The 288,358-nt window shown below is 36.0% G+C and overlaps 1 protein-coding gene and 1 long non-coding RNA gene across 9 annotated transcripts; one reads left to right on the forward strand and one right to left on the reverse strand.

The window, feature by feature from the left end:
* Positions 1 to 19,313: 19,313 nt before the first annotated feature.
* LOC141494736 (uncharacterized) lies at positions 19,314 to 29,928 on the reverse strand. The gene is made up of 3 exons (XR_012470554.1): positions 27,851 to 29,928; positions 23,056 to 23,413; positions 19,314 to 21,452 (listed from the first exon to the last, which is right to left on the reverse strand). It is a non-coding gene; the product is annotated as an uncharacterized LOC141494736 (long non-coding RNA).
* A 43,598-nt stretch (positions 29,929 to 73,526) lies between these two features.
* TLE1 (TLE family member 1, transcriptional corepressor) lies at positions 73,527 to 193,095 on the forward strand. Of its 8 annotated transcripts, none has more exons than XM_074196683.1 (20): positions 73,527 to 73,751; positions 74,195 to 74,295; positions 75,699 to 75,762; positions 75,868 to 75,912; positions 101,597 to 101,659; positions 104,555 to 104,659; positions 126,189 to 126,393; positions 127,149 to 127,165; positions 145,924 to 146,040; positions 149,640 to 149,693; positions 150,270 to 150,422; positions 152,659 to 152,803; positions 154,576 to 154,763; positions 156,664 to 156,740; positions 177,517 to 177,766; positions 179,867 to 180,114; positions 188,656 to 188,803; positions 191,179 to 191,329; positions 192,022 to 192,098; positions 192,246 to 193,095. In XM_074196683.1, the coding sequence occupies exons 1-20, from the start codon at positions 73,728 to 73,730 to the stop codon at positions 192,351 to 192,353; spliced, it is 2,340 nt and encodes a 779-aa protein (XP_074052784.1). In that variant the 5' UTR covers positions 73,527 to 73,727; the 3' UTR covers positions 192,354 to 193,095. The 8 variants fall into 8 exon arrangements, with proteins under 8 accessions (XP_074052784.1, XP_074052779.1, XP_074052786.1 ...); XM_074196678.1 differs by having other exon boundaries at positions 126,192 to 126,393; positions 154,573 to 154,763; positions 192,246 to 193,094; XM_074196685.1 differs by having other exon boundaries at positions 104,555 to 104,629; positions 126,192 to 126,393; positions 192,246 to 193,094.
* The last annotated feature ends 95,263 nt before the right edge of the window (positions 193,096 to 288,358 follow it).

Below are 288,358 nucleotides of genomic sequence, written 5' to 3' on the forward strand. Positions count from 1 at the left end.
CCTACCAACAGCATAATAGATCTTTATTGTAATATGTATATGTGTATGTATATGTGTCCATATATAGATGAATACACAAGTATCAGTCAATCAACAAGTATTTATTAAGCACTCACTATATATCAGACACTATGCTAACCATGACCAGATTTTTAAGCAGAGAGAATAACCCTTTCAGTCTTTATAGGAGAAAGAAAAGGAGAGGAGTAGAAAGAGGTGGTGAAAGAGAAAGAGAGAATGGAGGGAGAGAGTTTATTTTAAAATACTTCTGATTAGTTAGCAGACAATTTAAAATAAATTAAAATACATTGGTTCAATCTGAAAATTAGTAAGACTCTATTTATAAAATAATTTTTTGTTTTTTTCTTTAGAAATATTTTATTAATTTTGAGTTTTACAATTTTTCTCCCATTCTTGCTTCCCTTCCCTGACCCCCCACAGAAGACATTCTGTTAGTCTTTACATTGTTTCCATGGTATACATTGATCTCTCTCTCATCACATTAAATTACATAATAAGATAATGGATTGTTTTCTAAATTGAAGGTAAGAGTCTTTGGTCTTTGTTCAAACTCCACAGTTGTTTCTCTGGATACAGATGGTATTCTCCATAGCAGATAGCCCAAAATTGTCCCTCATTGTTGCACTGAAGGAATGAGTAAGTCCATTAAGATTGGTTATCACCTCCATGTTGCTGTTAGGATATACAGTATTTTTCTGGTTCTGCTCATCTCACTTAGCATCAATTCATGCAAATCCTTCCAGGCTTCCCTGAATTCTCATCCTTCCTGCTTTCTAATAGAACAATAGTGTTCCATGACATACATGTACCACAATTTCTTAAGTCATTCCCCAATTAAAGGACAAATTACTTAATTTCCAATTCTTTGCTACCACAAACAGGACTGCTATGAATACTTTTGTACAAGTGATGTTTTTACCCTTTTTCATGATCTCTTCAGGGCATAGACCCAGTACTGGTATTGATGGGTCAAAGGGTATGCACCTTTTTGTTGCCCTTTGGGAATAATTCCAAATTGCTCTCTAGAAAGGTTGGATGAGTTCACAGCTCCACTAACAATGCATTAATGTCCCAAATTTCCCATATCCCTTCCAACATTGATCATTGTCCTTTCTGGTCATATTGACCAGTCTGAGAGGTGTGAGGTGGTATCTCAGAGATGCTTTAATTTGCATTTCTCTAATAAGTAATGATTTAGAGCAATTTTTTGTATGACTATGGCTTTCTTTGATCTCCTCATCTATAAATTTCCTTTGCATATCCTTCGACCATTTGTCAATTGGGGAATGACTTGTTGTGTTAGCTTGGCCTATCCATGAGCAGTTGATGTTTGCCCAGTTATTTAAGGCTGATTTTATTTGGTGAGAAGTGTTTTGTAATTATTTTCAAAAAGTTTTTGAGTCTGCCTTGGCAGATAGACTCCTAGGTATTTTATATTGTCTGAAGTTACTTTGAATGGAGTTTCTCTTTCTAGCTCTTTCTGCTGTATCTTCCTAGTCATGTATAGAAATGTCACAGATTTAAGAGGGTTTATGTTATATCATGAGACTGCTAAAGTTGCTAATTATTTCTAGTAGTTTTTTAGGTGATTTTTGGGGGATTCTCTAGGTATACCATCATGTCATCTGCAAAGAGTAAGAGTTTTGTCTCTTCCTTCCCAATTCTAATTCCTTCAATTTCTTTTTCTTCTCTTATTGCTGAGGCTAACATTTTTAATATGATATTGAATAGTAGTGGTGATAATGGGCATCCTTGTTTCACCTCTGATCTTATTGGGAATGCCTCAAGCCTATGCCTGTTGCATATAATGCTTGTTGATAGTTTCAGATAGATATTGTTTATTCTTCTAAGGAACAAATCATTTATTCATACACTCTCTAGTGTTCTAGTAGTAATGGGTGCTATATTTTGTCAAAAAGCTTTTTCAGCATCTATTGATATAATTATATGATTTCTGATAGGTGTGTTATTGATATAATTAATTATACTAACAATTTTTCTAGTATTGAACCAACCCTGCATCCCTGGAATAAATCCTATTTGGTCATAGTGTATTATTCTAGTGATAGCTTGATGTAATTGATTTACTAAGAATTTATTTCAAATTTTTGCATCTATATTCTTTAGAGAGATAGGTCTATAATTTTCTTTCTCTGCTTTAACTCTTCTGATTTAGCTATCAGCACCATACTGCAGTCATAAAAAGTTAGAGTTCCATCTTCACCTATTTTTCCAAAGAGTTTATATAGAATTGGAACCAACTGTTCCTTAAATGTTTGATAGAATTCACTTGTGAATCGATCTGGCCCTGGAGATTTTTTCTTAGGGAGTTCACTGATGGCTTGTTGAATTTCTTTTTCTGGGGTAGGGTTGTTTAGGTTTTCAATTTCCTCTTCACTTAACCCAGGGAACTTATATTTTTGTAAATATTCATCCATTTCACTTAGATTGTCAAAGTTATTGGCATAGAGTTGGGCAAAATAATTCCAAATTATTATTTTAATTTCTTCCTCATTGGTGGTGAGTTCACCTTTTTCATTTATGATACTAGTAATTTGGTTTTCTTCTTTCTTTTTTTTAATCAAATTGACTAGAGGTTTATCAATTTTATTGGCTTTTTATTTTGGCTTTTATTTATTAATTCAATAGTTTTCTTGCTTTTGATTTTATTAATTTCTCCTTTAATTGGGGGGTTTCAAATTGTTCTTTTGCTAATTTTTTAGTTGCATATTTAGTTCATTGATTTCCTCTTTCTCTAATTTATTCATGTAAGCATTTAAAGATATAATACATCCTCTGATAGCTGCCTTGAGTGAATCCCATAGGTTTTGGTATGTTGTTTCATTATTGTCATTATCTAGGATGAAATAATTAGTTCTTCCTATAATTTGTTGTTTGATCCACTCATTTTTTAAAATGAGGTTATTTAGTTTTCAATTAGTTTTGGGTCTGTATCTCCCTGGTCCAGTATTGCATATGATTTTTATTGCATTATAACTGAGAAGGATTTATTCACTATTTCTGCCTTTCTGCAGTTGATCATTAGGTTTTTAATGCCCTTGTACATGGTCAACTTTTGTGTAAGTGCCATGTACTACAGAAAACAAGTATATTCCTTTCTATCCTCATTCAGTTTCCTCCATAAGTTTATCATATCTAAGTTTTCCAACAATCTATTTATCTCCTTAACTTCCTTCTTGCTTATTTTATGGTTAGATTTGTCTAAATCTGAGAGGGAGGTTGAGGTCTCCCACTAGTAGAGTTTTACTGTCTATGTCTTCCTGTAGCTCTTTCAACTTCTCCTCTAAGAATTTGGATGCTATACCATTGGATGCATACATATTCAGTATTGAAATCACTTTATTTTCTATGGTACCTTTTAGAAGGATATAGTTTCTTTCCTTATATCTTTTAATGCTATCTATTTTTGCAGCTGCTTTGTCTGAGATAAGGATTGCTACCCCTGGTTTTTTCACTTCAGGCAAAGCAAAATATATTTTGCTCCAACCTTTTACCTTTATACTATATGTATATCTCTGCTTCAAATAAGTTTCTTGTATGCAGCATATTGTAAGATTATGGTTTTTAATCCAATCTGCTATTTGCTTACCTTTTAAGGGAGAGTTCATCCCATTTACATTCAAAATTATAATTATTGGGGCAGCTAGGTAGCATAGTGGATAAAGCACCAGCCTTGGAGTCAGGAGTACCTGGGTTCAAATCCGGTCTCAGACACTTAATAATTACCTAGCTGTGTGGCCTTGGGCAAGCCACTTAACCCCATTTGCCTTGCAAAAACCTAAAAAAAATTATAATTATTAACTCTTTATTGCCTTCCAAGATATCTTCCCTCTGTTTGTATTTTCCCCGTATTTTCCCCTTTTTTCCCTTTATCTGTATTCCCCAGTATTTTATTACTGAATACCACTCCTTTTAGTGTGTTTGCCATCCTAGATCAGCACCCCTCCCCCTTCTTTCCCCTTTCCCTTTCCCCTTCTTCCCTCCCTTCCTTCTGTTAGTTCCCCCTTTTCTTTCCTCCCTATCCCCTCCCTCCCCTTTTCCCCCTTTTAATACTTGAAAGGTAAGATAAAGTTTCTTAACTTAACTGAGTGTTTGTGTAAGTTAACTTTAAGCCAAGTCTGATGAGAGGAAGATTCAGGTGGTTCTCAGCTCCTCCCTTCTTACCCTCTTACAATAGGTCTTTTGTACCTCTTAATGTAATGAGATTTATCCCATTCAATCTTCTCCATCCTCCATCCTTACTGTCCCCCTTTTTAAGGAGTGTTGTTTTTAAATCGTTCTGAGTCACAGAGAAGTCATGAGTGTCCATCAGTTCTGGCTAAGTATATTCTCTTTAATAGAGTTACAGTTCTCAAGAGTTCTGAGAGTCTTTCTCCCAGGAGGGGATATAGTCAGTTTCATCTTATTGGATAGTAGTTTTTTTTTTCTTTACCTTTTCATGTATCTCTTGAGCCTCCTGTTTGATGTCCAAGTTTTCTATTTAGCTCTGGCTTTTCATCAGGAAATGCTGGAAGTCTTCCATTTCATTAAATGTCCATCTTTTCCCCCAGAAGAGAAGGCTCAGTTTTGCTGGGTAGTGGATTCTTGGCTGTATTCCAAGCTCCCTTGCTCTTCAAAGTATCTTTTTTTTTTAGGCTTTTGCAAGGCAATGAGGTTAAGTGGCCTGCCCAAGGCCACACAGCTCAGTAATTAGTAAGTGTCTGAGGCTGGATTTGAATTCAGGTACTCCTGACTCCATGGGTGGTGCTCTGTCCACTGAGCCACCTAGCCGCCTCCTTCAGAAAATCTCACTCCAGGCCTTTCCATCCTTTAATGTTGATGCATTCAGGTCCTGTGTAGTCCTTACTGTGGGTCCTTGGTATCTAAATTGCTTCCTTCTGGCTGCCTGCAGGATTTTCTCTTTTATCTCATAGTTCTGGAATTTGGCCACAACATTCCTTGGTGTTTTCATTTTAGTATCTCTTTCTGGAGGGGATCAATGTATTCTTTCAATAATGATTTTGCCCTCTGGTTCCATGATATTAGGGCAGTTTTCCATCACTAAATCTTGCAATATTAAGTCCAGGCTATTTTTTTTCTCTTCAGTGTTTTCAGGAAGACTTATAATTCTCAGGTTGTCTTTCCTCATTCTATTCTCAAGGTCAGTGGTTTTGCTGATAAGGGAATTTTACATTTTCTTCTATTTTTTTTGATTTTTTGGTTTTGTTTAACAGACTCTTACTGTCTCATGAAGTCATTAGTTTCCACAGACTCCATTCTTTTTTTTTTAAGAGAATTTTCTTCATTTTCCTTTTGCAGCTCCTTTTCCAACTGGTTAATTCTATTTTTGAAAGAGTTTTGCATTTGACCAATTGAGGTTTTGAAAGAATTATTTTCTTTTTGCATTTGTCCAATTGTATTTTCAAGGATTTGTTTTCTTGTTGCAAGGTGTTAATTGTCTCTCCCAAATTTTCCAAATGATTTTTAAACTCCTTTCTCATTTCTTCAAAGAAGTCTTTCTGTGCTGTTGACCAGAGCATATTCTCCTCACTCCTGGCAGAGTCTGCTTTCTGTGCCCGGACTCACCCCCAATCCCAGAGGACAAACCTTGAGGTAGATCTTCTTCTTCTCCTAGTTTCTCTTTCTGGGTTTTGTAGATTAGATTTCTGTTAAGAGGTTTGTTTCATATTATATATGAGGGAAAATCAGGAGAGAGGATCAGGAGACTAGCACTGTGCCTGTCTTTTCTCTGCCATCTTATTATTTTTTGTTCTTACTAAGAATTTTTTTAAAAAAATAAGTGTCATTATTTTTAAGTTTTAAATCAATTTCCCCCCTATGATTGAATAGGATCTATGCACCAATTTTTAAATGGGTCACTTTCCACATGAGTCTTATAAAATAGATAAGGAGTGATTTAAAAAGGAAAGTGAATGCATCATTTTTTTAAAGAATGAGAGCTGTCCTCTTCAAAATAGTTACCTTGAGAAGTATCCGCTTATTTCAATCATACTTTCATTGTATAAAAAATTTTGGAACTAGCTTCAGATTCCATAACATATTTTTAAAAATATCCCCAGAAATAGCAAATCAGAAATCCCTCAGAGCCAAAATTGGTGATTAAAGTAGATGATCAATCTGAGTAATACAGTTCTGGTTGAAAAGCAATGTGTGAATGCAATTCCTAATGATTTTTCTATGTGGTTATGGGGGGAAAAGTTCCAAAATAATTTGAAAAATGGCAACATCATCATCAGAATAAATGATTAACCTCCCAAAGTGACTATTTGAAAAATCCAGCACTTCTTATGTAGTCTAAGCTCTAGAACAATATTTCAATAGATCCATGATCTCATAAAAAAAATAGCTCGAGCTAGAAGATACCTTAGGGAATCATCTATTCCATTTCCATAATTTTTCAGGTGAAGAAAATGAAATCTATTGAAGCAAAACAATTTGCCCAAGGTCACCCAAGCATTAGCAGCAGAATAAGGATTTGAACTCATATTCTTTGATTCTAAATGTAATATTCTTTCCATTGCATCAGCCAGTTGTACTCTTGAATAATGGTAAAACTTGGAACCTTTTTTCATCAAATGTATTTCTTTTCCATACAGTGTACAGAAGGGTTACTTAATATGCTAGAATCTTCCTTTAGCTCACTCTGAGTCCAAATTCATCATTCCTTCCACTGTGCCATGCAGACTCTCCAAAGATACCTTGGAGCTGCTCCCAGGTGTAGTATTTGCGGTTTGTCCTTCAGTTACCCCTCTTACTATATAGTTGATCTACTTCTCAATCACACATCTCTCCAGTGACATCCTTTTTGCAGTGGTCTTTGAATCACAGATTGAAAGCTGGAAGGAAGCTAAGAGATCATGCAGTTCTACCTCCATCATTTTAAACTTGAGAAAACTAAGATCCAGTGAAGTTAAGCAATTTTCTCAAGGTCATACTGTAGTAAGTGGCTGAGTTGGTATTTGAAATTAGGTCCTCTGACTTCAGATTTAGTGATTTTTTTCTTACTGTCCTGTGCTACCTCTATCTACTCATACATATTATATGTTTCTCCATTGACTTTTGTATGACTTTCAATATTCTTTAGAAGCTATGTTATTCCATGATGACATAACATCACTGGGAAAATGTCATTCAAAAGATGGACCTTTGGTTCAGAGAGAAGTTTGGTGTTACAAATTAATGACCCATATCCCTCCTTTCCTTAAAGAAGGAATACAGATACTGAATGTAATATACACTGACATTTTTGGTAATATATATCAGTTGGTTTTATTAGGTAGATTTTCTTTATTAAAAGGGAGATTTACATAGCAAGAGAGTGAAGGGAGAATAGAACAGGTTATTGACTTTAATGTTAGAATAAAAGGTATCAAATCTTTTTCTTTTTTTAAAGAACTTCAATTTAAAAAAAAAAAAAGAGCCCGATCTTATTTCTTCCTCCAATTGTGTACTCTGTGTTAGGCCCATTTCATTGCCCATCTACCAGGTCTGTCCAAGATACAAACACTGTTGAACTAGCTTAATGGATCATCCATCTACCTGTCTGAGAAATAGGTATTTTTCATATATTTTGCTTTTCCTATGTGGATAGTTAAGCCAAAGTACTTTTGAATGATGACGGATGTCATTTAGGATGCTCTGCAGTATTATTGATATTGAAGCAAGAGTCTTCATCTATAGCAGGAGTTCTTTTAATTTTTTAATTTTCAAATAATAAGCAGACTTAAAAACAAACAAGCAAGAAAAAAATTTTTTCTCTTTTGTTCCAATTCTTCTTTTATAACTTTACTAACATGGAAATATATTGAAAATTGTGCATTATAACCTATATCAAATTACTTGCTGTCATAGGGAGGGGGGAGGAAAGGGAAGGAGACAGAAAAATGTGGAACTCAAAATCTTAAAAAAAATGAATATTGGCAACTAAAAATAAAAGAAAAACAAACCAAAACAAAACCCAAATCCATCAATATGTATCTACAAAGTACAGCAAAATAAACTCCCATAACAGCTATGTCTGAAAATTTCTCTCATACACTGATCAGAATACTAAAGTATTCTCTACAATGTTATTATTCTATAAATTGTACTCCTTGTTAAATAGAAGAAATTCTTGATATAATATATAAATATATAATTCTTTAATATAATTGGTTAGCTTTATAATCCTATGTATTTTATACCTTTTAACTTTTTATTATTTAACTGCCAAAGGGACCTAGCTATGTCACAAAAAAAGTTAAACCCTGATCTTCCTTTTTACTTTTTTATTCCAGTCATTCTCCACAACCAAAATGCCAAATTCCTTCAGCTAGTTCTTGTGAGCTGATTTAAAAAGTGTCTTATTAATTTTTAATTTTGCCTTCTTTGCTTCACTTATGGATGAGATAAATTTCTATATTACCAGAAAAGGGGAGTAAGAGACAAAGGGAAAAGAAAAATAACATAAAAGCAACAACAGTAATAAAATATACTACCTAGATAATAGGTCAGTTATATTGATGTTCTATTACTGCTCTTCTCTTCCATGAAAATGACTTTAACATCGTTTATTAGTGTAGGAGACCTCTGGTAAGGAAACTTTATACCAGTGCAAATAGAAAACTATTCTATATTTTTTGTGGAGGGTATTGAGAGGGTAAATGACTTTCCATGGTCTCACAGCCAGAAGTGGAACTAGAGCCAAAGTCTTCTGAGATCAACTTTTTGTCTCATATCAAATTGTCTCTCATGATGTCTCATAATAGCTACTAAAAACAATCAAAAGAACCTCAAAGAAAAATGTCTTTCCCAGGGAGAGCAAGCTACAATACCATGCTGAATAAAGGTTAGAGATTTGCTTCTAAGGGACAAGTTGAGAAATAGGGAATAAATTTACAAAAGTATTTTAAAGACCAAATAGAAAGGAATTAAAGGTAATATATTAGAAGAGAAGATGATGGTTCATCTCATGTAAATGTACTGATCAAAGTAACATTGCTTTGTGTTAGCTATAAGTTAAGCAAATTGGTCTCCCGCACCATTATGTAACTATTGCATTTAACATATCTGATGAATGTCAGCACTTTTTCATCAAATATGCTAATTTTATTGTTAATGCAAAAGGTTACAAAAGAGATAAGAGAAGTAGATAAATTATGAATACACTATTACACAAACCCAGATAGAGAGGTCCAGCCCCTACTTTTTAGATTTCTTTTTTTCAAGGCAATGGTGTTAAGTGGCTTGCCCAAGGCCACACGACTAGTTAATTATTAAGTGTCTGAGGTCAGATTTGAACCCAGATACTCCTGACTCCAAGGCTGGTACTCTATTCACTGCGCCACCTAGCCGCCCCCAGTTCCTACTTTTGACAGAATAATAATGGGGTATATGCACCTGAAAAATGTTTCAAAGCCTCAACAGGTTTAATTCTATTCAAATTTTTGAGAATTTGCCACTAAAATATTTAAACAGTGATTTCTAGTAATATTCTAGTATTGTTCTCATAACTTTTTGCATGCCAAGCAAAAATTGGTTAGCAATGGGGCAGCTAGGTGGTGCAGTGGATAGAGCACCAGCCCTGGAGTCAGAAGTACCTGAGTTCAAATCCGACCTCAGAATTAGCCATGTGGCCTTGGGCAAGCCACTTAACCCTATTTGCCTTGCAAAAACCTAAAGAAAATTGGTTAGCAAGTAAATAGAAATAATTTTATTGATATGGTCAGATTCTACTGACAGCTAAATAAACTGAGGTCCAAGAGAGTAAGTGGGTTTATCCAAGGTCTAGAGAGTAGTAGTATGGGACAGATCTGAGTGTTGAACTTGGGTCCTTGGACTTTTTCACTTGTAACATGTTGCTTTTCCAGGAATCTAAGTTCCCAAGTAGGTATTTTAAATCCAGGAAAGAGATCCATGAGTAGTAAGTATATTCAAGATAAAAATATAATAGTACAGCTAGGTCCTGATTAGAGCGAATAATGAATCCTGTGAAGTAGTCAAAGGTAATCAAATTTGCACTATTCAAGATGATAATTATGTAAAATATGACAATTGGCTTTAATCCAGTGAAAATATGTGGTGCAAATTGGAATAGTGCAAACAATTTATGGTTTTCATTATTCACACTAATAGGAACTTGGTTATATACTGGGTTTTTTTTCCTTGAACATTTGTGGGGGGGGTTGTTTTTTTTATTTGATTACTTTTCTTATTTTATTTTTTTAATTACATGCAAAGATAGTTTTCAACATTCATTCTTTTACAAGTTTTTGAATTCCACATTTTCTAACCACCCTCCCTTTTCTACCCCTCTCCCTGTGTCAGTGAGTAATCTGATATAGATTGTACATGTATAATCAAGTTTAACATAATCCTATATTAGTGATATTGTGAAGGAAGAATTAGAACTATTAGGGGAAAAGGCATTGAGAGAGAAAGAAGAAACAGTAAAGAAGTTTTAAAAAGTAAACATAATACACTTTGCTCTACATTCAGACTTCATAATTTTTTTGTTTTTTTTTTTTTCTGGATGTGGAAAACAGGTCCTTAAGGATTGTCTTTGACCATTGAACTGTTAAGAGGAGCTATGTCCATCATAGTTGATCACCTTAGTGTTGCAGTTAATAAGTACAATGTTCTCCTGGTTCTGCTCATATCACTCAGCATCAGTTATGCAAGTCTTTCCAAGCTTTTCTTTTTTTCTTTTTTCTTTATTTGTTTGTTTTTTTGCTTATTTATTTTCATCCACATGTACATGTATAATTTAAAGTTACAAAATTTCCTTTCACCCTTCCCACCTCCTGCCCCTCAGTGGCAAAAAGTCGGGTTAGCATTGTACATACATAATTTGATAAACATATTTACAAATTAGTTATTTTCTGTATGAGGAATTAGGATTAAGGGAAAGAGATACATAAGACATAATTTTTATAAAGTGTTCATCAGATTCTGAAGGGTGTGTGTGTGTGTGTGTGTGTGTGTTTCATTTTGCTTTATTTTTCTTCCTCTGAATGGGGATAACATAGTCCATAGCTTGTCTAAAACAGTTGTCCTAGCTCTCTGAACTGCTTAGAGGAGCTTGCTTTCATCAAGGTTGTTCATCTCACAATGTTGTTGATGTGTACATTGTTTTCTTGGTTCTGCTCCCTTCACTTAGCATCAGATCCCATAAGTCATTCTATGCTTCTCTAGAGTCCAACCATTTACGGTTTCTTATAGAACAATAGTATTCCATAGTATTCATGTACCATAACTCGTTTAGCCATTCCCCACAATTGATGGACGTCCATGAGACTTCTCTTTTTAAAAATTTGTTCTAGATATAGACCTAGAACTGGAATTGCTGGGTCAAAGGGAATGAACATTTTTATTGTTCCTTGGGCATAGTTCCATATTGCTCCCCAGAATCCGTTAACGACCCCACCAGCAATGCTTCAGTGTCCCAATCCTCCCACAACCTCTCCAACATTGATCATTTTCACTTTTCCTCTTCTTGGCTAATCCAATAGGTGTGAGATGATACCTCACTGCTGTTTAAATTTGTATTTCTCTAATCAATAATGTTTTGGGATATTTTTTCATATGGTTGTATGCAGCTTTAATTTCTTCATTTGAAAAATGTTTGTTCATATCCTTTGACTATTTATCAGTTGGGGAATGACTTGTGACTTTACAAATTCGATGCAATTCTCTATATATTTTAGAAATGAGACCTTTATTAGAACTCCTAGTTGTGAATATTGTTTGCCAGCTTTGTGCTTTCCTTTTAATTTTGGTAGCAATGATTTTATTAGTGCAAAAACTTTAACTTAATAAAATCACAATCATTCATTTTGCAGTTTATAATGTGTTCTAATTCTCTTTTGGTCATAAATTTGTCTCCTTTCCATAGATCTGATAAAGTATTTCTTGATCTATTATATTATCTCTGGTGTTGCTCTTTATGTCTAAATCCTATACCCATTTTAAACTTATTTTGGTATAGGGTGTGAGATGTGGCTCCATGCCTAGTTTTTGCCATACTATTTTCCAGTTTCCCCAACAATTTTTGTCCAATACTGAGTTCTTATCCCAGAAGCTGATGTCTTTGAGTTTGCCAAATTAGATTTGACATAGTAGATTGTAATCATTTAATGTGACTTCTTTTGAATTTATCCTAATCTACTGATCCATTACTCTATTTCTTAACAAGTACCAGGCAGTTCTTTTTATTTTTTTAAAATTCTTTATAAGTTTAATAGGTAATATGTTCCATGTTCTTCAAATCATTTTGTAATGATTTCTATATCTAGATCATGTATCAATTTTGACTTTATCTTTGATAAATGGTACAAGCTATTGGTCAATGCTCAATTTCTGCCAATCTGCTTTCCAGCTATCCCAATAATTTTTCCAAGAATAAATTCTTTTTTATTTTCTTTTTTCTTTACTTTATTTTATTTTTTTATTCTCATTTTGTACAAATGTTTTTTTACATTAATAAAATATTCTTGTTTAAGAGTAAACAAAATACCCCTCCCCCCATGAATATAAACTCGCTTGGGCGATAAAGTAAAGAGGAGAGAAAAAAATTAAAATTAAAAAAAATAATAGTAATGATTGTAGGTATGGCCAGGTGGCGCAATGGATGAAGCACCAGCCCTGGAGCCATGAGCACCCAAGCCCACATCCAGCCCCATAGACCCAACAATCACCCAGCCATGTGACATGCAAGCCACTGTATCCCCACTGCCCTGCAAAAACCAAAAAGAAGGAAAAAAAAAAGAGCCAAAATAAAATAAAATAGTAATCATAGTAGGGGTGGCTGGGTGGCAGACAGAGCATTGGCCCTTGAGCCAGGAACACCCAGGTCCAAATCCGGCCTCAGACACCCAAAGATCACCCTTCTATGTGGCCCCAGGCAGGCCACCCAGTCCCATTTGCCCTGCACCCTTCCCCAAATAATAATAATAAAAAATGTGCTTCAGTCTTTGTTCCAACACCAACAACTCTGTCATGGGTGGATTGCATTCTTTATGGTAAGTCCATCACAAAAGTTACTTCCATATTTTTCCAACGTTGCCATTGCTGATCACAACTCCCTCCTTTCGTACTTCTCCACTACTATGTACTATATTTTCTCTCTCCTTTCACTCTGACTCTGCTGTAGGGTTGCTGAGTGGCGCAGCAGACAGATCCCTGGTCCTGGGGCCAAGAAGCCCTGAGCCCATACCACCCCTTAGGCCCAGAATCCACCTGGCCCTATGGTCCTGGGCAGGCCTTCCAATCCCAGCCCCTTGCAAGAAGTAAAAAAGAAAATGTGTTATATCTGACCACTCTCCCCCCATGGTCCATCCTCTCCTCCTTTATTCACATCCCCACCCCTTCCCCCTGCTCCCCCCTCCTTCTTACTCCAGATGCTACCCCATTGAGTATATAAACTGTTTCCTCTCCTAGTCACCCCTGATGAGAGCAAAGGTTCCCTCATTCCCCCTTGCCTCCCCCTTCCATATCATTGCAATAGCTCATTGTAATAAAAAAAAGTCTTATTATATGAAATATCTTGGACTATTCCCCCTCTCCTTTTTCTTTCTCCCATTACATTTCCCTTTTTCCTATTGACTCCATATTTACACCATATTTTATCTTCGAATTCAGCTTTTTCCTGTGCTTCAACTATAAAACCTCCCTCTACCTGCTCTATTAACTGAGAAGGTTCATATGAGTATTATCAGTGTCATTTTTCTATGCAGGAATACATGCAGTTCATCATTAAATCCCTCACATTTTCCCCCTCTCCTCCACTCTTCATGCTTCACCTGAGTCCTGTATCTGAAGATCAAACCTTCTGTTCAGCTCTGGCCATTCCAAAAGGAACATTTGAAATTCCCAGGGTTCATTGAAAGTCCATCTTTTTCCCTGGAAGAGGACATTCAGACTTGCTGGGTAGTTCATTCTTGGCTGCATTCTAAGCTCTTTTGCCTTCCAGTATATTATATTCCAAGCCCTATGAGCTTCCAGTGTAGTTGCTGCTAAGTCCTGTGTGATCCTGACTGCAGCTCTATGATATTTGAACTGTGTCCTTCTGGCTGCTTGTAATATTTTCTCTTTGACTTGGGAGTTCTGGAACTTGGCTATAATATTCCTAGGGGTTGGTTTTTTGGGATCTCTTTCTCAGGGGGATCAGTGGATTCTCTCCATTTCTATTTTGCTCTCTGCTTCTAGAATATCAGGGCAATTTTCCTGTAGTAATTCTTTGAAAATGATGTCAAGGCTCTTTTCCTGATCATGACTTTCAGGTATTCCAATAATTTTTAAATTATCTTTCCTAAGTGTGTTTTCCATATCAGTTGTTTTTTCAGTGAGATATTTTACATTTTGTTCTAATTTTTCATTTTTTTTTTGTTTTGAAGTATTGATTCCTGATTTCTGGTAAATTCATCAATCTCCCTGAATTCTATTCTTTGTCTGAAGGGTTTATTCTCCTCAGAGTTTTCTTATCTCTTTTTCCATCTGGCCAATTTTGCTTTTTAAAGCATTCTTCTCCTCAATAACTTTTTGAACTGTTTTATCCATTTGACCTAAGCTGGTTTTTAGCATGCTATTTTCTTCAGCATTTTTTTGGATTTCGTTGACTAAGCTGCTGACTTCATTTTCATGTTTTTTCCTGCATCTCTCTCCTTTCTTTTCCCAGTTTTTCTTCCAACTCCCTCATTTGATTTTCAAAGTCTTTTTTGAGCTCTGTCACAGCCTGAACCCAATTTCTGTTTTTCTTGGAGTCTTTAGATGTAGGAGCTTGTACTTCCTCATCTTCAGACTGAGTATTTTGATCCTTCTTGGGCTCATATGCAAAATATTTCTCAATGGTCTTCCTCTTATTTCTCTGCTTGCTCATTTTCCCAGCCTGGGCATGGTTTGGGGGTGCTTCCTGAGCTTTTGGGACACTCCCACAAGGGTCTCAGTGTGTGAGGCTCTGTCCTCCCTCCTGGTCTGTGAATGACCATATGTACCCCCCTCTGCCACAGGGCTGAGGTGGGGGGAGCCTGCTGTTCTTTGGGGGGGGGCCTAGACTGGGATCAGGATCTGAATGTGGTCAGAGCCCCAGAGTCCTGTTCCAGGGGCAGAGGACAGAGCTCTGCAGTCTCTCTTCACTCCCCTCCCTCAGATCAATGGGCTCATGCCCTGGAGGCTCCTGCTTACCTGCTCTGCCTGCTTCTGTTCCTGGATCTGGGCTGCAGAAAGACCAAGCTGCTCCCTGTGTGCCCTGAGGGTTGGGCTCCATGTGCTCCCTCTGGCAGAGGTCCCCCGCTGTTCCCCCACTTTGTGCTCGGTGCTCCCCGGGGGTGTAGCTCAGGAGGCTCCCCTGCTGCTGTGAGCTGAGGCTCCCAGCGCCCTAGGGCTGCCTCCGGGAGGCTGAAGTTCTTTCCCTCTGGCGGGCCGCCCCTCGGACCCCGAGAGCAGAGCTTTTCTGCGCTTTTCCAGGTTACCTTGAGTAGGAGAACTGTCTCACTGTGTCCCTTTGTGGGTTCTGTCTCTCGAAAGTTTAATTAGAGTTCTTAGTTTCACGTTTTATCAGAGAGCACCTAGGACTGGATCCCTTCTTGTTTCCATCTGGGCTCCACCCCCTTTACCAGGCAGTTTTGATGACAGCTGCTTTATAGTATAGTTTTAGAACTGGTAGAGCTAGGCCACCTTCCTTTACATTTTTTTTCATCAGTTCCTTTGTTATTCTTGACCTTTTATTGCTCCAGATGAGTTTTGTTACTATTTTTTTTCCTAGCTCAGTAAATTATTTGGTTTGAGTAGTATAGCACTGAATAACTAATTTAATATGCACAGAACTGCCATTTTTATTATATTAGCTCAACCTAACCATAAGCATTTGACATTTTTCCCAATTATTTACATCTGACTTTATTTAGATGAGAAGTACTTTATAATTGTGTTCATACAGTTTCTGGATTTGTTTTGGGAGGCAGATTTAATGTTGTCTATAGTTATTTTAAATAGAATTTCTCTTATATCTCTTGTTCTTGGGTATTGTTGTTTATATATAGGAATGCTGATGATTTCTGTGGGTTTATTTTGTATTCTGTATTTTGCTGAATTTGTCAATTGCTTCAAGGATTTTTTAGATGATTTTCTCAGGTTCTCTAAGTATCATATAATCTGCAAAAAGTGAAAGTTTTGCTTCTTTATTGTCAATTCTGATCCCTTCAATTTCTTTTTCTTCTCTTATTACTACAGCTAGCATTGCTAATACTATATTGAATATTAACTGTGATGAGCATCCTTGTTTTACCCTATTTTATTGGAAATGCTCTGAATTTTTCCCAATACATATAATATTTGTTGATGGTTTTAGATAGGTACTATTTATTATTTTAGGGAAAATTCCATTTATTCCTAAATTTTCCAGTGTTTTTAATAGGAATGGATGTTATATTTTATAAAGGCTTTTTTTAGCATCTGAGATAATCATATGATTTCTGTTGGTTTTGCTATTGATATGTTTAACTATGTTAAGTATTTTCTTAATGTTGAACCATCCCTGCCTACCTGGTATAAATCCTACCTGATTATGTTATATCATCCTAGCAATAATGTGCTGTAGTCTCATTACTAAAATTTTAATTAAGATTTTTGCATCAATATTCATTAGGGAGATTGGTCTATAATTTTCTTTGTCTATTTTGGGTCTTCCTGGTTTAGGTATCAGCACCATGTTGGTTGTCATAAAAGCAATTTGCAAAACTCCTTCCTCTCCTATTTTTTAAAAAAGTTTATGTACAATTGATTGTTCCTTGAATGTTTGATAGAATTCTCTTGTAAATCCATCTGGACCTGGAGACTTTTTCTTAGAGAGTTTATTGATGGCTTCTTCATTTTCTTTTTCTGAAATGGGGTTAAGTATTTTATTTCCTCTTCTGTTAATCTGGGCAGTTTGCATTTTTTGTAAATATTCATCCATTTCACTCAAGTTATCCAGTCTATTGGCATACAGTTCAGCAAAGTAACTCCAAATGATCTCTTTAATTTCCTCTTCATTGGTGGTTAGTTCACCCTTTTCATTTTTTGATACCGGTAATTTGGTTATCTTCTTTCTTTTTTTAAATCAGATTAAACAAAAGTTTGTCTATTTTATTGGTGTTGTCATAAAACCAACTCTTAGTTGGTTTTCTTGCTTTCCATTTTATTAATCTCTCCCTTGATTTTTCAGAATTTCTAGTTTGCTATTTAATTAGGGATCTATAATTAGTTCTTTTTCTAGATTTTTTTAGTTGCACACCCAATTCATTGATCCACTCTTTCTCTATTTATGTCATATAGGCATTAGAGATATAAAGTTTCCTCTCAAAACTTCCTTGGCTGCAGCCCATAAATTTTGGTATGATAGCTCATTATTATCATTTTCTTGGATATAATTATTGATTATTTCTATTAATTGCTGTTTGATCCATGCATTAAGATAGTTATTTGATTTCCAATTAGTCCTTGGTTTATCTCTCCATGATCCTTTGTTATTGTAATTTTTATTGAATCATGTTTCTATACTTTTCTAAAGTCCAGCCACTCATTACAGGACAATACTTATTACATTCATATACCATAATTTGTTCAACCATTCTTCAATTGATGGACATCTCATTTTCCAATTCTTTGCCACTACAAAAAGAGTTGCTATAAATATTTTTATAAATGTGGGTCTTTTCCCCCTTTTTTTAATGATCTCTTTGGAATATGGACCAAGTAATGCCATTGCTGGATCAAAAGGTATGCTTAGTTTTATTGACCTTTGGAGATCATTCCAAATTGTTCTCTAGGATGGGTTGGATCAGTTCATAATTCCATCAACATCCCATTAGTGTCTCAGTTTTCCCTCATCCTCTCCAACATTAATCATTTTCCTTTTATGGTATTTTAACCTATCTAATAGGTATGAGGTGGTAATTTGAAGTTGATTTAATTTGTATTTCTATAATCAATAATGATTTGGAGCATTTCTTTCAATTTATTTTTTATTCTCATTTTGTACAAATGTTTTTCTTTACATTAATAAAATATACTTGTTTACAAGTAAACAAAATACCCCTCCCCCAATGAATATAGATAGACTTGCTTGGGCAAAAAAGTAAAGGGGGGAGAAAAAAATTAAAATTAAAAAAAATAATAGTAATAATGGTAGGTATGGCCAGGTGGTGCAATGGATGAAGCACCAGCCCTGGAGCCACAAGCACCCGAGTCCATATCCAGCCTCGTAAACCCAATAATCACCCAGCCGTGTGACATGCAAGCCACCCAATCCCCACTGCCCTGCAAAAACCAAAAAGAAGGAAAAAAAAGACCCAAAATAAAATAAAATAGTAATAATAGTAGGGGTGGCTGGGTAGCAGACAGAGCATTGGCCCTTGAGCCAGGAGCACCTGGGTCCAAATCCAGCCCCAGACACCCAATGATCACCCTGCTATGTGGCCCCAGGCAGGCCACCCAGTCCCCCTTGCCCTGCACCCTCCCTCAAATAATAATAACAAAAAATGTGTTTCAGTCTTTGTTCCAACACCATCAACTATGTCGTGAGTGGATCACATTCTTTATGATAAGTCCATCACAAAAGTTACTTCCGTATTTTTCCAACGTTGCCATTGCTGATTGCAACTCCCTCCTTTCTTATTTCTCCACTACCACGTACTGCATTTTCTCTCCCCTTTCACTCTGACTCTGCTGTAGGGTAGCTGAGTGGCACAGCAGACAGATCCCTGGTCCTGGGGCCAAGAAGCCCTGAGCCCCCATACCACCCCTTAGGCCCAGAATCCACCTGGCCCTATGGTCCTGGGCAGGCCATCCAATCCCAGCCCCTTGCAAGAAGTAAAAAAAGAAAATGTGTTATATCTGACCACTGTCCCCCCATGGTCCATCCTCTCCTCCTTTATTCACATCCCCACCCCTTCCCCCTGCTCCCCCCTCCTTCTTACTCCAGTTGTCTATACCCCATTGAGTATATTTTCTGTTTCCTCTCCTAGCCATCTCTGATGAGAGCAAAGGTTCCCTCATTCCCCCTTGCCTCACCCCTTCCATATCATTGCAATAGCTCATTGTAATAAAAAAAAAATCTTATTATGTGAAATAGCTTGGACTATTCCCCCTCTCCTTTTTCTTTCTCCCATTCCATTTCCCTTTTTTTCTTATTGACTCCATTTTTATACCATATTTTATCTTCGAATTCAGCTTTCTCCTGTGCTTCAACTATAAAAGCTCCCTCTACCTGCTCTATTAACTGAGAAGGTTCATATGAATATTATCAGTATCATTTTTCTATGCAGGAATACATGCAGTTCATCATTAAATCCCTCACATTTTCCCTCTCTCCTCCACTCTCCATGCTTCACCTGAGTCCTGTATCTGAAGATCAAACCTTCTGTTCAGCTCTGGCCATTCCAAAAGGAACATTTGAAATTCCCAGGGTTCATTGAAAGTCCATCTTTTTCCCTGGAAGAGGACATTCAGACTTGCTGGGTAGTTCATTCTTGGCTGCATTCTAAGCTCTTTTGCCTTCCGGTATATTGTATTTCAAGCCCTATGAGCTTCCAGTGTAGTTGCTGCTAAGTCCTGTGTGATCCCGACTGCAGCTCACAATATTTGAACTGTGTCCTTCTGGCTGCTTGTAATATTTTCTCTTTGACTTGGAAGTTCTGGAACTTGGCTATAATATTCGTGGGGGTTGGTTTTTGGGGATCTCTTTCTCAGGGGGATCAGTGGATTCTCTCCATTTCTATTTTGCCCTCTGCTTCTAGAATATCAGGGCAATTTTCCTGTAGTAATTCTTTGAAAATGATGTCAAGGCTCTTTTCCTGATCATGACTTTCAGGTATTCCAATAATTTTCAAATTATCTTTCCTAAGTGTGTTTTCCATATCAGTTGTTTTTTCAATGAGATATTTCACATTTTCTTCTAATTTTTCATTTTTTTTGGTTTTGAAGTATTGATTCCTGATTTCTGGTAAATTCATCAATCTCCCTGAATTCTATTCTTTGTCTGAAGGATTTATTCTCCTCAGAGTTTTCTTATCTCTTTTTCCATCTGGCCAATTTTGCTTTTTAAAGCATTCTTCTCCTCAATAACTTTTTGAACTGTTTTATCCATTTGACCTAAGCTGTTTTTTTAGCATGCTATTTTCTTCAGCATTTTTTTGGATTTCGTTGACTAAGCTGCTGGACTTCATTTTCATGTTTTTCCTGCATCTCTCTCCTTTCTTTTCCCAGTTTTTCTTCTAACTCCCTCATTTGATTTTCAAAGTCTTTTTTGAGCTCTATCATAGCCTGAGCCCAATTTCTGTTTTTCTTGGAGTCTTTAGATGCAGGAGCTTGTGCTTCCTCATCTTCAGACTGAGTATTTTGATCCTTCTTGGGCTCATATGCAAAATATTTCTCAATGGTCTTCCTCTTGTTTCTTTGTTCATTTTCCCAGCCTAAGCCTGTTTTTTTGGGGTGCTTCCTGAGCTTTTGGGACACTCCCACAAGGGTCTCAGTGTGTGAGGTTCTGTCCTCCCTCCTGGTCTGTGAATGACCATAAGCACCCCCCTCTGCCACAGGGCTGAGGGGGGGGGGCCCTGCTGTTCTATGGGGGGGCCTAGACTGTGATCAGGATCTGAATGTGGTCAGAGCTCCAGAGTCCTGTTCCAGGGGCAGAGGACAGAGCTCTGCAGTCTCTCTTCACTCCCCTCCCTCAGCTCAATGGGCTCATGCTTACTGGCTCCACCTGCTTCTGTTTTCAGGTCTAGGCTGCGGAAAGACCAGGCTGCTGGCTGTGTGCCCTGAGGGCTGGGCTCCACGTGCTTGCTCTGGCAGAGGTCCCCCGCTGTTCCCCCACTTTGTGCCAGTGCTCCCCAGGGTGCAGCTCAGGAGACTCCCCCGCTGCTGTGAGCTGAAGCTCCCAGCGCCCTGGGGCTGCCTCCGGGAGGCTGAAGTTCTTTGGCTCTGGTGGGCCACCCCTCTGGCGGGCCGCCCCTCCGGCCCCGGGGAACAGAGCCTTTCTGATCTTTTCCAGATTACCTTGAGTAGGAAAACTGCCTCACTGTGTCCCTTTGTGGGTTCTGTCTCTTGAAAGTTCAGTTAGAGTCCTTAGTTTATGAGTTTTTATCAGAGAGCTCCTAAGACTGGATCCCTTCATGTCGCCATCTTGGCTCCGCCCCCGATTTGGATCATTTTTAAATGACTATAAATAGCTCTAATTTCTTTATCTGAAAACTACCTGTTCATAATTTTTTACCATTATTAATTGGAGAATGACTTGTATTCCTATAAATTTGATTCAGTTCTCTGTATATTTTAGAAATGAGTTCTTTATCAGAAACACTAGGCTGTGAAAAATGTTTCCCAGTTCTTTCTAATTTTGGCTGTTCTCTTGATTTTTTGTTTCTCCAGATGAATCTTGTTACCATTTTTTCCTGAGTCTGCAAAAAAATATTTTAGTAGTTTGATTGGTATGGCACTGAATAATTTAAGTAAAGTAAAAATGTCAGTTTTATTATATTAGCTTGACCTACTCATGAGCAAGTGACATTTCTTCAAATGTTTAGGCCTGACTTTAATTAGTGTGAAAAGTGTTTTGTGATTGTGTTCATTTAGTTTCTTGATTTATCTTGGGAGATTCCCAAGTATTTTATGTTGTCTACAGTTACCTTACATGGAATTTCTATCTCTTGATGTTGGACTTTTTTGATGTATTATAGAAATACTGATGATTTATGTGAATTTATTTTATATCCTGCTACTTTGCTAAATTTCTTAATTGTTTCAAGTAATTTTTAATTAATTTTCTAAGGTTCTCTAAGTTGGCTGTATACTTTTACATTCAAAATATATATTTTCAAAAACAAAACCCTTCTTACCAAAGGCAGATCATTTTGCAAATCTTCAGGTGACAAATACCAAAATGTTTTACAAAAAGGTAGAAAAAGTGTCAAAGGCCCTGAGGTCAAATTCTGGGTCTGTAATTTCCTAGGTGACTGGGCAGTTCCTGACTGAATAGTTAGACCAAATGCTTTTGAATGATGGGAATCTCATCTAGGAGGTTTTTTAATGTTCTATATGATCATTTTTAAAAGGTAGAAAAGAAAGAATTTAGTAACCATTGAATTAAATCTATACTTATATTTAAAGCAGGAGATAATGTTTGATCTAAAGTCAAAACCAGGAGCAGCTAGGTGGCACAGAGGATAAAGCACTGGCCCTGGAGTCAGGAGTACCTGGGTTCAAATCTGGTCTCAGACACTTAATAATTACCTAGCTGTGTGGCCTTGAACAAGCCACTTAACCCCATTTGCCTTGCAAAACCTTAAAAAAAAGAATATAAGAACCCCAAAGTTAGTAAATTATAAAGACAAAGCAAGTATGTTGCTCTAAGATTTTAATAAGTAGAAAGCACATGTGCCCATTAGAATTCATTTAAATCTAGATGATTATTTCCTTTTATTATTGCTGTTACTTTTATTTTTTCCTTTTTGTTTGCAATTCCTTTTTAGGTATTATACTAGGATTGGGTATAGTTAAACAGTCCAAGTGCTAGACTGGTAAACACAAAATATAAAAGGAAGCAGATAGAAGCCTCCAACATACTGGATAGATCATATTTGGGGGTTTATAGAAAGATGTAAATGCAAATTGCACAATGTAAGGCAGAGAGGAATTAAGATTTGTACCACTGACAAAATATCCAAACCTGTGAGAGCAGGAATCCAACAAGGATTGTCTGGAACTAGTTTTAAACAATAAAACTTAATTTGAAAAGTATTTTAAAATAATGTGAAAAAATATAACAATAGAAAAAGCTCATCTTAACATATCTATATGATTAAATAGATGTAGGTATAGGTTTCTGAAATACTTTGCTGGATGAAAGCCTTTAATGTCTCACTTCACATTACTGAATCAAATATTCCTTTTTTGCAATCAACAAAGAATAAACACAGTAAGATATTATACTTTTTATTCTTTCATTCAATTGTGTGAATGTTAAGATATGATTTTCTATAGAAAATGATTACAAAAACCTACCTATTTCTTTTTCATATTTTCATCAAGGATGACTTCAAAATTGCATTGTAGACCATTCTCATAAAGATTTTACAGAGAGGAGAAAAATAGGTACATAAATTAGTTGTTGTTAATATCTTCTCAGTAACCTTTATTTTATTTTTTGAAAAATAATACCCATTCTTTTGGTATCTTCTCTTCTTTGAGATAGCTTGAAAACTGATTCTTCAGTGTCTTCAAAACTGTATATTGCCTCCAGCACTAATTTCTTCTGGGTGTGCTAACCACCCTTCCCAAATTCATCTTCTTGAGTGCCATTTCAACTTCCTTTTTTAGAACAGGATCATATAAAGTGCTTTCAAGAGGGAGGGAGTGCTAGCTAGGGAAATAAGGAAAGGCTTCATTTAGGAAGTGATAGTTACACTGTGCTTTGAAGAAAGCTACCAATTCTGGCAGTGGAGTTGAGGATGAAGCATCTTCAAGATGTATGAGACTGTTAATACAAAGGAATCTAAGCAAGAGATGTAATTTTTTGATAAATAAGACACATTATAACTAAAATGCAAAATGTGCAAAGAAGATAATACCAAATAACACTAGAAAGATATGTGAGAATCAAATTGCAAAAATTTTTTAAATTCTGGCCTGAGAAATATTTATCCAAAAAGGAAAAGGGAGCCACTGAGTATTTTTGGGTAGAGTGCTAACATAGTCAGATCTATGTTTTAAGAATAATAGTTTGGCAATGTTCAAAGAACTGATTGGTGACTGTAAATGTTCAGGTGGGAGATGATTAGGGCCTGAATTAGGGTAGATAGTATATAAATTACAGAGAGGACATGGGAAAGATGTAGCAAAGGTAGCACTGATAAGACTTGGGGAATGACTAAATAAGGGATTTAAGAAAGAGAGAAAGAAAAAAAAAATCAAGCATTATTCTAAGATCCTGAACCAGAGTCATTAAAGAGAAAATGACTATTAATATAAATGGGGAAGTTTAGAGGAAGGATGGATTGCAGGGCAAATAAAAGTTCTATTTGAGACATGTTGAGTTTGAGATGCCTTAACTAGTTCTGTGACCCTGCTTGAGTAATTCAGTTAACATTTCAGAATCTGTTTCCCTCTTGTAAAATGGGAATTAAAATACCTGTATTACAGAGTTTGTTGGAATGAAAACATTTGATAATTCTTAAGATTGCTATAAAATACAGGGAGTTTGATTTGCAGTACTGAAGGAAGCTCTTCAATTGACTTAAACTAGATGTGAAAATGTATCAGTAGACAGAAGAGTGGAATTGAAGCCAGGAAGGTCTGAATCCAAATTCTGCCATGTGTATGTCTGTGTGTGTGTGTGTGTGTGTGTGTGTGTGTGTGTGTGTGTGACCCCAGGCAAATTACTTAACCTCTCTGAGCTTCAGTTTCCTTATCTGTAAAATAAGAATGTTAGAATGTCCTCTTGGCTTCCCTCCAGTCCAACTCTAGATTATATTCTCTTATAAAGCAAAATGGTCTATGAAGGGATATGACAAAGTTAAATGGCCATACAGAGAAACATTTCAAGTATTGTGCTATTTCCTAGCACAAATTTTCACTATCCTATATAGGAATGTTTGTCTTTGTTCAATATAATCATCATTTTAAGATGGATAGGAACAGATCAAACTACATTTCCTTTTTTGGTGTTCTAATTTAAAGCCAATATTTTGATAATTTCTTTTATTTTCAACTTGGTTGTTCTTATATCACAAGGCTTTACCACCAATAAGTAATTAAAAGAGAACCACAGTAAAGGGTTAAGGTACAGATCAACACATTTACACATGCAAACAAATATTGGAGTAGAACATTAAGACCTCAGAAGGTTAAAAGTTATCTCTCATACTTACTGACATGTTTACTGGCTAAGGTAAAAACTGAAATCAGTATAACTGCTATCACAAGAGTGAAATAAATTGATTGTCATCAAAATAATTTTCTCCTCCCAAATGATTGAGAAGCTCTGATGTTGGTCATAAATTTTAAACTACAATGAATTTATTTGGAGCTAATGTGCTAAAGAGGAGACAAAGCTTAAATAGACTTGCAAAATAGTTGTTATATCCTCCAATGGGACTATCAGTACAAAGGCTTACATTTCTTATCTGACTGATCAAGGACAAATATTTTCCTTGAATTCCTTTTCTTGGATTCTCACTACATGAGAAAGCTTAGTTAGAAGTAGAAGTAGCAGGACAGCTGGATGCTGTAGTGGATAGAGTACAGACTCTGAGAGTCAAATCTGGCCACAGATAACTTAATAATTACCTAGCTATGTGACCTTGGGCAAGTCACTTAACCCCAATGCCTTGCAAAAAAAAAAGCAGTAGGAGTAGGGAAGAGGTGAGGATATGGAAAACAGTTACTGAGGGTAAAGAAAAAAAAGAAAGACATTACACTATAAGTATCCCAGCACAAGGCTAGAAGGTCTCATAGAGATTATAAACTCTAGCCTTCTGCCATTAGGCAGGCTAATGCCTAAATTGTCCAAGAAATCTAGTGGTCCTTTTTTCTAATAATTTTCATAATGAGATGAAGAGTTTATAATTTTTACTGGGAAATCACTAGTACTCAATTATCCTGATAAAAAGATGCTTCTTCTCTATGTCTGACCATACTCCCACTTGCCACTATATATATTTTATATATATATTTATATATGTATATATAATATATATACATATTATACACACACACACAAATATTTTCTCTCTCTCACATACACACAAACAAAAACAGCTAACATTTATATAATACAGATTTATAACAAAGGGGCAGCTAGATGGCAAAGAGACTAAAACACAGACCCTGAAGTTGGGAGTAGCTGAGTTCAAATACAGCTTCAGACAATTGACAATCACTGGCTGTGTGTGAACCTGGGCAAGTCACTTTACCCCAATTGCCTTGCCAAAAAAAAAATTACAAAGAGCTTTAGATGCATTCTCATTTGATCCTTCTAGAATGCTATTGTTATGACTGTTTTACAGTTGTGGAAACTGAAGGACAAGAGATTATTAGTTTAACTTGTTTGTTAAAATGAACTTCTCTAGTTTATAGCCAGCCAGCCAGCTGCTTGAGATGACATTTGAGCCTAGGTCTTAGGGACTCTGCCCATGATGCCACAGCTTGGATTCATTATCTTTTTTTCCCTTCATCAGACCACAGATTAATAGACTGTGACTGTCCCAGCTTGATCTGGAGACTCCACTAATGACACTTTTCTTGCCACCCTCTAGATGACCATATACCAACCTAATAGTGGCACAATCCGGGCCATCTTGTCCTAGCTTGTTGATATTGTGATAAGATAGAATCAAAATCCTTACTGAAATCCAGATAAATTATAGCTATTGCTTTCCCCTCTTTCAACTAGGCTCATCACTCTGTAGAGGGAAATTAAATTGGTCTGGCATGATTTGTTCTTCAGAGAATCGTGTTGATTACTATCCAGTACCTTGCGCTCTTTGAGATGGCTGCAAATTGATCATTGTATGATTTGTTCTTGTATCTTCCCAGGTAGCCAAGACAAGCTGAATAGTCTCTAATTACTGCAGTTGTCCTGTTCTCCATTGTAGAAAAAGCAAGGACGTACTCTTTCTGTCTGCCCATTCCCCATGCTCAGGACCCAACATAAGTTTCAAAAAATAAGGTCTAGTGGCTCTGCAAGGACATTTGCCAATTTTTTAAGTGGCCCAGGGTGCACATAATCAGACCCTGCTGATTTGAATACATTCAGCTTTTTAAAGGACCCTTCAATCACTTCCTTCTCTCTCCTACTTTGGCTTCTTACTCCATCACAGATGGCACTTATTGCTTTCCAATCTCTCTTATCATTGTTGAACATTTTTTTTAAGATGGGTTAAAATTACACCAAAAGCCTCTGCCTTTTCAGAGTTGTTTGTTAGTAGTTTCAAATCCCTGTTAAGGAGGGGAGTGGTGTTTTCCTGGGTCATCTTTTGTATATGATATTGCAGCATAACTTCCCTAATTAAGTATAGTAGGCAAAAGGAAATGAAGTCTATAATATAATTTACAGTTTCTCCTGACATTTTCTCAATAAATAAGTCAAAAATGAATAAATAAATGAGCTTTTCAATAAATATTTATCCAATTTGGATGGTATGGTCCTTTTTAATAGGAGGTAGGGATGAAGAGGTAGAGGCAGAGCCGCACTTGAAGAATTCTATCTAGCAATCTAGCATAATGGTGATTTTTTTTCAGCTTATTTTTTTATTTTATTCACTTTGCTTTTAACATATGAACTAAAACAAGCATCTCCATAACATAGAAGAATAAAAAAAAGATGATTGCACATGAAACTGAAAATCTATTATGTACAACTTGCTATGCCTTTTAAATATATGTTATTATATATATTTTTCCTTTTTTTGCTTCTCCCTTCTCCCTCCCTGCTACCATTAGACACAAATGTGAACGTATTTGTAAAATCATTCTATACATACTTCTATTTATTAGTTCTCTCTCTGAATACAGATAGCATACTCCTGCACAGATCTTTCGTAGTTAATTTGGGTAGCTATGATAATCAAAATGACTTAGTTGCTCAAAGTTGTTCTTAAAATAATAGTGTGGCAGAGCTGGAGACAAGATGGTAAAGTAAGCAATAAATCACAGTAACTCCTCCATAATTACCTCCCAACAATCATAAAATAGTGACTCCCCCTCCAAATCCTGGAATAGCAGAATCAGCAAAAAGATGGGGCAGAATAATCTTTAAGCCCAAGAAACTTGGAAGATTGGCAAGAAAGATCCATCTCACCTGGGGAAAAGGGGAGCAGTCCAGGAGAGGAAGCATCCCAGCAAGTCAGCAGAGATCCTGACTCAACAAATGAGACAGAGATCCTGAATCCCAGTGCAGTGAAGCAGGCAAAAAACACTCCAGGACCTTCCCATGAGCTCTCAGCATAGCCCTGGGCAGAAAGGCAACATTCAGTGGCCAGACCATTACATGCTTCAGTGTAGTCCCTGGGAAACACAGAAATACTTTACTGGTCTCAGCACATCACAGAACTACCACAAAGCCACCAGCTTAGCACCAGGTAAGATGCCAGAAACTTCCAGCCTTCAGGAGTGAACTACACCCCCCCCACCCTCTTAGTGAAGCACCAGACCAAAGGGCTCCCCTGGACCTCAGAGCAATATCAATGCAATATCAGTTAGACAGTCAGGGCCTGCAATTTCAAGCACAAGATATCTGAAAGTGAACCCCTTTTCCCCTAGAGCAGAGTTCAATTTTAAAAGAAAGGAAAAAGGATGAAAAAAGATGAACAAAAATAATGAATCTGACCATAGAAAATTATTATAGTGAGAGGAAAGTTCAAGACACAAACTCAAAAGAGGACAACAGTGTCAAAATGCCTTCGGACAAAACCCTAAAATAAAAGGGTTTCAAGCTCAGAATGGAAGAACTCAAAATTATATGAGAGAGATAGAAGAAAAATTGTGAAAATAAAGGAAAGTAATTCAAGAGAATCATGAAAAAGGAGTCAACAGCTTGGAAAAAGAAAACACTACTTAAAAAGTAGATTTGGTGAAATGGGAAAGGACATCCAAAAATCCACTGAAGAATATAACTCCTTAAAGTAAAACTGACCAAATGGAAAAGGAAATGCAAAACTGAGGGAAATAACTTCTTAAAAAGTTAGAATTGGGCAAGTGGAAAATAATGTTTTTATGACACATCTAGAAAAGATCAAACAAAAACAATAGAATGAAAAAACAGAAGAAAATGTAAAATACCTCACTGCAAAAGCAACTGACCTGGAAAAGAGATCCAGGAGAGCCAGTATTAGAATCATTGAACTATCTGAAAGGTATACTGAAAAGGAGAACCTAGACAGCATCTTTTAAGAAACTATCAAGGGGGGGCAGTAGGTGGCAAAGTTGGATAGAGCACCGGCCCTGGAGTCAGGAGTACTTGAGTTCAAATCTGACCTCAGACACTTAAAGATTACCTAGCTGTGTGGCCTTGGGCAAGCCACTTCACCCCATTTGCCTTGCAAAAACTAAAAGAAAAGAAATTATCAAGGAAAACAGCACTGATATCCTGGAATCAGAGGGCAAACTAGTTACTGAAAGAACCAACTATGGCTGGGATGGCTACATGGTGCAGTGGATAGAGCACTGGTCCTGGAGTCAGGAGGATCTGAGTTCAAATCCAGTCTCAGACACTTAATAATTACCTATATCTGTGAACTTGGGCAAGTCACTTAACTCCAACACCTTGCAAAAACCAAAAAAGAAAAAATTTAACTATGCCCAAAGGGCAATAAAATTATTAATTATTAAATAATTAATTATTTAATGATGAAAATATTAAAAAATAAAATTTTAAATCCTTTGATTCAGCAATATCCCTACTAGGATAAAAAAAGATAAAAATACAAACATGTACCAAAATATTTATAGCAACTCTTTTTGTGGTGCAAAGAATTGGAAATTAAGAGGATCCCCATCAATTGGGGAATGGCTGAGCAAGTTATAGCATATGAATGTTATGGAGTACTATTATTCTGTAACAAATCATGAGTGGTAGGGTTTTAGAAAAGCCTGGAAAGATTTGTATGAAATGATGTTGAGTAAAGTAAGTGAAACTAGAAGAATGTTGTCACATTAGCAGCATCATTGTGAGTGATCACTTATGATTGACCCAGCTCCTCTTGGCAGTTCAGGGATTAATAACAATCCTGAGAGACCTGTTAAGAAAAATGCCATCCACAATCAGAGGGGAAAAAACTCTAGAGTCTGAGTATGGAGCAAAGCATACTATGTTCACTTTTTAAAGTTTCCATGTTTTTTCATTCTTTCTTATGGTTTTTCCCTAGTTCTAATTTCTCTTTTATGACATGAATAATATGAAAATATGTTAACTGTGAATATACACATACAACCTCTATCAGATTGTTGCCATGGGGAGAGGGTAGGGAAGGGAGGGTAGAAGAAAAATGTGGAATTCAAAAGCTTGCAAAAGCTTGGAATTGGAAAAAAAATTGATATAATTTTTTAAAAAGAAAGATTCTACCAATCACCTCAGAAAAGAGATTCCAAAATAAAAACTCCAAAGAATATTTTAGTCAAATTTCAGAACTGTTGGGTCAAGGGAAAATACTGCAAAAGGTCAGAAAGAAATAATTCAAATTTCAGTGAACACGATCAAGATTACATAGGATTTAGTAGCTGCAACGTTGAAGGAGCAGAGGACATGGAACATGATATTCTTGAAGGCAAAGGAGTTAGGACTATAACCAGGAATCATCTACCTAGTGAAATTAAGCTAAATAGTTCAAGGAAAATAATGATCATTTAATGAAATAGAAGAATTTTAAAGCCTTCATAAGAAGACCAGAATTGAACAAGAAAGTTCTCCAGTATCAAGAGCCAAGAGAAGTCAAAAAAGGGAAAAGAAAACATAAAGGATTCGATGTAACTGGACTAGTTACATCCCTACATGGGAAGATAATACTTGTAATTCTTAAAAAATATACCACTAATGTACAGCTAAGGGATACACATAGACAGAGGGTATTGGTGTAAGGTAAATGTGAAGGAATGACATAAAAAATAAAGAATAAGAAAGAGAAGTACACTGGGTGCAGAAGAAAGGGAGAGGTACAATGGGATAAAACATTCAACACAAGGAGGCATGAAGCATTTATTATAATGGAGGGAAAGGGGAGTGTGGATAATGGATATCTCTTGAACCTTACTCTCATCAGGAGTGGCTCAAAGAGGAAAAACATACACAATCAGTTGAATATAGACATCTATCTTACCAGACAGGAGAAAAAAGAGGAGTTTAAGTAAAGGGAGACTAACAGATGGAAGTGCAGATGAAGGAGGCAGTGGACTGATAAGAAGAGAAAGGGTGAAAGGAGAGAAGACAAAAAGGAGGAAAAATAGAATAGAGGGAAATAGGTCATACACATAACTGTGAAAGGTAATGAGATGAACTCTCCCATAAAACAGAAATGGATAGCAGAGTGGAACAAAACCCCAAATCCTACAATATATGCTATTTACAGGAAACACACTTGAAACGAGACACACACACACACACACACACACAATAAAGGTAAGGGGCTGGAGCAGAGTTTATTATGCTTCAACTGAAAAAAAAAAAAGCAGGGGTAGCAGTCTTGATCCATCTAGCTGCCCTAACTTGATTTTAGAGAAAAAAAGGTTGACTAATAAATAATTTATATTGTGAACTGAGTTATTTACTCTTTGGGGATAATTTCAGATTGCTCTCCAAAATGATTAGATCAGTTCACAATTCCATCAACAATGAACTAGCATGCTGATTTTTCCACAACTCCTCCAAAATTTGTCACTTTTCTATCATTTTAGTCAATCTAGTAGTTGTAAAATGATATCTTAAGGTTGTTTTTATTTGAATTTCTCTAATATAAATTATTTATTAGTCAACCTTATTTTCTCTAAAATCAAGTTAGGGAAGCTAGGTGGTACAGTGGATAGAGCACTGGCCTTGAATTCAGGAGGACCTGAGTTCAAATCTGATCTTGAACACTTAGTAATTGCCTAGCTGTGTGACCTTGGGCAAATCACTTAACCCCATTAATTTAAATAATGAAATTTAAAAAAATAAGTTATAAATTCTGGTTTATTTCACAAAGGTTTTCCAATCCTACAAATTTAACTTTATGCAGACTGACCCCTAGATTAATGCTTATCTCATTCACCTTTAAACTCATCAGGTATATTATTTACTTTTTTTTAATTGAAATTTTATTTTATTTTTACAGTAACATGAAGTGGTAGTTTTTCAACATTTATCCAGGTATTGCAAATTTATGAGTTCCACATTTTTCTATCACTCTCCCTAAGGCAGTGAATAGTGTGATCAAAGTTGTAAGGGGCAACTAGGTGGTAAAGTGGATAGAGCACTGGCCTGGAGTCAGGAGGACTTGAGTTCAAATCTGACCTCATTCATTTAATAATTAAAATCTGTGTGACCTTGGGCAAGTTACTTAACCCCATTACCTTTGGGGAGGAAAAAGTTGTATATATACTTAACATATTAGTCATTTTGTGGAAGAGGAATTAGAACTAAGGGAAAGGAAAAAAGCTTTGAGAAAGGAAGAAAAAATACAAAAGAAGTTTTTAAAAAGTGAACACAGTATACATTCAGATTCTGTGGTATATTCTCTGAATGTGGATGACACTGTCTATAATAGGGCTTTTTTTTTTTAGGTTTTTGCAAGGCAAACGGGGTTAAGTGGCTTGCCCAAGGCCACACAGCTAGGTAATTATTAAGTGTCTGATACCGGATTTGAACCTAGGTACTCCTGACTCCATGGCCGGTGCTTTATTCACTACGCCACCTAGCTGCCCTTATAATAGGTTTCTAAAGGTTGTCCTTGATCTCTGACCTGCTAAGAGGAGTTTCATCCATCACATGATCATCTCACAATGCTTTTGCTAATATGCACTGTTTCCCTCACTCATCTTGTTCATAATTCTTTCCATGCTTCTCTAAAGACTGACCAGTCATGATTTCTTATAGAACAATAGTACTCTACAAAATTTATATACGATAATTTGTTCAGCCATTTTCTGATTGATAAGTATCCCTCTCAATTTCCAATTCTTTGCCACTTCAAAAAGAGAGCTGCTATAAATATTTTTGAACATATGAAATTTTCCCCATTTTTTGTTATTTCTTTTGGTTATAGGTCTAGTATTGGTATTGCTGGGTCAAAGGACATGATCAATTTTATTGCTCTTTGGGCATAGTTCTGGATTCTTTCGGGAATGGCTGAATCAGTTCACAACTATACCAACAATACATTAATATCCTAGTTTTCCCACATCCCTTCCCACATGGATCATTTTGTTTTTTTGTCATCTTAGCCAATCTGATAGGTATGAGATGGTACCTTAATTTGCATTTTTTTCTAATCAATAATGATTTGGAGCATTTTTTCATATGATTATAAATAGCTTTAATTTCTTCATCTGAAAACTGCCTATTGATATCTTTTGAACATTTGTCAATTGGAGAATGATTTGTAATCTTATAAATTTAATTCAGTTCTCTCTCTCTATGTGTGTGTATATATATATATATTTATTAGAAGTGAGACCTTCATCAGAAACACTAGATTTGAAAAATTGTTTCTCAGCTTTCTATTTTACTTCTAATCATGACTGTATTGGTTTTGTTAGTGCAAACATTTTTTAATAAAGTCAAAATCAATCATTTTGCAATTTATTATGCTTTCTATGTCTTATTTGGTCATAAATTCCTTCCCATTTCATAGATCTGACAGATGGAATATTTCTTGATCTGTTAATTGGTTTATGGTATCACCTTTTATGTCTAAATCCTGTACCCATTTTGACTTTATTTTGGCATAAGGTATGAGATGTCAGTCTATGCCTAGTTATTGACATATATTTTCCAGTTTTCCGAGTAGTTTTTGTCAAATAGTGAATTCTTATCCCAGAAGCTAATGTCTTTGGGTTTGTCAAATAGTAGATTACTACAGTGATTTACTGTGGTATCTTTTGTACCTACTCTAATTTACTAGTCCATTATTCTATTTCTTTTTTTTTTAGGGTTTTTTTTTTTTTTTTTTGCAAAGCAAATGGGTTTAAGTGGCTTGCCCAAGACCACACAGCTAGGTAATTATTAAGTGTCTGAGGCAGGATTTGAACTCAGGTACTCCTGACTCCAGGGTCGGTGCTCTATCCACTGTACCATCTAGCCGCCCCCATTGTTCTATTTCTTAACTAATACTAGGCAGTTTTAATGACTTTGCTTTATAATACAGATTTAGTTCTGGTAAGCCACCTTCCTTTCCATTTTTTTCATCAATTTCCTTGATATTCTTGATCTTTTGTTGTGCCATATAAGTTTTATTATTATTTTTCCTAGCTCTGCAAAAGAAATTTTGGTATTTTAATTGGTATGACATCAAATATGTATTTTAATTTAGGTAAAACTGTCATTTTTATTATATTTAGCTCAGCCCAACCAAGAGAAATTTATGTTTTTCCAATTGTTTAAATTTGACTTTAAATGGAATTTCTCTACCTCTTGCCCTTGGGCTTTATTGTTCATACACATCTTATATTTATATATGTATTATATATATATATATATATATATGTATATATATATATATAAATGATTTGTATGGTTTTATTTTATATTCTGCTACTTTGTTGAAGTTGTTAATTGTTCCAAGTAGTTTATTAGTTGATTTTTCTAGGATTCTCTAAGCTTACCATCATATTATCTGCCAAGAGAAAGTTTTGCTTCCTCATTGCCAATTCTTATTCCTTCAATTTCTTTTTCTTCTCTTATAGCTAAAGCTAGCATTTCTAATACTATATTGAATAGCATTAGTGATAATGGCATCCTTATTTCGCCTCTGACTTAAATGCTCCTGGTTTAATTCCAATGCATATAATGTTTGTTGATGGTTTTTAGATAGATACTGTTTATTATTTTAAGGAAAAGTTCACTTATTCCTATATTCTCCAGTGTTTTTAATAGGAATGAATGTTGTAGTTTGCCAAAGGCTTTTTCACCATCTATTGAAATAATCATATGATTTTTGTCACTTTTGTCATTGATATGATCAATTATGGCGATTGTTTTCCTGATATTGGACCATCCCTGCCTACCTGGTAAAAAAAAAAAATCACCAGGTATATTTTTTTAAAACAGGCTACTTAAATCCCCCCCCTCCCCACCCCATGCTCCTTACTTCAAAGAAGAACCAGATAAATGAAGAAGTGAGAAAATATAGGCAAATGTCTTGAATTGTTTTGCAAATCAATTAAAAAGCATTTTTAAACACCTATTTTGTGTCAGGATTGTGCTAGGGTGCTAGAGACACAAACACAAGACATGGAACAAGAGGCTTGCAAGAGATTTATTGTTGGAAGAATGAGTAGAATGAGCTTATTTGAACAAGCAGTTTAATACTACATTGGAGGGATGATGAAACAAAAACTAGTTGTAGGAAGTAGTCATTTTCTATGGCCAATTTCAGACAGCATCATTAAAAAACTTAACACTGCATTGATATTTTATATAATACTAGTGTCTGGGTTACTAAATTAGGTTGGAAGTTGTAGTAAATCTTTCAGGTCTCCAGACTTCCAATTACAGCACTGAAAAATAGCTTCTTACTAAATACAGTATAACCCTAGAGGCCTAAAAGAATTCACACACACACACACACACACACACACACACACACACACCTGTAAATTTAAGGGAAATGATGTCAAAACAGTACAAATTTCTAATATCAGATACAGTTGATAGGCATCATTGAAAAAATAATTTGTTAAATACAGTAGTATCTTGGAGATCTGAGTTAGGACATCTTCTAGCATTACCTCCTCTATATAAATCAGAACTTAGATCCTAGAAAAATCTGGCTTATTAATAATTAAAGGAATAGAAAGACTAAGGATAGAAGTGGAGAATATCATTCATCAATAAAAGAAAGACATAATTGTCATAGATTTAGAGCTCATCTCCTATAGCACCCATCATTTTTAGAGGAGGAAGGTGAGGTCCAGATTGGTTTTAGACTTGCCCCAGTTTACATAGATAACAGATGGCAGAACTAGGATTCGAATCAAGTACTCTACTCCAGATCCTAGAAGAGGTGGCACCTCTGATGTGTTGATTAAGCAAAGGAAGGATTTTAACAGGTAGAAGCAGGGAGAAAGTATTTCAGGCATAGAGGACAAACTGACTAATGAAGAACAATCCATTTTGGCCAGAATATAGGTGAGAAGAAAAGTCAAGGGAGAAGAACTTGTGGCAGGCAGTAAAGGTAGATTGGAGTTGGCTTTTGAAAGACTTTAAGTGCCAGACTAAGACATTTATACTTTTTTCAGTTGACAATAGGAAACCACTGAAGAGTTTTAAACATGGCAGTGATATATTTAAACCCATGCAAAAGGTTGGAGGATGGCAGCAAGAAGACCAAAAAATGAAACTATTATAGACCACAAGAGAAGTAATAAGGGCTTTCATTAGATTGGGTGCAAAGGAAAAAGAAAGGAGGGGAAGCAAGAGTCAACAATTGATTGGGTATTGGGGAAGAAGGATAGGGAAGAGTCAAAGATGATTAAAAAGCTATTCTTGAATGATTGAAGAAATGGTGGCTCTATTAATAGGAATAGCAAAGTTGGAAAGAGGCATTATCAGAAAGAAAATGCTAAGTTTTCATTCGGATCTATTTAATTTGAAATGTCAAAGGTAAACATAATATTGGTTGTACTAGATAAAGTATTAGACTGGAGTGAGGCTAGACATAAATTTGTAATTCCTATGTACAGACAATAATTTAATTCACTTTAAAATCACTGAATTTTAAAGCTCAAAGATATCTTTAAGAAATTACCTACTTATGTGAGCTTGGGACTATTACTGAACCCTAACATTTTTTTCATCTATAAAGTAAACAGACTGATTGATCTACCAAACTGGGCTTTTTGGTTATTTGTAAGTCCTGGTAAAGACATATTCAAGTAAGATGTCTAGAAACTTCTGGCTCCAAAGTGAAGAATTTGAATTCCCTTAATGTTTAAATTGGACTAAATTAAAATAGGTTCTGATATTTAGGAGGCAGCTAAGAGGCACATGAATAGAATGTTGGAACTGGAGTCAGGAAGACCTAGGTTCAAATAGGACCTCAGATATTAAACTTGGGCAAGTTACTTAACCTCTGTTTGCCTCAACTGCAAAATAGGGATAATAAAAGCACTTATCTTGAAATGTTGTTGGGCGGCTAGGTGGCATAGTGGGGGTGGCTAGGTGGCGTAGTGGATAAAGCACCGGCCTTGGAGTCAGGAGTACCTGGGTTCAAATCCCGTCTCAGACACTTAATAATTACCTAGCTGTGTGGCCTTGGGCAAGCCACTTAAACCCATTTGCCTTGCAAAAATCTAAAAAAAAAAAAAGAAATATTGTTGTGAGAATTAAATGAAATAACATTTTTAAACCAATTAACACAAAGCTTAACAAATGGCAGGTGATTAATAAATGCTTATTTCTTTCTCTACTTATTCAGTCCCTAAGTCACTTTCTAAAATGATAAACTTGTTATGATCACCAATGAAGAATAACTCAATGAATGAGTGAACCAATCAAAGACATATTAACCAGCCACTTTGTGTCAGCAACTGTTAAATTTTGTGGATTAAAAAGATTAAAAATTAAACAGTACCTGCCTTAAAGGAGCTTACAAAATGAATTTGAGGGGGAAGGCATTAATAGCTGAGATAAAGATATACTTCATGATTGGAGGTGCCATTTGAGTTGAATTCTGAATGAAAATAGAGATTCTAAGAGAATTATATTCTTGATAGGGCGACAACTTTAAAAAGGCATAGAAACAGAAGTTAATGTTGATTGATTCAGAGCAAAAGGAAAAGGAAGACCTTCTCAATGTACCTACAACTCACACTTTTACCACTTTTTTGTCATCCACACAAATGATACCTAATGGAGTGTCTGTCATGTATGTGTATGTGTGTGGTAAATGTCTGAATATCATAAGATAGTTTTATAATGCTCTTTGGGCCAACAGTTATAATTCCTCCCATCCCCTCTTTATATAGATGACTAATTTGTTCTTGAGTATCTGCTTAAATGGGCTTTGATATTATCATTCACACAAACAGAAAATTCTCTCCTACCAGACTATGCAACTAGAGTAGAGTGTGAGTTGTATCTTTTTTCCCCAATTACATGCAAAGAAGTTTTCAACATTCATTCATGTGCAAGTTGATGAATTACACATTTTTCTACCATCTCCCCTTCCCTCCTCTCCACTGGCACCAAACAATAGGGTACAAGTTGTACATGAACAATCGTGTTTAACATATTTCCATATTAGTCAAGTTGTGAAAAAGGAACAAGAATTAAGAGGGGAAAAAACATGAGAAAGAAAAAAACAATAAATTTTTAAAAGTGAACATAATATGCCTTGCTATATATTCATGGTTGTGTTTTCCCTAGATGTGGATGTTATTTGATATTACAAGTCTCTCAGAATTGTCCTTGATCACTGAACTGCTGAGAAGAACTGTGTCCATCATAGTTTATCACTTTACAATATTGCTTTAAATGTGTACAAATGTTCTGGTTCTGCTCACTTCATGCAGCATCAGTTCTTGGAATTCTTTGCATACTTTTCTAAAATCTGTCCCCTCATGATTTATTACAGAACAATAGTACTCCATAACATTCATATACTATAAATGTTCAGTCATTCCCTAAGTGGTGGATTATCTCTCTCTCTCTGCAAGGCAATGGGGTTAAGTGACTTGCCCAAGGTCACACAGCTAGGTAATTATTAAGTGTCTGAGGTCGCATTTGAACTCAGGTCCTCTTGACTCGAGGCTGGTGCTCTATTCACTGTGACACCTAACTACCCCAGTGGATTATTTCTTGAGGAGATTTAACAAGACTGGATTCCAAAATCTATCCTCCACAAACTCTTGGAATCTTTGACTTACTGAGCTGGAGAGCCATAAGAGCTTCTGGAAGATTGAGAATTATTGAAAAGATTTTTTATCATTTTTGCTGTTCATTAAAACATACATCTGAAATACATGATTCATAATCACATGAATATTATATTTTTATTATTTGTGTACAGAAATCTACATGAAAATATTTATGGTTTAAATTTCACTTAGGCAACTTAACAACACAAATTTAGACTTTGTTTTGTAAGTATACAAACTTGAGATCTTGAACCAGACTAAATTATTTGGAAAAATGTTTAATGGAAATAAGTAAAAAATACAATAAAACCCAGATAACGTCGATTTGTGGTTTCTAAGTCATTATGTGATCTTCATGGATCTGTTTCTCTTTGAGTTTGGCATGTGTGCAGTCTCTTGAAGCCCCAAAGAAAGATAATACAGATTTCTCATAATTACCTCAGATGCATTGTACTGGCAAAGAGAGACAAATTGTAAAATCCAATGCTGAAAGATCTGTGAATTTGTTTGAGCTTTTTGAAAAGCAAATCAGCATCATACAAAAAGCCACATAACTAGCATACACTTTGACTAAGTAAGGTCATTGCTAAGACTATAATTTAAGGATGTTATTTTTCAATAATAAAAATAGTAACTAACATTTATATAATGCTTACTATGTATCAAGCATTTTACAATTATTGTCTCCTTTAATCCTCACAACCCTGGAGGTTAGATGTTATTATCATCTCTATTTTATAGATGAGGAAACTGAGGCAAACAGAGCTCACCTCTGTGACTTTAGAGATACATAGTAAGTACATGACATTGCATTTGAACTTAAATCTTCCTCCAGACCCAGCCTTCTTTCAACTGTGTCATCAAACTTCCATTTCTAAGGGTTTGGGGGGGAGGGAAGGGATTGCTATAAAAAAAAGATGTAAATGTGTCTTACAGTTGGAGAATGACCAAACCATCAGTAGTACTGGAATGGAATAGGAGTATATTGCGCCTTTCTTCTATTATTTCCAATTTATCCTTTCTATATCTTTTTTTATATACAGTTGTTTTTCTGTCCTCTTCCCCATTAGATTATGAAAGTTCATGAGTAGGGATTGTCTTTGTTTTTTTTTTTTGATACCTGTAACATTTAGTACAGAGACTGGTGCTTAACAAATGGTTATTGACTGCTATAAGAAATTAAAATATGAAGATTTCAAAAAAATAAGAGAAGACTTGTATGAAATGATCCAGAATATGGGACAGTTTAGGTGGCATAGTGGATAGAGCACTGGCCCTGGAGTCAGGAGGACCTGAGTTCAAATACGATCCCAGGCACTGAATAACTACCCATTTGTGTGACCTTGGCAAGTCACTCAAATCCCACTGCTTTAAATAAATTTTTTAAAAAAGAAATGATCCAGAGTAAAGTAGAATGAAAACAATAGGCTGGCTAGGTGGTGCAGTGGATAGAGCACTGGAGTCAGGAGTACCTGAGTTCAAATCTGGCCTCAGACACTTAATAATTACCTAACTGTGTGGCCCTGGGTAAGCCACTTTACCCCATTGCCTTGCAAAAACCTAAAAAAACCAAAAAAAATATACAATTTAACTGATGCTAGAATTATGCAGAAAAAATGAATTAATAGATAAGGAAATGAATGACTAAATAATAATAAAATAAAATATGGAAAAACTTCAAAGGGAATATGGAAGAAAATAGGATGTTTTTGTTATTGTCTTGTCAAAATCCATATGCACATTTTAACTGAAAAGAATGGAAGTTTGCATTTTATATATAGATTGATATGTATGCATATATGATCTTTTTTATCTCATTTGAATGTTTATTCAATATTTATTTGAATGCTTGTTTTGTTGGCCAAGTTTAGAATAAACAACAAAATAATAATAATCGTCATAAGTGAGGAAAAACTCATGAGGTAAGTACTTGAAACTAAGTTGGCTAGAGCATCAAATATGGAAGGGAAAAATCATCCCCACTTCTTCCTTCTGTTAGCCCATCTGTTGCAAAGTAAAGATATTCAAACACTCAATGGCATCCACTGCAGGGATCTAAACATGGCCTGTACTTCTACTCAGCAGCATTCCCTGAAAGATTCTCTAACTGTCCTCTATCAAAGAACACTGTGGGAGATTTTGGTCCTGACCGAGACTTCATAGTTTAAATCTCATAATGTGGGTCCATGAAGAATAATGGTTAGAAGCATATTCTCTGGCTGAGTTTGCATCAGCAGAACCTGGCAACCTAGAAAGGTAAGGCAGAGTGGATTTGCCATTGGGTTGTTATTTTTTCCCCCTGAAATACTCCACCTTACCTAAACATATTACGCCCTGTATAGTCTTTTGTAATACAATTGTTATTATAGGTAAACCTAGGCAGGTGGGGGGAAAATGATTGACATCAGAACCTCAGTCATTGACATAGTCTTTCTTACACAATGAGATCTCTGTGGAGCCTTTCCAACTTGAGTGGTTATGACATGTTGTAGATGCCATTTGCAGGAAAGCAAAATTGTAGCACAGGGGAAATGGTGAATGTGCTATTTCACATTAAGTGCATTAGATCTTTCCTAGAAGATATTGTTGAAAGATATTGAAACAGAGGTTCTAGGACTAGCAATGACTTGTTAATTCTTTGGGGAGACAAAGCACTCATCTTTCTCACACTACATAATTAAATCTAACATGGAACAAAAATACAAGTTGTATTTCAGATGTATTCTCAGAAACAGTTTTGGGGGGGAAAATTCAAGGAAAAGTCAAGGTATGACCTCAATAAAGGTTCTTTCTAAAAGAAAAGTTTAATGCTAATCATTTCAAAGCAAAGGACAATAATTCTTTGTCCCTACCACAAAATACTTGATCTCAGATACTTGGGCTGTTCGAATTCTCCTTCCATTCAAGAAAGAACATGATAGAGCTGGCCTAGAAAGTCAGTCAGTTCATTTTCCTTCCATATTCAAGGAGTCTAACTGGTGATTGTATTTCAGGAAGGAGACAATTAAATGTAGATAAGTACTCTGCCTGATTCTGACAGTCACTATCTTTGTAGCCTAGGGTTATCAGTTTATGTCTCCATTTGGTATTTTGGCATTTAAACTCTTATGGACTCCAATAACGTAAAGTAAAATTAGGCCCATTTTACAGCAAATATATTTAGAGTGAACCTCTTATATTATCAACAATCAGTGTTATGTAGAAGAAGGAGCTGTAGACTATTATAAAGTAGATTCATGTGCTCTCTAAATACAGAAATATGGTAGGTATATATTTGGCATTGATAAATGTCAGAGATTGTGATTTCTGCCTGTGAAGGGGCAGGAAGAAGGCCATAGCTAGACACTTGCTCCTTCCTTTGTCTATCTCAAAGGGGTCCTGGACTAGAATTCTATCTATCTATTAGAACTCAAATAAATTTATATTTAAAGGTACAATACTTTAGGGAAAGAGAAGGATATTTTTTTCTGATTGCTCTCAGGGAGAAGGTAATAACTTAGAATTACAAACTTGACTCCTTTCCACCAAATACCAGTTGTACAAAGGCCCATCACAAATAGTGAATAGTGAGTAAACTTATTTATAAAAGCAAAATAATAAACAGAAGTTACAGACAGGAAGTAGGAGAGTGTTGAATAAGCTAGCTGTTCTCAAAAGTAGGATATATGAATCCTGCAGGTCACCAAATCCTTTTCATGGGGCCTAGTAGGATAAAATTATTTTCATCATCATCATCATAAAAAAATGTTATTTACCTATTATCATATTTCTCCCCTTCCAGCTACATATCTGTATGGGGGCTAAATTTTCTTTGCCTGCTTTAATCAAAATAACATATCATAATGGTTTGATTGAAGGAATTTAGCTGTCTTCTATTCAGTCAGACACTGATGTGACTTATAAAAATATGTAAAGTAATGCTATATTGTTTTACTTGCTAAATTTTTATGGAAAACATTTTAAATGTTATTTATGATAACATGTAATGGATTTGTTATTGTTATTTAAATGAATAAGTAGTTTTTTAAATTCTCAGTTTTAATTTATAATATGGTAAACATCACTAGATATAACAGGCTTAAACAAAAATTCTTTAGTATCCTTATAATTTTTTGTTTTTTCAAGGCAATGGGGTTAAGTGACTTGTCCAAGACAGCCAGTTAATTATTAAGTGTCTTAGGTCACATTTGAACTCAGGTCTTCCCTGACTCCAGGATCAGTGCTCTATCTACAGCGCCACCTAGCTGCCCTGATCCTTATAATTTTTAAGAGTGTAAAGAGGATCTCAAACCAAAAGAATAGAAATCTGTCTAGGGTAGACTAAACAAAGTTGCTGTTCAGGTGTGTCTGACCCTTCATAATCCCATTTGGAATATTCTTTCTTTTTTCTTTTTTAAATTAAATTAAAATTTTTTTCAAATACATGCAAAAGTAGATTTCAACATTTATCCATTTGTAAGTTTATGAATTATACATTTTTCTACTACCCTCCCTTCCCTACCTACCCCGTCCCATGGCGGCAAACAATCTGGTACAAGTTGTACATGTACAATCGTGTTTAGCATATTTCCATATAAGTCATGTTATAAAAGAGGAACTAGAACTTTGGGGGGAGGAGACCATGAGAAAGAAAGAAAAAAAACAAAATAAATTTTAAAAAGTGAACATAGTATGCTTTTCTCTGTTTTCAAATCTCATAGTTTTGTTTTGGTTTTTTTTTATTTTGGGTTGTTTTTTTCCCTGGATGTAAATGGTGTTTTCATTAATAGGTCTGTCAGGATTGTCTTTGATCACTGAACTACTGAGAGGAGCTGTGTCCATCAGAGGTGATCATTTACAATGATGCTGCTAATGTGATGATGCTCTTCTGGTTCTCCTTATATCACTCAGCATCACTTCATGCAAGTCTTTCCAGGTTTTTCTAAAGCTCTGCCACTCATGATTTCTTACAGAACAATAGTACTCTTCCCATTCATATACCATAACTTGTTTAGCCATTCCCTCAATTTCCAGTTCTTTGCCACTACCAAAAAAGAAAACTGGTATAAATATTTTTATATATGTGAGTTTTTCCCCCTTTTTAATGATCTCTTTGGTATATAGACCTAGAAGTTGTATTGCTGGGTCAAAGGATATGCACAGATTTATTGCCTTCTGGCAGCAGTTCCAAATTGCTCTGCAGAATGGTTGGATCAATTTGGAATTTTTTTTGACAAAGATCCTTAAGTGGTTTGCCATTTCCTTCTCCAGCTCATTTTATATATGAGGAAACTGATGTAAACAGGGTGAGGAGATTTGCCCAGGATCACACAGCTCATAAGTGTATGAAGCTAGATTTGAACTCAAAAAGGTAAGTTTTCCTCTTTCCAGAAAGACTATCCACTACACCACCTAGCTTAACCAAGGAGAGAGGGAACAATCTTACTGTGGGGAATTCATTCATAGCAGCCTTTAAATTTCTAAGTTTTAGAAGTCAAAGAACTTACTCGGAATACCAGCTTTCCTAGAGGCCCTAAGGTTTCCAGTAACTCTTCAAAAACTTGTACTTGCCTATCATGATTCCCTGCTTCTAAGTCTTTCCTCAACAATTTCCTTTACACAGTACCATGAAAATTCTCTCAGCCAATAGCAGGTGATATCTCCCTCACTTAACACCACAGATCACAGGTGGGTAGCTAGGTGACATAGTGGGCAGAGTGCAGATCCTAGAGTCAGGAAGATTCATTCAAAATTTAAATTTGGCCTCAGACACTTATTAGCTGGATGACTTTGGGAAGTTATTTAATCCTCTTTGACTCAGTTTCCTCATGTAAAATGAACTGGAGAAGAGAAACTGCAAATCATTCTAATATGTTTGCCAAGAAAACTCTAACTGGGGCCATGAAAAGTCAGACATGATTGAAAAAAGACTAAACATCAACAAGAGATCTTAGGGTTGACTCAGAAAAGTTGATCCAGACTTAAGAAGTGGGTTCTAGTTCTAACTCAGTCACTAACTTTCCATGTGATCTTGAGCAAGTAATTTTATATCCTTATACCTCAATTTTCTCATATGTTAAATGGAAAAGTTGGAATAGATAATCTCCAGGTCCCTTCTAGTTATAAATTATAAGGAGCTGCTGAATCTAAATCATACACTGAAGTTAATAGGGATATATAGAGTGGATAGATGTACTGTGGCTCCCAGAACAGCACCCTTCCTTGTCTGTATTCCCTCAAAATGATTATTTACAATAGAGAAAAACATTAATATTCCTCAGTTTACTTTTGTTCTGGAACAAAAATTGTTTTAAAAAATCTTAATAACAACAAAAAAAACCCCAAATAAACAAAAAAACCTTAGGAGTTACTCTTACAGAGCAAAATACAAATTGGGTGTTGGCTAAATATACACTTTGTTTTCACAACATTAAGTTGAAGACTGCTTGCCCCATGGCAAAATGGAAGAAAGTCACTAGTCAGTTCTTTTTTTGAGAAGTTAGGAATCTTTATAGGAAAAAGGTAACTATAGCAAGCATTATAAGTTTGTCTAAACAGGAATCACCTTGAGGCACTTACCTATTCATTCTACTCGGTTTGAACTCTGATGATGAACCTCTACACCTGGAGGGGAAATATGGAGAACTTTTAAACAGAGGTTCCATCTACCTCAACTTGGGGTGGGGGACAAGTTTAAGCTGCAGGTCATTGACCTACTGCTGGGGGGGGGCAAGAAAGAGGGGAAGGGGAGGAGGAAAAGAAAGGAGAGGAGAGGAGAGGGAAGGGAGGAGGTAGTAGTGGTGATGGAAGAGGAGGAAGAAGAGGAGGAAGAGCATTGCTATTACCCTAATCCAAAATTATGACAATACCTTACTAACTGGTCCTTCTGCTTCTCTTCACTTCAAAAATATTTTTCTGGTCAGGAGGTGAGGGCTAGCCTAGGGGTCCAGGGCCCAAGTTTTGGAAGGATAGGAACAGAGATGGCACAAAATATAAACTCATGGAATCAGAGTTGGAAGGTTAATACTTGCGTTTTCCAGATGAGCTTGAGGCACAAAGCAGGTGAACCTAGTCCAAAGAGAGTAGTCAAGGCAGAGAATGGCAAGTACAGACAGGCAGGTTAATTGATCAGGTGCAAAAGATCACCTAACTCAAGGAAGGTTTTGCAAAATATTTTCTATACAATCTCAAACAAGCCTATGAATTAGGCACACATAGATATTATTAGCCCCATTTTAAAAAGGAGTAAACAGATTCAAAATGGCTTGATTTCAAGTGGAGCTGGCAAGTATTAAAGTTGGGATCAAAGGAACAATTTGAACCCAAGTTTTCTTGACAAGTTCCACAGCACTCTTTCCCCTTATGACATCTTGTTTCTCTTGTAAGTACTGAATCAGGAGCATAGGCCAAAAGAGGTCAGGATCTAAGCAAGAGGTCTAATTAATGGGCACTAGCAGTAATAATAGTACTAACAAAGCTTGACATTGAACTAGTTGCCTTATGAGGTGGAGGCCCTTTATGTAAGACCTGAAGTAGTCTAAGAGCCTGGGCCAACATGAGCCTTCAGGCACAGACAAGTAACAACACCTGGCTGGAGTGAGGGGGCTGGAGTGAGGGATGCCAGGCAGTTTCATACATTCTCCTTCATTCTGTAGTTCACTCTTCCTAAAATATTTTCATCATTCTTCAGGCACACACTGAAAAACCCTTAATGTCTCCCATTACCTCTAAGATAAAGCTCAAACCTCTTAGCCTAGCACTCAATCCCATTTCATTTTTTTAAAAAATGACTGGGTATCTAAATGCAAGGTTTCAGTCAACTTTCAAACTTTCTCTTACCTCCTCTCTTACACAAACCTTCTGCTCTAGCCAGTCTGATTTCTTCACTCTCAAAGAAACATACTTTATATTTTCCCACGGATATGAGTTCTCCTCTGTTTAATGCAGTCCCTCTTCCTCTCCACCTCTCTTAATTCCAAATTTAACCTTCAAGGCTCACTCCAACTCAAGGTAATTTCTCTTGCCTTTAAAGCTCTTATGCCACTCCTTAAAGTAGTATTTTCTTTTGCTGGCTTTTATTATTACTGAAAGTTTTACGGGTTTCTTTTTCTATCCAACTATACTTGAAAGTAATCATTTTTAACCTAGGATTAATAGAAACCCTTCCAAGAAATTCTTGGATAGACTTCAAGGATCCATGGATTTGTATACATATATACATATATATGCACACATATATATGCATATATGAAACCCTCCCAAGAAATCCTTGGATAGACTTCATGGATTTGTCTATATGTCTATGTTATGATAAGTGTATTTCAAGATAATTGGTTTCCTTCATACCTACAGACTTGACTTTATTTTTCAATTAAAAATATAAATCTGAGGAGTCCATCCAGAGTTTTCACCAGATGGCCAAAGGGGTCCATGACACATACCAAAAAAAAGTGAAGATCCTTGGCTTTCAGGAGAGCAGAGATCATGTCTTTCTATTTTTGTGGCCCCCACAGGTGCCCTATACCTAGCAGGTGATCAAAAATGATTTGTCACTCAACCAAGTGAGAGTGTTAAGCAGGAAATTCCAATCTCCACTGAGTAGGGAAAAAAAGAAAATGACAGACTGCAGCCTGAAGAATTTATTAAGCTAGGTATGACAGATTTTTTGACAGTGACAGTTTAAAATGTATCTGAGTGGGTTTCAAGGAAGGATACAGCCTTTGCTTTAGATGCCTTTAAAAAATATCATTCTCATCTATCTGGAATGGTTTAGGTATAGTACAGTCTCTTGCCTGGAGGCAAGGGGATGGAGTAGATAATCTCTCAAGGTCCCAGCCTTAGGTTTTTTCTGCCTTTGTAATACAGTACATTCTTTGAAAGAAAATAAGTCAGAGAGAGGGGCTATTATTGCTAGGGGACTTTGGGTTTCTTACCCATAAGAATATATATTTTCTTCTCTCTCTCTCTTCTCTCTGTCTCTCTCTCTGTCTCTCTCTCCATTATGAATATACATATATATATATATATGTATGTATTTCCTCCTCCCCCCCTCCTGTTTTCTTAAAGGTGAGTGAGTCTTTTTCAGTCTATGCTCATAAAAACAGATGACCTGGATCTTTATGGGTAGCTAATTGTTTGTTTTTAAGTCATAAAAATGAATTCTTGCTTTGTTTTCAAAGGAACATACACTTCATTCAATCTATACAAACTGAATGACAAGTAGGTGAAGTCCAAGATTTGAAAGATAAAACTTCATTTGTTGATTTTTCTGCTCTGAACTGAAAACAATGAGACAAAGGAGCCAGTTTGTTGATATAAGCTCTATAAAACACAATAATATTAGTCATGTAAATAAGAGAAAATAAAAGTGACTTAACAAGATAAATTTCAACAAGTCACCACATTAGAGATTAAAATATTCTGATTAAGCAAACACTAACTGGGCCAAAAGAAAGGATAAAGAAAAGAGTGATAACTACTGATTCGGAAGACAATGGGTCTCCTTATATCTAAGGCCTAAGGCATTGCCTAACAACAAGAATAGCATTCAGAGGTCAGCTCATACCTCCATTGTGAACCCAAGCTCTGCAGTCATTGTGTATCCCACTTTTTATTTAAAAAAAAATCACTTCATAGTAAAAACCACTACAAAATAAAACCAGCACATTCTCTTTTCTTCCTTCATTAGCACTTTCTCTCTCTCTCTCTCTCTCTCTCTCTCTCTCTCTCTCTCTCTCTCTCTCTCCCCCCCACCATTTCAATCTTCTCTTTTCCTCTCAACAATTGCTAAGGAATCCATTTTGCTTAGTCTGAATTATGTAAGTCTGTGATAGGAATAAAAGGAGTTGCTGTTTTCCAATTTTGTATTTACATTCCTGCTACTCATAACTGGCTTTGTAATTTGCTGGCCTGACTTTCTACACGATGAACAGCCTGCTGTTCTCAAGCTAGGGGGGAAAACAGCCAACTTATCAGTGTTTAAGATTATCCATATACCTGTATTGAACAGTGACTTTCTCATAACCTTTTTTTAAAAGAATATTTGAACAATTGGAGTAACAGTATGGGGATTTGCACTATTTAAATGAAGAGCAATGAATAGGCCTATGCCATTTCTTGAGTCAATATTAGATATTTGTATAGTTTTCTTTATTAAAGTATATATCTATAAATATAAAGAAATAAAATTTCTTGAAACTTTTAACAAGTGAAACCTCTCTGGCTCACACTTCCAGTGGCCTCCTGGCAGAGATTATTACCAGATTGATCAAGCCATATAAATAAGAACCAGTCTACCAAAGTCAGAGCTTGCCTCGTAAGGAAATTATTCCTTATCAGGGCTAGGCAGCTCAGCTGCTGGAAAGGTCCAGTTAGTTGTATCATTGCTCATCCTAAACATCTCCCAATAGATTACATAAATTATGAAATATGGAGTGGGAAGGCATCTATAGAACAAAGCTTGTTAATTGACTAATTCAATCCCTTTATTATGTAGCTAAAGATACAGAAGCCCACGGTTGAAGGTGGGGGTAGGGAGGAGCAAAGAGGTGGCATAACTTGCCACCTATGCTTCAACTCAGAATTGTAATCAGTTTTTTTTAGTCTCAGCCAAAGTTAGAAACCACTTAATGTCTTTTAACCAGAAATCCTCCCACTTATGCCTCCATCTTTAATCCTACCCCTATGCATAATCTATAACAAAGTACCTATCTGCTGTTCTGTTTATCCTGCTCTGCCACAGGGAAAATGAACCCCAGAGACCCTTGGCAGGAATTTTATAGCAATACAGTAATACAGGTCAATAGCCAGAGATTCTGAGCAAAAAAAATATTGCTTCCATGTTATTAAAGCCTTCTTAAGAACTCTTTTAAGGTATAGCTCCCAGGTAAAAAGTTCAGAAGCTGGCAAACCTGAAAAACTTCCTCTCTAGTCCAAAATTTTCCAGAAGTGTTTTGGCAGATGGTAGGGGAAGGTGGAATTTCTCTCTGATCATTAATGTTTGTGACATATTCCTGTTTGCCCTCTCCACACCTACAAATGGGTATTGTACCAGTATATGAGCAGGAACAATTCTGAGATAAAGGGAGTTGGCAGCAAACTATGATTAATAATTTGATGAAGCCAAAGATTCATCCTTTCTTATGGGTTCCTGAAATTCTCACCAATGCTTATGTTTACTATTGGAGGCTCCTGAGAACCTCTCCCTAGTCAAGCAATTCAATTCAATGAATATATATTAAATGCCCACAGTATTCTAGACAATTGTTTGTGCTAGGCATCTGAGATACAATGAAAAATTAATCTTTGACCTTGAGGAGTTTACATTCTATTCAAGCTTATTATTATTAAAGTAACTATGAAAAAAGTACCTTTTCTCTCTCTCTCTCTCTCTCTCTCTCTCTCTCTCTCTCTCTCCTCCCCATTCTTACTGCCAAAGGACTTTCTCCAAATATGATTTGTTTGTTACAGAGCCTTTTCTACTTTATACTGTTATTTATCTTTTTATTTTTATCCTACTGAAAGAACACACAATTTCCTCAAGAAAAAAAAAAACTTCATCAACCATACAATTTTTAAGCGTAGAAACCAGACTAGACTAGCAATTTATAAATTGTAGGATTGTTAGTTACTAAACTCTAACTTTCCTCAACTAGATTATAAGCTCTATAAAAAGTAGATATCACATTATAAAACTCTTTATATACCCCAATTTCTTCCTCTTTAAAAGAAGCAGTAAGGTATAGCACAAAGTATACTGAGCTGGAAGTCAGGAGAACAGAATTTAAACAGAATCTCTGATACCAAATCCATCGCTTTCTAGTTAGCCAAAAAAGAAAATCTAGTTTTTTCCAGAAACAGTTCCCACAACTTACATTCATATAGATTTTGTCAGGTCCCAGGGTCAACTCTAAAAAGGGTAGTTGCCTCTGCTTCTGCTTTTCAAATTCAATGTGGAAGACATATTACTTCACAGAATGGTATTTCAGAATAGGAAAGCACCAGCAATCTGTTTCATATACTCTGCTAGAAAAATTCCCATTATAACACACCCAGAAAATGATCACCCAGATTTTACTTGAAAAGCTCCATTGAGGGCAAAAACTCACTACCACTTTTGGATAGCTTTAATTGTTAGGAAACTTTAATTTTTTTTTCTTATAAATTGATCTCTTTGAAATCCCCCCCCCCCCCCCCCCGCCCCATGCTCTGTCCTCTGAGGATACAGAGAAAAAGTATTCTATTCCCTTTCCCAAGAAATAGTTGTTTAATTACTCGAACACAACTATCATGAATTTGATTGTGGTCAAATCACTAAATCTCCTTGGGTCTCAGTATCCTCAACTAAAATGATGGAATTGTACTAGGAAGAGAACAAACAATTGCATTTAGGAAATCTCACAGCACTTTTGATGATCACAAGTTTAGCTTTGACACAAAATCAAAAATTTGTAACAATATTCTTTCAGTGACATAATATTGCTATGGGAACATCAGTCTCAGAAGAATGAAAATTAAAGAGACCCCAAAGAATAAAAGAGGTAGATATAAGCACTCTATAGCATTTACTATGATGAATTTTGTATTAGAAGTGATATAAAAGATATTCAGGAAATGCATGATCAGTAAATCATGTAATCAGGAAGGAGAAAAAATTGTTGGGACAATATCAGTTGCATTAGTTTCAAAAGAATATAAAAAGAATTACAAGAAAGTCTTAGAAATGTTGGATAGGCACTGTACAAAGGATTTATGAATTATATGTATGGATGGGTTGTTAGGAACTAGGAGAGAGATGAGATCACTGATTCCATGAAGAATTGAAGTATGCCTCTGATCACTCAGTTCTTTCTAGCCAAAATGTTCTTTTTCTGCTTTGCTTATTCATTTCCTAAGAGGTCAAAGGCCCAGTTCAAAGGAAGCCTCCTCCCTGAATTTTTCCCTTATTCTACCAGTGAGAAATATTGTATCCATCTTTGAGCAAGGACAGGTTGGGACTTCCTGCATTTTCTTATCCTACCCTATGTTATTGCTATATGTGTGTGTGTATGTTTTATTTCAGTCATTAGGCTATAAGTTCCATGATAGCAACAACTTTGTTTTATTCTTCTTCATTGTCCCTCAGAGTATTTTGTACATACTAGCTACTCAGAGATAATTTATCAATGAACAAATGAGTTAGTTCATGCAATTAAATGAATAAATCAATAATAAACTAACCCACCCCAAGTGAAAAAGGCACTGTTCACAGCATAAAGATAGACTTTGTCTTTTCCCATTGAAAGTGTTTGCAGAAATCTGACATGACTAGTATATGAGGTACATTTGAGACTTGAATAGGGAAAGAGGGAGGAAATTGGTAAAGTCAACTTACATAAAAGCTGGTAGATTTTTCCTATACAATATAAGTATTTCATAAACCTCTGAAAATAAAAAAGCAGTGCTTGACCCAAAAAGTCAAGAGAGTTAATATGATTGTCCTAACTACATTTTTTTGCTTATTGGAAAGAACCAACCATACAATGAAATAGTCTTTGTTTTTTGAACTGAGGTTTTTTTTTTTTGCATCTTTCCAAAGTGGGCCAGATTTCAAATGAAAGATTCCAAATGAAGAGAGACATGTAGAAGAGGTTCTAAAGAGTCTCTCAGTAGACACAGAATTGTTGAATTTAAAGATAATTGAGTTTGACTTCCACCATAGAACAGTAACCTACAGCCATTAGGATTCTTATTTAACCAGGGCTCATCAATTCTCACTAAATCTTATTCTCAGATTTGAGAAGCTTCAGTTAATGCTAATAAAATAGCTACTATAAAAGAAAAAATCTCCCAGGGAAAACTGGAAATTCCCAGATTTCAAAAAATAACCTTGGACTTGATCAACATCCTAAAAACAGCCATGTGAATAGCTAATGAAGCTGTATAATTTGTCTATGTATTTCTCAAGGTCTTTTAAACAGACTTTCATAGCTGGGGGAAGGGAGGGGAGATACTTTGACATTCAAATAGAACAAAATTGGGACCACATTCCAATAACTTTATGCTTGTTTTTCATTAATTTTCTTATAAAAATTACATAAATGGGTCGTGTGAAGCATTTAGGCAATAAAAGTAAGGAGTTGTAGTTTGCCTTTTGTTATGTTTTTCCCTTTCTCCCCCAAATACATATCTTTTACTAAAGCACATTTTGTGTAAGATGTCTTTCATAAATATAAATAATACTCAAGGTGTTCATATATTGAGAGGAATAGGATTGATAGGAGACTGGAGAGATTTTTTTTTTCCCCTTAGAGATATTATTTTTTCTTTTATTCACAAAGCACAAGGAGATCTTTTTTTGAAACTTCTGAATGGAAGTGCATAACTAAAATTTAGGATATAAACCTCTACTACTATCTTTCTTATCAAACAGTTTGAAAAACATGGATGAGAGGCAATCAATATAGAGATGGAATACTATAATGATGAGTTTTTGGGTCACCTGAATATAGTAACTCCAATCTATAATTCTCTATTATAATAATTGCTCTTATTTTTTTCCTCCTCTGTTCATTCTTCTATTTTTCTCTTCCACCTTATAGTCCTATGCTCTCTTTCTTTCAGTCCTTTTTATTTCTTCTTCATTTGAGTTTTCCCCACAGCCTGACTTTTTTTACTTCCTCTATTTCATTTTGGTTCCATTACTATTATGTGGGGAGTGGATTTCTGCAGAAGAGAGATGAAGTGGGAAACTAAGAGAGCCATGTGAAGAAGAGATGTTGTATTATGTGAATTTGCAAAATATTTTGAAAGTCTGCATTATCTATGTTGCATGTAATGTTGATGAGTATTCCTAAAGTCTAGGCTCATCCCTTGGAAAAGGAATGTAAAGTGGGGTTTGGGGGTATGAAAAGGGAAAGTAAAGAAAGAAATAAAACTAGAAGTGAAGGGTCTTTAAAAAAGGAGAGATTATTCCTTCATCTGATTGGATGTACATCATTATACAAAGCTTGAAAAGGGTGTATGTCACAGTTCAATTGGCCACATTCTAGGCTTCCTGGTACAGGTGTAAACCATTAGACCAGTAGTAGCAATAATATAAAGCCCCATCGAGATGTAGAAGTTAATTGGGGTTCTCAAAGGAATCATGACAGTGGAAAAAAAAAGAAAGAAGAAGAGGAAAGGAGAAAAGAAAGAGAGAAAGAACAAAGAGAAGAAGGAGAAGGAAAAAGGAAAAGATAGGAGGAAAGGGAAGAAAAAAGGAGAAGGAAAAGAAGATGAAGAAGAAGAATAGAAAAGAAAAAGGAGAAGAAGAAAGAGAAGGAAAAAAGATGATCAAAAAAGAATAAAGGAGATAGAGGAGAAGGAAGAAAGAAGAGAAGAAAGAAAAAAGGAAGGGGGGAGACAGAAGAAAAAGAACAAAGAGGAAGGATGAGGAGGAGAAGGAAGAAAGAAGCAAACGGGAAGGAAAAAGGAGAAGGAAAAGAAGAAAATGAAGGAAAAAAGAAAGGAGGAGGCAAAAGAGAAGGAGAAGGAAGAAGAAAAAGAATAGAAGAAAGAAGAAGAAAAGGAAGAGAAGAAGAAGAAATTATGGAGGGATTACTTAAACAAGGAAATCAAGTATTCTTAAAATATTAAAGAAACTAGTACTAATAAGAATAATAATAGAACAACATGTAAGTGGTGCTGTGAATAGAGCTCTGAACTTGGAGTCAGAAAAACCCAAATTCAAATTTGAACTCAGATATTTACTAGCTGTGTGACCCTGAGAAATCATTTAACCTCTATCTGCCTCAGCCTACTCATCTGTAAAATGGAGGCAACAATAGCATTAACTTCCCTGATATGTGGTGAAGCTCAAAACAGGATATTTATAAAGTATTTAGCATATTACCTGACATATAGTAGCTGCTTAGTAAATATTATTTATGTTTGACTATTTTACCTTTATCATTTTCAAAATGTTTTCATATATTTTAACCGATTTGACTTTTACAGCAACCCAATAAGGTAAAACACCTATTTGTCTTTGAAAATGACTTCACACTGTGAAGTTGTAGTCAAATATTCCCTCTTCAAAATGAAGCAGACTGACCTAGTACTAAGCCATTCATGGTGGTTATTGGGTCTATACAGATTTCATGTTGTTAACCAACTTTATTGTTTCCAGGGAAGAAGATGAAAATGGGAGGATTCAGCAGGAACTTTCTGGGGTAAAATAGAAATAAAATCATTGAAAAAGCAAGAAATGACTGGTAGCCAGGGTTATGATTCACCACTTCAGGGAATTAATGATTATATTGATGTGGCTGTTTCCTATATCATAGATGCAATTCATCCCTGCCTTCTCATCCTACATTCTTCTTTTCCATATCCTCTTTTAGATCATGATAGAAGCCTCCTTCTAGGCCTTTTTTGTAGGTCTTCTTGAAACTCTGGGCTGCCTCCTTTCTCTTTCTCATCACAAGATTGTCCTGTCTCCTTTTATTATCATTCATTTCCTCCACAATTTCCCTGGAATCCATGGATACTATGGAATACCTTTTCCATTTCTTGTTAGTAGGTCATTATGATAAAGATGATGCCACCTATTTGACCTATTATTCATTCTCCCATTGCCCCTTGTTTACCTAGTAACTTTGAATCTTGGAGGTCACGTCCTTCCAAGATTTGCAACTAAGCAGCTTGGCTAGGAGAACTTTTTTAAAAAAATTAGTCCTTGCTCTGGCAAAAAGTCTTCAAATACAATTCAAACAGTTATCTTCCTCCTGTTCAACTATGGTCCCAAGTCACTAGGTATCTGCAATATTTATTCCATGTACATATACACATATGTGTACACCCACAAATGCTTACATATACATACACTGATGTACTAAGACAATGAAGTGACTATTCAACTGCATGACATCATCTAGACAATAGTCATTTTTCATTTATTTAAGATTTTTCTTTATGGATTTTTTTTGTTCTTTTGTAAGGCAATGGGGTTAAGTGACTTGCCCAAGGCCACACAGCTAAGTAATTATTACGTGTCTGAGGTCAGATTTGAACTCAGGTGCTCTTGACTCCAGGGCCAGTGCTCTATCCACTGAGTCACCTAGCAGCCTCTTCTTTATGGATTTTTAAACCAATCTCTTTTGAGTACTCATTGCTTTATATTGAGGAGGTCTTTTATAATAGTCCAAAGCAATATTCAATTAACATAACAGGATCCATAAAAATGGAGCTTCTAGAGAACCTTATTATATATATATATATGCAATCTCTTTTCAATTTCTTTAGAACATTCTCCATGACAGCAGCGAACTTCTTTGGTAAGCATATATCTTCTTCACTTGACAATAGATGGTTGTTGAACAAGGTACCTCAAGAAAAAGTCCTTGTTGTCATATGGACTTTAAGGTCCTGTGTTATTCTGAGCAGTCAAGTTCTTTTTTGTTGGCAACAAAATAATATTGTGTTTTCTACTCTTTTCAGTTTATAAAAATGTAATGGACTGTATAGAGAATATTTTGCAAAAGTCTGACCATGAAAGAAAAAGAAGAAAGAATGAAAGACAGAAAGGGAGGGTGAGAAAGAGAAGAGAGGAAAGAAGAAAGGATGAATGAAAGAAAAAGAGAAAGAAGAAAAGAAAATATTAAACATTTTTTGGTAGGGTACTGCTCTATGAAACCATGAGTAGATGCTGGGAAGACTGCAAACTCCTCAAGAAGAGGTAATTTAGAAATAATACTTTATTTCTAATTACTCAAATTAGTTGTTTCTTCACATTTTGAATAAAAGAAGTCTGAAAAATGGGAGTAAACATTAAGTAAACAGTTAAATGTTTGGGGGGGGAAGATAGTTGAAAAAGATTTTGGAGCTAAATACCCTTGCCCTTCCTACCCTGAAGAATCATGTAAAAACTGAAAAAAACACATTAAGAATTATCTAATCCAGTATTTCTTCTTTAGTGGTTTGTAAACCTCTAAATGATGATCACAAGGATGATTCAAAGAATTTATACTAAAATTCCATTAATGAAACCCCATGTAGTAAATAATTATCTTATACAATATAATACATCCCCCCAGGGACAACAATATATATGCATGTTTGAAGCATTCTAGGTTTCTTTCTGCAGTAATTCAAAATCATCATGACCATGTGCACAATGATTTTGGTGTTTGTGCAGCAACTATGAAGTTGCTTCTGAAACATCGCTTCAGAGAAAGTCCAACATATTCTTTCTCAATCTATCATCAAATTGTTTCCAAACCACCACAAGGATACAACATTAAATCACAGCTCCAATGGATGATCAGACACATGCTCATACTCCTCATTTGCATATTATGCAGGGCAGCTTCCCTGCTGACATCCTGTAAGCATGTCATCAGACGAATAATAGTGTGATTGAGATGCTATAAATGTTTATATCCTTGTAGCACAAATGTCAGGGTTTTTTTTGAAAAACCATGATCACTGGGTATGAACATCACAAGCTATTTTGAATCCATCATGGACCATCATAAATGTTCTGTAAAAACAAACCTTATATTTCCTATTGTTGCAATATTAAGGCTGTTTTTCCAATTTAAATTTATCTTCTACTTATGTTACTATTCTCCCATTTGGCAGATTTTTCAAGGAATAGTTTGGCAACAGAGTTGTCAATTAGTGAACTTTCTGTAGAGTATAGTTCAATGATAGAGCAATCAGTGATAAAGTTACCAAAGTTAGTTTCTATAGAAACATTACTAAAAACAAAACAATATATGCAGTTATACTTAAAATAATTTATCATTTCATAAGTACTTATCCTTATCTTGTAGAAAAGTAAATATTTTATATAATTAGGTATTCATTTCCCCAATTGGTTAGAGAGCTAAAAATAAAAAGAAAATGAATTTTCATCCCTCAGCAGGAAAGTTTAAGAAGTTCTAACATTTTCTACTGCATATCTGTGTGAGCAAGCATTTTCAAATTTTTGTTATTTTAAATTAAAACCCCCCCCAACAGAAATAAAGCACTATATGAAACCAAATAAATCTATTTGTTTCATATTGAGGCAAATATTACAATTTTCATTCAGACAAAAAAGTTCAATAACAAATTTAAATTATATATCTCATTATCAATATTATATTAAATATATTTGAGTTTTAACTTATTTTGATAAGAATATTATATATACAAATATTTATAAAATGAAATTTATTATGAGCTCTTGTATATAATAGTAAGCATTACTGTATTACATTGATTTATTCTTTTAATTCTCATGAAATATCTCATAAAATATTTTAAATTATTTTGTTATTAGTTTAATTATTTTGCATTTAAAGTTTTTATAATTATAGGTATAAGTTTTAAACTTTATAATTTTTAATTTAATTATAACCATAAAATCATAATTCTATGAAATATAATTATATATGATCTGACTGTATGTAGTTTATATTTATAATTTAATATAATTTGTATTTATATGAATTTAACATATTTCTATAAATTTGTGCTTGTATAATTTGTAATCATTTACTTTATAATGTATATATATATACATGAAATTATGATATAATTAAGCTATAAATTTTAAATTAGAGGCTTTGGGGGCAAAAGCTATCACTGAAATGATAGAAAGCACCTCACAAATAAGTATTAAAGAATATTATATATAGTATAATAAATTACCCTGGAGTTCACAACCCATTGTTGTTGTTGAAAGGGGTCTGCAGAATAAAAAGCACTGAGATTACTAATGTAGTTTAACCTCTTTTTATGAAGAGGAAATGAACCCCAGAAAAAGGCTGAATGAATGGTTTGAGGTCATTAAGGAAAGTTTTTTCAATATTTGCTAAAATTTAAATTCATCTGAGGTGTGAAATAATAGAATGTTAAAAAATTCACAAACATTAAAAAATACAAGGAAAAATACTTCAAATTAACATAAAATATGTCAATCTATTTCCCATGTCTCTTCCAATTTTCAATTCTATGATAAAAATGATCTACCAATTTAGCAGACCTATCCAAAAAAAAAAAAAAACCCAAACAAACAAGCTTAGTCCAATATGACTTTTTCTTGTTAAAACAAAGCTGGTTCATTCTGACTTTGCTTCTTTTCTTGGATATCAATAGACTATCCTTTTAATATTATATCTTAGAATTTTGTCAGTTACTGAAGTCAAATGCAATAGTACTGGTTTATTCCCCTTTCAAGAAATTCAGAAAAAAGATTCAGTACCATCTTCACCATTATCTTTCTACTATCAGTGTCTCAACCAACATCTCTACCAGTTCTTTTAGTTTTCTCCCATGAAGTTCACCTGCCCCAGGTGATGTGAACTCATGGTAGGGGAAGAGAATAAGCTTACTATGTGCAGGCACTGTTCTATCTCAATTGATCCTCCAACAAAGACAAGTAAGTGGCCTCTTACTATCTTCCTGTTTATCTTAAATATAGAAGTAATGTAGCATAGTGGATAGAAATCTAACCTTAAAGCAAGGAGGACTTAAGTTCATATCCCTCCTCTGAAGCAAAATGACTCTGAGATAGTTAATTAATAGCTTCAAACAAATCTCTAATTCTGCAAGCTGCAGAAAAGATGTCCACCTGCGTTGATAGAACAGGTGAATAAATCATAGGTCCCTACAATTTCTCAGTGTTCTAGGAGATTTTTCTAGACTATAAATTGCAGAGAAGGTGCCAAATTGCCTTGATATAGAAAAGACCCTAAATCTTTGGAATCACAAGTCTAATTACAATCTTCATCACCAAAAAAATATTCCTCTTTATTTTTCCCACTGTGTCAATAGCCTCCCTGACTTTGGGATCCATTCTTTCCCCATCAGTTCTCTTGAGTGAGAGTTGATCAGTTTTCTTGCAGCTAAAGATGATGTCCTCTTAGTTTTTTTTTGTTTGTTTTTTTTTTTAGGTTTTTGCAAGGCAAATAGGGCTAAGTGGCTTACCCAAGGCAACAGGGCTAGGTGATATTAAGTGTCTGAGGTTGGATTTGAACCCAGGTACTCCTGACTCCAGGGCCGGTGCTTTATCCACCTACGCCACCTATGCCCCCTGTCCTCTTAGTATTTAATCTCTCTTCAATTCTTAGCATAGTCTTTTGTACATGGAAGATACTAAATATATGTTCATTGAATGAATGTTGAATAAGTGGATCAATGAAAATTATTATGATTCAGCAAAAAAGGGATATTAGATATTCTACAGCTGACATTCTGTTCAAATATCTTTCCATAAGTGCAGAAACCTATTACCTTAATGTATTTCATTGGGAGAAAAACTGTTTTGCAATAAATAAAAGTATTATTTTATTGGGTCTACTGCAATTTTTTTCTGAGAATCAGACCTCCAATTTTATAAAAAAATAAGAAAATATGATTCTACAGCAAACATTTTCTATACATGCATGTTGTCATAAACATATGTATTCTCTTTTCTTGGTTCTCAGTATAGACATATGTAGAAAACAAACGTGGCAAGAGATCAGAAGAAAAATTAAACAAGATTGGGCAGGGGCAGCTTAGGTGGCCCATGGGATAGAGCACCGGCCCTGGAGTCAGGAGTACCTGGGTTCAAATCCTATCTCAGACACTTAATAATTACCTAGCTTTGTGGCCTTGGGCAAGCCACTTAACTCCATTTGCCTTGCAAAAACCTAAAAAACAACCCCCCCCCCCCAAGATTGGACAATATGATATCCAGAATCCCTTCAGGCTCTAAAATGTATGCTACTTAAATTTAAACATTATAATGCAACAAAAACTAGACTTTCACATTTGGCAAAAGTTGAATTTTTCCTAGTCATAGAAAAGTAAATTCTTTAAAGTTCCTTCCAATTATAATACCAAGTTTGGAATCTGGAAATCTATTTCTATAAAGATGAGCAACAAAATATAAAAATTATTTTTCTTGTTATATATGTTCCTCTAGCATTCTAGCCTTTAAAATCTTCAGGTATGTTATTTTTCAAACTTGGGATATCTCCAAAATTCATTCTTGTAAGCCATATTTCTCTCCCTTTAAAAATACTATTCAAAACTCACTTCTTGTGGTTTTTCCCTAGATCAATACCATCCACCTTTTTCTTTCTAGAGTTCCAGAGTTCATCACTTTAGGCTTTGTTGATTTCTTCAGTATGTTTACAAAATTAGTAGTTTTTATGAATTATTCTTCTATTAATATTTCTTCCAAAATAAATCTCTTTTTAAAAATAGTATTATATGTATTTTAGTGCATAGAGTGATGGGTTAGGAGTTCTAAAGACCTATGTTCAACCCTTATCTCTGGCACAGCCTCTAAGAGTAACTAGCTGTTTGACAACTGGCATGTCACTCAGCCACTCAGTCCTTCACACAATTATCTAAAACTACAAGCTACAGATATGTTGCTGGGAATTTCTTACACCTTGAAATTACAGGACTGGGCCACCAAACATAACTGACATATAAATGTTTTTGTTGAATTTGACTTCCTGATGTGAAATGTAAAAAAGAAATTGAAATATACTTTTGAAACTTGAATCATTTTATTTTATAATCTATAAATCAGAACAAATCTTCATTGTTCCAGAGATGTGTTAAAGTTCTGGAACAGAGCATAGAAAAACACAACATATATTTATTATTCTAATTTCACCATTAGCTTCCATGAATGTTTCTAAGGCTTTTGACACTAGATCATTCTGGATAGATTCTAAATCAGTGGCTTCTTTGACAAAGTCATTGCATGGTTGCTTTTTCCCCCCCACCTATCCGACAATTCTTATTTCTACTCTTCATCCCTCAGATGTTCTGTTGGGTTCTCTTCTAGACCATCTTTGCATTTCTTTTTCTATTCTCTTTGTTCCCATGATTCAAATATTATTGTTGTTGGATTTAAATATTATCTCTTTGCAAATGACCACCAAATCTATATAATGTACCCTATTATCTTCCCTGGACTTCAGTCCTAGGTTGCCAATTATCTATTGAATACCTCATGAGGCAGAGTAAAAAACTTGGGTGATTCTCATTCGGTTTTATCTTTGAATTCCTAATGCTGAGCTCATTGGCTAGGATACAGAATGTATTAAATAAATGCTTGTTGATTAATTAATCTGAGATTTCAATGTAGGTCCTCTAACTCCAACCAAATCCATTGCTTTTCCCACACTATTAGGATCTTCTGACTCCATTTCCTTTGATCTTTCTCTTCCAAAACAAGTGGACAAGAAGATATCTTATAACAGTGATACTAAGGAAACATTTATATAGCACTTTAAAGATTACAAAGCATTTTACATATATTGTCTCATTTGAATGGTCCAATCCTGGACAGTAGTACAGTATGATTATCTCATTTTATTTCCTACTGAAAGTAGGAGAGATTAAATGACTTATTCTGAAGATTCAAACTTGAGTCTTATTGACTTTAGTCAAGTTCAGCCCTCTATCCATAAGACACAGGGATGATTATATAAATTAGGGATTATATCAATATGAGCTATTAAGATAATGCTTAAATATTTATCATTTTTTCATTATGTATTAGTAAAAAATCTAACAAATTATTTTAAATATAATTCAGAAATTTGTTTTTCTATTCTAGTTGCAGTTAGCTACTTCAATTCTTTTTTACTAATAATACGACTCTGATTCATCTTTACAATACTGCCAAAGTGACCTGTATACATCTCCCACTTCCAGATCTTTGCAAAGGGATATTGCCCTTTTCTTAAAATGCTTTCCCTTCTCACATTAATCTTTTGGAACACTTTGATGCTTTAAGTGATCTGTTCAATTGCTCAATTGCCACCTCTTATGTAAAGCCTTTCTTGATTCTATGCAGTTTCCCTCAGTAAATTGTAAAGTCCTTGAGAGTAAGGACTGTTGTTTGTGTTTTTTTGGGGGGGTAGGTATTGGGGTTGGATCCTCAGAGCCCAGCATACTATCTTGCTCAGAAGGTACTTGAATTGATTGAGCTTCATATTTTTCACTGATTGAAGAGATCATCTTCTTTTGTGGATTTGTACTGGACAAAATTTGGTCCTGTTACAATGAGTGGCAAAGCCCCAAAGTTGCTTGCATTTCTATTGCAGTTTTAATATCATTCTTGAGCTTTTGCTGTATGGGATTGGTATCTGCATTGGTAAAAGGGATTTTTTTCACTTTGTCTTTGTCCTTTCTTTGTATCACCAGGGTTTAGCAAAGTGACTGACCCAGGATAAGTGCTTAATAAATGTTTATTGATTGACTCAAATCTTTTGCACAGTGAAATCGCAGAACTGGACCAAACAGAACTCAGTTCATTACATTGTGTACAGACATTTCCCACTTTTTGGTGAGTCAATTTTGCCATGAAAATATATTTGATCCAACCATTCTGGAGAACAATTTGAAAATTATACCCAAAGGGCAATAAAACTGTGCATACCTTTTGATCCAGCAATATCAATACTAGGTCATTATTCCAAAGAGATCATAAAGAGGGGGGAAAGTCTCACATGTACAAAATATTTACAGCAGCTCTTTTTTATAGTGGCGAAGAATTGAAAATTAAGAGGAAGATCATCAGTTGGGGAATGGCTGTACAAGTTTCCGTGTAGGAATGTGAAGGAATACTACTGTGCAGCTGAACTTTAGAAAAGCCTGGGGGCAGCTAAGTGGCCCAGTGGATAGAAAAAAAAGAAAAGGCTGCAAAGACTTGAAAGAACTGATGCTGAATGAAGTGAGCAGAATGAGGAGAACATTGTATATATATATATATATATATATATATATATATATATATATATATATATTAACAACAACAACATTGTAAGATGATTAACTATGATGGACACAGCTCCTCTCAGCAGTTTAGAGATCAGACAATCCTGAGGTAAATGACACCAACATCAATAAAAAAAAATCCCCAAACACTATGGAGTGTGAATGTAGAGCAAATCATACCATAAACACTTTTCCAAACTTCTTTATGCATTTTCTTTCTCATTTTTCCCTCCTTAGTTCTAATTTTTCTTTCACAACATGACTAATATGGAAATATGTTGACCACAACTGGTACCTGTACTACTTTTACCAGACTGTTTGCTGCCATGGGGAAGGGGGAGGGAGGGGAGGGTGGTAGAAAAATGTAGAAACTCATAACCTTACAAATGAATTAATGTTAAAAAACTACCTTTGCATGTAATTGAAAAAATGGGAAAAAAGAAAAAGAAAATACATACACATTGTGTACTACCCTACAATAAATTGAATCAGAATTCACATCTGCAATTCTGAGAAAAATAAATCTTCCCTCCCCCCATGTATCCCTACTAGTCACTTATTTTAGAAACAAATTTTTGTTCATGTTATGATTAAAAATAAGTTATAGGGAAATGCTTTATGGAAAATACAGTAGTTAATATACTGGTTTATCTATCAGCTTTCTCCACACCCAGAAAGAAGGATAAGAAGGGAATAAGCATTTATGCAATGCCTAATCTGTCAACTACATTTTTCAGCTAAGGAAACTGAGGCAAATTAACTGACTTGCCCAGGGTCATATAGCTAGTAGATATCTGACCTTGCTCTTGAATTCACATCTTCCTGTTCCTGGGTCCAAAATTCTATCACACTGCTATCTCAGAAAGATCCCATACAGCAATGGGAAGAACTCCTATAATTTATGACAATGACAATTGATACTTGTTTTTTTGTTGACTTCCTGGTTAGAATGCAAGCTCTCCCAAGGCAGGGACTGTTTTGATAATTTCCATTTGTAGTCCCAACATTTAGAAGCTATTCTTTGAACACAGTACCACAGTACGTGCTTCCCCCCCCCCCCCCCCCCCGCCCAATTTACCAGTTGTCTATCCATCTCTATCTATAAGACCTCTGAGATCTCATCTTTTATAGCTATAAGATATTAAGATGTAAATGAGGCAACTCTTTTCCTTCACCAGAAAAATCCAAACCTTACTTTCTGAAGCTTCCTAAGGATATCCTGGTAAGAGTTACCTGAAGGTATTTGTCTCCATAGAAACATTAATTTGAAAGCCAATGATCTAAGGAAAGGTATTATTCCTTGAGGCTGGCTGTTTACATGAATCAACATTTCTCTAATACTTGTCAGTGTTTTGTAACACTTTCTTAAGTGCCAATTGTAGCTTGCCAGTTCTTCTGAAGTGTAGAGGCTGTAAATGGGTGAAACCAGAATGGTAACCAGGTTCCCTTGGGGCTTTTTCTGTCATTGTAATGCAGAAGTTCTTTTTAGTGTTTTCATTTTGCATAATCATTAGTTATTTGGAGACTAGAGAGAAGCCCTGTACAGATCTATTAAGTCTTGATTAGTCAGTATGAATTAAAAGTGCTTGTTTTCCATTATCCCTCACTTTTTTACCCCTAATCCACATCTATTGGGAGAATTTTTATCTTGATTTTCTGCATCTGATAGTGCAGCTAGAATTTATTTGCTAAAAGGGATCTCCAGGGATTAGTTTAGGGAAAACAAATTCTCCTGGAATAAAAAAAAAACAAGTATGCTGTAAGGAAACATCTGGCTAGAAAAATATATGGGTGGGGCACCCCAACTTTCATCACTTGAAACTTGTCATTTCCACTGCTCTACTGGAGAAATATTCATTCATTAGCACAATCTACACCCTTTTGGATTTTGAATAAACAGAACATCCAAATACAAGATTTACTACAGTCTGTTTTTTCTTCTATCCAATATTAACCTTTAAATCTCAGTACATGGATTTATAATCTGTTTTTTCACTGTCTTTCAAAATACTGAAGAAAAAGTAAACCCGGCCCAAATCAATTTACTGTTTTACTGAGAGGAAAAAAAAAAGCCAGCAAAGCAACTATGCAGAGGAGCAGCTATGAAAAAATAAACTTTATTTTCCACTATCTCATGGTTTCCAAATACTTAACATCCAGAGAATTTGTTCTTTTCCTTTTATTGTGGATTTGTTGGTGATTCTGAACTCCATGTTCCATGTAACAATACACCAGGGGATTGCCAATGTAATGCCCTGATTTATTTAAAGATTTCCATTTTATATTGGTAGATAACCATTGGAGGTAAAATAATCTCCATAGAAGAATTAAGGAAATGGGCTTGGAAAATCAAACCATAAGAAATAATACAAAGTGGATGGATCACACTAGGCCTTGAGTTGGGAAGACTGGATTTCAAAGCCATTTTCAGATATTTACTAGCTGTAGACTGTACAAGTTGCTTTAACATCTACAACAACCACCTGTCTGACTCAATTTCTGTTTCTATAAAGTAATAAATATTAAAACATAAATATAAAAATACAATATCTAAACATACAACATATGTTTAGATATAAAATATAAATATAAAAATTATATAAGTAAATATAAAATTTGAAAATATAGTCATTTTAGCAGTTGTACCCCAGGGTTATTGTGAGCATAAAATGGGGCTTGTAATATGGTTTGCAAATCTTAAAGTGTGACTCTTCATGACCCCATTTTCGAATTTTCTTGGCAAAGATATTGGAGCAGTTTGCCATTTCTGACAAAATGTTCTTTTTACAGATAAAGAAACAAAGGCAAATAGGGTTAAATGATTTGTCCAGGGTCAAGCAGATTGTAAATATCTGAGGTCACATTTGAATTTTGGAAAGTATCTTCCTGACTCCAGGCTTCAATTCACTTGATATCACCCTGCCCACTAAGAAATTACTATTTGAATGCTAACTATTATTAAGGTGGTGAACAAAGAAAAATAATTCAGTGCAAGAATACTTTATACCAGTAAGGATTTTAATGTGGCCCAAAAAAGAGAGATGTCTTATTTTTTTAAAATACTTTTTGGTTTAAAACATCATTAGTCAGTCTTTGAACTAGGTGAATTTAATTCCATCTAACATATAAATTAAATGGGAGGTGAAAGCCACAGGTCCTAAAACTTTGAGATCTTGGACACTACTTCCAACATTTATCTTGTCCTGGTCCTCAGATCCTCAGGTACATTAGCAATGTAAAGATTTGTGGGTTTTGGAGCCAGTTTTCCCTGCCAAGCTCTGCTATTTAACAACCTTAGGCAAATCATTTAGTCTCTATGGGACTCAGTCTTCTTATCTACAAAATGAGAAAGTCCAACTAGATAATTTAAATCTTTGCTACAACTGGTTGTTACTGAATATGAACTTTTTGTGGTTAAGTTCAACCAAAGTTTTGCCTGGTTCCAGAAATTATCAGCCACATATTTTACATTTAAAGTTTAATGAAAAGGTAATTAAAGTAACATTCCCAAAGCATAAACACTCTTTCCACTTAACAGAAAACAGACATATCTATTGAATGGTGGTTAAATAAAATGTTGCCGGCCTTCTGGGTAGGAGGCTTATTATACTGAATTCTAGGGGTCATGGTTTGTACTAACTTTGGACATATGCAGGCCTAAGTTCTCCCAAACAAGTGTTAAATAAGATTCTCTTCAGCTGCTTCTTTTCTTTATTCTGCCCTACTTTTTCAGTTTTTGTTATTTAAATACTAAATTAGAGAAAGAGTGGTAGGGATGTGGTAGGGGGCGGGGGGGGGGGGGAGGAATGAGAACATTTTCTTTATTATTATTATTATCAGACTTTGGAATGGATTCAGAAAAGGTGCCTAACTTCAATGAGCCTCATTATTAACGGTCTGTAAAAATGACATTTTTTTTTTCTTTCTACAAAGTGCAAATACTGTCCTTGTCTTTCAAGGGCATTTCACTTGTACATGTAGAAAGCCCTGGTAGAAGTGCACTCTTGTTGAACTATTTCAAGAAGACTAATCATGTCTCTATTCTATTTATGTGAAAAATCTTAAATTAATCAGAATATATTAACACTTAGAAGTTATTCAGCCATGTGTATAATATGTAAATACACTTATATTGTTCATATATAGACACATTAAGATACTGTGATGGTATTTATATCTGTGTCTATGCATATTGCTTTATATATACATATTCCTTCTGCTACAATTTATGTCTTAAAATATATAACAAATTCTTCTCAAAGAAGGCCAAAGGATTTTTTTTTGGGGGGGATGGTAGCAGTTTTTATTTTACAGGTCATTGTCATGGTCAAGCATCTTTTAAAAAGAGATAGCTGGACCTTGAGCTTCTTATCAAATTAGAACCAAGCAACCTAAAACACTTTCTTTGACTAAAGGATAAATTCTGGCAAGTTTATACATCTTTTAAGCTGTCAACAAAAGGGTGAATTGTAAAAACAAACACTTCATTTCCTCAGATGCTCTTTCTTCTCAGTGAGTTTCTTTTCTTTCCCCTCCCACCTTTTCCCATCCTTAAGTCTTCCTTCCTCCTAAGCTTTGTCTAATGTACCCAGCAGAAGTACTAAAGTTGCAAAGGAGATATTTTTAATTATAAGTACTACAGTAATGAATTCAAGTACACTCATTTATCATAAAAGGCTTTCCCATCTGCCTCTAAAGTATGCTTTAAAATGTTGTGTATTTGATAACATTAACACTGAGAATTTTCCATCCGTTAATGCTAAGCATTTCAGATGCTATTTTTTTTTTAAGAGCATGAAGGTAGTTTCAGGCAGAAAGAGTACATTTATCTCTGTATGTGAGTGCGTGTGTGTGGTCTCTTTCCCTAATTTATTTGCACTTCAACCCAATGGGATCAAACTGCAATCCCTGAAGGCAAAGGGAGATTAGGGAGAGGGGAGTCACTTCTCCTTCCTCTTCCCCAACACACACACACACACACACACACACACACACAATTCCCAAGGTGCCTCCCCGCAGCCCTCCAACCCCCCACTTCCCCAGAAGGGAAAGCAACTTCTCAAGTACCACAAGTTCTTCTGGCCACTGTACAAATTGTTCCTGAGCGTGGAGGGTTTCCAAAAGACCTAATTAGCAACTCACAGCAAACATTTCTTTGCATTAGCTAATGATCCGGCTACACTTGTAAGCAAACAGTACCAACATATCTAATCAATGCTGAAAAACCAACCAAATGTCTATTAAACATCTGGATGTAATTTTCTACTTAAAATAAAATGAAAACATGTGCAGGTTCCTTTGATCTATGCCTTAAAAAAGAAATTGTTGATAAAAAACCATACTGACCAGTCAATGTGTCATTTTCATAAAGTCTAGTCGTTTCTCTTTAAATGCTCTCAATTTAATTTTGTTGGTTTCCTGCAATCTCTAATTTTACCATATTGTGTGAAACCACAAGAGATTCTTTGGATCTGATTTTATTTGAGGTTTTACTGCTGCATGGATCTGCTACTGATTTTTTTCCCCCTACATTGCAGTCTTTCTTTTTCCTCTTTTCTGTCTCTTTTAGTAGAGGAGCATGGTGAGTAAAAGGTTATAAAGTAATGCTGAGAAAAGTCCTTCTGGAGACTTTCTGACAGGGTTAGGCTCAAAGAAAAATTCCAAGCTAAAAAAAATTTTTAAATGATGAATAATGAAAGCAGTAACTATTAACTAGAAAGTAGAGAGGATAATGAAAATGGTTTTTTTTAAAAGCCTGACCCCATTATTATTTGTTTCATAAAAAAGAGGTAATCGTTTTAAGAAGATACATTCTTGGATTCTATGATTAGCTGCCTCAATTAACTTTTTTTTTTCATTGCTCTGCAATGCAGAACAGTGGAATAAATCACAGGAAAAGATTTTCTCCTATTAAGGAAACAATACTATCTAGTATCTGTAACATCTAGTATTCATTAGGACATGTAGTGGAAATACTTGTGTTATTGGTAGGTTGAAGATGTGATAATCAACAACACATGAATGGAGAGAAAAGGTACACGCACATCTATGGTAAAATGAACAATACCACAATCCTTTGTTTCCTTTGCTGGGGAAAAAAAAAAGGTACTGTTCATCAGAAGCTCAGTTTTACGTGGAAATTGCACTTAATATTTTTTTTCAAGTAAAAACATCATCCATACATGGATGATAAGGTTAAAGAAGATTATGTTTTACAGACTTCAAATAGAAGAGTAGAAATTATGGATTTGATAAATAGGCACTCTCTATTTTCTTTTAAATAATACTGTAGGCAATCTGCACATATATTATTTATTTAAAACATAAGATTAAAGCTGCTTGATTGTTTAAACACCATCATTTGTAATGCAGTTTGATGAGAGTTTTGCAGTATAATTATTACAGTCTGACAATCAAGGAGAAAATATGACCTTGAAAAGGGGCAGAGCCTTCCACATCTTGCAGGGATGCTGCTCTGAGAAAAAGAAGAAACTGGAGAAAAGTAGCCATCATTAGGGCACATAATTAGAGACTTTCAATTGTAAAAGATAATTTTCCAGAGATAACACAGAGAGGAAAATCGGAAAGTCCTGGTGTCTCAGCTGCCACAGGTCAAGAAGTAGTTGTCAAAAGAGAAGCCTAGAGTTTTCCCCAATATAGTCAGGAAAACCTAGTGATTAAAAACATTTTAAGTTTATAAAAAAAAAAAATCACAGAACATTTAAATGAATTGTAGGGGGTGGGGAAGGGAGAAGGGAGGTAAGTGGAGAGAAGGAAGAGTAAAGGGGAAGCAACACTGTTTTTGTTCCCGTTCCAAAATACACTGTTTTAATTTGTCTGTTTATATCTAATTACCAGCTTGTGCCAGCAGGTTAAAATTCACACCAGCCAAAGCTGGGTAAGCAGGTGTGTTGCTGTCTCCCTCACCAGTTATCTTTCTATATGTACATCCACACCTTATACATAAAACTATATCATATATAATCTATATAAAATCTATATCACATCCACACCTTATTCATAAAACTGGGCAAAATCCTATGAGTGTAGAGGAAAAATTGCTCTAGATGAACTTGAGTCATAATTTGAACATTGATTTGATGGGCGAAAGTGGATCTTTGATACAGCCATGAAATGTTGCCCTTGAGTATAAACATCTATGTGTCCATAATGCGTACAGATGTATATTTATATGAATATGCATATGTGTATACATATATACAGTTGTGTTTGAAATGTATTTCTGAAAAGGGGGGGAAGAGAGCAAGGTTGAATTTTATGTAATACCATAATTTGGCTAAAAGAAGAAGTGTCTATTGCAACAAGACAAACAATAATGTTTGTGATTATTCATGAGTGAAAATTCCACTTATTTAGAGATTGCAGAAATGAAATTCTGAATGTTTAAGAATTTACTATGGCTTTCAAATAAACAGTCTAAAATGTTTGTTTTTCATTTATAATTGAAGTTTGAGGTTTGATACAATCATGAAAAAATCAATCTTATAAATGTTTTAAAACTGCAACAGTGAAAGATGTTGTATAAAATGATCCTTTAAATATTTTAAGAAGAATGATCTCTGTAAATGCGAGAATCTTTAAATAAAGTGCATGTGTTTAAGTAGCAAATGCTTTTAAAAAAAACTTATATAAGTCCTTAAGAGTTCCTAAAAAAGACAACTGGGATAAAGTAGTCATTAATACTAAAAGACTCATTAACTTAATTCCAACATAAGATATATGTCTATCAAAGAAATATACTTTCAATTGAAGGATGTGTTACCATTTGACAAAGATAACACTCACACATGGGGGCATGTGGAAAGGACTCTACTGAACTATAAGCAAAACTGAAAACTGCAAAATTAAAGACTTTCCAGTTTATATGCATACATTTGCACTAACAGAACTGAAAACTTCCAATGCATCCTATTTATACAACGACTTTTGAGCTGAAATTCCATCTTCCATGAATTCCATTTATGTCACTTACTCAACACTCTCCAGTTATTACCTGAAATATCTCTGTGCTCTTTTACCACAACTATTTGGGGAGGAAAAACCAAGTTTGTCAGTACACAAAACTGAGTTACATGATTTCTTGCTTTCTTTTCAGCTTTTGGGAAGAGTGTGGTGGTTAGTGGAGAGCAGGGCTCTTAAAGAGTCTGAGGATGATGATTCACCACATAGACTAAGTTAAAATTTTCAAACAGGGTGTGAGTTCATCCTGAGCAAGTAACAGGACTCTTCTGTGGACATGTGAGATGTGTGTTTTATCCAACAGAAATGGGGAAAAGTGCTTTGAGACCCTAAAAAATGCTACATTATTTCAACATGGATGTTTTCTGTACAAATGAGGTGCCGCCTTGCCTTCTCATTAAGTGCATATGCTGTCCTTTTGTGTCTGTGAAAAGGTAACTAACGGTAAAAACAAACCTTAAAGACATGTTTTGAATGTGACCTCGCTTTCAAAGTAAGACTATCAAACGAGAGGCTTCCATTGGGGGGGGGGGGATGTTCTCCTTTCACTACCCTCAATTCCCCATCCTAACGAGATGGTTTGCCTCACTGGGTTACTTCGACAAATATCTGAAGGGTTTTTTTTTTAAGTGAAAAAAAAAGAAAACGGTAGAATTGTTAAAGCCCCCACTGTCACTGGTTCCCCCTCGCACCCTCCTCTCCCCGTCTCCCTTTTCTCTCCAGAACGCGCCCGCGCGCTCACTCTCCCCCACGTTACTTTGATTGACAGCTCGGTGCCGCCGCTCTCCTTCCCACCGACCTTCCCATCCTCCGTGCCAATCTCGGCGTTGCCCCGCTTCTCATTGGCTGGCTCGGGCGTCCCGCGGCTCCTCTAGGAACGCTTCCTCGCGGAGTCGGGGAGGACGAGGCAGGGCGGAGGGGGCGGGAGGAGAGACCGGGGAGACGGTGCTGATGGAAGAGAGGAGAGGAGGGAGGGCGGCGGAGTGGGGCGGGGCGGCGGGGGAGGGGGAGGAGGGCCGAGGCCGGCGCCGCGCCGCCATAGGCCGGCGGGGGCGGCGGCGTCAGCAGCCCACGTTGGGGCTCGGCGCGGACGATTGGCCGGGCCGCGGCCCCCGCCCCTCCCCCCGCCTGCCCGCACGCACTCCAGCCCGCTCCTCGCCCCCGCCCCCTCCCGCCCGCGCCAGGTGGGCGGGGCCGGCCGCTGGTTAGCCGGAGGAGTGTGAAACCGCGTGTTAATGTTAGCGGCGCGAGAGGCGCGGGCGGCGGCGGCGGCGGAGGCTGGAGCCGAGCGGCGGAGCCCGAGCGGCAGGAGCCGGGCCGGAGACGCCGCGTCCCGCTCCGCCACAGGCGGCCGCGCCGAGCACCCCCGCCGTCCCCGAAGGCCCTGAGGAGTTTGCCTGCTCGCCAGAAGAGGAGGAAAAAGTGGGGGAGGGCCGAGAAGCTCGTCGGAGAAGGGGCTCCCGACCTGCCTGGGCCGGCGCACGTCGCCCCCGGGGCTCCCGGGGAACTTTGCTCGTGGCCGGAGCGGCTGTGAGAGGAGAAGGACGAGCGGGGGAGGGGGTGACTCCGGGTGGGCAAGGAGGAAAACAAAAAGGCTCGGCGGCGGCGGCGGCGGCGAGGCTGCGGGGCCGTGCGGGCGCCTATGCGCGCCAGGAGATGCTGCGGCGGCGGCGGCTGCTGCAGGGGTGTGTGTGAGCGGCGCTCCCCGGCGTGCCGCGGGCGCGGGGCGGCGGCGGGGAGGCTGCTGCGCCCTTCCCCGTGACCGCGAATCGCCGCTCCGGCCCGGGCCCGCGCCTCGCTCGGCCGCACTCGGGGGCGTTTGATTTCCGCAATCTTCACGCCAGGACCGCTCGCCGCCCGGCCGGCCCCCGCTCCCCCGCCGCACTTTGCTCGCAGCGGCCCCTCCTCTCGGGGGTGCGGGGAGCGCGTCCCGCCGCGGGTGCCCCCGCCCCGCGCCCGGGCGGCAGCTCGCGGACGGGCCGCTCGCTCGGGGGCTTCCGGGCCCGGCTGTTAGTTTGTCGGGGGCGGGGGCGGGGCGGCGCGCTCGTGCCACCTGCGAGGCGCCCCCCGCGGAGCGGGCAGAGGCCGCGCCGCTCGGGCCGGCCCCGCGCAGCTCGCCCCGCCGGAGGGAGCCGACCTCGGCCGTCGGGGCCGGAGCCCCCCGTCGTCGGCCCCGAGGCCGGGCGGCGCTGCCAGCCGCGCGCGGGCGCCGGGGGATGCGGCCCTGAGCCCCGGAGGCGGCCCGGCCCGCCGTGCGTGCGTGGCCCTCCGTGCGTGCGGTGTCGGTGCCCGTGCGCGCGCGCCCGGCCCGAGCCCGGCCACCGCGCCCCCGCCCCGCCCCGCGCGTCTTCCTGCCGTGAGCGGCCCCGGCGGGATTAAAGTTGGAAGTCGGGCGGAGGAGCGAGGCGCCCCGGAGCCGGGCCGCGGCCGCCGGAGCCATGTTCCCGCAGAGCCGGCACCCGGTAAGCGGCGGCGCGGCCCGGGGCCCCGGGCGGGGGCGGCGTGGGGGCCCTCGCCGCCCGGCGAGGGCCAGGGCCCCTCGGCTGCCCCTTTGTTCGCCCTCAGGCCGGGGCTGGGCCGGCCCCGGGCCCCGAGGGGACGGGCCCCCGGCTCCCCGGGGTTCCCCGGGTGGCCCGCGGGAGGGGCGGGCGCCCCGGCCCCGGCTGGGCCCGGCGCCCGGTCCGTGTGCGGGGGGGGGGGGCGGGCCGGGGGGGGGGGCACCCTTCACACCTGGGGAAGTTTTGTGCCGTGGAGGTGGGGGGCGGGGAGGAAGCGCCGCCACCCGCCTCCCCCGGAGCGCGCGTGGGGGGCCGCGAGTGCGTGGCGGCGGCCGCTGCCTCGGCTGCGCTGACGTGTCGCCCCTCCCCCTCTTGTCTCGCCCCGCACCCGTCCCGCGCCGCCCCAGACGCCGCACCAGGCCGCCGGCCAGCCCTTTAAATTCACCATCCCGGAGTCGCTGGATCGGATCAAAGAGGAGTTTCAGTTCCTGCAGGCTCAGTATCACAGGTGCGTGGCGCGGGCGCGGGGCGGCGCGGGGCCGGCGCGCCAGGGCGGACCCCGCCGGGCAGGGCCGGCCGGCCGGGGGTGCGGCGCTTCTCTCCCTCTCCCCTCGGCTGTCTTCCCCGGGCCGCCAGCTGTATTGAATACTTGTGTCCAGGCGGTGGCGCGTGGAATCACAGTTAAAGCCTGTCACTCACTTTCCCCCTTTTTTTTTCCCTTGGATTTTCTCAGTCCTTTTTTCCCCCCTCTTCCATCCCCTTCTCCTATTGTCTCAGCCCCTTGTTTGCTGCTGTTGAAACGAAATCTTCCTCTTGTGTTTTGGAGTTGCATGAGAACCGTCAATATTTGCCCTTCGCTTTATTTATTTTGCAACAGGCTGAGCCGAAAACACTGGCTCGGTCCGTGTCTTGGTCTTGGAATGCCGGGGACAAATGCGGTGTTGAAATAACTATGGGTTACGTGGAGGGGGTGGGGGGATTGTTGTCCAAAGCAAAGTTCATTGTAGAAATGTTGGATAGGTGTTGGGCCAATTTACTTTGAGGCTGGCTTAGGAGATTTCAAAAAAGAAATAGAATTGCAAGTTCCCATTCTCAAGTTTCAATTGAACTGAGGCTTCTGCATGTGAGGCTCATCGTAGGACTTACTGACCAAATCAGTGGGACTTTTAAACAGCGGAAGAAGCATTAGTGTTGTGACCCATTAGTTCTTAACAGCTTCAAACTAAGAAATTAGCTTTTATACTTTAAAGGTAAATTCCATTACAATTTAAATGAAATTAAGCAGCCTGTAAATGACCACTTGAATAGAGAATACCAATGAAATCTCTAGTTTTTTTCCCCCAGTAACGTTCAATATTCTGTTGAGGGCAGGAATTTATCTATCACACTGCTTTCCAATGCTATCCTATTCCATTAGCTACCCAACATGATGTTTTAGTGTGTTTTAAAGACTAGTTAAGGTATGGAATGGTCATTTTTCAATTGAAATTTAAAAATTTTAAAAACTTGGAAGTTTGAATCCAAGGAGTTCAAGACACACTATATTGAAGTTCAGTTTCTGTTCAGAGTCTAATTATCCTACACCATGAACCTAAATTAAAATTTAACTGACTGAGAATTGACAGATGATAAGACTTCTTGTTAGGAGTTTGAAAGCTGACTTATTTTTCCACATTTTACCTAGAATTGTGTATGCCCTAAGAATGAGCAATAATGGAATAAATTGTACTTTGAATTCATTTTACTTGTATTCGCTGTTAAATACAAGGACAAAGCTTTTGGGTGTTTAACTTTGATAGTTTATAGTTTTTCCAAAATTGGTCTGTTTTTACTTGAAGTGCCAATATGTGAGGCAGATGTTAAAACAAGTGACATAATGTTTACATGAAGTTGCCTGTTTTGTTTTTGTAGCCTTAAATTGGAATGTGAGAAATTGGCAAGTGAAAAGACAGAAATGCAGAGACATTATGTGATGGTAGGTATCAAAAAGATTTACTTTTTTTCTTTTCGCATATCATAACAATTATATTTTCTTAGTAATACCAAATGAAACTTTGCATTTTCTCTTTTTTCTTTACAGTATTATGAAATGTCTTATGGTTTAAACATTGAAATGCATAAACAGGTAAGATTTTAAAATAAATTCCAAATTGAGACTGAGAATTGGTTTATGGGTGTAACCCTGACATTGCTTTTAGGAATGGGTGGGCTTAACGGCCCCCATGCCCAGTTTATCATATAATCACAGACTTGGAGTTAGAATAGCCTTTTAAAAGTCATCCAGTTGGGCAGCCTCATTTTAACAGATAAGGAAACTGAGACCCAGAAGTGGGTTTGCCTTAAAGTTCAGATGGGAATCCATTTCTAAGATGATCTGCTATATTCAGCATTCTTTCTTCTATACTTAATAATTACTTGACAGAAATTCTGCAGCTCAATATATTTGCAGAAAAATTTAAGTCACTAGCTAAAAGGGATATGGAATTAGAAGCTCTTCTATTTACAGGAAGATAAAAATTGACTGTACTTTAATGCATGGATAGATTTATGCTTGCCATTTGAGTGCTGTAGGTATCTAGAATCTGAACCCGTATACATACTGTTGAGTCTTAGGACTAAGAGTCAGTGAGTCAGAGTAGATAGGAAGGTAGAATTACTATAGTCAGGACATGGATTCAAATTTGTCCTCAGATACCTACTCCCTGGGTTTGAGCAACAAGTGACTTAACCTTTGACTCAGTTTGCTCATCTATAAATAAGGATTAATAGCTGTAGCATTTGCCTACCAGGATTGTTAGGAGGATTACATTATATTATTTAAAGCTCTTTCCAAGCATAAAAGGACTGTATGGGGTCAATTGACACAATAATACACTATCTAGAGCTGGAAACCATTTATTATATACTACCTCAGTTTTTTTTTTGTAGGCAAGAGAGTGAAGGGCCACGGGGAAGAGAAGTGACTTATCTAAGATCACACAAGTAGCAAACAGCAAACGAAGGCTTTGAAGTGGTGTATTTTTTTTCACTTTAAATTCAGTAATCTTCCCTCTATAACATGTAGATATCATTCCCTCTTAGAAATGTGGTACAGCAAATTGTGTACTAGAACTTCTTTTCATTAACGTGGAAAAATAAAAGAACTATGTAGCAAATACTGATTTTCTTTTGTAGTTTTGTGGTATTACATACCAGTTCAATGACATGTAGGTAAACATATCTTTAAAAATAATTGAGTAGATGGAGTCTTGAATCTCAGAGGGGGGGAAAAATCCTTTTATGGGTGTAGCATATGTTGATAGTAGCTGAGTTCCTAGTGGTTTTAAAAGCCTGGAAAGATTAGTGACTGGGAAAGCTCTGGTTATGACTATGAGTTTGCAAGTTCCCATAAAATTCACACTTATGGCTACTATAATGGTGAATAAAAAGAGTATTGAACTGGAACAAGGCACTAAGGACCTCATAAGAGAAGAAAAGCTAAATGATTGCTCAGCCCAAAGGACCCTCGATTGAGTAGTCATTGTCTGCCAAAGAAAGCATTAATGGCAGGGTGTAAGTATTCGGTAGATATGCTGACGTTCACTTTTTCATCAGGAGGCTGGTACAATAAGTCTTTCAGAAATCGATTGCCTCTTAAAAAAAATTATCATTAGATGAAGTTGCACAGTTGGACACATTTCAAAGTGCAACAATACAATTCTTGCTTGATGTATATGTGCTATTTCATCTAAAACTCTTGTTTCATTAAATTAAAGAGCATGGCTGACCGGCTAGGGCACAGTGGAGAAATTGATTAGTTCAGGCTTCAGATCTTCACTATATTCAAAGACTTTCATTAAGCAAGTGTGTTTCAGAGTTGAATTCTGCTTTTGTAACTCTGAACTCTTTGATTCTTTTTAATTCGTTGCAGAGTTTGATAATGCTGAGGTGTTGTTTTGGAAATCTTGCTTTCAGCTCTATTTGGGAGGAGTCATTCTAATTTTCTTCACTTTAGACTAATTGTTTTTTCAAACAGTTTTCATTACTGTTTTTTTCAAAGTAAACTATTTTTAATGTATACAAGGGTTGTTTGAGCTTTGTTATAAATAAATACTTTCTTAACGAGAAGGATAGTGAACTTGGTGACTGTACAGATTAGGAGTCCTGGTTAAGTTTGGGGGGGGTCATTTTTAAAAATGGTAGTGTATGTGAACTCACAAACTTTTGCCAGAGTACTAACTACCTGCTGATTCAGTTTTTTAATGGCTTTAAAAGGCAAAATTTGTATACTGAATAGAATGGATAATAAAGTTTTGGGTTAATTTTAACTTTGTTAAATCAGAGGAATTAATAGATCAGGGTGTCCTTGTTTTCCAAAAATATAAGATTACTTGTGCTTTGTGCTAGATTTACTGGAGAAGAATATATATCATTATTGGGTTTTTTTGTGCCCTTAATTTAGTTGCATGGCTTTTCCTTTTTCCTTAAAGGAGATAAGTGTCAGAAGTAACTGTTTAGTGGGGATAAGAAATGGGCTTGGGTGTAAAACCATGTGTCTGTGTATATATGTTTCATGAGCAATTATGGACGAGAACATGTGTGAATATTTTGTGTCTCCATATGGATATATATTATATGGTATATTTTGTGTAACTAGCTTAGTAATTTGAAAAATGTGAAAGGCTGATATGCTCTCTATTTTTTAAATAGCAAAGTCTTAAGTCCCTTTAAATTCAGTTTGTATTGTAAATGATGACAGATCCTCAACTATGGTGGTGCAGGGTTGGGCTCTGCTATGTATGATTCAGTGTTAAAGCGGCCTTACATTAAAAAAAATCCTTCTGAATGTCACACATTAATAATAAGTTCTGAGGAGGCATTGGGTAGCTAGTGATCATAATTCTTATTAAAACTGGTGACGTCTAGCCCCTAGGGTGTAGCCAGGCTCAAATTGATGCTTTTTTGCTGCCTGATCACCAGCGTGGCCTAAGTGCTCATTATGTTGTAGAGAGGCCTTTGGAGCTCTCATTACGTTTGACAGGAATTCTCTCTAGGGGGAAACTGGGCATTAGCTAGACTCCTGACAGGCTGAAATTATTCCCGCTTTATGGCTTATAACCAAATGCTAGCAAGGCATCATCAGGGGACACAAAAAATTGTCATTTCTGACAACATCTTTGTTACTGAAAAATGCAGTGATGGGGAAACTTTCTACCGAGCCGGCTTTAATGTTCATTCTTAAGGCTTGTTTTCCTGTGTGAGAGACTGCTTCTCTTCCTCTGTTGCTTCTCCCCTCCCCCTTGCCTCCCTTTTAGTGGGTTGGTTGCATATTGTATTCTCCAGTGTCATCATACAGACCACTGAGTCTCAGGCAGTTTTTAAATGGAACTGTCATCCAAATCAAGAATGGTCTAATTGTGGTTTGCCTACATTGTGGAGACTTGGTTTCTTGCATATATCTTGTTAATATTGTGTCAATATTTTTTCTCTAAATTTAAAAAAAATCAATTATTACAATAAATGCATGATGTCGGAATTCTGTTTTGCATTCTGAATCTTTTGACATTAAAAAAAGCAAGTGAAAGGAGAAGCTCACGTGAAATGAGAATGAGCTAAAATTGAAACTAGTGTTGTTTCTCACAGCTGGTACTTTATAACTTTGGTTTCTTCATCTGTAAAATGGGGATAATTCTTTGCGCCCATGCTTGGTTGCATAACCTTTCCTTTTTTTCCTTAAAAGAGAAAGGAGATAAAAGGGTCAGAAGTATGTTAAGGCTCAAATGGACTCTGACTTGCCAGGTGCTTTGTAAACTTGAAAGCACTTTAAAGATAAGGCAGTTATCCTTGGTATGCGGGCAGTGAGTTCATGTGACAGATACTTAGTGCTGAGTGACTTCTGTATTTTTGTGCCTTTGTATACCTTTAATTTAAAAGGTCTCTGTGGCACACTTGGGCTAAAATTCACATCACAGTTGACAAATTTCTGTCTTTTAATGACAAAGAAGCTATGGATCCACTCATATCAGTATGGTGAAAACTTTTTAAAGTTCTTTTACCAGCAGTGGTGATAGAATATATGAGTCCCAGAAAGTTCTCTTTGGAAATGACTTTAAATGACTTAATGCAAGTTACTTATTTCACAGAGGTTGTTACAATTGAAACCTGTAAAGGATAAGGTACTCACCCAAGGTCACCAAGTTAGTAAATGGTAGAGGTAGGAGGTGAACCCTGATCTCCCAGTGCTGGTATAATGAGTGCTCCTGCTGCCCCCATATTCACACTTTGCCTCTTTTTCTGTTGTTTGCTTTTTTCCCCTTTTGAGTCAATATTGGGTAGACATTTGTGAGAACATACCTGATTTAGGGGTATTATAGAATAAGGCTGAGCTCATGAGCCTGCAGGAGGCTCAATCCATGACCTCAGTTTCATCAGCAGTGTCTTCACCAGCTCAGCTGGCTTGAATAAAATCTAGCATCACTAGAGACATGAATAAAAAGGACCTAATTCTGAAGGTCTGCTGACCAGTGACCTTCCTGTGACACTTGAGCTTTTTCTTGGCAATTTTATTTAATTTTTTTCGCCCCCTCCTAAAAAAAAACAGGATAATGTTTGTTTTTCTGTTTTCACAAGCATGTTGACTATATATGTGTGTCCGTATCCATCCATCCATCTATGCATCCATGTCTTAATGTGTGGATGAGCTAGGGAATTTGAGAAGAGAGGACTGTTTTTTGATGTCTTGGTCTCCATGTCTGGTGAGGTCTTTGGACCCCTTCTCAGAAGAGTGATTTATTTTTTTTTAATAGAGAAATTGAAGGAAATGCTGTATTTCATTTAGAGGTTAGATGTAAAAGTAAGGATGTAATGTTTTTCTCTATCCGAGGTCACAGACCCCCTGAAATCTTACCTACAAATCCCTGGTTAAGTGTAGTTTTTTTTGGCATTAAACCCTTCAGAGGAAAAATGTTATATTCCCTAGGTCATCATTTTGAGGTGATGGGGACAGTGAGATTGGTCAGGGAAAAATAAGATCTAGCATGTCTTTGCTATTATAAATCATTTCAGCAATAACATGTACTGGGCTAGGCTAATTTAGAGGTAACTGCTTTATGATTGTAAAAGTTTCTTGTATTGAAAATTGTCCTTTTCCATCTTTTTTTTATTTTTTAGGGATTTAAGCTGAATTGTTTTGGTTTCACTCTAGCATTCTTTAAATGTGAATTTTTACTTTTACTGTCTGAAAGTTGTTCCTTCTCTATTTTTCTATTCTTTTTTTCCTTTTTTTTCCACAAGATTGCTTAGAAGTTTGTGTCCAGGAAATGATTGAATGCCAAAGCATTGGCATTAAAGATTAAACTCCATCAGATGCTAATAGGGAAGTGGTACAAGATGTCTTGCTGTCATCAAATATAAGATTGTATGTGTATATTCACCAGTCATATCAGTTCTTTCCAAGAATAAGTTGGAAATAAAACTTCCGAAAGTATTATAAAGCCCAGTTCGTTAAGATTAGCTTTTGTTCAGTGGCAAGCAGCCAGAGAAAGATTCATCACTTTTGAACCCACTGACGGAACTATAAACCACCAACAGTATGTTTGCTTCCACTCCAAAAGTTAAGAAAGGGAGGGGGGCAAGTCTTTGTTTCTTGGGCTGGAATGTTTTGAGACATATTTTCTTAATCTTTTCAGTAACCTGACCTCTCATACAAGTCATTTAATATAGTATCTCTGATCTTCAGTCTCTTCATCTGCAAAATGGAGGGGGAGGGAAGTGTAAGACACTATCTAATCTCTTTCAGGTCTAACTTTCTAGGAGTCTTTCTCATCATTAGTGGGGAGAAGCTAACATGGCCCACAGAGAAGTCTTTAAAAAAAGAACACGGAATGGAAATTGTTAGTCCAAATGCCAAATGAAGCCAGTCTTAAGCCAGGGGGCTTAAGATAATGTTTTCCTAACTAATGTTGAGTAATAAGCCCCATAAGAAAACCTGTCCCTTTAGTAAATATTATGTAAAGAAGCCTTGTTGAATTGATACTGAGACTGAAGGCAGATTCATTTATTTAGTTAACTTTTTCTCATGGAACTAGTTGAACTTTCTGTTGAGCTCTCATGAAAACATTGTAGTCTCCAGGAGTGGTTTTGTAAAAAAAAAAAAAAAAAAAAAACCCAAAACAAATTTAAGCCTATTTGAATCTCTGGGGTTGGTTAATAGGATCTTTAATAGATTATTGTTGAAAAGGACTTTGAAAAATGTTTTCAATTTTTTTAACTTGGGTATTTAATTAAAACTAAAGTAATTTACTTGCAATTAAATTGGAATAATCTTTATTTAGTTGTATGTGCAAGCACCAAGGATTTAAAAAAAAAAATCCCTGCCTTCAAGGAACTTACATTCTAATGCTTCAAATACCACCAACTTAAACTGGTTGTTAAATGATTTTTTTTTTTTGGATAGCTTTGGAAAGAAAAAATTTTTAAAACTGAAACTGCAAATCCTTGAAATATTTAGTCCTTTCTCTGCGAGGAGTAGAGTTTTATTGCACTTGTTATATAGATCCTAAAATCTCAGAGTTAAAAAGATACTTCAGAGAACTAAACCAGGTCTTACTCAAATCATATCACCAAAACAATCTGGAGTCATTACAACTAGATAGATCATGCGGTGGATAGAGTCAAGAAGGATCTACATTTCAGTCTGTTCTCAGATACTTATTATATGATCCTGGGCTTAACCTCTTAATCACAACTTTTGTGCCTCAGTTTCCTCATCTGTAAAATGGGAATAATGTTGAAAATAGAACCTACTTCCCAGGAGTTGTCTTAATGATCAAATAAGATACTATTTGTAAAGCACATTGCAAACCTTAAGGCATTATTGAATATAATTGCTATTATTCTTTTTACTGTTAAAAACTTATCTGTTGAAACATAGCCTATTATATTTATAGATTGAGAACAGGTGGTGCAGTGGCTAGAGCTCTTGAATCTGGAGTCAGGAAAATCTGAGTTTAAATGCAGCTTCAGAGACTAGCTGTATGACCCTGGGCATATCGCTTTACTCTGTTATCTCATCTGTAAAATGAGCAGAAGTAGGAAATAACAAAATATTCTAATATCTTTGCCAAGGAAATCCAAATGGGATCATGAAGAGTCAGACTTAAAATGACTAAACAGCAATAGTTATTAAGAAGTCTTTCTTAGGAGCAGCTAGGTGTGGCGCAGTGGATAAAGCACTGGCCCTGGAGTCAGGAGTACTTGGGTACAAAACGGGTCTTAGACACTTAATAATTACCTAGCTGTGTGGCCTTGGGCAAGCCACTTAACCCCGTTTGCCTTGCAAAAAACCTAAAAAAAAAAAGAAAGAAGTTTTTCCTAATGTTGAATTGAAATCTGACTTCTCAACTTCTGCCCATTGGTCTTAATTCTGTCCTTTAAAAATAAGTATAGCTCATCTTTCAAATGAGAGGCTTGTGCTCAGAACTGCAATGAACTCTAGAGTTTGCAAATGACCAAGTGATAATCATCCAGAAAAGTTTAAATGACTTGCCCAGCCAGCCCTCACAAGGAGGAAATTCAGGTCCTATGTCTCCTAACCCCCTCCCCCAATTGTCTTTCCTGTATGCCCCACTACTTCTATACTTTAAAATTTGATAGAAAAGAGAAACTTCTATGAATTTTTTAGGTTTAAATCTGAAATCCTATTGGGTCTGAATCTCTTCCATCATGGTAGCTGTACTTTGACTTTTCTTGATTCCATCTTTTTACATCTTTTTGACATGTGAAAGAAATTGCTCTATTTAAGAAAACATATCAAGACATTTAGAATTTGAGAGGTAAAGTAGTTTGTCTCAACCTAGGTCAGCCTTCCTTTTTAGAAATCCTTGAGGATGATGAAATTGAAATGTCAGAAATAGTAGATACTGATGATGAGAAGGCTACAAATTAATCTGTTTAGAATAAATTTCATGTGGTAGGTATTAAATCCAGAAAATATTACAACTTTTTGTTTTACTTTGATGTTTTTAGTTTTTGCTTGATTCTTTCAAGTGTAGGAACAAGAGATATAATTGACATGATAAAGATTTATAGTTCACATGTTATAAATTAAGTATTCTCAAAATGAACTGTTAGTAAAAATAGTAAATTCTGAAAAAGTACATTAAAATGTGACCAAATTTGTGAGTAAACGAAGTTTACTTTAGATGTCCAAGAGATGCTAAAAAATCAGAAATTTTGTATACATTTCAAAAAAGAAAAAGAATTCTGAAAGATTGAAAATGTTAAATCTTATATTGATCATGTCTCCCAAATATTGCAGATTTAGAATTCTGTTTGAAAAGGTTTCTTTAAGAAATTTAAAAGTCTAATAGTCTAATGCCTATCATTTTTTGGTTTTACTTTTATGGAATGAGTTCATTAATATTAGTCTTGAGAGTTATAGATTCAGTTATTTTATTTGTTTTGCCTTTCTTTATACCTCTAGCACTGAATATAGGGCTCAATAAGTGGTAGGCGCTCTTAATTGCTTGTTGACTGACTAAACAGAAGTTAAATATTTATGTTTGAACAGAAAGATGTTGGTTGCATCATATGTACACTTTGTTGGTAGTATATACTTCTCTTTATTTTTGTGTGACCCAGGATTTTGGTTCTTGAGAAATGGATGTTCTATGATTCTTTGACTTATACCAAAAGGATTGTTGCTAAGAAGATAGGAGAGGGATGGGTTGGCTGAAAGCAAGTATTAATTACGCAGTTATATAAATAGTTAAAGGTTTAGAGTTTCCATTAAGGTGCTTTGAATTGGAAGTGTTAGGCTTGACCTATGTTTGAAGTCAACTCTGAAATGAACGTTTTTAGTATCACATAGTTAGATGATTGAGTCATGGATTTCTCTAGCAAGGGGCAATTGAAAGAGCTTTGACTTCGGTGACAAAGGACCTGGGTTCAAATTCGATCTTTGATAATTACTATCAGAATGACCTCGGGCAAGTCCTTATGCCTCAGTTTCTTCATTTCTGAATAAAGCAAGTTAGATAGTTAATTTCCTATCTTAGAACCTTTATAACTATGAACTCTTCCCTCAACTGTGAATATATATCAGATTGATTTTTGAATCTACCAGACTTGTTCTTGGTAATCATACCCACTAAATTGTGGGTAGTTTGAATGGCTTGTCTGTTTTTAGTAAGTCTTTATGCCTTTCTATTTATTATTTGCATACAAGTTATTGCTTCGTCTTCTGTATTGGTGGTTTTTTTTTTTACTAAAAATATCTTTTTGGATAAATTGGAAGAGTGTATTTGTGAAATGTCAAAATTTGGACTTGGACTTCCTTTCTCCATCCATATTGTCATGTAATACTAAAGGATTACTTGGAATCTCTTACTAAGTAGAAAGTTGTTTCCCTCCTGTTTTACTGATAGGAAGAATGCTATACAGTTAAGTTTAAAGTTCAAAGTTTAGCCAGTTTCTTAAAATTTCTGACCTCAAAAATGAATTCTGCTGGAAAAAAATGCTGAGGAACTTAAAATATATGAAACATCCTTTGTCCTTGTCCCACAAGACTTTAATGATTTAAAGAGGTACTATTCTTAGTGGTATGCATAGTACAGTCCAGACTGTCATAGATGACTGTTTCTTAGAAAACAGCTTAAGTGAAATTTAAGATGAGAGCATTTGTACACACCAGGAAGTAGATTTGTAAATTAAAATGCTAGTCCAAGAATCTGGTGCACTTTTCAAATAGAACATGGACAATCTGAGTTCCCTGGGGTGAGAGGTTTATAGGAGTAATTGGTGACGTAAGCTGTGGCCTGACTTTTTGTTTGGAAGTAACACTGAATCACAAAGCATCTTTGAGTTTGTATAGTTGCTAGCCTGTGGAGCTGGGCTGCTTAAAGGCATTGGTCAGGAAGCCTGGGCTCTCTAGAAGCCTCTTGATGCTTTGGGTAAACAGTCGGTCAAAGCAGCTTACAAGGAAGGTGACCAGTCAGTGTATTGACAAGAACAGACACAATAGAAAACTGCATTAGGAGGCAAGCCATTGGGATTTGCAGTAAATATATTACAGAACACAAGTGAATTGCCGATACTGCTTGTTTAGCAGTTTGCAAGGGCAGTGGCAGTATGGATTTTTGAATTAGAAGGGAAGGACTGTTCTTTCTCTGTGCTGGAACATCTCGTTGATGGCTGAGGAGAAAATTGATTTAGAGAACAAAATGCTGCTGCCTTTATTTGTGCCATTTTTAAAGGCTGCTATGGATTAGTGAGTGAAAATAAAAAGGTAGCTTTCAGTATTAGGAGAAATAGGGTAGCATATTTATCTGCCTCTTGGTCTAGTCTTGAGGCATTAGCTGTATGAAGATTGAGAAGCGGGTGATGGGGAAAGCATCCCAATCTACTCTGCTGCCATTGCTGCCTGGCTAAGAAAACTGATGGAGGAGAGTGGTCTTTACCACTTTTTGCTCTTTGAGAAATTTTTGTCTTGAGTAAAATGATGGGTTTTGACTTAAATGATGACAGATCCCATATTACATGGTTTTTGATTCTACTAAAATCTTATTTTTATTTTTATTATTATTATAGAATATTGAGTTTAATCAGTCATCAATGGGACTTTGGATAAAGAGGTCATATTTTCATTTGTAGCATTTCCCTGAAACTTAGACACATTTTTTTTAGGCATTTAAATAGTTTATAATGATAGGTAGTTCTCTGCTTTGTTAACACGAAACTGTATTAATTTGGCTTAACAGTAAATTGGAAATTGACCTTTGGCCATTCTGTAAGGGGAGGTTTAATGAGCTAATTAATAGTGCAAATAACGTTAGGGAGGGTTAAACTAGTTTAGAAAATAAAATGTTCAGGCACCTCGAGCATTTCAAAAGTACCAATATATATGCAAGCAACTGATTTACTAATTATGAGTCATCTTTATCCATTAAAACTAGTCCCTCAAGGTCCTCCACTGAATAATACTTTGGTAACTTGGCTTTAGTTACTTAATGTACTTGAATGAAAAGACAATTCCTTAAAAACATAATGCTTGGGTGAACTGGGAGTGAGACTGGGGACCAGAGAATCTTACCATCTCTTCTGTCACTCTGTTTCTCTGGGTCTCTCTGGTCTGCCAGGGCATCTTGAGGACCCTTTAGACTTGTCATCAACTGTCCCTGCATCCTTAGTACTTAGAGGTCTTTCTACCCACCCCTGCTTTATGTGTTGACTTTTTTCAGTTAGAATGTGAGCTACTGGAAAGAAGGGATTGCCTCAGTTTTTCTGTTTTTAATCTTCATTATTTAGAATTTATAGCAAATGCTTAATAAATAACATTTCTCATTCTTTCAGAGAAAAATCCTGTGACTAAAATTTCCCTGATAAAAGCTAGTTTGTTGTGTGTTTCCCTGAATTAGTAAGGTTTTTCTTTCTATTACTTGTTGGAAGTCCTCTCCCTGGTATGATAGCATTCATCTTGCTTCCTTAGAAGTTGTAAAACTTGTAAATTGTGGCCTTTAAAGGTTTGGGTAAAAGAGCTTTTCTAGATATAGAGATAATGTAGGAGATTGGCCTGGGAATAAGAAAGCTTTGAAGAAAACATTTTATGGCATTTACCCTGGGTGTTGTTCTTTTATCTCCAAGTTCTTAGTTTTGGTGAGAAGAAAGTAGATCCATAAACTAAGGGAGGGAGGAGACTAGTTGAATGTATTATGTTCCTCTCCTTCTGTATATAGTAAACTGTGGAAAGCTGTTTCTAGTTGTATTTTGTTTTTGGACGAAAATTGCCTAACTGGCAATGGAGTCTTTGTACTTTTTTTGAAAGTCTTCCTTGACAGAGGGAGTGTTGCTTTGTGCTGAATCTGCCAGGTGTGTTTGGGGCAAGAGATGGAGCTTATTAGAAGCTGGGGGAGCCAGGAGAATTTGTTGTCTGTATGGCCTAAGGGTAGATTAGAGAGATTAGAGAAAGTGTTCAGAGAATCCAGTCACAGGATTGACTTGTCAGAGGGCAAGGGGTGAGCCAAATGTTGGGTTGATCTTTATTGGACCTCTGACTTCATCTCAACCTCATTTCCTGTGAATAAGTCCCCCTGGTTCCTGGTCACGCTCCCTGCTGACTCCCCTGTATGAAATCCATTTCTTGATCCCAGAATACATTGGGTATGATGCAGAAATAGAAGGAGGGAAAGAGAGGAAGGCACAGAAACTTATTTCAGTGTCTGTTTTTAAGTCAGATGCTCTGAGAAACCTGAGGCTTTTGCTCAACTTAACCTATCAAGAAAAATCTCCTTCCTTTTATCATTTTCCCCTACATTTAATTCCTTTCCTGGTCCCGTGAATAAGAACAGATAGCATTTATATGGCGCTGTAGAGTTTACAAAGAAATGTTTATATCATTTATTTAAAAAATAAATTTTCCTCTTTGTATGCTCACAACAACCTTGAGAAGTTAGGTATTACTTTACAGCTAAGGAAACCAAGGCAGATAAAAATGATATGACTTCCCTGTGTCACATAGCTAGTAAGCATCTGAGGCTGGATGGGAACTTGAGTCTTCCAACTCTAGACCCAGTATCCTATTTACTTTACTACCCAGTTGATGTTTCTGTTGCTAGATTCTCCCTTGATTCCAGCCTGTAGTGATGTAACAACCATATTTCTACTTCCTTGGACTTTTGCAATAACCACCTCACAGTCCTTCCAGCTGCTACTTCCTCCAATCCATCTGACTTAACACCATCACACTATTGAAGACATCATGTCTAGTGAAGTGGACTTGCAGTCAACAAGACTTGAGTTCAGATCTCATCACAACCACTCATTAGTTGTGTGACCAGATGGTAAACTCTTGAGGGAATGGACTGTCTTTCTTTTCTTTTTTTTCCATATTTGAATCCTCATTGTCTCCACATAGTGTCTGATGTATGGTAGGTCCTTAAATATTTATTGACTGACCAAAGGCACGTCACTTACCCTCTTTTTTCCTCAACATAAAAAGGAGTTAATAATAATAGTTCCTAATTCCCAGGGTTGTGAGGATCAAATAAGATTGAATTTGTATAGTATTTAGAATAATGACTGATAAATGCATAGTAACCCACCCTCAGAGAGGTTGTCCGGTAGGCTTAAATAAGATTATGTCTAATAGATGTGTAAAGCATTTTGCAAACTATACAGTACAGTAGAAGTTGGTTATTATCACTCATTCCCTTTGAGGAGGTAATTATATTGGTGATTGACCACCTCTTTGGTACCCTCTTCCTCCTCCTCCTCCCTATTACATTTCATGGAAGCTGAACTTTAGCTCAATAACCCTATTCTTCTACCACCCAATGTAGAAAGGATCACTACAGAATTCTCATCCAGTCTGTGATCTAGAGAGTCAGTAACTATCTTTACCATTCACCTGATCACACTTGATATTGTCACACCTAAAAATGTCCTCCAGCCCAATTCTCATCTCCTTTATCTTCAAATAGAAAGAATAGCAAGGATGTATGCAAAGGTGAATGGGAAGGTTCTCTTGTAATTTTTTTAGGTCTAAAATTCCCATGTATGGTGAATTCTGATATCTGGACTGACCAGCTCCTCTCCTTCAAAGCTTGCCTTGTGTCTTTTTCCATATTCTATTAATGATTCCCTTTTTATTGAACTTCTTTTCTATATCTGTTTGCTCCTCATCTTAATTTTTTCTTTTCAAGCGTAGAACTAAACATTTCTAGTCTTGCATCAGTTTCTTTCTGAGTATCAGCATTTTATCTTTGGGTCCAGATGGTGATGCTCTTTATTAGGTGTCTGTTGGATACCTTCTTTGTTGGGTTAGCAGGAAAAAGTTCTGGAGGAATGAAGAGGCAGCAAATGTTCTGGTTATTATTTTCTTTCCTACCAATAGGAACCAGTCCTTTTGGGGGGTGTGACCCATAAACATGTATTCAGTGGTAGTTGAACTAGCAGTTTTTAGTTATTTCTTAGTTTTAGGGGAAGCATGAGTAGCCAATTGATTTTGACAGATAATAGTAAAGGGATCGTTTTTAAAAACTCTGTTAGTGGTACAGGAAAACCTGATATAATTAACTCTTGAAGAAGAGGCTTAGAGTCAGAGAATCCAGGTGAATGCTTTGCATTTAGAGCCTCTAACATTATAATGAAACAACTATAAAAATCTTTCCGGGAAGGAGAGTTTAAGTAACTGGTGACAGTTTACTATAGAATAACTTCCATGTTTTAGCGTATTCGGGATAAGAAAAGGACAGCTGGTAGACCATGTTCCCATTATAGTGGTAGGTAGACAGAAGTAGGTGGTAGTTTTCAAAGTTGAATCCTTCTGGAAGTATCAGAAAGGTACAGAAAGCCAAACAGCCAAGGAATAAAAAAAAAAAAAAGCAGACAAAAACTCTTGAAGAACTATCTCTCTTGCAGGGTGGTCTAGGTTTAGAGGCGGTGTCTACATTCATAAGCAGGCTGGCCATTTTACAGGGCTTGGTCAGATCCAGGGGAGTTGGGCTTATAGTGATACAGAAAAGATCAGAATAATCTTGCGAAATTTATCTACCCCCAGCATTCTGGAAATGACCAAACTCCTGAGTGTGGTGTCTGTTGTTGACTGTTTGACTTTTTAGCCTCTATATTTGATTCAGTAAATAAGTTGGCTATGTGTAGGGAGCTGGGGGTGAGGGATGCCTAAATTTAGATCAGATAGGTCTTGAAACTGTAGTTACTCTGGGGTGTGTGTCTGTGTATGTGTGTGTGTAGGAGGAGAAGTAGGTGCTTAAAAATATGGGTGCAGTAGGGACTTAAAAATGGTTTGTTTAAACGAATTGAATGTTCAAAGGTTTTGACTCAGATGTAGATTGTATACACTTCTCTCCCTTTTCCTGACTAATTAATTTGTAAGTATGGCTTAACCACTGCAAATATAGAGCCATGCACAAATCAATCTCATTGTATTTAGTACTTTAATTGTGTGCAGCCATCCATTTGCTCATTATTTTATCACAAGGTCAAATTTTTTAAAAAGCTGTTTTTCTGATTATCATGTTATGTTAGTCTGTCAGTTCTCCCCCAAGTGCTGAGATTGTTCAAAGTTTATTTGGAATGAGTACTAATTGCTTATCAGATTAAATCAAAACCTGTCTTCTGGTGCATTAAAAAAAGGGGTTTCTGAGCAAACCTCCAACTGGTGAGAACATTAGTATTGACAGGGTTTATAATTTAGGATATAGTCTGAAGGCCAAATTCTACTGTTTGTCGCATACTGCTTAATACGGCTGTAAAGAGGAGATGAATGGGGCTACTTTTCTGCCTCTATTACTCAGGAGGACTGTAAATTTGATTGGCTGTTACAATTCTAGCAGAATCATTCGATTTGAGAGCAATAGAAAGATAAGATATCCAATTACCCAAATGATTTGCAGGGTTAGCCAACGTTGTCATGGAGACACGAGTTGGAACAAATTAAATTTTAAGCAATAAAATAATCTTAAAGCACGTCTGGGAACAAGAAAATTTGGCAGTGGCACTTACCTGAATTGAATCTTGGCTTGACACGATGTTGTTTGACATTGATATACTGTGGGGGCCTAAACTTTTAAAAAGCACAACGTTGCTTTTGCAAAGGGGGGAAAAAAGCTTTCCCAGCCAAATCCCCAAAAGTAGAGACTCAGCTTAAAGTAAAAGCATTTTAAAGTTATACTGTGCCTTAAATGATGCTTAATTACAATGTGTTTCCAGGTATGTTTTCTAAGATGAAATGCCTTTAATGATTAAGCTTCTTTAATAAGACATCTGAAAAATATTTATTTAGGAATCATATTCAGTTTTCAGCTCTGCCATTTCTCCCCTTTGGATATCAGTATATATGTTAGCAGATGTAATGGAAATTGTGTGAATATCTTTTGGTCGGGGGTGGAGGTGTAAGCATGCATATATTTGCATGTACAAGTAGATTTTTTTTTGGTCATATACCTCTGCATAGCAAAAGTATTTTCATCTTCCCAAAATTCTATTAGTTCGCTCCTTCAGAATACTGCTTGAAGAATTAGTAAACTTAAATTTTAGCTGGAAAAATCTGAATCTGTTTAGAATGGGATGGAGTTGAAAAGATTTATTTTCCCTCATTAAAGTATTGTTTAACTGATTTTCCTGGCTTGTAAGTTGGATTTTAAAACAGTCGGGGTGGCCCAGGAGGAGAGCTTTTTATCCACATGTCTATTAGACAGATGGAGATGAAAATTGGTCTGAGGTCAAGCCATTTGCAGCATTGTCACAGCCTTCGATTTTCCTCTCATCCTCACCACAGATCATCTCAAATGATTCAGTAATGACCCAAAGTGCAACATTGACCTTTAGTCCCTGGTGGATTACTGTGTTTCACTGTATAAATGGCAGGAAGTCCATTTTGTTCTTCCAGAAGGAGTTCAGCATTATTGAGCCAGGCCTTCCCTGTGGGAACCATGCAAGTACAGACCAGTGAAACACAATACTTGAGTTAAATTTGGTTTCTGTTGCTTTGGGAAATGTGAATTGACATGTCTCGAAACCCCCATTTACACTCTTTGTATTTGGGCAATTAATCATAGTTGATCAAAGAACTTTTTTTTTCCTTAGAAGAAAAACAAATTGACTTGCCCCCTTATAAAATAACATGTGAATTCTGTTAACGGATACTTTTGGCAGCCATTGAAATTTTGTTAAAGATGGTTCCCAGTCTTAAAAACTATTCTTGCTTGTATGATTATGTCTTTAGAGTTTACCCTAATAACTTCTTTCTGGAATCTATTGCAGTCAAGTACATTTTTTAAATTAGAAGCTACCATAGCTGGGAAGAAGGGTTCTCTAAATACATTTAGGTAGTGTGCTTTCTTTTTTCTTTGCAATAATTTTTATTGATGGATCCCCCCCCCCCCCCAGTCATGTTCTCCAGTGACTCCATTATTGGAGTAAAACCAGTAGGTTTTATCTTTGATTGTATATACAGCATTGTGTATCAATAGCCTCTCATCATTGTTTCAAGGAGGGTGTACTTACTCATCTCATCTCTAGAACCAAGGTTTATTATTTCAAATACTCAATTTTATGTTTTTAGTGTTGTTGTTTGTTATTGTTATATGCTATTCTCTAGTTTCTTCCTTTGCTGTATAACTGATTTATTGACTTTTGTTTTTCATAATTGTTCATATTTGGCATGTTTTACTATACAATATTTGGTTATAACAAGAATTCTTAAGAATTATGGGTCTGTGAACTTATTTTTAAAACTTTTGTTAACTGCGTTCAGCTAATTTCCTTTTAACTGCTATTTATGCATTAGAAAATACAAGCATTGTACTGAGGGGCTGCTAGGTGGTGCAGTGGATAGAGCACTAGCTCTGGAGTCAGGAGGATCTGAGTTCAAATTTGGCCTCAGACACTTTATCATTACCTAACTGTGTGACCTTGGGCAAGTCACTTAACCCCCTTGCAGTGTCTTGCCAAAAAAAACAAATCCAACCAAAAAAAAAAATTTGTACTGAGAAGGGATCCATTGCTTTCACCAGACTACTAAAGGAGTCTATGATAAAGAGAACAAACTTACAGTTTGTTCAGTCATTCTCCAATTGATGGGCCCCCACTTGGCAGTTTTTTGCTACAAGTACTTCATACTTTATGTAAACACTAGGTCAATAGTTATTTTATGTAAACAGTTAACTTTTGTAACCCTAATTTTTTTTATAGTCAGTTTTTAGTTTGTTTTTCCAAAGCCCATTAATGTTGTTAGGATTTTTTTTTTACTATTATATACACGCATATTTTTCTCTATTAAATTTGACTTCTCTCCATTCAATTCAGCAAACATTTATTAAATACTTAACATAATAGTTCCTGTTCTGGGCTCAGGGGCAACAGTTCCTTCAAGAGATGATCAATGGAATCTTTCAATTTCCACTTTGGCCCTCTAGATAATTATGGTTAAATGACTTCCCCAGGATCACACTATTAGTAAGTGTCTGAGTTATCCTGTTCAAACAGCAAGAGAAATAAAAACAAAAGAGCCCAGATATGATATTTCAAGAAATTATATAGGCGGGGCAGAGGAGTGGCACTTTGCTCTATTTTTTAGGTGAGCCATTTTTTCCTATGACATTTTACATTTTTTTTCTAATCTTTTTTAATGTTGTATTATTTCTTCATATCTCATGGAGTCATTTGCTTCCATTTGGCCATTTCTCATTTTTAAGGAGTTATTTTCTTCAGAAATGTTGATTTTCTTTTTCTAACTTTCATAGCTCTCATTTCTTTTTTCCTCTACTGCACTCTTCAGTTTTTGAAATTTTTTTCTTTGCTTCTTTTAAAAAAATCTTCAAAAATCTTCAAATTTTCTAAGAATTCTTATTGGGTTTGTGTCTGATCTTCATTAAGTTTTCACTAAGCTTTACTAGCAAGTGATTTCAAGTAATTTTCTTATTATGTATTTATCTTGAGTTCCCTTATAGCCACAGTAACTCTGTGGTCAGGTTCTTCCTCCCACCCCAAACCACCCTGTCTCTTATTGCTGGACTCTGCCAGGGATGGGGGTAATTGCTTCTATTGTGAGTGAGTGAGAGAGAGAGAGAGAGAGAGAGAGAGAGAGATTGAGATTGATTTTGTGAGTGAGTGAGTGTGGTGTGTGTGTGTGTGTGTGTGTGTCTGTGTGTCTGTGTGTCTGTGTCGGGCTCAGATCCACATAATTAACATCCATGATAAAGGTGAGTTTGCATCACTGTGCAATTGTTTTTTTTCTTTTTTTTTAAAATTTCATTGTGGCCTGCTTGGGTCTCTTGCTCATGACCAATCTTCTGGGATCTCTTCTGTCTGTCTGGGCTTCTGGTCAGCCTTGACCCAGTGTCCATGGACCTTCTCTCTATTTTCCTAAATTGTCCTGAACTGGAAAAAGTTACTCATAAGAACTTTGTCTTGTCTTTGCCTATCAGAATTTGGTCTGGTATCTTTTTTTAGGCTGTGATGGAGGACCTGCACTGGGCAGTAATGCTGTATCACTCAGATAGCTTGACCCTGCCCCAGTGTAGGGGCTACAACATGAAGAAAGAGGCCAGTTTCTGCCCTCAGGGAGCTGCCACTTTCCTGGAAGCTCTACACTCAAAGTTGGTTTCTAAAAATCTCCCTTGTGGCATTTCAAAGTCTTGATGTGGTTCAGACCATGGTATCTCAAAAGTAAGCTCTTTATTCAAGTTTCCCTGAGATTACGCTGTTCACGTTCTCACTAATCTCTGAGTTGCTAGGTTTTTAGATTGGTTTGAAATGCCATTTTAGAATAGACTTTTCTGACTGTTTTGATCATCCTCACATCCTTCATCAAAGTAATCACAGAATTTTGAATTTATTTCAAGATTATTCCACCTTCTACCCAGACTTTTGAATTTATTTCAAGATTATTCCACCTTCTACCCAATCTCCTGATGTACCAAGATACCTATCTGACTCATTTCCCCTTCATCCCTTCTCCAAATCCATATTTCCTTCATTCATTATTTTCAATTCCTCATTCTACAAGACAATTTTCTCAGAATCCAGAGATTGTGTCAAGATCTCCATCTTTCAACAGTTCTCCTTTGGTATCATCATCAATCAAATCACAAAAAGGTCTTTGTTTTTAGGTTTGTGTGATTGATTTAAAATTTTAATTTATATATAGTGAGTAGAGGGGTTGGGGGGGTAGGTCAGACACGAGGGGTTTAATGTAGCAGGCAATTTAATGGTAGCCCATAAAATTTAGTTTACATACATAACATGACAACTAATCACCATCAGCCTCCTTAAAAATTTGTAAGTACTATCTAAAAGCAGGTAATAAATCATGTATTCATAGTCAAATTTTTGTGTCATGGTTCATGATTTACCCTACAGAGTTTTTTATTGGAAAGAACCAATTATATAATTGAGTTGCAGCATTACATAATCTGCATCTTTCTTTTAAGCCTACCAAACCATCTTTTTACTACATGGAACAAATCAATAAGATCATATGTGTACAAGCACTTCTTGAACTGCGCGGCAAGAATGTCTGAATAATGGAAATCTGCTATTTAGAGACTGAAACAGCTGCTTTGCCTTTGTCACTTTGTCAAGGATGCAACTTTACTGAAATGACAAATTAAAGCACAAACACTCTGCTTGGCAACAGTTGGGTCAAAACATTTAAGTCATTAATTAGAAGGAACTGAGGCAAAATTAAAAAGAGAAAAAACAATTGCACAGTGTTGCAAACTCAACTCATCTTGCAAAATGCAGCTGAATTCCTCCATGTTAATTTTAATGATGCTTCAAATTTTAAAAAAAAAAGCTCCTCTTGAGTCTTGGGCCCTGCCAAGCTTGTCATTTGCAAATAAATCAAAAGACCATCATTGCAGGAGCAGGAACCAATGAATAGAGTTGCTTTGTCATTCTTTGATAGGCCCCACACTCAAGCCTGCTATTAAAAATGAATGTATTCAAGAGACTCTGCATTAAGAACATAAACAATTAAGGGCACTTGAGATGCTCTGCTAAGAGCTGCCATCCAGATTGTACAAGAGCTTTCTCATGAGAAGCAGGCCTCTGCAGTCTGCCTTGCCAGTGAGCCAGGCAATTAGTGATGCTGTCTCTGCCTAAGCGGACTCTTAGCAATATGGGACGTGGGGGGGGGGGGTGCTTGTTTTTAACTCCCCTTCTTCAAGCTTCCTGATAAAGCTGCGTGTGAAGGAGCTAGAGTAAGAGGACGAACTACATGTGGTATAGTAGAATGATATTGGAGCCTACCAGAAAATGAAGAGGTGGAATATTAAGGAAAAGCCCCCACAAAATATGGTCATCTGTAGTTGGGGACTTAGACTGATTAGTTGAACCATGCAGAATTTTGAGAAGGATTTCAGTTTTGGCACTGGGGCATATTTCATCATGCATATAAAAAAAAGGGAGAGTGGAAGATGAAAATTGCTAAGCCTTCTGACTCTCAGTTGAGATTTTCATAGTTGACAAGAGTATTCTGCTGGATGGTTGGAAGTTTGATCTTGATGATGCTACCAGAAACATAAGCTTACTCTGTCTTAAGAAAAATCTAACAAGGAAAAAAAAAACTACTTACAAACTAGTTTAGGAGGTGATTATTCACTTTGCCAGAAGTCTTCACCATATTTCTTTAAATAGCAAAGCCACTTTTAAAAAGAGTGATTTGAGTTATGTGTATGTGAACTATTTATTATTATTTTAACCTCATACTGGATCATCCCTGTAGGCACAGACCATATTTCTTTATCTTTCTATTTCTTAAAGAGTTCAACTTAAGTAAGAGTTCTTCATTTAACAGTGCTTAGTAGATATTGAATTGAATTTCCAGGAGCATGTCTTGTTGTTTAGAGCAAGGTTTTTGTGGGCTGCCCTATCATGTCCTAAACAATGTAAGAAGCTTCTGTGACCAAGGGATTGAATCAGCAAGAAGAGTTGATGTTCTGAATGGCAATGCCATATCTAAATGTTGGAACGGGTTTTTTTTTCCAGTAAAAAGGAGGAAAATATAGGAAATATATGGGAAAATATTGTTGTTTTGCATAGTCCAGACATAAGAAAAAGATAAAAATAAAAATTATTAACAGTAAGCACTTATCTGGCTCTTGTGGAAAAATGTTTACTGCCCTGAGACTTTTAGTTTCTAGAAACTTGAGCTTTCTGGGAAAATTCTTATAATAAGCCAAATAATTTACTACTGAGAAGTTATTTTGGACGGCAGTAGGGACTTTTCAGAATAATGGCAAAAAACAGTACATTTTTTCTTCTTGTATTTCACCTAGACCAGAAATTCTGATCATCCATTTTAAAAAAAAAAGCTATCTAATTTAGAATCATAGTGGTATAGATAATTCCTTGTTAAGTTGTAATGAGTCAACAGTTTTAGGAGAGTTCTTTAAAACTGAAATTGGAGTAACTTAGTATTACTCATTTATTATCCAAACAATGAAACCTGATGTCTCAGCTATAATAGAATCCACCTAACTTGACCTTTTGATAATCCTCATTTCTTAGTTATGCTACATCTTGTACTTCCCTTTTCTTAACTACTCTTCAGATGACACCTTTGGGTCTTTTGGTTGAAGGGTATCAACCATGGTTTCAGGGGATTAAAGGTCTAGATCAAATGAAACCTAAGGTCTCATCTATAGAAGTCTAGCTTTTTACCTTTTGAAAATCCTCATTTTTTAAAATTCTGCTATATCTTATATTTTTTCTTTCCTACCCTTCAGTTGACACTTCTTTGGGTCTTTTGGTTGAAGGATATTAGCCTTGGCTTTTAAGGGACCTAGAGGTCTAGAAGAGGTAACCTCCTCTGGTCAAACCATATTCCATAGCTTTTAAGTGCATAGTTGCAGGGAACCTTTGGGGTCATTGAATCAGACCCAAAGGGGGGGATACTCTAGGGTTCAATTTACTCCATTTATCATTTGAAGATAATGAAGCCCAGGCAAGGTAAATTGATTTTAACCTTAAAATATATATATATATATATATATATATATTCCCTAAAATTATTATTTATATGTTAACTTTGTTGGTTAAAACATTGTGAACGCAAGGTCATTAATTTTTTAGCCCAGGGAGTGTGGTGGTATGATTAAGAGTACTAGCCTTGGGGTTTGTTTAGGGGAGGGTCTGGGTATATATAGCTTATCTCTTATATTTACCTTTCTACCTATGTGACCTTGTGACCTGCACAAGAGGCAATTCTGTTCCCATCTCAGACACCCATCAGCTGCCTGACTTCAGGCAACTCACTTAATCTCTGTTTGCCTCGGATTTGTTGTGAGGATAAAATGAGATAATATTTGTAGAGCACTTATTAGCATAATGTCTGGCATATCATAAGGGCTATATCAATATTGAGAAATATACTTACTATAGCTATTATTACTACACCCCTACTGAGTCATATTTCTGTCCTCTGAAAAATGAAGATACCTTAATACAGTCTTTTTCCCTTTAGAATTCAATAATGCAATTTGTATACAGAACACATTCCATTCATATTGTTGATAGTATTTTTATAGGCTTCATTTGAAAGGGACCATACTTAAATAAAACATACACATGTGTTTTATACATGTTGATTATATTGTGTGTAGTGCACATATGTGTATTTTCAAATAACTTTCTGTCTTCAAAATTCTTTGGAGGGAGGACTATGTTCCCTTTAATTTCTTTTATAGCTCTACACCATGCCTGTATCTACTGTTAAGGATACACACACACACGCGTGCGCACGGATGTAATCCAAGTCTTGTTAACTCAATGGTTCTTACTAAAACACCTACTAACCTGGCCTTTGATCATTCTAGATTTATAAATCCAGTGGTGAACAACTCCCAGTGTTCTCTGTATTTAGTGTGGTTGCTCTTATAGCTCACTGAAGTAAGGTAAAGGAGAGAAAGCAAGTCTCTGATTGTTAAGGCTCTCTTTTCCCTGGGAGGTAGCTTTTGAATTATGGTGAATTCAACCTTCAATATGTTCCTATCACTCGAATTTCTTTCTAGGAAGTGCTCCTACCAGTTCCTATAGGGTAGACCATCACTTTTTATGTGGATAACTCATAGGAACAAATCTGAGTTTCTTGAGCTTCAATCCCAACTCCCCAAGACTTTTAAACATTTAAAGCAATGTCTCGGAGATATCTCAAATGCTATACCAAAGTTGAACTTCTCTCTCTCCCAATCTTTCCCCTCTTCTAGACCTCTCTCTTTATGACAAAGTCACCACTTGCCTTCCAGTCTTCTAAGTTCATAAACTCAGCATTATTGCCTATTTTCTGGATTGTTGCACCAGCCTCCTAATTGGTCTCCCTGCTTCAAGTCTTTCCCAGCTCCAGTTCATCTTATACACTGACTCTAAAATAATTTTCCTTAAGCCCAGATCTGATCATGTGATTGAGTCCCCTATTCAACCAAGTCCATTGGCTTCTTGTTGGTTCTAGGTTTCAAATAAAATCTCATTTTAGCTTTTGGAGCCATATGCAATCTGACCCCATATACAATCTGTCTTATTTGGAGCAATTCTTCCCCTGTCATTCTTCCACCTAGGCACTGCCTCTCTTCTTAAGTGACTCCATCTCTCTCATGATTTTTGCACTGGCCATACCATATTCCTACAGTGTATTTCCTTACATTCTTTCTACTTACTAGAGGCACACTACTAGTACACTTATCTCAAAATATCCTGTATTTTACTATTTGGAAGATTTTTTTCTATATATTCACCTTCCTTACTATCTATATATGTACTTAACTGTTTCTTCCATTGGAATGTAAGTGTTCTGGTGAGGGTAGGAATTCTCTTCCTCCTGCTCCCTCCCCCCCACTCCTTGAAAAGGCATACAACTTATCAATTATACAAATGAAGCCATGCAAAAATTTCCATTGCAACCCCCCCCCCCCCATGTATTTATTTTTTTAGCATTTGCTTTTATCAACACACAGTCTGGCAGTGGATAGCAACTCAGAAAAATCTTAAAATCTCACTCAAGTTCTCAGCCTCCTAAAAAAATCATTTTGATTATTTTCTTATTTTCAGTAATATTTGTGAAGCATTTAGTTATATACTTTGCATATAATAGGCACTTAATTTTTTTCTTTTATGGAGAGTGGGAGTAGTTAGGGAGTGATTACTGGGAGAGAAAGAAACATCATCATTTCCCTCCTGCCATGATTCAAATGATTACTGGACTAAAATCCAGGAAACCTGCATTACCCCACCAACTAGATGTTGTTTTACTTACTATCTCTGGGTCTGCTTTCCTCATCTGTAAAATGCGGAGGTTAGACTGAATGAGCCGTGTAAGTTCATATACACTTGTCCTAACCTCAAGAATGATTTAACATGCTTTAGTTTTCCTTTTACTGCTTTGGAGGCAGGAATGGGAGTGTTTTAAGTTGGATTCCCACTTGCCTAAAGACTGACCATACTTGGAAGTAGGATCTACATCAGTAACTGTTAAGTGTATGTGGCCTTATTGATGAACTTTAATTTTAAATTCCCTGGATTTTATTAAAGTTATTGAGGAATAAGGTTGATAGATCATAATGCTGATTCATTTGCCAGATACTCTTATTCCACAGGTCAGAACTTTAAATTGGATCTTGCACTAGGTTAGTAATTTTTGCAAGCCTTGGGAGAAGAAATGCTTGACTTATTAATGATTGACTGCATAGGCAAGATTTATTGCTTTGAGTTTTACACATTAAAGGGAACTTGACCCTTCCCTGGCTTTTTTGGTAGCACCCGGGGTCTTGAATTACCTCAAAGGATGCCATAAAATTGTCAGTCCAAAAACTTTGTGATTTATAGTTCATTTTAAAACATGTTGGTATACCGCATTTTGTAGTTATAAACTGTGAAATGAGACTCAATAACTCTTAATTGTGAAAAGGTTGGGAATCACTTGGTTAAGTAAGCCAGCTATCTTTATTTGGCCTATTTCCTGTCTTAGACATTAACCCATTTATTAGTATAAACTAGTGAGTTAGCAAACTCTTGAGTTAAACATTCTCAAGTTTACTATTATCTAATTAAGAAACCATTATACCATGTAAACTATAATAGGTCAGTTTATCCTTCTGTAAAGTGGGATTAAATTCAGCTACCCCACTTACCTCATTAATAAAGTATAAAGATTAATGAAGCAACTTTGTAAGACATTTTTAGACCCTAAGGTTATAGAAATACAAAGTACTTGAACATATGAAGCTTTCTTAGGAAGTTATTGTTGTTTTTATAAAATTGATATCAAGTAGCCTAATTTTTTGTATGTTATTGGTTTTTTTTTTTAATCTCTACAGACTGAAATCGCCAAGAGATTGAATACAATTTGTGCACAAGTCATCCCATTTCTGTCTCAGGAAGTAAGTAAAACTGTTCAGCTGTTAAAGTGCAATTATGTTGCTTCTCTGTTTGCAAATTAGCTAGTTTTAAGATGTTAATTTTATCACAACGCACAAGTGTGAAGAACATCTGTTACAGCTGAAGTGTGCAAACCCCCTGCTATTCGGTTGAACAGATCTGAGGGCAAGCTGCAGAACTGGCGACAATAGCTCAACTTCAAATTAATTCTTTTCAGAAGAAAACTGCAAAATGACTATCAAGATAAAGCTTTTGGTTGTTTTTTTTTTTTGAGCAGCAGTAGTAACTACTGATCACTCAAGTGCTCCTCATTTTTTTAAATAAAAAAAATTTGTTCTTCAATGTTCGCTCTAAAAGCCTTTTGTTTCTGCATATGTAGGAAGTGAATACACATCTTAGAAAATTCCAGATTGAACTTTAATGTTAACAGGCATAATGCATCTGAGATGATAATTGCAACTCACTTTTATGTGGTTGTACTGTTCACAAGATTAAACTCACAATTATCATGTGAAGGATACTGGCCACGAAGATACTTTGAAAGGATGTATAGGGCAGCTAGGTAACACAATGAAGAGTGCCATTGAGTTCAGATCTGGCCTCAGACACTAGCTTTGTGACCCTGGGCAAGTCACTCAAATGCTCATCAACTCTAGAAGAAAAAGAGAAGTCTTATATACTTGGAACCAATATGTGCTGTAGAAAGAGTCCTGGGTTTGATATCAGAGGACCTGGTTCAATTCTTGACTGCCATTTTGCTACCTTTCTGACTTGAACTTTGGATCTTAGTTTGGCAGGAAGAAGTTCGACTGGAAGACAAAATTGAATATGGTTTTTAGATTGAGGTTTAGGATTAATAACTGTCTGGAGCATCTTCCTTGTAATAAGTTTTTATAGATGATACCCATTAACTTAATACAGAGCTTTTTATTTGGCATCCTATACTTACCTTTTTAATTTGGTGATATTAAAAAAAAAAAGAAAAGTAATGCTTGTTAGAATACTTGGAATTCCAGTCCTTTATTGGTTGTGAGTCAACTTGGGATCTGGGGATGTGAGTTTACTCATCAGTAAGATGGGAGATTTGAACTAGCTGATTTCTTTCTGGCTCCAACAAAGTTTCGTAATGCTATGATTTTTAAATGAGACTTGGTCAATGCTTCCTAGTCCTCTGTCTCCCTTTACAATTGTTTCCTCATTTCAAAGTAGAGCTCTAGATTTTAAGTGATATTATTGAGGGTAATGTGGTATAATCTCCAAATTATAAAATGATTATGGGGGGGTGGAGATAGACATATGGTTATTATCTTCTTATGGATATTGGAGTGGGGGCAGAAAGATAATAAGAAAGTTCATTTTTAAAGCTGGTGATAATGTTAGAATATGCTTGAGGCTTTACTTTATCTTTGAAGTAGTTATAGATTTGCCCATTTAAAAACAACTTCCTGGGATCAGGTCTTTATATTTTGCCTCATGAAGTAAAGCTCACTGTGTGGATGGGTCCTTTTTAATGTTACTTTTGCCCAATGTTTCCTATACATTTTGTGTTTGTTTAGTTTAAGGTCTCAGAATATTCTTGCTTTGGGGAAATGAGTTAGAATAGACTACATAAGGTAACTAGGTGGCTTGGTGGATAGTGTTGGACTTTGAGTCAGAAGACTGAAGTTCAAATGTTTGTTGCTTTAGACATTTACTATCTCTTCTACATTGAACAAGTCGCTTAACTTTTGTCTGCCTCAGTTTGCTCATCTGTAAAGTAGATATACCAGTATCTACCTCTCTCCTACTGCCACCCCCAGATTGTTGTGAAGATCAAATGAGATTATATAAAGTGCTTTGCAGACCTTAAAAAACTGTATAGATGTTAGTCATCATCATCAACGTTATCGAGCCCAGTCCAAACAAGAATCTTTTCTGTGATATCCCCCCAAAGTGATCATTTAGTCTGTGCTCTAGTGAGCGAAACCCACTATTTCCAGAAGTAACTAATTCCACGTTTACATAGCTCTCATTGTTATGGAAATTTACTTTACATTGAGTCCAAATCTGCTTCTTTACAGCTTCCAATTGTTTTTTGCCCTTTGGAACCAAATACTGTTCCTTTTTAATAACTCCTTCAAATGCACCAGAATATTATCATGCCCTTCCTTCAAGTTGTTTTCTCCGAGCCAAACTTCCCCAGTTCTTTTTGCTCACCTTCATATGGCACAATCTTGAGACCTGTTAGCTTTGTGAATTGTTCCAGCTTGTCAATGTCCTTAAAGTACCCCCCTCACTGAAAAGAGTACTCCCAGATAAAAAATCTGACTAGGAAAGGGAGAAATTCACTTCCGTATTCATGGGAGCTTTGCCCATTGTTAGTGTAGCCTAAAATGAAATTAATTTTTTTCATTCTCTTGTCAAATTGAATTTATAATTCATTCATTAAAGCCAGATTTTAATTTTTTTCTAATGAATTGCCATTTTAACCATACCTCCTTTCTATTTGGTACTTGTGAACTTTAAGTTTTTAAACCCAAGTGTAGGAGTTTACATTTATGTCTTGAAATTTCATTATAGTGGATTCATTCTTAGTGTCTCCTGTACTGATCTAAAAAAATTATAAATAGTTATCACAAAATGTGGTGCCCCCTGGTATTTGTGAAATAGACACAGCTCTTAAAGTAGTCATTTTTAGGTTCTCTTTGCCTAATGCTTTGCATTTATTTTTCACATATTAAAACAATGCAGGTTAGGGAGTCTATAAGGATGGTGTTTCTTTTAAAACCTGTGCTTTTACTCTGTACTGTGTTTAGTGATGTTTTTTGTTGACTTTCCCCATGCTTAAAGGTTTTAGAAAGGAACAAGTAGAATTCTTGACTTACTTATCTCCTTGCCTTCTCTCCTTACTTCCAAAGCATCAGCAACAAGTGGCTCAAGCAGTTGAACGTGCCAAGCAAGTGACCATGGCTGAGTTGAATGCCATCATCGGGGTACGTGGTCTTCCAGGGCTCCCTCCTACAGTGTGTATAACCACCTTTCATTTCTTATTGATTGCTAATTTACTATAAATATATTTTTGATGTCTGATGCTATTGTGTAAATGATTTACTTATATATGTATGTATATATACGTGTATATTTTTATAGACTTGTATTTTTGGTGGAGGGGGAAGGGGAGGGGAAAGAAAACTTCATTTTGTCTTGGGATGATAAATGTGATTTGTTTCTTGGTTCCTATGCAGACATTCATTGCAATAGCAATAACAAGACTTTTAGTATTGCATTAGTTAAACAAAAACTTCCAGATTGGTAGCTTTCTAAATGTTTTTCTTTCCCTTCCTCCTATGGCATGGGATCAGTGAGGCTAAGGCTGAGCTTTATATTGCTTCAGTTCATTTAGTTATCTTTGCTTTTGCCTTCTGCTTTTCAGAGTACTTGGAACCTGTATAACTATTCACCCTTCTTCCTCTTTCTTTCTTGTACAACTTTCATGAATTTTAAAGGGGCACACCAGTGAAAAGAAATTTCTATTGCTTTTGAAGAAGTGTTAATTGTCTGACATAGTGTTCTAATAGCCTTTCACCAAGTTTTTGATTTTAAATATGCTGAGATCAGTTAATACTCCTTGCTTGTGACTGGTTGTCAATCACAGGTCATTGGCTGTGCATTAATGAACTTGGTGAACCGTGCATTCTTTCCACTGCATGAGTCCATCCTCTCTCAACCCCCTACCCCGACTCAGTCTCCAGAATGTTTCTCATGTTTTCTGCCCTTCCAGTCTAAGTGAAAGAAGTAGCCGAAACAAGGAGCCGTCCTTTCTGATTTTATTCATATTGTGAGCGCCCCGAGCGGATTCAAATTACTCATTTATCAATTTATGTTAATTGCTTGTGAGAAGATGCCCTGCTGGTCTTTATGGTTCCCTCAGACACTTTGTAATGATAATTAGACATGCTGCTCTACGGATTAGCAGTGGCATAGTCCAATGACGTCTGCAGACAATGGGACCAGTTGATCCATCTGTGCTTAAAATTACATCCCAACTGGAGATGGAGAAAAAACATAAGAGCCAGGGAGGATTAAAAGAATGAGCCTCAGCTTGAAAATTCTCCTTTCATCAGTTTCTCAATTGCAGATCTGCAGTCAGTTTGCCCGTGGTAAGCTATTGGCAGTCAATTAGGTGAAATAAACTGGGAGGGTGACCTTCATTCCCTTTTAATAGCTTTTTCCTCCCTGAAATGGGGAGCTTCAGTGGATTTTCAGCTTAAATTTTATTCAAGCTGCTTTATTACACTTGACAGCTTAGCTCTGCATAAACAATCCCCCCTTCCTCCAAATCCAAGCCCTGCTTCCCCCCACCCCCCCCTTGGTATCACATTTTGACTGTTACTTAGTCGGCTCTCTAATCACATTCAACAAAAAAACACAATTACATCTACATTTGTCTGCAACCTTCTGTACCTTTTTCTTGGGGAATGAATTGCTTTATTCAGGAGTTCAAATCAGATATTCATATGGAGCTTTAGCATGTACAATGTTTGATTTGGGGAGGGGATGAGCATTTATATAGTGCCTACTATTAGTCAAATACTAAACTGAGCCCTTTACAAATATTATCTCAAAGTGAATTCTACTTGTATTCAACTTCTTTCCAAAAAAAAAAAAAAAGAATAAGAATTTATTTTGGTTGAAGCAAAATATAGGCAAGGAATTTCTCAAGCATGGAGTTCATCATACTGGTTTTTCTATGAGATCTATGTGTTTCAGTATAACTTACTATTAGTAAACTTTTTAATAGATTCTTAGACTTATAAAATATCCCTTTATTTCAAGCTCAGGAAGAAAAATCTGGAGTTGTACCCCCCTCTAAAAAAAATGCCAGTATCAGGAGTTCTTTTAGAAGTTACCTGAATTACTTTGTTCTGGAAAACTTAATGTTTCATTAAACATAGGGTATGGTAGCACAAACAGAAAAGCTAGATCAGTTAAGTATAGACCATACACAAGACTCTTGACAGCCAGATGTCTTCAACACTCTTAATCTAATCTTTTATAACTGATCATTTATAATATGTATTAATTTGTCAGAGGCAGCTTCTTATAGTTGAAAGTGATCAATAAAGATCCGATCCTAAACCGTGAGTTTCATGCTCTGACATATGCTTGATTTTCCTTGAAAGGGATTGTGTGCATCCTGGAAAATCGGAGTAGCATAAAATTGGGTTGACAATTCAGTAGACCTTTGCACCCCATTCATTGAACACGCAGTGTGTCAACCTGTCTCCCCAGAGGGGAGGAGGTATCAGGAGGCTGTCTGTTCCTACAAGCAGCAGCTGTACACCAAAGTAAATGCAGCCTGGTTTGATAGCAGCTGTCAGTATTGTTCAGGGACCTGACTTAGTGTAAAGAACAATAGAAGGGGCCATGCCCTTAAACTGCATCGTCTTTCAGGCTAAGAAAAGAAATAGTAATTTAACGGTTTAGACATCTATTACAAGTGTGAAAGATCATGAAAGAGTCCTCTTTAAAATGCAAATGAGTGAAAAAATTCTCAGTTTAAGGTACAGTCAAAGAATTTAGTTCTCAGTAGTGCTAAAGATGTTACTCTAAGGAAAACTTGGGGGTTTGGAGGAGTTGTTTTTTTTGTTTTTTAGATTTTTTTTGCAAGGCAAATGGGGTTAAGTGGCTTGCCCAAGGCCCTCACAGCTAGGTAATTATTAAGTGTCTGAGATTGGATTTGAACCCAGGTACTCCTGACTCCAGGGCTGGTGCTTTATCCACTACGCCATTTTCTTAACAATAGAAAATGTCCCCTGGTTAAGCATCTATGTATTTGTGTGTCCTTAATGCTTAGTCTGAAACTGAGCAGTTAGGGGAGAAAGAAAGTTTTTCATTTTTCTTTTTTAGATGATAGGAAATACTATTAATTTCTCTTGGACATAAACTCAATTCTCATAGGGCAATTTTTGTTAACTTATTTCTCTTTTATTTATTGTAAGCCTTTTCTCACCCCTTGTTGAGAAAAAGAAACAGAGAAAGAGACTTGACTCTTCAAATTTTTTACTTGCTATTTTTCTTCTTTTGACTTTGACTATTTCAGTGGTGAAGGAAAGAAAGCACATTTGATGGCTTCAGTAGAATAATGATTGCATGTTTACCTGTTGAATGCTGCTTTTAAAAAGCTATTTGTTATTAAATGGGATGTGTTCTTGTAACCATAAAAGGGCTATTTAATAATACAGAGTACTTAATGAACTCAGGGTTTGGTATAGTTTGACATCTAAACCACTAGGGCTTTAGAAAAACAAGATGAGCTGAGGGAAATGAATATATATGAATTTGAGCACTTGAATATCAGATTTCTACAGGCAGTCCTCACACTTAGTGGGTTATTATTCTTGGAAAAACTGTTTTAAACTTGACAAGAGTCAAATCTGAATTTTTCCATAGAAGCAGTAATAGGATGGGGGTTATATTCCTGACTGATGTTCTCTTCTTTTTAAGCTGACTATTTACATATATAGAGAAAGATGAACTATGTAGACTATAGAGAGCTGTACTTGGAATCAGAAAGACCCAGGTTCAAATTCAGCCTCAAACATTATCTCTATGACCCTAAACAGATTTAATTTCTTCCTTTTGGTTTTTGCATTTGTAAATTTAGAGTATGATAGCCTAACTCCACAAGGTTTTAAGGATCAAATAAAATACATAAAACTCTTTTCAAATCTTAAAAAAAAATTTTTACATCAGCTAACCTGAAATATAACCAAAAAAATTTGTACTTGGGCCAAGGAGTAATCAATGGATCCTCCACTGCAGGATAGGGAGGCAGTAGAGAAAGCTGGGCAGGGGAGGAGCTTACCTCCCTACCCTCTTGTATCTTCCTTTTAAAACTAATTGTTATTGCTAACTAGTTGCTAAGCTCTTTTTTTTTATGTTGCTGAAGAACTGCAAATTTTGGTCCCCTAAATTTGGTGTCCTAGGCAAAGGGATAGTTATCCCTCACTTATTTATTTCTATGGCTTTCACCTACCTTTGCTTGTTGATGGATGATGTTAGCAGGTTCTTCCCAAATGTCACCTTTACTCCTTGTGGCAAGGCAGGGAAGATAGAATGCTGCTGCTTTGAATCAAGAGACTTGGTTATAAATTCCATCACTGTTTTTAGGTTTGTGGCAAGGATGAAATCATTTAAACTCCCTGAGTCAGTTTTCTCATCTGATACAAAAAAAAAGAGATAATATTTATACTACCTATACCTCCAAGGATCCTTGTGAAAGAGTATTTTTTAAACCTTAAGTGATATATAAATAATAAATTTAATGTGAAATTTTGATGTCATTTCTATTTTGACTAGGTAACTAGCAAGCAGTTGATCATTTCAAACCAGTAATTATCATTCTTTTTTTTAATTTGTTCTTCCTTTGCCTTTCCTTCATAATATCCCAATTTCCCAGGGTTTTGTTCTTTTTTTTCTTTTTTTAAATACCACTAGCAATTTTGGGTTCTTGGAATATTCATCTCCCAGACTCAGTTCTGCTAAGTCTCAGCATAGGTTACCATAATAAATATTTTTTTAAAAGCCATATTTAAAAAAAAAGTTGACTTCTGTAATTAAAATACTGACCAAGTTAGTCAAAGACTGTCTGATGAGCAATTCTTCTCATCCCTGTTATACCACCATATAGTTCTCCTTTATAGTATCTTCTGTGGGTGCTAACTTTCCTAATAAGCTTGTTTTATCTAATTGTTTCTGTTTTAAAAAAACTTGAAATTAAGAATTTTAAGTGAGACTATATTTGAGATTGTGTGTGGGGGCACACATTTGTACATATTTCTATTCTCCAGTCTTATGAATTTAAAAAAATAAATATGATTGATTTCTTATGGGATCATATATTTTTTTATGCATTTAAAAATCTTTAGAAAAATAGTCCTTGAAGGCTTTACTAGTTGCCCAAGGGGATCATAACACAAAAATAGGTTTAAAAACTTGGGCTTTAGTTGATCTACTGGGTGTTTTTAGGCTTATAAAAATTCTTTAAAAATACATATGTATTGATCAGGATTAATACAATAATATTGCATATTACATTTAAAATGATGTATGACTCAAAGTTCTTTCCTATTGCTGTTTTCTTTTACTATGACATTTTAGAAGATTAAAAAACCCATCAAGGTCATGGTAGGAAAGTCTGAGCAATATCATTGATAGAGGCAAGGCAGGATGGGGTGCTTAGAGGACTTTGAACCACTTGTTCACTCTTTGAGAAACTTAGGGATAATCTGTTTAACTGTCTTTTCCTCTCTGGTGATCAGGCTTTTGGAATTTCCACTGCCCTAGAAATAGATTTGCTTGGACTTCCAGAGTTTCACAGGGTTTACCTGCCTTTTGAAATACATGAACCAAACTTTATTGCTTCTCCCTATTAAAAAAATATTTATGCATTCTTTGAACCCTGTTGAGTTGTTCTTTACAATGTCAGAAAGCCTCCAGGCCTTGACTTCAATGATAACCAAACTCAAAGGCATAAAGTCCAGAGTTTTATCTTGAATATACAAGAGTAAATGTTGCTTTTCCCTCCTCCATTTTTGCCACAAATCACAGAATCTGAGTCTTAAAAATTTTGGAGCTGGAAGGGATTGAATTGGGACTGGAATTTTAAATGATCTTCTGCTAACTACACTAAATCATTTAGCTGATCTTCTTTGAGAACATATGTGACTTGCCCAGAGTCACATTTAGCATTTTTATTCCTTAGGATCTTATTTTATTTCATACATCCTGTTTATACTTATTTCATTTATTTGTCCAGTCCCCCAGTAGACCATAGTAAGTTCATTGAGAATAAGAACTATTTGATTTTTTGTCTTTGGAGCCTCAGTCTGGCATTCAATCAATGCTAGCTGATGAGTATTTTTCACTCTCCACCTCTGTTGTGGAATCTTCTCTTCCTGTGTACTTTATCAGCTCATCAGTGCCATTGTTAGAACTGCTTCAGATACAGAGAAGCTCCATGTCTGCCCATGACTTCACATCTAGATGGATTTCATTCCGCCATACCCTTCCATTGAATCCTCTAGAACCCTTATTTTGTCAATAAACTGTCCTTCATATTACTTCTAGCTTTTCCCCTGGAAATTCCTTTATGTTTATCTGTATGTACATGTAGGACACCAAGGTGGTGCCAGACCTGGAGTTGGTAGACCTGAGTTCAAATTTGGCCTCAGACACTTATTTAACTTTGTGAACCTGGACAGGTCCTTAATTAGCCCTGTTTGCTTCCGTTTCCTCATCTGTAAAATGAGTTAGAGAAGGAATTGGCAAACCACTCCGGTCTCTTTGCCAATAAACTCCAAGTGGGGGGGGTACGAAGAGTCAAACAGAGCTTAAAGAATTAACAGCAATCTTTATATGTATGTATATGTTTGTCAACCTCACATCCCTTTAGTAAAATATAAACTCCTTGCTAACAAGGACTCTTCTGTTTTGTTTTTGAATCCCTATACCTAATACAGTGTCTCACATTAATAGAATGGGTTGGGTACAAGGTACGACTTCGGGTTTCCTATCATCTAGGCAAATTGGTCTCTTTATTTTATCAGCATTATCATCTAAGCCCACTTTCATCCACCCACATATTTATGCTGTTAGCAGTCTGGGGATTATCAATCCTCTTAAGGCAGGGAAAGCATATCATGGTACTTCCAGGCCTGCTAAGTGCCATAAATGGATAATTAACAGAATAGTCTTAAGTGCCAGTTGCTAGAATTCAAAGATGACTACTTGTATTTTCTTTACTTGGATGGGGATTACACATATTACAGCATTTGAACCAGATACTTTTCTTCATGCAAGAATGATTTTTAAAGGTGTATATCACTAGAAAAGTATTACTACTCAGTACTTTCCATGATGGTAAACACTCTTAAGTCTGGTTAACAAAAATGTGTTCTTTTTTTTAAAACTGATATGGTATAGTTTTTAGAAGTCAAAAATATATTTAAAAAGAGATAAATCATTGATTTCAATATCCAATATTCATGTAGAGGAAAATAGTCAAGTTCTTGGTACAAAGCATTTAGATTTTTTTCAGGTGGAATTTTTTTTTTTTTTTTTGGCAAGGCAGATGGGGTTAAGTGGCTTGCCCAAGGCCACACAGCTAGGTAATTATTAAGTGTCTGAGACCGGATTTGAACCCAGGTACTCCTGACTCCAAGGCCGGTACTTTATCCACTAAACCACCTAGCTGCCCTTTCAGGTAGAATTTGAAAGACACAATGTGTTTACATGCAAGAACAAGAACAAAGGGGCAATAATAGACTTATATACTCAAGAGTGTTTTTGGTCATCTAAGTCAGAAAAATCAGATGTCTGCTTAAAGATGTCACCTTAGCTTCAAGAAAATCTGTCATCTTTCTGTCTGTTGGCAATGATCTTCATTATTCTGATTCATTTAACAATAGCCTACCTTCTTTGAAGGTTTGGTCTCTTTGTTTCCTTATGCTTTGTATCAGGTAGGGTTAATCCCTACTACAAAGCTCATCAGTAATCTCATCTATTATGTCAAATTTTGGGGAAATTTTTTATATTGTAGCTACCCTGTAGGCCTAGTGAGCATGCTTTATTTAATATGTAGACTTCTTTAAGCATTTGCATGAGATTTTTCTCAGCTCCACTATGTTAATGCTTTCTTCTCCATAATTGTTTTTTGTTACTGTACAGACTTTATCCATATTTCTATATGTGCATGTTTCTGATAGAATGAAAGGTTCCTGAGGACAGGACTTGTTTCATTTTTATTTACAGTACTTGGGACATAAAAGTTTTTTGATTGATTATTCAGCTTTGGGGGGGGTTAATATTTTGGGGGAAATTAAATGTTTTAGTTTGATTATACTTTTTTTTAGGTTTTTTATTTTTTGCAAGGCAAAAGGGGTTAAGTGGCTTGCCCAAGGCCACACACACAGCTAGGTAATTATTAAGTGTCTGAGACCAGATTTGAACCCAGGTATTCCTGACTGGAGGGCCGTGCTTTATCCACTACTCCACCTAGCTGCCCCTTTGATTATACTTTAAAACAGATTGAATTGTAGGTCTCCTAAAAGACTATTGTTGCATGAGTTGATTGGCTAAAGGATTAGCAAGATGTTGGATTATTTTTTTCCTCTTGAATGTGGCTGACAGTTATCTCTTGGATTGTAGTGTGTGAAGTGTTAAGAGGATGAGGTTAACCTCTTGAGGGTTTATTCTTGGGAGTATGCAATTAATCCTTGGAAAGCCTATAAATACCTGGGCTGTGTTTCTTTGTAAAAACAGGGATAATGGCCTAAAAGAACAATGCATACAACTTTGAGAAAGAATAGACTAAATAAATGGCTGTGATAACACTCAAAAGTTGTCTATGTTAGCTGTAATCTGTTGGATGCCAAGCCCTTTATGAGGCTATATCTTAATAGAATGGCGATTTATTAAATTCCCTTTCCCCCCCTTCAAAAGGAAAGAAACTGAAAAAAAAAAAGCTTTTTGCTGTATCCTACTTTAGGTGGAGTGCAGTTAAATGTTAAATTGTGCTGCTAAGAATCATTCTCTCACAAGTGTTGGGATTTGCTTCAGATCTTCAGTGTTCTTCCATAGAGTTAAGTTATTCCATGGGGTTTTGCTCATTTCCTTGCTGGAAGGTTGTTGGGCAAGGACTGACATAAATGCTGATGGGATGTTAATGTGAGAGCATCTGAAGTACAAGTTAGGTAAAGATGGGAAAAACTGTAACGGTTAGAGCTCTCTGTGATTCATACTTAAACAGCCTACTGACAAAAAAGAGCCATAGTGTGATGGAAGATTAAGAAAAGGGAGAAGTCCTACATTTTTAGAGTTAAAAATGAATTTCAGGTTCACTGAGTATAACCAACTTACGTTATAGATAGGGACATTAAGATTCAAAAACTGATCCAGAGTTTAGCCATCTACCTATGGCTAGAACTCCTCCTAGACTTGATATTCAGGTTCTTCTTGAGTGGTATAACACCAATCTTTAAGAATGCCATATATATTCCTCAACCCAAATGTTATTAATATCTTTTAATGTCACCTTCATTTCTAAATATATTCTTTCCCTCACCCCTGCTGAGAGAGTCAACATTTGTAATAAAACATAAAAAAAGGATGAGGAGACTAGACTGGTACAGGAAAATTAACTAACACACCAGCTAAATTTGACAGTCTGTGTAGTGTTCTCCTCACATAGTTCTGCAAAGAAAGTAGGGATGTGTATTCTCTCATCTCCTTGGGCCATGCATGGTCATTATTAGTTACACAGTATTCCATCTTGTGTTTTTTTAATTTGCATCATTGGAGTCATATATATATATATAATATATATATTCAGATTACTGTTTATTTCCATTCCCATTTATTAATTTGTCTTCCTGCTGCTCAGTGGTTTTCATTAGAATGCCTTTTTTTTTTTTTTTTTTTGCAAGGCAAATGGGGTAAAGTGGCTTGCCCAGGGCCACACAGTTAGGTAATTAATAAGTGTCTGAGGCCGGATTTGAGCTCAGATACTCCTAATTCTAGGGCCAGTGCTCTATCCACTGTGCCACCTAGCTGCCCTAGAATGCCATTTCTAAGAGATTTCTCTTTAATAGGACTTGTTTATTAATTTCATCTTGCCCAACTCTTTGTGACTCTTGGTAGAGACACTGTAGGGATTTTCCATTTCTTTCTCCAGCTCATTTTACAGATGGGGAAACTGAGGCCCGCAGAGTTAAATGACTTGCCCTGGGTCAGAGAGCTAGAAAGTGTCTGAGACCAGACTTGAACTCAAGCAGATGAGTTGTCTTAACTCCATACCCAGCACTCTGTCCGCTATACCACCAACTGCTTAAGTAGTCTAATGAGAAATAAATATTGACAGAATTTGCCTTTCTTTTCATATATGAAGATGCTGCTAGCCAATCAGTGGAGGCAACTTTTTAAGTTGTTTTTTTCCCAGAAGTGATGATAAGTTTGTTGTACTATCAATAGTCTTAGCTAATTCCAATTATAATCAACAGTACACATTTTACACTTTTTTCCCTTTGGTAGAGTTGGTAGGATATTCCATAGCAATGGAACAGAATAGAATGAACTGTGATCTAACCAATACAGAGCTAAGCTATCATAGACAATGAGAAATAGTGTTCTAAGACAAGATATGAGATTGGTAGTTAAATAACTAATCTCAGAGCACCATTAAGTTGTCTATGAAGTTACATGTTTCCAGAATGTCTATAGATTAGTTTACTTGGAGATCGACTTGGAAATATAATATGGCAGAAATACTACCTGTACCCTCTAATTTAAATTTTTTAAATTTAAATTAAATATTTTAAATTTTGAGTTCCAAATTTTATCTTATTTTCTTGCCCCTCCTCTTTCATTGAGAAGGCAAACAACTTGATATGGTAATACATGTGAAGCCATACAAAAGATATTTCCAAATTAGCTATGTTGTAAAAGATAGCAGAGACCAAGAAAAGGAAAAGAAAAATAAAGTTTCAAATTTGCTTTCAAAGTAGTTAATGTTTTTCATCATGGGTCCTTTGGAATTATTTTGGATCATTGCCTTGATCAGAAGAACTTTAACAGAAATGCATCAAAGTGGAGAAGTAGTCTTCTCATAAATTGATTGTAATTAATGTCCCAAACTGCATTACTTGTTTTGCTGTATAAGGTCATGTGAAATTTTCACTGTATTTAAGTTCTTTAGAATTCTACTACTTGAACATGAAGATGGGAGGGAAAATTAGAAATTAGTTCTTTTGAAATATGAAAGTAAATTAATACTTTGGTTCCCCTGATCCAAACTTTGGAGATTCTTGCTTTATACAGGTGTGTCTCCTGCAGACAAATTCTAAAACTTGTTGTGATTTAAACTTGTTTGCTAGTGTTAAGAATCATGACCCAAAAGATTCAGATCAAAGAACTCAAAGCATGGTGTTATGGCAGTGATTTGAAATAGATAAACAAATTCACTTAGAAGTTTTAAATCAGATTTAGGGTACTCCTGCAAACATATTCGTTATGCCTCACAACTTTTGGTAGCAGCATTATGGCACTGTGGCAATGGGTTGACTGCAATTAGAAAAAATGATAGCTTGCATATATGTAGTGCTTTAAAATTCACAAAAATGTTCTTTTACCCATGTCTCATGTGTGAGGTAGGTGTTATTATACCTCATTTTTCATATGAAAACACAGACTGTGAAAGGTTAAGGGACTTGACCAGACCAGGGTCACATAGCTAGTAAATGTCTAAGGCTCAATTTGAACTGTGGTCTTCCTAACTTCAGGGTCAACACTCTACCCATTGACCTGCCTTCACCTGAGATCAGGACCCATGATCTTATTTGTATGTCTCTTTGTATGATTCTGGGCAGGTCATTAAATCTCTTAGGGTCCTAGACAGCTCATAAGATTATAACAGTCTTGTCTAGAGATAGATGGGTTCCTCATCTCTTGAGTTTTCTAAAACCTTGGTCCCAATCTTTTTCTATCTCATTCAAGTCTGTAAACTCTTCATGTACTTCATTGTTTCTCATCTGGTCCTTAACTGAGTCAGAAACTTTCAAATGTTATATTTTCTTTTGATTTTTATTATTTAAGTAGTTTGAAAATTGATTAAATCTACTGAACAACTTCTGCAGTAGTAAAGTGTGTCTTTGCATGTTTGTATCTTCTAGTTGTTGGGCAATATCCATTTCCAAAAAATATACTATTCACTCTGTAAAATTGCATAATACAAACCAACATCTTACGGGGAGAGTACCACAGTCAAAAACCTTGTCAGTGACACATAGAACTAAAGATAGGAACTTGATTAAAAGTAGTAAGCATAGTACCATGCATGTTAAATGTCTGAGAAATACATAAATATTACAGTAAATAATGGCAAATGTCTGCAGCCCCAGGCTGCTGCTTGGGGTCCTCCTTCCCAGGAGGCAGACTGGCAAAGTCTTGAGCAGCAACTTGGTTTGGTAAAGACTTGAAATTTCGAAGTTTGCTTGTGGAAGTGGGTGTCATAAGGATTGCAAGAATGACTTCTTGTGAAGCAATGCACTTTTCTGCATTCTCACCTTGATTCTGGAGAATAAACCATATGTAAGCTAACACAAAAAATTATCTTATCAGAATGTTCCCTAATATATCAGTCATTTTGGAACAAATTCATGATTTTGAAGCAAGCCTTATAACAGCACTGACAACTCTTTTCTATTCATTTACAAGGTGCCATGCTATTTGTTTCCTTTCCCTGCACTGTAAAAATAGTCTAAAAGAAAGAGAAAAGAGCAGAAGATTTGGTAATGAATTCAGAGAGTAGCAGTTTGGAGAAATATACACTAATATAAAGTTTTGAGCTCTAATATTTTTGATATGAATTAAGGGTTAAAATATAATTCTTCATTCCTCACATTAACTATTAAATCCTAACCCTGTTTGTGATCATCATGATTGTTTCCCCCACTTTGGGAAGTAGTTCTTTAAAATTTTGTGTGCTTGAGGTTTTCTCTAGAAGACACAGACAAGGAGACATTATTCCTTTATGGATTTCATTAACTCAAGATTTAGTACATTTACATTTAGTACATTTTACTCATATCCTTCCCAAATTTGACATATATTGGGGGGGGGAGGATGAGAATATCAAATTCCATTGTTACCAAATCCGAACCATTCCGTGCTCACTTTTCAGTATCACTATATAAAGGGTTCCATGGTTGAATCTATTTTATGTTGCATAGCAGAATATGATGTTTATTTGAGGGGAGAGTGGTGGAGATTGATAAAAAAAATAGTTTAATCAGTTTCATAGTTCAACAGTATTATGATAAACTCTATAGGAATATGGGCATTTTTTTCCCTTTGAGTTGCAAAAAAAGTTTTATTTGGGGATAAAGGAGCAGTGAAAGTTGAATTAAATGTACATACACACACATATCCTTGATGGGACCAGAAATGCTAGCACATTAATGAACACATACAGACATGAATGATTAGAATGTATCCAAACCTTGGTTTTTTACAAATGAGGAAACTGAGAATTAAACTACTAGACAGGGAAAGACCAGGATAGGAATCCAGGTCTTCTGATTCTAAATCATTGAAGCCTCAAGCATTGCTTTTATCTTAATGTTCAAAACTAGCCATTATTAAGTTAAAATGGGTGGAGGGGTGCCAGATTATCCCACCCTGTGATTTATAATATTTTTCAGTTTACTTAATTGCTTGGACAAATGCTCCAAGAAATGGAGTTGGAAAGGACCTTGTAGCCCACTCCCTACCTGAAGAAGGAAACTCTTTATGTACCACCCTCCCACAGCTTTCTTTCTCTTCTCCTTTCCTTCAAACATTCTTCATGTCATGATCTCAACTCCCTTTACAAAACTTATCTTCCTAAATGCTCTCCCACTTATCTATGTCCTTCTCAGAATTATGACAATCAGAAATGAACAAAGTACTCTAGATATGCCCCCAGGATGTCAAATAAAATAGAATTATCACCTTTCTGGTTTTGGATCTTGTGCTTTTTTCAGTGCAACTTAAAATTACATTAATGTTTTTGACCATCCTGTAATAGATTTGACTTTGTGTATGCAGTTAACGTGAAAACAACAAACACAACTACCAAAAAAAAACCCGTCCAAAAACCCAAAACTACATTTTTTTTAAACATGTAAAAGATACTTCCTCATATTGTGCTTCTGAGGTTGATTTTTTCCAAAGCCAAACTTAAAGAGAGAATTTATTCCAATTAAATTTCATCATCTTAGATTTAATCCAATGTTCTAGCCTATTGAGATCTCTTTGGATCATAACTGTTTTCCTCTGCTTAGCTGTCCTTTCCAGTTTTGTCATCTGCAAATGTGATAAGCATACTATCTATGTCTTTTTCTAGATCATTGATAAAAATGTTAAACAATGAAAATCCTTTAGGCATTTCACTTGAGAACTTTGAACTATTAAGTGAGTTGGGCTAATCAACATAGCCCCTAATTGAATGGACATCTATTACCTTTTTATCTTTTTTCCAATGAAAAGCATAAGAAACTTTGTCAAATACTTCACTAAAACCTCAGGAAGCTACACACACACACAACACACACATATGTATGTATATGTACATATATACATCTCTATATGTGTGTGTGTATATATCTATATACTATATACATATGTATACATATATATCTCCCTGAGGTAGCCATCTCAGTCTCATTTTCAGAGAAATGGGGGCGGGAAATTCGATGAGTTTGATGTGACCTGTTCTTAATCAGTGAGGCTCCCTTTTATGGATGTTCACTAGTAATAGATGCTAGAATTTTCCTAGGAATTGAAGATAAACTCATTGGCTTATAGATTTCAGAGTCACTTCTTGCTGAAGTATTGTAATTTAGACCTAATTTCTAGTTAGAACCATCATAAAATTGGGATCATTATTGATAGAATTTCTTTCTTTAAAAATTGATATCACAGATTTAGAACTGAAAAATGACTTAAATGTTTAGTTTAATATCTTCCTTTTTCATTCCTTTTTTGTTGTCATTAAGTAGTTTCAGTCATATCTGATTCTAAGTGACCTCATTGAGGTTTTCTTGGCTTAGCAGGGATATTGTAGTTTGCCATTTCCTTTTGCAACTCATTTTACAGGTGAGGAAACTGAGGCAACCAGTTAAGTGACTTGCCCCCAGGGTTACACAGCTAATTAAGTTTGAGGTCATATTTGAATTTTAGTTACTCCAGGTCTGTTGTTTTATCTACTGCACCACCTAGTCGCTCCCCCCTTTTTTTTTACATCACCTTCATTTCTGAGTAGATATTTTTCCCCTGTCCTAACAGACTATTACTTATAATAACAAAGGACAGTTTAGCAATTAAACAACATATCTGCTGAGTCTTATAGTACATGGCAATATTCTTCCCATAGTTCTCTACTACTGCACAGAAAGGAGGGATTTCTGTTTTCTGTTCTCCACAAGACAACTGTTTACTGTAACTACACAGAATTTAATTATTTTTTTTCCAGTCACAGTTTTGGAATCATTATGCATATTGTTTTCCTGGTTCTACTTAACTTCATTCTTTAGTTCATAGCCTTCTCATGCTTCTTCTGAACTATTCCATACATTCACTGCTTTTTGTGACATAGTAATAGTTTCTTTAGTTATTCCTCAATCAAACCAGAACCTACTTCATTTCTAGTCCTTGATACCATAAAAAAAAAAGTGATACTATAAATATTTTCTTTTTATCTTTTACATTTTTGGGTTAGATTTCTAATGGGAAGTTTTCTGGGTCAGGTGATACAGGTTACATTTGTAGCATAATTCCAGTTTTTCGTCCCCCCCCCCATGATTCTATCAATATACAGTTCCTTAGGAATTACAGTAGTTTCTTAGTGTTTCTGTCTTTCCATAACCCTGCCAACATTAAGTATTTACATCTTTTACTGTATTTAATAACTGGATGTGTGAGGTGAAAATTCATGGTTGTTTTGATGCATATTTGTCATTAGTGAATTGAAACATTTCATACGGTTGTGGATATCTGCAGCTTTTTTGAGAACTTTTTGTTCATCTCTTTTAATCATTGGGGAAATAGCTCTTTACTTACTGTTAGTTCAATATATATCTTAGATATTTTCCCTTTTGAATTGTTTCCATTCTTAATGTAGTTATATTGATTTTGTTCTTGCAAAAGCCTTTCCATTTCATATAATTGAAATTAACTTTTTTATTTTTTGTCAGTTTAGTTAGGCACTCTCTCCTATCCCATAACAATAAAAGATGCCTTTATCATTTTCTGGTATTCCTTTTTTTTTTTTTTTTTGCAAGGTAATGTGGTTAAGTGACTTGCCTAAGGTCACACAGCTAGGCCATTATTAAGTGTCTGAGGCAAGATTTGAACTCAGGTCCTCCCGACTCCAGGGCTGATGTTATATCCACTGTGCTACCTAGCTACCCTTTGAGTTATTCTTTTATAAGATATAAGACAGTAATGTAAATCTAATTTTTGCCTTAGTAGTTATGTCAAATCGAAATCTTCCTCAGTAATACATGTCCTTGTGTTTCTTGAATGGCCATATTATTAAGTTCAGTTGTTTCTGAGTCATTCTTGTCTAGTCTGTTATGCTCATCTATGTTTTTTAACTAGAACCAAATAGTTTTGATAACATGGAGTATAATTTGAGATGTAGAAATGTTGTTCCCCCTTCATTCCTACTTTTTTTATTATTTTTATTGAAATTTTAGGCTTTTTTTCCTTCGCAAATGATTTTAGTTGTTACTTTACTTAGCAAGTAACCCCTTGTATACTGATAGTTAGCTCCTACAGTAAATATCTCTCATTCAAGTTTTTTAAATAGTGTTTTCTGATGTATTTGGAGAAGTTTTGAGAAGGCCATGGTAGGTTGAACCTTAATATGCATTTTTCTCATTATTTTGTATGAATTTTATTATTGCTATATAGAAATGTCATTTATTTTTGTGGCTTTATTTGCTAGTATGCTACTCTACTGAAGCTGTTCATGTTTCTTTACTCATTCTCTGAGGTTTTCTAAGGAAAAATCATGTCATTTGGGGACAATTTTGTCTCCTCTTCAACTATATTTATATCTTTGATTTCTTTCTCTTATTTTATTACTATTGCCAACATTTCTATAACTGTCAAATAACACTGAAGAGGTATCCTTTTTTACTCTTTTTTCTTGCAAAAGTGATGGTATTTTCTTATTGTAAATATAATCTTGCCTTTAATATTAGATATGTACTTATTTTAGCACATTTTAAAAATACCTCCTCTTGGTGCTCTGCCCCTCATTTATTTAAATAGTATACATACATATATTTTGCCATTTTTGTGAAGGCAGAAACTGTCAGTTGCTTTGGAGAGAAGATATTTTTCAAAGGATATGTGGGTTTTTCTATTACCTTTTTTTAAAAAAAAATTCTTCATCGGATCATTAATCATTAAAATCTATTTTTTTGCTTTCAAGATTGCTTTATTTTTGTGGCATCTCCTTAGGAAGTTTCAGAGGAAAAGAACAAACAATTCAATCTTTATTTTCTCTTCTTGCCTCCCTCTTACATAAGTCAGTAACATGATGGAGAAGAAAGTTTTAAACACTTGCCATCAGTACCTTTGGGCAAATTTCTTAACTCATACTCTGTTTTCTCATCTATAAATTTGAGATAATAATATAACTTATGAAATTTTAAGGAAAGTGCTTTCTAAAACTTAAAAACAATGAATGTGAGCGAGTTTTATAAAAGGAAATTTCATTTTATTCAAAGAACTTGGCAGAGTTCCATTATTACTATCCTTCCAAGTTTCACATACTGTTCTTTATATTGCAGATAAACTGGACCAAGCTGTCTTCCTGAGCATGACATTTCTTCTGCCATATCTGGCCCATCTGTCCTTGTCTGGAATTCCCCATGTTCTTAGGTCTATCTCTTGAAAGTCTTGACTTCCTTCATGTTGAAATAACACCTCTTCCAAAAAATCTTTTCTCTTTTGTTTTTTGAGTCTTCTGATCTGTAATTTTTTTTTTAAAAAAAAGCAAAACAATTATTCAATAACTTTTTCACATGAGTTAAGAATAGGTCTCTTACTCTCAAAATGATATCCCATCCACAACCCTCTGGCATAATTGCTTCCCATCTTTGGAGTCTTTAGTTCATTTCTATTGTATCATTTAGCCTATTGTATACTGTACTGTAGTCTAAATATAGTGTATTTATTATTGATAAATAGGGTGATGATTGTCTTTGAAGGAAAAAGTACCTTGTAGAAAACTTGACTTCTTTTGATTATTCCTCAAATTTTATCTTAGGTGCTCTGGATTAATTTCCTAAGTAAATTGCATGCCAACCTGTCTGTAAACTTGTGTAGAACTCCATATATACAAATTTTGGATTAATTGCTATTTCTAGTACACATCCTTCACTTTCCCATTCTTCTTTCTTTCATATCACTAGATCCATAATGATGCCTGAGATACCACCTTCTCCAATCTCCCTTTATTTCTTTCCCCAGTGTCAATCTAACAATATTTCCTTTCACTCATTTTGTTGTTGTTTGGTCATTTTTGGTAGTGCTTATCTCTTAATGATGCCATTTGGGGTTTTCTTGGCAAAGATAACTTTGGTGATTTGCTGTTTCCTTCTCCAGTTTATTTTACAGATGAGAAAACTGAGGCTAAGTGACTTGCTCAGCATTACCCAGCATAGAAGTATCTAAGGTCAAAATTTGGACTCTAAAGATAAACCTTCCTAACTTTAGGCCCTATAATTTATCCATCAATAGACTTATTGAAATGTCATTTCCCCTTGAAGCTACACTTTGATCTCCCCAGGAGAAAATGATTTTTCCTTTCCTCATTCCATTCTCCTGTGATAACTCATTGTTCTGTAGTAATTTAAAATATCCATCCCTATGTTGTGTTTATTTGATCTGAAATCTCTCCTACTTGATTACAGTCTTGTCTATTCTTTTGTATTCCCCACCCCCTGGACCTTTAACTTAGCTGTCCCATTAAATGTTTAATTTAAATGAATGCTAAGTGATTGTGAGCCACTTGGTTGCTACTATGGACTGCACTACCTTTATATATAGGCTTTTTGCTTAAAAAGGACTGATTTTGCTGAGTATTGAAGCTCAGATTCACCATTGGGGAAAGGTAGAACAGGATAGGAATTAAGAGTGATTAACATTTAATTAGTCAATTTCTCTGCCATTTCTATTAATAATCGTTGTTATCTCCAGTTTCTAGTATAGTGCTCGAAATATAGTAGGCACTTAATAAATTCTTGTTTAATTGATATATTCATTTCAACCACAACTCCCCCCACCCCATCATAGGTTCATAGATATTTTGAATCATTTTACATGTTAGCATTTACATTATATGCTTTGGATTTAATATTTCTCAAACTTGTGAGGTCTATGTCTCTATTCCTAACAGCAATGAATCTAAAACAAATGAGCTGACTGCTTACTAGATCTGGTGGAGAACTAAGGAGGACCACTTTTTTTTTTTTTAAAGACTTTTTGGCAATAGTAGCATCGTCTACTGTAGTTGAACTTCCACTTTGCCCTTTTTTCCCCCAATCAATGCTGTGGTTAATTATCTGCAGCAGTTGCTTGTGTATGCATCGATGGGTTCTCCTTCCCCTCCCCACCCTGCACCCCTCCCTCTCCCCCCCAACCGGACATAGCTCTTATTCTCCAAGTAATGATAGTAATTGGTGCTAGGACAGACCTTTTACTCATCCTTCTCTGAGCACATTTCTTATGGCAGGTGTCTAGTTTTTAATTAAGTGCTAATGAGCATGCCTAGCAGACCGTGAGGCTGCTGCCAACTTCTCCAGTTTTATGTCTTGCTGTTGCTGAGCCCCTTAACAGGTGACAGAGCAGGAATTAGTGTCTTTGAAACGACAGGAAGGTGATTATATGCATAAAATAATTGTTACAGTGATCTTAAAATGGTAAATGCCTTCTTTAGATACACTTTTCAAGAATACTCTTCTTGTCTTCTCTGGTCTGTCCTTGTCCCCATTTTTCTTCTCATTAGGAACAGTTCCACTTCAGGGCTAAGGGAGATTTATGTGGAGGGTGGTCGGTCCCCTTTTCCCTGCTGTGGGTTGTTTATTTTCCAAATGGGGGGTGGTTAGGGGGAGACTTGCCAAGGTTTTTAAAATTCTATACAAATATTTTCCTGAATTCTGATAATAAATCACACGATTTTACCTTATACTCTGAAGGCAGAGAGATTTGAAGACAGTATTTATTGTTCTATTTAGAAATCAGTGAGAAGGTAGTGCTTGAGGCCCTTCCTGAAGAACGGAATGATTTAATGCAGTAAGGACAGTCTAGGCAAACCATCAATAAAAGAAGCAGTTGAGGCCTAGGGAAGTTACCACAAATCAGAGCCTTAATTTTTGGGATCTGACGGGGCACCTTAGAAATTAAGCTTTAATCATTTTTACTCTTTCTTCTAAACCTAGCTTTATACCTGGCAGCTGAAATATGGCTAAATTTATGTTGCATTGCCTTTTGACTATTTTTCATTGCACACAGTAAGCTATTAACTGTAATTTGAGAGAAAAGAATACCTTTTTAAATGTGGGTAAATTTATAGTGGGGTGGGGAGGAAGAGGAGGAGGTAGTAGCAATGCATACCATTAGTGTGGTTAGAGTGAAGGGTCCTGGAGCTGCTGCTCACAGCTATGGTCCTTGGGGCTGGCCTCTGAGCATTCTGTAAATAAGGAGAATGGACCAGATGATCCACAGACCCCCTTCCATCCTTGCTGATCTAGAGTCCATAGGGGATGACCTAGCTTGCCCAGATGTGGGGAAGTGTTGCCCCCAATGGACTGTGGTGGTTTCCCCAGGGCCTTAGTTATCACAGAATCAGTCTGGAGTTGGAAGGGACCCCAGAAGTCATCTAGATTCAGCCTTGCCTGGAAGCCTTCCTTGCTTTCTGAGAAAAATCACCCAGATTTTCTCCCTGCTTTCTTTACTTCAAGAGAACATTCCTTGAGTTCACAAAGGAGAAGCTGTTCCATTGTTGGGCAGGCCTCCTTATTCATTATTATTATTATTATTATTATCATCATTATTATCATTGTTATTATTATTGTTGTTGTTATTTTCAGTTATTCTGATTTATTTGGAGCCCATATCTGCCTCCCTGCTACTTGGAATATAAATTGATCCTAGTTCTGACCTCTGGAGCAGAATAAGCTTAATCTCCCCCCCACACACACACGTGACAGCCATTCAAATAAGAAAGCCAACTGTTCTACCTCTTGGTTTCTTTATTCCTTTTAAATAAATAAGAAAAATCAGTTTGGCTGTCTTTGCCATTGTGGTATTAGATGAAAGGAGATTAGAGATTAAAAAGATTCATACATAGAAATCCTGAAAACTTTGCCACTGATTCTACCCATTTAACCTAATCAGGCCTATCCTATTTAAAAGTAACAAACGTTTTGGGTGAATCTTCATAATACTAGCTAAAATTTCATTGTACCAGCTTCTATTGAGTGCTTTATAGTTTTTCTCCCCTGCTATTCTCAGAACACCACCTGGGAGGTGCTGTTATTATTCCCATTTTGCAGATGAGTAAACTGAGGCAGGCTAGTTAAGTGATTTGCCCAGGGTTTTAGCTCAGTTCTTTCTGACTCTAGACCTGGTGCTCGATCCACTGAACTACTAGGGATCTAGGAATTACAATTCAGAAGAGGGTATGATAGGGCGGGGGGTGGGGAGAGAATATGTGAAGCAATGATCCTTGAATCTCAGGCACTAACCATATGTTTACCTTTTTTTTCTCCCTCTTCTTCCCTCTGTGTTCTCTCTGTCTCTGTCTCTCTCTCTGTCTCTCTCTCTCTTCCTCCTCCTCCCTCCCTCCCCCTCCTCTGACCTCTTATTCCTTTTTCCTCATGCCCTTGTTTTATGGTTCTGTTTTCTTCCGGGAATGACGCAACTCCCCCCTGCCCACAGCAGCAGCAGCTGCAGGCTCAGCATCTCTCTCATGGCCATGGACCTCCAGTGCCTCTCACACCTCACCCATCGGGACTCCAGCCTCCCGGCATCCCCCCCCTCGGAAGCAGCGCTGGCCTCCTGGCCCTCTCTAGTGCGTTGAGTGGGCAGTCTCACTTGGCAATCAAAGATGACAAGAAACATCACGATGCAGACCACCACAGAGGTGAGAGGCATGGCAAGCCCGATTAGGACCTGATTCTTTGTCCAATGAATATTCATACAATGCTGCAAAGTTGTGTCCATCTCCTAAAGAAATCCCAAGTTTATTTAAAATGAGAGAAAAGGAACTGTCGAAAACCTTTTTACCATTGAAAAACGGAAGTTTTCAGTGTTTGAAATGATGGGGATTTTTGTAGGCTTTTCTCCTACTCTTGTAGATTGTGGGGCCTTTTTCTTTCTTTTTTTTTCCTTGACATCTTGGCAACTGCTTAATGTAATGTCAGTGGCCTGCACCATATTATGGAAAACTGTTAACTGCTTAATTGGGTGATTTTCAAAGAAAGTAATGTTGTGAAATGGGGTGAAATGAAAGTTAAATTTAAAAGTGAATGTGTTCAAATGAAAGGTTAGATAATTGCATCTGTTACTACTTAGTTTCATAGGCTTTAATTCTAGTATGCATTAAATATTGGGCAAAATTGCACTTGACTAATTTTTAAAGAAAAGTAATTTATTCTGTCATGAATTTTAAAAAATAGGCTTTGTGTATGGTTAAACTGTAAATCTTATGTTTACAAAATACTGTAATTTTCAGGAAATCACTGTATTAGGAATGTGCAATGACTTATATAAATAAAAGCCATTTTTCAAACTGTTCGGGGCTTGTGTTCTAATTTTTCCCCCCTTTTTTTTATTTCTGTTCTTGCCTCTGTGTCTGAACGGGCATGTCTGTGCGTTTCTTGGTAACCACGGGATCAGACAGAGAACCTGGCACTGTAAGTACTAAAACTCCTAACATAAAAATATATTCCATTTTTTCAACACTTGCCCAGACTTTATTTCTCTTTCTTCTTCTACACAAACACACACACACACACACACAAACACTTAGTTTTGGGGTTTTTTTGGTTTTGATTTCTGCTGGGTTTTTTTGAGTGAAAGTTTTGGTTTCCTTTCTGAATTCTCAACTTTTTTTTGTATTAGGTCAGAAGACAGGATTATTTTGTTCAAAACCTTTGTCAGTAGTGACAAAATACAGTCAATTGCTTGCTGTAGTTTGTTGAATGTATTTTAGCATGTATTTTTCAGGCTCATAACAATAACAAACTTTATGGTTCAAGATTCCTTTAGGAGGTGGTGTAGGCTCCTTTTAAGGGAATCTTTCAGGTGAGAAATCAGAATTCATGGTGAGCAAATTGTTACCTTTTAAAACTGAGTGTTTGATTACACCCTTATGCATATTTCTTAGTTACGTGGTTTGCCCATGTGCCATAATTTCCCTTGTGTTCGCCTTTGGGGCATGAGCTTCAATTTAAATAAAATTACATTAAAATCCAGTATCAGAGTTAAATCCTAAGAAAGCAGGGTAGTTTAGGTGAAGATGCTACATCCATATGAGTTTCATTTCACATTGCTCCATTTTGCATTCTCCACAGCTCCTATGTGTCTCCTTTCTGGTTGCCAGTATCTGATGAAAAGTGGGCCTGAGAGACTAGAACAGTAAAAACAGAATAGGAGCTACCCTTCCCTGCTATTGTGATTTCTTTTTTGACACCTTTCCCATTCACCCCCCCACACACACACTTTTGAGACTTCAGAAGTTAGAAGAGTTTTGAGCATCTTGTATGTGATAATTATTGTAAAGAATAAAATATAACTTTTTTGCCATTACTTTTCACATTAAAGATCTTTGGAGCTTTTGGAAAGAGAATAAATAGCTAAATTCTTCAAAAAATGAAAAAGCTAATTTCCTTTTTTCCCTTTCTCCCCAAATAAGACTGGAGTTTAACAATACTTACTTGTGGAAAAAAAAATTTTTTTTTTGGTTGAATTGTTGCTAGGGAGATTGATTTTGGTGAGCCCCTGTTTTTTTTAAAATTCCTGTCAGATTCCCTCTCTAGAATATGCAAAGGAAACATCACAGTCAGGAAATAATGTGCATAGTGTCAAATGATGAAGGGGTTGAACGTTTGGTATTTATTGTGAGGACGTGTACATTTTGTCATCTCTGAATATTTATTTCCATAAATTTTTAGCATTTTCATTATTCCTACTTTTTCTCTAGAGCAAGTGCTCTTAAGATTGTTGTATCAAAGACCCTTTGGGCAGTCCTTTGAAGTCTATAGATCCCTCCTGAGAGTAATGTTCTTAAATGCCTAAGATAAAAAATATACTGGATACAAAGGGAGCCAATTATTGTAAAATGCAATTATCAAAATGTTTTTAAAAAGTGTTCATAGACTCCAAGTAATAATGTCTTTTCTGGAGTGTCAAAAAATAGATACCATCATTAGACTAGATAATATCAGCAGCTTACAAGGGGTTGTCTAAATGCTTGTCTCTGAATATAAAGAAACACGTGTATGTATGTTCATATGTGTGTATGAAAATAGCTAACATAACATATAACACTTACATATCTCATTTGATCCTTATAACAATCCTGGAAGGTAGGTATGATTCCCCTACCCCCATTTTTTACAGATGAGGAAACTGGGCAGATAGATATTAGATGATAACTAGTGTCTAAGCCCAGATTTGATCTCAGATCTCCGGGATCCAAATCCAGATCTAGTGCTCTATATTCACTATGTATATCTACATAGTATGCATAAATTTTTTAAAAACTCAAATAATTTTATGGGCTGGCTAGGTGGCACAGTGGATAGAGCACCAGCCCTGGAGTCAGAAGTACTTGAGTTCAAACCCAGCCTCAGACACTTCATAATTACTTAGCTGCGGGGCCTTGGGCAAACCACTTAACCCCATTGCCTTGCAAAAACCTAAGGAAAAAAAAAGCTCAAATAATTTTATAAGACTTAAATAAGAAGAAATATCATTTCTCATTGGTTGAACTTCTGTGATGAGCTAATGAATGAAAATAGACATGTGTTGCATGGTGTGTGAGAAGGTACAAATGGGTTACAATTTGCATCATATATAATAAGATCAAATGCCAGGGGAAAATTGATATACTGAAGAGATTCAAAAGGTAGTATCATCCTATATCTCCCATCTAACAAGTATCTATAATTGGTTGATATCTTACATATGGGAACTATTACTGTGATTTTTTTTAAAAAACATTTATTTTTGTCATGTGGGTGACATTACAAAGAAATTTTTTTACTCATTTCTCATGATGGGGTGTGATTCTCCTAGATTTTTCAGATTAGCATACATTTGGCTTTGCTAACTGGTTTGGTTTATAATTTTGAGAAGTTGAGAAATTTCAGCAGTTTATGATTTTCAACAATTGAAGGAGGAATACTATCCTTAAATAAATTTAAAATTGTTCTTCTGGGTTTTTTTTTTTTTACCCTACTCTGCTGTTAGTTTTTAGAAACCACTGAAAATTTTAATTGGCAGTCATACTTAAGCCAATCAGTAAACTAATACAAAAAAAATCAAATCATCCATTCATTGGTCTTTCCATTATATTTAAAAAAAACACTTAATTCTTTGTATCTCAGGTGCAATCTATAACATTTCTTAGTGTTTTCAGATTAAGAATATAACTAGTTTATCTAGTGCCTATTGCCAGATGAGCCTATAATGCAAAGCAGGTGGGTGTCAGTTTTGTGATCTGACCCTTTGATCAGCCTTAATGCTTCTTACATAATAAGGTGAATGGTGTTACTCTTTCATCAGTTCAATTTAGCCTTTTTTTCCTTTTAAAGGAACCCATTTATGATTCTTGGTAAGTATATAATCTGATGCACAATTTAATGTAAGAATTAAGTTAGATATGTGGATAATTAGAAAATATGCATCATCAGTGTTTTTTTTAAAAAGGAAATGCTATAATATGAAATACCAAGCCTATTGGCAGACAGAAACATGAGAATGTGAAATATAATGATAATGCCCACTGATGATTACGAACAGCAGGGTTAAAGAGTCTTAACAGGGTTTCTTGCTTATCATATTTACATAAAGTGTAAAAGTTGGATCCTCAATTCAAGTTAGGTTGGGGGAGTGGGGAGCCTCAGACTTATTTGTTCTTCATTTACAATATTTAAATGACCTTTTTTTGTAAAGAATGAGCAGTTTTATTTTTATGTTGGAAAATTGAGATTGAACTTGGAAACTTTTATGATCAGATTCTCTTAGTATAAACAGGAAATGACCATTAAGTGAGGCTTCAGATAGAATGGAAATTTATTGTTCATTATAGGGGTTTCAAAGTCATGGTCTTTTAGATCACATAATTCAACTATCCTAAATCTGATTATTTTTAAATTTAGTATTGGTTGGAATTTTAGGAAACTGTAATTTCAAGGAACTTTTGACACAAATTCCCAAGAATGTGAAAAACTTCTACGTTTTTAAAGGTTGAAAAATTACTTGCCGGGGTGACTAGGTGGCACAGTGGGTAGAGCACCAGTCCTGGAGTCAGGAGTACCTGAGTTCAAATGTGGCCTCAGACACTTAGTAATTAATTATCTAGCTGTGTGGCCTTGGGCAAGTCACTTAACCCCATTTGCCTTGCAAAAGAAAGAAAGAAAGAAAGAAAGAAAGAAAGATTTCTTGCTTATGACCATTCAACTAAGAAATCCAAGCCTTACTTACTGAAGCAACTTGTAGCATTCATAAAACCATTGCCCTTAGTATTTGGAATCAAGTTTAAAATGAATTAGACCCAGTCAAGTCCATATAAGAAATATTTAGAATTAATGGCATTTTTCCTGTCAAGAAGAAAACTTGTATTAGTCATTGATGTTTTAGCTTAAAGGCTTAATAGATGGTTGCTTTAAGTAAGCATCTACATCTAAAATATTCCTTAAGTGTAGTCTGGAACATGTAAAAATTAGAATTACAGAGGATAATTGAATTTTGAGCTTAGAAAGGAACCTTAACAACTATTACATCTAACTCTTCGAATTTATAAGTCCAGAACTAGGTTTAGAGAGTATAGGTTACTTGCCTGAGGTTGACCAGCCAGCTAAGTTAGTGGCCTATCTGGTACTAGAAATTGGATCTCCTGATAATTTTTCCAGAATTCTTTCCATTATACCATGCTTAATTTTTTAAGTTTAGTTTGTTTGAGCTGATCCTTCTTGGAGCTTTTTAGAAGATACATCCAACATGAATTTAATGCCCACCAAGGAAAATGTCATTTTATTTAACTTGTCTAGCACATGCATAGGAGGTGCTTTAAATAGGTGTCTGAAAGATTTTATGGGAAGAAGGGGGAATTCTTTATACCATAGGAGAGAATGTGCATTCTTTGAATAAAAGAAAATGTAGGATTAAGTATAGTCTGAGATTTCCCATGGTGTAGGACAGTTTAGATGAAACTTTGAAATACATGTAACATATTTAATTGATATTTCAAAGTGTGTTCTATACCTTCTAAATCACTAGTATAAAGAACTATCTTATCAAAGATGATAATCTAATTTTTGAATTGTTTATGTCATCTAATTTTTCAAAATCCACAGATAGCCTTTAGAAAAGCCAAAATTGAGAAAAGCCAATATCCTTTTAGCTTTTGTTTTAAATCCATGATTTCACAGTGGTCATTTGTGAGTATTTTCAAGTTTGTCATTAGTAGAGCTATTAGCAGCTGTATTCAATAAAACTCTTCAGTCTTTTTTTGTAGCTCAGTTTTTAGAAGTATAGACACTTTGAGGCAACTTTGCATGAGTTGAGTGTGTTGTGTATATGATATATTTACAAAAATGACTTTTGCTTTCAGATAGCCCTACCCCTGGAATAGACCACTGATCTCTCCCTTTCAGTAACTTGCCTAGATACAATAATCAGAGGAGGACACAAAAAGAGGAAGAGAAGTTTAGCACTTTGTATAATTCTCAATTTTACTTATACCAAGGAATCAAATGGAAAGAAGACATGGAGACAAGATGTCTTATTACCAGTTTGCCTTTTTAAAAAAAAATCATCATGATGGAAACCACTTTAAGCTTAATTCCTAAAAAGGAAGGGAACAAGGTATAAACTTAATTCCTAAAAAGGAAAGGGAACAAGGTATGTGCTTGAAGCCTGGTGTGTGCTATTCATCGTGTTAGGGTTTTGTAAATATTCTCTTTGTCCTCGGAACACTCCTGTAAAAGGGTAGGGGCTAGTCCCATGTTCCCAATAGAGAAGGGTACCAGTCTAGTAGAATTAAAAACCTGTGTGTTTGTGTGTGTTTGTACAGGATGCTGTTTGGGGGATAGGGGAAGAGGGGAGATGGGTATACACACAGGATATTCTAAAAGTCTTAGTACAGTAAGACTTTTTGGACCTCTAGTATATGCTAGTTAGTGGCATGCTTTATGCTTGTTGATTGGGGGGACACGTATGTACCCAGAGGCAGAAGGTAGCATTTTTTTTTCGATGTAGGACTAGTTAAGAATAGCATTTTCTGTATATTAGGTTGATACTATGCTTGAAGAATTAGTTATTAAGCTATTACTAAGTAGTGGCCCAAAAGAATTAAAAGTTATGGATTAAATAATGAATTTCAGAGAACTTGATCTCAGGTCCTTCTGACTGAAGACCAACTGTCTACATACAGACTTTGCCGTCCTGACCCCCTTCTTCTCATCATGACACTCCACCCTCCAATGAGGAAGCTGAGGTCAAGAGAAGTTAGAGTGTCTAGACCAAGGATTTGCAAATAGTAAATGACAAGTCCTGGATTTGTACTTGAATCTATAGTATCAAACCCAGTGCTCTTTTCTATTATATTAGCCAATTATTAAGTGCTTATTAATTGAGCCTGCCCAGCTTTCTCATTTTGTGATCTATGTTCATAGCAGTGGTATTTTTCCCAAGAAAAAAGGAATGGGGAGGTTCAGTGAATTGTCCTTGAAAACCAAAGGCCTCACTGACTAGTTCTTAGACCATTGTAGGACTCATTGTGGTCTACTGAAATGAAACTTGGGATAGAGTCCTGGACCTGGAGTTAGGAAGACCTGGGTTCAAAATCACCTGCCTAGTTGTTTGATCCTGAGCAAGTCATTTAACGCTGCTTGCCTCAGTTTCCTCAACTGTAGAATGAGCTAAAGAAGAAAATGGCAAGCCTTTGCAGTATCTTTGCCAAGAAAACCCCAAATGTGGGGTCATGAAGAGTGAAACACACATAAAATGTCTAAACGATGGACTCATGCTTTATTGGATGACCAGGAAAATGCTGATACTGGTTTTTAGCAAAATACTATGAACACATAAAGTTTTAAAATCATGTGATGCCGTGAGGCCCTTGCATTTTGGATAATCTGGGGGTACTATGGAGGTAGAGACAGGAGAATGATGTTGATAAAAGCACAGAAAGATACTCGACTTAAAATCCCTCTTAGTTAAAATTTTGTTTCTTTGCCTTCTCATTTCAAAGCTGTATTATTTTCTGTGCCATCACCCTGGCTAAGAGAATCATATGAACCAGGAATACCTTCTGGTAATATGGTATATTATGTAAAGCACAGGGATATTTTCCCATATTTTGAGTTTGTCTTTTAAATAGACCTATCTTTTTAGGGCCATCCATTGGGTAGTTGAGGCTTCGAGGTGTGATGGAGCTGCTAAATGAGCAGATTTGCTCTTTTGCCCTATCTGCTGATAGCTGAGGATTTAGCCTTAATGGATTAGAAAGTCAATCATGTAGTCTTTAAATGTACAGCAAAATCCATGAATGACCAACTGAGCTGGAAAAAAAAGTGAAGCTTGTGGCAATTATTTAATTGGTGCCAGGTGTAGATAAAGAAGGCACACAGATGTGATGAGGTGCACTGTCACCTAATTGTTATAATGTTCGGTGTAAAGTTAATTGTCGATGTGTAGAGTGTGCTAGCAAATTAAGTTCCCACTGCCTGAGTATAACAGGATAAATGAGGTATCATGAGCTCCCAATCTGTACCTCTGACACAGATACTTTTCTTGTGGGTTGGAGAAAGTCCCCAAGGGTAATCAGTATGGCAGTTAAAAAAACACAAAACCCATTTGAGTGATGTGCATTATCTCCACATTAAAGGAAACCTGCCCAGCTCTCTATGTACCCATGAGTGAGTTTTCCTTTTATGTTTGCCACTCATGGTTTCATGGTTTGGATTTGGTTGGCAGAAAAGTTGCTTTGAGGTCCCAGGATATTTGAAGGGTATAGAACAAACATTCTGTTAAGTGACAGAATGTAATGGTTCATTAAGTTAGCTTTTTTTTTTTCCTGGAGTTATTTGCAAAAGCATATTAGCCCATATGGACACATACTAATATTGAGTGAGAGAAAAGTAAAATACAAAAGAATAAGATGTAAGAATCAACTTTTCAGCTCTTTTGATGTATCATCTAGTATGTGGTTTCCAAGTTTTCTGAATCTGAACACTCCTTTTAATATCAAAACATTTATATGTTGGCTTTACACAGTATTCGTTAATAAAATAGTTTTTCAAAACTGAATCAAAGACAGCTTTTTGACATTGGGTCTTTTCCTCAACAAATCTTATTTATCATTTGAAAAATGCAAATACATATATTTTCAGTGAAAATTGTTCAGTCCACCTGTGTAATTGTTTGTGATGCTTCTTGATACACATAGATTTTTGGACAAGCAGACACCTTACAGTTATTCTGAGCTCTCTGGCCAGGGTCTGGCGCACATATTGGAATCCACTGTTTGAGATGTTTTTCCATTTCATACTTTAGTAGCATCCCCAGGATGTCTGTGAGACTGAAAAGGATAACCAGGTTTATTGTTCTTTTAACTTAAGGCTGATTGCGATTCCACCAGGTATACTCCTTGACATTTGTTAGGTTATTTGATTAAAGCTACATGCCTTAAGTAGAATGATTATTTCTTATTACCTTCAGACCTTCATTTCCATTATAGAACCAGAGAATCTATTGAACCCTGCAACCCAGGACATTAAAACCTTTTTTCTAATTGGTGAGCCAGATAGTGCAGCACATTCAGGGAAGGAGGGAGGAAGAGGGACCCAGTATATGTCTCCATAAAATTACATTGCGCAAATGGTTTTGAGAGTGCTCTGTAATATATGGTGCATTAGCCCATTTAAGGTATTTTAAACATACACTTATTCACACTGTACTGTTCCTCCTCAGATTCATCACATTACCTCCATTAGCATTAGTAAGGGGGTTGTTGTATCCTGCCCAGCCCCCCTGCATCTGTTTATGTTCTGTTTCAAATCTTCCACTTCCATGAGGGCCACAGCGTCCTTGGCTCTCTATTGCTCTACAACTGAAATGCTTCATAAGCCACAGGCGAACAAATAAAAAAAACTCCCTGCTACATAAACTCAGACAATTTCACATTTACTTAGCAGTTAGTTCTTCTCATTGGTGGAACAAGGCTATATTTATACCATTCTTTCTAACATCTTGTTGTACATGAATACAAATAAGACATGCCATTCTGGGTCACATTTAATATTTATTCAGCCCAATAATTTGTTTCTGGCTATAGTATCAAGCAATTTCTTTTGACATAAGTGTGTTAATTTGTGTTTAATTCTCATATATATATATGTATGTGTGTGTGTGTGTGTGTGTGTATATATATATATTGAATTTTTCTTTCAATTAATAAACATTTACTTTTTCTTCATTCTATATTCCTTTTTCTCCCTCTGACAAAAAAAATGGTGGTGGTAAAGAAGAAACCCTTGTGAGAAATATGGGTAATCGAGAAATAAATTCCCGTGTTGGCCATGTCCAAAAATATGATTCATTTTTTTAAAATTTTTATTAAAGATATTATTGGAGTTTTACAATTTTCCCCTAATTTTGCTTCCCTCCCCCCACCCCCACCCCACAGATAGCAATCCGTCAGTCTTTACTTTGTTTCCATGTTGTACCTCGATCCAAATTGGGTGTGATGAGAGAGAAATCATATCCTTAAAGAGAACAGAATTCTCAGAGGTAGCCAGATCAAACCATAAGACATCTGGGTTTTTTTTTTTTTTTTCCCCGAATTAAAGGGAATAGTCCTTGTACTTTGTTCAAACTCCACAGCTCCTTATCTGGATACAGATGGTACTCTCCTTTTCAGACAGCCAAAAATTGTTCCCAATTGTTGCACTGATGGAATGAGCAAGTCCTTCAAGGTTGAACATCACTCCCATGTTGTTGTTAGGGTGTACAATGTTCTTCTGGTTCTGCTCATCTCACTCGGCATCAGTTCATGCAAATCCCTCCAGGTTTCCCTGAAATCCTGTCCCTTCTGGTTTCTAATAGAACAATAGTGTTCCATGACATACATATACCACAGTTTGCTAAATCATTCCCCAATTGAAGGACATTTACTGGATTTCCAATTCTTTGCCACCACAAACAGGGCTGCTTTAAATATTTTTGTACAAGTAATGTTTTTACCCTTTTTCCTCATCTCTTCAGGGTATAGACAGAGTAGTGGTATTGCTGGGTCAAAGGGTATGCACATTTTTGTTGCCCTTTGGGCATAGTTCCAAATAGCTCTCCAGAAGGGTTGGATGAGTTCACAGCTCCACCAACAGTGTCATAGTGTCCCAGATTTCCCACATCCCTTCCAACAATGATCATCCTTCCTACAATGATCATTATCCTTCCTGGTCATACTGGCCAATCTGAGAGGTGTGAGGTGGTACCTCAACGAAGCTTTAATTTGCATTTCTCTAATAATTAATGATTTAGAGCATTTTTTCGTATGGCTATGGATTGCTTTGATCTCATCTGTAAATTGCCTTTGCATATCCTTTGACCATTTGTCAATTGGGGAATGGCTTTTTGTTTTAAAAATATGACTCAGTTCTCTGTATATTTTAGAAATGAGTCCTTTGTCAAAATCATTAGCTGTAAAGATTGTTTCCCAATTTACTACTTTTGATTTTGATTACATTGGTTTTACCTGTGCAAAAACTTTTTAATTTAATGTAATTGAAATCATCTAATTGGTTTTCAGTGATGTTCTCCAATTCTTCCTTAGTCATAAACTGTTCCCCTTTCCATAGATCTGACAGGTAGACTAGTCCTTGATCTTCTAATTTGCTTATAGTATTGTTTTTTATGTCTATGTCCTATAACCATTTGGATCTTATCTTGGTAAAGGGTGTGAGGTGTTGGTCTAATCTAAGTTTCTTCCATACTAACTCTCAGTTATCCCAGCAGTTTTTATTAAAGAGGTAGTTTTTATCCCAGTGGCCTGACTCTTTGGGTTTATCAAACAGCAGATTACTATAATCCTCTCCTGCTTTTACACCTAGTCTATTCCATTGGTCCACCACTCTATTTCTTAGCCAATACCAAACAGTTTTGATGACATGCTTTATAATATAATTTTAGATCTGGTAGTGCTAAGCCACCTTCGTTTGCATTTTTTTTCCATTAAGCTCCTGGCAATTCTTGACTTTTTATTTCTCCATATGAATTTACTTACAATTTTTTCTAGCTAATTAAAGTAATTTTTTGGAATTTTGATTGGTAGGGCACTAAACAGATAGTTTAGTTTTGGTAGAATTGTCATTTTTATTATATTAGCTCTACCTATCCATGAGCAGTTGATATTTGCCCAGTTATTTAAATCTGATTTAATTTGTGTGAGAAGTGTTTTATAATTGTTTTCAAAAAGATTCTGAGTCTGTCTTGGCAAATAGACTCCCAAGTATTTTACACTGTCTGAAGTTACTTTGAATGGAATTTCTCTTTCTAGCTCTTCCTGCTGTTTCTTGCTAGTCATATATAGGAAAGTTGAGGATTTATGGGGGTTTATTTTATAACTTGCAACTTTGCTAAAATTGCTAATTGTTTCCAGTAGTTTTTTAGATGATTTCTTGGGATTCTCTAGGTAGACCATCATGTCATCTGTGAATAGTGAGAGTTTTGTCTCTTCCTTCCCAATTCTAATTCCTTTAATTTCTTTTTCTTCTCTAATTGCTGATGCTAACATTTCTAATACAATATTGAATAGTAGTGGTGATAATGGGCACCCTTGTTTAACCCCTGATCTTATTGGGAATGCCTCTAGCCTCTCCCCATTGAGTATAATGCTTGTTGATTGTTTCAGATAGATACTGCTCACTATTTTAAGGAACAGTCCATTTATTCCTACACTCTCTAGTGTTTTTAATAGGAATGGATGCTGTATTTTGTCAAAAGCTTTTTCAGCATCTATTGATATGATCATATGGTTTCTGATAGGTTTGTTATTGATATAATTGAGTATACTAACAGTTTTCCTAATATTGAACCAACCCTGCATTCCTGGAATAAATCCTACTTGATCATAATGTATTATCCTATTGATGACTTGTTTTGCTAAGATTTTATTTAGGATTTTTGCATCTATATTCATGAAGGAAATAGGTCTATAATTTTCTTTCTCTGTTTTAACTCTTCCTGGTTTAGGTAGCAGTACCATATTGGTTTCATAGAAAGAGTTAGGCAGAGTTCCATCTTTCCCTATTTTTCCAAAGAGTTTATATAGGATTGGAACCAATTGGTCCTTAAATGTTTGGTAGAATTCACTTGTGAATCCATCAGGCCCTGGAGATTTTTTTTTAGGGAGTTCACTAATGGCTTGTTGAATTTCTTTTTCTGAGATAGGGTTGTTCAGATATTTAATCTCTTCTTCATTTAACCTGGGCAACTTATATTTTTGTAAATATTCATCCATTTCACTTAGATTATCAAATTTATTGGCATAAAGTTGGGCAAAATAATTTCAAATTATTACTTTAATTTCCTCCTCATTGGTGTTGAGTTCACGTTTTTCATTTATAATACTAGCAATTTGGTTTTTTTTTTAATCAAATTGACCAGAGGTTTATCAATTTTATTGGTTTTTTCATAATACCAACTTTTGGTTTTATTAATTCAATAGTTTTTTTGCTTTCAGTGTTATTAATTTCTCCTTTGATTTTTAAAATTTCTAATTTGGTATTTGATTGGGGATTTTTGATTTGTTCTTTCTCTAATTTTTTTAGTTGCATGTTTAGTTTATTGATTTCCTCTTTCTCCAATTTATTCATATAAGCATTTAGAGCTATAATATATCCCCTGAGAGCTGCTTTGAATGAATCCCATAGGTTTTGGTATGTTGTTTCATTATTATCATTATCTAGGATAAAATGGTTAATTCTTTCTATAATTTGTTTTTTGGTCCACTCATTTTTTAAGATGAGGTTATTCAGTTTCCAATTTGCTCTAGGTCTGTATCTCCTTGGCCCAGTATTGCATATGACTTTTATTGCATTGTGATCTGAGAAAGAAAAGATGTATTCACTATTTCTGCCCTTCTGCAGTTGATCATTAGGTTTTTATGTCCTAGTACATGGTCAATTTTTGTATAAGTTCCATGTACTGCAGAGAAAAAGGTATATTCCTTCCTATCCCCATTCAGTTTCCTCCATAAGTCTACCATATCTAATTTTTCTAACAATCTATTTACCTCCCTAATTTCTTTTTTGTTTGTTTTATGATTCGATTTATCTAGATCTGATAGCGGGATGTTGAGGTCTCCTACTAGTAGGGTTTTGCTGTCTATGTCTTCCTGTAATTCTTTCAGCTTCTCCTCTAAGAATTTGGGTGCTGTCGCACTGGGTGCATATATATTCAATATTGAAATGACTTTATTGTCTATGGTACCTTTTTGGAGGATAAAGTTTCCTTCCTTATCTGCTGCTTTGTCTGAGATAAGGATTGCTACCCCTGCTTTTTTTTACTTCAGCTGAAGCAAAATATATTTTGCTCCAACCTTTTACCTTTACTCTATATGTATCTCTCTGCTTCAAATGAGTTTTCTTGTAAGCAGCATATTGTAGGATTCTGGTTTTTAATCCACTCTGCTATTTGCTTACATTCTAAGGGAGAGTTCATCCCATTCATTCACATTTAAGGTTATGATTACTAATTCTTTATTGCCCTCTGTGCTATCTTCCCTCTGTTTGTATTTTTCCCCCTTTCCCCCCTTTTATCCATATTCCCCAGTATTTTGTTTTTGAATACCACCCCCTTCAAGTGCGTTTGCCCTCCTATATCACTCCCTCCCCTTTCTTTCCCTTTTCCCTGTTCCCTTCCCTTCCTTTTGTTATTTCCCCTTATTTCCTCCACTCCCCTTCCCTTTCTCTGTCCCCCCCCTCCCCTTTTCCCCTTTTACTTCTTGAAAGGTTAGATGTTTTATAAGTTAACTGAGTATGTGTAGGTTGACTTTAAGCCAAGTCTGATGAGAAGATTCAGGTGTTTCTCCTCTACTCCCTTCTTCCCCTCTATTACCATAGGTTTTTTGTACCTCTTAGTGTAATGAGATTTGTCCCATTCAATCCCCTCCCTCCTCCAGTCTCTTTCCTGTCCCCCTTTTTAGGGAGGTAGTGTATTTTTTTTTTTAGATCATTCTATCTAAGTCATAGAAAATTCTGAGTGTATGATTCATTTTTTAAAAAAATATTTAATCCTTCACCCCTTTTTCAGGAAGGTGGGCTGTCTTTCCTCTGAGACTTCTCTCTTTTGGTTTTGGTGGTTATTGCAATTGATTGGTATATTTCAGTCTTTCCATTTTCAAAATATTGATGTTATTGTATAATTTGTTCTAGTTTTGTTCATTGCATTTCATCAGTTCATACATACGAGTCTTTCTAGGTTTCTCTGAAAACATCTCTATTTTTTTATAGAACAATATTATCACAGCATTCATAACCCATAGTTTGGTCAACCAACTGATGATTTCCAGATATAAAGAACTACTATAAATACATCTTTTTAAATATGTATCTTTTTTCCTTTTTCTTTGATCTTGTTTGGTCTAGTAGTGGTATCTCTCACTCCAAGAATCTTCATAGTTTAGTATGTGCTTTAAACTTGCAGCCTTGTAGAAACCAGAAATGTTCAGATTGCTTAAGGGACAGAGACACGTAAAAGTTTTTATTTGAAGACAATTCATTTTGCAAAATAAAATAATAGAGGGAATGTAATACAGTACAAAAGAACATTGGATGTGGTGTCAGAACCTAGGTTCAAATCCCATCCTGTTATAATACTTCAGCAAGTCAGTTCAGTTCTTTTGACCCTCAGTTTCCCCCATCTGTTAAATAAAGGAATAGGGAGCTATATACTATAGTTAGGAAAACCTGGCTTTGTGTGAATCATACACTTAGCAGCTATGACATCCAGGGCAAGCCACTGATTGGGATTAAATAATAATCATTTCACAGGGTTGTTAGCAGGCACAAATGAGGTAATAAAAGTAGGGCAGCTAGCGTGCAGATCCTGAAGTCAGCAGGACCTGAGTTCAAATTCAGCCTCAGCTACTTGACTCTAATTAGCTATGTGACCTTGGGCAAATCATTTAACTCTGATTACCTCATATCCAGGGCCATCTCCAGTTCTCCTGATCCATTTCTGGTCACTGGATCTAGATGACTCTGGTGGGGGAGAAAGTGAGGCTGGTGGTAGGGACCTAGCACAGCCTCCCCTCACTCAAACCAGTTCACTTGCCTGTCCTGACATCACCTCTCTGATGTCATGGTTGACTTTAAGAAGGAAGGGGACAAATCTCATCAAGTCAAGTGCTTTGCAAATTTTAAATATATAAATATTAGTAATTAATATTTTTTGATTTGTATGTTTCTTTAAAATACTTGATTTTTGTAGCTCTTTCCAAAGTATTTTTTGCATCTAATCTCATAGATGACCTAGTTCATGGGTTCTATTAACATTTAATTTTTAAAACAAACTATATAATGTGACTTCTAGAAGCTTGGGCACCAAATGAAGCTAAAAGGATCTATAGGATGAGTCCTTTAGCATTTGGAGTTCTGTAATATTAATTTCTGTGTATCTTTGGGTATGTTGGAGATGAAATGAATGATCCTAGAAACTCTTGCAAATCTGAAGGGATCATGATATACAACTTGAGAAGATGACTAATTAGTCCATCTGTTGTACTCAACATACCCAAAAATGGCCATGAATTTCTATAATATTAAGTATAATGTGTATATAAAAATACCCATGTCGATTTTTATCATCTCTGTGATGGATTCTAAGTAAAAAAATTAGAATGTGAAACTATTTAATTTTGTATATTAATCTCTCCTAATAAGCTTTCATTTAAAGATAATTTCTTTAGCTTTTCCTTTCTCTTTTACACATCTGTGGTTACAGGTGAAGGTGCCTGGGAATAGAAGTTGCTAGATTTAAGAGATCAAGTCACTCAAAATACATTAACTCATGGTTACTTAACCTTGGTGAAAGTTCCAATTAAGGAGCCCCCTCCCCTCCAAACAGCCTCAGTTACTTCATTTTTTGTTATATGGAAAATGAATATAATAGCACTTTTCTTCCAGGAAAGTTGTGAAGATAAAATGAAATAACATTTATAAAAATGTTTTACAAACCTTAAGACAGTATTAGTGTTAACTATTATTTTTATCCCATGTCTAGAAATTTCAGGGGAAATTCCTTTTTTTAATTCATTTTTTTAAAATAGTAAATTCATTTAATATTTAGTTTCAGATTGTTTTATAATTACATGTAAAAAGTCTCAAAATGACAGAATGATTATCCAGATAATGGAAAGAGAATATGTATCCAAGTAGTCTAGTGTTCATCAATAAGGTATTTTTTGAGTCACAGCATAATAGTCTAGAGCTGCCCAACCAATTCATTATTGCAAATGAGGAAAATCAAACCCAGGGAAATTAAATGTGATTTGTTCTAGAGTAGCACATGTAACACATTAAGCAAACAGGTTTGAATTTGAATCCAAATCCTCTGACTCCAGTTTACGATTTCCTGCTCCCCCTTTAAATAAATAGATGGACAGACAAACTAAATTGTCTGGCCAAAGAGAATTCTGATTGCCTTCTGTTTCCTATTTTCTTCTTCCTGCTCCTTGTTGTTGAATGTTAATGTGTTTTGAGTAAAAATCACAATTGATTTCTAAGGACTTTGGTGACTCAGTGGAAGTTCCTTCATCATCCCTAGTTAAGTTGTTTGTGTCAAAAATAATGAAATCAGAGGCAAAACAAAATTAAGAAAATATAGGGTGTTTCCTTTCAGATAATTTTAGATGGGACATTTATAGGAATATGGGCTATTATTCTTGGTATGATTTTACTGGCAAAACTTCTTAGATATCATTGTGCTTTGAATTTGAATTCTCCTGACCCTAAAAGCAAGTCTGTAAATTTTATTTAATTTTTACCAAATTTACTAAACTTTACTAAATTTATTTTTTTTTACTTAACTGACTCAAGGTGAGATTTTGTGATTATGTGATCTTTAAAAGCCCAGAGTTGAAAGTGGCCAATTTGCAGATGGCTAGGCTGGTTAATTAGCTCGGCAAACAATTCAGAAAACCGTTTTAGGTCTTTCTGAAAGGAGTTTGAAGTTTGTGTATTCCAGGGCTTCAACAAAGATCAAGCTGTAGTGAGAAACTAGTATTTGGGCTTCCCCCACCCCCTTGTCTTATTTACTCAGAACCAAGTTCTTCAATTCTGAAGTTATCTCAAGTACTTTCTGGTAGATTCCCTTGTATTCCTTGTTCCTGTTGAAGAGATCATAATCTTACTAGTAATGTTATGATTTACCACTAATTCCCATCACCTCATGGAGAGGAGCATTGATATCACTAAGCAGCCTGTTGGAAGCCAGCCTTGCACATGGCACTAACATTTGATTGATTATTGCTGCCTTTCTTCTTTCCTTCCTCTTGTCTTCCTCAGGGGTGGGGATCTGGCCAACAGGCTGGTTATTTTCCAGTACACATTTTATTGAGGTAATTAGTTCAGTGATCCAAGGAGCCCACCTTTCAGCCACCAAAAAAAAAAAACTGGTAAAGACATTACTTTGAGTTTCTTTATACTGAATTGCACCAGGCTCCTCTCCCCTATGCTTTTATGTAAGCCTCCTTGGCATTTGTTTAGCTTGATCGGTCATGAATAAAAGCTTGGAACTAGCTTTCAAAGACTGCCCCTGAAGTAGGGCAGAGAGGATTCTGATTGCCTTCCGTTCCCTATTTTCTTCCTTCTCCTCCTCCTGCTCCTTGTAGTTGAGTGTTAATGTTTTAAGAGGACTAGAAACTCCCAGGGTGGCATCTTTGGTTTCTCGGGCCAGGGGGAGTCATTCAGAGCCCTACAAACTGGATTTTGGGACCCCCCCACACCTTCCTCTCCCCTGCCTTGGGTTTTGATAAGCAGCTAGATTGTGCATTGAATAGAGTGGTTGGCCTGGGGTGGAACATCTGAGTTCAAATCTGGCCTCAGACATTTACTTGCTGTGTGACCCTGAACAAAATTAATTATGTTTGCCTCAGTTTCCTCATCTGTAAAATGAGCAGGAGAATGAAATGACAAACCGCTTCAGTTTCTTTGCCAAGAAAACCCCGAATGGGGTCTTGAAGAGGCAGACTGAATTCAACCCCTACAGCAGAAGCTATGAATACTCATAGCTTTTTAAATGCTCTATAAAATATTTGCAGTGACCCCTGGAAAACAAAGCCTAAAAATCCAAAAGTTTGTTTTTGAAGAGGTGGAGGAAAGCAATGCAAATGTGAGTTTCTTAACTCTCTGGCCCTCTTTTAGAAGAGGGGGAGGGTAGCTTTGTGAAAGACTAGCTTTGCTCTCATCCCCCCCCACCCAACCCCCCTTTTCTGCTTTGTTAAAGGCCTGAACACATCACTGAACAAATTGCCCCCTTGCATATGCTAATCCTGCACTTTAAAAGGACTCTTTGTAACACGTTGTTATGCTTTAGCCCGAGGGGAGATAGGGATTGTGGGCATATGGAAACAGGGCTTGTGACCCCAAAATATCTAAAATGCCTGTTTTCTTTTGAGTCAACAGTTTGTACTTAGCATATCTGAATGAAAGGAGGCTATGTAGTTTGTGGAAAAGATTAGACTTTGCTCTTGTCTTTTGTCCTGGGGAGGCTGGCCTCCTCATTTAAGATTCACTGAGGCAGAACCCCTAGTTGTTCCATTTTGTTCTTAAATTCTAGAGTCATAGATGAGTTGAACATTAAAAAATCTTATTTCCAACAATAAATTGGAAGGAATTCAATTGAACTTCTTCATTATTGGGGTGGAAAATGTGATTTGTCTTTTAGAAAGCTAAATTATTAGCCACACCCATTTCCTTTCAAGAGTTTTTCTGTGTCATTTCAGCTGCATTTGTATTCATCAGAATGCCTAGGAAATTTGTGTCTTCCAAGTTTTAGTCATTTGCCTTTTCCCTTTTTTTTTGTTCCCACCAAAGTCACTAAAAATATACCCTCCAAGCATATTTTTATGAATAAATTGTGAGCTTTTTTTCTCACAATGAATTGAGTTGAATAGGAAGCTGAATGGTAAGGTGCAAAGTCAACCAGCTGAATTGTTTGATTTGGGCAAAGCCAAGGTCCCCTCTCTAAAATGTATGAACCTCCAGAAATGTTTGCTTTGAAAGTCTTTGGATGATGACTTGAATTAAATGGAATAAAAGGCTGTGTTAGGTATCATATTTCCAAAGCATCTGTCATGTCCCGTTTTGAAGTTCACAAAGTACAAAGAGTTCTTGAAAAAAGAAATTTTCGATTGACCTTTTTTTTTTTTTTGTCTTGGCAGAGTAATTCTCTCTTGGTTCCAGATAGCCTAAGAGGAACAGATAAACGTCGAAATGGACCTGAATATTCCAGTGACATCAAAAAAAGAAAGGTGGATGATAAAGACTCCAGTCACTATGTAAGTAAACAATCCATGACGGTGCTGGTTTATTTGGGTAGTTTGGTGCCAAGTGAATGAACTGTGTAGAAGAGGCCCTCTGAGGGATTATCCAACCCCCTGTTGATTTAGCATTCTGAAGAGGAATTGATCATTGTACCTTAGGATATTTACTCATGTAACTTAAATACCACCTGTCTCAACTAATACTGCACTTCTACCAACCTCAGGTTTAGCTATATATGAGGACCAACACTAAAATTTAGTATCAGGGAAAAAAAACAACATTTTCATTTCTTATTTAAAAAGAACAACAACAAAACACTTCACCATGTCACTCAGTAATAAATTGGTCCATTTAGATCATTTTAGAATTGTAATGGAGTTGGGTAAAGGACTAAATCTCCTCTGACAGTTATGGTTCAGTGATATTGTAGACCATTTGAACAAGTTAGACATCTTTGAGATTATCCAACCCAGTGGTGTCAAATTCAAATAGAAACAAGGCATATTGATTTGAAAATTGCAAATGAACATTATCTTTGTTGTATTTCTATCTTTTTAAACATTTCTCAATTATATTTTAATTTTTTTTGCCCACAAATTGCTAATGAGTTTGACACACCTGAGGTCACCTAATTCTAACCAAAAATAGGCTATTAGGCCTAGAGTCAAGAAGACCTGAGTTCAGACTCAACCTCAGACACTTACTAGCTCTGTGACCTTGGGCAACTCACTTCTCTTTGTCTCTTTTTCCTCACTTGTAAAATGAGTTAGAGTTGTGCCAAATTTGCAGGGTTGTTATGAGGACTGTGAGATATTTTTGTAAAAGTACTTAACATAATCTAAATTTTCTCTCTCCCCTAGTTCTTCTCTTCCTCCCTAGTTGTACAATTTACTACCTATATCACCTTACTGAACATTCCTGATCCAAGTTCTCCATTTCTTAAGATGAAGAGGTTAGAATAGATAGCCCTGAGGTCTTTTGCAGGCCTAGATATGTACTACTCCTTTTGTGAGGTATTGGGGACTCAGAGGGTTCCTGATCTTGCCTGAGGTCTGAGAACGAGTTAAAGGTAAATTCCCAGCTAGGGGATCTCCTGATTTTTAACCCTGTCATTATTTCCTAAACCATATCTTAGGAAGAATAACCCAAGGTTTTGAAACCTCCATTAACAGTAGAATGACCATACTGTTTTGAGTGTGGGAAAAGCTTTGGTATCAGAGACAAAAGACTAGTTCATTACAAACTCTTGTATTTACTAAGATGTGACTTTGGATGAGTGTCTTAAACACCTTAGCCTTATTATACCATTGTAATATGTTGAATTTGAATTAGATCATCTCTGAGGGCCTTCATGACTTTTTTTTTTTGGTAAGGCAGTGGGGTTAAGTGACTTGCCCAAGGCCACACAGCTATGTAATTATCAAGTATCAAGTGTCTGAGGTCGGATTTGAACTCAGGTCCTCCTGATTCCAGGGCCGGTGCTCTGTGCCACCTAGCTGTCCCTTTTCAAGACATTCTTTAATCACCTTGGTCATGAGAAACTTGGGCATATTCCTTAAATGTAGTGACTCTTTTTTGCTCAATGGAGTCATTATTTCCCTACTGTCTAGGATATGATACAAAATTTAGAACCCACTACATTTGTATCCCTACCTGCTTTTCCAGTTTTATTTCTGTTTATTCCCCTGCCCAAGAGGTCTTGAAGTTGCCCCCCAAATGATTTGTTAGTTGTTCCCTATTCCCAGACTCAGCATATGTGATCTGGAATGAAAAATCTCCTTACTACCTCAATTTTTTCTTCTTGAAATTGCTTTCTATATACACTGATTGTGTTGCCTTATCTGTGCATAAATTGTGACTCCTTAGTAGGATATAATTTTTTTGTGACCAGGGACTGTTTTTCCTTTTAGTTTTTCTCCAATGTCTTGACATATTAGGTGCTTAATAAATGTATGTTGAATTACTGATAAAAATCATTGTTGTTTCTGGAAGGACCTACTCCTCTTAAAAAGTCAAATGAATGGGGCAATTTGTTTCTTTTTTCCATCCTTTATTTCTTCATTCCTTTCTTGTTTCTTCCTTCCTTACTTGTTTCTTCCTTCATTCTTTTCTTTTTCTATCAATCTTCCTTCCTTTCCCTTTTTTTCTTTATCTTTTTTAAATCTTTCTTTCCAATGTAGATTGACTTTGGGCAAAATCTAAACAATAGGCCTCTTTCTTATCTTGGCATATAAAGCCCCTTTCAATCAGTGTCTAGGGGCTTGTGGTTACTTTTTTTGGTTAAGGAGGCAATGAACCAAAGTATTATGACTGCCCCAAATGGAGGATTGATTTACAGAGGACTGTCCTATTTCCTTTAGGATAAAATACTATGCCAGTTATTAAGGACTTGTGACATAGAAAAAGACCAAAAAAAAAGTCCTTCCTCTCTCAAGGAGTTTTCTAATGGGAGGAAACACTATAGAGATAATTGGTTACACATAAGGCTATATTCAGAGTAATTGAAGTTATTCTGAAGAATGGGGGATGACACTAGCTGCTGGGGTGGGGGTAGGGGGCTGGTGGATCTAGAAAGGCCTTGTAGAAGGTGAGATTCCAATTAACTCAAAGGAAATTAGGCAGAAATATCAGTTAGAAAGTTATTAGGATAATCCCAGCAAAAGGTAATGAGAACTGGAACTACAAAGAGTTGTGGTAGTATTATTGGAGAGAAGGAAAAATAAATGGGAGATGTTAGAAATGATGGTACGAATGGCAATATCTAACAACAGACAGATTCTGTGGACAAAGAAGGAGGGATTCTACCAACATTTACAGGCTTGAGTGACTGTAACTGTGGTGGTTCTCTTGATAGGGAAATTAGGAGGGAGGGATGATTTGGCAGGAAAGATACTGAATTCTATTATTAATCTGACTCCACTCTAACCTTTCCAGCCTCATTCACAGTTCTCTGTGTTTAAGCCAAATTATATTAACTGCTCCTCCTCCCTGCCCTTGTTCTGCACTCCCCTTCTTACAGTCCTGCTCAAAAGTCTGGAACCTACTTCCGCTAACATATCTTTTGTTTCTTTCTCTTCCTTCAAATAGTAATTAAAGTATCCCTTGTCCAGGAGACTTTCCCTAAAGTGTTCTCACTATGAAAGGATTTTTTCTCTCCCCTTCAGCTATCCCAGAATACTTTTTTTGCCCCCCCCCCAAGTTCTACTTGTGTCATATTTAATTTTTTATGTTTTATTTTTTTCCTTCTCCCACCCCCATTTTGAATCTAACTCTTTGAGGAGACAGACTATCGTTTTATCTTTTATATCTCCAATACCTAGTGCAGTAGTAGTAGTAGTAGTAGTAGTAGTAGTAGTAGTAGTAGTAGTAGTAGTAGTAGTAGTAGTAGTTGATATCCAATAAGCCTTTGATTATCCTGGTTAAAAGCCTTTGATTATCCTGATTAAAAGAGAGATAAAGAAAAGGAAAATGCCATATATCTGAATATAAATGTTAGTTTATCAAAAGGAGATTGCAACTTCAGTAATATAGCTCTGGTAATACAGATTAAAGTATAGGAATTGAATACCTTTGGCACTCTATTAACTAGGACTATTTTAAAATAATTTTTTAGGACAGTGATGGTGATAAAAGCGATGACAACTTAGTTGTGGATGTGTCCAATGAGGTAATTATTCTGTCAATCTATATCCTAAAAAATGTCTTGAGATCTGAATAAAAGTATTTGATAAGTCCCCAAAATAAATTAAACAAAGGTGCTATTTGTCATTATTATTCAGTAAGAAAAAAGCTCATTGCTCTGTCACGGATGAGTCAATAACAACCTGACCCAAGCTTTATGGGATTGTTAGTTTTCAGTTTAAAAAAATACTTAACTCAATTTCTTTGACTTACTAAGTTGATTTTATAGTCTTTGTTTCCTTTTCTAGTCTTTACTGTGTTTTGCCTTCCCACTACCACTACCTTCTGGATATACACAAAGAGTACTCATGTGGATAAGAGGGGAAGAAGCTTAGCAATGACTGGGAACTCAATGGGAAACACTTGATGTTTTTAGTTATAATACATATAACTTTATTGTTTACTTTTTGTAAACATGCATACTCCATAATTCTAAAAGTTGACATTCATCAAGTCTAGTCTTTTCCCTTAGGTCTAGGGAATTAATTTGATTTGGGGTAGGATTGGCTAAAAGTGACAAGGATCAGCTAAATCTTCATAAATTTTGGTTATTTTTATGGAGGATCCCTCATCTCCAAGGGCAAGCCCTGCACATTCACCCCGGGAAAATGGTATTGACAAAAACCGCCTGCTGAAAAAAGATGCCTCGAGCAGCCCAGCATCCACAGCATCCTCAGGAAGCTCTGCTTCCTTGAAATCCAAAGAAATGAGTTTGGTAAGTTTTATAAACCATCTTAGGCATCCTTGGACAGTATTCAGTCTTTTCTCCATAAGACGTCTTGTCAGAAACATTGACTGACAGATAATTTTCCAGAATAGGTTCTAAATGTTGCAACTTGTACCTTATTTATCTTCTGCTTACCAAGCCAACTTGTTATATCACTGTATTGTTAGGCCCTCATACCAGTCCTTGAAGAGAATACCTTTACCTTGCAGTAACTTATTATGTGCACTTAAATGTTTTTTCCCATTTTTCATGCTTATTTTTTCCATTTTTTGGTGTCTGTGTGTTACATATTAAAATTTGATGCTCTGCTGTTGTATGGTATGAAATTTCAAAAGCAAACTATACACTATATACTATAAAATGTTTCCTTCTTTCTAAACCTTAGTCTAGGGTAGGTAAAGTCTGTTTATTCCAGGAATAGGTAACTAGAAAAGCTGCTTAAGTCTGTGAGGTCTGGGCCCTCACTGGAATCCATTTGTGAACAGATAGATGCATTTTGAGTTCTACTTCAGGGCTACATCTCAGTTGTGTGCCTTTACACATTAAAAAACAAAACAAAAACCAGCTTCAAAGGGTCAAGGAAATTCTGAGAAGAAAGCCTCAGACCAGAGTTATTCCTTATTGGGCCAGGGGTGGGGTGGGGGTGGGGATACTTCCTTTTCTTTAAATACTTGGCTTTCGTTAAGTTACTGAGGATATCTATGGGCATACTAAAAGATGCCCAAATACTACTAGCATTAGTATTAGTGAAAATTTAGTCACACACACACACACACACACACACACACACAGATATCAATACATGCATACATATGTACACACATGAACAGATACATGTATATACATGTAGTGTATATGTACATACAATGTATGTGTGCATGTGTGTGTGTGTATATGTATAAGTGAACTGAAAGCTGTTAAGTCATCAGAAAATTCTGGAGCCCATAAAATGTTAAGAGCAGGAGAGTAGTACCTTCTAGAACAGTTATTTATCTGATGTGCTAGCTTTGGCTAATTTTTTTACAAGAAGAACTAGAGATTGTACAAACTCCCACTTCTCATGCCAGTAGATTCTACATCATTTTTCTCAGTCAGGTGTTCTTCATTTTTTGTCAGTGTCTGGATATCCACCCTTTGAAAGTTTGGTGAGGCCTAAGGACCCCCTTCTCAGAATAATATTTTTAAATGAACAAAGAAAATCAGTTATATTGAAATACACTTATCAAAATAATTTTAAAAAATCATAGCCCCAGGTTAAGAGCCTCTGCCCTAGGTAATTGAGGCTATTGTGTTTTAATGATTTTTTTTTTTATAACTTTTCTTACCAGACATTCCTAAGAGACTGTCATGCCCTTCATTCATCATGCGATCATAAATCTAGATTTAGATAAAATATAGATTGGAAGGAACCTAAAATGGAAAGACTGGTGTTAACTACCTGTATAATCTTGGGCATGTCACTTAATTCCCCAGTGTGTGTAGGGGGAGGGTCAGGGTATCTCATTTTCCTCATCTATAAAATGGGAGGTTTGGGTACTCTGGCCTCTGAGATCCTTTGCAGTCCATAGATTTATGATTCTATGAATTTCCTTATTTTAACAGACAAGAAAATTAAAGCACCAGGGGTTTAACTGACTTGCCCAAGGTTACACAGGTAGAAGTGACAAGGAGCAGAGGCAGGATTCAGATTTGGACCTGTTTTCCAAGTTTGCTGCTTTTCTCACTATACTATATAAGATTTGTGCCGTAAGCCCCTTGCATTGGAAGTGGGGCTTGTAGCTTTCTTGAAATTTCCCTCAGTCCTACCCTCGCTGTTACTCACAAGTGACAAGGAGTGAATCGCCTCTTAAAGGAGCTGGGGCTTAGTTTGGGGGTGTGAAGAGCCCCCTTCATGACCCCTGGACATCATTCTAACTCGTTATTAATTGAGATGTCAGTGATTCAGAGAACACAGACTTGAAGAAAAATACTGATTTAAAAAAATATGCGGAGGAAGAAGTGTGATCATGTTCTGCTTTTCTAGCTTGAATTTTAATTCTGGCAGGAAGAGGAAAGGTCAACATTTCTCGCTCACAAGTTAATGCTGTCAACATTGTGTGGATTTATGAAAATTGGCCGAGGGAGTAGCTAGTAGGTGCCCAGTGTCCCAGCTGCTGTTGTGATAAATTGTGTAATATGGCTTGGATTAAAAATAATACTCATTTAATTTGTTTAATGATACCAGCATGAAAAAGCCAGCACGCCCGTTCTGAAATCCAGCACACCAACTCCTCGAAGCGATGTGCCAACCCCGGGCACCAGCGCAACTCCAGGACTTCGTCCAGGCCTCGGCAAGCCTCCAACAATGGACCCCCTTGTTAACCAAGCTGGTAGAACACATTGCCTCTGTTTTTTTCCCCTTTTTCTTTTCTGTGCTTGATGAGTCTTCTTTTAATCTTATTGTAATGTCATTTCTCCATGAATATTAAATGTGCTTATTGCCACTCTCCTGCATATCACTGAGAAGCCATGATAAGAAACAGCTGTTCTCTCTAGGTTTTCGGCAGCTGCACCCTTTTCTGCCTCAGACTGTTTACATTCGGCTCTTATTTTATTTCCAAATAATCCAAATGGTAGAAGCTTCAATAAAGTTTCTGATAATTATTCTGCATGTAAGCTCCTTACCAATGTATTATTGTGTGTCTGAGTTAGTTAATATTTGCTGAGGCAGCTTGGCGTGTTCAGCTGAAGTGTGCCTACTGCCTCCTTTAGTTGGTTAGTTTTCTGGAGGTATGTCCCTCAGGAGATAGTGTTCTCTCCTTCAGGGGAAGTGAGGGATATTTGAACTTCAAAGCTGGCCTATGAATAAACTTATAACTCTCAACTTTATCATCCTCATTGGGAAAAGAAACAGCTTGGGCACAGAAGAAAATAAACACCAGGATAATCACTTCTAAAACCGTTCTTTAGTTTACACAGAACCATGGTTGACATTTCATTTGTATGGAAAGTTGGAACAGGGGAAAAGGTTATATTTTACCAAGAAAATATTCCTCTGCAATGAGGTCAAGTAAATACTTTTATTTCTGTAACACAAACTCCCCATCTGCAAAATGGGCTTATAATTAATACTTGATCCTTCCTAGTTAGCAGGTATTTTGTCTAGAATGGGAGTTCTTGGGGGCAGCTATGTGGTGCAGTGGATAGAGCACCAGCCCTGGAGTCAGGAGGACCTGAGTTCAAATGTGGCCTCAGACACTCAATAATTAACTGTGTGACCTTGGACAAGTCACTTAACCCCATTGCCTTACAAAATAACAAAAGAAAAAAAGGGAGTTCTTAATCTGAGGTCTGTGATAATTTTGTTTTGGTTTTTTTATATTCTGATAACTCTAGCAATATAATTGGTTTTCTTTGTAATCCTATTTATTTTATGCATTTTAAAAACAATGTAAGAAGGCTTCCCTAGCCTGTTAAAGGGCAGGGGAGTTCTTGATGAGGTTTAAGAACCTTTGATGTAGGCGAATGAGATGGAGGTAGTGTGTTAAAGTGACAGAAGTCTGTCTTTGGAATCATTAAGACCTGGGTTCAATTTCTACTTCTGATAGATTCTATGTGATTATGAGGAAATTAGTCCCATAGTTGCCCCAGGCAGTTATTTAAGAAATTACAAATTGGGGGTGACTAGGTGGCACAGTGGATAGAACACTGGCCCTGGAGTCAGGAGTACCTGAGTTCAAATCCAGCCTCAGACACATAATAATTACCTAGCTGTGTGGCCTTGGGCAAGCCATTAAATCCCATTGCCTTGCAAAAACTAAAAAAAATAAAAATAAAATAAAAAATTAGAAATTAAAAACAAATTCATGTGCCTCAATGGAGGGAGTTTCCATACTTTTCAACTAAAAAAAAGTCACCCCTTCCCCATAAATAGAGATGGAAAGGCAAGAGAGAATGAACATTTTTTTACATGATGCCTTTCCTTTCATGTATTAATTTTGAGCTCCAAGGAAGAAAGGACTTTTCCATCTGCTTTCCAAGATGGCATTCTCTGTCTTCCTTCCCATATCTGTCATGTAATATGGAAAAAGTGATGAAGGTATTAGAGGTTGCATTCCATTTGGAACATTGAGTTACCCCCGTGTTTGTTCTTTTCCAGCAGCTGGTTTGAGGACACCTCTGGCAGTACCTGGCCCGTACCCTGCTCCATTTGGAATGGTCCCCCATGCTGGCATGAATGGCGAGTTGACCAGCCCAGGGGCAGCTTACGCAAGTTTACACAACATGTCTCCCCAGATGAGTGCTGCCGCAGCTGCAGCTGCCGTGGTGGCCTACGGACGCTCCCCAATGGTAGGCCACACACTGCTTCCGTCTCAGTGGGATGGGTTTTGGTTCAGTGAGAAAAGCTGCATGCTTCATTTAGCCCTGTCAAACTCCTGGGCTGGAGGAACACCAGGGGCTGACTGCGTCCTTGTGTGTCTCATTTTGCTACATGGTCAAGAATAGCAAAGCCCCACACCTCAAAAACAAAGAACCCCAGTGTGTTTACATACATTTTCCTTTCTGTTGGCCTTCATCAGTGATACGGTTCATTAATAAATGCCAAACTGTTTTTGTTTTACTTATTTTATGGATAAAAAAGGTAGTATTAGGAAACTACAAGGGACTTTAGTAGTCAGAGACATCTGGTTTTCCTCCACCACAATTGCGTGAGGGGTGTTGTGTGTGTGTGTGTGTGTGTGTGTGTGTGTGTATGTGTTAAGACTTCTTAAATGAAAGTTCACATAAAAGACAATTCTTTTTTCATGTTTTTTTTTTCCCCCTTAGCTTGGAAAAGAAAATAAAAATGGTTATCATTCTTGATAGAAATTCTGGATTTGGAGTCAGAGGACCTTGACTTTGCTGTGTGCTTAGGAAAGTCATTTATTTCTCTTGGCTTCAGTTCCTCATCTTTAAAATGAGGGGTGTTGGATTAGATGACCTCTAAAGTACCTTCAGTTCTAGCTATGCCCATTTTTTAAAAAAAATTTTCTTTAAGCAATTGCATAAGGTATCCCAAGGCCTCTGAGAATGTCTTCAGTTTTTCTAGGATAGGGGGAAATCTCTAATATGGCTCCTTCATCCCTCAGCTCTTCTTCTCTCCTTTCCTTCTTTTCACCTCTTCTCCTCACCCTTCTCTTTTTTCCTTCTCTCTCCTCTCCTCTTTCTTCTTCTTTTCACCTCTTCTCCTTTCCTCTCTTCTCTTCTTTTCTATTCTTCTCTCTTTTCTTTTCTCTCATCACTTTTTAAAGTTAGGAAGATTGGAAAGCAGATTTGACCACATTAGTGAAAGGGAAGGGAATTTGTATCTGTTAGTACTGATTCATCTCTTCCTAGTCCCCTGCAGATAAAATATTTGATTGTAATATAATAATATTAAAGTAAATTTATATTATATGGGTATACTTTGGTAATGGTTGCGAATGTTGGCTCAGGGAACATGTTTAGCAACAGGGGGTTGTGGAACCAAGGATTAAAAATTGACCATAAATAATGAACAAAATAGATCATATATCAGATGTTAACTGCACTTGAGTTAGACATTTTGTGTATTCTATTTGTAGGATTTAGGTCCATCTACTTGGTCACATAATTTGTGGGACAAGGGGGTGGATAAGTGGAACATTGTAAAGTTTCAAAGAATGGCATGCAAAGTTGATTCCTCATCTTAAACAGGGGTGTTTTTTTTTGTTTTTATTTTTGTTTTTTCTTCAAAATAACTGTTGCCTGTGGTGTTTTGTGAATTATTTTGCCTCTGTGGGTGGACTTGTAAAAAAAACACTTAAGAAATGCCAGTATTCTCTGGCATATTTTCCGAGTGGGTTAGGGCAAAAAAATATTGGGCAAATAGCAAATGTAAGCCTGTTTTGTATTGTGTTTGAAGTGGGCTCTGGAATCAAAGAGACCATGTTCAAATCCATCCTCAGATAATTATTAACTAAGTGACCCTGGACAAGACATCTAATTTTTTCTGCTTCAGGTTCCTCAACTTGACTATGGGGGGTAACAACAGTGCCTATCTCCCACAGTTTTTGTGAGGATTCGATGAAATACCATTTGTAAAGTGCACAAACTTGCTGCTTAATAAATGTGTTTTCTTTAAAGAAATATAAAAGCAGTCAAAATGATTATCTTGTCACCTGCTAAATCCAATTCTTCCCTAAATTCTGAGAGTTCTGTTTTTTGTTTGTTTCTTTTCCCCTTTATTCAGGTTGGTTTTGATCCCCCTCCTCACATGAGAGTACCTACAATCCCTCCAAATCTAGCAGGAATCCCAGGGGGCAAACCGTAAGTACCTTTAACTTGTCAGTAGCTTTCTAAACAGGGGAGTAGACTTAGTCATTGGTGTCAGCAAACAAAAATCCCTAAGGGATGACTGGCTTGGGGGTTTCCAAGGAGATTTCTGTCTTAACTCAGTATCTGTTCACGTTTTCTATTAATACATAACTGGTAGGTGTCATGTATACTGTTTGTTGTTGGTAACCTCGTGAATTTAACTGTTTCTGGAGAGAATCAGTTTGTAGAGAGGGCAGCAGCAATCTTCAGGAAAATATTATGTACCTAGGTAACGATTTTTCCAGAAGGATGCTCTGCCATTCATTCAGAGGATAGAGGTTAGATTTTTCAGTAATATGCTGTCATCAGCTCTTAACATTGAAAACAGTTGAGGTTGTCTTTTTTATTCATTGCTAATAGTGGAGCCAAGTTACCACCTTATTTTTGGCAGAAGGGAAATTTTGATGGATGATGGGGCTACCAGATACTCAACAATTGAATTTTAGATAGCACTCACAGCTTTTATGTGAATACTTTGTCAAGTTCAAAAGAGCAAAGACAGAGTGGTGAAGTAAGAGTTTTCAGGGGAAGGAAAGAAGATGATTATTAAAATAAAAATGCCCTGTGTTTTAAAAAATTGAAAAAAATATAGCTATAAGAAAGTAAAGAGTTACTTTATCTTTGAAAAAGTAATAAAAAATTCTAAAGGAATCCTTAAATGTCAAATTCCTGAATGAAGTAAAAATTAAATATTAATGTTATATTTAAAAACCTTCTCCTTAATTCTATCTGCATGTCCCTTCTGCTGTCCTAAAAGCTAAAATGTAGTTTTGTACATTTTAGTATGAAAAGTATGTGTATTGTACATTTTAGTATGAAAACCCTCTTATAGGTTTTAGGATTTGCACATTTAGTAACCATATGATAAATATTACTGCTAAATAATCAGTTTCAATAATCAGTTTCAATCAATTAGTTCAATTGCATTATGCTGAATGTCCTTTTAAAACATAACCCATTCACAGATGGTGTGATTGCAAAATGGAATATGTTTCAAATGGAAGGCCCAAACATGTAAGGGGAAAACTGAATCTCTGGCCCATCACCTAATTTTCATGTGTATTAATGTCTTGTAATGAAATTTGAATACTTGAAATGATACTATTTGTTTACCCTGGGCAAAAATGTTAAGAATTTGAAGTTGGGAACCTAGTTATAGGGATGAGAATTGAACAAAAAGAAGTAAATGATAATGCTAAGATTCTAAATATATGTTGTCAGTTCATGTTTGTCTATATGGAAATAAGGCAAAGTGTGGATTAACTCTGGAGTCCAGAGCTTGCTCCAGTTTGTTCCATCCCCAGTGTGATTTTAGGTCTGGGGGCACCATCTGGTTCATTCCCTATGGCTTTATTTTTTGTTGTCAGGGTTTTGGGGGGGGTGTTTTTTAACCTGGCCTGTTATTTCATTAATATAATCAGTTCTTTCAGCCAGTGTTGGTGGGGTAACTAGACAGTTGTCTGGAGACACTGTGACTTGCTCACTGTCATACATCCAGTCTGTGTCAGAGTCAGGACTTGTATCCTGGTATATATATATTTCTACACCCATATATTATATATGTGTGTGTGTGTGTGTGTGTGTTTATTTTTATTTTTTTTTTTTTTACCATTTTCCACATACTTTGAGATCCAGTAACATTGGACTACTATTTCTCGACTTTACTTGGCTGTCTCCCGTGTAGAATAAGTTTTCCTCCTTCACCTTCCTTCAGTATTCTTTGCTTCCTTCAAGAATCAGCCCAAATGCCATCTTCAGCAATAGGTCTTCCCAAAATGTGAATTGCTAAGGACCCTTAGCAATCTATCTGATCATCTGTAAAATTGAGGAATGGAAGTACAAAGCCAAGCACATAGCGAATTAGATTAGAAAAACTGGTATTCCAATTTTTGGACTCCCAGTTCTTTTTACTATACTCTGAATTTAATTTTGATTTGTAAGTTAAAATTTAAGACAACTCAGCCATGGGGATTAACTTTCTGGAGAGCAAGATGGATAGTTTTACTAGAGAGTAAATCTCTCGTTAGATGTGCCAAAAAAAGATCTGTATCATTGTGGTTTAGACAGTTCAAGGATATGTGTGTATTCTTTGGTCTTTAAGTATATTAGACTTCTGTCTCTTTTCTCTTTACTGACTTCTTTATTAAGACTGCCATTTTGATTCATGCTAGATTCATTTAAAGCATATATGGAATAAGTTATAATACTAATACTATTGCTTTTTAAAAATAATTCATACACACACACACATATATTGTTTTCACATTATTGGCATTTCCCTTTATTGTCATTACCTTGTCCCTTCTCATTGGTAGCCTTCTCTTATGATAAAATATAAAAAAGGTAAAAGGTCAGAAAAACTAAACATAATTCAGAAATGCTGTAAATGTGGTATTCCACACCTTTGATCCTCCCTTTCCCCACCAGCAGAAGATTAGAGGTACTTTTCTTATCTATTGTGTTTCCATACTTGGCCATTGTAATTTTGTAGTACTATTTTTCTGGTCTGACCAACTTTATTTTGTCTTCAGTTCATTTGAGCATTTTTTTATTTTTCTTTCTTATTTTATTTTTTGGGAGTATTGTGTTCATTTCTGAAGGTCATTCTGAGATAGTTGACAAATTTATGTATACCCAAGAGAGGGTAATGAGTGATCAATTTATTAGACCCCCCCCCACCTCAGGAATGGAAGGGGGGGGGGAGGAATTGTTATATTTAAGCTTTATATCTCCTCTAGCACTTTCAACAGAGGTATATAGATATAGTGTTTAATAAATATTTATTATATTTAATTTTGGCATATTTATATTTGGAAAAATCTAGAAATAAGATCAAATGCAGGTATTTACAGCCAATTTGCCTATCTAAATCAATACTACTCACATCAGGGGTATAGACTGATAAAAGCTTGGTTTGAGTCTCTGGCTTACAGCTTCTTCCAATATTACACATGTAATTCAGGAGTCAGTCATCCCACTGTTTTGAATTTTAATTTTTTGGGGGGGGAGGGAGGAAATCTCCATATCTCACCAAGCTAAAAATTCTGTGCTCACCCTTGCTTCTATAATCCCACTTCCAGTTTAGCTTGGATAGGAGTTTTAACCTGTTTAATTTCCAACCTGATTGAGTTTGCCCAACTTTAGACAATCTGCCCCCCCCCCCCCAATATTGGTTTCAGACGTGGTCCAGATTACTCAAAGTAATTACTAGCTTCTGTCTTCCCAGCAGTCGGGATCATAGGCACACATCACCATCCCAGCTGAGTACATCTTGTACATCTTAAAAGTACCTTTTTGGGTTTGGAGTTAACAGGGGAAAACATTTAACTTCATTTGGAATATGGATTGTCTCTTAGCAAAATATGTTTCATAAAAGAAAGAGCGCACATCTGAAGAGATGCTCTTTTGCCACTTGTCATTTTTTAAGTGGTTTTTGTCGTATTTTCTTTCACATACCACGGTCGATTTCCCAACTTATTTCCTTTGGTGAATTTGAAAATTAGGAGAATGCCATTTTTAATAATGTAACTGTGTTTTTTTTTGTTGTTTGTTTGTTTTTTTCCTGTCTGTTATCTTCAGCAAATCTGTGCCTTGGTGATGAAGAGTTAACAGTGAAATTGTATGGATTTAATTGAGCTAGTTTTTCTGCCCTCTAGCAAATTGGAAATCTGTAGATAATTTCTTTGGGATGTAGGGTAGGTCCTGGCCTTACTCCAAGAGCTGCTGCATTTGAGCTGTTGGATGATTGTGATTTGCTCTCCTATTCTCCAATACCTGCTCCCATCACTCCCTCCCCCTTCCAGTGTGTCTTGGCAAATTTATTGTATACAAATGCACTGCCGAATAATAAAAGTAGGAAAGGGCAGTTTACCCCAGGCTGCACTTGCCACATAGCCACTAATTCTAGAGGGTGATAAGTACCTGGATAAACATAAAGCTTCCATTTGTACCACTGGAAATAATCCAGAACACTTATCCCTGTGGGCAGTAGAACACTAGTCATCTGATTCAGTCCAATTCAACATTCTGTTAATGACCCAGGTAAAGGGCCAGAGTAATGGACCCAAAGTCAAGAAGACCTTAAATTTAATCTAAGTGGTTGTGTTACCTTAGACAAGTCATTCAACTTCTGTCTGCCTCTATCCATAAAATGGGAATAAAAGTGACTCACAGGGCTGTTAAGAGAATCAAATGTTTAAGAAGAATAATGTGCTTCAACTCAGTAATCTGGTACATGATAAGCAATCTATTATGTGCTATCTATTATTGTTATCATCATCATTATTATTATTATTAAATGAAGTGTTAGTTATAAAAGGTTTTGCATGCCTTAAAGTGCTGTTATAACTGTTATCTTAAGTATCTAGTTTCAAGAGACTGTGCTATATGCAAGAGATACAAAGATGAAAACTACTATTAAACATCCAAAAAATTATTCTCAATGTAATATGATAAGGACAAGGAAAAGATCACTTTTAGCTGGAGAGAATATAGGAAGTCTTCATAGAGAAAATGGCACTAGAAAATGGGCCTGGAAGGAAAAGAAGAGATCCATTCTTTAAGTTTTTTGCTTTTTTATGAAAGAATTATAGTCTAGATATGGGTGTGCTGTTTTTTTGCTAATGAAGAGTTTGCAAATATAGGCCACGTTCAGGGAACCTGAGTAGGTTGGTTGAGAAAGTTTGTCTGGAATGTAGCTTGGTCAAAGAAAGTGGAGGGGACAGCAAGGTGACAGAGCTTCAGAATGACCACCATGAGGACACCTCTTCCTTTCTGCCTTCCTTCTCTCCTTCCCCCAGGCCCCCAGAGAACATAGGGCACCCAGTCGTGGCTATTCATACTGCTTGGGTAAGTTTGGAATGAAACATCAAGTCTTGATGCATTGTCTTGGAAGTGATCATTGAAGACTTGGGAATAGATGGGACCACCAAGAAGAATCTACTGATTTCTCAAAAAGTAACATTAGGCTGAATTACTTGAAAAACTTAATTCATATTTGGACAAGTTACACATTTTTTACCAGCTAGGTAGTAGTCTCGGTATCTTTACTTGTATCAGGATATTTTCATATGATGATTAATTTAGCTGCTTTTCTTTTGTCTGTATTTTTTAAAATAACAACAGAATTACTGTGTGTGATGAAATTAAGCTAAGATATTCTTTCCATTTAACCTTCTCTCAGATATTACACTTGAAAAAATATTAAACTTCTTAGCAAGACAGAAATGCTTAACCAGTGGGAAATCTCCAAATGAATTTGAAATATTATCATAATCAGCTTGTTTTTTTAAAGACTAGACTGAACCAGTAAATATGAACACACTGGAAGAAAGTAAAAAGCTTTAATACTATTGAATGGTTTTCTGTAGAACATGAAGAATATAAAGTGTAGAGCCCATTAACTTGGCAATCAGAATGATTTTTGTCTTCTGCTAATTGAATGTGTTACAGAACTAAGGATCTGTTTTGTTTTGGTGACAAGTTAAAATAATAATAATAGCCTGATGTTTTTTCTCCATTCAGAGTTTTATATTAAGCAAACTTTCCATAGCCACTTTTTGAGAATAAAATTAAATTGATTGGGCCCTTCTGCTTATAGAGAGGAATAAATATTCCCAGCATTTCTCTCAAAACAAACTTCCTGTCACCTTTTCCTGATTGAAAAGTCAGACTGAAGGACAGTAATAAAATTCAGAAGCTTATTCCACTATTTAGTGTTGGTTTGGCTGTGGAATTTTTGGGTTTTGATTCAGAGTTGGTATTGTGGAGTGGGTAGAAATCCAGGTTCAGGTTTTAACTTGGATGCATACTAACTGCGTGACTTGTGGTCCATGATCCCCCTACAACGCTAGTGAAATAATATTAACTTGCAGGAAAGATGCCATTTTACATGAATATCAGGAGTTTAATCGGGGATTTTCTATATCAGTAAAATTCCAGTTCTAGGCCCCATCTCTACCTTTTGGAGGGAGGGATGAGGAGTAAGGGAATGTTCAGGACCCATGAGTTCATTGATTTTGAGAATTATCACTTAGAGAACTTTTGTCAATAGAAATCAACTATTTTGCAACTGATAATGTCAAAGGATGGTCTGAGGGCAACTAATAACAAACTGCTACGTAAAAGGCAGACAGAACAGCCTAGATGAAACAGCCAGGCATTCTTGGGATAAAGAGGAGGAGGTAGCCTGTATCACAGAGCAAGTCAAACCATCACAACCTGCACCTTGGCCGCCATCTCTCCTCTCACTGTAAGGGAACCAACCAGCCTCTAATCCTGAACCTAAGAGCCTTGGGAATAGCAAGGCTTCCAAGCCAGTGCCCTCAGGTAGCATTCTGGGAAACAACACCTATGAGGAACAGCCTGGCAACTGCTCCTGAAGATACAACAGCCACCATCTTTTGAAGACCCCCGATCCCCCACCACCACCACCAAAAAAAAGTTCTTATCAAAGTCCCTGGTGCTGTCATGATTCAGCATTAAAAACTGGTGTGCTTTCATGATTAGAAATGACCTTAAATAGGAACTTTTATCATCTACTTTACTTCCTATGGACCATAGTACTTTCTATCTGACTTGGAGTTAAGACTTTCCATACGTGTTGTATCCCTCCTTAGAAGGTGAGCTCCTTCTCCTAACAGAGATAATCTAGAAAAGACTAGAAATACTAGAGATGGAAATTTTGTTTCCTTTGTATTTAGCATAGTATTTTGTGCATATAACTTAATGCTTCACTCATTCAGTGAATATGTGATTTGAGGCAGGATTTGAACTTAGAACCCGATCATCCTGATTGTAAGACCAACCTATTCTGTTGAACCATGTTGTCTCTCTTATTTGTTACATGGGAGGGAAAATACTTCTTCCTTGTTATTGTGTCAAACTCTAGAAGATAAAGGGCCTTATTTGGTGTGGAATGGGGATCATGTACAATTCTGAGAGACTATTTTAAAATGTAGTTGATGCTTAATCCTTTAACAGACTGAAAACGAGTATTTTTACTGGGAGGACTTTAATGTTTAGCTGTTAAGGATTCTGTGGTGAGTCACTATTTTTTTTTTTTCGCTTGTTCTCTGAATTTAATTTAATGTTTATGACTGAAATTAGGTCAGTCACTACTAACCTTTGCATTTCCCTGTAGTTCATTTGCTGAAGCCCTTTTTCTGAGACAATAACTAGACTTAATATGACCCTTATCTCTCTTAGTGTTAGAATCAACTTTAATTTCTCATTCTATACAAGAAACAAAAGGTCATTTTTGAGTTCTGGAAACCAAAATACTAGAACCAGAGAAAAGAGAATTCAAGAGCTATGAAGTCGCTAGTTTCCAGGTGAAAAAAAACTGATTCTTGTTTAGGTTAAATAAGAATGGCTAAACTCTAGAATAAGGAAATGTGGGTCCTTTGTCTTTGCTAAAGGAGAGGGTTGGATTAATGTTTACCTAAGGTCCCTTCCAATTAAAAGATTCCATCCAGAGTGACACATTTGGTGAAAGGACTTTAGCTTAAAGCATAGGACTCTGCCCAATAAGATGGCATTGATAAAAATACATTTGTCACCTGGTCTTTTTAGAGGTTTTAAATGCCAAATAAATAATAATAATAATATCAAGCATTTATATAACACTTTCACGTTTGCAGAACACTACAAATATTATCTCATTTTATCCTCAAAACAATTCTGGGAGGTAGGTGCTATTATTATCTTGTCATTTTTCCATACCTAACAATCAACTATATCAGGCCACTAGAACAGTGTTGATAATAAAAAGATTCTCTTTTTGTTTCTTGGAAAGTTTGGGTCATTTGAAGACCTTGACCATTTCCCATTCTTTTCCTCCTAGTCAATTTTAGACCCTTCTCATTTTCAGTGCCTATCATTGGGAAGGTAGATAAGTTCTATTTATCCAGCCACATATCATAATATGGTTTTACTTGTTTGGATAGATAAACCAGTTTTGAGGGATTATGAATATCTTACAAGCTGTTCTACAATAAATGTTCTCAACTTCCTGGGATCCGTGGACAATGAACAGAGTATGAAAGCTCTATGAAATTGAATGAGAAAAAAATTACCTTTATTTTCACTATCTTAACTAAAACTTAATATCTTTAATTATGAATTTAAATATATATGAACATATGTATTCTGAGAAATTTAGTATTGTCTTCAGTTATGACCTTTAAAAAAAATTTGAAAAACGGTTCATAGTCTTATCAGGCTACCAAAGAGATCTATGAAACACAGAAATATTAAGGACTGTTACATAGTGATTCTGGAACTGAATGCACAGGAATATCTAGAGGACCTCACTACCTATAAATAATCAGTCTTTAGCTTGGATTCTGCACTGGATCCACATCCATGACAATGGAAAACATTTTTGGTGATTTTATGTCTCCTTTTTTTGTGACTCCCTTGATAATGACAAAGGGCTTGTCAAACAAGGTTTATGGTTGTTGAATCTTGCATCTCTGTATGCATGGGAGTCGTTTTGTTGGATGAGACCCTTTAAGTTGCAGCCTGTTTTGAATTGCATACTTGTTTATTTTCTATTGACAAACATTTAGCTTAGTGTGATCTTGTTTACCATCCATCTTTCTGAAAATTGTGTGATGGCAAAAATGTGCTCTGAAATATCATTTGGAAAAACTAGGATGTGCCCTTTTAATGCCCTTTAATATGTATGTACATTATATTCTAAGTAAAAACATGGATGGAAATGTGTGAAGTGTACTGAAATGTACCATTTACACCTTCTATATATGCACACCTGGAACTATACTAGCATCCAAATGTGGTGGGCTATTACAGATCGAACAGTTAACTTCATTTGCACTGTGCCCTTACCTCCTGAACCTCACTGGCTACTTTAGTGAGTTCTGTTATTCATTATTTTCAATTAGTATTTATCACTAAATCTTGGTATTATAATAATACAATATTCAGTTTCAGTTAATATCTGGAGTTACAAGCAATTCTATTTGTTTTGATCTTGATCAGCTTTAGCTTCTGGACTCTTTTTTCCTCTTGTGTATAATTTAACATAATACCTCTTAATTCCATTTGAGATGATTGCTTGAAATTTTTGTTAAGGAGGAAATAATGTTTATGGGAACCACATAAATAATTTGTGTTTTCCAGGAGCCATAATGGGTCAAAGTTACAAAGAGGCAAATTTAGGTTTGATACCAGGAAAAATTTTCTAGCAATTATGTAACTTCAAGAAATGAAATGTGGGATGTCTTGGGAAGTGATGGATTCTTCCTTCTTAGAGTTCTTCAGATAGAGTGTGGATAAGTTATAATGAGGGATTCATCTAGGACGTGGATCTGACTAGATAGCTGATCTAAGTTCCTCTGATTTCCCTGTTCTGAAAGGTTTATAAGCACACAATTCTTTTTTTTTTAAAAAACTAAATTCTTTTAGAAACTCTTGTTCTCTCTTTTTTAATGGAAGAAAAAAATAGGTCAACTATATGGACAGTTGAGGTACCAATCAATGATTTACAGAATCCCTCTTTACCCTAAAAGAAATTTAAAGTAGAAAAATACTCAAGTCTATTGTTGGTGTCTTTGTTGTTGGTTGTGACTGTGGCCTTTGCTATGTGTAGTTAGTTCTCCAATACTGGTAAGTCTTTCTATGACTGAACTTCATGTGTTACAGTAGAACTACGATTTAGTAAACACCTGCTTTTTTCTCTGTACACAGAACACAGTTTGCTCTTATTAACAGTAGCTGTTTCTACTAGGGGAAAAAATAAACTGCTTCTTAGGAACGCATTCTTGTTTTCCAGTCCACTGCTGTTGCCAGAATTCCCATTGGGGGAAGATCTGCTCACTGTTACTTCACCTTCTGCTGTATACCTAATAAATGAAAGGCCCCTTGCTTCTAACCAGTTTTATTCCATTTCTGTTTTTAAGTCTAAGAAGCCTGGTAGAATTCACCCTTTTCAGAATCTAATCCAGTTTCCAGCAATACGAGTGACCCTGGCCCATTGCCACTTGACCCTGAAAGCTACAGGGAGTGTCATTTCTCTGAGGCTGCATTGTCACCAATTAGTTGGTCTTGGCACTACCCACATTCTAGGAGCAGTACAGTAAATTATTCTATCTCTTGGTAGTTTGCCACATTCTTGTCCAAATGTCTTTCAATAACCCCCTTCTTCTGATTTTTTATTTTTGTTTTTAGTGGGGTTTTTTTTGCCAGGCAAATGGGGTTAAATGGCTTGCCCAAGGCCACACGGCTAGGTAATTATTAAGTGTCTGAGACCGGATTTGAACCCAGGTACTGTTGACTCCAGGGCTGGGGCTTTATCCACTGCGCCACCTAGCCGCCCCTGATTTTTTATTTTTTTGGCCTTCTATGTGTCCCCAACTGGCTCTTCCCTTCTACCATATGGCTGCCATTTTGAAAACTTTTCTATTCCTACCCACCTAACCTTCAGATTGTGTTTTTTCACAGTCTGGTTTTTCCTTACCCCCTCTTATTACCTTTCCTGTCTTCATCATCTACATATTTATTCATACAACTCTGAGGGTATGCCAAGCAACTTTTAGTGAAGTATTCATACTTTTCCTTTTTCTGTTCTTCTTTTAGCTATTCTTTTCTCTTTTTTTTTTTGCAAGGCAATGGGGTTAAGTGGCTTGCCCAAGGCCACACCTAGGTAATTATTAAATATCTGAAGCTGAATTTGAACTCAGGTCTTCCTGACTCCAGGGCCAGTGCTCTAATCCACTACACCACCTAGCTAATAACCCATAGCTATTATTTTTATCTAATATTCAAACCTATAGTTATGCTGAATTCCTTTTAGACAGGGAAATGGATTTTTTTTCTATTAGTAAACAGCCTTCTTTTTCTTCAGGTGTTCTTCGTCTTATATCTAATTAATTAAACACACAAATACTTTTGATCTGCATCAAATCAGTAATACCTTTGCTCGCTGCTGTCAGTATTATTAACAATGTTGAGTAACTAGTGTCAGTTCCTCTAGCTCTCCTGTTTCCTTTTTCCTTCTCCTGGCCCCCTCCTGCACGCCACTTAGTCCTCTCGAGTTCCTGTCCCATCATTTAGACAACACCAATCAGTTACATTGTTCTGACTTAGAGCTCATTTGATTAGACTTTCCAGCACAGCAGGCAGTTTTCAAGCTTCCTTTGAGGCCCCCTGTGACTAATGTATTAACATTCATGTGGGTTTCCCTCGGGACAGAGGAGTGCTTACTTCTGGCAGTCACTCATTGCACTGTGAAGTTGCAGTATTATGATCATAGACCTCCTCTACAGTTTAAAGCATGTGACACCTGGAAGATGAGTGGGAGTTATCCAGAGATGTGCATTAAAAACCTTCTCCCATTTGTGCCTTACAGGCCTCTTTTAATCTGGAACATCTGACTCACAGAGAATCAGGGTTCAAATTCAAACACAGTCAATTTAACTCCTCTTTAAAGTTTGAACTGTTTGAAGATGAACTGTCCAAAATACTGCTGAAACTTTGATATGACTATCCAAACGTGGTGGTGCCCACCACACTTTGGGGAAGACAGGGAGAAATGAAGGACCACAAATGCTTTTGATAGAGAAAGCACAGAACATTCCTTTTCCACCAGTTAACAGTTTTTCTTACCAAATAAATTTAAATACACCTAATTTTGTGAAAATGACTTGATGGTTGTCCATTTCCTCCTGAATTTTGTTTGTTCCTATTGCTAAAATATAATATCTAGTTCCTATAAACTATTGCTGTAGGAAAAAAAATTAGTATGATCTTTTACAAACCAAAGCTTGTTTCATGTAGCCCAGATCTTTCAACTGTGGGAAGACTACTATGACATATGCTGGAGCATCTTGCGAAAATGTGATATTACTGAGAAAACTTCAGAGTACCTTCAAGACAATGCCTTAAGTTCTCTGGCATAATGTGGTAGAATTTGTGCTGCATCTTTTTTTTATATTTGTTTTTCAGACCATCATTGTAATTCTCATTACACATAAATTATTCAGATAAAAAGTAAGACCAAGGATTCAAGCCAGATTGCCCATTTAGTGTCAGTTACTGGTTTCAGTTTGCCAAGAGATAACTTACAAATGTAATAGGTTTACTTTGACTTTCCAAATATTTTTAAAGGTACATTGGATTTTTCTTAGAAAATGATGGCATGTATTTAACTTTAAGCTAAAGAAAGGTTAGGTTTCAGTGCTTGTTGGCATAGTTTCTGCTGATTCTCAATCAGTTGTACCTCATAACCATCTTCTTTCCATTCCTTCTGCCATTTCTCTGATTCAGGTCCATGCTACCTCTCAGGACAATTATAATTGTTGATGAAGTTGTGGATGGACCCAACCATTTTAGAAAATCAATTTGGAATTATTTACAAAAGTTATTCAGTAGGACATGCCCTATGAACCATCTATAACTTTATTAGACCTATATTCCAAAGAGATCAAATGAGAAGGAAAAGACCTTCTAATATACAAAATGTATAGTTGTGCTTTTTTGGGGGTAGCGAAGAACTAGAAACTAAAGGGATGCCCATCAATTAGAGAATGGCTGATCAGACTGTAATAAAAGTATGTTGGAATAATATTGTGCTTTCAGAAGTGAGGAAGTAAATGATTTCAGAGACACATGTGGAAGGACTTAGATGAACTGATGAAGAATGAAATGAGTAGAACCAGGAAAACAATTTGTACAACACTGTCAAAGCACGTAGCTTTCAACAGTAAAGAATTCTGATCAGTGCAGTGCTTCTTGATTCCAGAGGACCAGTGATAAAGTATGCTACCTACCTCCTCAAAGACAGAGGATAGATTCACATGCAGAGTGAGACATTCTTTATGATCTGCCAACTTAGCTCCCCGCCTTCAATTCCTCCTTTATGTAAATGACCAGATTTATTTTCCTAATGCAAGTTACCTGATCACGACTTTTCACTATTCTAAAGCTATCAAGGGTTTCAACATATTGGTTACTAAAGGAGGTCTAAACTTCTTTTCTTGATTTTTAAAGCTCTCCAGAGGCCAATTAATTGTTCCACTTATTTTTCACTGTGACATTAAATAGAACTTTTACACAGACATGACACATTTCATTTTTTTTGATCCCTGTACACTTGAAACAGTCTTTCCCTTAACACAACCATTGAAATCTTATCTCCTTCATTAGGACCTAGCTCAAATGCTGATTACACAGAATTATAGAATCAAATTTGGAGTAATTTCAGAGGCTTTCTTGACCATCCCATAGGAATCCTACTTCAATAGATTCTTCAGTAACTTACCTTTTCTTAAAAGTTTTAATGAGGGAGAATCCAGTACTTCCCAAGTAGAGAATATTAGGGTAGTTGGAATTGTTTTGCTTTTAATTAATAAAAGGAAGAAGTTCCTAACAATCAGGCTTCTCCAAAATTATAATGTACTGCCTTGGGAAATAGTAGGTTCTTTAATCAGTAGAAATCCACAAATCTAGAGATTGGTGAGTCAGTTATTGTTATTTTGCTTCTGCCTTTTTGTTTATTCTATCACTTCCTCCCTGCCCACCCCTATGTCTTTGAATTTTTTAAATTTGTTTTTCTTTATGGCGAAGTTTAGTCATTCTCCAACTATTGGGTACATAGAATGTTTCCAACTTTTTCTTTCACATGTTGTTAAAAATATTTTTAATCCATTTTTTAGCTTTGTTGAATTTAAATCTAATAATGAATAAAAGTATGAATGATTTTAAAATGTAAGTCATTGTCTACAATGATTGACCAGTTCATAGTTTTACCAATAGTGAAATAGCTGTTTCCTCTCAGCCCTTTCAACAATGAATTTTTTAATCTTTGCCATTTTAACAATGCTAGATAATATCTAATTTTTTTATTAGCTTTCTCTGATTATTAGCAATTTTGAACAATAAAATTTAGATGATTGATAGTACTTGTTTTTAAAAACTCACATTCTTTTTTTAATGGCTAACCTTTGTGAATTTTTTTTATTCTTCAAAATTTGTGTTAATTTCTATAGATTTTAAGTGTTGACTTTTTTCAGATATATTTATTGGAATTTTTTGACTTTATCTTGTTTTTACTGTGTTGATTTATTTATTCCTATTTTATCAGTTATTTTCTTTCTTCTCATATCTATAATACATTTTTGAAACTGAAACCTTTTTTCTCTAACTTTTCTTTTTTCTAGGCCAAATGACTTTATATTTGGAGTTAATATTTCAGTAATTATATTGAGGTAGTTTATCCATTTGGAATTCATTATGATATATAATAGAAGGCAATGTCCTGAACCTAATTTTCTCAGACATTTTTATTAAATAGTGTCTTCCACAAAAGGTTTATTCTTGGATTTATCAAATGTTATACTACTAATATTGTTTGCTTCTAAATCTTTTGTATCTAGTCTGTTCCACTAATCATTCTTTTTTAAATCTGGTACCAGATGGTTTTGATTAATTACCATTTTATACTTTGAAATATGGTCATGCTGTACCTGCTTTCTTTTAAAAAAATTACTTTATCCTGAGATTCTTGACATTTTGACTTAACCATATAAATTATTACTACTGTCTCTTGAGTCAAAAATTTATTTTCTAAGAGTACTGACCATTAAATAATTTTTTTAAAAAAGATAATACTTAGTTATCTTTTTAGCTAGGTTCATACATAAACTTTTTAAATTTAGTTCCTTGCATAGTAATTTTTCCATAATTTCTGTAATTCCAGTTTTTAATTCATGTTATTTGTGTTCTGAGTTAATTCCCAGATATGGAATGAATGAATGAAAAAAAGTATTTATTGAACATTAAAATCCACTTTGGCCATAATGTGTATTTTTAGACCCATTGCTATGGTTTCTGCCAATATTTTTATTTAGATTTTTAAAATTGTATCAATATCAGTAATATTGGTCTTTAGATATTTATTTACTTTGTCCTTAAAGACAACGGTTCTGAGGTGGAGTGGTTATTTCTCTCTAGGGTTCCTATAATTTCTCTTTTAGCAACTTAATTCCTTCTTGTTAGAATCAGGTTTAGAAAAGGAGTTTGTTCTTCATTTCCTCTTTTTAAAAGAAATTATTTGTATCAAAGAAAATCAAGAATTTATTAGGTGCTTTTACTAGGGAAAATTAAAAAAAATGCCTAGTCATTTAAAATTAAAATACACCATTATGGTCCTGCTAAGTTTGTGATTTGTTTTCCAAATTCCTCATCTGTTTCATTCTTCTGGGCCAGTGGTCTAAGGGAGGCCTATTTCAGTATTGTCTTGGTCCTCTAGTTAGTTCCAAGTATTCCATATTCATCTCTATGTAGGTAATTATCATTTCTACATACAACAACTGCATAACACCAGTATTTCAGACAGCTTGCTGATCATCTTTGCCTACATATCACAGACATCACAAACTCAGCTTATCTAAAACTAAATCCATTATTTTTTTCCTAACTCAACCGCCCTCTTCTAAATTAGCCTATTTCCTATCAATAGCATCAGTATTCTTTGTTATCCCTATCATTTGCCAAATCTTCACTCTCACTAACCAAACCCCCTCCCTCAACTGTCTACATCCCTACCAATATTTTTCTTTTTAAAATCAGTAATACCTCTCAGCATTTCTCTTAACCACTTCTTGGCCTGGACTGTTGCAGTTACCCTATTGGTCTCTCTGCATCTACTTTTTCCCCTTTGTAATCTGCATTCTACACAACTGCCAAATAAATATTCTGAAATGGATGTATAAGTCTGACTGACTTTCCATTCTTGCACAAGACATTGCCATTCCCCCCATTGCCTTAGGTTAAATAATAAACTTGTTTTGGCATTTAAACAACCCTTCCCTCTCTGGCTCCAGCCTATCTGCTCAGACTCTGTGGGCATACTTCTATTCTATAGACAATCTAGTCCACCTCCTCTTTCATGTACACTGTACATTTTAAATCCCTCTTAATCATATTTGTAAGACAAGTATATTTTGACCAGCCTTATTCAGTTCACTCCATCTCTTTGCAAGAGCTGTGTTTCAAGCCGTGGCTCAGAAATAGAAACCCTGTCCTCATCCACCATCTTTTTAATTACCTTTTCCCTTTCAAAATCTGCTTTTCTCTTTAAAAGCCTCTGTTTTTCACTCAATAACAGTGAGAAAAACACCACCTGTGATCCTCAGAAGCAGAGTTTCTTACCTAGGCCATCACAATCCCCAGCAACCTGAGTATTAGTTCTCATGTTTGAAAAGGCTTAGGAGGCTTTCTCACATTTTGGATACATACTCTAAGAAGATGGGAGGTCTATTGTTAGGACAGCAAATGCCTACCTTAGTACCCTTCAATGTGGAGTCATGCCAAATAGCCCGTCTTTTCTTCCTCTAAGCTAGATGACCTCTCACCTTATGGCTCCCATGTATCTTCCACCCTTCCCTTGGAGCATAAGCTGCTTCCTCCTTAGAAGATATAGTGAATCGTGATAAATAACTTCATACCTATTATTTAAAGTGTTTATTGCTCCATCTTCCTTTTCTTCCCATTTTCTCAGCCTTTTACCGTCTCTTAAGAATCACTTCTCATTTTTCATTTTTTCCCCCTTTGGATTTATCTTGAAAAATAAATCCGTTTCTATTTTTACAAGGAACATGGAAAGGGATTCTTTTAAAGATGTAGAATGCATATAGCAATTTCTGATCATATCCAAGTGACAAACGCTACACAACAATATAGATTACTGTACAGTTCCCCTTGCTTTCCATACTTCCTAGATATAAGATCTTTAATCTTTTGATCTCTATAATATACGGATCTACCCAGGTATTTCAACTGTAATTAGATATTGTTGCACTAAATAAAAATTGATAGTAGTTTTTGGTCCTGTATTTTCTTCACCAGCAGACAGTAATAGTACAAGGATACCATTATTTTTTTTTTATTAAAAAGAGATCCTTATATATAAGTTCTGTGTGAGATAGTTTTCTGTTTTCTATGATAGCTTTTTGTGTTTGTATCTTAGCACCTCTACTAGAATATAAGCTCTCTGGGGGAGCAGACATCTTTTTCTTTATATTATCCCAGCACCTAACAGCACAATTTATGCAGATATGTGCAGTTGACATTAAAAAGTGTTACTGAATAGCTGAATTGTGTATTTGTACAGTTTAAAAATGTACATCCTTGTTTGCATTTGTTTCTGAAATTTGAGTTTTACCCTTTCAAAAAGACAGCTGTTGCATGTGATAAGTGCAAAAGATTTCAAAAGAAGAGCATAGCTTAGTTCAGAACAAGAGAAAGTAGAAAAAAGATCATTTTTATTTGTTCTAGTGTTTAAAGGGGTTAAACCATATAACTTAAAATGATATCATGGACTCTTACATTTGGAGTTGAAAGATAAATTTGAAGAGATAAAATGTTTCTGTTTTCAGCTGGGATAATAATGAAGCAGGGTAGCTACTTTCTTAGGAAAGTCTAGCTCTTGAAAGAAACTGGAAAAAATTTGTCGTAATGGAAAATCTAACTCATACTAAAATCTCAATGACTAGTTAATTACCAGAGAAGCAGTGTGGTATAGGGAAAGAACCTTGGCTTTAGAAAAGGTCTGCATTGTGTCCAGCCTTGGTAGTTCTTAGCTCTGCAAGTCACAACTCCTAACTGATGAAATCAATTTCCTCATCTGTTTAATGGGGGAAATGATCGTCTCTGCTCCCTCCCTTCACAGAGATTTTGTGAAGATCAAATGAGATAATATCTGTTATGCTTTTTGTAAACTTAAAGTACCACATAAATGTCAGTTATTATTACTGTTTTTTCAAATGAGATAATGTACTTTAAGTACTTTGTAAACATTAAGCCACCATATAAATGTCTTCTTTTATTATTATTAATATGGAGAACAAGGCTTCTAGATAGTATAATATTTAGCTTCTTTCTGGAATGAAAAGAATAAGGAGACTGGACGAGGGATAAAAGAATCCTTGGGTAATAATAATTATGGAGTAATAATAATCATAATCATAAGCATGGAATCACAAAATGTCTGAACCAGTAAGAGGTCATTACATTTATCCACCTGGTTTTATGCATGAGGAAACTGGTTCCCTTGAGAAGTTGTGGCTTGGCCTCAGGATACACAGCTTGGTAAAGCAGCATCCACATATCTTCTGACTTAAAAATTAAAGCATAACAAAACTCTCCAATGCTCTTTCCTCTAAAGAATGATTGGACAGTGCCACTCTTATGTAAGTGGGAGTGGAGTTAGGGTGGAGATGAGGGCCAGTCAATAATGCATAAGGTATCCAAGCCATGTTTCAAGTGAATAATTTTGACACATAATACATTTGGGACTTTCCCTTGTCACAGGAGAAAGGGTTGTTGGGTGGAGGGGAAGGAGTTATTGAAATGAGTGGGAAAAATTGGCCTATAAATGGAAGAAAAAACAATCATAGTGAATGTAGTCTTGGGTAGAAGGAAAAATCTTGTTCCATAAAGCTAAGTAAGTACTTTGCCTGTTGAAAGGAAAGACCCCATTGGCAGGCAAATGCTACTGAATGAAGGGAAGAAAGAATGTGCTCTACTCAGCATAGAAAGGCATATGACAGAGGGACATTATAGGGATGAAGGCTTGGTGTTACATTATGGAGATGTAGCTTAGTGTTAAACATAGAGCTGAATAACTCAAGACAAACAGGGAATGGATTATTTTGAGAAGCTTTGTTTTTTAAATTTTTTAACATAAGAATACAATGTATCATCAGAATAATTTTAAGTTCAGAGGGTTTTTTTTTTTTCATTAAAGCATAGGAACTAACCATTTCAACTTGTAGGAAATTACAGGTAACACTAAAGTGGAATGATTTCTGTGTTCCTTTGAAAGCTCTTTCAATATTTTATCATGGAAATGGGGAGGGAAGAACCTTTTATGGAATTGTATGGGCAGCTTTTTACTTAGAAATATATTCAAGAAGGAAAAACATTTTAGGGTAGTTAGAAGGATGGTTATTCAGTTTTTCGAGAGAAAAAAAGTAATATAAAAGATTCTTCTATAAGACGATAAAATTCAAGATTTGAGAAAGACCCTTTTTATAAATTGCTTTATATTTCTAAAACATATACCAGGCCAATGCCTGGTACTAGTGTTAATAAATGTGTTATTAACTGATTGATTAACTGTTTTGTGCAATAGAGGAAATATTAGATTTGGAACCAGCATTCAAAAATCTATCTCTGCCACTTACTTGCTTTGTAATCATGTGGAAACCATTTAACATCTCTGGCCTCATTTTCCTCTCCAATTCAAAGAAGGGGTTGGACCAGAAGACAGACCTGTAAGATCCTTTCTAGTTCTAAATCTGTGACCGCTGTGATAGCAGTCTGCACTTGGAGTCATATTCGAATCTTGCCTCAGACACTTTACTGGGTGTGTGACTCTGGCAAGTCATTTAACCTCTTTCTGCTTCAGTTTCTTTATCTGTAAAATGGGAATGATAATAGTACCTACAACTCAGGGTTATGATAGGGATCAAGTAAGATTGTATGTGTGCACATACAAATACTTATACCATAATCATATATTTATGTATGTATTACATCTGTTTTATGGGTTTTTAAAAAAAAACCCTTTTCAAAATTTAAAGTTGTTAGCTTTCAGTATCATCATTTGATCCTTATACAACCTGGAAATCCATTTTGCATATCAAGAAAGCTACCATCTTTTTTTTTAAACCAGAAAGTGGGATAAATGACTTGGCACAGAGAAAGTTAGTAGCAGCCTGAGATTAGAATTTAGGACTCTTTGCCCCTTATTTGTAATCCAGTATTCTTAGCATCACACCATAGTTCTTCCTGCTACTACCTTATCATTGGCTTCTCTTATGATTAAAAATGGAAAGTTTAACTTTGGAAGTACTAAATTTGTTTGGCAAATTTCAGGTATGCAGAACAAGTAGTGTTAGGTCTTCTGCGATTTGAGATTACAACTATGATAAATGTGTCAAACTGAGCCTTTTTTGTTTGTTTTTCATTTGAGGTTAAGGGCAGGTAAAGAAAATAGAAGAAAATATTAGTCTACTCTTACGTTGCCAATAATAGCCCCTTCTGTGTCTGCCTAGTAACTTCTTGATACAGGACTCCTTACTCTTCTGTCTTCCTCACACTGGTCTCTAGAGAGCTCAGGGAATGGTTACTAAGGATTCCAACACAGATTTTTAGGAATGACAGATGTCTTATCTTTTGAACCACAGGAATTCTATTTGTGTCTCTTATTTTTGAACCAAAGATTTAACAAAATGATCTTTGTAATGAACAGACAGTGGGTATGTTAGCTTTTATAGTTTGTTTGTAGTTATACCTTAAATATTTGCCAAGGGCAATAGTATTTAGTCAGAGTATATAATTTGAAAGTTTTGTGTTATTTAAAAATATATATACAAACACATGGAAACATGGAAAATAATTGTTTAATCTTATTTCATCAAGGCATAACTCAGTATGGTGACCTTCCTGAAACTGATAAGTTTTTTTTTTTGCTATTTAGATTAGTTTTATTATGTTATGATTTAATTCTTCAACTTGAATTGATGTCAAGTGGTGGGGGGACAAGTCTAATAACATAAAGGACCTATTCATAGCATGTCTTTCTCAAGTTAGTACTCTGACTTAGTGACAGATTTCTTTATGATGAATTTTTTTTCTCTATTCTTTTATGTTCCTTTTACCCAATACCTCCTCTTCTCCTATGCCTGTCCCTCCCCAAAAGCGCATACTCCTTTCACGTTACTGCAGATGGTCAGATGCAGCCTGTCCCTTTCCCCCCCGATGCCCTCATTGGACCTGGAATCCCTCGACATGCTCGTCAGATCAACACCCTTAATCATGGAGAAGTAGTATGCGCAGTTACTATCAGCAATCCCACGAGACACGTGTACACTGGTGGGAAGGGATGCGTCAAAGTCTGGGACATCAGCCAACCTGGCAATAAGAGTCCAGTCTCTCAGCTGGACTGTCTGGTAAGTGAGCAGGAACTTAAGCACAAGGGTAATTTCTCCTTGGAGACTCAATAAGGAAATAGCTGTCCTGGCTTGGATTTTATTCATATTATGAGGAAATAGAGGCCAGTTCTGTTTCCTTTCCTGTGCTTTGTATTTAGCTTGACTTTTTTTTTCCCCTCCTTAGATTTAAAGGCTTTATTTATTACTACTGTGGTTGATATAATCAAATTCTAGTGCTGGTATGACTTCCCCCCCCCCCCCCCCCCCAGTAATTCACATTTATTTGAATTCTTATTATAAGAGAGTTTCCCTTTCAGTGAATTGGAGCATAGCTAGAAATGCACTGGGAATTCTTTTCAACTTTATTTTTGTTTAACTTTTGCATAAAAAAATTGAACCACAAAACAGTATAAAAAGCATTCTGAAAAATTGACAGCCTCTGGAAAGACTTTAGGAATACATGAATAGTCTTCTGATAAGGGAAAGACTGATAGGTACTAATTATAACAGTTCTTAAGTATCTCAGTTAAAAAAATAATAGATATAAAGATTCTTTAAGAGTCTCATTTAAGAAAGCTGGGTAAAATATTAGTTCCAGAAGATAAGTGATGAAATTAACATACTATCTTCTGGTAGAGATGTGGTGGACTATGGATAAGGAGTGTTGAATATGCTTTCTATTGAGATGATGAGTTAATGGGGAGTTTTTTTTGGACTTATTTTCTTTGTTAGTCCATAATAGAAAATTGCTGTCCAAAAAGGCATAAAATGCTTTAAAACTGTGGTTTTTAAAAAGATAAGAAAGTCAGTGAGGTTATCTCTCAGATTAGGTCTGTCATTTTGTAAATATCATGTGCAGAGAAAAGAAAGAACATGTTTTGTACTGTAGCTATAATTCTCATATTTATAGGCTACAATGCCACAAGAACATGTTTTGTACTGTAGCTATAATTCTCATATTTATAGACTACAATGCTACAAGAGTCTTCTGCTGTTTAGATGGTGCCTGCATTTACTCTCCTATCAGAGATAAGCCCCTGTGAGATACACACAGCCTTCTAGGGAATATGAGTTGGAGAAGTTGCTAGGAATCCAAGCAACAGGTTTTTTGGTTTGTTTGTTTTTTAGGACATTGGTATCTTACCATTTAAGCCACAGGAATTCTTGTCATTTCTCAACCAGATCATTTCATAAAATTCTTCAGTTTTCCTGGACAGAATTCAGACCCCAAACCAAAAACCCACACTGTGTGTGGTATTTTGGGCCATGTAAGGTAGATTTAATTTAAATGTTGACAAAGTCACTTAGCTAAAATTTCCATGGTTCTTTGAATGGTTGACAACAACTGTTCTTAATCACTGAAAAAAATTCAGAAAAATCTGTAGTATTGCTTCAGAAACCACATGAATTTTTTGTAGATTTAATGGATGGAGGAGTTTAAAATACAGAGAAAACGCTTTCCTTTTCTTATTTTGTTGGTATCACTCACCTGTTTTTGTTTTGTTTTATTTTTTCTATATTTATTGATAATATCTCACTGATTTTGAGAGTAGAAAAGATAGAATTTTCCCATCATCTTACTTTGCCTTTCAGGATGGGAGACCAATACTTACTCTATATGTTCTCTTATAGAGACAAGCCTATTTGAAATTTTTTTTTTTAGTCAAAGCCTGAACAAAGAAGACAGGAACACATATCTTTGGAAATGAGTTGAGGAACTATGAACAACCAAAAATATACATCCTTTCTTTATGATTACATTGGTAGTTCACAGGATTCAATGAGGCAAAGGATTTATAAGCTAACTTTGAAGAGATTGCCAAAGGGGAAAAAATTATTTCTTCTTAGAGAAATAAGTATGCAGCCTTATGTTTAGTTGTGGGAAAGTGAGTGTAATATGCCCCCACCTACTGCATAAAAAAATGGACAGAACACAGAAGCAAAAGCTAATACATCCACGTATTAAGGTGAGTTGTCAGAAAAGAGAACTTGGGATTCGAATATTCTGTTTGCTATACTGTTTTGGTACCTGAGACATCCCAGATTTGAAGACTAGTGTTAGGAAGGGTATTGTTGTTGGGTAGTGCCCGTAGTAATTGAACAATGTTGATTCCACAGAACAGAGATAACTACATCCGTTCCTGTAAGTTGCTACCTGATGGCTGCACCCTTATAGTAGGTGGAGAAGCAAGTACATTATCCATTTGGGACCTGGCAGCTCCAACCCCACGCATCAAAGCTGAGCTGACATCCTCAGCTCCTGCTTGCTATGCCCTGGCGATCAGCCCTGACTCCAAGGTCTGCTTCTCCTGCTGCAGTGATGGGAACATTGCAGTATGGGATCTGCACAACCAGACTTTGGTCAGGTAGGTGACTGTAGCTCCTGAAGAAGTCTTTAGAAGAGGCATTGAGTATATAATGTAATGTTCCTAATGCATAGGCTGCCTTTGGTAGACCTCAGTTAATCAGTCAGCATTTATTAAGTATATGGAAGACACTGCCAAACCCTGGAAATATAAATAAAGGCAAAAATAATCCCTTCCCTCATGGAGCTTACTCTCTAATGGAGGAGGAACATGAACATAACCAAGTGTATACAATATCCATAAGCAGTGAAGAAGAGCTGGGGAAAGATCTCCTGCTAGATGGGACACTTTAGCAAAGGCTTAAAGGAAGCCAAGGAACCTAAGAGATAAGCAGCAAGGTGAGAGAGCAAACCAGGAGGGATGTGATGGGGGAAACAGTGCAAAGAGATGAGAGGGTGAGATTTCATGGTTAAAGATCAATACCTTCTAGACCAAGGGTTCTTATTATGTTTTATTTTTCATAACTATTTCAGTATATACATATATCTATATATGTATATATACATATATATATATATATGACTTCCTTTGTAATTTATATTACAAATTAAAAATATGTTTATGAAAAGGGTCCATTGATTTTACTAGATTGCCACAGGTACTTTGACCCAAAACAAGATTAAGAATGTGTGCTCTAGACCTGTATAAGGTTGTCATAAAAGTTCCTGCCCTGAATTTTTATAGTTTCTTATTAATCACCTTCACCCTAATTTTCTCATATTTGGGCTTTGCCAGAGGAAGGATGAGCTTGGGTCATGAGAGGGCTTCATTGGAGTTCTTGTTTTAGCTGAAATTGTTGATTGTAAAATTAGAAGCTACCTGATAAGAAATGATGATATAACTTGTCTAGAATTACTAGAAGAACATATTGAAGAGCATGGCCCTACAATATGCTTTTTAAAAAATATTGGTGTTTTTGGGGCAGCTAAATAGTGCAGCGAATAAAACACCAACCCTGGAGTCAGGAGGATCTGAGTTCAGATCCTGCCCCAGATACTTACTAATTACCTGTGTGACCTTGGGCAAGTCAACTTAACTCCATTGCCTTGTAAAAAAATTTTAAAAAGACATTGGCATTTCTCAGGCCCTGAATAAAACCTGCATGATAAGCTTATGTCTAGCAAAATTTTGTTATCTGAGGTCCTTTCTGTATATTATCCTCTTGACCTTTATACTTGTTCCTGTCTTTAGGGAGTAATTTATTTTGTTCTTCCTCATCCATGAGACTTGATATGGTTTCAGCTTTTATAGCAAACAAACAGTCCGTTGTCCATTATAGGCACTCAGTAATTATTAGTTAGGAACTGTTTGCTATAAAAGCTGAAGCTATATCATCAAGGCTCATTTGTTTGCCCTGTAAATCAGTAAAATTAATTCTATTGCCATGGATGGATAGTTGGTTGGATGGTGGGTTGGTTGGTCAATTGGATAAAATTGACATTATGGATCTCTCTATCCAGGAAGTGACATGATCCAGATGATCCTATTCTCAAGACTTAAAAACAGAATTCAGACCTTTCTCCAAATTGCTTAGAATATAGTAATAGGCCTTTCAGCCTCTCATCTTTGTTTCCCCCTATAAATTCATTGTCAATAAATATATATGTGTATGTGTGTATATATATATATATGTGTATATATCCATGTGTGTGTGTGTGTGTATATATATATATATACACACATACATTCATATTCCAGCAAAATTTTCTTTTGATGCCTCCTCATGATATCTGGAAATAACTTCAGGAACTTGAAGGCCAGTAGAACAGAAACTCAGGTCATAAGTCACTGAAGGAGATAGACTTAAAGTGTGACCCAGTTAACAAACTTTGCTCTCCAGAGAACATCCTTGCCAAATTTGGAAAGGTTCATCATCAGGTTGACCCTGAGTGATGAATTGTTTTGCCAGAGCACCATATAAAATACCCTACTAAAATATGAATGAGTTTCCTGCTTTTATTAAAAGGAGAAAAAAACTTCCACATACCAGTGAAAAACCAGCGTTTTTTTGTAGTACTGAATCTAAACTAAAAGGAGCTAACTTTCCTTTTATCTTCATCCCTTTTGAAATTTGGAAGTTGTAGAGTTGTTTAAAAGTGGAAAGGGCTTCCTTGAGGTATAGGTTGAATTTATCTCTCCCAGCTTTGGAATTCTTCAAGCAAAGAAAGAATGATTTCTTATATGAGTTGGTCCACATGACCACTTAGAACCCTTCCATTTCTCAAGCTCTGGAATTCTTCAGTGTTTAGAATCAGAAGAGACTTGGAGGTCCTCTTTTACACTGTAATTATAAGATCAGGTTCATCAATACTCTGACATCAGTAAATATAATTTAGTCTTCTGCATATAAACTGAGAGGCAGAGCACCTTAGAAGATAGAGAATTGAAACAGTGCAAGCAGTATTGGATTTCACGTAAGTTCTTCATCTACAACCTGTTTCTATTACTACTTCTGTGACACTAGATAAAGATCTCAGTAAATGAAATGTCTAAGGACAGGAGTAGAAAAATTTTTTCTTTTTTTTTAGGTTCCACTTTTTTCTTTTTTTTTCTTTTTTTAATTTAATATTCTCATTTTGTACAATTAATGTTATTTTTACATTAGTAAAATATTCTTGTGTGAGTGAACGAGATACCCCTCCCCCCGTAAATATAAACTTGCTTCAGCGATAAAGGGGAGAGAAAAAAAAATTAAAATAAAAAAATAGTAATAATTGTAGGTATGGCCAGGTGGAGCAATGGACGGAGCACCAGCCCTGGAGCCACAAGCACCCGATCCCACATCTGGCCCTGTACACCCAACAATCACCCAGCCGTGTGATATGCAAGCCACCTGAACCCCATTGCCCTGCAAAAACAAAAAAAAAAAAGAAGAAAAAGACCCAAAATGAAATAAAATAGTAATAATAGTAGGGGGAGGGGCTGGGTGGTGGACAGAGTATTGGCCCTTGAGCCAGGAGCACCCGGGCCAAATCCGGCCTCAGACACCCAAGGATCACCCTGCTATGTGACCCCAGGCAGGCCACCCAGCCCCATTTGCCCTGCACCCCCCAAAAAAAGAAAATAATAATAATAATAAAAGATGTGCTTGAGTCTTTGTTCCAATACCAACAACTCTGTTGTGGGTGGATCACATTCTTTATGATAAGTCCATCACAAAAGTTACTTCCATATTTTTCCAGCTTTGCCATTGCTGATCGCAACTCCCTCCTTTCGTATTTCTCCACTACCATGTACTCTATTTTCTCTCTCCTTTCACTCTGACTCTTCTGTAGGGTAGCTGAGTGGCGCAGCAGACAGATCCCTGGCCCTGGGGCCAAGAGGCCCCAAGCCCCCATACCACCCCTTAGGCCCAGAATCCACCTGGCCCTGCGGTCCCCGGACAGGCCATCCAATCCTAGCCCCTTGCAATAAGAAAAAAAGAAAATGTGTTATATCTGACCACTGTCCCCCAATGGTCCATCCTCTCCTCCATCACTCACATCCCCCCCCTTCCCACTGCCCCCCCCCTCCTTCTTACTCCAAATGCCTATACCCCATTGAGTATATATGCTGTTTCCTCTCCTAGACACCTCTGGTAAGGGCGAAGATTCCCTTGTTCCCCCTTGCCCCTCCCCCTTCCATATCATTGCAATAGCTCATTATAATAAAGATAAAGAAAAATCTTACTATATGAAATATCTTGGCCTATTTCCCCCTCTCCTTTTTCTTTCTTCCATTACATTTCCCTTTTTTTCCTATTGACTCCGTTTTTACACCATAGTTTATCTTCGAATTCAGCTTTCTCCTGTGCTTCAACTATAAAAAGCTCCCTTTTACCTGCTCTATTAACTGAGAATGTTCATATGAGTATTATCAGTGTCACTTTTCTATACAGGAATACATGTAGTTCATCATCATTAAGTCCCTCATATTTTCCCCTTCTCCTCCAATCTCTATGCTTCACCCTAGTCCTGTATCTGAAGATCAAACCTTCTGTTCAGCTCTGGCCATTCTAACAGGAACATTTGAAATTCCCCTGGTTCATTGAAAGTCCATCTTTTTCCCTGGAAGAGGACATTCAGCCTTGCTGGGTAGTTGATTCTCGGTTGCATTCTAAGCATTTTTGCCTTCCGGTATATTGTATTCCAAGCCCTATGAGCTTCCAATGTAGCTGCTGCTAAGTCCTGTGTGATCCTGACTGCAGCTCCACGATATTTGAACTGTGTCCTTCTGGCTGCTTGTAATATTTTCTCTTTGACTTGGGAGTTCTGGAACTTGGCTATGATATTCCTAGGGGTTGGTTTTTTGGGATCTCTTTCTCAGGTGGATCAGTGGATTCTCTCCATTTCTATTTTGCTCTCTGCTTGTAGGATATCAGGGTAATTTTCCTGTAGTAATTCTTTGAAAATGATGTCAAGGTTCTTTTCCTGATCATGACTTTCAGGTATTCCAATAATTTTTAAATTATCTTTCCTAAGTCTGTTTTCCATATCAGTTGTTTTTTCAATGAGATATTTCACATTTTCTTCTAAGTTTTCATTTTTTTTGGTTTTGAAGTATTGATTACTGATTTCTGGCAAATTCATCAATCTCCCTGAATTCTATTCTTTGTCTGAAGGGTTTATTCTCCTCAGAGTTTTCTTATCTCTTTTCCATCTGGCCCATTCTGATTTTTAAAGTATTCTTCTCCTCCATAACTTTTTGAACTGTTTTATCCATTTGGCCTAGCTGGTTTTTAGCATGCTATTTTCTTCAGCATTTTTTTGGATTTCCTTGACTAGGCTGCTGACTTCATTTTCATGTTTTTCCTGCATCTCTCTCCTTTCTTTTCCCAGTTTTTCTTCTAACTCCCTCATTTGATTTTCAAAGTCTTTTTTAATCTCTGTCATAGCCTGAGCCCAATTTCTGTTTTTCTTGGAGTCTTTAGATGCAGGAGCTTGTGCTTCCTCATCTTCAGACTGAGTATTTTGATCCTTTTTGGGCTCATTTGCAAAATATTTCTCAATTGTGTTCCTCTTTTTTCTCTGCTTGCTCATTTTTCCCAGCCTGTGCCTGTTTTGGGGGTGCTTCCTGAGCTTTTGGGACACTCCCACAAGGGTCTCAGTGTGCGAGGCTCTGTCCTCCCTCCTGGTCTGTGAATGACCATATATATGTGCCCCCCTCTGCCACGGGGCTGAGGTGGGGGTGGCCCTGCTGCTCTTCCAGGGGGCCTATACTGGGATCAGGATCTGAATGTGGTCAGAGCCCCAGAGTCCTGTACCAGGGACAGAGGACAGAGCTGAGCAGTCTCTCTCTCTTCACTCCCCTTCCTCAGTTCAATGGACTCATGTCCTGGGGGCTCCTGCTTACTTGGCTCCGCCTGCTTCTGTTTCCTGTATCTGGAATGCAGTGGCCAGGCAGCTTGCTGTGTGTGCCCTGAGGGCTGGGTTCCACATGCTGGCTCTGGCAGAGGTTCCCCGCTGGTCCCCCACTTTGTGCCCTGTGCTCCCCCCCAGGGTGCAGGTCAGGAAACTCCCGTGCTGCTGGGAGCAGCGACTCCCAGAGCCCTGGGGCTGCCTCCCAGAGGCTGAAGTTCTTTTGCTCTGGCGGGCCACCCCTCTGGTGGGCTGCTCCTCCGACCCCAGGGAGCAGAGCCTTTCTGCTCTTTTCCAGGTTATCTTGAGTAGGAGCACTGCCTCATTGGGTCCCTCTGTGGGTTCTGTCTCTTGAAAATTTAGTTAAAGTCCTTAGTTTCAAAGATTTTTGAGAGAGCTCCTAGGACACCCTACACTCTTGTCACCATCTTGGCTCCCTGGAAAATTTTTTCTTACAAAAATCCATTTGGATTTTTATTTCCTCATGTGGACTATCTGTGGGGAAACATTTATTAATTCACTTCTCCTATCCAAGTACTAACCAGGCCCTACCTGCTTAGCTTCCGAGATCAGACGAGATCGGGGCGCATTCAGGGTGGTATGGCCATAGACTAATTCACTTCTAAAAAACTACTAGATTTATTGAATTTTGAGTCCTGCCTGGCAGTGCCAGACCAATATAGCCCATGGACCAGAGGTGCCCTACCCCTGCTCTAGTTATATATTGCTAAACAGTTTCTAGTCTTAGTGATCTGAAACAATCTTTGAAGAAGTTGGAGAGAGGAAGAGAATTTGAAGATGTAAATAAAACATTTTTTAAATTTATAAGGTACAATGTTAGACACTAAGGATATACATTAAAGTGATAGATTTATATCCAATTTCATTGAGCCATGACATGCCTAGTTTATTACTTTATTTTTTAATATTTATTTATTTTCATCCATTTGTGCATGTATATTTCCAAGTTACAAAGTTTCCCTTCACCCTACCTTCCCACCCCCACTCCCCTCAGCAAGAAACAGTCAGGTTAGCATTTTACATATACATTTTGATAAATCTTTTTACAAATTAGTAATTTTTGGCATGAGGAATTAGGATTAAGGGAAAGAGATACATAACAGGTAATTTTTATAAAGTGTTCATCAGATTCCATAGGGGTGTTTTTTTTCTGTGTGTTATGTTTTGTTTTTCTTCCTCTGGTTGGGGATAGTGTAGTCCATAATCTGTCAAATACGGTTGTCCTAGCTCTCTGGACTGCTGAGAGGGGTTCCTTCCATCAAGGTTGTTCGGCTCATAATGTTAATAGGTAAATTGTTCTTTTGGCTCTACTACCTTCACACTCAGCATCAGATCCCATAAGTCATTCTGTGCTTCTCTAGAGTCTGACCATGTATTGTTTCTTATAGAACAGTAATATTCCATAGTATTCATGTAATGTAACTTGTTTAGTCATTCCCCAATTGATGGCCATCCCCTCAATTTCCAATTCTTTGCCATTACAAAAAAATGGCTGCTATGAATATTTTGGAAAAGTAGAACTTTTCCCATTTTCTGCAATTTCTTCTGGATATATAGTCCTAGAATTGGAATTGCTGGGTAAAAGGGTATGAACAGTTTTATTGTTCTTTGGGCATATTGCTCTCCAGAATTGTTGGATCCATTCACAACTCTACTAGCAATGTGTCAGTGTCCCAATCCTCCCACAACCTCTCCAGCATTGATCATCTTCCCTTTTTCTCATCTGGACTAACCTAATAGGTGTGAGATGATACCTCATTGTTTTTTTTTTTAATTTGCATTTCTCTAATCAGTAGTGATTTGGAGCATTTTCTCATATGCTTACATATAGCTTTAATTTCTTCATTTGAAAACTATCTGTTCATATCCTTTGACCATGTATCAATTGAGGGAATGATTTGTGACCTTACAAAATTGATACAATTCACTGTATATTTTAGAAATGAGACTTTTATCAGAACTCTTGTTGTGAAGATTGTTTCCCAGCTTTATACTTTTCTTCTAATTTTGGTAGCATTCATTTTATTAGTGCAAAACCTTTTTAATTTAATATAGTCAAAATCATCCATTTTGCAGTTTATAATGTACCCTAATTCTTATTTGATCATAAATTTATCCCTTTTCCATAGATCAGATAGTAAATTTTTTGATCTATTAATTTATCTATGGTATCACTCTTTATGCCTAAATCCTCTACCCATTTTGGCCTTATTTTGATATAGGGTGTGAGATGTGGATCTATGCCTTGTTTTTGCCATACTATTTTCCAGTTTTCCCAACAATTTTTGTCAAATAGTGAGTTCTTATCCCATAGGCTGATGTCTTTGGGTGTGTCAAATAGTAGATTGCTGTAGTCATTTGCTGCATTTTCTTTTGAACCTATCCTACCTAATCCTCTGATGCTTATTACTTTGTACATAGTAAGTGCTCAGATGAGAGTATGTGATAATCCTTTGAGAATATTGCATTTTTGCCCCACCTTGCTGAGATTCCTGCCACTTTGATCAGCAAATCACTTTTTGCTCTCTTGCCAAGCTTGAGGTCAACAGGTCTGAATAGAACTTGGAATGACCCTTTGTTACTGGGATTGAGGATTTCCTAATGTAAAGCTCTAACAGTGCGTAAATATATGAGCTCATAACCCATTGGCATAAAGGGCATCCTTTTACTGGCTCAGTCATGGTAATGGGAGAGTTGGTTTTCTGGATCCTGTCCGGGTAATGTCGCTAAACCTTCTGTATTTTTAATGTGACATTTCACAGATGGCTATAGGGGTGGTGGAAATAGTGGATCTCACCCATATTATTAAGCAGGTCTTGTTCTTATATAATGTGTTCATTTGAGGATGAAATTGGGATTTTGCATGTTCCCTTTAAAAAAATATTGCAGGTATGAAAAGAATTGGAACTTGTGAAAGAATGTTTTTTGGGGAAAGCTAATAAGGACCTATTTAACTTCTCATGTTTAGTTAGCTGAAATAGTTCCATCACCTTACTGCTTGCATCATAAAAACCATTTTGCAGGTGCAGTTTCATATCCTACCAAGGGAAGGGTAGTTTCATCTTACACATCAACAGACACAGAAGAGATGACACATGCCTACAGAGTCCAAAACTAACAACACAACAGTGTTTACCTTGAGTTCTGGCAGGAAATCATTATTCAATCGGGTTTGTTTTATCAGGCAATTCCAGGGCCACACAGATGGAGCCAGCTGTATTGACATTTCGAATGATGGCACCAAGCTCTGGACGGGAGGCTTGGACAACACGGTCAGGTCCTGGGACCTACGAGAAGGGCGGCAGTTACAGCAGCACGACTTCACATCACAGGTAATGAGTCTTTCCTTCCTATGAATATGCTTGTTAGTTTATAGTAGAGACCCAGTCAAAGGAGTGGCTAGGTTTGTAAGTTGTTTTTTTTTTATTAAGATGTAGAAACACCCACAGTTTTCAGAGTGCCATAGGCCAAGGCTTTTGAAGGATAAGTTAAACCAGTCTGCTCTGTTGTGTTTATGCATAATTTCATTCAAGGTATTTGGTTAGCGAAGAATATACTGTTTTCTTTAAGCCGTATTTAAACCTGTTGTACATATGCTTACTACTTTAATGTAGGTAAAAAGATGATCATTTGATTAATATATAAATAATGCTAGTAAAATATACAACAATAGAGAGAAAAATAATTATAACAACCTAGAAAGTTATTCTTTAGTTTTTGTCAGGGAGGATAAGAAATACAAAGCAATATTAGGTAATCTCACTTCTGTTACTTATCTATTAAAATATATTTGTTACTGAGTAGACAAGTTGAGTTTCAAGATTTTAAATGTAAGAAATGGAAACCTCAGAGCTTTGGAATAATTTGAAAATTACTTAAGTAGTGAATATCTCCCATGGTGAAAGTGGTGTGAAGTTGTGTCTAATACTAAACCAGGACTTGGAAAAACTAGGCGCATTCCATCCTCAGGCTAGGAGCCAGGGTCCTCCTGCTACTTCTAATGGCTTTAGGATGGCAAAACTAGTTGATGATCCTTTTAATTTAGAAAGTAATGTAACCCTTTAGTAGTTACCATCCTGTAACTACTACCCAAGAATACTTTTGGTCCATACTTTAAGACCACATAGGCTAGGCAAAAGTAGGAGAAGCACAATGCCCAGGGATTATCTCATCCAACTTTAGTCAAACTCCCAGTCTTGGTATGAATTCTAGATTTTTCCCCAAGAGCTAGAGGATTCCAGACAAATTGTCCTTTGGTGAATTTTCAAGCACTCTAATCAGAGTGCTTGGAAAATCCCTTCAGGATGAACCATATCATAACCCCTCCACCCTGCCCCCCCCCCCCAGGTCTTATATGAACCTCTAAAGTAGACCTTTCTGAAAACAGTTGCAGAATCTCCAGTGTGTATTTTTTTCTGGGCTATTTCCATACGTTTGGCATTATGAAAATTAATCAGATTTCTAACTATTTGTTGGTTGTCCTTTATTGGTCTGGGACTGATGGTCACTCTTAAATGTACAATTCCCTGGAAGGGCCACTTCATCTTTATCCATCTGTATTTGTCTCCTTTTCCCAAGTAGGGTTTGAGTTAGCACTACATGAGTGAGAACATTACATGGTCCTGTGCAGAAAAGGAATAGTTCAGTTTTGCTGACCTCTAGAGTGAACTTTAAAATATAATCTCTCCTTTCTAATTGTCATGGATGTTTGACTTGAGGGTCATAATGAAAAATGAGGCAGAAAGATTTTAGCCAAGTCATAAGACTGAAGGACCAACAGCAAATACTGTGCAAAGCCACCAAGGGGAAGAAGAGTTTTCCTGCCCATAACAGATCTCCAAAGTGATAAAACCAAAAAAGTGGAATAATAAAAAATGAGGCCATGGGTTGTTGTACTATTCTTTCAGAGACCCCGAATGATCATCATAGGGTCCTTCAGTTACAAGAAGCAGCTATTTTTTTTAATGATTTCTCCATGACTTGTCCCTAATAGAAGAAATAGGATCAGTTTTTATCATGTTCTTGATGGGATAATGTTGTAATGTTTCCAGAAATTTTGAATTCACTCAGGGAATATAACTAGGACTTTCAGTTTTCTTTGAAGATCTGATGAAAAAGAAAGTAAAATATGCATGAAAATTTTTACACCAGCATTTTTCCTTTTCCTTGAAGGTAGGGGAGGGGAAATGGAAAGTAAATTATATGTAAAATTTTTAGCACTCTTGATTCATCTGTATTTCCTTTTTTTAGTTTAGATTACATACATACAAATGTATTCTATGTAGCTTTCTCATTTTCATATCATTCTCATGTTTGTTGCCTTTAGAAGTGTGAAAGCTTGGGGAAAATGTTTAGAATTTTTTTTAGCTCTTTTTTAGGGGAAGACCTTCAGAGTCTTTAAGTAAAACTTTAATTCTCCCAAATTTTTACATTTTTATAAGAGAAGGAAAAGTAAAAACTACTACTCATTTCATTTCCATTTTGCTTTTTTTTCTGAATTCTGCTTAAAATACATTTTCTGCTGGGGGGTCAAGCTGTGATAATTGTCACACTTTTATAATTTATACCTGATTAAATGAGTTTTCCCCATTTATATATGTAAAGATAAAGAAGCTAAATATAGATTTCCTAGTAGTATATTTATCCTCTTCCCTCTGAAACTTTTTTATGCAAAAGAATTAATCTTCTTTTTGACTTTTTTTAATAGATCTTTTCTCTTGGATATTGCCCAACTGGAGAATGGCTAGCGGTGGGCATGGAGAGCAGTAATGTGGAAGTATTACATGTCAATAAACCAGACAAGTACCAGTTGCATCTTCATGAAAGCTGTGTTTTGTCACTAAAGTTTGCCTATTGTGGTAAGTAGAATAGAAAACAAATCCTTAAGACGTTTAAAAAAACTAACTGAAGCTCACATGTCAGAACAAATGCTATTCTTGAATTAAGCAGCTGGATGTAATAATAATAATTTTTCCATTATGTTAATAATGCCCTAAGAAACTACTAATGGTTGTCTGCTTCAATCTTTCTCACTAATGAGAAATGTTATCCAGACCATGGAATTTCCTTAATGTAGAGTTGATATTCTTTAAGGGAAAAATTTAACCCTTTCCCATTTCCACTTTTTCTACAAAACATATTTCAGGAATGGTAGAAATTTACATTACATTTTGACATCTATGTTGGTATATACTACCCTAATCTCTTCCGTGAATTATAATCCCAGTAACATCCCTATCACTGGCTCAAAGTCAGCATGTCAGAAAACAGAATCTGTCTTCCCTATAAACTTGGCCTTCCTTTAACCTTTACTATTTCAATTGAGGATATCAACATCCACTTTGGTTCTTAGGTTTCCATAGTCATTCTTAAATCTTCCTTCTCCCTTATCAGAAGGTTTTCCATTCAAACGTTGAAAGCCAAATTTTAAAGGAATATTTCTGAGTTTATGCATAGTTTGGGTAAATCTAATACAGCTGTCTGTGATGGGTTTGGGAATTTTTCTGTTTCTTTCGTGTTAAAACTTTACACATACCTTTTCTTCTTATAGGTAAATGGTTTGTGAGTACCGGAAAAGATAATCTCCTTAATGCCTGGAGAACCCCCTATGGAGCCAGTATATTCCAGGTAGGAGTTCCTTTCCTAGAATTGATTATGAAAATGGAATTTGTCCATGATAACCTTGATTCTTCCAATATGTGAAAATAGACATGAATGTGAACTGTTTTTTTATAATCACTTCTCTCAATAATGTGTCTTTTTTTTGTTTTCTAGTCCAAAGAGTCCTCATCAGTGCTTAGCTGTGATATCTCTGTGGATGATAAATATATAGTCACTGGCTCTGGAGACAAGAAAGCTACAGTCTATGAAGTAATCTACTGAAAACATGATGTTGTTTTAACTTTTAGAGTTGAACTGGGCCAAAATGTTTTGAATTTGTAGAAGTAGAAAGGTTGTAACTTAAGGAACAAAAAGAAATCTGATGTTTCCAAACCTTTTCATGAAACTACTCCAAGTCTACAAAAAGAAGGCAACATCCAGCAAACTAAATAAAGGTCACCTGCCTAGACCCAAAGGAAGCATGGAGACAAAAATGAATGGACAGATAGCCAAGGTCTTAGGATTCAGAGACTGAATCTATTGAAGAATGTTGGAGCCTTTTATTTTCTTTCTCTGTGACCTCCTACAGATTGCTCTCATTGCCTGAATATGTGAGATTACCTTTCTGTTCTTTGCAGTTCAACTTGCATTCTGTCCTATGTAGAGCAGTGGTGTCTCCGATGAACTTGTTCCCTGGTTTTGCATCTTGTGATATGTTTTTTGTATTTTTGTTGAAGGTTAAACATTTGTATAAATTGTAAATATATTTGGTTTATTACAGTAAAGGCTTTAGTACCAACAAGTGTTTTTCCATCTTCTTTATTAAGTCTTTGTCAGGGTATTGGGAGTGGGCATTAATATGGGTTTTATAAGTGAGTCCAAAATATATGTATGTACTGAAGCTTGAAAATGAACTTTTTTCTGTTTAATACATTTGTATTTGAATGCTTCTATTGTTCATGTGTAGCCAACCAAATGTGTATCCGCCATAGACTATGAACAGTGTCAAAGCTATAAATGGTAATTTGCCAGGGATGGGAGGGTATGGGTAGGGAAGGGAGGAAGAAGTGGGGAAGAAACTGGAATTATTTCATCTGACTTAATTCTATCATATTCCCTTGACTAGAACTCACAGATCACACCCTAAGGCAAGTGTATTTTTATGAAAAGAGCACTAGACTTAAGTATTTACTATTATTTAATAATTGTAAAAACCCATAGAAAAATCACTTAATTTTTCTGAATACTCAGTACGAGTCATGGTTCAAACATAAGTAATTATTTTTCTCCTTAAACCTCTCCTACCTTCCCTATCTAACTCTTCAAATATCACCTTTGAATTTGATTACCTATGTGATCATGAGAAATTCACTTCACTTCTCTAAGGTTTAGAGAACTCTCTGAAGCTGTGGTAAATAGAAGAGGGTTGTAGTCTACCCATTTCTGACAAAATTCAGGTCCTAAATGTGTTGTGACAGGATCATCAACTTTTATCAAGTGCCAACAATGTGCTAATCACTACAGATACAAAAAGAGGGTGACAAATTGCAAGTAAACATGGACAAAGCAAGCTATATACAATATAAATAGGAAGTGATTAAGAAGGAAGATTCTGGAATCAAGAAAGGTTGGGGAAGGCTTCCTAGAGATTATACTTGGGACTTAAGGAAAGTATAAAGGTTATTAGGTAGAGTTGAGGAAGGAGCTCTCTTTTCATATATGGGCCTCAACCAGAGAAACCTTTTAGATTTGAGAGAGTGGGACAGCCAGGAGACTAAAGTCACTAGATCAAAGAATAATTTGGGATGGTGGCATAAGTATAAGAAGAATGGAAAGGTGTGAGAAGACAAAGTTATGATGGATTTTTGATGTTTTGTAGAAATTATGAAGATAGGACCTTCTAGAGTTTTTCTAAGTGGAGAAAGCAGGATGGTGACATGACATTTTGGCAAAATTAGTATTTGAATGCAGGATGAACTGGAATGTGAAGAGATCTGAAGCAGGCAATCCTAACAGGTTATTGCAATAGTCCAAGCATGTGGTGATAAGTGCCTCCATTAGGGAACTAGTGGTGTCAAAGGAGAGAATGGGATGCATTCAAGAGATGTTGCAAAGGTGAAATGGAAAACTCAGCGACAGGTTAGATACTGTACTGAGGAAAGGTGGAAGATGTTGAATAAAGTTATGAGTCAGAGGGATAGGGAAAACAGTGTTGCTCTCTAGAGTGATAGGGAATGTAGGGGAGGTTTAGGGAGAAAGATATAATTACTTGTGTTTTGGACACAGCTATTAAGTTTTAAAGGATCTGTGTCATATATCTGTACTGCAGCTAGAGATTTGAAATTGGAAGTCAAAAGAGTTTGAAATAGGCAAAGTAGATCTGAGACTCAATATAGCTATGGTCATTAAATCCATGGGAACCAATGAAGTAGTATAGATGGAGAAGAGAAGAGGTACCAGGACTGAATGCTGAGGGATACCTACAAATAGGGGGCTTGATCTGAAAGACATCCCAACAAATGAGGCTGGAGCAGTTGGGTAGCATAAGAACCAGGAGAAAATGGTGTCCCAAAGAACCTAGAGAAAAGTGTTGCAAGAAGGAATGATCAGTGGTGTCAAAGATAACAGAGAGGTCAAGGAAAGTAAAGATTGAGAAAAGGCCTGATTTTGGCAATTAAAAGATCACTATTAACTTTGGAGTGAATAGTTTTGGTGTGATGATAGAAACTAGAATGTAAAAGGTTAAGAAGGGAGAGGTACCTGTTATATGTCAGCCTTTACTTTTCAGGGACTTTAATTTCAAAGAGAAGAGAGTAAAGGACAATAGTGGGAATGAAGATCAGTTGGGTTTTGGGGTTTTTTTCCAGGATGTGGGGAAACATGGGGATATTTGTAGGAAAGGAACCAGTAGATTTGAAAATAAATGATAGTGGGGATGACTGAGGGGGGCATTGGAGAAGACAGATTAGAATGGGATGATAGAGGGGTTAGCCTTGCAAGACTTCGTTATATGTGGGACAGGAATGAAGGAGAGAGTGGCAGATTGCTGGAAGATGAGGAAGAAGAGAGAAGAGGGAACTCAGGGCAGATATCCTCAACATTTTCTGTAAAATTTTTTAAAAAGTTATCAGCTGAGAGGGTGGAGGGGAGTGGTAGCTAGGAAAGGTTTGGAAGGGCTGTGTGGAGTGAAGAGTAGGATAATGAGTTTAAAAAGAATTGTTTAGCAGCAGTGAGGGTTTCAATTGATATTGTAAAATATAAATGTATAATAGATTGAGTCAATGGTCGCTGTTACCAGTTTTCATTCAGCAGCACATATATCGGAGCAAAGATGGCAAATGGTGGTGGTGAGCCAAGGTTAAGTTTTAGCCAGGTGTTATTCATGATGTAAAGAGGGTAAAGGATTCAAGAGAGGAAGACTGTAGAGATGCAGTGTGGAGTGTCCAGTGCAGGGGAAAGTTTAGGAGAGAACTGATGGATCGAGGGATTTGGAAATTAGTGGATAAAGAATAGGATTTTGAAAAGAAAGAAGGAGAAATGAAAATCCAATTTTGGCCAAATCATTTAAGGAAATTCCAGATTTCTTGAGCATAGAGATGGTACACTTGTGGTTGATGGCAAGATCCAGGGTGTGATCATCTTTCTGTATGACCTGAGGTGGGTGGAGTAGCTCATAAGAGGTGAGTAGGTTGAAGAACATCATGAAAGTAAACTAATGCAAACCCAGAAATGAGAAAAATCAAAAGGTTTTTTGCCTTTCAGTACTACTTGTTTAATAAATCAAATTACTTTATTTCATTACACTCGACCTCATACTTCCCTTCAAATTCTTTGCCTACAGCAGTCAATGGAAAATACTGTTATTTGTAGAAAATCTGTGAGATTATTTCATAAAACATTCTAAACAAATATATTATTTATAACTTGAAGAAAACCATAATATAATGTACATATAAGATACCATTCATTGCCCAGTTCAGTGTTTCTAATCCCAAAATAACAAGGTTCAACTTCTTATTTTCAGTAATGATGCTGTTTATCCTGTTGAGCATTATAGAAGAATTTATAACTTCCAAGCTGACTCTCCTTAAGAGCTATCTATATATCTGTCCATCTATCAATCTATCAATCTACTTTACATCTATATCCAGTTTATCCAGTATACTGGAAAAATTCTTGAAACTACATGTCTTCATTGTTAGTTATTTGATTATTGAATAATTATTTAAACTCCTAATTTTTTTTGCCAGGGTTTATATATTTTTTTAAAGACAATACTTAAAATTTAGAGACTTAAATTTAACCTTTTATGACTCCTTTCAGTGAGTTTTGAAACGTCAATTAATGATATCATTCATTTCATGTAGTTTGGTTTTTTGTTGATTCATTTTTTTCCTGCTATACAAAAACAACTTTCTAGTCTATGTATTCCCTTTTGGCAGATGTTACCCTGACGCCCAGGTATTACTTATAATTGTTTTTTACCAGTCCTTCACGATGGCTTTATTAGAATTTTCCCCACAGATTTTTTTTCTTCCAGATTCAAGTTCAATCTTCCTCTTCTAGTTTTGTGTGGAAAAAATCTTTTAACTTATATTTTCATTTTGCTCCTCTTCCTTTTTTAAGACTATGGGACCCTAAACTACGCATTTGATTATTTAAAAAATAATACTTTGTAGATCTGCAGTTTTTCAATCTATCTCCAGCCCTGAGCCTGAGTAAATCAAGGTCACTGGTCATCCCTCTTAACTGCTTTTAGAGTTATTCTTTGGCAGAAAGTCTATTTCCTCACTTTGTTTTCTGAAACTAGGAGTCTCCTTGATGTTGATATCACATACTGAAAGTCATCTAAACAGTCTCTCATGAACATTATTTTGAAACACAGGCTGACCAAATATTTACTTATATCTTAGGAGTTGCTAGTAGTGTTTTCTCATCGGTGTACCCAAATTTCCTTATTTTCCTTTTAAGATTTGCAATTCTACACCAACCATCCTTATCATTCCTAGAGAGTGCTGTTTAAAAAAAAATCTTATTTCAAATTTGTTCTCAAGTTTATCCCATTCAGTTCATAATTTTATTTATGCACTCATGTTTTTTAAATAACACCTTTATTCATAAGTGATGGATCTAAAACTTACCATGTTCTCATATTTTATGATAGTTTCTGGCCCTCCTATCTCCAAAATAAGTTTTTGCTATGTACCTCTTACTGAAGAATCTGGAAGCCCCGTGAAGACTGTTATAGTTCTTTTATTAAAAAAAATTGTCATTCTCTTATGATGCACTCAGAACACATATAGGATTTAATTTGACCTTGTTAATGTTTTCTGAGGCAGGAACTTTGATTTACAGAAGAAAAAATTGCAGAAAGTTTTTGATGAGTTGTCCCAACATTTAGAGAAGAAAGAGACATGGGGTATTATTACTGGATATTGCTCTTCACAAAATGAGCCTTAAAATTTCAAACCTAAATCTGTTGTCAGAAGAGATAAGGTTCCTCAAGCCCTCTTCTGACACCTTGACCTGTGAATTGCTTCATATCCAGAAACTCCACCTGTATTTTGGACTTCAGTTTTCTCAAATTTTTAAAGTTGCCCTTGATAATGCAGCTTGCCAGGGAAGATCACTTATTCCTTCTGCCCTGTTTACTGTTTGAAAGAATTAAAAAAAAAAAACCCAAACCTTTTACTTTCAGAGGTCTTTCATCTCTTGTTTGGACACCTGGCAAACAAGTGACCCTAGGCTCTTTATCTGAGCCACAGATAAAAATCTTGACAAAACTGATATAAGATCCTTTGCTAAAAGAAATTTGACATCCCTTTGGACCTAGATCTGTGATCCCTGTCTTAAGTTTCAGAGCCTTCTTCCTTTATGGGTTAAGGATCAAATTAGCAACAGAGTGTGAGATACAGCTTCCATCAACTCTGAACTGTAATGGACATTTCTTGTTTTTATTTCCCTGAAGAGCCTTGGCCTCTGAATATTTGTAGTTCTGACATTAGAACTCCAAGTAAAATGAAGATAGGGTAGGAATCCTCAGTACTAGTGAATTACTAGAAAAGTAATTTTTTTCACAAGTTGCCTCTTGGAACAGTGAATTCTTCAATGTTTTGAAAATCTAATGTAATATTTTAATGATAATAAAAACTGAAGAACCAAAAGCCTAAACTCCATTATCTCCTGGTCTGATTAACCTAAATCATCACAGAAAGATATTTGTCTTATTCAAGATTAACATGGTCTTATGTTTAGAAAGTTGGGATGACTGGAGATAGGAAGACAAATTCAAGTCTTAACCTTCCTCACTAAAAAAATAACTGGCATTTATAAAGTGGTTTACTTCACTCTAAACCCTGTGCTAAGTGCTTTAATGTAATCTCATTTAATCTTCACAACAGTCCTGGGAGGGTAGGTAAAGTTATCTCCATTTTACAGATGAAGAAACTGAAACAGTTTCCTCACGGACACAACTAGCAAGTGTTGGTGGTCAAATTTGAACTTGGGCCTTTTTGACTCCAGGTCCAGTGCTGTATCTATAGTGCCATCTAGTTCCCAATACTATGTGTGTGGCTTTGGGTACCTCAATATCCCAGGACTCTCCAAGATCATAATAAAGAGCAATTATAAGAATTTGTAGGGGGAATTTTTCCCCCACTAGAAATTCATTACACTCAAGAATTCACAGATTTAGAAACCATCTACTACTCTCTAAGAAACAAGACCATCCAACTTCATAGTCCAAGCTCTGAATGGAAAGAATGAAAAAAAATTAATTCATCTTTTAGAATGTGTTAAGGGCATATATGGGAAAATGGTCAGATCTTGCTCTATCAAGGAGATTCTAATAGGGGAAAATAGCATAATTCCAGAGAGGTAGGTTTTTGACACAGTTATCAGAACCTGCAATGAACTTGCCAGAAATGGAATGAATCACCTAATAAAATAGATAATGTCCCATCTTTGGGTAGTATTCATAACTAGGCAAAATGGCTTCCTGCATAGGTCAAAGAGGGAATTCATGCTTCAAGTTAGACCTAGAACTAGATCATCTGAGGTTTCTTCCAACTTGGGAATTCAAAAATTCCTTTGGAGCTGCTTCTGGGTAATTAGCATACCCTATAATATCTCACTTTTCCCCATAGGTTGTATGGAATTGCGTTAGCTTTTAAAATGAGAGATTTTTTAAAAAAATATTTAATTTGCTAGAAAAATAAGAATTGACAGTCATTTAAGGCCTTTGACCCCTTGTGGTTGATGGAAAAATATAACTTAAAAAAACAAACTACTATTGGCACATTTGAGCAAAGGAAGTGGTATTGAGAAAATTAAATTCAGGGACCTGTACATACAACTACTTTTTCTTTAAAAAAAATTAAAAATATTAAAAGCTTCCTCATATAAAGATATATGAGCAATATTCTACTTGTACTCAAAACCCCAAGATGGATGATGTAGAGCTTTATCCCAAGACACACAGTTCATTGTGAGGTTGCCACTTTTTAGTTGGACCCAGGTTTGTACACTACTAAACTGCTACCAGATGGTAGTAACTTGCAAAAGAAATAGATGGTCTTGGGCCAGTTTCAAACAGAAGAGTGTCCACACCACTGAAACCACTGCTGTCACTGGCATCCTTGTTGTTGAGTCTTTTCAGTGGTAAGCATGCATTGGGTGGTGCTTATGAAGACTGGCCTTTGTTCTCAATGCCATCTGGCTTGGCACCTTTCCTTTGAAGAAATAAATGAACTCAAACTTACTTCATCCTTTGAAAACATCACTTTTTAAAAAGTTTGTTACACTTACCAAGTATATACTGTGTGCTTCTTCCTAATAAACCAGGAAGCAGACTTATATGTTCTAGGTCTCACATTTTCATCAACTAATGTTAATTGTGCTTTGTGTCTACTGTGTGTTGGCACTGTTCAACTATTTGGAGGAAAAATTAGGGGAGGCATTAAAACAGTTTTTTAACATAGGCTAAATTATGATTGCCATATCCCCTTCCTTTAACAACAGGCTTATTGCCATCTTACCTGTGAATATTAATGTATTTCTGTTGGAATATTGGTGAGAGTTTACTCTTCGAAACTTGAGAACTATGCTTGATGGTGCATGCTTTAATCTTTCTCTGCTACTGGGAAGCTCAGACTGGTGGATCTCTTGTGCTTGGGAGTTCATGCAAAGGGGCTAAAATCCATAGGGAGACTTCAGTAATTCTGGCACTTAGTAAGATGAACTCCTAGGGCTGGGGAGTCACCAAGATGGCAATCTGGTCCACATCAGAAATGGAACAGGTCAAAATTTTGGTGTCAGTGGTGGAATTGACCTATTAGTACTTCCACCCTGGGTGAGACAGGGAAACCCCATCATAAAAAGTGAAGGAAGGATGGAAAGAAAGCAGGAAAGGGTGGGGACAGAAACTAGAAGATAGCCATTTATTTTCATTCAACAGGAGTATGACCATAAAGAGGGCTGTATATGGGTGTAAATTCTGACTATTGAAAAGTCATTTAAGCTTTATGTCCCTATCTATAAAATGTAGATAACAAAACCTTTAGTACCTAACTTCCAGGATTATGTAGATCAAGTAAAATAATTTCATTTCAAGTCTATTTCATATTTAAAGTTCTTTATGATTGTCCATTTTTATTATTTGAAGGTCCATTTTATTTGAGTAGCCATTGTTCCAGCTATGAATTGGGCCACTTATTCTCCTGCTGTTAAATTTCTTCATCCTAGTTTTGAGTAGAAGAGAAAGATTCACTTGGTCCTTCACTTAATTCTGTTACTGTTTGAGAGGCTGCCACACAAAGGCTTTGAAAACTATTTCTGAGTTAGGAGTTGGCAGCTCAAGTCAATTGTGGACTGGGGAGAGAAAAGAATTGGAAGGAGAATGGAGGTTTGAAAAAGGGGGCAGACCTTTTCTATCCTTTTTAATTTTTTTCTCCTTTTCAAGTATTTCTTTCTGACGGTGTCTTTGGCAGCAGAATTGGGGCAAAATGGATCAATAGAGTATACATTCCCTACCCCATTCCCTACACCTCAAATTTCTTTATTGACCCAGACTGCTATGAGTTGTACTTTCTCATACACCCATACCTTGAAGAAAAGGAATGTAAAGTTAATTTAATTTCTGGAGGTGACTCTCCTGGTGTATCATGTGCATGAAATGAGAGGCAGTGCCAGTATCTTGATCAATGGTTTTCTTTCTTTCTTTCTTTCTTTCTTTCTTTCTTTCTTTCTTTCTTTCTTTCTTTCTTTCTTTCTTTCTTTCTTTCTTTCTTTCTTTCTTTCTCTCATTCCTTTTTTGAACCAGATAATTCTGGAAGAAGCTTTCACGAGGGTATTTTATATGGGGAGAATAAAGAACAGGAAGAAACTGTTTCCTTTTCTTTAATCTAAACCATCAGCATCAAAGTGAAGTTCATCTATTCAGGTCTTTGCCCTTCTGGTTTTCTTTTAGCTGTTCTATGAAGTGACCCATATCCTGCCCCCGCAAAAAGACAATTCATAAGAAAGACAAAGCTCTTGTTCTTCGGGTGAGAGAGTCATTGGTTGATTGCATCACGTTTTCCACCTAGGAGCAAATTTCCTCTCTGGGTTCCAGTGCCTGAAGAGACATTAGTTTGCTTTTCAATTTACTTGCTCATCCTACTGAATCCATTGCATAGCACTCTGGAATTGTAATAGTGTTAACACATAGCTTCACATTTAGAATGTAAAGTACTACCTATGCTTAATAGTTTAGTTTAATAGTTATTCTTCTCTTCCCCTATAACTTCTTTAAAAAAAATTAATCATCATTTTCAGGGACTTTTAAAATATTTTTAAATTATAGGGAAATCTACCTTCCCTCTCTCCTACCTTCTTCCTTGCCCCCATTAAGAAAGCATGAAAAGTAACATTCCCAGTTAGAAACATTTATGATCAATCCAAATAAATTTCTACATTAGCTATATACATATATATATGTTTCAAACATTTATACATCTATGTATAAATCTATCTACATATAAAATGAATATATGTCTCAATATTTTTAATGAGTTTCTATAAGACTCTATGAGGAGATGTCTTCTATAACTAAAAAATCAAATCAAATAGCCATTTTAATATCACTAGTACTTCACTTGAAGTTTCATCATTATCATCATCACCTAACATTTACATAGTGCTTTAAAGGTTTTCAAAGTTTTAATAAATTTAATAAATTCCTACATTGGTCATGTCAAATATATAAACTTAAATCTGTACTCTGTGAGTTCATCTTTCTTAGCTGAATTGGGGTGGTATGCTTTATCATGAGTCCTTTGGAATTGTGATTAGCCATTATTTATCAGAGTTCTTATATCTTTCAAAATTGATTTTCTGTACAATATAGTTGTTACTGTATAAATTGGTGTCCTAGTTCAGCTCACTTTACTCTGCATCAAATCTTCCCAGATTTCTCTGAAGTCATCCCCTTCATTTTAAATAGGATTATAATATTCTATCACATTAATATACAATAACTTGTTTGACCATTCCTCAACTGATGGATATCCCCTCATTCTCCATTACTGTTGTTATCACAAAGGAAGAGGCTATCAATATTTTTATTTTTCTCTTCCTTTAATATTTTTGGGGTATAGACCTAGTAGCATTATCATCACAACTACTGATGATGTCTGTCCTTTATTCTCAAAGAAAACTGTGACTCAGGGAGGTGATGCCATGACAAGCACATGAATTGGATTTGAGTGAGAGGGTGATATGCTAAGTCAGCCTCATTTTCTCTTCCAGAACTATCTGTGTTCAATGGTCAGATATAGATCAGGATAACTGGAGATAGCCCTGGATGCAAAGCAATCAGGATTAAGTGACTTATCCAAGGTCTCACAGCTAGTATCATGTGTCTGAGGCTACATTTGACTCCTATCTTCCTGTCTCCAAATCCAACACTCTATCCACTGTGCCACCTAAGCTGCTCTACCACATCTACTACATATGAAAATAAATACATAGTTTGATAGCTTTGGGACATAGTTTAAAACTTCTTTCCAGAATGACTGGACCAGTATTATGCTTGTTTCCTCATAGTCTTTACAGAATTTATCACTTTCCTTTTTTTTTTTAAACAATTTTGCCAATTTGTTAACTGTGAGACCTCAGGTGATATTTTATGATCAAGGTAAAGGTGAGATGCTGATTGCCATCAGTAGGACACCATAAATTCACATTCTTGATAAAGTCACAGATCTAGACCCCTATTAATCTCCTAGTATCCTAACCATTGCTTAAAAACATGTTATATTATGGAAATACTTTAATAAAACATCTTGGCAATAAAATATTGATTTGTGGATAATGATTAATTAACAAACCCTTTTAAAATGGAAAGAAAAAACTGAATATGATTTTGTAAAAGGGATACATAGAACATCTTTTCCCTAACAAAAGGAATCCATGAATTTGATTGAAGAAAAATTACATCTTTATTTCCCACTAATCTTATTCTTCCTTTGTAAACTAATGTATTTTATTTTATGCATCCAAAAACATTATTCTGAGAAGGGATCTTCAATAGGCTCTGCCCAAATGGGTCATGATAACAAAAAGGCTAAGAATTCTGCTTTATGAGAAAAGACTTGAACAAGAGCATTAAATCATACTTAGATTATAGATACAAGTGTACAAGTGACAGCTGTGGGAATATTCAATATGTGTAGCATGCATTAAGTCTTGTGCCAGCAATCATTTCCTGTATAGCAAGTCCACTTGAACAATCAGTTGGTTTGAACTTTAAATAAAGGTGAACTGTCTTTCAAAGTTTAAGGATGCTTAAAATTCCTGTTTAATACTGTCCCTTTTCACCTCCTTCTGTTGTTATCAGGAGCTTTGGGCCTGACTGGCTTTCATCTCAACCAGCTGTCTACTAAGATCAGCAAGTAAAAGTTCCTGATCCCAGCTAATGGGTGGGGTTATCTCTGATTCTGTTTCCAGGGAAACCAGCATCAGATGGGTGCAAAGCAGGTTAAGGGTTTCAAGCATCCCTTTTTTTAAATTAAAAAAATTTAAAGGAAAAAAAATCCCTCAACTTTTCTTTTTCTTTCTTTCTTTCCCTCCACCAACAATCTAATTCCAATTTCCATGGAAACAGGATCAGAAAGGCCACTGGTAGTCAGGAATTGAGAGTAAACTCACAAGTGTCTCTAGGCTCCTGCCTATCTTTTGATATCTGTAAATGCCAGTTAATGCAATCCTACTCTAGATCATAGGCTTGGTAGTCCCTTCATTTATTTAAAAGAAGAACTGGATAGGTTAATTGGACAAACATCTGAGATGGATCTTGTAGTATTAAAAATCAACAATCGATGAACATTTATTAAGTCTCTTCCATGGACCAGGCTGGGCTACCGAGACCTATTTCATGACGAGTGAAAAAATTTCTTGGTATCCTAAAATTGTGGGAAAAGGGAGAATGGAGGAAAGAGAAGAGCAAATAGAAGAGGAACTTTGCTGACAGACTAAAAATTTTGTTTTGATTTGTATTGATGTGCAAAAATGTTACAAATGTATCCTGCCTGATATATATAAAAACATGGAATAAGAAAACAAAAAAGATATTTTTAAAGAGCATATAAAAATAAAAAATCTAAAGAATATATTTAAATAGATCTAATAATATATATAATGTATCATTAGTATAATTAACATTGCAGTAAATACTACTAGCAAAATACAGCTTTGCAAATTGTAACTTCCTACAAATTTCTATACCACTATAAATGCAACATATATGAAAGCGACAAGTTTGAAAACAAAGAGAATAGTTATAGATATTTAAAATAAGTTATTTTTTTTGCTAAAATATATATGTAAGACATTTAATTATTTAAAATGAAATAAGAATTTTAATGTATATGTATAATAACATATTTATCCTAAATTTTCAAACTGAAGGTTTCTTCAAAAAAAAAGCTAAACAATTGAGGAAAATTGTGATGTGCATGAGAGATTATGCTTGTTAATTGACAAAATAAGAACAGTCAAAAATACTCAGAAAAGCTTAATTTATAGCACAAATTCTCACAAATTTATAGCACAAATTATTTAGAATTATGTGTTCATTGAAAATTATATACATGTGATAAAAATATATGTGCATGTCTACATAATATAGGCACAAATTACTTTATAATTATATTCCATTCTTAATAGTTAATTAGGGTCTTTTTGGTAGACAACTGACAGAATTTTGTATGTTTTCTTTGAAATTCACTATTTTTTTTTACAAAATAAACCCTCATGAATAATAATATTACTGAGAAAGCCAAAACCAACATTCAACATAGCAGAACTGTGGACCTCCTTCTGGACTGTTGCCTTGTTTGATATTTCGTATTGACTCCCCAGCTCTCATTAACTTTCTTCCCCATCAGTTTTTTTGAGCCCAATGCTAGGAACTATGTTAGCTTCTCAAGATATCATGATAAAAAAACAGTGTTTGTCCTCAAGGAACTTATATTCCATAGAAAGTGACAACATGTGTATAAACCAGGTCTATATGAAAAATAAAAATTAGTCCATTTGGGGAAAGAAATACTAGCAACTGAATCAGAAAAGGCTTCATAACTGACTTCACCAGATAAAGGAATATAATTCTAGAGGAAAAAGTCCAAACATTTTCCTCCTTCTAAAAGATCTAATTTATTTGAGTGAAATAATAAAAGTGGATATTTAAATGTAATGTACAGTTTATAAAATGTTCTAATTATGTAATCTTATATGAACCTCACCAAAAGAATAATAACAAATCTTATTTAGTAGGTAATCCTGGTATTACTATCCTCATTGAGCATGAAGAAACTGAGGCTGTGAAGGAGATTAAGTGACTTGCCCAGAGTCATATAGATAGTAAGCTTGTAATAGGATTTGAATTCTATCCTTCATACCATATTGCCTCTTATAAAGATTTAAAACTCTTTTCTTTATGATTTATTTTGTCTCTCAAATTTCCAGATTAGTACCTAGAAGAGTACTTTGCTTTTTTAATTTGGAGTGATATCTCAGGTTTCAGATATTTTGCCTTCTTATTAAGAGTGTTCCCCTGATATGTAATGTATAGAAATCTAAATCTTACATAGCTGAATAATTGAAAAGTTGTATGATGTTAACAGAATATCATACATTTTTTTCCTTGGGCATAATCTTTTTATTATTTATTTTTTAAAAAATTTATCTAAGGCAATGGGCTTAAGTGACTTGCCCAAGGCCACACAGCTAGGCAATTATCTGCCTGAGACCAGATTTGAACTCAGGTCCTCCTGACTCCAGGGCTGGTGCTCTATCCACTATGTCATCTAGCTGCCCCCAGAGCATAATCTTTATGGTAAGTTTATTCACAGGTACCTGAATTATGAAAAAGAGTGGTGATATATATCCTGATACTTCTGGTCTTATTCCTTGGTAATAATGGAGTTACCATTAATTGTCTTACCATTTTTTTAAAGTAATATACACACTAGGCATGGTTCATTGTTGCTGTTGTTGAGTTATATCAACTCTTTGTGACCTCATTTTGCATTTTCTTGGCAAAAGATACCGGAGTGATTTGCCATTTCCTGAGGAAACCTGGATGGAGTTAAGTGATTTGCCTAGGGTTGCAGAGCTGGTGTTTGAGGTCAGGTTTGAACTCAGGAAGATGAGTCTTTCTGACTCCAGGTGCAATACTCTAGCCACTGTGCCACCTAACTGCCTTTCATAGATCCTTACAAATGATCAAATTTCACCCTGGTCTTTTTTAGTTTAATTAGGAATTTTGAAGGGTTTCTAGTATCAGCCTACCAATGTATACTTTGTACATAATGGACCTGGTTCCTACTTCAGAGTACTTTTTATTGGTCAATTAAAGAACAGATATTTTTCTTTCTCTGTTAGAAAGTAGTCTTCCTTTTGTCTTTTTTTTCACATGACATTTAATATGAATCTTTTCATATTTTTCTGGAATTTTGAACTACCCTTGCCTATACCAGTGCATTTCAAGAATTTCAAATCTTGAATTTTGCAATAGTTGGAATCTTCTAAATCACTTTAATGATTATACAATCCGAGTGTGGGAAAATCACTTTCACTTTATAATGATAGGAAGGGGAAGTATTGGGAAATTTGGGTAAATGATAGAGCATTCTGGACTATATTCTAGCTTCAATTCTGATCTCTATGGAACCTCAATATTAAGCTTAATAAAAAAAAAACATGCATGGTGAAAAGTTCATGGTTTGAAAGGAATAATTTCTGGTATGTGTATCATTCAAAATATGGTAATTACACTGTTAAAGATATCATATAGTCAGAGGCAGGTTTTGAACCCAAATTATGTCTCTAGAGCAATGTTCTTTCCAATGAACCAAGACATCATAAAATAGACTACTGTTTAAATTGTTCTTAATGCATAAGCAAACATTTATATCCTCTAATTACAGTTGACAGATTGAATTCAACCAACATTAAATATCTAGTAGGTGTAAGGTACTGTACTGGGTGTTGAAGATACATAAAGCAGAACTAAATGAGTTTGTGCCTTCAAGGATCTTACATTTATTGATTTTTTTTCTTAAGGATCTTACATTAAAAAAAAGACCTTTTAAATTGTTTTGCTTTTTATTTCTTATCCTACTTAAAAAAAATCAGTTGCTTTCTTTGGTATGTTACCAGTATGTTTTATAATATTAGTAATTTGTTTTATTAGATTTATCTCTATCTTGCCAGTTTCATGGTATTGATTTTTAGACTGAAATTAAACATTAATGATACTGATATATGTACAACTTACAATCATTTCCATATTTTCTTTTGATTTATACCAAACTGATTTATCTTTTCTTTATTTTTAAATTAAATTTAATTTTTTCAAATAATATAACTTTCTCTTCTACCTCCCAGCCATGGGGGGCAGAAAGAATGCTTGTAATGAATATTTAGAGTCAAGCAAAACAGAAGTTATGATCATTTCAACAATCATTTTCTGAAAGCAGATACTTTCATATCTCTTATTTTTAAATTTAACTTTTCTTAAGTCTTCACAACTTCATTGTCTCTATAATAATGTTATAATATTCTATTTTTTGTACTGCCCACTCCATTCTACACCATTTTATAAAAGATTGTCTAGATTTCCTTGAAACTATTTCTTCATTTCTTACAGCTCATTAATATTCAGTTACATTCTTAAACCATAATTTGTTAGACCACTTACCTATTGATGAGGACCCCATTAATTTCCAGATTTTTGCCACTACTAAAATAGCTACTATAAATATCTGTGCACCTCTGGGTTTTGTTCTCTTTCTTTGATTTCTGTTTGATATAAACCTAGTAGTAATATCACTGGATCAGAAAGCATAAAACTATTTTGGACATAAATTACTTTCCAGAATGACTGAACAAACTCACAGTTCTACTAACAGTGCATTAATATTCTTGTTTCTCCACTACCTGGAACATTTGTCATTTTCCTTTTTTTTACTGGTATTGCCAATCTGATAGGTGTGACAGAAATTTCAGAATTTCTGTAATTTGCATTTCTCTAATTATTAATGACTTGGAGAACTTTTTTTGCAAGGCAATGGGTTTAAGTGACTTGCTCAAGATCACACAGCTAAGTAATTATTATTAAGGGTTTGAGGTTAGATTTGAACTCAGGTCCTCCTGACTCCAGGACTGGCATTCTATCCACTGTACCACCTAGCTGCTCCAACTTGGAGCACTTTTTATATAATTGTTTCTGGTTTGAATTTCATCTTTTAAAGCTTCCTGTGCATATCATTTTACCATTTAGTTAATGAAGAATAATTTGTATTCTAAAGAAAAAAATTAAATCAGTTTCATCTATATCTTAGAAATAAAATTTGTTTTAAAGATTTCATTTATTCTGAGTTTTACAATTTTTCCCCTAATCTTCCTTCCCTCCCCACCCAGAAGATAGTTTGTTAATCTTAACAATGTTTTATGGTATACACTGATCTAAGTTGAATATGATGAGAGAGAAATCATATACTTAAGGAAGAAAAATAAAGTATAAGAGATAGCATAATTACATAGTAAGATAATGGGGTTCCCCCCCTAAATTAAAGGTAAAAATCTTTGGTCATTGTTCAAACTCCATGATTCTTTCTCTGGATATAGATAGTATTCTCCATCAGATACCCCCAAATTGTCCCTCATTGTTGCACTGAAGGAATGAGCAAGTCCATTAAGGTTGATCATCACCTCCATGTTGCTATTAGGGTATACAGTGCTTTTCTGGTTCTGCTCATCTTGCTCAGCATCAGTTCATGCAAATCCCTTCAGGCTTCCCTGAATTCCCATCCCTCCTGATTTCTAATAGAACAATAGTGTTCCATGACATACATATACCACAGTTTGTTAAGCCATTCCCCAATTGAGGGACATTTACTTAATTTACAATTCTTTGCCACCACAAACAGGGCTGCTATGAATATTTTTGTACAAGTGAGGTTTTTACCCCTTTTCATAATCTCTTCAGGGTATAGACCCAGTAGTAGGGTTGCTAGATCAAAGGGTATGCACATTTTTTGTTGCCCTTTGAGCATAATTCCAAATTGTTCTCCAACAAGGTTGGATGAGTTCACAGGTCCACCAACAATGTATTAGTGTCCCAGATTTCCTACATCCCTATGTAATTCTGCTATCTCTTATGTTTTATTTTTCATCCTTTCTGGTCATATTGACCAGTCTGAGAGGTGTGAAGTGGTATCTCAGAGATGCTTTAATTTACATTTCTCTAATAAGTAATGATTTAGAGTAATTTTTCATATGACTATGGATTGCTTTGACTATAAATTGCCTTTGCATAACCTTTGACCATTTGTCAATTGGGGAATGACTTTTTCTTTTTTGAAAATTTGACTCAGTTCTCTGTATATTTTAGAAATGAGTCCTTTGTCAGAAATACTAGTTGTAAAAATGTTTCCCGATTTACTACATTTCTTTTGATCTTGGTTACAGTGGTATTATCTGTGCAAAAGCTTTTTAATCTAATATAATCAAAATTATCTAGTTTGTTTTTAATGATGTTCTCCATCTTTTCCTTGGTCATAAACTGCTTCCTTTTCCATAGATCTGACAGGTAAACTACTCCTTGATCTTCAAGTTTGCTTATAATAATGTTTTATGTCTAAATCCTGTATCCATTTTGATTGTATCTTGGTATAGGGTGTGAGGTGCTGGTCTAATCTAGGTTTCTTCCATACTAACTTCCAATTTTCCTAACAGTTTTTATTGAAGAGAGAATTTTTATCCCAATAGCTGGACTCTGAGTTTACTAAACAGCAGATTACTAAAATCGTTTCCTGCTTTTGCACCTAGTCTATTCCATTGGTCCACCACTCTATTTCTTAGCCAATACCAGACAGTTTTGATGACTGATGCTTTATAATATAATTTTAGATATGGTAGGGCTAAGCCCCCTTCTTTTGCACTTCTTTAATTGAATCCCTGGAAATTTTTGATTTTTATTTCTCCACATGAATTTACTTACAACTTTTTCTAACTCATTAAAGTAATTTTTGGAATTTTGATTGGTAGGGCACTAAACAGGTAGTTTAGTTTTGGTAGAATTGTCATTTTTATTATATTAGTTGGACCTGTCCATGAGCAGTTGATGTTTGCCAAGTTATTTAAATCTGATTTTATTTGTGTGAGAAGTGTTTTGTAATTGTTTTCGAAAAGTTTTTGAGTCTGCCTTGGCAAATAGACTCCGAGGTATTTTATAATTGAGGTTACTTTGAATGGGATTTCTCTTTTTAGCTCTTTCTGCTGGATCTTGCTAGTCATATATAGAAATGTTGAAGATTTATGAGGTTTTAGTGATAGAGAAGGTTTATTCAAAGTATTACAATTATGATAGAGTCAGAGGATTGCTTTAAAAGTTAAAGAGACCTTATAGGACTTTTGGTCCAATCCCCTCAGTTTTAAAGATGAACAGGCTAAGTGACAACACAAGGTCATACATCATAATTAAGAGGGACAGTATTTGAACTCAAGACTTCTGACTCTTGGTCCAATACTGTCATGCTGACTCTCAATACCTCCTTTGATTATTTGATTTTTCAATGATCCTTCTACCATTAGTGCTAAATGGGATTTTTTAAAAATAGCAAACTACTTTAGTATCTTTGCCAATAAAACCAGAAATGAGGTCATTGGATGCAATGAAAGGACTAAAACAACAACAAACAAAAATCAAAGTGATTTAAAATTAATTTAAGAAGTTATGTAATACTTCCTGAGATAACCCCAAGCTTTCATAAAACAAGATTAGGAATCACTGATGACCTATACTATTTAAAAACTTGATGAAAAAGGATTTATTAAGGTCTTGCTATGGGCCCAGCCTGGAAATATGAATACAAAGACAAAGTCAGAGTCTGCCTTTAAGGAGGTTTCATTCACTGTAATGGTGGAAACAGCACACATACTTCCAGAGAGGGACATATTTTAGTCCAGAAAGCTGCAGAAATGGCAAGCATGACAATGAGGGAGTAGATTAACACACCCAATCCAGGAATAATTACAGAGTTGATTTGATCATAGTTCATGAGAATAGGGGATGTAGTGAAACATAGAGACTTTCCTGAAATAATGATATGGGAAATAGTCATCAATCAAAATAACTGGGACCACAGCCAAAGTTTCTCCAGGCAAACCAGACAGTTGGCAAGAAGAAGATGGCCAGAGAGTAGAGAAATACTAAATGAAATTTCATTTATTTGGATTAAAGGTATATGTGCCAAGGAAGGTGGGGGGAGAGGGGCAGGGGTGGAGGTTTGGAAAAGACAAGTACAAATAACTGAGAAGATAAAAATTGCCTACTTAAAAGAAACATAGTTTTATTATTTTTATATACTATACAGAATAAATTCTTATTACTTTATTGAAGACTACTAATAAATAAAATAAAAAGTTAATGAAAAAATTCATAAATAAAATTTGTTAATACTTAGCTTCATTTTAATAAATATGAATTATGAATATTATATCAAATTTTTACAAATCTTAAAATTAACAGACCTTAAATTGATGAAGTTTAGTTTAGAGACAGTATCTGAAACACAAATTTCTCCAGAACTCACCTATTACTCTGTTTACCATGGTACCATGGACCCTGGAGACCATTTCTACCACAGAAGGTCTTATCTGCACTCTAGTCACTAAAAGTTGATTAGCAACTGAAGTCCTCTTGAGTCATTCATCAATTAGCTTATTAACAATTTTTTTTATCAATTATGTTAATTGAAGAGCTAAGTGCTGATGAATGTATAAGGATAAATTTTTTAGTTTTCTCTTGGAGTCAGAAGAATTATAGTTCAAGTCCCAGATCTGTCATTGCAATTTGGATGATCTTGAGTAAGTAATTAAAATTTTTAAATATTTTTTTAATATTCTTTAAAATTTTTTTCACTCCCACCTCTGCTATCTGGTGAAAAAGCAAGAAATATGATTTCAAATTTACATATGAAATCACATAAAACATATTTGCCTACTTAGCCATGTTACAAAGAAACTAGATTTAAACAAAAAACAAGAAAATTAAAAGAGGTTAAATAAAAGAGGATGCTTCAATATGTATTTAGAACTTAACAATTCTTTCTCTGAGAATAGACACGAGTGTAATTGGAATTTTCTTGGTTCCTTGCATTGATCAGAAGTGCTAAGTCTTTCACAGTTGATCATCATTACAATGTTGCTGTGACTATGTACAATGTTCTGGTTCTGCTTACTTCTTTTTGCATCAGTTTAAGTCTTTCCATGTTTTTTTCTGAAATTATCCCTATCATTATTATTATTCCAACACAATCATATGCTACAACTTGTTCAGCCATTCTTTGACACCAGAAAAAGAGCTACTGTAAATATCCTTATACATAAAGGTCATTTTCCTTTTCTGTTGATTACTTTGGGGTACAGACCTAGTAGTGGTATTGCTGTAGCAAAGTATATGCATAGTTTTATAGCTCTTTGGGCATTGTTCAGAAGTATTCGCCAGAATAGTTGAACTAGTCCACAACTCTACCCACAATTGATTAATGTACCTATTCATCTCCTCCAGCGTTTGTCATTTCTAATAGGTATGAAGTGGTATCTGAGAATTGTTTTAATTTGCATTTCTCGAATCAGTGATTTAGAGCATTTTTTCATATAACTGTAGATAGTGTTGATTTCTTCTTTTAAAAACTGCCTGGTCACATCCTTTGACAGTATATCACTTGAGGAATGGGAATATGTAATTTAATCAAGCAATCAAATATTTAGTAAGTGCTGGATTTCTATGTGGGCAGTTAGTTGGTACACTGGATAAAATACTAGGCTTAGAATCAGGAAGACTCATCTTCCTGAGTTCAAATTTGGCTTCAAACACTATCTGTGTGACCTTGGACGCTTAACCAAGCCACTTAGCCCAAATTCCTCATCTAAAAAACTGTTTTCCTCATCAGTTTCCTCATCTATAAATGAAATAAAGAAGGAATTGGCAAACCACTCCAGTATCTTTGCCTAGAAAATATCAAATCATGTCCAGAAGAATTGGACATGATTGAAAACAACTAAACAAAATATACTATATGGCACTGTGCTAAGTAGTGAAGTTTTCATTGTAATAATGGAGATAGAATGAATAAATAGAGATGCATACACAGATACATATACAAGATTGAAATATATGATAATTATATATATATATATATACATATATATATATATATATATATATATATATATATATATATAGAGAGACAGAGAGAGAGAGAGAGAGAACACAAGATTATTGCTGTTAGTCCTTCATTCTCAAAGAAGTTCATGATATCAGTAAGGTGATGCTAGCACATGCAAGTGAATTGGATTTAAATGGGGGAGGGGGAGCTGAGCAAAGTCACCAACTTCACTTTTTCCTCTGGAGTCACTGGGCCCAGTGGCCAGATATGGATCAGGACAACTGGAGATGGCCCTGTCTGCAGTGGCAGACCCTGGCCTTTTTTGAGCCAAGATCTTTTAACAGGTCTTCATTTGACTGAGGTAATGTGTATTCAGTGATTAAAGCTATGTATTGGTTACCAGGTCACTAGTGGAATGGTGAAGAAGAGTGGAGAAGAATTGAAGATGGCAGCACTTAAAATGAGTCTTGAAGGAAAATGAGAAATTCTAAAAAGCATAGGTAAAGGAAAATATATTTTAAGTATAGAGGACAGTCTTTGCAAAGATACAGAGATGTGAGATAAAATATCATGTGTAAGGAATAGTAAATATGATGACTGCATGGAAGTGAGGAACATATGATAAAAATGAAGAAGGGCCACATAGTGATGAACTTTAAATTCTGACAGAGAATTATGTATTTGATCTTATAAAGTAATGGGGAGCTTATGACTAGAGAAAGAATTGTTAACCTGGTGTCTGTGAATTTGGTTTTAAAAATATTTTGATAATTATATTCCATTATAATTAGTTTCCCTTTTATCCCATCTATTTTATTTTATAGATTTCAAAACCTTATTCTGAGAAGTAGGTTCATAGGTTTCACCAGACTGTCAAAGAGGATTAGGAAACAAAGAAATGAAGAGGTTAAGAATCATCTTACTAGAATGTGATAGGTAAGGAAAAGCCTGATCACCCTTAAATATTAGGAAAATCACTATAATTAGAGTGGTGAGAGACTTGAGGCAACAATACTAATTAGGAGGTCATTACAATAATCTAGGTGAAAAGTATTGAGGTCTTGGAATAAAATAGAGACTGTGCTTGGAAATTAATTGTATGCAAGAGATATTCAGTTTTTTAAAAATAAGCAAGATTGGCAACTGATGGTATATTCAGAGTGACAAAGAGTAAGATATTGAGTCTCCTATCCACCTAGTGGATTGGAAAAATAGTTATGTCTAGAAAGAGAATAGTTTAGAAGAGGGTTGGAGCTATGGGGAAAATATGAGAAATTCTTTCTTTGACAGTCAGTTTGAAATGACCATTAGGCAGTTGGTGATATTCAACTATGATTCAAGGGAAAAAGCAGGCCAAGATTTATATAGATAAACATATAGATAGAGATATATGGAGACAGAGATACTGTGTGTCAACTACATACAGATTATAAATAAATTCGTGGGAGCTAATGAAGTCACCAAAAGTATATGTAGGAAAAAAAGAATTTCCAGGACAGTCTTAGGGAATCTTCTCAGTTAGGGGTGATGATAAGGAAGGAGAATCAGCAAAGGACTGATCAGACTGTTGGGAGATCAAGTAGGAGACTTAGAAAGAAAAGAACCTAGAAAGGAGAGAATATCTAATAAGAAAAGGTAGTCAACTACTTGAAATGTAGAAGATAGGAGAAAAATGAGTACTAAAGAAACAGCATCACATTTGTCCCTTTGGAGAGAGTAGTTTCAATTAAGTAATAAAGTTGGAAATCTGATTGCACAGGGTTAGAGTGAAGGGGAAGAGAGGAAGTAGAAACAATGAATACAGTTTTATTCTAAAAAATTGTCTGAAATGGGAGCATAGAATCATCTGTGTGCTGGTAAATGTTTAATAACTGACTATTAAAAAAGAACAGGACATGCTTTTGAACCTGTTATTAACATTTTCCTCATCACTTTCTTGACTCTAGACAATCAGCAAAATGATACTTTTAATTTGTAGGGTTTGCTGCTTTTCAAGGTGTAAATGCTCACAATGAAAATTGAACAATGCCTTCCAGCACCTCCTCCAGTGACAGAGGCTATGTTTGTTTTAAGGATGGTTGAAATTTAGGCATATTTGAGATTGAGGGAACAGGGAAAGAGTCAGTAGCTAGAGAGAGGTTGAAGATTAGAGTGAAAGGAGATGAGGTGATCTCATGGAGAAGGTGGAAGGTAAATGGGATCAAGGGCACATGGAGAAGGGTTGACCTTGCCAAGAAAGGCTACTTCATTTTCTCCTCATTAAAAAAAAACTTGGGATGTGGGATTAGATCTTTAAGATCCCATAAATCCCTAAAATTCTTTGCTTCTACAAATAAGACAGGGGTCCTACTTTTAAGTAGTTTAAGATTTAATTTGGGACATTAAAGTATTGGCATATGAAAGAGTAATCCAATCCAATCCGATATAACACACATTTGCTAAGGTCCTGCTATGTGCATGGAAGTTTTCTAGGTGCAAAGATAAAACAAAATATAGTCTATTTTCTTACCATATGGTACTTCTCTGTTCTACTCACAGTTCTGAAATTCTGACAGTAGTATCAATCTCAGAGAGAAAAAGGACCCACTAAACTGTACATAAGTAGCTGTGGGGGGTATCTCATATTGACTTTGTTTTAAAATGTAACTTTATCTATTTTATTTTATATATATATATATATATATTCATTTATTTTTAATATTTCCCAATTATATTGTAATCTGGTTCAGGCCTCATTTGAGTAACTTGTAAGGTAAGTGCTTGACATCTCTCTTCTAAGGAAAAGAAGAATGAGAGATGTGGTGCATCTGGAGCAGTGTTAAAAGAAATTTAAATAAATTAGTACATCTTACAAAAGCAGGTAATATAATGTTCAACTGTGTGTTTGAGGATAAAGGGAGTCAAGTGAGTTGTGTACTTTCAAAAGAAGGGTGTTAAAAAATGTGAGCCCGTGGCAGGTGGAAATAATTCTCAGGTTTACAGGCTAGTATTAGGGCAAGAGGTGGAAAGACATCCAGACAATTGACATGTCTGCTGCTTCTAAGATATCTGGGGAACAAGAGCAGGTGAATGTTATGTGGAGAAAATGGGGAAAGGGAGAGTCTTAAATGGAGATATAAATTAGATGGGAACAATGGGTGAACTTTTGAGTCCAAATTGGTGACATCCTAAAGGAATGTAAATGTGATGGGGTGGATTGAGAGAGTCAAAGGCCACCAACACACACACACATATGTATATATATATATATATATATATATATATATATATATATATATATATACATACATACATACATACATACAGCTGGTATAATACTATTGGGGTGGGGCTGGGTAAACTATAGAGATGGTAGGCTGTCCACATTATAAGGGGTAGAGAGGCAGCATGGCATAATGGCTTTTGAACTAGCCCTACAAAGCAAGAAGATCTGGGGTCAAGTATTATTTCTGACACATGCTTAATTACATGACTCAGGGCAAATTATTAGGCAAGTCTCAATGCCTTCCAGAATTATAGAAGACTTTACTTGCAAAATAAGTGATGATTCTAATTATATGATAGAGCTTCCTCACCTTGGAGTTCCTTTAAAAAAACAAACAAACTGAAATCCCTGCTCTATTCCGTATTCTTGATTGGTTATAACAGTTGAGAATAATGTTGTGGAAGAAAATAATAACAATAATGATAATTTTAAAAAACCTAGCATTTAAATTTTGTTTTAAGGTTGACAAAGCACTTTACATATGTGAACTCATTTGATCCTTACAACTCTGAGAGGCAGATGCTATACTCAAGCTTATTAAAGATGAGTTAAGTATGTCAGATGAAGGTTAAGGGATTTGCCTAGGTTTATGTAACTAAAAAATGTCTAAAACAGAATTTGAACTCTAGTCTTCCCGATACCTAGTCCTGTACTCTCTCTGCTGCATTACCTAGATTCTAGCACAAGCAGGACTGATAAATTCTTTAACAATCTAGGGAAAGAATTAGATGTGCTAAGCATACCTGGGGTCAGGTAAGGCATTTATGTGAGAGAAAAGAGGGTTCTGCGGTCAGTCTCTTTTGGTTGCATTGATTTCCTTGGACAGGTCATTGATTTCTTCCCCTCATTGATTTTTTTTTTTTTTTTTTGCTGTAGTTAGAGTCTTCCTTGCAAGTTCATTGAAGGTCATTTAGATTCATTTTGTCTTCTATTTGGCACTTCTCCTTTGGTGCTTGGCACTTTTCCACTGGTGCTTGGCTTTGTATTCACTAATCATGCTTGCTGACAAGTGATTACCCATAAAAATCTTTAAAAGCTGAGGGCACAGCTTCTGGGAAAAGGAAAAATCTGAACTTGCACCCATGCTTTATTCCTAAAATGTTGGTATACTTAAAATATTGGTATCATATGATTAAAATTAGATAATAGAAGTGAAAACATTTGACAGGGAGAGTTGTTAAAAGCACTATACACATGTAAAGCCATACCATAATTACCTGCTTGTTTACAAACAAAATATTTTCCTCAGGGGTTAAGTACAAGAGAGAGATACTGTGAGATAAAGCTTTGTAATTTTCAACAGAAGAGGGCTTTAAACCTATTCTAAGGATATATATGTAGGGTCAGCCTTATGTAGAGATGGCGTTATAATAACTTTCAATCAGTATAAGTGTTATTATCCTATTTTACAGATGTAAAGGAATGGAGAAGTCAAGTGGATTGCCCCAGAGTGCCCAGTTAGTAAATGCTAGAGCTATAACAAAACCACAAAGATCTTGTTTCCCTACAGGGAGACAATATATTGCCTAGGTTGCTACTTTGTGTGTGTAACCTGCTGTCCAAGTCAACTACCCCCTCTATTCCCATGCTCTGGGCTTACACGGACTAAGCCCTATCTTGGGGGCTAACCTAAAAAAAAGAAATATTTGCTTTTTTGGCTTGTTGCCCAGTCCTGGAGTTTATCCTGGGAAGATCTCCAAATAACTAGCTTGTGTCAAGGTTTCCACAGATGTAAGCTGAAGGGGTCCTCAGTTTCCATTCAAGAATTCAAGGAAACAAATGCTTATTGGGTATAACCCAAGCCTTATTTTGTCCCATAGAGAATACTGGACTCACTGAAGTGCATAAACAGATACCAAAGATGTGAGGACAAATAGGAACCCATAAGAATAAATAAAAAGTTAGAAAAAAGGAGGTCTACTAGTTCCTCTTCTATGGAACTGAATTCAGAATTGCTTCTGGTATAATACTTTTAACATACTTGCAAATTCTGGGTTTCCCCATGAGGTTCTGTACAGCCTTATAGTAACATGAGTGGTTTGAATTCCCCCCCAGGAAAGCATACACATTTTAAACCTGCTAGATAGGCAACTCCTCTCCTATTTGACTTGCAGCCATCTTCAGAAGATAATCTTTCTCCAAGAGAGATGTTTCTGAGCAAAGGTTTCTAGAAGACTAGGTCTCTAAACTCTTGAACTCGAGGCTACTTTTAAGGTAATAATCCAGGCTAGTACTGTCCAAGTAATCTTCCTTTTCTTGCTAGAAGACTACAATCTAGGCTCATACTGCCAAGCAAAACAAAATTGTCCCTCCTTTATGCAGGACTATGGAATTCAAGAACACTGTTCATGAATTCTTTCAGGCCACATAGTCTTTCCTTTACCAGGTGTTTCTGCAGAAATTCTAATAACTGATTATTGCCACTTCTTGGATTGGACAAGTCCCCTCTCAAGAACTTTCCTCTCAGGCTGAATGTGTTATAAAGTTATGGGCAATTGTAGATTTTCCCCAGTATTTTTCCAGAATTTTTCCCTAGTGTCCCAGCTAACTAGATCAATTTGGAGGCAGCTGCAGTAACTGAAATCCAATCAGGAGCCATTTCCTCAACAAGAAGCCAAAAGGCACACCACATTAATGATGGGGAGATGCTCATCCGATGGGCCAATGAAAGGCTCACTAACCTAGATGCCTATCAAGTTGATTGGGTAACTATTCTGATCTTTTCCCTTTTCATATGCTAAGAGGGAAAAGGCCAAGAAAATGTCCCTTTCCACAACTAATTCCTTCATGATGCCTAAAAAAACTTCACATCAGTGCCCAAAATTTAAATAGATAGAGAGAGCCACACTTTGTGATAATTAAGCTCATCTCTTATAATAAAATAAAAATATTCCAGAGTAAATACTGTCAATCATTTATACTTTAATGTGAATAAGCCCCACCTTGTGAATAATTCAATCAGATTTTATTCTTCTTAATTCTTGGCTGAAATTAAGATACTGAATTTGAAATATTAAGAGAGGGGTGGTAAATCTATTCATTTTGGAACTTGGACTTGGGGTGGGGGAGGGAGGTAGGCCTGGAAGAGACTCCATTTACTAGAGTGGGTGTGAGAAGTGGGGAAGGGGCCAAGAGAGGGAGAGAATAGATCTGGGCAGACATAAAAAAAACATCATGAGAGAATGATAATTGTGTACATCTAAAACATAAGTTGGAAGTGTGTGAAATACAACTTAAATACTTTATTTACTCTTTTACTTGGGTTTGAATCTGGTCACAGATCTTATCTTAATCTATATCGTAATCTAATATATCAGTGCAAAAGAATGGTGTAGCTATGTAGAGCAAAATATAGAACATTAGGCATCAAGTCAGAAAGACCCTGGGCAAACCAGCTGACACTAGCTAGCTCTGTGACTTTGGGCTTCCCTGTCCTCTTTGCCACAAGTCTCAACTTACTTCAGTCTATTCTTCACTCATTTGCTAAAGTGAAAATCTCCATACCTGGAGACTCCTTATCTCTCTCTTTATCTCCAATTTTTGACTTCCTTCAAGTCACAGCTAAAATCCCATCTTCTATAGGAGGATTTTACCATCTCCTTTAATTCTGGTAGTTTCCCTCTATTGATTATCTTTAATTTATCATTTGTAAACACTTATTGCAGGGATGTGCTGGAGGCATTGTCTTGAGAGAGTCATTTGTTAAATTTTCAGTGAGAGCCATTTGTAAAACTTTACAAATGGGGTTTGATTTATTTTTTTCTCGATTGACCACATTTAAAAATGATGGATAGTTAAACTTAAAAATGTGTTTTGCACATTACCCACCTCCTGGAGAGCCAGTTGTTAAATATTTATCAGCACACTTTCTGCTTCTTTATATATTATCTCCCCCATGAGACTGGGATCTCCTTGAGTACAGAGAATAATATGTTTACTGACCACTTGAATAACTGACTTCCTTCAAGACTATGCTTAAAACCCTCCTTCTGTGGGATATCTTTTTCAGGGTCCCCTTTCCCTTCCTCCTTCCCATCTTCTCCTAGGTCTTTCAGAGATCACCACCCATTTAGATTGCATCTATCTCCTGTGCACATAGAATTTGCATGTTGTTTTCTCCCATTAGAATTGGGATGCTAAGAACAAGGATTTTTTTCCATTTCTTTATATTTTCAGAATTTATCACAATGCCTGCCACCTAAGTGCTTGCTGGTTGACTTCACTGGTCATGCATTTTTTTGTATGTGTATTGCTGGGATCAGTCTATGTTGAAGACCATGATTCCCCAGTCTCCTTTCCATTTTCAGGGTTACAAAGGTGTACCTTACCCAGAACCGCTTCACCTTATCTGTATTTTTGGATTTCTAATGGAATGCTGTTATTCATATAGCTGCTAGACTTTAATGTCTTTGAGGTAGAGGGTTCACACAGTCACCCCCCCATCCCCATCCCCATTCTTTCAACTAGCAATGCTCTGTACACAGTTGTCACTTAATAAGTGACTGTGACTGTGGAATTGATATGGAATGCCTTTGGGGACCCCAGGTCAGTTTACAGTTATCAAAGAGAAAATGTGCCTTTTCTGAAGGGATTGTATTAGTGACTGTGGGGAGAATAGGGGGGAGGAAGAAAGCAAGCTGGGGAGAGCAGTCTGGAAAGGTCACTGAGGGAAGTTAACCCATAGCATAGAAAACGAAGAAATCACTTGTTACATCCCTTGTCACGGGTCTAATTTGTTTAAAATCAAATCCATCTGTTCATTTCACACTCTTTGTTCCACTTCCTTGCTACAATCCACAGCGGATTACTCCATTACTTTAAAAACTGGCTGCAGTTACAATAAGCTAATAACTTATTTTGTGGTTAACTGCGTCAAGACATTCTGGAAAAGCACCAACATTTCCTTTCCTCTAAAAAAAAATCTCTTGAAAGATCCCAGTAGTGTTGCATTTTGACCCAAGTAATTCCTTAAATCGGGTTTAAAAATCATATTGTTTACAAGTTCTGAAAGTTTTTCCTCTATCACTGGGGAAAAGGTCTGCTGTGATTCAGTCTCTGCCTTCCCACTTGGTGTTTAAATAACCTGAATGTCAAACCTACATTTGCTTCACAGGCTCTGAGCCATTACTAATGACTTTTGGCCCAACCAATTCCACTTTCTGATGTTGAAATCTAAAATTAAAATGGCTTGTATTCCTTCTCAGGAAAGACTTATCATTTTTCTATGCAATAAACCAGGGCCCCAAGAGGCTTTCACTCTAGTTGTCTCAATCCCCTGAAGGTGTTCCAACCCATTAAAGTATGAGCAGTATTTTGGGTTAGCTAATGAATCAAAGGAACATGTGCTTGTATGAAAGATACAATTTAAAGGAACATGTAATTGGTGACATTCTGTAATCCATTCATGGGAACATTTGCTGATGGGGAAAATATTTGATTTTTTTTGGATGTGTGCCTAATTTTGTATCAGTCCATAAAAGCTTGTGGGGGGTCATTATTTTTGATTTGTTGAACATGATTCTGAAGGCAGAGCAGCAATGGAATTTGTGATCTTGCCATGGCAGCTGATTAAGGAATGATTAGCTGGCTTTTTCAACAAGCTTGGATTTGCACTACTTGTAGGTATTACCTCTTTTTTCTCCCTTCTTGTCAAGCACATGTTATTGCTTGCTGCTGTCCTCTACTCCTGTCTTGTTTTGAACAGCTAAACATGTTGGAAAATAGAGTATTTATGAAATTGGATATTAAAATGGCAAGTGGTTTAAAAGTGAGGAATGAGTGTTGAAAGATTCCTGCACATGTTCACAGTAATTTTACATTTTTCATTACTGAGGTAATTAAAAAATTCCTTAGGGCTGAATTATAGTAAAATTTTATGTATCCTTATACTAAGCATAAACTAATTCTCTTTCCCAAGGGATAAGCTTAATTTAAATAAGAAATATTTTTAATTCCACCTAATTTATTCACATTATGAAAAATGGGCATGCCATACTATTTGTATGCAATGCCATTGCTTCCTAAGGATTCTTGTTTGTGTAGAGGCAGTCTGGTATAATGGAAATACCACTGTAACAAGGAAGCAGAATCCTTAGAATCTTAAACTGCAAGGGACCTCAAGAGATCAGGTTTAACTATCTTTATGATACAGGTGTCATCTCTGCAACATCCCTAGAAACTGTTATCCAGTGTCTGCTTGAACATCTCCAGAGATGGAGACTCACGGCCTCTCAAGGGACATGACTCCATTTTTTTGGGGGGGGGTTAATGCTAATTAATGGATTTTTTTCTTTTGAGTTACTATGTCCCCTTTTACTCTTTCACCCTAGTTTTCTCCTCCTGTACCAATAAGAACAATTTCAGTACCTCTTGTATATGATAACCCTTCAAATACTGGAAAATAACAATCATGTTCTCACCAAATCTCTCTTCCAGACCGAGCATTTTTAGTTTTTTCAACCTTTCCCTTTTTATGGCAGTTTCAAGGAGCCTCACTTTTTGTTGTGCCCAATTATGGACGTTTTAATTTGTCAATGCTCCTCTTAAAAGGTAGTGTTTAAGTCTACACAAAATATTCCACAAAGAATCTGACTAATGAAAATATCACTGCTCCTTTTTGGCCCTGGCTTCTAGTTCACATTATACTATTTATCTTCCTCATGGTTCTTGTGAGGAAAATACTTTAAAACCAAAATCTGAAAAGAGATACATTTCATGAAAAAAATTTTTTTGTCTGTGAGAAACTCCACTATGAAAAAATCTTTCATCTTCCCCAAAAGAAGATTACAACCAGTCTATAACAGTAGATAAATCCTGAGATTTAAAGTCCACAGTGATAAATGGTTATTCTGTGATCACACACTTATTAAGAATCACAGACATAATTTGAATAGGGGAACTGTTATTATTTTCAGGTGTGTAATTCTAGGTACATCACCTAACTTTTCCAAACTCCACTTCCACATCTATAAAATCAAACTATTAATACCAACTTTGCCTCCCTCATTTGAGTATCAAATAAAATAATGTGGGAGACAACACTTTATAAATTGTTCCCATTCAAATGAAAGGTATTATTTATTAAATAACTGGTATATATAAAGTTTTGCTTATGTCATAAATGAGAGCTATAATCTTTCCTTAACAACCAGCTCCTTCCCTGTTGCTGACAGATGTTCAGAGGGTTCCGTTATCTTAAATAAAATTAAAAAAAGTTATTTCACTTGACCTCAAATTATTACACTATATTTCTCCTTAATTTTCCAACAAAACTCCTATAAGTGGTTATACCCTTTTATTTTTATTAACTTATTTATTTTCATCCATATGCATATGCATATTTTTAAGTTACAAAATTTCCTTTCACCCTCCCTTCCCATCCCTCTCCCCCAGCAGCAAACAGTCAGGTTAGAATTGACAAACATGTTTACAGATTAGTATTAGCTATTTTTGGTATGAGGAATTAGGATTAAGGGAAAGGAATACATAAGAGATAGTTTTTATAAAGTGTTCATCAGATTCTGAAGGGGATTTTTTTGTATGTGTATGTTTTGTTTGGTTGATTTTTCTTCCTCTGGATGGGGATAACATTGTCTGTAGCCTGTCTAATATGGTTGTTCTAGCTCTCTGAACTACCGAGAGGAGCTGCTTCCATTAAAGTTGATCATCTCACAATGTTGTTGTTGATGGGTACATTGTTCTCTTGGTTCTGCTCACTTTGGTTAGCATCAGATCCTCTAAATCATTCCATGCTTCTCTCGAGTCTGACCATTTATGGTTTCTTATAGAATGTGAGTATTCCATGGTATTTATGTACCATAACTTATTTATCCATTTCCCCAGTTGATGGGCATCCCTTCGATTTCCAATTCTTTGTCACTACAAAAAAGGGCTGCTATGAGTGTTTTCCTACTTATTTCCCAATTCCTGGTATTCTGGTTTCCAAGTTTACCACTTACTTTTAATTGTTCTCTCCAAGATTATTAATAATTTCTTAATTGTTCTCATTTTCCTAGTTCTCAGGAAAAGGGAAAGAGGAAAGAAAGGGGAGGGAGGTTGATATAGGAGGACAAATACACTGAAGGTGGCGGTATTCAGAAACAAAACACTGGGGAATATGGATAAAGGGAAAAAAGGGGAAAAAATACAAACAGAAGGAAGAGTTAGTAATTATAACTTTGAATGTGAATGGGATGAACTCTCCCTAAAAACATAAGCAAATAGCAGAGTAGATTAAAAACCAGAATTCTCCTTCTGTGGGGGGGGAGGGAAGGAAGAATGAGGGAAAAATTGTAAAACCAAAATAAACAAAATCTTTCATTCTATTAGACTTCTCTGTAGTGATTGATGTTGTTGACCAAGCTCTAATCCTGGATAGTATCTCTTTTGTATTACTTTACGCTGATGTACTTTTCCTCTATTTGATCCTTCTCAGGTTGTTTTATTAGATAATCATCCACCTTTCTTCCATTAAGGTGATTGATACTTAAGACTCTGTCCTAGGTCTTTTTCCTCTTCTCTCTGTGTTCTCTCTTTTGGTGAGGCCTTCAACTCCCAGAGGTTCAGTTATTCTCTCTATGCAGAAAACTTTCAGATCTACATATCAAGCCCTCATCTTTATCTCTGATCTCTAGTTCCATACTGCCAACTGCCTACTGGACATCCAAAATGAAATTCAAATATTTTTTTCTAACCCATGTTCAAAATGGAATTTATGTATTTCCCTTCAAATCCATCTTTCTTCCAACTTTTTTCAAAGGGCTCCAACACTCTTCATATAGCCAGATTGGCGATTTCATTCTTCCATCGCCCTCCCTTCTCCCCTCCTCCCCTCTTCCCTGCCTCCCACCCCTGCAACGTGGTGATTAAAAAAATTTCAATGTGTACATAGTTTCTGGGCAATTTAATCATTTTATTTATAAGGCCAGCACATTATTAATAAAAGAATGGTCATTTGGTCATCTCTCAAAGATCAAAGACCATCATGGCAAAGGGCTCATAGTTTTTATACTCATCAAAGAATAGGTATTCCTGAGGGGTAGTAATCAACTCTGACTGGATAATCCAATAGAAGGTGAGATATGTTAAAATGAGGGTCTTGTGGTATGTGGACTGTATTACCTAAATCTTGGTCAAAGAGACATCAATTTCCATCTCACTTGTTAAAACAAAAGAGAGAACTCACATTTCCCCAGATCTGTCCAAGCAAACACAGTGAGCAGGAATACACCCACTAGCCCAAAGGTAGAATTTATTTTTCTGCCTTTTTAGATCTTGGACTGGATAAATCTTTTAGAGATACTTCCCACTGATTGGTTTCTGGATAGGGAAGTAGAAAAAGGGGGGAAAAAACCTTGGCTCTGCTACAATAATTAGTTATTAAAGAGATAAATATTCATTTCTCACAGCAATCAGTTGCTAAGTGTGATACCTTTACCACATCTCTTGAAATCTGTCCCTTTCTATTCTTATATCCTCCTACCTGGCTTATTGCAACTTCTTTATTGTCCTTTCAGTTTCTGATTTTTTGCATTTCTACTCCAAACTCCTCATTACTGTCAAATGAATCTATCTAAGAAAAAGATCTGACCACTTTGGTGTTTTTTTTTAATCTCCCAGGAGATAGGGGGAAGGGAATACTTTGAGTGAGTGATGCAGGACTTTGTTTTATAGAGCAGCCACTAGGCTATGGTGGCAATATCAATATGCTTCCTTGGAGACTGGAGAAGTGAAAGCAAAAGGGATGAACATCAGAGTATTTAAGACTTTTATTTTGTTCTTTAACCTTAGGTATTTGGGGGCAGCTAGGTGGTGCAGTAGATAGAGCATCAACCCTGGAGTCGGGAAGACCAGACCTCAAATACAGTCTCAGACACTTAAAACTAACTCTAGTAGGTATGTGTGATCGTGGGCAAATCACTTAACCCTATTGTCCCACAATATCTCCCACCCAAACAAATAAACAAACAAATGCCATAGGTACTTGCTCAGGTGACTCCAGTGCTGAAAAAAGTTATGTGTGGAGGATATAGAGGAAGTAAGGGGTAGTCCTTCCTCTCTTCCACCATATTCAAATGGGTGAGGTGGTTATTCATTTTAAAAAGTGTTTTTTTCTTCTGTTAAAGACTGTATCTGACAAATGTGACCTTATTTCTCATAAACATCTATCATGTACATTTCCTTCTGTCCTTTATTTGCAGCATATGGGCAAGGAACAGCTCTCAGAGGCATACTAGGAGAGGGTAATCTTTCCTAGTGCAGGACTGGGATCTTAAACCTAGTCTAACAATTGTAAGAAAGTTTTTCCTCTCTAACTGGGGCATAATCATGAGCAATCTTAGGCTTGAAAGTTGTGCTCCCAAGGGCTGTTTTATTAAGAACTAGTCCATGAGCTTAAACTGGTTGCACCATATTACTATCCTACTTAAAAATTTCAGGGGAATCTCAATTGCCTCTAGGCTAAAATATGAAATCCTCAGCCTGGCATTAATTTGAGGTATTCCACAAATTTGCAGTAACCTACCATTCCATACTTATTTCATATTATTGCCCTCAACCTGCTTAACATTTCAGTCAAGTGTACTACTGGCTGTTCCCCGAACTCAACCTCTTTTCTTCTGTCTCTAAGCTGACTTCCATTTATACAAGAGTAAGGAAAATCAATGAGAAGGAGAGATTGAAATAATATGTTTTAAGAAATGTATAAAAGAATCAATCAATTAATATACAAGCATTTATAAGTACATAATAAATAGATACCTTGCAAGAATCAGGTCTATGTTAGGTAGGGACTCAAAGTACAGTAGCAGAAATGAAACAGTTGAGCCAGTTAACCTCTGTGTGCCTCAATTTTCTCTTCTGTAAAATGGAGATATAATGGTATCCAGGGGAGCAAATAAGGTAATATTTGTAAAGTTCTTTGAAAACATTAAAATGAAATATGAATACATTATTATTATTGTAAACAAGTTCATATAAGGTACATATAAAATAATTTACAAGGACATTAGAAGGGGAAGAAGATAGAATTAGTGTAGTAGAAGAAATTGTTTGAGGGAGGAATGTAATAGAGGAAATATGTAGCAGAGGAAAATGAAAAATGTTATAGCTAGCTTATTTCTCTCAAAAATATTCTGGGCCAACCATGTTAAATAATTAACCTCTTTCTATACTGGTTTTACATTAACACTGACCCAGGTCCTATTGTCTAAGCTATTGAAACTACTTGAGACCCACCTATACTCATTTACACCCATCCCATTGTGTTAAAGCTATGGAAATTCAAAGCAATCTCATAGAAACCTCTTGGAGCCTGCCACTATTCCCATTCCACCGTTATCAAAATGGGGGTGGGGTGGGGGTTCCCATCCAGTGTATCTTGCTGACAGCTTCAGGAAGTTGCCCTCATCAAGGGACTATACTAAAGCACTTAGACCTATTGAGATAATTGGGACCACCCTGACTCCTTCCTTACCCCTTTCCTAGCATGTATGCTCTCTAATATAAACCTGACCTTTCCCCCTGATGATTCAGCCCAGTTGTAAACACTTTTGCAATTGTTCTAACTTTCTCTCTTTAAATTTTCCCTGGGCTGATATCATCCCATTGCAATGTCCCTGTACCTGCCCTTAATTTCTCTCCCATGCTGCTTATCCCTAACTGGTTGCTGCTAATCAGCCCAACTGAAACATTCTTGTAACTTATTTTCCCTAATTATTTTACTAATCTTAACATTACTGTTCAATCCCTACCTTAACAAAATAAATCTTTTTGTCCCTAATTACTTCTGAGTCAAGTTAGTCTTTCCATGAATTCTTTCACACATTCTTGAATCCTAAACTAGACCACACCCCAACAATTTTTCCTTTATCACTAGCAGTCATGTAAGGGAATACAAATCCAGGAAGCCTTCATTGTATGAAATTTAATATGAGTTAGCAAAAAAGAGATTTGAATATTTTCTTAACTGCATAGCTTGTTTTAAGTTCATCAAAGGTGGGCACCAATTATGAATAGTGGTACATTGAGTTCTGGGAGCTACCTCTCCATCTTTCCTGTTTTTGTTGTGGGGATAGGGCTAGAGATGATTCACTTTACCACCATGCTGTTCTCTGTTGCTTCATTGTTTACACCTGCCTAGTTATGTGATTATGCTAATATTATTATAATAGTGACTTCTTAGGTCATATTACCCAAAGCATTGTTGTTTACACATTCCAACTGATAGTCTCAAGATGAAAATAACTGAACAGTATATTTCTTACTATTAGCATTTAGATTTCTAAAGCAAAAATGACTTAGGAAGGGTAAGATATTTCTTATAACTTTTGTTCAGTAGTGGAAGAAGACTGTGAATATGGGAGTCGGAGTACAGTTAATGTCTCCACATCAGGACTTTCCCCATTGATCAGCATAAGAAATTAAACAGGAATTTTTTTGGGAGGTTTGTGGGAGCTGCAGACATGGTTAGGCCAGCAGATGACACAGAAAAAAATTTAGAAACTTAGAAATGCACAAACCATTATAGTATAGTCACATAGTGTCTTCTTTGTTATGAAGAGAGTGTCAAAAAATTTCACAAGAATTTTCCAAATGGTGGGGGTGCCATGCTTCTAACCTACTCTGTGCAGAAGGAAAAATGTATTGGCCAGAGCTCTGTCCTGAACTTGTGTGACTTTTGGGCAAATGATTCCCCTTTCTGGGATTTTTTCTTCATTTACAAAAAGGATTGGAAAGAGGCTCTCAAGGGTCTCTCAGAGCTCTCAGATTCTGATGAATCTTTGTACTTAATGTCACAGCAAACATTACCCATCAGTTTTACTTTAGTCAACTGTTTCTCACCTTTTGCTCAGTAGTTAATTGTTGTCCGTTCTCAAAAAGGACCAAAATGATATCACTATGTCAGGGTCAAGGTACAGTATATTTGACTGTGACTGATCAGACCGTTGTGAGCTTGCAAAACTTTACCACAGTTCAGGCACACATAGTCCATATGAACATTTGGAGTGGAGATGTCTCTAAATTCACACATCTCACATTGCTTTTAAGTAATGGGCATACCATGCTTGGTGGTTCTGTGCTAGTGTCTTCTTTATCTCACAATTGCCTGTAAACAGTTATAAAGGGAATAATCTGTGTTGCAATGATGATGATGATAATGAAGATGATGATAACAAAAGACATTATGGAACAGCAGGATTCTTGTCAGTCTTTTATTTCTCACATTTCTTATTCTACTAACTCAAAATTATAGATTACTAGTTTAGAGGCTATCTTTTGCAATGCCTTCATTTTATAGTTGAGAACATCGAGGCTTAGGGAGTTCCAAGGTCACACAAATAGTAAATATCAGAGGTGGGATTTGAAGGTAGATTCTTTCTGCTGTACTATACAAATTTCATTGAGTGTTTTAATTCTATTTATAACTTTTTGTCATTTCTTCTCCCCTTTTAAAAGGCAATGAAAAAAATGATCTAGCTTATTTGCACAGCTTAAAAAATTCATTTTGCTGTACAATGCAGCTGCATAAATCTTATATAGGGATCTTTCCTGTCTTCCATCCTCAAGGCTCCCCCTATTTTAGTCAAAGACCTCAATCAGACCTACTGTCCAGAAGCTTCTTCATCCTTTTATATCTCTCTCCTTCCTACCACCTTACTTCCCAGTGTTTTTTAAATCACCAGTTTATCTATGATGATACAAATGTCTCTGTTCTGAATATTAATCATTTCTACAAAGCTATTTAAGAAAGCATTAAGTCCCTAATATATGTGATCCCTTTTTAAAGGCAAATTTCCAAGGGAAGTGCTACATTGGAGGAGATGGCGATGATAAATTTAAGAGGAGAGGAATATGGAATTCAGAGAGCAGCTTGAATGATTTGCTGTTAGCATGGGGCCCAATAACACTACAAAGCTATAAACTCTGTCGATCTAGATTGCCCAGTTAGGTGGCAGAGATGCAATTTGTCTTTTCTGAAGTCGCCTGCTGCTTGCTAGCTCCATCTCCTGTCACAGCCTATTAGCTCCCCAAGAAAATTGGTGGGAAATTGCCTGCAGATTGTAGGAAATTGCATCTCCAGGCCCTGGAAAAAATGTGGGATAGCACAACACTGACCCTCCCAGAGCAGCTATTAATACAGCAAAAAGTGACCTTTGACTTGCCAGGGAAACGACTTGGCTATTTGCTGAATAAAGACTGTATTATATGTGGCCAAAGGAGGGTACAAATGATTATCCTAGCTAGGCTTGCTGCCAACCTGCTTTTCAAAGCTTCAGCATTAGTTAGAGGGGCTTTGCGTTTGTTTTTGGTGGGGAGTCTTTGAGTGTTGGGGCATTGAAAGTGGATGATAGTCTGGTTATGTCATACTTAAAGTACTTTTTCCTTGGGTCAGAAATTATCGAAAAGAACTATTCCAGAATCTCTAAAGCAAGAAAAGAACTCCCCTCCCCCCAAAAATCCTTGAAGGAAATGTTTAAAGAAAAAATGAAAAGCCCTATCCATTCATTGCTTTATTTTTGCACTAGTCTAATTTCTGGTACCTGTGGGTTTTTTCCCCTTCTAATTTCATTCCCCTGTCTTTCTGTCTCTCCAATTTCAGAACTATTTTCTTCAAAGATCAGCTTCAGAACTTGAGAAATAAAGATAAAACAGAGTTTCATAGGAATATATATTGGTCATATTTTAAGCTTCATTAACATTTTCTAACTAAAAATAAAGATCCTGACATTCAATTTATAGTCTTGCTCTCCTACCTAGATAGATCTATGCTCTCATTTCTTGAGGCATCTTTGTGGAGTGATACAGCTGCTGGGCAGTTGCTCTGAGAAAGTACAAAGGGGACTTGAGTTCAGTAAGTTATAGACTGTTCTCAGCATCCTGAAAGGCATTTTATCATCTGGTACTGCTGGCTAACAGGTCCAAAGTTGGAGAGTTGATAAGTTAGGACACAGGTTATCATCACCATAAATCTTGGTTTATAAGTGTATACCCTATTCATAGTGGGTAAAATAACCCTATGGGAACCTAATATTTGAATATAAAGATTAGAAGGGAAAAAACCCCCAAGATTTTAACATTATATACAAGCTTCTTGTGTCTCATAGATTTTTGAACTGGAAGAGACCTTAGGTGTCTTCTACATCAAGTTTCTCATTTTATAGATGAGGAATATGAAATTGAGAGAGGGCATAGGATTTGCCTTAGGTCAAGCAGATAGTGCTAAGGTTAAATTCAAACCCAGGTCCTCTGATGTTCTATGCCTTTTCTACTATACAGTGCTGCCTGACTCCTAAGTGAAGTACAATATAAAATGCCCTTTCTTGTTTAGAAGGTCTTAGAAAGGACCAGGTGGAGCAAGTCTCATCTTTTCCAGAACCATGAAATAACATAATTCTTTAAGGTTTAAACAGAACCTTCCTTGAAGAGGGGGCAGGAAGAGAAAACAAAGGCAAGAAGGTGAGAGGAATGGAACAAGACATGAATTAAGTCAGGAAGGAAGGAAGGAAGGAAAGAAGAAAAAGAAAATAAGAGAGGAAGAAAGGGCATTAACTAGTGTCTATTATGTGCATCCTTGTAAATGCAAATGAAAAAATGAAGGCTTGTCACTCATGGAACTTAAATTCTGAAGAGAAGAGAGACAATAAAATTAAAGGAGTGGTGGCTAGAGAAGGATAATAAGTGGAGTCCTAAGGCATTTGATTAACAATTGATTAACATTTCTAGGTGTGGTAGTGTGGATTTTATTTTTGTTTTTAGAGCAAGAAGCAGAAAATGAGTGGGAGGGTGGAGTGAAAGGATACTTGTATATCTGAAAGGAAGTTGGTGAGAGTACAACATGGTGGATTTAGGGATGCCTAAATTGTGAACTCTCATTAATCAGAAGTATAAGGTCCCAAGGTGGGAGCATGGTAAGAAGATGTCTCTAGTCCCCAAGATTCTGGAGTACAAATATTGTCCTATTTTGTAGAAGGGAAAACTAAGGCACAGAGAGGTTTGAGAGACCGGCTCAAAGTCTCAAGTAGTAGGAGTCAGGATTTGACCATGTTTCCTAACTCTTTCTACTTTACCACACTGTTTCAACGATAGTTGATTTTGATGAGGTCACTAAACCTTAGTGAAAGGACCTTACCCCCCTGGCAAAGACTCAGTAAATTCCTGATCCTAGACATGAGACAAATCCCCATCAATAAGACAATATATCCCTGCCTTAGCCTGAAAAAATTATGTTTCTGAGTTACTCTCCCTTTTCTTCAGATTATCTCATCTTCCTGCCCCTTTAGAAACTCATCCTCTCTTCAGTTGAGTTGCTCCTTTGGGAGACCAGTAAACTCTTGGGGATTGCAAACCCTCAAATAAATGCCTTCATTTGAATTGGAGAAACCTTAAGTCTGAATTTTTTTTGAGAGATGATCTGTATCCTGAATCTCAACCATCTCATGCTTATGTTACTAAAGAGAGAGAGAATGTCTAGAGATACTTTTGATTTATATCTGAATGAGAGGGTTAGATTGGAAGTATGGTTGCAAAATACAGGACTACCATTTCTGTTGACAGTCCACTCTCTGTTCTTTCTATTGTGGGATTCTCAGGTAACCCGGGGCCCTATTCTCTGAATATACATCACAGTAAATTCCTGGAAATCTAAGTTTGCATTTCCAACTCCTAACAGTTACTCATACTACAGTTTTAAAAATCAGTCAACCAGTATTTTCCAATGGCAAGCTATGTGTACAACCATGTATATGGTATGTAAGCATGTGTGAACAAAAGAAAATGTATAGATCTAACCTCAAGGAGTTCACAGAGAAGTGAATGATGTTTAATCAAGTGGAAAAACTAATTGTGGGACTGGCCCTGAATTGTGAGATAGGACCAGGAAAGCTCTCATAAGATATGCATTCAGAAAATAACAGCCCCGCTTTGAGGTAGTGTGTTACTTGATTCCCCCTTTCCTTGAATTCTTCTTTATTGAAAAATTTTAAGTAACTTACAGTCAACTGTATGTGAAGTAATGTTTGGTATGAAATAGGCAGTCATTAACATTTTTTGTGTCAAAAACCACTATGAATTCAGAAATAAGAGGAATATATAGGACTGAGTTGGGAAGAGAAGCATAACACACCAAATTTATTTTTAATCTGTTATGAATACCTTCATAGAAATTAGGTATTTTTAAATAGTGAAATATTAAATTGGAAGTCAAGTACAATTCTTGCTATCTATAAATTGTTTACTTTTGAGTAGGATATCATACCTTGAGGTAAAGAAGAACTAGTTAAATGCTACTTTTGAGACCCAATAGTTATGTGAATTGTGGATAAGTCACTTAGTACCAGAAAATGCTTTAAAACTATAAGTTACAAATTGTTGGGCTATATTAATGGAGATAGTTTTTATCATGGAGATTTAACCATTGCTAGGCAAAAGACCAGTAATCTATTTCCGGTTCATCTTATACATAGCATGTTTGTAAATAGTTGTTTTCATCTTATCTTCCCCACATTAGACTGGAAGCGCCTTGAAAGCAAGGACTATTTGCTTTTGTTTTTTGTACTGCTCAGGACAAAGTACAAAGTACAGAATACAAAGTGTGGTAGCACACAGTAGGTACTAATAATTGTGTCCTTACTGACTGACTTTGTTGTTACATCCCATAAACTTTCTGTTACTACTCTGCTTCCAGCTAGCCCGACTTTACCTATTTTACCTCCATTTCTTCAGTAGGATCATTCTATTTCTTGGGTGTAATAGTAATAATTGCAACAACAATGAGAATAGCATTTATGTGGCACTTTGAGGTTTACAAACAAATCACCTTACAGATATTATCTCATTTTATTCTCACAATAACCCTGGGAATGAGATGCTATTATTATCATACCTATTTTACAGGGAGGAAACTAAGGAAAAAGAAGTTAAATGACTTGCCTAAGGTCATATAGATAGTACATCTTTGAGGCACAATTTGAACTCATGAGTTTAAGAAAATAATCCTGATACTAAGTTCACTGATTTTATTCACTGAAAATTTATTCACTGATAATTACTGACATTTATATGACACTTTTATGTTTGCAACAGACTTTATATATACAAGAACCCTGGGAAACAAGTCCTATAGATATTTTTATCATTCTTTTATAGATAAAGAATCTGAGGCTCAGAGAAATTGTACTCATTACATAACAAATAATTTTCAAAAGCAGGATTTGAATCCCAGTTTCTTTTGAATTCAAGTCCAGTGCTTTGCCTCTCAAAAAGTGATTCTCAAATTGTATACATTAGACCATAGCCTTCAGAAAGATCAGGCCAATTTTGAAATGTATATATTTAGCAGAGTATAGGTTTCATTTTTCTAGAAGCTGGGTCTAGTGATTGCTTAGATACTTCTTTGAACACCACAGAAGTTATGAAAGGGGCAAAGAACAGCATAGGATTTGGAATTAGAAGGATTGGTTTGAATATTGACACTTTCTAACTAACTAACTGTGTGTCTTGGTCAGATTATAACTTCTCTAAATCTTCATCTGCAAAATAAAAGGGATATAACTCAAAGTCCTTCTAGTTCTAAATTCTATGACGTTTTTATGTAACATAAATGAAGGCAAAAAAGTCTAACTGTTGCTGAAATTCATAAGCTGAATATCAAAAAACTAGTAACAGTCCATGCAAGTCCAGACTTTGTCATCTGGCCTTTTAGGACCCATAATCTATTTATTCCATATATCTATGCTACAAAAGATATATCTTTCACTCCTGTTACCATTCCGATTCCTGCTGCCATTTATTTAAGAAGAGATGAGGGGCAGTTAGGTGGCCCAGTGGATAGAGCACCAGCCCTAGAGTCAGGAGGACCTGAGTTCAAATTTGAACTCAGACACTTAATGATTACCTAGCTATGTGACCTTAGGCAAGTCACTTAATCCCATTGCTTTGCAAAAGCAAAAACGAAAAAGAGAGATGAGAGTTGACCTGGTATTTTCCTAAATAGATGGTCTCAAACTTCTGGATAATGTAATCATGCATCTTTATCTGGAAAGCATTTTTGAATATATATATATATATATATATATATATATATATATATATACATACTCCTAATACATGTATCTATATCTATTTATCTATCATCTATGTACACATATACATAGTATGCCGATACTATTATACTAATAATTATGTATATTAGAGAACATATAAATATCAATTTTTCAAGGAGATAAAAATGAAACAATATTTGATTTTAATGTCAGTAGGGTACCATAGAAATTGATTGAGTGGGAGGTAGGGGGAGTGATATTGCTTTAGAAAAATCATTTTATCAGCTATGGGAACACTGAATTGATGAAGGGAGAGACTTGAGACAGGGAAATAGGAAGCTACTGCCATAGCTCATATAACAGCATTTGAAATAGAATGATGGCTAGAATAGGAGACTGGACAACAGAGATATAGAGGTAGAAACTATGAGATTTGGTGTCTGATTGGATATGTGGGATTAGGGAGAGGAAGAATGACAGTTAGATCTTAAAGATGAGAGTCTTGGTGATTATAAAGACTGAAGGTTGCCCTCTACAAAAATAAATTCCAAAGAGTGGGTTTGAAGGATAATAATGATGTAATAAGATCTGGTATAATATTACAACCTATCTATGTTAGCTCACTCTCTTCCATCCAAAATGAAAAGGACTCAATGGACACTGCCTTGGAACTGAAATCAACTCTTAGAAGGATGGCAGTTGCATGATGATATGGGGAATGTGTATGGGTATATTGCAGATAAAATAGAGCAATTTTCTGAAATTGCAGCTATTTGGTTGCTGTCATAGATAAGACAATTAGGAATTAGGTTTCCCTGTTCTCTGTAGCTATCCTGAGAGTCCAACTCTCAATGGAGAAGCAGTTGGGATCTTACACAGTAGAAAGAGGAGATGAAGATAAAGATATAAATGATTATGTTAGAGAAAAGTTACTCATTGGCTATCACAGGTAGTATGGGATGAGATTCATCTTCGTATCAACTGATTGATCCATATTCTCAGATTCATATAGTCAGGAATACCCCATTTCCCCTCCTCAGCAACTCTAGCCCCCATTTTGGAAATTACTATCCTATGTGATTTCTTGCTTATCAATATCTCTCTCAAATTCATTATTCATATTTTCCCCAATCCCTGTAATTATATGTATCTTGACTGAATTTTTTATTGAATCTAACTTTGTTATCTCAACTTCTTAGCAAATTGCATATATATATATATATATATACATATATATATATATATATATATATTAGGAATTTAATATTTATTTAGTTGAAATTACCTCAGGTCTAATGTACATTATGATAGTCTTAAATCATGCAAATACAGATTATGGTCAGCATAATTGTGATGATATGCAATGAATTATATTCTAGTTGGTAATTCCTTCCAGATCTAAACTTCTATTCTCTTTGGGGGTTATATAACAGCTCTATTAACTAAAATAATCATCTTTCACTAACCTCCTCCAAAGCTTCATCATGGTTTCGCAAACACTATATCAGTAGAATATAAGTTCTCAGAGGTCAACATGCAAATTCAGCTCTACTCAACCCAACTCAACACATATTTATTAAGTGCTTGTTGCCTGATACAAAGAGATAAAAAGAAAAAAAGAGATATTGTCTGGACCTTCAAGGAATTTGCATTTTAATAAGACAAAAAAGAAGGAGATGGAAGCATGAGCCTAGAAATTTACCACGTCTTTATTATGAGGACCATTCTAACTAACTGTGGAAAGCCTGAAAATTGGAGAGTTCATCTTCAAGTGATGGATCTTTTTCAGTCATAAAGAATGGAAACCACTACCTTTTAGTATCAGAGAATGCCTCAGTCCTTGATCATCCTTTCATATCCATACTATTATCATATCCTTTTGGTTGTCATATCTGTCATACTTGTCATAAATAGACAAGTATCTTTTATAGATGAAGAATCTGAGGCTCAGAGAAATTATACTCATTACATAAGAAGTAATTTTCAGAAGCAGGATTTGAATCTAAGTTTCTTTTGAATTCAAGTCCAGTGCTTTGCCTCTCAAAAAAGTGATTCTCAAATTGCATACATTAGACCACAGCCTTCAGAAAGATCAGGCCAATTTTGAAATGTATATATTTAGCAGAGTATAGGTTACATTTTTCATTAGGCTTCCCTGTTCTCCATAGTTGTCCTGGGAGTCCAACTCCCATTGAAGAAAGCAGTTGGGAACTTAAACAGTAGAAGGAGGAGACAAAATACAGGAGAGATGTAACATAAATATATGAATTATTATATTAGAGAAAAGCTGTCTCAGTTTCTTCCCATTCTACTCCATTTACCATTCAGCTGCCAAAGTGATTTTCATAATAAGACTGACCATGTCACCATGTACACAAAAAACTACAATGGTTTACATTCTCTTCAGGATCAATTATAAATCTTCTGTTTGGCATTTAAAGCCCTTTATAGCCTGGCTCTCCTAACCTTTCTAATCTTAAACTGTTCCCCTCGCGACTGTCTCCCATAACTAGCATGCTCTTCGTTCTTGCCTTGGCCTCCTGACTTACCTTGCTTCCCTGAAGACTCAGCTCAAATCCCTCCTTATGTAAGATGATATTCCTGAATCACCTTCCCTCATCCCATACTTCTTTTTAAGATTATCTCCAAATTACCCTGTATATATCTTTATTTGTACATAATTGCTTCCATGTTGTGTCTCACATTAAAAGGTGAGTTCTTGAGGTGACAGACTATTTGTTTGCTTTTCTTTGTTTTTCCAGTACTGGCACATAGTAAGTAGTTAATAAATGTATTTTGACTTGTGTATTGACTTGCTTTTGACATACCAGATGACCACATTTGTTCTTGGAAGAGAAATCCTTTTCTGGCATGTCACTGTCATTATTGCATGAGATGGTATCACATTTCAGGGGGTGTTGAGAGGTTAGGTATTGATGCTCAAATATCAGATAGCAATCCTGAGTCACTAGAAATAGTACTAAGGTTTAGAATGAAGTGATGGGTGATTTATTTTGAGAGGTAGAGAAGAAAGTGAAAGGGGATGATATATTGGTTCAGGCACTAAGGGACTTAATTGATGCAGGTACAGTATTTGCATTTCCAATTTAGTCTTAAACTATACCATTTGCTTCTCTACATTTTCACAAGGCATTGCCATTTTAGTTATTTGTATTGCAATTGATTTTATTTTTCCTTACTGAACAGACGGATGCACAGCACAAAGACAAAATATGCCCTCTTATTCCTGCCTTTTCAGCTTGGGGGTGTATGTGTGTGATTTTTTTCCCCCACTTAAATCCTATAAAGGGAAACTTAGAACCTTCTTCTGCCAAGACTATTCAGTACATGTCAGCTGTGCTATTTTTCTTTTCTTTTTTTAAAGGCACTTTAAAAAAATAGCAAATGTCTTTCTTTTTTCACGATTTTAAAGTCTAAGGTTTATCCATAGCAATTTCCTTTGCTTTGGTATGAAGCCTGAAAATACGCCACAAGCAAGGCATTTCATCAAAAGTAAAACATTGCCAGTTATTTCCCGTGTTTCCAGCTCCTTAGGAGGTCTAGGCCATTGCACTACTCTGAAGCTACTTGTGTTATGAGGAGCAAAATGAAAGATAACAGAAATTAAACAATAAGACTGCTTCAGTGCTGATCAATTGTATGACTATCCCAAGTATCTCAAGATTCCCTTTAGAAGAATAACTTTAATTTAATTGCAGCTTATATGATTTCTTACTCCTGTGTTTTCCTTTTTTCCTTTTACTTAAGAAATTGATTATCAATTTCAAATATTTTTTTGGGGGGAGAATAGTCTATTTATCCTTTTAATGAAACAAACAAATCAACAGCAACTATAAACCAACTTCACAAATGTCCCATTTTCTCTGAGACCAAGAAAACTATTTAATCCTATCTTAAGGTTCCAGAGAAGTAGGGTGGTACAGTGACTTCTTTTAGTTCCTCATATGTGACACTTCAACACCTATCTTTGGATCTTTGCATTGGCTATCCCATATGACAGAACACAATTCCTCTTTAAGTCTATCTGAGTACTTTCTTCCTCTAAGACTCAGCTCAAGAATCATGCTCTAAATCAAACTTCTCCTGATCTGCCTCCTCCAAACTCCCCTTATAGTGTTATCTTGCATTTAACTGTTTTGTATGTATTTGTATTTATTTGATTTTTATTTGTGTTGTTTGCATTTTTTTACACGTACTTATCATCTTCCCCTTTAGAAAGTAAGACCCTTGGAACATAAATAGAGATTATTATTACTTCATTCTTTGTACTTCTATCTCTAGTGTCTAGTATAGTTCCTGACCCATAGTAAGGATGCTTGTTGATAGACTGACAATTTCCATTGCCTCAGTTTTCTTAGCTATAAAATGAAGGAATTGAACTAGATGGTTTCACAGTTTCCCTCTAGCTCTCAATCAGTTATATTGAGATCTAGCATGATTCTTTGGAATTCCATGTCTAGATTCTTCCTGAATGGAGACTTAATATTTCCTAGGTAATTGTTGCTTACAGAACCTGTGATATCGAATGAAAGAACCCAATAAGATGATTCAGAGTGATAACCTATCTCATTCTATAAAATATATCGTGCCTCTGTTGCACAACGTAACTTTGGTATTCTAAATTGAAAAACTAAAGAATGCAGTGGAGGAGATTACCTGTATCCTAGAACATCATTTATCCCCTTTCGTAGCTGGGTCTAAAGATCAATCACTCCCGCATCTTGATTCTAAGGTATCTTTACCTCTCTTCCTTTCCTTTACTTCTATGTCCCTTGGATGTCTCTTGAGTGAGAAAGATAAAATGTATTCATAATAAAAATCTCTTTGGCATTATTGGTGGTTGTTTCTTCTTTCCCCACTGGGTAATTTAAAAAAAAAGTAATTGAAGTAGATTGGAACAATTGTTTGTCCTTTGTTCTCAAAGAAAACCAATGACATAAGAGTGTGGTGATTTGGGTTTGAGTGAGGCAGAGATGAGCAAAATCACCATCCTCACTCTCCTCCAGTTATCAAATCCACGGGTAAGACAAAGAATAAAATGATTGGTGGATGTCTAGGATGCAGTTGGTGACCTTGACTTTTCTAAATTAACATTGTTCCCAGGTCGCAGTTTGTCTGAGGCCACAAGCATTCAATGACTAAGAATTGAGACAAAAAAAGATAGTCCAATTTACCATCCCAAATATATTAATTGGCAGGAAAGACTCTCAGGTTTTGGCTAGAACAGAAAACAATTGGCATTTACACTCAATCTAAAAAGCCTAATTAATTAGTTACAGAGGTTTGGACTGGGCCTATTATTGGTCATTAAATGAAAGCCAGAATGATTAGAATGGCACAATCACTAAGAGATAGGATGGTAGAGGTTAATGCAGTTTTAGAGTTAATGTCTGAATTCAAGGTACATTTATATCTGGAAATATCCCATGTCATGACTCTATTACTTTATTTTATAATCCCTTCCTCCCAATCTAGTCTGAAAAACTCTGTAAAATGATGTGAGCATAAAGATTGTTGTGAGGTTCAAATGAGCTATGTAGAGCTCTTTGTAGGTTAGGAGAAGATCTCTGTGTTTGGTCTTAAATATAATAAATAGATCAAATATGTGTTAGCCTTCAGACTTTTGTCTTTATGTCAACCTCCAGGGTTTAGTCTCAAGAAAGAACAAAATAGAATTTGGTTAACATACACATTTATTGGTATTTCTCTAAGCTTGCTGATTATGCAGGCATATATTGAGGGATCTTGGCACTTGGTTCTTCTATACATTCCACTATCAGAGGGCAGGATCTGAAAAGCTACTTCTTTTAATGGAAGAGAGTGGTCTTCCACTTGGGATGGAACTGGGTATCAGATAACATACATTAGGAGTTATATCCTGGAGGACATGCCAGGAGGGATAATTCATCCCAATTCTAGGATCTTCGTACCTGATTAGTTATGGCGAGAGATCTGCAAATATGAATCTTCTCCCCTCAAGGGATCTTTGATACAATGGGATTTGTTATTAGAGGTCAACATAAGTCTTAAAGTGTTATAAAAATGATAGTTATTATTGATGTTATTTTGATGTATGTCCTTCATTCTTGAAGACCATGACATCAGGGAGGTGATGCCATGACATGGACATGAATTGGATTTGAGTGTGTGTGTGGGGGTGCTGTGCTAAGTCACCAGTCTCATTTTCTCCCTTGGAGACATCTGTGTGTCTAGCACTCGCATATGGATCAGCATGACTGGAGATGGCTCTGGATGCTAGACAATCAGGGTTAAATGACTTGACCAAGGTCAGATAGCTAATGAGTCTCAAGTATCTGAGGACACATTTGAACTAAGGGTCTCTTGACTCCAGGGCTAATGCTCTATCCACTTCATTACCTAACCGATGTTATTTTTATTATTGTCATTTGTTGTTATAGAGAGTCTGAGTCCAAATACAATCAAGTCAATGATAACTTGGTTTTCAGCATCTTTTTTTTTGGGGGGGGGGAGTGTTTTTCCTGGCTCACTGCTATCCTGTCAGTTAGAGCTTGTTCCTTTAAATTAAAGGAAGTATTACCCTATTTCTTTCTTTTGGGGAACCAGAACAAAAAAATAACCAAATTATCCAGTTATGCTATATTTGGGAGCAAATAAGAATTGCATTAATGACTCTTTTAGTCAGGTTAGGACTAACTAGATTCCATTAGCTGGCATTTGTAATAGGAAAAATATGTTAGCTCCCTTCTCCATTCCTGAAATGACTACTTCTTCATCTGGTATTTTTGGACTCCTCCTGAAAGACTGATAATCCCATCCTCACAACATTTCAACTCTCTACCAAAAAATTTAATACCTAAAGCCTGTCACCCTCTTGGCATCATAATACATGACAGATGCTTGGAGGGGGAAAAAAAAAGCAAGTCCACAAATGAAGGAGGGTTAACTCACACTGGTCACAAAGCTCAGGTTTTGCTGCCACTCCTGCTAAGTCATAATACCAAGCAGCATAGCTCTGCTTTCAAAACTCCCCTTGGAATTGCCTTAGAACCTGACTAGGATTTATGACAACTCTTTAAGATATACTTTTCAGGGGGATATTGGGAGTGGGAATGTCTGAACCTGTTATTCCATCAAAGTAAGGGACTTGGATAAGGGGACTCTCTATACTGATTTTGATCAATAACTGGTCTGTGACTTGTACTTTCAGAGGATTGCCTAAGGGAAATAAAATCACCTGCTCAGAGTCAATAGAAAATATATATAAAAAGAGGGCCTGAATCCAGATCTCCTTCACTCTAAGGACAGTCTCCCATACTACTTCTCTGTATTATTGACATTGTACCAAATGGCAGTATACATACCAAGATATTCACCAAAATAACTTTTTCACACATGATTCAGGACCATGAGTCTCCATGACCAAAGAATTTTTCATCTAATAAGCAATTTACTAGCAATCCAAACTTCCCTATATTTAGGTTCTTTTTAGAGTCATTGAATCATAAATATCAACCTGGAAAAGATCTCCGGTGCCAGATGTAATCTAACATCCTTATTTTCAGTTGTGAAAGCTGAAGTGTAGTTGTTTAAATGACTTTTTTTGAGATTGCACAGGAAGTAATCATTAGTGAATGGAGTTATACCCAAGTCCTCTGACCCTAGAGTAGTCTTTCCACTATACTGTACTATGTGTCTCTAGGACACTCATTGTATTGGCATCATCTTTGGAAAATTAATGGAGTATCATCTCCACTCTATAATGAAAAACCCATTGAGGCAGAAGTGACTCAACTATATGGAAAGTTCTCCAATTTATTTTCATATCTCCAGATCATTCTCTCTTGTCCAACATTCATAAGTGACCATCTTATGAGCACCTAATTATTATGTATAGCTCATACCATCTCCTCTTGCCTAACCGAAGAAGGAACTCATCCATCTTATGATCATCTAGTCAGCAAAGATAGCTTTGACCAACCTGCGACCTTGCTTACATATTGCTTTGCTTATTCTAGCCTATGAGTCACATCAACCAATGAAATTATTCTGTGTTTGAGATATCAGAGCCTATAAAAATAGGGCCCTGGAAGAAGAGAGATCTCAGGTTGTGAGAAAAATCTGAAGTCCTCTTCATTAGAGGGGACTATGAACCCTTTAGTAAAGGGCCATTGACTCAGAATGCTGCTTTAGTCTTTTCTATCATAGGTGAGACAGTATTGGTCACCAAACAGAGGATCTGTTTGAGACCCCAGGAACCATGAGATGATGATTACAAAAATCACTTTAAACCTATTCTCATGGGAGTGAGGAAAGTTGAAGTAATCTGAGAGTATAGAATTTTATAAGTGGGTAGAGGGAAAGATATGAGGAACCCTAAGGGAAATTCAAGGACTATTGGATGAAAAGTGGCTTCTTTGATGTGGCGAAGGCAGAGTGAGGATACCTGGACTCTTCCATAGACTCCATTCTGTGGTGCCATGGCTGCTCCTCAAAGGAGCACACTTGTTCCCAATTTATGTACTTCATGTCTCTCAGGAGACATTATCTCTCCCATCTCTCAAAGGAAGGAAGTCATTCCATCACAGTCTTATGAGAGTCAGTGGCACAAAGAGACAATAATTGGGGAGTTTCTGTCCCCAGTGACATTGATCTCCAATAACAATCTATAAAGTTTGACTCTGGAGTAGGAATCCTAGGCAAGTACCCATGCTACTTAATTCTTGCTTAAGTTGTCCTGAAAAGAATCTATAATATTTTAAGCCTCCCTTTAGGAACACTGAGCCCTTGCCCAAGATTTTTTTTCAGCTGCTCAGCTGCTGCTGAGACAAGTTCTCCAGGTGAAGAAGAGTTAGGTAAATCTACTGCTTCTATACAGATATGTAAACTGACCCATGGGCCTCAGCTTACCAAGAAAAGGGTCCAAAGTCAGTCAGCTGAGGAAGAAAAACTTCAAACCTTGAGAAAAATGCCTGTGTTTACATTACTATCACAGTCTGGTGACCTCAAATAACCCTCTGTATAAAAGCTGACAGAGGCCATTATACAAAGGATTATATTGCACTTCAGCATATATACACATCCTAATTGGGATGGGGTGAAATAATGACCTAGAAATAGAATTGTTTCTCTAGGCTCTGTGTGTGGAGTGGGTATAATCACTTTGTTAACATCAAGTCTATTAGGAGTATACTTTCAACCTATATCCTGAGGCATAAATTATTATAAGAGCCAACATGTAGAGGTGGAAAACAGGTCTGTCATTCTTTGATCCTGGCTGATGTGTCTCTGTCTGTATACTGGTTTATTTTATGAATACAGCAATAAGATAAAGCAGACGACATCTCACATATAATCCTGGTTGTAGATCACAGCTGAATAAACTGCTCCTGGAGTTTTAAGGGTCAGTGCAGTGTATACAGAGAGCAGCAGTGACCTATGGAGTAGTTTCAAGACATAATAAATACAGCCTTCATGCTTTTTTTTTTTCTTTCCTTCCGCTGATTCAGGTATTTTCAAACACTGTGGGATTCCTCCATGGGTGCGATAATTCAAATCCAACAGACCATTGTATCAGGGCAAAGTTTCTCACCAGGCTTTTAATTTTAGCCAAACAACATAGAGCAAATTCTAAAAATGTCCAAGTGTGTCTGCTGCTTCTTTTTTTATATACTTAGATATGTCTCATTTTTCTCTTTCTTTTTTCTCTGTCTCTTAATGTATTCAATATTTAGTGAATGAATAATAAAGTGAAGACTTTAATCTTTAAAAAAAGAACAATATCAAAATATGGATTTAAGACTGAAACAACTTCTGATTAAGACTCCTAACTTTAAGAGATACTTTCTAACTTGGTGATTTCAAAAATCAATCTCTCTCTCTCTCTCTCTCTCTCTCTTATTTCTCTTTCTGTCTATTTATCTATCATCTATCTATCTATCTATCTATCTATCTATCTATCTATCTGTCTCTATCTATATTTAGGACCTGAAAAATGTGGTTTAGAAAAATAAAAATAGAAAATAACCATGTCCTTTCCATAATTAAGACTTAGAAAATGATTTGAGGAGGTAGACTTCAGATAGTTTAAAAAACAAACTAAGCACCAGTTCCTTGAGAGCAAAGACAATCTTTCTTTTGTATTTCTTAAAAGAAATGTAAATGATAGTAATAATATCACTGAGTAATGTAGGAAGAAAGGCATTACAAGTACTTTGTATGGTTCAGAGAGAAAAGAACACTTCCTGGAATCTAGAGGACCTTGATTTAAGTATTTTTTCTAAAACTTACTGCATATATAACATGGGGCAAGTCACTCAACCAGGGGAAAGGGTAGAAACAAGCAACAAGCACTGTACTACACACTTTACAAATATTGTCTCACTTATTCCTTTCAACACCAGTTATTATTATGTCCATTTTACAGTTGAGGAACCTGATGTAGACATAGGTTCCTAACCTTTGTTTGCCCAAGGTCACACAGCTAGTGTCTAAGATTGACTTTGAAAACAAGTTTTCCTGACTCCAAGCTTTACACACTGTGCCAGTTAATTGCTTCTACCTCCCTGGACCTCAGATTTCTAATCTGTAAAAATGAGAATATTGGACTCAATAGCCTCTATGATTCTTTCTAGCTCTCGATTTATAATTCTAAAATCTATTAGATTTGACTGTGAAATTCAATATTTGAAAAAATATCCTGCTTAACTTTACCCCCATTCACATTCAGGAGGCTATTCCCTCTTCTTCTTCCCCTACTGAAGAAAATCTTACTTCCTTTAAGTTTTTTATAATATGATACTAACTTGGATGAAATAGTTTTGCAGATCTTCTCTGGTCTTAGAATTTAGACTAGACATTTCTTTTGGTGGGTAGTGATACAGATCCTGTTACAGAATAGTTTTTTTTCCCCCTCATTCTCCCTGAGGTATCAAAACAAGCTGTTTAGCTTCTTTGTTCTCTATTCATCCAAGTCCCATCAGTGCCAGTTAAAATTCTAGCCAAAGTAGGCTGGGCTCAGATTCATCCAGAATCTATCTTTATCACACACACACACACACACACACACACACACACACACACACACACACACAATAAGCAAAGGAATGGAGACCAGGTTTTTCCCATCTAGGTGAAAAGGCCCACCTAGTTTTGTTATGCTGCCACCTTGCCTTCCATTCTAAAATAGAGCCCTCTGAGAACTGGGTCACTTTGCTGGTCACTTATGATTTGTTAGAAGATGCACACTTCCTACTCCATGCCAGAAAGGGAAGAGAAGGGCTATGAATTAGATGGTGTTTAACAAATGAATGGGGATTGTAAATCCTGTGAGCCTTTCCAATTCCCATCACTGACCTATTACTAAAGTTTGCTTGTCTAAAGAGAGAACTTTGTCAAAGGACCCCTGTCACCCATTAGAGTCCACAACTGCACCAAACACAGTGTTCCCAGACATATGTAAGAGGTATGGACAGGAGTCCAGAAAACAAAACACGAATCCCTTCTACATAGCCTACTATAACTTAATCCAGATGGTCAAGTTTATGTGTTTTCTTTCAAATGCAAACTGTCTCCAGTGAATTCATTAGAACCACATTGGAGCTTTCCTGCCTAGTAGTTAAAATTAAGGCCTGCCAAGTATTATCCTTCCAAAAAGAGAAGTGATCAGATGTTTAACATTATTTAAGATTCAGTCACTGACATTTGGGTAAAGCAACCCAAAAGCATAAAATAAAATCCAGATCGACAGGGTCATAAGTGAGAGCATTACTGAGAATGCCTCATGCTAGGTAGAACGTTAGTTCTATTGGCAAGACAAGTAGACTTGAGAAATAGACCTATTAACAGAAGAAATTGAAGAAAGGATGGGTGCTGTGCTGAAGGAATGGTTCTAACTCCACGAGTGGTGTACAAACATCATTGTTCACGCCTGCTAAGACCTATGGTGAAGTTTAAACTACCCGAAGTAGAGGATTTTGATGTGTTGATTACTAACCCCTTCTGTTTGGTGACCTGTATGGAACAAGAAGAAAAAGGAATGAATGACAACCTGGGGAAGTCTTGCTGGGAGGCTTGGGTATATCAATTTGTGATGCAGCATATCTCAGCTTGCTTTTGATGCATTAAAACAAACAAACCAAAAAGTAAAGGATATCTTGCTTGTTTGAAAATAATTTCAAGTCCCCTCCCCAACAGCCAGTCATATCTCAACCCTTACCCACCATTTCCTGCTATTCCTCTTGTCCAGCCTAGCAAACCTATTTATTTGTTCACTCATTCTGTGATTCTTCTATTCATTTACTGATTTTTTTTTTATCATTTTTTGATTCTGTTGCATCTCCTGTTTTTGAACCTGATTCCATGACCTTTTCTATTCATAGCAATCTACACTAAAGTCAACAAAATATCTCCCTCTTTTCCTTTAAGGCCTAGTCCAATCTAACTGCCCACAAAGCCTTTCTCCCCTGAGAGGACTGAACTATCAAGCTCCTAGAGAGAACTGTTTATGCTTACTGCCTTTGCTTCTCTCCATTGCCTACCTTTCTTAAACCTTTGCCATCTTACTTTGGTTCCCAGCAATTGACTAGTGAGTTACGCCCCAGTTACCAATTATCTTTTTACTCTTGAATCTAATGACCTTTCCTCAGTTCTCTTTCTACTTGATTTTGCTATAACTTTTTACACTACTGATTCTGGCTCCTCCTGTATATACTTTCCTGTTCTGGTTTCCTTCTGTGTCACTGTTCACCTTGTTCTCTTACTTGCTTGCCTATTCTTTCTCAGTCACTTTTTCTGGATTATTAACCTTCTCCTAATCTCTTAATTTAAGATGTCCTCAAGTTATTGTTATTATTATTATTATTATTATTATTATTATTTTAGTTTTTGCAAGGCCACACAGCTAGGCAATTATTAAGTGTCTGAGGCCAGATTTGAACTCAGGTACTCCTGACTCCAGGGCCCGTGCTCTATCCACTGTACCACCTAGCTGCCCCAAGTTATTATTATTATTATTAAAGGAGACTGAGGCTCAGCACTAAGGCTCCAATATTTAGTTAGATGATGATATCCTTGGGGAATGATATCCCTATGCCTCAGATCTTCTAACAGCCTGTGCCACCATCTCCATGGTTCAGTCACCTTGGTGCTGTTCTCCTAGTGCCCAGATCCCTTGCATGTTCTCCTTCTCCAACTTTACTCTCAGTCCTCTCTATCATCATTTTAACTCTCCAAACCCTCTCCTGAAAATTTTTAATATATACCAGGTGCAAGAATCCCCAGTTTTGACTGTTTGCACCACCACTCCAATCACCCAATATAGTTCTAATTCCTGCTCTTGATAATTTTACTGCTTTCTGATTCTCAAATCTATATATTTAGCTAGGTGGCACAGTGGATGAGGTTTTGGATCTGGGATCAGGAAGACTTGATTTCAAATTTTGGTTCCTACTTATTAGCTGTATGACTCTGGGCAAGTCACAACCTTTCTCAACCTCAACCTTCCTCATCTTTAAATGGGCAATAAATAAATATACCTGGGATCAATAGCAGTGAAGCTCTATCACCTTACAATTATTCAAATACCTCCAATGGCTTTCCATTTCCCCTAAGATAAAATACAAACTCTTCAACATATCATTTAAGGCCCTCCATTGTCTGGTTTCTACCTACCTTTCTAATCTTTTTTCATGCTATTCTCTTTAATAAAAAAATCATATTCTAGTCAAACTGAACTAATATTCTCAAACTCAAAATTCTAGTTTCTCTCTCTGCAAGTCTATTTTCCCATTTCTGGGATGCTTTCTCTTCTTATCTCTTCCCAGAATCCTTGGTTTGCCTTCTAGATTCAACTGAGATTCCATTACCATCATGAAGTCTTTCATCATTTCCCTAGTTAGTGATCTTTCCTTCCTGAATTTATCTTATATTATCATTATATGTAAAGATAATATCCTCCAGTAGAATAATAATCACTGATATTTATTTAAAACTTTTAAGTTTGCAAAGTACTTTATATGTCATCTCACCATTTTATAGATAAGGAAACTAGATCAGAGAGGTTGAGTGATTGATTAGTTCACATCACTCATCCAGAGGCAGAATTCAAACCCAGATCCTGCTGACTCCAAGTCCAGTATTATATCTACTATATATATATGTTCCTGGAGGAAAGGATTTTTTGTTTTTGTTTTTTATATCTTCAGGCCCAGAACTTTGCCCAGGTCATTGAACTTAGTAGGCATTCAATAAGCATCTATTGAATTTAATTCAAACAGTTCTTATTTATCTCTATGTTTCAGGAGAGAAAAAATTTCAGTCTACTAAAAGTGTATTTTGTTCTTCACATTTCTCCAAGTCTCCTTTAGATAACAAACTCTGTAAGGGCAATTAAGTTTAACAAGAATTTATTAAGTGCCTACTAGATGCAAGGTCCTGTAGGGATATAAGGTAAAAGGTTAAATTACCTCTTCCTTCAAGGAACATATATATTCTATTGGAAGGACAGAGACAACCATTTTTCTCTGTTTATAGCAAATGCCTGCTTATAGAGCCAATGTCACCTTATAAGTATTCAATAAATGTTAAATCAATTTGCTTTCAAGTACATTTAATAGAACATATATTCTAGTGGGTCAAAAGCTCTCTTTTTGAGTAATCATTGTTGTTATTGTTGTTGTTGTCAACCTATTGTTATTGCTTTCAAACATGTACCCAACGAGGTCTGAGTTGTTGGATGCCTTTGAAAATTGTTCTCAGCTTGCTAAACAAGAGTACCACATGGTTACAGGATTGTATTGTAACCATGCCCCAGGTTTACAAATCAAGGAAACTCCTCTCCTTGTACAAATGGTTAGTTTCTTTTCAATTTCCCTTTTTTTCCTTTTCTTTTCTCTTCTCTCTCTCCTCCCTCTCCCTTTTTTCTTTCTTTCTTTCTTTTTTTGAAACAAAGCTTTCTTGTGAAGCTCAAACACTTAGAAAAGGATCAATAACAGTGAAGTGCTGTCTTTTTTTCAGCTGAGCAAAGCTGGACAAATGCAACTCCAGAAGACTTGCCTCACACCCTAATTGAGGAAAGTGTCAACAAGTAAGAGTTGAATAAAGGTTATACATGCTCTCTGCCAGGGGATGGCATTGGACACACCAGCATGAGCACTGCCTTTCCAGCTTCAGGCTTTCCGTTCTCACTATAGCTTAATGGTTCACAGCCCTTTTATGAGACAGCTGGGTAACAATGAGCCTTTATGACAAGCTGACTTTTTTTTCCCCCCTTTTAAATCTCAAACTGTACTATATAAAACATTCTGTCTCCTATCGTTCTATCAACAAGGCCTGAATAGCCAAGGCAAGTGCTTCTGGAGCACTGGTTTATTTCCTAGGATTTTTTTTTTCCACAATAAAAGAATAAGGGAGAAAGACAGTTCAGTGTGTGAAAGATGACTGGTAACTGCCTTTGTGTGAGGTCCTTGGCCAGATAATCTCATTCTAAAGATCTAGGTGACTGGAATTTCCTTTCCTCCCATCCTCCTCCCCATCCCCCACTTCTCATACAAATCCTTAAGCATTAACTCAGGCGGAAAATGAGTCTACTCTACATTTATCTTACTGAATGACAGTCAACTCCCGCCTAATCTTTCAACATATATTTGTTCAATGGATCAACAGATTGTGTAAGCAGCATGACGGTTGGATTTAGAAATGTGTCTGCTCATGTTTGGTTTGTACTGAACCATTGACCATTTTGTTTGTGAACCCATCATAAATTATATCTCTGGGTAACCCAGAATAAGGGAAGGGGATAGTAGATACTTCCTCAAACAGGAGGGAGATGCTTTATATTCACTGCCATTTTTTAGCATCTGGTATGCTAACTTCGTGTTTGCCTTTTGGAGTCGTTTATTTTTCTTCTTTTTAAATATATTTAAACCCCAGCTCCTAATCCATCCTTCTATGAAACTATGCCATATTAATTCTTCTGCTTCTCCTTCCTTGTAAATACAGAAAGGTTAGCATGATAAGAAAGTGGTTACTAATTAAATGGCAACTTAAATTGGTGAGGCCCTTTACAAACTAAATAGTACTTTACATATATTATCTGATTTGATACTTACAGCAGTCTCTGTGAAGACAGTAGCTGATAGGCCTGTGGATTTAGAGATGGAAGGGACTTCAGGTGTAATTTAGCCTAAATCTCATATTTTATAGATGAAGAAACAGATCTAGAGAAGTTAAAGGATATGGGTGAAGTCACATAGAGAGTGACAGTGTGACTTGTTGTTTGTCCTTTGTACTTGAGAGGAACGTGACATCAGGAATGTGATGCCAAGACATGCAAGTGAATTATATTTAGGTGAGGGAGGACTGTGTAAAGTCACTAGCCTCCCTTTCTCCTCTGGAATCATCTGAATCCAGTGGCCAGATATGGATCAGAATGACAGGAGAGGACTCAGGTCTTCTAATATCAAATTCATAATTCCTTTGACCTTCACTAATATGTATCATCTTCAATTTATAGTTGGGGAAACCAAGATATGGTATGTGACTGTGATGAATTCTACTGTTATAAAAATGTTGAGCTTAGCAATTTTAGGAAACCATGGATATGAAGAGCAAAGTAAGCAGAACCAAAAGAACATTGTATATAGTAGTAGCAATATTATTTTAAGAACAATTTTGAATGATTAAGCCATTTTATTATAAATACCCCAAATAAATACAAAGAACATATGAAGGAAGATACTATTTTTATCCAGAGAAAGAACTGATAAAAGAAATATGTATAGAATGATTTTAATATACATATATATACAAATATACATATTTGTATTTGATTTTACACATATACATACATATATACACACAAATAAACAATTCTGTATTTAATGGTAGCTCTAGATAACTTTATTATATGCTAAAAAGGAATAACAAGTTTATGTAATAGACTTATAGTTTCATGTGCAATCTTTTTTTTAATTAAGCTATGTTATAGAAATGTTTGTTTTATTCCATAAATTTAAAAAAGTTCATAAAAAGAAAAAAAAGACAAATGCCCAGCCTCTTCATGATTTCAAGTATAATAGGGATATATTTGAAAGGTACAAATAATGATGATGCCAAATAACACATATGATAAACTTAACAGGGAAGGGATAAGCTAAGTTAGGGCTCCCATCCAGGTCTTTTGACTAATTTGATGTAGTGATGAAAGGACAGAACTTAAAATTAGAAAGCTCTAGATTCAGGTTGCACTTTTGATATATTTTGACTATATGACCCTGAGCAAATCACAACTTCTCTGTGACACCAGGCAAACTTTTAAGATAATCAGTAGAAGAACAGAAACAGATTTGTTTTGGTTGAAGCATTTCTCCTTCCCCCTTCCCAAATTGGGAGGAATCACAATCTAATCTTTCAAAGAAATCACAGTTCCTGTCTTAAACAAACAAATCAACAAACAAGTACAAGACACCACTGAGAAACATAAAGATCTTTAACACTAAGATACTATCTAGGGAGAAAATGGAGCAGTTCTCAGATGGCCAAATGAACTTGTGATGTTATTGATTTAAGAGTTCCTTCCAGTGATGCTGGAGTCCTACCTTTCTTTGTATCCCTACCACATAGTAAAGTGCTTGGCAATGAGTCGCGCTCCCTAATAAAGGGTTATTGATTGACTGATTGAGATTGAAACCCATCTCTGCTTGTCTAACCTGTGGGACTCTCAATCATTCCCTCCCATAAATTCACCACAAGAGGTCCACCCCTGGGTTTCTGCAAGCTTTCCTTACTTTATCCTGACCAGGGTCTGAGTCACTATTGTTTCAATGATCATTTCTTCTTACCACATAGCCAGCCTATCCTTTCCTCCTGCCGTATAATTATTCATGATGTATTTTACTGCTGTTTTTAACAGTCATTATTGGTTAGATCAGACAGTCTACAGTGACTCTCCAAAGTACCTCCTCATTGCTCTCCATATGATAAATTGATAATGCTAATAATTATTTTTTAATCTTCAGAGGCAGTATATTTCTCATCTCCCTATCATATAACAAGACTAGGATTAGCAATACCAGGTTGCATGTGATAGGTGTTAAATGGAGCCTAAATTAGAATACTTTATACTTATGTCAAATTCTGCTGAAGAGAGTGGTAGGGAAGAACAGAAACCACTACAAACTGTGGTGTAGACTCCCTGGGGGAAGTGATGATTGTTCTTCAGTGTCTGGTCCCTTTTAAGGGTGAAAAGGAAAGGAGGACACTGGGAGTATGATGCCAAGGTAATGTTGACCCAAGGATCACTGTGCCTTGTCTCATAGTGGAGAACTGAGAAGTAAGGTAGGAGGATAGCAGTTGCTAGTGTGGATTTTGCAGAGGAAACTGTGTATTGAAGATAGATTTTAGAGAGGGAACAAGTAGAGATGGCTGGGGAGAAAAGAATATTCAATTAGACAAAACAGAGAAGAAAAGCAAGCAGTGTAGTTGGATGCAGAGAATTTGTGTCTCAAGGGAGCACTGCTGTAATTCCCAGTAGACAAAACAATTTATAATAATTAACAATAATAACAATAATAATGATAATTTATGTAGAGTTTTAAGGTTTGCATAGCATACTTTTTTGGTCAGGCTACATAAACTTGGGTCTGGTGAGCAAGCACATTCCTATTGACCTTTCTCATCCCACAGATGAGATGTCTCTCTAGTCTTTGGTCAAGCCAGAACCAAGGCCTATACAATCTATGATCTCATTTTAATCTTATCCTTTGAGGTAGGTTCTATCATTATCTCCATTTTGCAGATAAGGAAACTAAGGTTTAGAGAGGTTAAGTGCTGATCCCAAGTCATTTATTTCACAGCAGATTATACATTTGTAGATGATTCATGCATTCTGTTTTGTCCTTTATCCTGTTATTTCACCCATAATTGACCTTTTTCTTGGACAAGGACAGATAGAAGAACTGAAACCTGTTAGATCTGATAACAAGTTTTTTGAGAGAGAAAGTTGAAATTATTAGTTAAAAGGCATTAATGCCTAGAATAATTAAACTAAAGTGTGTTTAAATTTGAATAAGTACTTTGGATTTCTTATTTTCACATTTTAGAATATTGCCCAGAAATACCTTGCTATATTATTAAACCAATAGTATATTATTAAGGCTAATAAATTATATTGTATATATTTAATTTTTACCTTTGCACTTTAAACTCTTTTTTCTCATTTTAACCTCATGACAATTCTATGAAGTTGCTATGGAAATTATTATTATCACTGTTATTAAATATATTATTGTAATATGCTGTATCTTCTTTAGTCTTCATATTTCTTAATCTCAGGTCAACATTTGATACTACTGACTACCTATTAATACTTCTAGACATTCCTGGATTTTGGGTGGTGACTTATTAAATTCTTACTGAGTTACTGAAATTGCAACTCATCTCTGCCTGTCCATCTCTGAGACTCTTAACCACATCTTTCCATAAATTCAACACAAGAAGTCATCCAATCTGCCAAAACTTTCCTCTAACTCCTTATTTTCCTAATATTACAAGGGGTATGAGGGTTTTCTCTGATTGTCATCTCTGGCTACTTCTCATCATAGATCATCATATGAAATCATGAGGACCTGAATTCAAATCTAGTCTCAGAGATTTATAGTTGTGTGACCTTGGACATCACTTAATCTCTGTGTCTTAGTTTCCTCAGGTGTAAAATAAATATAATGGCATCTACCTCGCATGGTTATTATGAGGATCAAATGAGATAATATGTATAAAGTGCTTTTCACAGGCATAAAGGAAGTATTATAAAAATATTGATTTTCCTTCCCTTCTGCTTCCCATCACCTAGGCATGGCCATATCCCAGGACTTAGTCCTGAGCCCTCTTCCTTTCTCTTACCCTTTGGTGATGATTAGATCCTATGGATTCAGTGATCATCTTAATGAAGATGACTCCCAGATCTCTATATATTCAGTCTGAGACTTCTGAATTTTCATCCAACATCACCAGCTGCTCATTTTCCATCTCTGACCTCAGACATTTTAAACTTTACAAGTCCAAAACAGAATCCATTCCTATCCTCCTCCAACATTTATTGACTGTTCATTCTTCCTAAATTACCTATTTCTGTTGAAGATACCACCATTCTTCTAGTCATCCATCTACTATTTTAGAGTCATCTTCAACTCTTCTCTCTTTATCCCTCATATACAATAAGTTGCTAAGTTCTAGCTCTACATCTTTCACATACATCCTCTTCTCTCCACTCCCATGACCACTGCCTTAGTTTATGGTCTCTTTCCTGGTTTACTGCAGTAGTTTTTTAATTGATTCCTCTAACTCCAGTCTCTCTCCTTACCAATTCATTCTCTTTACAGATAAATTAATGTTATTAAAAGCACAATTGACTATGTTATTCCTCAGCTCAAGAATAACCAATGGCTTCTTTATTTCATAACCCTATAATAAAGCACATGTTTCTTTGATACTTAAAACCTTTTTATAATCTTGCTTCAGTCTACTCTTGCCTATGATAGGATTCTCACCTTCTCCTTGCTAGTGGTCTTTCTCCCACCCATACTTACTTTGTATGTACTTTTCTGTAGGCATGTTGTTCACTCTTCTTCCCCTCTCCCCTAGAATGTAAAGCCTCCAAGTGCAGAGACCATTTTGTTTATGTCTTAATAGATGCTTATTGTATGGATGAATATATCTTCATTTAATGGCTGAGGAAACTGAATTACAGAGAAAGATTTTTTCCTGTCACTTGATTTGTTACAAATTAATTTGGGACTAGAGTTCATTTCTCCCCTTGAATTCTGGCCTTTGGCTTTTCTCACTAAAATACATACTTTTCTTTTTTTAAAAATAGAGTACTGATAAAATTAATAACATGCACTGAAATTTTGGGTAGCATAAGTGGAGAGAAGTAAGGGATGGAATAATCTGTTTACTTGACTGTTAGTCTTTAAATAATTGAGGGTTTTTGTATAATTAAAAATAAAAGCAACTACCCAGGAAGGGCAGTTATCTTCATAACTGTTTGTTTTGGGTAGTGGAGTTTTTAGTTACACTGAAGAATCAGATTCCAAGTGAAAGCATGATGGGAAAACAAATCAGGTTATTTAAATCCCAGTTTGGGGGTCATCTAATCTGTTCTTGCAGACCATTTCCTGGTCATTTTGAAAGCATGCAACTCTTCTCTTTTTCTTTTCTAACTCTCCATCCTATGTGTATGGTTGTTCCTCATTAGAATGGAAGCCCCTTGAGGGTAAGGACTATCTTGTTTACTTGTTTTTGTATCCCCAGGCCTTAATACATTTCTGATACAATGCTTTTTCAATCATTCATTCATCATTCATTCATTCATTTGCTAAGCATTTGTTAGGCCTGGGGACACAAAGACAGAAATAATAAACTTTGCCTGCAAGGAGCTTATATTCTACTGGGTTGAGGGGAAGAACAACATGTATGCATATAAATAAACACAAAGTAATTTAGGAGTGTTGGTGATGGAAGGGAAGGCTCTAGCTCCTGTCAGTAATCAGGTTTGACCTTATGTAGGACTTAACAGAGATTAGCCTCACAGAATTCCAAAAAGAACCTATAGAAAGAAGCTTGTCTGCAGGCAGAGCAGAGTTTAGACTCTGTAAATATTTTATTAAACTCCATAGAGGGACTGCCATGTGGTCCAGTGGATAGAGCACTGGTCCTGGAGTCAGGAAGACCTCAGTTCAAATCCAACCTCAGACAGTTGACACTTAGTAGTTGTGTGACCTTGGGCAAGTCACAACTCCACTGCCTCCAAAATCCAATCAAACAAAAATTACTTGTTTTTCTTTTGGGAATTCCTGGCACAGAGGATTAAGAACTGACTGTAGGGGCAGATAGGTGGCCAAGTGAATAGAGCATCTGCCCTGGAGTCGGGAGGACCTGAATTCAAATTTGACCTCAGACACTTAATAATAGCCTAGCTGTGTGACCTTGGGCAAGCCACTTAACCCCTTTGCCTTAAATGAATAATTTTTTTAAAAAAAGAACTGAATGTAATGGGCAACAGTGTTTATAATTAAAGAATTACTGAAATGAGGCCAGATATGTTTAAAAAAAACCCCAAACATAAAACAGAATGACTTTTTGAAGAAAACACATGGGAACACATAGCAGCAGCTTCTTTTGTCAGACAATACTAGACCAGTTTGCAAACTTTCAATTATTTGCTTGTCATGGGTGATTGTTGAATTTTATAACTTTTTGTCTTCAGATGACTGAAACCTCCATTTCCCTTTTTCTTTACCCCCTCTTTCCTTCTCTGCCTCCCTCCCATTCAGACCCCCCTCTTCATTTTAGGGAAAGGAGGAGGGCTTAGAAATTGCCCTTGAGTTACAATGACTTTCAAATATTAGCTCAGGGACTAGGAGGACTCTGTGTGGCCATGTGCTATTGTTTGCTGGAATAAATAATTATACGAGGGCCTTGCTCTTTTCTCTCTATCTTTCAACAGAGTTCAAACCAAGGTTATTTGCAGGTATCCTCTTGAATGCAACTGAAAATTTCAGCATATGCAGGTTTTTCAAAGGTTTTCATTTTTGTTTTTATTTTTTCTCTCTTCCACCTTCATATCCTTTCTTTTTCTCTTTCCCATTTCTTGGCCCCGTTCCTTTATTTCTTTCAAACAATAGCCAGCTCTTCAGTGCTTCCCTCCCTCCCCCCACCCTCTATTTCTTTTCAAAACACCACTGATGCCACTGTGGCTGACTTCCCAATTCACTGCCATCTATAATTACAGTTTGTTAAATATTTATAGAGGAAGAGCCACATAAATGAATAAACTACCTGATGCATATTTAACCATATAAATAAATATCCTAAGAACCAACTGCCAAAAATCTATTGAAGATTTAAATTAAAGGGAAAAAAATGCTAAAAATATACTCTGCTTCTAAAAGCCTAGAGGATTATGGGTTGAAACCGGGCTGGGCTCAATTTGTTTGGGAGTCCTTGCTCACTCATGCACCTGCTTCTTCTTTTTGGTCTGTCCCTGTCTTTTTAAAGAGCAAATGACTTACAAACTGAAAGCCATCAGAATCCTGCTTTCCTACATGTATCATACATCACTCTTGCCAAGTCCAGATTACAGTACATTATTAACCTACTCAATTACAATGGAACTCCTATGGAAATGCCTATTATGGCCACATTAATATCCCATTAGTTCATCATGTTAATGTTATTACAATGGTTACCAAAGGAATTGGGGTTGATTGGTAGCTAATTTTGAAGGGTTACTGCCCCAAATACCACTGGGGAAACTATAGTAGAGATGGAAATTTTTTCCTCTGCCTTCCCTTTAAAGAAAAAGAAAGAAATAAAAAACCCAAATAAGTATTCCCTGCAAAAACACATCAGATAGGCTTTTTTGGGTCTCCAAATATAAATCTACTTTGTTAGCCAGAGTCATTATTCTTGTCACCTTGAATTGCAATTTCACAACATTCTCATTTTTTAATGGCAAAAGTTGGCTAAATTGCCTTCATTAGAACACAAAATATATAACAATTAGTATGTATAATTAAATTATTAATGGTAATGATATTATTATGTTTGTGACTATATATTACACAGGGGTAGATCCTTGTTCATCTCTTCTCCAAGGAGTTCAATCCAAGATACAAACAGGGTCAACTTTTCTGTATGAATTTGTCTAAATTCTAAAGCAGTGGTCCCTATGCTATGGGACTTTGAGGTTGTTATAAGAGGCTGATCCAAGAGCATACATACATTGAGCATGGCCACTGGTCATTATGCATTTTTATCATTCAACAGATCCTGATGATAGTATGTTTATTAACATGTAGTGTTTGAAAATTTAATTTTTGATACTTTTTTTTGCAAGGCAAATGGGGTTAAGTGGCTTGCCCAAGGCCACACAGCTAGGTAATCACTAAGTGTCTGAGACCGGATTTGAACCCAGGTACTCCTGACTCCAGGGCTGGTGCTTTATCCACTGCGTCACCTAGCTGCCCCCTAATTTTGATACTTAAAGGTGTCACTTATCTGTGGAAAGACTGGGAACCATTGAAGTAAAGAGATAGAGGTTTATTATTTTAGTCCATGAATAATATCATGCCCCTAAAGTAATATTCATTCACACCTGTTCTCTCATCTTCCTCTTACTTCCAAGCCCACTTTCAAAACAATTCACTTGTTCATTCCAGAAGCATGAAATCAGACTAGCAAGCATTTTTTTCCACATCTGTTTAAAACTATCCTCAATCTGGCACCCAGATTTAGTTGCTTAAACTCCACATTCCATCTTCTGTTTCTATGCTTTTGCATCAGATGAATCCCCTCCATGGCTGGATAGTTGGGGAAGCCACTAAATCTTTCAGTACTCTAAGGCAATTTCTAAGACTAAAGGTTGCTGAGAGGGTACTGACTTTTTTTTTTAAGGGAAAACAGAGGAATAATTTCTTCATTTACTATTGAGTTTCTATACCAATGAAATTTCAAGTCTTATCTCTAATCCCCTATCTGTGGTGCTTGGGATAGTGCCTTGAACAAAGCAGGCACTTAATATATGTTTGCTGAACTGTTATCAAATCAGAAGAGACTAGAATAGAGACTCTATGATGGGGAATAATTTGAAATAAAGATAGAAAGGGAAGTAGGAATCAGATCATAGAAGACCTTAAATTCAATGTAGAATTTTAGAGGTAATGGGAAGCCACTGAAGACTTTAAATTTGTATCTTAAGACCCATGCCTTGATAATATTTTTGTAGAAGAAATTAGATTTTTTTATTTAAATGTATCTTCTAAATCAATAAATAATTTCACTAGTTTCCAATCAGTAGTTTTAGTGGTTTGGGGACTAGAAACACTTTCATATATATGTTTTAATTTCCATGGCTTTTCCTGATATATGGATGTATATGTCTATATATGTGTAAATATATGGTTGTTTATGTATTCATTTACATACACTCACTTTTTCCTGTCTCCCCTCCTACCTGAAGTGGAATGGACTTTGGAGAAATTTAGTTCAATTTATACTTGAAGAAGAATCCCTTTTACAATATTTCTGACAAGTAGTCATCCAGGCTTTATTTGATGTCTCCAGTGAAGGTAACTCATTACTATTGCACTCTCTCTCTCTCTCTCTCTGTCTCTCTCTCCTTTCACTCTCTCTCTCTCTCTCTCTCTCTCTCTCTCTCTCTCCCACACATACAAATAGCATCCCATTTCATTTTTGGACAATTTGTATTACACTTTAGTCTTTCTTCTGTTTACCAATTCTATTCTTCATGGTTGAGAAGACCAGGTCTAGGACATATTATCTCTTCAGATATTTGAAGACTTTTATCTTAGTTCTTTGCATCACATTCTTCTCTTCCCCAGTGTCCCCATGACTTCTTTCCTCCACAGCCAACATCCCTAGTTCCTCTTACTAATCATCATTGGTTGAAGATTCATATTGTATCTCTAATTCCTTTTTTTGGTTAATATGACTTTATACATTACTAAAATATTTTTGTTTAAGAATAAACATAATACCCCCCCCCACAAATATAGAACCTCATGAGAAATAAAGTAAAAGAAAGAAAAAAATGTGTTTTAGTTTGTGTTCTGATACCATAAACTCTATCTCGGGTGGATTACATTCTTTATCATAAGTCCATCACAGAAGTTACTTCCATATTTCCCCATAGTTGCTGTTGCTGATTGTAATTCCCTCCATACATTCCTCTCCACTTCCATATATTATATTTTATCTCTCCTTTCACTCTGTCCCTCTTCTAAAGTGTACTGTTAGGGTAGCTGAGTGGCACAGCAGACAGAGCACCGGCCCTGGCGTCAAGAGGCCTCAAGCCCACATACTACCCCAGAGACCCAACAACTGCTCAGCCCCATGGTCCCGGACAGGCCACCCAATCCCAGCCCCTTGCAAAAAGTGAAAAAGAAAATGTGTTATATCTGACTATTCTCTACTATGATCTGCCCTCTCCGCTATCTCCCACATCCCCCCTGCTTCACCCATCACCCTTCTCCCCTTTTAACTCTATATGCCTATACCCTATTGAGTGTGTATTCTGTTTCCTCTCTGAGTCATTTCTGATGAGAGGGAAGGTTCCCTCATTTCACCTCACCTTCTCCCCTTCCATATCATTGCAAAAGCTCATTGCAAAAAAATACTTTTTATATGAAATATCTTAGCCTGTTCTACCTCTCCTTTCTCTTACTCCCAGTATATTTCCCTTTTAGCCATTGACTCCATTTTTACATTATATTATATCTTCAAATTCAGCTCACTCCTGTGCTTCATCTATAAAAGCTCCTTCTACCTGCTCTATTAAATGAGAAGGTTCATATGAGTATTATCAGTATCATTTTTCTATTCAGGAATACATGCAGTTCATCATCATTAAGTCCCTTATAATTTACCCTTCTCCTCCACTCTCTATGCTTCACCTGAGTCCTGTACTTGAAGGTCAAACTTTCTGTTTCATTGAAAGTCCATCTTTTCCCCTGGAAGAGGATGTTCAGTTTTGCTGGGTAGTTGATTCTTGTTTGCATTCCAAGCTCTTTTGCCTTCTGGAATATTATATTCCAAGCCCTACGAGCCCTTAATGTAGTTGCTGCTTAGTCCTGGGTGATCCTAACTGCAGCTCCATGATATTTGAATTGTGTCCTTCTGGCTGTTTGTAATATTTTCTCTTTGTCTTGGGAGTTCTGGAACTTGGTTATAATATTCCTGGGGGTTATTTTTTAGGATCTCTTTCTGGGGAAGATGGGTGAATTCTCTCAATTTCTATGTTACCCTCTGCTTCTAGGATATCGGCAATTTTTTTCTGTAGGAATTCTTTAAAATGAGGTCAAGGCTCTTTTCCTGATCATGACTTTCAGGTATCCTAATAATTTTTAAATTATCTTTCCTGAATCTATTTTCCAGATCAGTTGTTTTTTTCAATGAGATATTTCACATTTTCTTCTAATTTTTCATTCTTTTGGTGTTGAAATATTGTGTCTTGATTTCTCGTAAAGTCATCAGCTTCCTTTAGCTCCGTTCTGTGTCTGAAGGATTTGTTTTCCTCAGAGAGCTTTCTCATCTCCTTTTCCATCTAGACAAATCTGCTTTTTAAAGTATTATTCTTCTCAATAACTTCTTGAACTGTTTTATCCATTTTGACCTAAGCTGGTTTTTAACGTTATTTTCTTCAGCATTTTTTTGGATCTCCTTGACTAAACTGCTGACTTGGTTTTATGTTTTTTTTCCTGCATCTTTCTCATTTCTTTTCCCAAATTTGCCTCTATTTCCCTTACTTGATTTTCAAAATCTTTTTTGAGCTCTGTAATAGCCTGAGCCTAACTTCCATTTTTCCTGGAGTCTTTAGATGCAGAAGTTTGTACTTCCTCATCTTCAGATTGAGTATTTTGATCCTCCCTGGGATCACAGACAAAGTATTTGTCAATGGCAGGTTCCTTTTTTTTCTGTTTACTTATCTCTCTAGCCTGTTCCTGGTTTTGGGGTGCTTCCTGAGTTTTTGAGTTTTATTGGGGCACCCCCACAAGGACCTCAGTGTGTGAGGCTCTGACTCCTCCCCTGGTCTATGTTGGACCACAAGCACACCCTTCTGCCATGGGGCTGGGGGGTGGTCTCTGTTCTATGGGGAGCCTAGATTGTGATCAGGATCTGAATGTGGTCAGAACCCCAGAGTCCTTTACCAGAGACAGAGAACAGACCTTGGAAGTCTCCCTCCACTCCCTTACCTTTGGTGGGCTGAGCACTCAGGGCACAACTGCCTGGAAGCTCCTGCTTGCCCCCTCCGTGGAGGGCTTGCTTCCCTTTCCTAGATCTGGGCTGCTGGCTCCACCCTGGCCTCGCTGAGTATGGTGATGCTGTGACCATGCTCAGGGCCTGGACTTCAGGCTTGTTCTGGCAGAGGTTTCCCTGCTGATCTTCCAAGTTGTGCTTGGTTCTCCCTGGAGTGCAGGTCAGGAAACTGCTTCTGCTGCCAGGAGTCACGACTCCCAGGTGCCCTGGGGCTGTTCCTAGGAGGCTGAAGTTTCTTCCCTGCGGGGGAGGCTCTAATCCCATGGAACAGAGTTTTTATACTATTTTCCAGGTTAACTAGGGCTGGAGAATTGCCTCACTGCATCTTTCTGTGGGTTCTGTCTCTTGAAAATTTAGAGTCATAATTTTAAGCTTTTTGAAATATTTTGGAGAGAGCACCTAGGAGAGGCTCTTTTGCCATCTTGGCTCCTCCCCTATCTCTAATTCGTTCACTATTCTTGTTGGCATGTTCTGATCTTGATTCAATATCAATCCCTTCTTCCCCTTCCTTTCTCTTTCCATTGCCACCTCTTAGAATCTTGCATACCTTCCTAATGGGTTTTTCCACCTCCATTTGTCCCTTGCTCACCTGTTCATTATTCTATTATCAGAATAATCTTATCTGTTCATGTCTTTCTGGTGCTCAGAAATTTTTAATGGTTCCCTACCAAGTAAAGTTTACAATCATCTGCAGAGACTTCAGGTACCTTGTATTACACTCTGTCTTACAATCTGCATTGGGCCAGATTGGACTATTTTTTTTATAAGTAACCCTTACTTTTTTCAAGACTGAGCTCAAATGCTACCTTTCTCCAAAACACCTTTCCTTATTTCCCTAACTAGTAGTATTTATTTTTCATTCTCCTGAAGTTAAATTTGGATTTATTTTACATGCATTTTATTTTTATTTGTGTATCTTTTGTTTTCCTCCTATTCAAATTCTTTCCCTCCTCTTCTCTGCCTTCTGATTTTCTTCAAGACCCTGTTAAAGTCCTACCTTGTGCAAGAATTCTCAAATTCCTTCACTCTGTGGATCATCTCAAATTTATTCTCTCTCTCTCTCTCTCTCTCTCTCTCTCTCTCTTTTTTATATAGTTATTTACTATGTTGTCTCCCCTTTTAGATTGTGATCAGGGGTAGTCTTCTGCCTTTCTTTATATCTCTAGCACTCATCAGAGTGCCTGGAACAAAGAATGCACTTGATAAATGCTGTTTGACTTGATTTTATAATGTATTTTCTATTTTAGATCTTGTATCATATAAGTTTGTATTCCACCCCCCCCACTCCATCCTGGACTATAAGCTAAAGAAGGTCAGGGAACATGTCCTGTAGCTCTTAGTACCTTGTAAGACTCTCTGTACACTACAGGCAGTTAATTAATGTTTGTTGTTGTCAAACTGTGGTTTGTTTATGTAACTGATAGTTGCTGTCTTCATTAGTAACTATTAGTCCGTTAATCAAAGCAGTGCTTATGGAGACTGACAAGGTGAAGGATTATCCTTGCTGTTTACTCTGACTCCTGAGATAGTTACTATGCTTTTACACAACCTTTTTGATGTGCTGAGAGGCCCTAAATAAACTACAGCTAAATAAATACATCATTTATTAGGTTAATTTTAGAAGTGTGTCAACACAGGAAAGAGCCTCCTCATTAGTTGGTCATTGTTGGATTTGCAATGGTTGAGTGAAATTTACTGTCATTGCATGGTTTTGTTGTTTAGATATAGGGCTTCCTCCAGCTTTGCTGTCTTTCTAGATGATGATGATGATGAAAGTTGCCTTCTGTAGCTTCTCTTTGTTAAAAACAAAACAAAACATGTTTACTCTGATACTAAAATCATCATAATAGTGACTTTCTGGTCCTTGAAGTTACCTTTGAGCTCCATTGAAATAAAAATTAGTTATTTGGGAGGAAAATTATTATCCATAAATATCATGCTTTCTAGTTGTCAAACTTCTATGTCTACTGACACTCTTTATTAACAACTTTTGCAAAATTGTCAAATAAAAATGTAGCTATGAAATCTTGTTGGAAAGACTTGTGAAGACTGGAAGATAAATTTATCTATGAACACTGACTATTTCCACCCTCAGCCACCATGCTTATTTTCTCAGATGAGTTGAAATTAAAAATCCCTTAATTTTAGATTACTTTAACAAAAAATATATTTTTAAAATAGAGGCAGCTAGACAGCATAAAAATTGGAGTTCTGGGCCTTAGTATGGTAGATCTGAGTTCAAATACTGCCCCAGGCTTTAACTTTGTGACCCTGGGAAAGTCATCTAGTTTCCATGTATCTCATTTTCCTCATCTGTAGAATAGAAGTAATAATAGCACCTATCTCACAAGGTTGTTGAGAAGAACAATTAAAATAACAGATTGCAAAGCACTTTATAAACTTTAAGATGTTAGATATTATTATTACTGCTGCTATAATAATAATAATAAATTTAAAACCTTGCAGGCCACTCTATATATCACATCACAGACAGCTCCTGTTCCTTGAGTTTAGAACAGGCAAGGAAAATTTGTAAAAGGAGGGAAGTTGTGAAATATAGTAAAATCTTGCTAATTCTAAATAATTAGGGAAGACTTGTCTGAATCACAGACTCTTAAAAATATTTGCAATTTTATTGTTTCAAGGTACACATCATAAGTCAGACTAATAGCTAAAAAAATATTAAATAGAAGTCATGCCAGATTTGTTTTAATGGGTGTTATTAGTAATTTCTAATGAGTCTATTATTTGGATATAAACTGGTGCTGCAGATGTGCTTTTGAAATGATTGAAAACAGGTTATTTTCTTTGGTACGTAATAATTTCATTTTCAATTTTTTGGCGTAGTAATAGAATTCACAAACCTCTTTTACAAAACTCAGGGTTGTTCATGGTGAAATAGTAGTAAAAGGACAGGTTTGGGGAGGGGGCAGAAGTTTGAGTTTAAGGCCCAACTGTCACTTATTCCCTATATAACTTCTCTAGGTTTCAATTTCTTGTCATATATTCATATTATAAGAGGGGGATGGAACAGGAGGAGAATGGACTAGATTCCTTCTAAGAGAACATGCAACACTAAATAAATGATCTGATTGTTATGGATTATGAATCCCAATTAATACATTTTCTACTATAAATCTTTTATTTTAAAGGACATAAAAATAGTAAAGACTCCTATTCCCTTGATGCTTTCTAAGGAGCATGGTAAACAAGTGAAACCCAGAGAACTAAGATTTCAGCCTTTGGATAACTTTGTCTTGTTCTCCAAGAGACTTTTTATGGTCACAAAACTTAGAGAAGCATGAGAAATTACAGAGAGGGAAAATGGTTATTTACTTAAAGCTGCTCAGGAAATGACATTATAGGTTGGCTTATTTCTTTTTTCTCAGTAATGGCTAGCCAAGTTGAATGCACCTGCTATATGACTGCCAGAGAGAAAAGGATAACTTAAAGTGACTGGTCAGACAAACATATTTGAAGTACTAAGCCTCCAACCAGTGATATGGGGAAAAACATACCTTCTTGGGCTAAGTGGTCATAGGTTGATATCTCTCAGAGCTTAAGGATATGCACCTAAATATCAAATGTCAAGTTCTAAGCAAGCAAAAAATGGCAGCCTTGCTTTGGATAGAGAAAGGCATATAGAATTACTGTCCAAACAAATAATTCACTTGTTTCTTGGAGAAAGGTGAAAGGCCATTGCAGAAAGTGGATATTAAATTTAAAAAGGGGGGGGGGAGATTGAGGGATACTATAGCCTGATACAAAAATTTGAGAGGTTAAATGACTTGCCCAAAGTTATCCAATTAGCAAGTATTGAATTCAGATCTTCCTAACTTCAGATAGGAAGACTGAAGGGAATAAAGCACCTACTATGCTCATTTTACATGTATGATCTCCTTTGATCTTCCTCATAACAACCCTGCTATTATTATCCTCACTTTACTGTTGAAGAAACTGAGGCAAATAGAGATTAAGTGACTCACTCAAGATCACCAGTTACGAAGTGTCTGAGGCTAGATTTGAACTCAGATTTTTCTGACTCTAGGCTCAACTTTTTATCAAGGGTGCTTCTTTATCAGAGACAAAGTCCTGCCCTCAAGAAACTGAAACTTCAAAAGAAAACTAGTCCTCATATATGGATTTGGCAATATCAACAAGTGAGAAAAAAAAGTAGTGAAATATATTGAATCTAAGATCACAAGTCATTCCCTAATTGATAAATGGTCAAAGGATGTGAACAGTTTTCAAATGAAGAAATTAAAGCTATATATAATCATATAAAATACTCCAAAATCATTATTGATTAGAGAAATACAAATTAAAACAACAATGAGGTATCACCTCACACAACCAGATTGACCAAGATGAGAAAAAAAGGAAAATGATCAATGCTGGAGAGGTTATGGGAGGATTGGGACACTGATGCTGGTGGAGTTGTGAATGGATCCAACCTTTCTGGAGAGCAATATGGAACTATGCCAAAGAGCAATGAAGCTGTTCGTACCCTTTGACCCAGAAATTTCAATTCTAGGACTGTAGCCAGAAGAAATTGAAAAAATGGGAAAAGTCCTACATGCTTCAAAATATTCATAGCAGCTCTTTTTGTAGTGGCAAAGAATTGGAAATTGAGAGGATGCCCATCAATTGGGGGATGGCTAAACAAGTTATGATACATGAATACTATGGAAACTTATTGTTCTATAAGAACATAAATGGTCAGACTCTAGAGAAGCATGGGGATCTGATGCTGAGCAAAGGGAGTAGAGTCAAGAGGACAAACAGCATTATGAGAAGAACAACCTTGAAAGAAGCAGCTCTTCTCGTCAGTCTAGAGAGCCAGGACAACTGTATTTGACAGATTATGGACTATACTATCCCCAACCAGAGGAAGAAAAACAAAACATAACACACAGAAAAAAAAGCAACCCTTCCGAATTTGATGAACAATTTATAAAAATTATCTCTTATGTATCTCTTTCCCTTAATCCTAATTCCTCATGCCAAAAATAACTGATTTGTAAATATGTTTAACAAAATATGTATGTAAAATGCTAACCTGACTGTTCCCTGATGAGGGGAGGAGGTAGGAAGGGAGGGTGGAGGGACATTTTTTAATTTGGAAACATGCATGTACAAATGGATGAAAATAGATTAATTATTTAGAAAAAGGAAATGTAGTGAATCTAGAGAGCACAGTATTGTAGAAATCCTGACTTGTGTGATGCTGTGCCCAACATCAGTTTCCTTCTAGTATAGTGCAAGAGGAAATTATGACATTATTTTTTTTCATGGCTTTGAAGCCCCTATTGGCAGGAAGATCTTATTAGCCTCACCAATTTCTGTCTTCCACCATGTTAAAGAGGAGAAGGGAAGAGGTATAGACCTTAGATGGCTTCCTTTGATACAGGAGCCTCCAATATCACAAACCATAGATGACAAATAAGATATCCACTAATAATAAAACTAGCATTTATACATTGCTTAGTCCTTGGCAGGCTCTGTTCTTTACAAACATTAGCTCATGAGATCCTCACAACAACTTTGAGAGGTAGGTGCTATTATTAATAATCACATTTTACTGAGACAGTCACTTAGACAACCACATTTAAATGACTAGTCCAAAGTCACACAGCTTATAGTAAGGTCTGAGGTTATAGTTAAACTCATGTCTTTCCTGATTCCAGGCTTAGTACTCTATCCACTGTGTTACCCAGTGACTCCTCTCTCTCTCAATGATTTCAAGACACCCTCATTAAAGACCCGGTAAGGTAGAATAATTGACTCAATTAACACTTGGTTCCAGGGTTAGTGAGCCTAAGCTATTTGAAAAAGTTACATGTAATGCTAGAATAAGATGGAGGGTACTCTGCAAAGGACATTTTTACAGTTCCAAGTCAGATAGATATCAATCCATTTAATTTAAGAATTCAAGCTTAATTGCTACCACTGAAGTTTTGCTTCAATGCTTCTTTGTGACATGGAGTTGAACCTGACTTATCAAAATTTATGCCAACAGAACACAAATTTTAGAATGTGAACCAGATATAAAATCTTTGAATATAGCCCTGTACACAGAGAGGCTGATGTACAAAGATCTCTTTAGCTAAGTATGAATAATTTCCTCATGAGAAGTTTAGTTATTTGGTCATTGGATCTTAGTATCTCGAACTAGAACCACAACAAAATCATTTAGTTTTAAGTTCCTCATTTTCTAGATGAGGAAACTGAGACTCAGGGAGGTTAAGAGATTTGCTCAATACAAGATAATAACAGAAATAGGCTCTGAACTCAAGTCCTCTGGTTCTAAGTTCAAGTGTCCCTTCCACTATACCAAGATGTGTCAGGTGAAGAATTATGTAGCCATGGATATCATAAAACAAATAAAAAATACTTTTTTTGAGAGTAAAGACCATTTTTGCTTTTTTTTTTCAGGGGCAGGGGCAGGCTAGTCAAAAAGTAGCTATGGATCACTTACATTTTAGCCAATTTGTCCTTAATTTAACTGTGAGGACTCAATGTTTGAATTTTGTCAGGACTAAGTTGAAATACTACTGGAGAAACAAAATCACATCCCTACTGACAATCTTACAACAAATGAAATCAGATGATATTATCATCCTTAGAAGGAAGGACAGTTCCTAGGTTCCTCTTAGAGAAACTAATAAAAGAGTTGGCAGTTAGTTGCATTGGGCACCCAATGGCAAAATAATTTCATGGGACACTTGGTGATCTTGGCAGATAGTATTCATGAGGAGCATAGGGCAATAGATATACATGGAGATAAGTGAGGTTTATGTGCCAACATTTGCTGTTTGGAGAATGTGACATTATCCTTCAAACTAAATCAACATATGCCTTGTGGGCACAGAGAAGTACAGCAAAAAAAAAATACACTGGAAAATGTGATTAAGGATATGAAAAAAAAAGGCCAAAGGATTGTAGATTACTTTGAAGCCCCATATTTGCATATATCAATACTCTCTTCAGGAAGAATGTTGAAGATGGCATAACAATACAAAAAAAGAAACTATTTTTGAAAAGATGGGAAATAACTGTTTACCATGTAGGAATAATTTCAGAAATCAACTATCTATCTGGAATCGGATCATCAAATAGGGTAGAGGTAAGAATCAATGTCAAGCGTCTATAAAAGATAAAGATGAAAAGATAGCACCACATACAACATATCTAGTATGGTGTGTTTAAGTGACTTGACTAAAAAAAGGAAAAAGGTTAATTTTTGATAACTTTGTTAATCATTATTTCTTTAAATATTAAAATATTGACTTTTTAAAATGTAACTTCTTAATAACAAAATTCTCATAGTATTTTTTTCTTGAAAAAAACACATTAGTCACTTCTAGCAAGATATTCAACCTTTGGAATTTTTGTTGGAATCTACAACTCCATTTAGAGGACAGAAGTGCATTTTTTCCCATCATATGTCTTCTGGAATCACAATTTTATGTTATATCAATCTGAATTAAGCTGTCTTCTAGAGTCAACTCCCTTGACATTATTAGCCATTATATATACTATTTTCTTAGTTCCCCTTTCTTTCATATGAATCAGTTCATACAAATCTTTCAAAGTTTCTTTGAATTCTTTGCATTTTGTCATCTTTTCAACATGATTTTTTTTGTTTGATCTGGGCCTTTGATTTCTTTGGAGTAGGGAATCTTATGGTAAGGGAAACTCCCCATTGGACTGTAGATCAACAGTTATTCTGCAATTCATTGTTTTAGAGATTTGTCTGGGGGTATCAAAAGGCTAATTGGTTGGCTTACATGTTTCAGATGTGGTACATGAATCTAATTCTTCCTGATTCTTAGACTAGCCTGCCATTCATTATGCCACATTCCCTTGCCTAGAATAATGATTTTGTATCATTTTCCTATATCACAATTGTTCAGACATTCCTCAATTAATTAACATTTGTTACCATAAAAATTTCTAGGAAAATTTTGGTGTGCATATGGTCTTTACTTGACATTGAACTTCTTGGGAGTATATACCCAGCAAAAGTAATATTGAGTAAAAGAAACTGAAAAACTTAGTTGTTCATCTTTTCTTGCAGAATCCTTCTACAGAGTTGTTTTGTATATGATTGTGATTATTATATAGTTTCTCTGAAATTGATTATTTCTATTTTTTATTATGTTTGACATCTTAGAGATATTGTAAGGATATTTTAGTTTGAATTTCTCTCAATAATAGTCATTGAAGTAATTTTTTAATCTGGTTGGTTAAATCATTTCTTTCAAAAATTATTTGTTCACATATTTTCATCACTTACTGGGAAGAAGCTATATTTCTTGGATTATTCTCTTTAATAAGAGATATACAAAACAAACTCTACTCTTTCTCTTAAAACATTTTCTTATGATTCTAGCTTCATTTATTTGGTTTGTGCAACAATTTTTAAATTTTATATAATTGAAATTGTCTATTTCTTGTTTGTGAAGAATTCTCTTCTACCTTTTGGTGACAAAGTACCTTCTGTTTCTCTCTCTCTCTCTCTCTCTCTCTCTCTCTCTCTCTCTCTCCTGCTGCTGCTGCTACTGCTGCTGCTGCTGCTGGTTCAAATAAGTTTGTTCCAAATTGTTTCAGATTTCTCTGAAGTTCTTATTAAATAGCAAGGCTTTCCCTTAGCAGTTTCTGCCGATGGATTTGTCAAACATTGGGCTACTGGGTTTGGTTGCTCCTGGACCTTGGTTAACTAATCCATTTCATATCAGCTCATATTAAAAAAAAAAAAAAACTTTACTCCGTGTAAAGCTGCAGTGTAAGCTGCAGGAGCAAAAGAACTAGGAGATCCTAGAAATTTCAATCAGCAAACACCTAAATCTTTGAAGCAGAGAGTTTCACCAACATCACTAGGTTTGAGTACACATTGGTGTACAAGACTCTAGGATAAGTAAAGATTAAAAGCAACTTCACAAAATAGTGAAAAGGCAGTAGAGAGAAAAATTTAGACTATAGAAAGTTTGGCATGAGATACACCTAAACCATATTATCCTGAGGGAATTTAGAGATAAAATTGAAAGGACAACAAATATGCTTGAAATAGAACAGGTCTGTCAATTGTTATGTTCTCCACATCAAATATAAGAAAAACAACACATCAGGACCCCCATTACTATGTAAGAATTGTAAATGTTGTTTATGTAGATGGAATCTACAGAAAAGATTTGAGTAAGAGTTGGCATTTTTGGAAAGACAATCAGATATGTTTTCAAGTTATCTCAAAGAGTAAAAGATTCCAAAAGAATTTAAAATGTCACTGATATATCATTGTTACAAAAGGCAACCAAAAAGATATCATAACTATTGTTCTCTCTACCTGTTTGTTCAATCCATGAAATCTTTAGGAGAATGACTAACAGATTAGCCTAAAAAGAAAAAAAAATGGGGAAAATAAAGTGGACAAAGAATTCATATTCTGTGTATCTTGATATACAGTTAGGTAGGCAGGTCATTGAATTGTTCTATCAATACATATTCTTTGAGGGACAGCTAGGTAGGACAGTGGATAGAGCACTGGCCCTAGAGTCAGGAATACCTGAGTTCAAATTCGGCCTCAGACACTTAATTACCTAGCTGTGTGGCCTTGGGCAAGACACTTAACCCCATTGCCTTGCAAAAAAAAAAATACATATTCTTTGAATAGGCTCTGCAGATGGACCATGAGCTTGTCCCAGAATTCAAAAGGAGAGTATGTTGGATAACATTTTAGAAATTGAACTATGCTTCTAGCGATCTTGAAATGCAAGTAATTTAGCATCTACCTGCCACAGGTTCCTTATCTTTAAATGAGTATAATAAAAGTAGCTAGATCCCAGGTTATTGTGAGAATAAAATGAAATGATATTTGTAAAGCACAAATCCTTAAAGTTCTATATATTTTGTTACTGTTATCCATGGCCTTTTTAATTCTTTCAGAATCTTTCTGTTTTTGAGATATCTTGAAAATGGATCTCTGACTTTCAAAATATGTTCACCCTTGCACAAATTCCTATTATGATCACCCTTTCCCTTCTCCCTCAGCACACATACCCCGAGATTGAAACAAAGACGCAGTTCAGTCAAATAAACCAGTACATCTATCACATATGACAAGATAAATATGACATTTCATTATTTGATCAATCAGTAAATATATACTATATATATATATATATATATATATATATATATATATATATATATATATATCAGTCACTGTGTTAAGTGCTGAGGATACAAAATAAGCAATAGACAGTCCCTGCCGTCAAGGAATTTATAATCTAATGGGGATTGTAAACAAATATGTACAAAACAAACTATATACAGAATAACAGGAAATAATTAACAGAGGGAAGGTACTGAAATTAAAACTTTTATAAGAACCCAAATTAAGTACAAAAGATCTTTGAAGGAAGAGCTATCTGCATTCAAAGAAAAAACTGATGTAGAAAAGTACATATAGAATAATTTTGTACATACACACTAACACATATAAATATACATATATGTATATATGCAAATTTATGTTTAATGGTAGCCACCTCTAGGGTGTCAGGGGGAGGGAACTAAAAAATGAAAAAAATTATATGATAACTTTATTACATATTTAATATTATTAGCAAGTAGTAGATTTGAAATTTCATATAAAATTATCTTTTTATATTTCTGTGCTATAGAAATTCTTTTTTTATTTCATAAATTAAAAACAAAATAAAAAATAAAAATAAGAAATAACAAAACACATTAGAAGTAAAAATATAAAGATTCTGAGAAATATCAAGACAGCAGAGTAAAGTAAGCAAAAATTTTAAAATGACATGCACAGTAACTATAGCAATATAAATGGAAATAAGATTAAATTGGGTATTTATAACAGTTAAAATGACTTAGTCACTCAAAATTGTTCTTAAAACAATATTGCTGTTATTCAATACAATGTTCTCTTGGTTCTGATCATTTCTACTCTGGAATTTCATACATCTGTTTTTCCTAAAATCAGCAAGATGATCATTTCAATATTTGATTATAGATACAGACTACAAATTTTTCAGTCATTCTCTAATTGATGGGTACCTATTTGCTATCTATCTATCTATCTATCTATCTATCTATCTATCTATCTATCCATCCATCTGTATGTTTATATAGATATAGATCTTTATATAGATCCATATCTCTATGAAGATATATGTATATATACTTATAAATTTATATTACTATCATAAATTTATTAATGTTACAATCTTACCAAATATGGGACTTGGAATAGAAACCTAGATATAGGAGGACTAGGTCAAAGAATATGGACTTTTTTGTCACTTTTTTCGGAGGGGGGGGCATAATTTCAAATGGTTTTCCAGAATGCATCATGGGATAGTGGAAGAAGCACTGACTGGAGTCAGAAGACCTGAGTTCTAATTCTATCTCTGATACTTTAGTACCTGTATGAATTTGGACAAGTTCTTGGTTTTAGTTTCCTTATCCTCATGAAAGGGGTTGAATACATGACCTCAGAGATCCTTTCCAGCTCTAGATCTGTGTTCCTTTAACATTTGGAATAATTTATAAGTCTACTAGTCTCTGTCTTGACTGACTAATCTCTGTAATTGTATACCTGTCTTCCAGCAGCCATTTAATAGCGACTATTTCCAATTTTAGTAATTTTTTTTAAGGTTTTTGTAAGGCAAATGAGGTTAAGTGACTTGCCCAAGGCCACACAGCTAGGTAATTATTAAGTGTATGAGGCCAGATTTGAACTCAGGTACTCCTGATTCCAGGGCTGGTGCTCTATCCACTGCATCACCTAGCCACCCTTAATTTTAGTAATCTTTAACAGTTTTATGGGTATAGCATAGAACTAGAGTTGTTTTTCATTTTTTTTTCAGAGATTTGGAATAGTTTTGCATATGATTGAGAGAGAGAACACAAGAACTATTTATTCATCTTTTTAAAAATCAAATTATTTGAACTATTTTAGTCTTCCCTCATAAGTTTTATCTTAAAAAGCAGTCACTTACAGTTATGGACATTGTGTCCTTTAGGTCTTGCTTGTCCTTACCAGGCACATTCTATTCCTATGTGAAAACTTGTTATTTAGGTACTCTGGGCAATTAAAAATTTGGCTATATTGGAAATATGTCTGTTTGTGTGTGTGTGTATGTGTGTGTGCGCGTGCGCGTGCACGCACGCACGCAATACAGAATACAGCATAGCCTCCTGCTGCATGCATGCATATTCACATGCATTCACTGGATCTTCTAAACATCCCAGCCTGAACAAAAACTGTTTTTCTTGCATGCATTTGACTTTTCATAAGACTCCTGATGCTACTACACAAACATTTGACTTCTACTCTCTCTTTTTGTCTCTCTGTATTTGTTTCTGTCTCTTTTGCCCAGTATAAGTTCTTCAATTCCATTCTGTATACTCTACTCATCCAAGCATACTCTTACTCTATATCCAGTCGCAGCAATGTCTCTTGCAAGAAATATGTGCACTCAAACTTAGCACATCAACAAAGACTAATTTCATCTATATCATTAAATACTAGTTTTTTTGGTTCCAGGGAATAAAAACCAACCTTTATCTGCTCCTAGAGACCCAGATACATTGTCAACCTCTGACACCTTGTTCTCAGGTCTTTTCATTACTTCTTGTAAAGAAATCTGGCAGTTGTGATTAAATCTTTAGAGACTATGTCTATGCACCAGGCCAAAGAATTAACATGGCATGCAATTATCTAGATAGAGTTATGAAAGGACACGAAAGGTTGATAAAACTTCTTTCCCACCATCTCTAAGGTACTCTCTAAATCAATATCTATCATAGTGACAATACTTTCCATTGGTAACTATTAACCTTGGGTGTGAATGTATGGGTTCAGAGATGAAAGGGTTTTCTTAAAATCTAAATGTTTTTCTATGGAAAATTCTATGAACTTTCTATGAATATAAATTACATTGTAAGTAATCAATAAAAATGTAGGTTCCTGCAACATATCAGGTACTTTGCTAGATCCTGGGGATACAAAATCAAAGAAACATTGATATCTCATTCTAAATTGATAGACCCACAATTCAGAAAGGCCAGGGAATAAAGAAAGGACAGATCTGAAGCTGGTGTAGGGTAGAATAGAGCTGCATAGTGGGCATCTCTGAGTAATAAGGTAGGGTGAAAATGCAGGATATGCAAAGAAAAGAGAAATGGCACTGAAAGAAAGGCAGTTCTGAATAGAGGACTTTTATGTACTTCACAGTGCTTCCTGGTTGACTCCTGAACCATTGCTCATACCCTACAAAAAGACTTCTATTTGTGCACCATTTGGGAGTTATTTTCCTTTTCTGAGACTGAATGTAATACATACCAAAAGGTAGGATTTTAGGTTTCCAAATTTGAACATTTCCTTCTTTACTCTTCCACCTCTGTTAATTTGTCTTTTTTTTTTTTTTAGATTTTTCAAGGCAGTGGGGTAAAATGGCTTGCCCAAGGCCACATGGCTAGGTAATTATTAAATGTCTGAGGTCAAATTTGAACCCAGGTACTCCTGACTCCAAGGCTGGTGCTCTATCCATTGCACCACCTAGCCGCCCCTAAATTTGTCTTTTTTATAGGTAATGAATATTTTTTCCTTTTTTCTGTTATACTTTGGAATTTATTTCTAGATAGACACATCAAGTATCTTTTGCTAGGTGAATATGAGCTAAAATATCTCATGCATTTAAGTTATCTAAAGCTCCACTTTCTATGCTCTTATTGGAGCCTGTGAAAAGATAACAACTTACAAACCTCAGGTGGACTTTTCAAAAAATGAGATGATTTTTGTATACATTAAAGAGCTATATGAATTCTAGTTAATATTATTATGGTTATTATTGTAGTTGTTTTTCTTCCACTCCTATATATCACTAATATGGATATTTCTAGTGATGAAGATATTATACCATCCATGCCTGACTGTCCTGAAAAACTCTTGTTCATGTCTTTTTGTAAATACAGAGTTCATTCCTACATGCTTGGAATGTACCTTACATTTTCATAAAAATGCAAGGACATCAATGGACCATATAAGGTACCTATGAGTTACCCTTCATTCTTGTTATCTTTTTTTTTTTGTCAAGTTGTAGGACATCTGGTCATCTTCTTCTGATATTATCCTTCAAACTACTTTTCTTACATAGTTCTTCATTTGTAACCATTCTCTAGTCATTCTAAACTTTTCACTTCTGTAACTATTGTGTTATGCTTCTGTTACCCTTATTGGTGGTTGCTTCAATCACCTCATTCATGCCTCTAGGACCTAGGAGCAATCTCAACAACTACCTAGCTGCTTAAGCCTTTTTATCTCCAGATATTAATTGGAAGTTGCTTCAATCAACACCTACCATATCTAGACACAATAATCACAGATTATTATTTGTGCTACCCTTTCATCTCTTCCAAATTTTCATTCTTGAACCATAATCAACCTACCTTTGAAATTATTCCTGTCAATCTATTACCTTGAGATGTTTACCATCCTTGTAATTTTTCAAACTAAAACATCCCTCTATGGCCACCACTTCCCAATATGTGTTATTTCAAACCCTATTTGAATATAAGCTTCTTGAGGGACTAGTTTTTTAAAAAAACATTTTGTTTTTTTCTCAATGACATGTAACCAAACATTTATAGCATTCTTTAAAAAAATTTTGAGTTCCATATTCTTTCCTTCCATTCTTCCCCTCTCCCTATCTTAAAAAGGCAGACAATTTGAAATAAATTCTGCATGTGAAGTCATGCAATACATTTCCATATTAGCCACGTTGCACAAAAAGGACACTCCCCGCCTCCCCAAACTCTCAAGAAAAAGAAAGTTTTTTAAAAAGTATGATTCAACCTGCTTTCAGACTCCAGTTCTTTCTCTAGAGCTGAATAGTTTTTTTTAATCATAAGTTCTTTGAAATTGTCTTGGATCATTGTATTACTGTTAGCTAAGTGCTTCACAATTGATCAGTGTATAATATTTCTCTGACTAGTTGCTCTCCTAGTTTTGCTTACTGCAATTTCATTTTGTATGAATTAGTCTAAGTCTTTTTTTAGGTTTTTCCAAAAGCATTACAGTCATATACTCCAACTTCTTCAGTCATTCCCCAATTGATGGACATATCCTCAATTTCCAATTCTTTGCCACTATAAACAATTGCTATAAAAATTTTTGAACATATAGGTTGCTTTCCTTTTTTTTTTTTTAAATCTCTTTAGGGTACAGATCTAGTATTGTATCATTGAATAAAAGAATTGGCACAGTTTTATAGTCCTTTGTTCCTAATTGTTCTCCAGAGAGGTACAATCAATTCACAACTCCACATTAGGCATCCCAATTTACCCACCTCCTCTCCAACTATTGTCTTTTTCCATTACTACGATAGGTATGAATTGTGACTTCAGAGTTGTTTTAAATAGTATTTCTCTAATCAGTTGTGATTTAGAGAATTTTTATATGATTATAGATAGTTTTGATTTCTTCCTATGAAACTGCTTGTACATATCCTTTTGGTCATTTATCAGTTGGGAAATCATTCATATACTTGTAAATTTTATTCAATGCTCTATTTATTTAGGAAATGAGATCATTGTCAGAGAAACCATCGTAAAATTTTTACCCAGTTTCCTGTTTTCCTTCTAATCTTGGCTGTACTACTTTTGTTTGTGCAAAATCTTTTAATTTGATGTAATCAAAATTATCCATTTACAATCTGTAATGCTCTCTATCTCTATTTTGGTTATAAATTCTTCCCTTATATATAAATCTGACAGATAAAATATCCCATGCTTTCTCAATTTGCTTGTGTTTTGTTTAAATCATGTCTGTATTTTCAACTTATCTCAAATAATGTGAGTTGTTGGTCTATGCCTAGTTTCTGTCATACTGTTTTCTAGTTTTCCCAGCAATTTTGCCATAAGTTCTTGTCCAAAAGTTTGAATATTTAGATTTGTCAAAAGCTAGATTATTATGGTCATTTATTACTACTATCTATTTATGTACCTAATCTATTTCACTGATCCATCACTCTATTTCTTAGTCAGTACTATATTGTTTTGATGATTATTGCTTTTAAAATGTAAAATGTAGGATCTGCAATTGCTAAGATACCTTCTTTCATATTTTTTCATAGATTCCCTTACTATTCTTGACTTCTGTTTTTCCAGATAAAGCTTGATATTATTTTTAAATCCCTGGTAAAATAGGATTTTTTGTGGTAATTTGATTGGTATGACATTGAATAAATAAATTATTTTAAGTAGAATAGTGATTTTTAATATATTGACTTGGCCTATCCATGAGCAATTAATATTTCTCCTTTAGTTTAAATCTCACTGTGTGAAAAGTGTTTTGTAATTGTGTCCATATAATTTATCTACTTTTCTTGGCAGGTAGACTCCCAAATATTTCATATTGTCTGCAATTATTTGAAATGGAAGTGTGCTTTTAATTTCTTGCTAATGGACTTTACTGGTAGTATTTAGAAATGCTAATGATTTATGTGGATTTATTTTATATCCTGCAACTTTGCTATAGTAATTTCAATTAGTTTCTAGTTAATTCTCTAGGATTCTTTAAGTATACCATCATATCATCTGCAAAGAGTGATAAATTTGTTTCCTCATTGCTTATTCCTATCCCTTCAATTTTTTCTTTTTTATTGCTATAGTCAGCATTTCTAGAACAATATTGAATAATAATGGTGTTAATGGTCATCTTTACTTCACCTCTGATCTTATTGGAAAGGCTTCTAGCTGATCCCCATTACAGATAATGCTTGCTGTTAGTTTTAGATGGATATTCTTATCATTTTCAGGAAAGTTCCATTTATTCTTATAATTTCTAGTATTATTATTAGTAGGAATGAGTATTGTAATTTTTCAAGCACTTTTTCTTCATCTATTAAAATAATTGTATGATTTTAATTGCTTTTGTTATTGATATGTTCAATTATGCTGATATTTTTCTTATATTAAACCAGCCTTGCATTCCTGGTATAAATCCTATCTAGTCATTTATCCAGGGTTTAACTCCTGTAATATATTTATGTGATCAACTTGCTAGTATTTTATTTAAAATTTTTACATAAATACTCATTAGTCTATAATTAGTCTATAATTTTCTTTCTCTGTTTTTGCTCTTCTTGGTTTGGGTATTAGAACCATATTTATTCTGTAAATGGAATTTGGCAGATCTCCTTCTTTACCTATATTTATCTTAGTTTCAAGTCTTTCTTGGCTGATGTTTTCAGAACTCTCTCTGGGAGTCTGTAGGTTTTGATGCTTCCAAGGTAGTATGATCTAAGGATTACACTGTTCACATGCCCTTAGCTCTTTACCTCAGAAAAGATTCTATTTCCCCTAGCTACCAGCACTAGAACTCCTCCTAATCCTGGAATGTTGATCATTTCCTGAATTTCCTATTGAAGCAATTGCTGGTTGGGAATTAAGATCAGAGTCTCTGCTTCCATGTGACTGACCACAAGTACTCCTGAAATTGAGACCAGGACTTCTGCTCTCCTGCTCCCTTGTTGACACATGTGTTAGCACTCCTGTTGACCCTGGGACTGTGACCTAGAAATGTGTATGGGCAATTCAGCTGGGAACCTGGTACTCAGGTGTATCTTGGGATGGCAAACCCTCAGGAATGCCAGCAAATGGTCTTTTGCAATAGTCTTCTGACCAGCTGTCTGACCTCTCCCCAGGGTCCATGGACTGAGAGCTCCTGAAGGTGTTGCTTCCACTAATGCATCTACCTCTGAGGATCACTGTTGATTCTGATCCTGTGTGTCATAGTCTTCACCAGGCTCAGTCTCCACTATTAAAGACCTTTTCTACTAACTTCCTAATTTATCTTAGGCTGGAAAAATATTTCACCCCTGATCTTTCCTTTGTTCTGCCCCTCAAGAATTTGATTTGAGCAATTATTTTAAAGTTGTTTGAAGGGGAATTTGAGAGAACTCAGTTGAATGGGTTTCTACTCTGCCATCTTGGCTCTGCCTCTGAGGGACTATTATTATCTTTGTATATCTATCCTCATTCCTTGGCACATACTAAGCACTTTGCAAGTGCTTTTCCATTCTTTAGTTTATTTCAATATATTGGAGCCTGACAACATTTGCTGTGCATTTCCTAATGAAGAGCTCTGTGATAGATATATGATTAGGAAAAAAAATGTAGACTGCCAGGCTTATTCAGAATTCCTTGCTCCATTTGAATGTTTGCTTCATTCTGGAGACTCTTGGGTGATGGTATAATTTTAATATAGTCCAGTTAGGTTAAGCTTCTTATCCTTTTTGTTTGTCCTTGTGTTCTCTTCTAGAAATCCTGCCTGAACAAAAACAGCAACATTAAAATCATTGTGTAGAATAAATTTACTTTTAACATGATTTGACTGGATTTAAAAATCTGTTAGTGATTGGCTGGAAGAGGCCTTTTCCTCCCCCCCCCCACCCCATTCCCTTGGCACTGAATGATGAAAATATGCAAGTCAATGTAGTTCAAGTAAGTTTTCACAATGAAGATTCAGTCAGGTCTATAAAATTATATAAATATAAACACACCTATACATTATATAGTATTTATATATTTATTGTATCAAAAGAAGTTAGTTCCAGGAAAACAGTTGAATTCTTTACAAAGGATTTTTGACACAGAACAGACTCTTCTTTTTATCATAATCAGTGTGAAACTATCTGGTCTCAAGCCATGCATAAATCTGGCCATATGCAATTTGTTGTAGCTCTTAATTGGGGAAAAAGGAGAGTGAGAAAGGACTGAAGCTCTGAGCTCAGCTTGCCAGATGGAAAGGAACAGTGAGTGAGAGGAGAGAGAGAGAGAGAGAGAGAGAGAGAGAGAGAGAGAGAGAGAGAGAGAGAGAGAGAGAGAGAGAGAGAAACATACTGATGCCCTTCCTGAAATCTTTAAGTCTACGTGGATGCTTCAAATGTAAATCACCACCTTTTCTGGAGCTCAGAATGATGAATAAAAAGAACACAAATAGCTAATACTGGCACCACTCAGGTGCATCTTGGTGTGGCAAACCCTCAGGAGAAGGTCAGAAAATGAACAAACAGAACTTGATGGCCAATATAGCTAACCATAGTGATAAAGGAGGGGAAAAAGGCACTAACCCTATTAAAATTTTTTATGAACAGTTATATTCCTTCACTGTGACCACTCAGGCTATACCCCTCAACTATTTAAATAAATAAAAATAATAATTTATTACTTACAGAGGAATAGCATCTAACATGTAGGTATCCTTGATACCAGCTCAGACATTTGCTTTCTTGTCTGTCTTAGACACTTTGTATCACAAACTTGGAAAGTTTTTTTTTTGTAAATTTCCCATTGCATTATGTTGCAATTTAAGAATCTCATGCATTTGCCACTTTGAAAATGATTATAATGGTTTCCATGGTTTATTTTTGGTTCTGCTTTAAGGCTTTCAGCCAGTCTTAAACTTCTGCTGACCCAAAATAGTTTCAAATGTTCAGATGGAAACTTTAGAACCACATTTGTTCCTCAGGTATTCAAATCAGCTTTTGAATTCTTGAAGTCAAAAGAGGCATATTTGCTTGAGTAAATTAACCTTATCTCTACTCCTAGATGAACTAGGTGGGGAAAATTGGGTAGGACTTTGTGAGATACAGGTCAGTTCAAGGTAAAGATGCAGTGTGAAATAGGTCAAGGGAAAAAGTTAATATTCCATACCAAACAATCCTGAAAGTCCCAGGCTATTCCCTCTTGGTCATTTTTTGGACCATTATTGCTTCAGAGTAAATGTAAATATCATTTGTTTCTGTTTTAGCCAGAAACTCTGACTTACCCATCCAGATTGTAATTATATTTTGTTCCTTTTCATTCTTACCTGCTTTAATTTTTGAGAAACCCTGAGTGTCTTACCCTCCCATCTTAAATTTTTATTAGAAGTGAGCATTCTTGACCTTTTCTTTTCTCTCTTACCTACCCCTTAATTATTGAATGGCCATTGTCTCAGGAAACTGAGAAAGATCTAGCTTAAAAAGACCAAGGTTTCCAACTGCATTCCGGGCCATCTCTAACTGTCCTGATCTATATTTGGCCACCGGATCCAGATTTTCTGTAGGAGAAAGTGAGAATGGTGACTTTGCCCCGTCCCCCTTACTTAAATCCAATTCACTTGCATGTCATGGCATCATCTCCCTGACATTATGTTCTTTTTCATGAATGAAGGACTAACATCAATCAATCAATAAATCAATTCTGAATGTCCTGTACTAGTATTTAAGCAACAATCAATTTATCAGTTAGTAAGGGACAGCAATTAGGACATCAATAGAACTTGTGAATCTCTACAACCTAGGCCTAATTTTTTTTTTTAACCAAACCAATCCTATTTCAGTATCTCTACCTCAGGTGCCTGCTCTGAGTAGTCTGCTTAGCAGACAGTGTAAGGACATTATAAGAAGTAGCTCAGAGATGTCACCTTATTCTTATCAGATAGGTTAATACAACAATAAAAAGGGAAATGACAAATACTGGAGGGGATGTGGAAAAATTGGGACACTAATACATTGTTAGTGGAATTGTGAATTAATTCAAACATTCTGTAAAACAATCTAGAATTATTCCCAAAGGGATATAAAATTGCATACCCTTTGACCCATTAATACCACTACAAATTCTGTATTTAAAAGAGATCAAAGAAAAGGGAAAAAGGACCTACTTGTATAAAATATTTATAGTAGCTCTTTTTTGTAGTGGAAAAGAATTGGAAAGCAAGGGGATGCCCATCAGTTTTGGGAAGTGTTAAACAAAATTCTGTATATTATTACAATAGAATGCTTTCAGAAAAAAACTGGAAAGACTTATTTGAAGTCACAAAAGTGATCAGAACCTGGAGAACATTTTACAATATTGTAAGAATGATCAACTGTAAGAGACTTAGCTACTCTTATCAAGATAAGGAACCAAGACAGTTCCAGAGGACTCATGATGAAAAATGGACCTACCTTCAGAGAGACAGCTGCTGAATTCTTTTAATGCAGGTTGAAGCATATTTTTTTAAAATCTGTTTTTGCTTTGTTATTTTGTTTGTGGTTTATTTTGCAACATGTCTAATATGGTGATACATCTTGCACAGTTTCACATGAATATGATATCAAGTCACTTGCCTTCTCAAGGATGTAGGAGGGACTGGAGAGAATTTGGAACTCTGAAGTTTAAAAAAAAAGATTGTTAATTGTTTCACATGTAATTGGGAAATAAATGAAATAATTAAAAATAAAGAAAAAAGGAAATAAAGTAAAAAGACCCCATAGATTTATATTTCTATGAACCACATATGTTCCCTACCTTATTGCAGTATACTTCATGTATATACCCACACTTTTCACTGACACAGTATATATGTATGTATGTATTTGTGAGATGTTTTCTAGGTTCATGTGAATAGATGATATTTTGTAATTAGTTGTTTTCATTAAGCTATTTTAGTAAAGGTCTTTGTTTTGAGCTAATTGTAACTGGAAAGGGCCAGGGAGTTATATATTTATGAATGTAGATTCACAGAGCACATTGAAACTAAGTTAATTAATTCTCCTAGAAGGATACTCCCTAGGAATTTTAGTACCAATATTCAATGGGGGTAGAATGAGGGGAAAGGGACAAGGGAGAAATGGGGTTCAGAATGAGTAGTCCCTGACAGTACTACCTAAATATGCCCAAGCTACGGTCAACTGTGTTTACATATCTTTTTGTTTAGTGATTTTTTTATTTGATATTGTCAAACTTTAGATTCGAGTTCTCTTATCATTAGGCTTCCTTATTAGTTCATCTCATTCTAAATTCTAAGCTCACAGGATGGCAAAAGATACTTAAGTTTTACTTTCCCTCTTATAAAAATATAAAATTACAACCTGACTATTCAAATTTTATTAAAGTTTGATGAGATAGTTTGGTAGCCATAGCAAAGAAATTTAGTCATGTATCTGTTCATAGCTCTTTTTACTGTTTATCCCATTGTAGCAATAGCTCCTTTCAAAAAAAAACCATGTAAGTTTTTTTTTGAATTTTTAAAAACAAAACCAAGAGCATAATTTTGCTAGGGAAAGTAGAGAAAAGAGATCTGTGGAAATCAAATATATTACCCATTATCCTAAATTACTCAGGAGAAGAAGCCCACAGAAGCATTTTATGGTACTTTGTAGAACGCAGGAATGCAACTTTTGAATGAATGGGAGATGCTTCCTTTATGAGAAATTCTGGATTTCTGTGGTGACAAATGTCTACATGGTGATTGACCAGTGAATAGTTTGTTTATCAAATTCTAAAGCAAATAGTCAAATGAAACTTTCACAAAAGACTATACCACAAACTGGAAATTCTTTCTGGCATTGGTCAGTTTCCAAAAACATATGTGGTTTAAAAAAATTCATGCTATTTATGCATGTATGCATATATATGTATGCTTAAATACACACATTAAATACATGTACATGAATTCCTTTCTAGTGATTGTTTTTTGAAGCTGACCAAAAGAATTAATCTTTACTGTTTTTAGGTGGTTCACATATTCTTAAGTCAGTTAGTGGACCACATTGGACAGATAAAATCCAGGTATACAATTCAGGTAAGAAAAAGATTTCATTGTTTTAAGAGAAATATTACTTTATCTGTTACTTAAAGTCATGTTATCTGTGAATTCATTCATACCTGTCAGTTTGGTTAAAAGGACAAAAAAAAGAAAATTATAAATATTGGAGGGGTTGTGGGAAAACAGATATTCTAATGCATTATTGGTTGAAACTGTGATAGAGTTCAATCATGGAAAACAATTTTGAGCTATGCCTCAAAAGCTATTAAGCTATGCATACCTAAGTTTTAGACCATAAAGAAATAAAAGGAATAAGAAAATAATCTAAAAATATTTCTAGTAACTCTTTTTTATGGAGCAAAAATTTGGACTGAAAGGATGCCCATCAATTGGGAAGAATGAGCTGAACAAATTATGGGAAAAGAATGTGATAGAATTCTATTGTGATCTAAGAAAAAAGCTGGGTAGATTTGTATCAACTGATGCAAAGTTAAATGAACAGAACCAGAACAAATCATACAATAACAATATTGTAAAGATAATTAATATTAAATGACTTACAATTATGAATACAATGAACGAAAGATTTTATGATGAAACATGTTACCCACCTCCAAATAGAGAATAGTACCTTAACATGTTTGAAGCATATTTTTCTTTTTAAATTTCCTTCCTTTTCCTTCCTTCCTTCCTTCCTTCCTTCCTTCCTTCCTTCCTTCCTTCCTTCCTTCCTTCCTTCTTTTTTCTTTTGGGACATGGCCTGTATGAAATTTTTTTTGCATGTCTATACATATTTGTAGTGAATTTTATTTTTCCTTTTTCAATGAGTAGGAGGGAAGGGAGAGGGAGGAAAATTGCAAACTGAAAATAAAATAGAATTAAAAAAATAAGAATTCAGTTGTTGGAGGTGGTTCATTAAATTTTCAGTGGTGAGCATTTATACCTCAAAAATAGGGGAATTGCTACTAATAACAGTTTGATTTGTTGCTTTGTTGATTGTCTAGACTTAAGAAAGTATTCATTTAAATACTTAATTTAAGGTAAATTTAAAAGTATTTAAATACTTAATTTAAGGTAAATTTAAAAGTATTTGTACACATACATACATACATACATACATATATTTATTTATTTTTTCCTGGGCACATTTAACAAATAAATATTATCAGTACACTTGTGTATATAACCACACAGCTTTTAAAAAAGTTACCAGACCAGGTTGAAAATAAATTCTTGGAAGGAAAGCATAGTTTTTTCATTTTGTTTATGTATTGTAATAATTTGCCTTGTGAAGGACAAACAACAACAACCTCATATGCACATAATTGGGGCTTAATAAATGTTTGTTGGCTAGAACTATCTAGGTTGAATGTATGGTGGGCTAGGGAAACACAGCAGCTCTCATTTGCAAGACAGTATTACAAGTCCAAAATAATTCTTCATTATTATTTTTAAAATCTAATATTGTTTGCAGGCTTGAGTAATGTTTTAAATTGTTGTTCTTATTATTAGTTTTGACTTGTGTGGGCCTAGGGTTGTAATAGATGATTTCCTAAATTCCTTCCAGCTCAAACAGTCTGTGATTCTATTTATTCATTTATTTTTCATTCAACAACTATTTAACTATGGGCAAATCACTATTCTTTGTTCTAATTCTGGTGTGTTGGAGAGAGAACACTAAGGAGACCCTAGTTATATTATCAAATTTATTATTAACTATGTGACCTTACACAGTCATCTTATTTCTTTGATATTCATTTCCTTATTTGAAAAATGAATGAACAAAGTAGATATTTGAGAATAATTCTATGTGTAAAATTCTA

Source organism: Macrotis lagotis, chromosome 8, assembly GCF_037893015.1.
Source record: "Macrotis lagotis isolate mMagLag1 chromosome 8, bilby.v1.9.chrom.fasta, whole genome shotgun sequence".
In the NCBI taxonomy this organism is placed as follows: Eukaryota; Metazoa; Chordata; class Mammalia; order Peramelemorphia; family Peramelidae; genus Macrotis; species Macrotis lagotis.

Coding starts and splice junctions, on each gene's coding strand:
- TLE1 (XM_074196677.1), top strand. CDS start 73,728: ATGTTCCCGCAGAGCCGGCACCCG. Junction 104,660..126,188: donor TTCCAGGGCTCCCTCCTACA/GTGTGTATAACC, acceptor CCCTGCCCACAG/CAGCAGCAGCTGCAGGCTCA. Junction 152,804..154,572: donor CCCCCTTGTTAACCAAGCTG/GTAGAACACATT, acceptor GTTCTTTTCCAG/CAGCTGGTTTGAGGACACCT.